The 254,665-nt window shown below is 42.5% G+C and overlaps 9 protein-coding genes and 3 long non-coding RNA genes across 24 annotated transcripts; 4 read left to right on the top strand and 8 right to left on the bottom strand.

Annotated features, from left to right (window-relative positions):
• Positions 1–4,917: 4,917 nt before the first annotated feature.
• On the bottom strand, positions 4,918–7,183 carry LOC117808458. Its single transcript, XR_004630329.1, has 4 exons — positions 7,066–7,183; positions 6,307–6,536; positions 5,558–5,651; positions 4,918–5,238 (listed from the first exon to the last, which is right to left on the bottom strand). It is a non-coding gene; the product is annotated as an uncharacterized LOC117808458 (long non-coding RNA).
• A 94-nt stretch (positions 7,184–7,277) lies between these two features.
• On the bottom strand, positions 7,278–12,214 carry LOC117808459. Of its 4 annotated transcripts, none has more exons than XR_004630331.1 (8): positions 10,531–12,214; positions 10,250–10,439; positions 8,849–8,880; positions 8,150–8,255; positions 7,942–8,034; positions 7,672–7,825; positions 7,459–7,592; positions 7,278–7,369 (listed from the first exon to the last, which is right to left on the bottom strand). It is a non-coding gene; the product is annotated as an uncharacterized LOC117808459 (long non-coding RNA). The 4 variants fall into 4 exon arrangements; XR_004630332.1 differs by having other exon boundaries at positions 10,250–11,877; positions 12,030–12,214; XR_004630333.1 differs by having other exon boundaries at positions 12,030–12,214.
• Positions 12,215–16,011: 3,797 nt separating this feature from the next.
• LOC117808457 (cyclin-T2-like) lies at positions 16,012–24,014 on the bottom strand. Its single transcript, XM_034678214.1, has 9 exons — positions 23,775–24,014; positions 23,208–23,289; positions 22,991–23,119; positions 21,712–21,772; positions 21,544–21,606; positions 21,411–21,456; positions 19,415–19,578; positions 18,148–18,218; positions 16,012–18,051 (listed from the first exon to the last, which is right to left on the bottom strand). Exons 1-9 carry the CDS (start codon positions 23,930–23,932, stop codon positions 16,981–16,983), a joined length of 1,845 nt encoding a protein of 614 aa, XP_034534105.1. The 5' UTR covers positions 23,933–24,014; the 3' UTR covers positions 16,012–16,980.
• Positions 24,015–24,891: 877 nt separating this feature from the next.
• Positions 24,892–47,673, top strand: LOC117808398 (transmembrane protein 163-like). Its single transcript, XM_034678128.1, has 9 exons — positions 24,892–25,088; positions 25,222–25,561; positions 28,154–28,273; positions 34,676–34,719; positions 34,806–34,897; positions 38,872–38,968; positions 43,151–43,262; positions 43,352–43,493; positions 45,453–47,673. Exons 2-9 carry the CDS (start codon positions 25,366–25,368, stop codon positions 45,511–45,513), a joined length of 864 nt encoding a protein of 287 aa, XP_034534019.1. The 5' UTR covers positions 24,892–25,088; positions 25,222–25,365; the 3' UTR covers positions 45,514–47,673.
• Positions 39,988–44,466, bottom strand: LOC117808399. The gene is made up of 3 exons (XR_004630295.1): positions 44,225–44,466; positions 40,605–40,739; positions 39,988–40,411 (listed from the first exon to the last, which is right to left on the bottom strand). It is a non-coding gene; the product is annotated as an uncharacterized LOC117808399 (long non-coding RNA).
• mgat5 (alpha-1,6-mannosylglycoprotein 6-beta-N-acetylglucosaminyltransferase) lies at positions 47,623–116,718 on the bottom strand. Of its 2 annotated transcripts, XM_034678116.1 has the most exons (18): positions 116,533–116,699; positions 108,680–108,748; positions 104,282–104,742; positions 99,330–99,494; positions 86,881–86,957; positions 85,443–85,532; positions 83,152–83,223; positions 80,913–81,074; positions 79,454–79,623; positions 78,401–78,535; positions 73,767–73,900; positions 69,125–69,258; positions 58,110–58,259; positions 53,436–53,582; positions 53,242–53,358; positions 52,459–52,533; positions 51,976–52,133; positions 47,629–51,637 (listed from the first exon to the last, which is right to left on the bottom strand). In XM_034678116.1, the coding sequence occupies exons 3-18, from the start codon at positions 104,520–104,522 to the stop codon at positions 51,439–51,441; spliced, it is 2,226 nt and encodes a 741-aa protein (XP_034534007.1). In that variant the 5' UTR covers positions 104,523–104,742; positions 108,680–108,748; positions 116,533–116,699; the 3' UTR covers positions 47,629–51,438. The 2 variants fall into 2 exon arrangements, with proteins under 2 accessions (XP_034534006.1, XP_034534007.1); XM_034678115.1 differs by lacking the exon at positions 108,680–108,748 and having other exon boundaries at positions 47,623–51,637; positions 116,533–116,718.
• A 1,448-nt stretch (positions 116,719–118,166) lies between these two features.
• Positions 118,167–130,493, bottom strand: clic5a (chloride intracellular channel 5a). 6 transcript variants are annotated; one of them, XM_034678124.1, is made up of 10 exons: positions 130,390–130,493; positions 128,266–128,469; positions 126,391–126,662; positions 123,894–123,968; positions 123,330–123,822; positions 120,496–120,605; positions 120,001–120,126; positions 119,819–119,925; positions 119,512–119,693; positions 118,167–119,341 (listed from the first exon to the last, which is right to left on the bottom strand). In XM_034678124.1, the coding sequence occupies exons 4-10, from the start codon at positions 123,899–123,901 to the stop codon at positions 119,177–119,179; spliced, it is 1,191 nt and encodes a 396-aa protein (XP_034534015.1). In that variant the 5' UTR covers positions 123,902–123,968; positions 126,391–126,662; positions 128,266–128,469; positions 130,390–130,493; the 3' UTR covers positions 118,167–119,176. The 6 variants fall into 6 exon arrangements, with proteins under 6 accessions (XP_034534015.1, XP_034534013.1, XP_034534012.1 ...); XM_034678122.1 differs by having other exon boundaries at positions 123,330–123,968; positions 126,391–126,680; XM_034678121.1 differs by having other exon boundaries at positions 123,330–123,968.
• Positions 125,314–131,005, top strand: enpp4 (ectonucleotide pyrophosphatase/phosphodiesterase 4). 3 transcript variants are annotated; one of them, XM_034678118.1, is made up of 8 exons: positions 125,314–125,398; positions 126,440–126,656; positions 126,898–127,191; positions 127,269–127,373; positions 127,454–127,652; positions 127,779–127,952; positions 128,150–128,419; positions 128,781–131,005. In XM_034678118.1, exons 2-8 carry the CDS (start codon positions 126,441–126,443, stop codon positions 128,897–128,899), a joined length of 1,377 nt encoding a protein of 458 aa, XP_034534009.1. In that variant the 5' UTR covers positions 125,314–125,398; position 126,440; the 3' UTR covers positions 128,900–131,005. The 3 variants fall into 3 exon arrangements, with proteins under 3 accessions (XP_034534009.1, XP_034534011.1, XP_034534010.1); XM_034678120.1 differs by lacking the exon at positions 128,781–131,005 and having other exon boundaries at positions 128,150–128,721; XM_034678119.1 differs by lacking the exon at positions 125,314–125,398 and having other exon boundaries at positions 126,154–126,656.
• Positions 131,006–137,121: 6,116 nt separating this feature from the next.
• Positions 137,122–145,068, bottom strand: LOC117808251 (XK-related protein 6). Its single transcript, XM_034677881.1, has 4 exons — positions 144,482–145,068; positions 139,823–140,019; positions 138,889–139,306; positions 137,122–137,940 (listed from the first exon to the last, which is right to left on the bottom strand). Exons 1-4 carry the CDS (start codon positions 145,066–145,068, stop codon positions 137,436–137,438), a joined length of 1,707 nt encoding a protein of 568 aa, XP_034533772.1. The 3' UTR covers positions 137,122–137,435.
• Positions 145,069–148,820: 3,752 nt separating this feature from the next.
• On the top strand, positions 148,821–155,702 carry gckr (glucokinase (hexokinase 4) regulator). Its single transcript, XM_034677894.1, has 19 exons — positions 148,821–148,981; positions 149,525–149,667; positions 150,029–150,178; positions 150,257–150,325; positions 150,407–150,475; positions 150,671–150,744; positions 150,895–151,015; positions 151,096–151,190; positions 151,275–151,380; positions 151,524–151,642; positions 152,323–152,421; positions 152,740–152,837; positions 152,954–153,030; positions 153,877–153,973; positions 154,051–154,160; positions 154,564–154,644; positions 154,968–155,111; positions 155,337–155,471; positions 155,558–155,702. The coding sequence occupies exons 2-19, from the start codon at positions 149,617–149,619 to the stop codon at positions 155,678–155,680; spliced, it is 1,818 nt and encodes a 605-aa protein (XP_034533785.1). The 5' UTR covers positions 148,821–148,981; positions 149,525–149,616; the 3' UTR covers positions 155,681–155,702.
• Positions 155,703–156,770: 1,068 nt separating this feature from the next.
• Positions 156,771–236,939, bottom strand: rp1l1a (rp1 like 1a). Of its 2 annotated transcripts, none has more exons than XM_034677780.1 (10): positions 236,824–236,939; positions 236,619–236,747; positions 172,273–172,370; positions 167,310–167,562; positions 166,772–167,164; positions 166,428–166,692; positions 161,852–166,329; positions 160,821–161,762; positions 159,708–160,748; positions 156,771–159,159 (listed from the first exon to the last, which is right to left on the bottom strand). In XM_034677780.1, the coding sequence occupies exons 4-10, from the start codon at positions 167,520–167,522 to the stop codon at positions 158,722–158,724; spliced, it is 7,770 nt and encodes a 2,589-aa protein (XP_034533671.1). In that variant the 5' UTR covers positions 167,523–167,562; positions 172,273–172,370; positions 236,619–236,747; positions 236,824–236,939; the 3' UTR covers positions 156,771–158,721. The 2 variants fall into 2 exon arrangements, with proteins under 2 accessions (XP_034533671.1, XP_034533670.1); XM_034677779.1 differs by having other exon boundaries at positions 236,619–236,744; positions 236,824–236,925.
• On the top strand, positions 172,687–174,313 carry c24h8orf74 (chromosome 24 C8orf74 homolog). The gene is made up of 5 exons (XM_034677781.1): positions 172,687–172,812; positions 173,214–173,397; positions 173,490–173,713; positions 173,800–173,955; positions 174,022–174,313. Exons 1-5 carry the CDS (start codon positions 172,765–172,767, stop codon positions 174,280–174,282), a joined length of 873 nt encoding a protein of 290 aa, XP_034533672.1. The 5' UTR covers positions 172,687–172,764; the 3' UTR covers positions 174,283–174,313.
• Positions 236,940–254,665: the final 17,726 nt, after the last annotated feature.

Here is a 254,665-nt window from a genome sequence, read left to right as displayed (position 1 = left end):
TAAGAGAGACTACTATTTAGAGAGACTTCTATTAAGATAGACTACTATAAGACTACTAATAAATAGCCTACTATTAGAGAGACCACTATAAGAGAGACTACTATTAAGAGACTACTATTAAGAACTACTATTAAGAGAGACTACTATTAAAGACTACATTAGAGAGCTACTATTAAGAGAGACTACTATAAGAGACTACTATTAAGAACTACGATTAAGAGACTACTATTGAGACTACTATTAAGAGACTACTATTAAGAGAGACTACTATTAAGAGAGACTACTATTAAGAGACTACTATTAAGAGACTACTATTAAGAGACTACTATTAAGAGAGACTACTAAACACACACACAAACACACAGGCATGCAAGGGGGCGTGGCTTGCGCGCGCACGAGCACACACACAGACACACAGGCATGTAGGGGGGCGTGGCTTGTGCGCACACACACACACACACACACAGGCATGCAGGGGGGCGTGGCTTGCGCGCGCACACACACACACACACACAGACACACACACAGGCAGGCAGGGGGGCGTGGCTTGTGCTTTTGCACGCACACACAGGGGGACTTTTGTGCGAACACACACACAGGGGGGGGGGCTTTTGCACGCACACACACGCAGGGGGACTTTTGTGCGAACACACACACACGCATGGGGGGGCTTTTGCACGCACACACACACGCAGGGGGACTTTTGCACGCACACACACGCAGGGGGGGGGGGCTTTTGCACGCACACACACAAACGCAGGGGGGGGCTTTTGCACGAACACACACACGCAGGGGGGGGGGGACTTTTGTGCGCACACACACACGCAGGGGGACTTTTGTGCGAACACACACACGCGGGGGGGGCTTTTGCACGCACACACACACGCAGGGGGACTTTTGTGCGAACACACACACGGGGGGGGGGCGTTTGCACACACACACACACACACACGCAGGGGGACTTTTGTGCGAACACACACGCAGGGGGACTTTTGTGCGAACACACACACACGCAGGGGGACTTTTGCACGCACACACACACGCAGGGGGGGGGGGGCTTTTGCACGCACACACACACGCAGGGGGACTTTTGTGCGAACACACACACACGCAGGGGGACTTTTGTGCGAACACACACACACGCAGGGGGACTTTTGTGCAAACACACACGCAGGGGGGCTTTTGCTCACATACACACACACGCAGAGGGACTTTTGTGCGAACACACACACACACGCAGGGGGACTTTTGTGCGAACACACACACACGCAGGGGGACTTTTGTGTGAACACACACACAGGGGGGGGGGGGCTTTTGCACGCACACACACACGCAGGGGGACTTTTGTGCGAACACACACACGCAGGGGGGGGGGACTTTTGTGCGCACACACACACGCAGAGGGGCTTTTGCACGCACACACACACGCAGGGGGACTTTTGTGCGAACACACACAGGGGGGGGGCTTTTGCACACACACACACACACGCAGAGGGACTTTTGTGCGAACACACACACACGCAGGGGGACTTTTGTGCGAACACACACACGCAGGGGGGGTCTTTTGCACGAACACACACACGCAGGGGGGGGGCTTTTGCACGCACACACACACGCAGGGGGACTTTTGCACGCACACACACACGCAGGGGGACTTTTGTGCGAACACACACACGGGGAGGGGGGGCTTTTGCACGCACACACACACGCAGGGGGACTTTTGTGCGAACACACACACAGGGGGGGGGCTTTTGCACACACACACACACACGCAGAGTGTGTGCGAACACACACACAGGGGGGGGCTTTTGCACGCACACACACACGCAGGGGGACTTTTGCACGCACACACACACACACGCAGGGGGACTTTTGCACGCACACACACACACGCAGGGGGGCTTTTGCACGCACACACACACGCAGGGGGACTTTTGTGCGAACACACACACGCAGGGGGACTTTTGTGTGAACACACGCAGGGGGGGGGGCTTTTGCGCACACACACGCAGGGGGGGGGCTTTTGCACGCACACACACGCAGGGGGACTTTTGTGCGAACACACACACACGCAGGGGGACTTTTGCACGCACACACACACACACGCAGGGGGGGGGGCTTTTGCACGCACACACACACGCAGGGGGACTTTTGTGCGAACACACACACACACGCAGGGGGACTTTTGTGCGAATACACACACACGCAGGGGGACTTTTGTGTGAACACACACGCGGGGGGGGGCTTTTGCGCACACACACACGCAGGGGGGGGGCTTTTGCACGCACACACACACGCAGGGGGACTTTTGTGCGAACACACACACGCAGGGGGGGGCTTTTGCACGAACACACACACGCAGGGGGGGGGGACTTTTGAGCGCACACACACACGCAGGGGGACTTTTGTGCAAACACACACACAGGGGGGGGGGGGCTTTTGCACACACACACACATACACACGCAGGGGGACTTTTGTGCGAACACACACACACGCAGGGGGACTTTTGTGCAAACACACACACGCAGGGGGGGGGGGCTTTGAAAGCACACACACACGCAGGGGGACTTTTGTGCGCACACACACACGCAGGGGGACTTTTGCACGCACACACACACGCAGGGGGACTTTTGTGCGAACACACACACGCAGGGGGGCTTTTGCACGCACACACAGGGGGACTTTTGTGCGAACACACACACAGGGGGGGGGGCTTTTGCACACACACACACACACGACCACACACACAGCGGGGGGGGCTTTTGCATGCACACACACACGCAGGGGGACTTTGTGCGAACACACACACAGGGGGGGGGGGCTTTTGCACACACACACGCAGGGGGACTTTTGTGCGAACACACACACAGGGGGGGGGGCTTTTGTGCGAACACACACACAGGGGGGGGGGGGCTTTTGCACGCACACCCACGCAGGGGGACTTTTGCACGCACACACACACGCAGGGGGGCTTTTGTGCGAACACACACACGCAGGGGGGGGCTTTTGCACGCACACACACACGCAGCGTGGCTTTTGCGCGAACATACGCACACACACACACACGCACGCACACAGGCATGCAGGGGGGCGTGGCTTACGCGCAAACACACACACACACAGGCAGGCAGGGGGGCGTGGCTTTTGCGCGAACACACACACACACGCACACAGGGGGGCGTGGCTTGTGCGCACACACACACACACACACACGCAGGCAGGGGGGCGTGGCTTTTGCGCGAACACACACACACACACACGCACACAGGCATGCAGGGGGGCGTGGCTTGTGCGCACACACAGACACACACACACACAGGCATGCAGGGGGTCGTGGCTTTTGCGCGAACACACACACACACACACACACACAGGGGGGCGAGGCTTCACAGGTAAGGACAGGTGTTCAGGGCCAAAGAAGTACCAACAGCTAGGATGACAGTGGTATGACTCAAAAAAGCCACACTTTTATTTTTAATACAAGTAAAAAATTGAATTAAAATAAGTTCAAAATCACAAAAACATTTATCTACATTAACAGATATATAAAAAAATATTTTAAATACAATGAATGAATAACCCTGAGTTGTCAGTATCAAGGTTGGAAAGGAGAAGCACAGGCATGGCATACCACTCCTAGCCAGGTGCAACAGGGTGAGCCCACGTAGGTCCAACAGCAGCAGCAAGATCTCTGACAGTCAGGAGGCTTCACAGGTAAGGACAGGTGTTCAGGGCCAGAGAAGTACCAGCAGCTAGGAAGAGGATGGTATGACTCAAAAAAGCCACACATTTTTATTTTAAATAAAAATTTAAAATAAAATTAAAAAAAAAGTTTAAATTACAAAAAACATTAATCTAAATAAAAAAATATTTTAAAAATGTAATAATTCAATTAAAAAAATATTTTAAGAACAATGAATGAATAACCCTGAGTTGCCAGTATCAAGGTTGAAAGGAGATGCACAGGCATGAGATGCACAAGCATGGGATGCCACACACACGCAGGGGGACTTTTGTGCGCACACACACACGCAGGGGGACTTTTGCACGCACACACACACGCAGGGGGACTTTTGTGCGAACACACACACGCAGGGGGGGGGGGGGTTTTGCACGCACACACACACACGCAGGGGGACTTTTGTGCGAACACACACACAGGGGGGGGGGCTTTTGCACACACACACACACACGACCACACACACAGCGGGGGGGGCTTTTGCATGCACACACACACGCAGGGGGACTTTTGTGCGAACACACACACGGGGGGGGGGGGGTTTTGCACACACACACGCAGGGGGACTTTTGTGCGAACACACACACAGGGGGGGGGGGCTTTTGCACACACACACACACGCAGAGTGTGTGCGAACACACACACGGGGGGGGGGGGCTTTTGCACGCACACCCACGCAGGGGGACTTTTGCACGCACACACACATGCAGGGGGGCTTTTGTGCGAACACACACACGCAGGGGGGGGCTTTTGCACGCACACACACACGCAGCGTGGCTTTTGCGCGAACATACGCACACACACACACACGCACGCACACAGGCATGCAGGGGGGCGTGGCTTACGCGCAAACACACACACACACAGGCAGGCAGGGGGGCGTGGCTTTTGCGCGAACACACACACACACGCACACAGGGGGGCGTGGCTTGTGCGCACACACACACACACACACACACGCAGGCAGGGGGGCGTGGCTTTTGCGCGAACACACACACACACACACGCACACAGGCATGCAGGGGGGCGTGGCTTGTGCGCACACACAGACACACACACACACAGGCATGCAGGGGGTCGTGGCTTTTGCGCGAACACACACACACACACACACACACAGGGGGGCGAGGCTTCACAGGTAAGGACAGGTGTTCAGGGCCAAAGAAGTACCAACAGCTAGGATGACAGTGGTATGACTCAAAAAAGCCACACTTTTATTTTTAATACAAGTAAAAAATTGAATTAAAATAAGTTCAAAATCACAAAAACATTTATCTACATTAACAGATATATAAAAAAATATTTTAAATACAATGAATGAATAACCCTGAGTTGTCAGTATCAAGGTTGGAAAGGAGAAGCACAGGCATGGCATACCACTCCTAGCCAGGTGCAACAGGGTGAGCCCACGTAGGTCCAACAGCAGCAGCAAGATCTCTGACAGTCAGGAGGCTTCACAGGTAAGGACAGGTGTTCAGGGCCAGAGAAGTACCAGCAGCTAGGAAGAGGGTGGTATGACTCAAAAAAGCCACACATTTTTATTTTAAATAAAAATTTAAAATAAAATTAAAAAAAAAGTTTAAATTACAAAAAACATTAATCTAAATAAAAAAATATTTTAAAAATGTAATAATTCAATTAAAAAAATATTTTAAGAACAATGAATGAATAACCCTGAGTTGCCAGTATCAAGGTTGAAAGGAGATGCACAGGCATGAGATGCACAAGCATGGGATGCCACTGCTAGCCAGTGGTGCTGGCAACCCGCCATAAGGATACCTGCTCTCACTCTCTTCTGCAAGAATCAAGAGTCTTACCTCAGAGCTTCAGTGCAGAGAAGACGACTCATGAGGTGCAATGGAGCGAGCCCACGTAGGTCCGGCTGATCTTCAAGTCCTCACGTCTTCACACCTTAACATGTGAGAGATAAAGCCATTAGAACTTGTGATTATTTCAGGCTGACACAAAATAAAAACAATTAAGATCTACAGAATGGATTCATGTGTTTCGTTAAACCAACACCAGCTGACTTCAGTGCACCTTACATTTTGTTTATTCAGTGCAACATTTAGGTAGTTCATGCACACTGCAGATAATTCTCTGATTCATATACTACATACTTAATTTTGGCCAAATCAGCTTGTACAGTTAGCTTAGTTTAGATTTGAAAACAGCTTCCTCAGCTCAATGAATTTTTGGTGGAAACAGCCCCTCTGCTGGTGGTGAGCCAGGAACTACAACCACGACAACAAACCACATGCAGCACGTGGTCCTTAAGCAGGTGCTTTCACACCTGAGAGGAAGCTGAATCAATCAACCATAGACTGTGAATAAAAAATAGCAATGGAGACATTTAAAAACCACGAGGCTTTTAACTCAAGTCCACAACAACAAACACAACTTCCCAAACTTTCGGACAGTCAGCAGAGAGTCCATTTGTAGCTTTATTATTAGCATAGCACTAGCTTTAACATTAACATTAGCATTAGCATAGCACGAGCTTTAGCATTAGCATTAGCTAGCAACTCAGCGTCCAGGTGTTTAGCCGTTTACGTCTCAAACTCACCTCGAGTAGATTCGTGTCGTGTCAAAACCCGATCCGGAACACTCTGTAGTTTCCAGAATCTTCTCCTCGTGTGTTTATCCGCAGTTAGTTCGTCGTTCCGTAGACCTCCATTCTGCAGCTGTCGAACGTGGACGTGAGCCAGGAACGTGTGTAACCGGAAGTCCGTGGGAGGGTCATTCAGTGTCACGTGGTTTGGCGACCCCGCGTGGCCAGATTCAGTTTTTGCATGTCTGCATATAAAGAATTATTAAAAGCAATAAAAGCAGGACAGGACTATTCTGACTTTATAACCACCCCCACTTAAAAAAAAATCCCCTGAACTATCTCTTGAAGTATGTCTATGTTCAGAGAATGTACTGTGCTGACAATCGCTCATCACCTCAACACAATCATAGACAGCGACAGGATACTGGTCTGTCTTACTACTTTGTTGTGGTACTTTGTGGTCTAAAACAAATGCACATTCTCTGAACTTGTCCCGAGTAGTTTTCTGGATCAGTTCGTCCGTGCTACGGGACACAGCACAAAAAAAAGAAGTACCCTAATTGATTTTGCCTTTGCTGCATGACAAAATAAAGTATGAAAACAACGATTCGGCTGGCGTCTTACTAAATCTAGAATTATTTTATGATTCTGTAAGAGTACCAGGAGCCAGCCCTGATGGCTGTTCCTACGGGACACAGCAGCAACAAAAAATAAATCACCTAGAAGTAAAAAAACACGACAACCATTGGAATCGCTGATCTGTGTCAGCAGTACCTGATAATGAGGCTGCAGTTCTTCCTCAGGATGGCTCGGGCCAGGCACACCAGCTGAAGTTGGAGTCCGACTTGGCAAGGACCGTCTCCAGCTTAACGGGCAGCTCCTCCACCGCCGATATCAGCTGCACCTGCAGGGAGCAAGGAGACGGGGTCAGAGGACCTGTACTTTGTTTATAAAGTCAGTTCTGAAAGAGCGCTGGATGAATACTTGCCTCCTCTAGAGCTCGCCACAGGTCGTCATCAGTTTGCTGGTTGAACGGGTCCAGGTTTTTCCTCACGGTGTCAGTGAACAGCACGGGGTCCTGAAGAACAGAGACAATTAAAACTTAGTGTGTCTTAGAATGTTGTGTAAAGATTGTAAGGTTCAATATGAGGAACAGAATATGTCTACCTGAGGGATGATGGACATCCTCTGGCGCAGGTTGTGGAGGCCGATCTCAGACATCAAAACGCCATCGATGTAGATCCTCCCCTGAGGCTCTGCCAGCCTGGGAACACCAGGGAGCTTCTCCCTGCAATCCCCACCTGACCCCACAGAAAAGAAAGACTCAATGTTCAGCTGTTTATCAGTGAACTGTAGCTGTTACACACCCCGCTGTCTCACCTTCTTGTTAGGTTGGAAGGTGGTGTTGATGTCTTTGAGGACTGTGGATCCATCCCGGCTGTACGAGAAGCTGACCTGGTCGAATGTTCTGGGTTTCCCAGGGTGCTTCGCTCTCCAGCTCTGTGTACTCCACCACTCTCTCCACTGACGTCATCTGACATAGACAACAAGTTATAAATCTCATCGTCGGAACCCTAACACAATCATTCACTGCCGAAAGAACGTTCTCTAAGTTCTCTGGATTTTTGTGGTACCATGTAGCTGTCTCACCATGTTCTCCACCTCAGCACTCTGCCTCATCGTCCACTGGAAGTTGCACACCAGCATAAGTCAGCACCAGGTCCACCTCACCGGCATCCAGCCCTGAAAAAACACAAACACCCAGAATGCTTTGCTTACAAAATAGATCATTTTTTACACTGGGATATTCTGTTTTTAATGAATTGCACTAAAATGTAGAAAACGCTGTCGGATATACCATTGTGAAAGCTCAACCCCGAATGATAAGAACATTATTGGTTGAAGAAAGATGCTTCAGATGCCATGTCCTGTCTTCTTCCAGCTGTCACCACCGACAGGGAAAACTTTACAAGAGTTAACAAACATCTTGGGGAAATTAGGGGGCGTTGAAAGCACAATACAGTATCGTCTTCAAAGAGCTACTTCCATCGATAAAAATAGTTTCATGTGCCTCTTCTCTTTTGGATATGAGTGTGACAATGAATGCTCAATGATATAGATGCTGTGAGACACCAGAGCTAAAAATACAAGTGTATAGAAATGTAACACTGAGTGAAACACATCATCAATCTTTCATCATAAATGTAAATCTGACTTCACTCTGAAGCAATTATACCTGTGTCAAAAATGTCCATTCAAATTTATCGATAAGCACTCTTGGCAGTTTGAGTGGGTTGCTTTTGGCCACTCAACCGTGGACATCTTCACACCCACACCACTTTCTTTTTTTTTTTTTTGTATATTCAGTTATGCCAGTATCTCAATTACTGTGTGAGTGGGCTGGTGCAAAAAAAAAAAGGGGAAAGTTGGCCTTAGCAACAGTCACCATCAGCCCACACAGAATTATTCTATGTGATGATTTAAATCTTATTTAATTATGTGAGAGTGGTGCAGGTTTGCCAGGCGATGATGAAAGGAGCGGTGTGTTCGGAAATACCTGGAGAAGTGAGAGCTTTCTCGGCGTTCACCCTGAGAGTGCAAAAAAAAAGTCAACACTGCAGTAATGGATACCTCAACTTTGTTTTTAAGTAGCTTTGAACACATTTTGTCCTAGATTCATATCAGATATATTCATAAACAGGTAACATTGCTAGGTGTGAAAAGCGAGAGAAATGTAGTAAAATGTGTCTGACAGCAGATCGATTTCAAAGAGATTCTAAACCGATGTTTCATCTGATAAATAAGATCTCACATCTCACGATTTATGTCCAGTAAAGACGCACAAATGTCTCCTTCTACTCGTAATGTGTCTGGCATCTGGAAAAGGCATACATCCAAGTTTCTACTCTGCTCCTCTGCATGGATCCTGGTGTAACAGCAGTAGGTTGTTTGTAATGGATACTGACATTCTGCAAGGCTAGCAGAAGAAAACTGAGCTTCCTGTTATTCCATCCCAGTCCCTCCATGCAACCACAGATCGCTATCCACCTCGGGGAAACCAAACTTCTGCCCCATTACGTCTGCCCAGAACTTGGGTGTCACGATTGATGAGTAGTTAACCTTTATGTGGCCTTGACCTGATCAGACCCGACCTGTTAGAACATGCAACCCAGCTCCTGGTACAGGCTCTTGTAATATCACTACTCCAGCTCTTCACTGGCATGCACAGTCAAACCTTTGGTCTTCAACCAATCTAAACCCATATGAATCCACAGTTCACTTCCCTCTGCTGACTTCCAGTAGCGACCCGTACCCCTGCCTACCTGTAATCTCTCCCCAAGTTCAGGACCCCCACCTGCAATGCTCTGCTAGTAAAACTTGCCTGGTACCAATAAGTCAACAGTGCCCTACTTCACTTTCTACATGAAGATCCAACACATTTTCGCCTTTTTATTGATAGGACAGCTGAAGAGAGACAGGAAATGTGGGGAGCAGAGAGAGGGGGAAGGCCGGGAGTCGAACCAGTACCCGCCGAGATGAGGACTAAGGCCTTTGTATATGCCTAGGTACCATGCTTAGGCACCAAATCACAACAAACATTATCTCAAGACGCTTTTACAAACAGAGCAGGTCTAGACCGTACTCTATGTTAAATTATTAACAAAGACCCAACCCCAAGACAGACTAAGATCCAGTCCCCTCTTACAGACAGGACTCAGCCTTATCTCATCTTAATCCACTATGAGCATTGAACCTCGCAGCATTTAGCAACTTACAGTGACAAAGACAAACTTCCTTTAACAGGCAGAAACCTCAAGCAGAACCAGACTCATGTTAGACAGACATCTGCATCTGAGACCGAGTTGGGGTTGGAAAGAGGGATAGAGGAGAATAAGAGTGACAGAGTGATGATAGTGATGAGACGTATAGTAGTAGTCGTAGTAGTAGTAGCTCTTACCGCTAGAGTCCGGCACGTCTGCAGCAGCTGGAGTCCGGCACGTCTGTAGCAGCTGGAGTCTGGCACGTCTGCAGCAGCTGGAGTCCGGCACATCTGCAGCAGCTGGAGTCCGGCACGTCTGTAGCAGCTGGAGTCTGGCACGTCTGCAGCAGCTGGAGTCCGGCACGTCTGCAGCAGTGAATCAGAGGACCTACGAGACAAGGGAGCACAGGGACAGGTCTATGGTTAGTAACTTTAATGGGACAGGGAGAGTTAAAGTAAGTGATGGGGGGTGGACCTACCTTCATGGCACTTCAGTCTGTCTCAAATAGTGACCTGTTGGTTGCAAACTACTCGTTTCTAAAAGCCTGCTCTTGTATGTGAACGATATCAGCCGGCTGATTTTACATCATGTAAAATACTGTTATCTGGTGATGACACTGCTTATTATAATTACAAATACTTAAGGAAAATACATGCACACATATTAGTCATTGGTCTAAACATTGGGACAAATGTCTTGCTCAATAAAAGCCAAAATGGTCACAGAGAGTCATTTGGGAGCTGAGCCAAATGATCTGATCACTAAAATACAATATCAGAAGATGTATTACAGTATGTTTTAATGTGTGAAATAGATGTCATAATAGACAAGTTCAGACTAAATTTGAATTACCTCTACTGGGAATTTAGCTTGGTTCAGCTATGGAGAATAATAAGAGTGTAACGAGATGATACAACCAGCAAACATACAGAGCAAATAAATAAAGATGGCTTTAAATAAGTGTATTGTATAAACAGTAATACATTAACAGCTGAATATTACTCTGCCATTCAGTGTCGGTTGTGCTGCAATGTGCGCCGTGTGATTGAGTATTTGTCAAATTAATGAGAGGCTAATTCAAAGAAAGGAGAAGACGGTAGAGGAGGGCAAGAACACACACCAGAGGAATTACCCAGCAGCAGGTACATCTTCACACACAGAGGATTAGCTTTGTTACACCCACACAAAAGCATGAATCGCTGCCTCACACACGGGCACCTTTGCGTTTGAAGACATATTAATAGAAGATTACAGCAGCAACTCAATCTCTTGACAACATTATCACGATCTCAGTGTTGTAATACCTGACATCACATTAAGGCGCGGTGGGGGAACAAAGAAAGAATCTTGAATATGGACACGAAACGGAACCTTCTTAGTGTTACAGTTGCTGTTTTACATACCTGACACAGCAGGTATTGGTGCTTGTGTAATATTTCATGGGACTACTGTAGCTACAAAAGCAAGAAACCATTATCATATCTCAAACTGAAACAAGAATCACTATTTTCATCCGCACTGCTTCACCTTAAAATATCAATAAACCCTTGGCAGCACCCCCATTGCTTCACCCTGCTGCTGCTGAGAACACAGAACACCAGATTTCTATGCTCTGTCAACCCAAATCCAGCTTTGGAAAGCCTCAACTCCTACCTTTCCAATTCAGCTTTCTCAATAACCAACTCATCCTCCTCCTCACACTCCCACTCGGCCGCATAATCCATAACGTTTTGTTTAGCCGCGATGCTGATGACACCCGGCTGAATCTCCCACGGAAACCCGGTGAACCAAATAGCTCCCGCTGTCATGTGGAGCCACAGGACTTCTATTAGGTTGATTGTAGAAGAATATTTCACTTGAAAAAAGGTTGATTACAAGCGAGCTAGCCAATAGATTTATCACAGGGTCAAAAAAAATAGATTGCTTAAGGCTTGGATCAAACATACAAACATTAAAATCAATCAGATGTATAATTACATTTACAGGAGGCTCTGTTCAGATTGGCAGCCATGTCAACACACAGCATACTCTTAAAGAGAGAGCACTATCAAGTATAGGGTATCGACGGGGCGCTGGTGGCCTAGCGGTCTAGGCGCCCCATGTACAGAGGCTGTGGTCCTCGCCGCAGGGGTCGCCGGTTCGACCCCTGGCCGTGACCTGCATGTCCTGCATGTCTTCCTCCTCTCTCTGCTCCCCATGTTTTCTGTCTCTCATCAGCTGTCCTGTCAAAAGGCACAAAAAATATTACTTAAAAAAAAAAAAGGATAAGGTATCGACTACACATATTTTTGAAAATGTATAGCTCCTTTCTTGTTCTAAATTATTATTCATATGCTGATGATAACGCAAGAAGCAGAAGGCACTTAGCTTTCATAGTATAAAGACTGGAGCGAAGGGGAATGAGTAAGCACTTGTCGATTTTTAAAGACTTACATAAAATGTTAATTTATGAGCTTTCGATTTCTCAATTGCAGCTGTCAATTTGTGCTAAGCTATGCCAACATGCTAACTCGCTTTATCTTCAAAAGTGGTAATGATCTTCTATAATTATCAATCCCTTCAGTTGTTCATTCACAAAAGCCATAGGAGAGTATAAACTGAACCATTAGCCGGAAAATAATTATTAGGGTAGGTATTTTCTCGGTGTTGTGATTGCGGGGTCATTACGCTCTCCCTAATGAAACAAACCAGCGGAGAGCCTCCGACTCGACTGTAGCCGTTATCATCGCCCTTCAGAGAGTAGAAAAAGGAAAACACTTCAGCAGCAGGCTAATTAAAACCAGAGAGGTCTGGATGAGGAGGCCAAACAACCCACACAGGTGGCGGGCACGTCACTGTGTGTGTGTGTTTATGTGTGTTTATGTGTGTTTGCTACTGTAGCACATCATGTTTATGCATGTCTGTATGTATTTATATGAGTGTGGGTGTGTGTGAGGCAGCAATTCATGTTTTCCTTCACTGTGTGTGTGTGTGTGTGTTCAAGGCTGTAGTTCCTGTTTGTGTGTTTATGTCAGAGGATGATTGTTAGAGGCGCCTTCCATTCATTTTAATGGCTACACCTCCACCAGTGTCCCTTCATTCTGCTGCCTCCATCCCTGACAGGAAAGACCTTGCAGCTTTCATCTGACAGGACCCTGCTCAAATAGGCCATTGGTGCACCATAATTAGTTCAAATGTCGAAGCTGGTGAATTATTGATGATTGGGGACGAGCAGGGAGGAAGACATATCACATCAACTGTGTGCTTTTTTGGAGCTGTTTCTTTTTAAAGGACAGCTGGTGCTCTGCGAATCCCACCGCAAACATGAATCTCTGGCGTTCAGGCCGCGAGAGGATGCATTTGCATCAGGCGGAGGAATAAACTGGGGTAGTAAAAGGAGTAAGTGCAGAGGATATTGTGAAATAATGTCTCCTTTTCTTGGAGAACAGCTGTCTCGAGCTTGCGGTGCAGCATGTGACAAAAAAAAAGGGATACCTTAGCAGTTGGCTGGGAAGAAAAAGTAAACCACATCATGAAGACAGAGGCTAATTTATGCTCCTGCCAATCACTGGGTATAATTGCGCTACCATGGCATAATGGCAGCCCAGGCCTAGCCATTTTCCCCCTCAGGCTCTATCTCAGGTACTTAGAGGGGTTCCCATCAGCTCCTGATTTTTCAAGAGAGACCTCTCAGACAGGAATGACAATGGACTTTCAATGGCTTATAATTATGCCACTTTCCTGGGCATCATTTGCATTAAGGCTGATACGGGTGCAAGTGCACCGTATGCCGCTCTGCAAAGGCCTTTTGATCAGCTCCACCGCCGAAATTACAGAGTGCCGTGACATTTCCTGGAATGCCTGTGAGCCTCCGCCGTCCGACAGTTATCCAAATCTGTTAATTAGATGGATCAAGTCCAAAAGTTTGTGCCGGCACGTGTGCGGCGACGGAACACAAAGTGTGCAGGGAGGCACCTTGGATTGGTGGCAGGGAAAGCTGCACCCTTTTCCAAGGTTATTCAACACTGCGTCTTGTTTGCTTTTTTAAAAACATTCCTCTGAAGGCAGAAAATGATGCTGGATGTTTGTGTTGCTGCTGGCACCGGAGGCCAAAGGTAATACTGCCATCTAGAGGAGAAAAGGCGGTATGTCCGGTGTGGATCATTCAACACATCAGGACATAATGAGGGACTTGTGCTGTACATCATCACCTGGGAGTGTGTGGAAATAGCTGCCAGTGCTGTCCTAAAGAAACAAATGCAAATGATGCTGTCAGTTTTGCATCTATTCATCTTTCAGATGAAGTGAATCACTTCAAAGTGTAACTTCATCTTGCATTTAGTTTTAATTATCTACCTGTGCTGCTGAAACAATCACCGTGATAATAACCGGGGTTTGTGTCTTGTACCTTTGCCGCACACGGCTATAAATGTCCCTTTCTGTTGAGTCGTAATTAGAGCTTGGACCGTGTTTTCCTTTCAGATGGCTCTTAATTCTGGGATTTGTTGCTCACAAAAGCCGCTCTCATCTCTTCCTCTCTGCGGATTTTCGAGCAGTAGGCGTCTCTTATTCAGCTCGAGAGGTTGCTGAAAATAAATCATCACCCTCCCACCAGTATGCGAGAAAGTCCAGATGGTTGAATTTTCACTGACGTCCTCCCGCTGAATTTCCCCATTGTCTTCCACGCTAAAATTAGAAGGTAATACTTGGTGAAAACGCTGCGTCTGCTCTGAGGGTGCTAGTTAATTATCAGGAACTGGATTTATGTTCCACCCACAAATGAACCATCAGCGCTATATGTGCGAGAGTGTAAAAAAGCCAAACCTGAAGCTCGAAACCCCCTTGAGGTTTGCTGATGGGAACAAATGACAGGTTTCGCTGTCAAACAGTCTTTCCTGTGGGAAGAACAAAAGAGAAAATGCCCTCAAGGTAATTTAGCAGCTGAAAGAAAAAGATGACAATTTTCCCCCCACAGTTTCTACAATTATTAAGACACAAAAACCTGCTTACATGCAAATTCCAAAACCTCTAAAAGTGAACTTAACTTTGCTGCAACGTAGAATCCCAATCATGCATCATTACATCAAGTTCTGCAGCACAGCAAACAAACTACTCATCCTTCCTGCAGCTCAAATATAGCTGTTGCAGCAAAACAAAACGACAGTCAATTTAATGTGAGGTAATTAGTAGTAATCCGGTGGTGGCACAATCAATAAATTAATTCACCATATGTTAAGCAGATAGAAGGCAGGGAATGACCGCTGACTACTCTCTTTTGATGTGCAGCATTTGACAAATGACTGTTTTTTATCTTCAATTGCAGCGAGGGCTTAGATTCAATGGGGAATAAATCCAGTGTTATGAAGCTGGGATTAACCATCTGCATGATTTGGCTGTTTCTCATTTTCACATGCGATATGTGCTTTCCAGGCCAAAATTAGGGGCTTAACTTTTTAAGGGCTGCCAGAGTTCCATTTTTTGTACATTTTTCTTACAACAAACTGGTCAGTCTTGCATAGGCAGAAAACATGAAATAGACCAGAACTGCACATGAGGAGAAAACTACAGCAAAAAAATAATTATTGGATATTTTTGTTTTTGAGGGGGGAGCATTTGTTAAGAGTTCGAATGTCTTACCTGTGCTTGCGTTAGTTCCCTCGGTGTACTCTGTCTCCAAATACACACATGCTAGGTTAATTGGTCAGTCTAAAACGCCTATAGGTGTAATTGAGTGGTTGTCTGCCTATATTATAAACATAAAAACACATTGTTTATGTATTCATCTTATGTTTTAATTTGCATCTTGAGGTAAGAGGGATGTGTTTGTATGCAAGTACACAAAGGCGTGTGCCAGTATTGTCAGAAATTACCAAATATTTAAGGTGGCTGGCGTTAAAAGCCTCAGACACATATTTTCCAACACAAATCAACATTTCATCATTCCTGCAAGACAATCATGTGAAAAAAACATTGCACAGAATCAGTTTTACACCTTTATTTGGGCTCCCAATACACAAATCGAGGATATGTTCATCGATACAGTCTGCTTTAGATCTCATGATACACTGAATGGAGGAAGGTCTGGACTGATGCAAGAAACCAACAGTTTTTAATCTGTACTACAGTCCTATATACACAATCTTATTTTAGAGATCTGTATTTTCTGACAGAATTAACATTGATCATACTGGATAGCGATTGACGAGGTACAATCACAAGGCCGTTTTGCAATTTTTAGCCGATATATCTTAAATGCACTTTCACAGCAGATGTAACGTAAACTTCATTTGTAGCTCTAGAGTGAGTCTGCACGGTAAGTTCAGGTGCGGCCTTGGAAGTCCCAGCTAATAAGACAGCAAATGGAGCCGGCCTCACATTTGTAAAATCGCTCTCTTTTCAGAACTATCGATGCATTCTTTGAAATATTAGCAGACCATGATTCCTACGACAGAGACGAGTTCTGCCCTCTTCGGTGATAACATCTCCACGTGTACAGGTAGTAAAACCCAAACAGAGGAAGAATCGTTCTTATATCAAAAAAGTTCAAGACCTGAGATTTTTAGTGGGACAAAATGTCCTAACATAAAAAAAAAAAAGAAAAGAACTGTCCGTAAACGGTCACGATGGCTGCGAACACTAGCTACGTCTTCCCTTTAGTGACTGGAAACATGCACGGTAAAGTCATGTTAAAAGAACGTCTAAAATCTCATTTTTCAGTCACATACTTTAAAACTTCATGGTTTGTTTCTCTTTTGTTGCAAGCTAGTTGTACACAGCTCTATGCATATAATTTTACATTTGACAGCTCAACATGTATCGTCACTGATCAGCGTGGAGACACGACTGAGGGCGATGCAGAACTCATAACTTAAGACAAATAAATTCATTTTTTAAAATTCTATTAAACATGGTAATACCTTAATCTAGACAACGCGGGACTCTCGGAGGGTTACAAGTTCATTCCTTGGGCACTTAGTAAAGAGTCCAGCATGTCGAAAGTGTCTTTGTAGTCAGTGTGTTGGCCGTTAGTGGTCAGCATACCGTTGGTTCCGTCATGGCCGTGGTGCTCCACCATCCTCGGGCCGCCCTCCGATGCGTAGTGGGATGAGCCCAGGCCTCCTTTGGAGCTCCTGCTGCTCTTGGACGAGTGGTGGTGGTGGTTGTTGTGGTTTCCGGCGTCAGAGTGGGGCCTCTTCCGGGACGAGCCCGACGAGCCCACGTCGTTGCAGTGGCCGACGGGCGCTCGTAAGGACAAGGAAGCGTTCTCTATTGTCCCTCTGCCGTTGCCGCTAATTGAATAAGCGTGCGAGTGGCCGTGTTTTGAGTGGCGGTGGCTGCCGTGCTCTTTGTGTTTGTCTTTCCCACTCAGAGCGCCGCCTTGATCCGAGCCTCCGTGACGCTCTGATGAAACTTTGATTCGCATTTTGAGCTCCTCGCTGGTAGCAGAGCCGTTTTCAGTAAAAGCAGGCTGCAGCCGGCTCTTTTTAGAGCTGGACTTTTCCCTCCTGCCTTCACCCGGCTGGCCGGCCTGCTGTTGGGAGCGTTTCTTGTGATGGTGCGAGGTGAGGGGAGGAGGGGGTACGTACATGTCTGCACCTTGCTCGTCTTTTATTCCGTTCTGTGTAGCGAGCTCTGCCGCCGCGTGTTTCTCTCTGTACTTTTCAAGAGTCAAGACTTTCTGTGGCCGCGAAAAAGTGGCGGCATTTGTCCCGAGCTGCTGCTGGTTTTTACTGCTAGACCCGCCTGCGGCTTTGTGTTCGTGTTTAACCAGAGTGAAGTCTGGATGGTGAGGTTCGGAGAACTGGTCGTAGCCGCAGGACTTTGAGTTGTCGCTCAGCGGCTCGTAAGAGGCGTAGGAGGCTGTGATGGAGCTCAGGGAGGGCATGTCTGAAGAGTCGGAGCCAGACGTGGAGGGGAAGAAGGAGTTGGAAACACCGGGGAGGCCGTCGAGGGACGTGCCCTGGTAGGTGTTATCCACTGACTGACCATCAGTCTTTGGCTTCTTAGCAGCTTGTATGGCCTTCAAACAGAATCACAGAATTTAGAGTGAGAACACACGTAAAAATTATAATATATATGTCATTAAATTATACAAGTATAAAAGTATCTGTCATACCCTCCAGTTTCTTATCCTTTTTAGCCTGCTGGGCGTCTTCTCCAGGATCTGAAGGAACTCGTGTGTTAGCTCTGAAAACAGAGAGAACATCAGGGGGTCCATACTGTAGGCTCATTTACAACATATGCCTTTCATATTATTTGCACAAGCTAGGTTTGACTCTTCCTATTCCATTATGTCAGCTAACACAGACATGATAACTGGTCCTGCTCAAGGTCTCTGTCAGGTTAACAGTTGTCTTCCTGCTTGGATAATTGTTGTGCCTCTATAATGAAATCAAAAAGTGTATTGCCTATGCTTAAGATCATTAAATGCTAAATCAGAAAGAAAAACAAGAAGAGTTTTGAAGACCTTGATATAAAAACTTTGCTTACACCCCTACCTTAGTTTTTCAGACCGCGGTCCAAGCCAAAAGACTTTCTTCTTTGTCTCACATAGAGACAGAATAGTGCAAGGTCTTCCCTGAAAATGACGCTCTGATGCCGACTAGCTGGCCTGGAAATCATGCGTCCATGATTTCCAAAATGAAGGTTCATTTTGATCCATCAGACCACAGGACTGTTTACCCAAGTCCACCTAAGACGGACTCTGGCCGCTGGGAGGAGTCACGGACATTTCTGGATTGTATACTGCATATATATGGTTACCTCTTTGCAGTAAATGTGGTTTTTGGATCTTATTTCAAGCTCATGTAGTGAGTTGCACTGCAGAGTGATGCCTGTGTTTTTATGCAGTGCTGCCTGAGCATCTAGTATCAGTCAATGGCTTTGTCTCTTTGATATTACACACCGTAGTTGATGAAATCTTCAAATTCTGAGCCATTTTTGCGAACACATTTTTCTTGAATTGCTTGACTATTTTCTCAGAGTGGTGAACCTCTTTCCATCTCTGTTCTGAGAGACTCCGGCTCTCTTGTTAGTAACCCTGTTGAAAACTAATGCAAGATGTTGCAGATTATGTTTTAACATTACGCAACTTGACCAGTAATTTGTTGTCCCTGTCCCTAATGTTTTGAAACTCATAAAACTATCACATTTTTCAATTTCAACACTTGGATTTGTCGTCTTCGCAGTATTTAAAATTAAATATAGGTTTTACATGATGTGGAAACCATCAAATTCTGCATCCCAGCTCTTTGAGAATGAGGGTTGTACCACAAATAATAAATGTATGAGCTTTTAATGACCTAAAAACAAAGACAATAACTCACACGTGAATAGAACCAACAAGGCAAACGGACAAATAAACCAGTCATAGAAGCACTTACCGTCCAGCAGTTGTAATGTAACAGTGCCGTCCACGTACTCCCACCAGGGTTTGCCAACTGTGGACACGGGGATCTCCCAGTTGGACCACTTGCACGCCAGATGGATGCAGACACACGCGACCACTGTGGGCCTGTACTGGAGGCAGAAGGTGGTGAGGTGCAAACTGCAGGGGAACACAAGAAACACAAGAGACAAGAGCAACTGTGAGTGGGCGGGCTTCTCTACTAGCATACATGTATAATGAACTTGTAGATGAAGTTCAATCAATACTGACAATAATTAATACCACAGCGCATACACACAGCCTTACCTCAAAGAACTGGAACATGTAAGACAACCTAAATTGTTAGAACATGTTCCTATGTGTTTGAATAACACCGTTCCATATATTATTTTAATATTGTAAAGGGTCATATTATTGGTTTATTATTAAGTAAAGAGGAACTTTAAAGCATTAAAAACAGTGTTTCTCAACCTCTTATGGGGAACAAGCATCGTTTTAGGAAATATTGTCTTAAAATTTTAATTAAGTGAGCTTCTTTTGTGTAAGTGTGTTAAGAGTGATGATACCTCTCAGACTGAGAAACACTGGTGTTTGTTGCCAAACAATTAGGTGTCATATTTTCTAGGGTTAATTTTCTAAGCACTCTAAATCCCAAACTACACTGCAAACTGGCTCCAATGTGCTAAGTCTAAAGAGACAGTCCTACAAATAAGGCCTAGAACTATAAACACACGAATGGGGAAAAACTAAGGGAAGGATCTAAATTAATTTGCATTAAAGGGCAAAAGGAAAAAATCAGATTGTCTGGTATGAGAAAAGTGCAAAGCCAAAGACATCATGGGTTAAAAATTGGGGTCAACTGAGCATATCTGATGATTATGATTGCTGGAGATGTGGAAGAAAACTCTTCATCGGGTTACTAAGAATGTCAAAGTTGTGAAATGTTAAAATCATACCGTATATTTCATTGAAAATAAAGCAAAAGACAACAATCAATTTTTGTTTGACGAGACATAAATGCACATTTAAATTTGATGTCAGCAACATGTTTAAGAAAGTCGGGACAGGGACGACCAAGAAATGTAAAAGCTGCTAAATACTAAAACGAAACTCCTGAAGAAATTTCTCCCAACTACTGAAGGAATACTTCAGGGATACTTATTTTAAATGTTCCAGGGACTTCTGTTTATTCCTTCCATATTTTTGCCACCCAAAAAAAATATTTTGGGTCTCCAATTAATGAGAATATGGTGTTATATTTCCCATTTCTCTCTCATCTCTATGTTTTAACTCACATTAAGAAAATTACTTTAAAGATCCAGTCTACCATCATCTGTTGAGATCATCAATCTACTTGACTTTATTATTTATATATATTCATAATTAAACTAGTAATCTCTGAAAATAAAAAACAAGAATAATTGCAACCTCTATATCAGTAACTAAATTACACAATGATACCAGAGGTAAGCGTTAAATGGACATACAATCTAATTTTTTTTCTCTGCATGATTATCATTGCGATATTAAACTACAGAACAACATAGCGGAGGGAATCAGTTTGCAGTAAAGTTTGGTGTTTAATTGTTAGCTTTTTGGGGGTATAAAAAATGTGCAAAATAAAAAAGTTAAAAAAGAACTGTAAACTATACTTACCAAAGCACTCTATAAGTTTAAGAATCTTTAGTGGCAATCTATATTCAGGCTACCGTTTGAGTTTGTTTGTTTTTCTGAGACATATGCACTCCGTACCAAACAACCTTGAGAGGTAAACAGCATCACTACACTCCACATTGTGCATTCAACCCCTATGTGCCAACACAGAGCCCTTGTACAATACACCGCACAAAGCAGCCGGACTGGTACTGCCCCACTCTGGGGGTTCCCAGGACCCAGGCGCAAACAGGGCGTTGGACACAGGAAGGGGGGCCCTGCAGGACAGGAAGCTATAGTGTGCCATTACAGTGCAATAATGGGAACAGGATAATAACCTGTTGGTAGCCATGAAATAGGAAGTCTGTGCCAAATCCTTGCTTGCTGTAAAGAAGAAGAAAGTCACATTTAGAAGCAAGCTAGAATGACATTATTAGTGTGAACTAGGAAACATGAGACAGAAGGTTTTACCTCGCACTAGCTGGGAACATCTCACAACATCTGTGTGTGGATGATCAACTGTAATTTCAAAACCTGCAATCAAGAAGAAGAATGGACATAATCAGCTGACAGTTCACGCAAAACGACACAAAGCAGGTCTCAAGGATGATGTGTTGAAAATGTGTGAACAGGACTCACCCAGCGTCTGCAGCACTATTGTTTCCAGTGCTACAAGCTCTTGTGCCTGCTGCTGGAATGCCTAAAAAAATGACAAATTAAAGAACAACTTTAAATCTGGAACATGAACAGGTTATTGAATCAGGAGCATTAGGAGTGTGGAAACTTCAAAGGACAGGAGAGGGCAAACAATCATTACAGGAAGTTGATCCTGAGCATTTGTAGTCATATATTAAAATACAACTGTATGAATATGATACAGTGCTTCAAACATGTACTGGAATTTGTGTGCATGATCAAAATTACAATATGGTTGGATGAGCTTATTACCCGGCTTTCTTACTGAACTTCTGGCTGTGTAAGATGCTTGATTCTGATTAGTTAAAGCCCCCTGACAACGGTTATTAACTTTCACTAACATGAGCAACACCAGGACGCAAACTGATCAAACATCATGTCAAATCAATCCGCGGAAAAGAGTTGAGGCACATTAAGCTTCTGCTTGTTGACATCATAGACCGTAAGGTGAGGTAAAAAGAAGCAGCAGGGTTAGAAGTTGTGACACTGACTCATTTACTTTCAAAGGTGTGTGTGAACCACAGAGCTCAGAGAAGGAGAGCTGAATGAGGACAGTTTCATGTTAAATCCACCAAAACAGGCAGATAAGAATCCATCACCATGGAACGCTAACTGACGTGGAGTCACCGGGACTATTTTTTAACAACTGTATACATAGATGAATAAAATAATCTTTTATCAGTGTTTTTCTGCCACTGTGTTTGTATTTTAAGCTAGTAAGAGGTATAATGTATGGCTGGCAGACAAGGAGTTCTATTTCCCATAACTTCATGCTAACCATACATTAGCCCTTACTGACCTATGATGTGTATTAATTCCACTAATGAAATATGTTTTCTATCAATTGGGGGAAATAATAATAAAATAAGTGGAGGAAGTCATCCTGCACCTGGACAAATCTGCTCCTCGCGGGTCTGTTTTACATTCATATTAATTATTCGCAAGCACGCACAAAGACTACACATCAGACTTGGTTTCTCTGGACAAATTCAACTTGTGGGAAAGCAGCTGTAAGAATCAGTCTGAGTCAGATATAACGACATTACTCTCACTGACTAAGTCACGACCCGGCTTTGTCATCTCTCACTAAAAGTCCCACAGAGTCACATCACGTAGTGTAGGGTTACCAGAAACCACAGGGCGGAGGTTTTAGCTCACATCACTGTCTCGGATGAGTGGCACATGAGATCACAACCTCTTTCTTATGTCAGAGTTTACTTACGTTGCTCTTAATGTCTAGGGCCGGCTCTTGTGGGTTAACGCAGGCATGGGCTATTTTAATGACATGTTCCAGCTTCCTTGGCTGCTCCTCCACTTTGGCTGCCAGGAACAACGTAGTCTGGGAAATGATCTGTTTGTGAGGGAGAGAAAACCAGAGGCTATTTCAGTTTTCAGAGCTTAGATTGTAAAAAATACAGGACTTAAAGGGTTGTACTTACATTTCTATGGAATTTCGTGAAGGAGTGGATCATATAAAACCTATGCATATATACTATAGCGGTGTTAATAATAAGTTGAGACCTGGAAGAAGAGTTAAGGTGTAATAAATGGTTAAATGCATGAATGTATGACTCAATTGGAGGCCATATCGAGTTAGCGCAGCTAGCAAAACGTGCATCCAGAGATAAAATCAAAAGCACATAAAAATAATTAACGTCAGCTTCACTTATGACACATATGATCTTTAACTCTCAGTAAGAGTCTGAATAAATTATAAAACATGTTTAAATGAAGGTGTATCGCTTAAATATTGGAGAAAAGCTAACAATAGAATCTGCAGACAAAACAATGGCTAAGCTAGCAGGTAGGCCTCAACCCTCCCTGCTAGCTTAATTTAAGCGTTAGCCGAGCTTACAACAACAGAGAAGACTCTTAGTGTGTTATAAGTTTAAAATGCTTTCAGATACTTAAAATAAAAACTATAACAAGCCATAGCTGCCCGGTTTTTGTAAGCTAATGCTCGAGCTAGCTGTGGGCCGGCAGCCCTCTGCGTCTCGTAAGGATACACGTTGAGTCTCTGGCCTATATCCTGGATCAAGTTGGCCGCCTGCTGCCGGTACGAGAGCTCCCTGTCGGCCTCGATCCCACAGCGTCGTGACGGCGTGTTTTCCAGCTGCTCCCGGGAGAAGAGCCATTTCGTTGAGGGTCCCCGGTGCACCGCCATTACGCTCCCACAGCCAAGCCCGACGGTGCTAGCAGCATCGGGAGGGGAGCGGGGCTATGGGGGCACCGGAAGGACGAGATCAGCAACAAAAGCTGGTGGGGAAACCGGGTGTGCGTTTGGGAACAGCGCCACCTAGTGGATGGAGGTGCGAATTACACTTCCACTCAGTGTGCTTCATTTATAATGTTTTGTATTGTTAAAAAGGCCATCCTATTTACATTAAACTCACAACTATCCTAAATAAACACAAACATTTTAAAGCTACTTTACAGTCAAGCTCCATGATATTAATAAACACAGTGGATCACCTCATAATAATAATAATACCTTTATTTGTATAACACTTTTCAATACAAGTGCTTCACAAGAACAATAAAAACACAATAAAAAAACAAAGAAGCAATACAAGCAAACTAACAGTAAAAGCAGAGAAGGTAAAACGTTAAAGATTAAGTAATTACAGGCAGTATCAAAAATGTTTCAGTAGTGACAGGTTGACATGGTGTGATTATGATTATGATAAAATGAGTTTCAGTTACAATAATAATGTAATATAACATAATATAATATGGCAAAGATATACTGTATTATAATTATCTATCTGCTGCATTTTGCAGTCTGAAGTCGGTGGATTGATTTTTTGTGGCCTGTAATTCTCATTCTCTACCACAAGATAGAAGCAAAGACAAAGAATAAAACTTAGGGTGAATGAAAAGTCCTTCAAACCTTTAGTGCTTTATCCAAATAGATGCATGTGAAGTGTAAGTGTTGCTATATTAGCCCTGAATAAGAATACACACTAACATATAGCCTTGCAATCATAACATATTTGTTTTTAATGCAGCACTCTATATTGCTATATCTGTGTTGCTATTTCCCCTCTATGTCTCTTTTTCTTTATTAGTAAACCTTAACATTGTTTAGTATTCAGGGAAAGCAGCATAGCACGTGCCTATCAGGTATCATTTGTAACATAGCAACTAATTTACGGGAATCATGGAGGGACAATCATTCCAACTAAAAGCAGTATTAGTCGCAGGTCTCGCGACCTCTTTCGAGGAAATCCAATTAGCATCCAGGTGTTGGGGTGACACACCGTCGAGAACTGGAACCTGCTAGGATTTTTCTTCTGTTGCTTGTTCGACTCGGGTATCAGGTTTGAGGGCTTAAACTCACTAGAACTGGTTACTTCAGGATAAATATCATGTCATATTTGTTATTTTAAACTCTTAAGTGTTTTTCAATTGACGAATGGGCGTTTGTTCTCCTAATTCCCGGTGGACCTGCAGCCCTGCGCGAAGAGGACTCTCTCTCCCTCACCCCCTCCCTCCCTCTCGGTCTCTGGGTCTCTCCCCAGTTGCAAAGACCGCACTTCTCGCCCAGGTGTGACATTTTTGGAGTTCCTCATTGGAACCGCAACCCTCCCCGAGAAAATGACGGACTCCACACCGCCAGACCCCAACACCGTCCCGGAGCCGGTAACAGTGGACCCTAAGGTGGCGAACGGGCAGTGCGAACAGACGGAACCTCCGGACCAGCAACAACAGCAGCAGCCCAACACAGAAAGTCAGGCAGAGGCTCTGAAGATGGACCAGGAGATGAAGATTACAGACAGCTTAGACGACGGAGGTAAGCTCGAGATATTATGAAAGTTGAGGGTGCCCAGTCGCCAAGGCGCGCATTGCGCGTAATACCACAGAGAGCAGCCTGATATTGTTATTCTGTGTATGTGACTCTGTTGAGTCTTGTATTCATTCAAGTAGTCTGAATAGCTCTGATAATCTCATATATATATATATATATATATATATATATATATATATATATATATATATATATATATATATATATATATATATATATACACATTGCCCTTTAACTCTGCAACCAACTATGACTTTAAAGGCACCTTAATGCGACTGTCAATGTTATTATAGGGAATAAAATGCAGGAAACACTTATCAGCATTCAGCCTAAAGCTCTGCTGTGATTACAGGTTTTGAGAATAAATTAGCAGCTTTCCTTTGGGGAAGATAGCCACAGGCAGGTGGTTGCACAACAGTGGCAGGTTTATCTCTTATTAAGGACTCAGAAGTATGTTAGCACTGAAATGCAGACACATCATGTGAATTTGAGCAATATTTTAAACACTGACTGATTAGTTTAGGGCTGCTGAACCTCTTCTTAGAACAATCCTGTTAATCTCTGTGCAAAAGTCAAACAGACATAATGTTCCTTTGATGTAATAATTCAAGAACATTCAAGCCTTTGCAAGTTCATGGACTTCCAAAAGAGGGGAACATTTGGGAAAGTTGTTGCAACTGTTTTCTTGGATAAAGGAAATGAATAATATATGTTTGATAATATGTATACAAATATGTATACTATTATTAATGAAACAAAAAATACAAGTATGTGTACTATTTCCAGGAACATAAACCACGTCAGTAATTTCTGATGTTGCTTTACAAGTAATTTGATGGATTAATCTATGGACCCTACATCCTAGCTCACAGTTTTTTGTGCCCCTGTCACATTTCAGATGTCGACTTCTTGTTGGCAGTTCCACCAGTTTATCTTTAAACTTCTCAGACGCGGCTATTTACTTAACTTCTTAAGACTCTCAATGTAAGGTCCAGTACTTTTAACAGTAAGAACGAGACTTGAGAAAAGTCCCAGATGAATACAAAACAGTGAGGTAGAGGTTTAGAAAGATCTGACTCCAGTCCCCTCTTACTGACAGGACTTGATCTTATCTCTTCTTAATCAACCATGAGCATTACACCTAGCTAGTTACAGTGGCAAAGACAAACTTCCAGGCAGAAACCTTGAGCAGAACCAGACTCATGTTAGACACACATATGTCTACGGCAGCGACTCAGAGGAACCAGTTAATCCAGTTAACAGATGTGCTATGACAACCATCAACATACTGACAGGTTCACCAGAGTGTCTCAACTCATTCAAAAACTATTGTTCAATATCTTGCCCGAGGCCACTTTGACTTGCGCACTGAAGGAGTCAAGGGTCAAACAGCCAACCTTCCAGTGAGTGGACAACCCACTTAACCCACCCTGTACTCTGAGGCGGCTGTGGCTCAGTGGTGGAGCTGTTGGTCTCTCGTGTGGAAGGTTGGCGGTCCAATCCCAGCTCCCGCAGTCCACATGTGAAGTGTCCTTGGGCAAAAAATTGAACCACAAACTGCCTCAGGCGGTACAGCCAGGAGTGTGTGAATTGAGTTAGGTCGTATTGATTTGCACTTTACATCGCAGCTACTTGCCATGTAATGTGAAAGTGGTTTGAGTGGTCGGAGGACTAGAAAAGTGCATCAGTTTATCATTTATATGGGTTTAGTGCATGCTAAATATCAACATGTTTGCATCATTAAAGTGTGCTAATGTTAGCTTCAGAGGCTTTACATGAAAGAAAATGACTAGACTGTACAAAGACCATACATGAGCAGAACACTTTGCAGCATTTAGCAAGTTACAGTGAGAAAGACAAACTTCCTTTAACAGGCAGAAACCTCCAGCAGGACCAGACTCACGTTAGACAGCCATCTGCTGAGATTGTGTTGAGCTTGGAAAGAGGGATAAAGAGAAAGAGAGAGATGATTAGATACAGACTGCAGCAACAACAACAACAACAACAACAACAGGTCTAATATTAGCATTTACAATAGGGGTAGGAAAGGAGGAACCTACGAGACAAAGGAGCTCAGTGACTCCAAGAAAGACCTACATCGACATGAAGATTTTAAGTTAGTAACAAGCAGACAGATAGAGGCAGTCTAAGCCTATAGCAGCATAACTAGGAGGTGGTCCAAGCTTGAGCCAGCCTGAATAAGCCTCCAGCTTTATCAATAAGGACAGTTTGAAGCCTACTCTTAAAAGTAGTGAGGGTATCTGCCTCCTGGACCCTGACTGGCACATGATTCCAAAGGAGAGTGGCCTGATAACTGTAGGCTCTACCTCCCATACAACTTTTAATAATTTGACATAATTCAATTCTACTTAAACTCAGGTTTTGAGACATATGGAGGTTTTTCTGAAGAGCTACACTCAAGGTAACTCTATTCTAGACTTTTCAGGGAGCCAGTGTAGAGAAGCTTATACTGGAGAGATGTGCTCTCTTTGCCAGGACCAGCTGAAGAGCCTTTCATCTATCTGTACCTTATCCCTTTCTTTGACTCATATCTGTGCCCCGTGTTGTCGTCCGCAGGTCTTCTGGAGAGCAGCATGCGCCTGAAGCCTCATGAAGCGCAAAGCTACCGCAAGAAAGCTCTATGGGTGTCCTGGGTTTCCATCGGCATCACTATCATCCTGGCCATCGTGGCTTTCAGTGAGTCTTTCTCTTTTCTCTCCCCCTCTGACTCACAGAAAGTGATGCACTCACAAGAAGTGCTGATACTTGCTGTTTGGCCTTCAAGTTGGAGGACAGGTTTGTTAATTACCGTGGCATCCAACAGCCGGATTAAACCCCAACACTTGACAAAGTGAAGGACGAGCGATTGATGTTAGCACACTGCTTTGATAGCGCAGTTTGGAAAGCAACACGGGGCATCAGGAGTGGGAATTAAACCTTGAATCTTTCATCTGCCACTGAAGTATTCTTTCTTGAAGAGGCAACAGAAGTTCGAGCACCTGTCTTTGTTGCAAATGCTGTGATTTTTTCCTGCCTTGTCAAGGATGAGACCCCTGTGTGGATGCAATGACTCACTCCCGGGTTTGAGATTAAGAGTAGGCAGGGAAGATAAGTTTCTGTAAGATTTGAAGACATTTCAAAGATCTGCGTCGCAAAATTCAACTGATGCTTCTCCCTCCTCTGCAGCGAACGCAGATTAGTGCTTGACAGATGCACATGGAAGGAGAACAAGCTCTGCTGCAGTGTAGCTGATCGCAACAACCGTGGTTTGCATACATGCAGAGATAGGAGAGCTTCCTGTGATGGTGAAGATATCACCTCAAGATGTGTTTTAGAATAAATAATACGCGCAATATGATTTCCCACATGTGCGAGCAGACCTTTTCCTTTCTCTGAGCATCTTTTCATGCAAATATCTTCATTAGTCATTTGGATCACATCTCAGTGGGTCTGCAGTGGCACCCCTCGCCTGTCACATCTTTCCTAGTTCTGCTCATAAATGAAACATGGCCCTGCATGCAAATCAAACGCTGGAACAAGCAGAGGAAGAGATGAATGAGACCCGAGTAGTGTCAGTGTTTTTTAGTAAACAGCGACCTGCGTGTAGTCGAGAGGAAGAAATCAGAGGACTGCCGTAAATCCAGCGGTTCAATATTTAATTAGAGGCTTGTTGATGGACTCCAAACAAGACAATTAGAATTCAAACTGTTGCTGCTCTGCATAAGTCACCCTTGAAGGACCCCAGTGAGTTGTTGGAGTGACGAAGGGAAACATTTTGTTCTAGAAATCAGAGCCTTTTCCTGTGCTCTGCCTGTGTTTTTAAAACATTTTGCCCACTTCCTGGTGTGATAAGGAAACCCTTATAGAAAAGGGGACAGGACTGGCCTGTCTTAAAGCTTCCTTCAGTGTTGTGTGTGTGTTAAGTTGCTATAGCTATATCCATTCTGAGACAGGTTGATGCATTGAAAACTGTAGAAACTAGTCCCACACTATTCTGAATGTGGGAGGTGTAATGACAGAAACTATGCTGGAGTGGGATTGATTTCCTAGTCTCATCTGTTCACATGGAGGAGGCAGGATTTATGATTTGCACTGCAGCCAGTCAGTAGAGGGCTTCACTTTTGTGGAGCTGTCATGTTATATATCTTTTCACATAGTATATGGTTAAAGCATTCACACAGGAAAACTGCAGGTTAGTGTTCTTTACTCTAATTTTATGCAGTCTACCATTTTAAACCGAGGACTTCCATCCTTCAAAAAACAACATTTCAAAGAAGCTATGTATTGAACATTTCAGTCACACAACTCACAGCACCGACTTTATCACTCTTCACTGATTTATTAAACATGCAGTCATCTGGGGAGTGATGAGATAATACATGAAACTCCCAAAGGTGGATGTCAGGGAGGGATATCCTCAAGCCAGCCACATTAGGAGGGTTCGTTTTCATGATTGTGGGACGGAAGGATGCATCATTGCAGATTAAGTTCCCTGCCTGAGCTAGTGCGACAGCCTGCCATTAGCTCGCTCTATTTGCTTGATGTAAAGTCGGCCTATCAGCTGCCTACAGGGTGCCAGTCCATCCACTACCACCTGCTGCTGTTCCCTGTCAGCTCTGTATGTTGACAGAATGATAGCTGCTGGGCAACATACCCTGTAAAACATTAGCATGACTCCAACATGCATAAGGCTCCCGCAGCATGTCAGAGACTGTTGTGAACTTCTGTTATGCTAGCAGGTGCAGCTTTGAGTCTATAGGCTTGCTCTGGATATCTATCATGTTTATTGGACATGTCAACAATGACAAGTAGTCCATGCTGCTTAAAGCTCCTTTGGGAACTCACAGTTTGTGCTAATTCTGACGCTACCTCTTACGTCTTTGTGGATTCTGTCCTAGGCATGTGTCAGTCATGTTTTCTAACAACAAATCTCACAGTTATGACACTAAAACCAATCACTGGCATGGAAAATGTAAAAAAAAAGCTGCATTGATAGCATACCACTAACATCTGACTGACACCTACCCCCGCCTGCAGTTTTTCGACATAACAAAAAGTTATGTAGAACTAATCTAACAAGTTGCTGCTGGTCTTGTTTGCTTTTGAAGGTCGTAGAGACACTTCAGCATTCATTACAGTCTCTTTTATAACCAGATAAAAACTCCCTACAGGAGATTTAACTTACGGAGCTCATGATTTCAGACTATAACTGAAGCAGACTCTCTTGTCAGTTAGCTTCAGGCATCATAAACTCAACCTCAAGCAAGGTTTTGTTGTCCACCTGCCTCTGTAGAATGAAATATGTCGAGCAGACTTGAGTTCAATGAGTGAATGAATATTTAATGGAGCCTTCTTTAAAACAAAGAAACAAACACCATCAGTTCACTAGCTGTACAAACAACCTTCACAACAAAGTGTTTGACTGATAAAGCTGCCGCAGAAACACTGTACGAACACCCAGAGCTGGGCTGGGGTGTTATCTCCCCCCCCCCCCCAGTATCTCTTGTCAGATGTGACGAGGATGGAGGATGGGGGAGACGGGGGAAGCAAGAGACCTCATATTTGAGTGTGTGTGCGCCCGCTCTGTCCCCGCTGACATCCAACCAGCTTTCTTGGGAGCCAATTAGCCAAGCGCTGGGCTCGGCTTTGACAACCGCAGAGCCGCGGCAGATTCATTTACACGCAATTTTGCTTCTAATGAGGGAGGTAGGAGGAGTAAAGGGAAGGAGAGAGGAGATGAAGGTGGAGAAGTTGGCATTTCTGGACCACCAGTTATTGATTTCACAGGGAGATCTTGTTTGAAAATTAGTTCTTTACCGCCTGAAAAATTCTTGAAAGACGCCCTATCATGTGTTTCTTTTTTTTACACCTCATATATACATACATGCTCACCTCACATTCCCTCACATGTGCACAAAAGAAGCGGCCACCCTCTTTTCTCTAAGCTCTGTCAACTCTAGCAGATGCGTGACACAGTCCCTCCCTCCTCTGTTTACCTTCATTCAAACAGCTGTCAATTTTTATTTGCCTTCTGTTACCATACTTACAACAAGGACAGAAGGTTCAACCTATTTATTTTCTTGAACAGAAACTCCACCTTAGATGCTATAGGAAAAGGTCAGGCGTGTCACTCAGCATGTATATCAAAGTATACATTGAGTGTTGTACAAATAGTTATCATAGTAAAACGACAGAAGTTCTGCCCCCTTGGAACCAGTCTTTCCAGTGAGGCCAGCGTGTGTGCCTAAGAGAGAGATGAGTTAAATCGTTAATGAAGTGTGGTATGAAATATACAATAATATACAATAATATTTTTTGTTTTATGCATCAACATGGAGGGAAAAATTGATCCTTATAAAATCAGACTGTGATTAATTACTGTGACACATAATCTCAGCCAGCAGATTTTTTAAACTACTTTCTGCAAATTATTTTGTTAACTCAGAGAAAATAAAAATAATGTATTAATACAAATATTTTATTCAGATAAACAGAGCAGATTTAAAAAATACAACTTTTCTCGTAATTCCCAAATTATTATCCTGTTAAATCAGAGAAACATAGCAATTTTAAAAATCAGGAAAATTTCTAATTATTCCAATATAATTATCTTGTTTACTCAGATAAACAGAGCAGATTTGTTTTAAAATTAAAATAACTTTTCTCTTAATTCCCAAATAATTATCCCATTGAATCAGAGAAAAATAGAAATTTAAATTTTTTTTTTATTCTCATAATTTCAATATAATTATCTAGTTTATTCAGAAAAAACAGAGTTGATTTTATTTATTTAAAATAACTTTTTTTGTTATTCCAATTAATCTTGTTAAATCAGAAAAAAGAGCAAATTATATTTAAAAAAATCATTCATTATTTTGAGAAAAAATCCTCAATAATTAAAAAAAACCAAGGTGGAATTATTTTATTATATTTAAAAACCTTTCCCTTGTTATGCCAAAATAATTATCTTGTTAATTCAGAAAAACAGGCTCTAAATGTTTTGGCTTCACTTCTGTATAGCAGTGATGTTGTCCTTCCTGTTATGCAGTCTATAGTTCTGATTGTGAAGATGACAGTGAGTCAGATAAGTAAAGAAAGTGGAGACAAAGACTTTTCTTTTCCTGCTGTCATTCATTGGGACTACATGAAGAGCTGGCCTCAGTCTACTGTCACTCACAGTCCACCAAATTAAATATGGAGTCAAAAAGAACATGATAGAGACAAGACAGAGTTTAACTTTGATTTGAACAGTTCTGAATGTAGAGTGAAGATTGTCGGAGCGAGGTGACGTGAGAGAACTTAAAAGAATAAAGACCTGCTCTCTACTCTCTCCACACAGGTGTTGAATGTTACACCATCCGCCCAATTCTAGCTAAGCATGTACACACATATAGCATCGCCTACCAAGCACCTTCCTGCAACTGCAGGAACACAAGAACACCGAATGAGACATGCACATGTTCAGTTTGTTGAGGAAATTTCAGAGAGTTGATTTGGTTATGTAATTAAAAATATCGCAGAGCTTTGCTGACACAGGCTGACACATGCACAAACACACACAGGAACGCCATGTGTCACTGTTTACCGTATTGGACGACAGCTAACCTGCTGAAACCGGGTTTTCAGGATCGAGACTAGATGACAGGGCTACTTCACGATGGTGTCACGGTTTAGGGACAACACAAAGGCTAAAGACCAAGGGACTTACTCAACTTAACAAACACCAAGGGTAAGACGAGAGGAAACACAGAGATTAAGTACAAACTGGGTCATCACACGAAACAGGTGAAATAGACCAGGGTAGGGCACGCAATCACTGAGGAGTAAAAAATCCAGGAAGCAAAAGTAGACTCAACGGTCACCACTGTCAAAAAACGGTCCCCACACAGACCTTTTTCCAGTCCATGTGGGGACCTTGGATTTGGGTTACCTTTGGTTTTGCACCAAACCATTGCACCGCATATATCCAACTTTCACAGTCAAAATTTGTCATATTAAACAAATGTAGCTTTTGCTAACTTGAGCCAAAGTTGTATTCTACAATCAGTTGTTGATCCTGCTTCCTTGCTGCACTCCCCATACCTTCATCATAATAGAAAGTTCCCACCTCCTCATTGGTATTCAAGGTTTGTCCACACGCAGTTAAGTGTTTGCAGGAGCATCAGAAGGCTGCATCATTTTTCTGCTCTCAGTTTTATCTGGGGAAGTATAAGATTGAACCTTCAGCTCAGTAACTCAATGTAGAAGAAAATGGAAAGAAGGATGATGAAATAAGGAAGAGTGGAGAGTTATGACTTCCCTATCCTTGCAGCAGAATGAAAACGAGCAACTTGAGGGGGGAGCACGGAGCGGAGACACTGCTGTGTTTCTGAGGCAAGAGGCTGGCCCCCAGTGATTCACGCTAAAAATAAACCAGGGAGGAGAGGAGAGGATTCCTCCCCTCTATCTTTCTGCATCTTTTACTCCTTTGTCTGTCTCCTCACTCCCTCCCGTTGCAGGTGCATGCAGAGAATACACACAGGGGTTGTGGCCCAATGTTTACAAGTCGCAATCATAACGCCAAAAGAGACACAGAGAAGAGACACAATATCCTGATAACGAAATTACTTGAGTCAACAGAATGCATCTTATCCTGTTTGGCAGGTTTGCAGCACACGCTGATAGAAACAAGAGAAGCAAATTGGTATGAAAAAAGCACCTCTGGACCCGTATGATAATCATCCATCACTGCAGTTAAACAGGAGAGGACTTGAACAATGAGGCTATGATTGTCTCATTTTATCGTTTTTTATTTAGAAGCAGCCTTTTCTCTGTTTGTGTACACAAGCAGAGGCAGACAATCTTCACCCTGCTGTCAGAATCCTCCCAAAATGACTTTCATCTCATTGTTCTAGCACACAAAATCTCCAGTGAGCAAACAACAGTGTGAGAAGAGAAGCAAATGAACCCTGCAAGATTGAAGCGAGAAACTGTGACAAGGCATTTCTGAGAAATAATATGGAGGAAAGTCTAAAAGTATAGAAGGAGTGGAGAGTGAATTGTTTCACTGTAGCATCAGTATTGATATTCAGTGTCTCCCTCTCTCTGTTTTCTTTCCAGCTGTCTCCATCATGCGTCACAGTGCTTCAGCTTTTGGATTTGCGGTAAGTTACCTGTTAAGCTCTCACTTAACTAAATGCAGGATGACGGCTGTTTTTAAGAATCTAAAAGGTCTGAGTTTGCTCCACAGTTTGACGCCACGCTGGACGTGTTGTCCTCGGTCATTGTACTGTGGAGGTACAGCAACGCTGCAGCTGTCCACTCGGCACACCGGGAGTACATGTGAGTAATAGAAGTAGTAAAATTCAAATTACAAATGAAATCAAACTTACTGTAAAAGTTGTGGTGTGGGGCGCCGCATGTACAGAGGCTTTAGTCCTTGTAGCAGCAGTTGCAGGTTCGCCTCCTGGCCTCTGCCTTTTGGTCCATGTCTTCCCCCTCTCTCTTCTCCCCACATTTCCTGTCTCTCTTCAGCTGTCCTATTGAAAAAAGAAGAAACAGTGTCATAATTAATGTAGAGAAGGGTTTTTTATGCAGCGTGCAGCTGACACCTACCCTGCATCAACAGTTTATGCATTAAAAATAGCTATCAATCATATAATCAATAATCAATCATATTACTAATGGTCTGGTTTGCTCAGTGGAGCTTTAAAGCTATGAATTTTTGTACTGAAGTGTAATTGGCTTGTGTTAAATGAACTGTTTCTAGTTATTTTCATCAGCCGTGTTGTTCTGGCAGCGAAAGAATACTCACAGACACGACACACTTGTTTGTGTCATGTGTGGTCCTCTTTGTGCTGATTGAGGAGTGTGTCAAACAGAGGGTCTCTTCAGCTCTGTCAGCCTCAGCCCGCTGGGACCGATCACAGACAAGTGCCTCACGTCTTATCTGTACCTGGCTGAGAAGGGTGTGTGAGAGTGTGTGCATTTGTCGAGGTCAGGTGGGCTTTTCAGAGCCTGCTGAATGGTGCAAGTGTTGGCAGTAAGCAGGTGACTGAAAGAGAGAAAGAAAGAAAGCCCAGTGGAGACAAATGTGGCTGTGTGCCGCTTTCTTCTGTTGATTTCAGATGAGCCCTAACGATACTGGAGCAAATATGCAGTAATGGAAACTCCAAAAGCAAAAGAGCATCTGTTCTTCTTTGATTCAGATGAGAAACAGTAGTCTCTATTTCTGTCCTAAACACCAGAGCATCTGTTAGAACAGCAACAAATGCTCACACACATCCCCACACGTACGATTACACGCAGAGGAACTGCTAATTGCTACGGATATGACCGACAAGATCACGTCCTCTGGAGATGATACAGTCACAAAGACATTAACTCTAAGGTGTAGATAATTAAAAACCAGTTAGTGAGCAGCTTTTACAGAAAATAGAAACTCATTCAGTCCCCTTTTGGGAACACATGAACACACAAGAAGACTTTACCGACCCACAAAATGTTCATCATTTCATCTGTGAGTCACATCTCATTATAGAGCTTCATTATTGTGAAACAGGAAATCAATCAATCAATCAATCAATCAATCAATCAATCAATCAATCAATCAATCAATCAATCAATCAATCAATCGATCTTTATTTAGAGCCAATTCATTACAAATGTTATCACAAGATACTTAAGGAAAAGAGCAGGTCCAGACAGGTGGGCTCAATCAGCCTGATTAGCCAACCTACTACTCAGGGGGAAAAAATAGGGAGACACAAACACAGCAAGACAAGCCCCAGGGTTGTCACAAGGTAAAAACCATGAGGAGAACCAGATCCACGTCTGCCGGGACTAGATAGGCTAAGATAGCGAGATCTGCAACACATCTGACACTTACAAGACACATTTCTAATTTCTAGCTCTAGTTTGGTAATAGCTAACATGAGTCAGCATCAGTTTATTGTCAACTCAGATCTAATAAGGCTGCAGAGGCAAAACCCCCTGCATTAAAACCTGTTAAAGCGTTAACAGCTCACTTTATTCAGTTCATCTTCCTCTTATCAGCAGGGTGAGTAATTAATAGCTCTCAGAGTGTTAAACCTTCTTATTAAACTTCCAACATGAAGCCAGTATTTAACAGCAGTGCTCATTATGTCACCACAGCGGCTAATTGGAGAATTCGGACAAAGTTCAGGAAGATTCTCCGGCTGTAATTGGCTTCACTTAGAGACAGAGTTTCTCCTGGATCACACAAACACAGACGTAAACAACCAAAACACCCACACACACACACACACACACACACACACACACACACGGATGCACAAGTGTGTTTCTATGACCGCTGAGAAAAAGCACTGACACCACACAAAACCCTCAGTTGTCCTTCAAATTTTTTATTTTTCTGAGTCTAATAAAGGAGATGTGGCTGAGTAGTGATGCTTGGGTCTAGGCTAGTTTCCAAGGTAACAAGCTGAAGTTATGTCAAAGTAAGATAAATCCCCCGTATTGAAATGTGGAGCCTTGAGAAACAAAAACACCTCTCTTCACATGCTGCAAACGTAAGAATGAGATGCTAGCGGGCTGATATTGATATAACACCCTTGATGTGAGAATCTTTAGCCCCCTCGCTGTTTTGTTGTTGTTTCACCTCGCGCCCTAGAAACAACAGGGTGCAAGTCAGAGTGGATGGAGAGCCCCCCGTGGTGTGTGTGCTTATGTGTGTGTCCTCCTGCAGACTTCTTAGTCTGATGCTGGGGGTTGCCTTGGTTACCGCATCCAGTCAAAAAACCCTGACACCGAGTGTGGTTCAGGAGCAGACTTCAGAATCTAAAACACACAGACTGGTAGCCGTGCATGACCGGGGCATATGCTCCTGTTGTTCTTTGTCTCCCTCTGGATGTTGTTAATTGGGTAAAGGTGGTTTAAGGACATCTGCTGCCTTATAAACGCCCCCCCCATGAATCAGTTATATTTTCTTAGGGGTTACTCAAGGGGAACAGGAAGACTCGGTTTTAGAAGCAACCTTTTCTATGATAAAGTCCAGAAATTTCTAGAAACTGAAAACATGATGGCGTAAGAAGCAACAGTGTCCAATAAGCTTTCCTGAATAATTCCTAAGGCTAAAGAGTCTGTAGGCATCCTGGCATCTCTGTGAGGCCATACTTTATAATATTAACAACAGTGGTACTTTGAGATAAACGCCAATGTAAACAATCAATCAGGCACTCACAGTGGTTATTCCTCAATTTAAATAGCACCAATTCATCACAGGTGTATCAGGTCCCTTGACAGTCTAAGCCTATAGCAGCATTACCAGGGCTTGGTGCAAGACAAACCCGAGCCAGCTCCAACTTTAACTTTTACAACAACAAAAAATGTGTTAAGCCACGCTCTGACAGATACATGATTCCAAAGGGAGGCAGCCTGATAACTGAAGGCTCTACCTCCCATACTACTCTTGAGGTACCACAAGCAAGCCTTCACTCTGGGAGGGTAATGTTCCAAAGAGGAAGCAGGATACAATGAGCTTTTTAGAAATGTGATATTATGCTTACAGGTGAAATGCCAATATTAGCCATGAATCTATGTGAAAAAAGTCTGCTATTTCACTCAATAATGACCTGATGATGGTGTAAAGTACACATTATGCAAAATTGATGTCAAGGTATTTTGCTAAACAAGACATGACAGATGTTTGTAGGTACTCATGGCCATGTACTATGAGAGAAACAAAGGTTAATGGATTTGAACTTGTGTAGTGCTTTCCAGTCTTTACAACCACTCAAAGTGCTTTTAACCCTGCATGTCACATATGCACATACACTGATGGCAGAGGCTGCTGTACTAAGTGCCCATCACCACTAACTAATCCCATTCATACACAATCACACGCCACTTAGAAAAAAACACGAGCTACGTGGAGTTCAGTGGACACTTTGTCTTGTGGACTGTGGGAGCTTAGATCAAACCTCCAACCTTCAGATTGAAAGAGAGAGAGGACAAGGTGTAGGGATGTACATAGAGTAGCATAATAAAGAGGCTGAATGTCTACTCATTCAGACATTATTTAAGCCTGTATCATTAAAAATTCAAGCCTGAAAAGGTCATCAGAGTTGTTATATTGCAATTAATCTGGAGCTCTTGAGTCCTGGGAACTGTGTGCAGTAATTTGGGAAGTATAGTGGAGATTTTGACTACTCCACAGCCAAACTTATAACACTAACTCTAGCTTGTTTGTTTTGCAGCATGTATTTAGCTGTAGCTGTAGCAACAACTTTAATTAACTTGTCTTTAATGGGTCTGCTTTCTCTCTCCCTCTGCAGAGCCTGTGTTATTCTAGGCGTGGTTTTCATCTTGTCCTCCTTGTGCATTGTGGGTAAGGCCATCCATGACCTGGCCACAAGGCTGCTACCTGAAGTGGTAAGTACTAACATAAATCTTGGACTTCTAAGACCACATTTGTCTCATGGATTCAAAGTATACACCACTGTGCAAAAACACAGATCTGCCTCAACAGGGGTCAAAATTTGATTCAAACTAACGATAGAACCGCTTTGGATTAAGGCAACCACCATATGGGACAGATTAAGCACTTAAGGGAAAATTATGAGGGACATCATGACAGATGTTCTAGTCAGACAGTCAAACAGGGTTACAGCAGGTTACAGAAGTGGTTCAGGGTGCTGAGCCCAAAAATTGGTGTATGGTTTAATTTTCGGTGGATTTGGTGGTTGTTTTTAAAGCTTTACCAGACAGCGAAAGCACTCTGTCCAGTCTGGGAATTATCTCATAATACAACTGTAATAGCACCAATCTGCCAGGGACGAGGATTTCACTAGAACCCCTCCAAAAAGAGTCCTGTTTATCTTGTGCTTCCACTTTAATTCAGCACAAACATGCTCCTATCTTAACGTTTGAACTGGCTCTAGATTTGCAGTGCTGGCCATTTCATGGTTACGGAAGGGGTAGTGGGTCAGGCCAGACTGAGGCCAAGTTATGAAAGAGGAGTTTTTGTGTAATTGATGGAAGGGTTTAGCTGTGTGCTTTTCCTTCAGGCAAAATAAATCACAAAGAAGTCAAGGGTTATGTATGATGACTGGAAGGTTATGCAAATGAATATCCTGACAGGGGGAGCAGGACTCAACACAAGGGAAGGTTATAATCTGCAGAACCACCTGTTCATTAAACATAATCCCACTTATTACTAACAAAAGACATAAACAAGCTGAAACAAAGTATTGATAACCCATATTACAAGGCTTTGACCAATTAAATCATATAACCCCACAAAAAAAACTGAACTGTCCCTTTAACTTGTCAGCAATGTTTTTTACATTACTATTAGAGTGAATCTATATTTGTATTTTAGTCCCAAGTCCTTAAACTCTGATTGTTAAGCTGGACAACAACAAACATCTCCATTAGAAAGAGAACAAAAAGAGGATACTCATGTTTTTTTTATTTAACATTGACGTTGGCTTCATCTGTTTTGATTTTAAATAGTTTCCTCTGAATATGCAACAATCGAATGTGTAGTTCTAAACAAAAACATCATGCCTCATCAAGACTGGTTTTGTTCCATTGACAGTGACCAAACAATAGATTTACAGTCATATACAAAAAAAACATCATGTGTTATCAAGACAGTGTGGGAGCCGTTTGATTGACGGTGTCCAAACAATACCGTTTTTAGTTATATATGAACAACATCATGCTTCATCAAGGCTGTGTGGGTGCTGTTTGATTGGCAGTGTCCAAAAAGACAAGAAACACAAATATTATTCACGACTGACAGAGGATATCTGGTTCTGGTCTTTAACGTTGGATTTATTGTCTTGCTCACGGTGGATTTTTCTCCAATGACTGTGAAGACACGGGTCAACAAGTCAGAAAACAATGACATGGAAGATACCTCAAGATACATTCAACTTAGACATTTATTCTGCATTAGCTTTAATTTGTTTCCTTAAAACAGGATTCTCAGCCGTCACAATACAACAGGTGTTTTTATTATTATTATTATAACGTGTAACTATGTGTGTGATGAATGTGTTACCTGGTTCTTGCTGATGGTGGATGAAGAATGTCACAAATCTCAAGTGTGAAGACCCTTCGCTTTCACACTTCCTGGAATAGCTGCATCACCACATTGCAGAGGAGCAGTCACCTCTGTAGAGTTGCTGCTAAAGACCTGAAAGTAACACAGTGAGGATGAGTAAAAATTGGTCATTTTCTGTCTAATTGGCTAATAAATAATAACATGCTTTACTGAGTAAGCTGTATCTGCTGAACAAGTCCATGAGAAACACATTCAAGTTAGCTAAAAGCTTGTTGAATCAATACAAGATCCTAATAACTTCCATATTTGCTACAGTATTTACAATTGAGAAATCTATTTCAGAGATCACACAGAGAGATTTTTCTCTAACAAACACTACAATCAACAGCATAGCTTCATGTGCTTGAATCACATTTTTCATTTTCCTGAATTGCCTGCATGAAAGAATATCCCTGCGATGACACAGCAGAGTTTTCCCTTCACTTAGGCTTATAATTCAATAAAATCCCAAATCCTTCATCGATTTATCGGACCAAGTGGGTTTTCCTTTTATTCATCTTGGCAGCCGCGAGGAAGACAGACAGACTGAGCACCAAGGCTTCAAAAAAGGTAGACTGTGGGAACAGAGAGGAAGACGGATTGTGGTACTTTTTCTCTCACACACTTTTGTTCTATCAGACGGGGTCACTGGAGTTCACATAGGTAGTGTGTTTATCTCACCTGTGCTTTATCACCTCCCTTTGTATGCCAATACTGCAAATGAGATTTACTTTGACCCCTACCTCTCCTTCTTCTTGCTAAGAAATGTTAAATGTTAAGGTTAAGGTTGGAAGCTGCTTAGGTCTGCAGAGATGAGAAGGACATAAAGGATAGAGATGGAAAGAGGGGAGAGGAGGATGTCTAAATAAAAAGGTGCTGATCTTCTCACAGAACTCACTCACACCAGATTTGTCTTTTCTCCCGTTGCTTTGTGTCAGTTTGTTCCACTCGCAGTCATTAACTTCTTTGTTCCCCCCACTGAAAAGCAGAAGAACACTTTGTACCGTTTTCATATTCTGCCCTAGGATCTCTGGTTGTCAAATGTAAATGTCAAGCACTGTGTTCACATGCAGGGCGGGGTCTATATGTCACGAGTGCTACCTCTCTGCATGTGTGGAGAGCAAGAGGAAACATTGGCAATCGCTGCCTCCCCCTGGTGTCTACATGTCTGATAAAACACAGCAACAGTGCCCTGATAGATGCAGATGAAAGATACAGGAATGCACTTCCTCTCTGAAGGATAACATGTGATAAAAAGAACTTGTGTAGGTGCCCCTCTAGTGGTTAAAAACACACACAGCAGGTCTAGTAAATTCAGTCTGACTTCATCTTAATCCACCATGAGCAGAGCACTTTGCAGCATTTAGAAAGTTACAGCAGCAAGGACAAACTTCCTTTAACAGGCAGAAACCTCCAGCAGGACCAGACTCATGTTATTTATATATATATAGTTATGAAGATGCTGTGATGCAATTCTAATTTCAGACTTTGGTAGTAAAGCCAATTATCAGAACCAGATCTTTCTCTGCTTATCGAATCGTCAGCATGCAGGAAAACCTCAACAACCACCTGCTGATGTCATTTGGTAACATATCAGAAAGGTCAAGGGTCGCAGGTTTGATTCTTGTGGAACGCCACATCACTTCTGCTTAAACTAACAAGGTACGGTGATCTAAGAGTCCATTTAATACAGCTTACTACTTTACTATCGGCCGTTATGATACCTAATAGCCTCCATTAGAGTCCGCAATTCAAAACCTCCAACTCCCATAGAAAGATGATGATCATTGAAGTGGAAGATATGTCCTTGTTGCTGAAGAATGTATCCCATCTATCAATGATAATGTGCTATTGAGACTTTGTTTCCACAGCTGAGTCACCGCATTGACTCAGGTTGTTTTACAGCAAGCTGAGGTTTTCACTCCATCGCCTCTTTGATGTCTGTGAGCTCACCAAAGTAGCTTTTCATGGCTCCAAGGCCGTAGTGCAATATTAATGTTGCTGCAGCAGAGCCACTGAGTGCTCTGCAGCTCCCTTTCCCTTCTTGCATCCATCCCTACCTCGACTCCATCCATCCATACTGAACTTACATTGAAGGCCTGACTACAAAGCAATCTTAAAATGAAGCAGAATTATTATTTGTTTTGTCATATCAATACGTCAAGGATCTCATGGTACTATTTCAACCCTAAGTAGTCGACCTTTAGAACTACTTCTACCCCAAGAACTACTTAACCCTGAACTAAAAACACTACAGTTAATCTACCAATCAGACACGTTCAGCATTACAAGCACTGCCCCTGAAAGTCCCAGGACCTTTGAAAAATACTACCCTCCAAGCAGGAGCTTTCAGGGGGAGATTAACTACCCCTGAACTAAATTTAGACCCTGGGTCCACCAGTTGAAACGCACATAGTTCAGGGGTAAAGCCCCTAGTCCCTGGGTAAAGTTCCTGCGGTCACGTCATGTCAAATCAAATCTGTGCTCCTCTCTGTCTCCCTCAGGATGGGTTCCTGTTCAGCGTGGCCATCATCAGTGGCTTGCTGTGCCTCATTCTGTCTGTGATCAAGTTCATGCTGGGGAAAATACTGACCAGCCGGGCCCTCATCACTGACGGTAGGTACACACACTGACTTAAACTTGAATAAAAGACACTTATTGTTCTTTATTTGATAGTTTAAGATTGTTTGTCTCTCTATTTCCAGGATTTAACTCTCTGGTGGGCGGGATCATGGGGTTCTCCATCCTAATAAGTGCTGAAGTGTTTAAGCATGAACCCAGTGTGTGGTACCTGGATGGGACAATAGGCATCCTCATTGGTCTGGTCATCCTCGCCTATGGAGTCAAGTAAGTGGTGATAAAGTGATTTGACACCGAACCCCTCACACTGGTTGCAGGCATTAAAAATAACAATAAAGAAGTCAGTCCTCAGTTATTTTTTTGCCTATGTGGGTCATATGGAGGCATTACTGTTAAATTCAAGCCATTTCAGAAACAGTTAAAAAAAAAAACCATTGGAGCTTTAACTGTGAGTCCTCAAACTACCACACTTTGACACAAAGTTAATGAAGGGCCCATTTGTATTATTCCACAACACATGGCACAATGCTTCCTCAAGATAGCAATATGCTACCTTCCAGTTAATCAATTAAGGAATATTTGTAAAGCGCCAAATCACAACAAACAGCAGGTCTAGACTGGACTCAGTCTGACTTCTACTTAATGTGCATTACACCTCGCAGCATTTAGCAAGTTACAGTTGCAAGGACAAACTTCCTTTAACAGGCAGAAACCTCCAGCAGGACCAGACTCATGTTAGACACACATCTGTTGAGACTGTGTTGGAGTTGAAAAGAGGGATAGAGGAGACTAAGAGAGAGAGAGTCCTTTGCGCCTGACCACATCTGATTATAAAACCAAAACAAGCAAAGGCGATGCAAAAGTTCACCTGCTATTTACAAAACAAAGGAGTCTTTCCATACACCTAGATCAACTACATGTGCACTGCATGGTAGGAAAGGAGGAAGGAAGAGGTAAGAAGGAGAGAGAAGGATAGGGACTGAAAACGTTAAACTCACATAGTGTAGCTTTAATTTCGGACCGTTCAGCTGTCTGCCACTGTGCCATCTCCTCGCCTGCTCCTCCGTCACAACTTCAGGGGTCCAGATCTTGCAGGTAGTTCTTCTCTTTGCAGCCTTGAGTCCAACAGTCCCGGAATTCAAACATTTTAAGACACCGCACCGGCGCCGCCATGCTGCTTCACTCTGTTTACCTGACGCTGATTGTCACCTGCAGCACGCTGCAGAGATAGGGTGAAGACAAGATGTCTCACTCCGTCCGGATTTATTTTGCTGTTCTGTTTACCTGTTGCTTCCCGGACGCTGGTGTGTCACCTGCGGAGCTCTCATGCAAATATAGTAAAAATGCAAGGCGTCTTACTCCATCTCAACTTTATTTATAGCGCACCTTTCATTCATAAAAACATGCAGCCCAGAGTGCTTCACAGAATAACAGAGACAGAAAACAACAGCAATGGTGAAATAAAAACAGGCATTATTATAAATTCAATAAAATAAAATAAAATCAATAAAGTAAAATTAATAAAATGAGTAAGAGTGGAAAGAAAAGTTAAAAATAAGGTAGCATTGACAAGATCAGATGAATACAGGGAATAAAATAGATAAATACATAATCAAAGGCACTATGAGGAGTTTTTCACCAGCTGAGAAACAGACTGAAACCAACACTGATGCCCTTGTATGACCTTCAAAAGCAAACAAAGCCATAAACAACACTGACACCTTCTCTGTTGTCATTTTTAATGCCTTAAACCACTCAGAGGGGGTAGGAGTCAAACCACATGATTGACATTTGGCTTTAAAAACACCCTTTTTCAGCTGTTTTCATGGCAAATAATCACATTGAGTGGTACATCTGTGTGTTAAAAGACAGCAGGGTGAGGTTTTTGTTGAAAACACTACTTTGCATGTACAGAACAAGAGATAAGAGGTATCACTTTGTCCATAAATGGGGCGCCAACATTGATATACATCAAAAGTTCCTCACTGCAGCTTCAAATAAGATATAGAAATGTTAAAGCAATGATTCAAATAATAATAATGCAGTCCAGGGCTAAAAATGAATTACTCCAAATTAAAAGCTAGATTAAAAAGGTAAGTCTTAAGCATGAAAACCTAAACAATGACATCACCAACGACTAATTATGCCATCGATTTTAGTCGATTAATCAATGCACTCGTGATACAAATCAATTTTCTGACATGTCCTCTTTGTCTGTCACTGCAGGCTGCTGGTGGACATGGTCCCACGAGTCCGGCAAACCAGGAACTACGAGCGTTTTGAATGAAGGACCACAGATGAGGAAGGGAAAAAAAGGAGCAGATGAGATTTTTGGAGGGATGAACATGGGCTTACAGACTTAATAACAAGGGGGACCGGGAGGTTGGTCTCAGCAGTCTCTTTTCAGACAATCACATTAAGTCCTCGGGTTGCTGACGGAGGCCTCTGTGTTTAAACAACCCTCCAGTTTTCAAATTTGAACTAAGAGAATGAGAATCTTGGTACCTTTTAAGTGTTTTACAATTTAATGTATATATATATATATCTTTATCTGTCTTTTAACAGTGAATGAGGTCGTCCGGTTTATAAGATAGAGAGAACAGTTAAAAAGTTGTTGACTCAGTAGACGAAAGGACAGAGACAAGCTTGAACTACAGGGTATACATGAAGGACATTTGGACCCTGAGTGTACAGCCTTGTACAGCCAGCTGATGTAAGATACCTCAGTTATCCCTAACACAGGAGTTTGTTTTCCCATGGTTCCTAGAGGCCTTTGCTCAGCTGTGCTATAAAATGTTGCAGTGTGTCAGGTCCTATGATTGATGTAGCTGATGTAGCAGTGGAGTGTAGTTGGTGTTTTACCTTTTTTAAGACTTGAGAGGATGTATCACTCCATGTCTCTTCTGGGGGAGTGGAGACTACAGACACACACACACACACTTACACAGCGGTTTAGTAACATGTTCTGTGCTGTTCAGAATATTTTCTAGACTCTTGTGTAAGGAGGCAGGAAAGCCTAGAGTGGGACCTGTTTCAAATATTATCTTTGGTTTCCAGTCACATGAGACAGTCAGGATCCTGCTCAGCTCCAGGTCTTTGAGACAGAACAGACAGGAAGTTGCTGAAACTGCCTCTGTGCTGTTTGTTTCTTAACAGCTTGCACCATCTGCTGACCAGAAGAGGTACTTGCCACTCTCATGAATTTATTTGAATGTTCCACTAGGTTTATGAACACAGCCTACTGAGAAGATTGTCTACACCTTGCATATACAGGTCAATGATTGTTTTTAAAGCCTCAGTCTTTGCATAGCACTACAATACAGCTTCTCAGTCATGGATCTTTATCTCTTACTTTTCATTCACTGGATTAAACAGTCTTTTGGACAAAAGAACCATGACTGAAAATCTCCTCTAACCTTAGTGCTAACAGTTCTCCTTCCTCCCACTTTACACCACACCTGTCTACAAAGCTTGTGAATGTGAAGACTCCACATCCAGTGCAATTTATAAAACATTTCTAATACTGTGAAGGATTCAACTTTCCAGCACTTACAGAACTTTTGGCGCATAGGTCGAAGTCAAAAGCCATCAGTTTGGTATCCAGCAGGTCCATTTCAATCACTATGTTGCATTTGTTTCTATGTGGAAAACCAAAGCCAGTGATTGGTTCTGGTCAACAGTCAGGTCAATATTCAACTTGTTGAGTCAGACCTCTTGATTTACTTTAATTTCTCCAGTTTGGCTGCTGAACCTCCCACCCATCTCATGTGCTCTCCTTCTGTACTCCAAAGCCTTAAATAGTCTGATCAGTATTTGGTGACTGTAAAACGTGAATGTAACCAGATGACGTCAGTTTTATTCTCGGGAGGCGTGAGGTGAGGTTCATAAATATTCCCTTGGATCTGTGTGTTGCTGCAGTGACTGTGACTGAATGTACACTGTGCTGTAAAACTACTTTATATAGCGCACAATTGTGTTACTGTGATGAGTTATGTGTGGTCCCAAATAAGGAGTACAACAGTGGTGTTTTTTTTTAAGGATTTAAAAGGGACACTTTTGGGACTACAGTGTGTTCGCGAAGGCACACGTTGAGCACAGAAGAATAATACTCTGAGGCACATGAAGGATGTTTTTTAATAGTCATATCTGGTGGGAATTCCTTTGTAAACATTATTTATGTGCTGAGAGAAAAACATCACAAGCACATAATTCTTCTCAAAGTGTGCCGATGCGTGATAAACACTGTGCTGCAAACATAAACACATGTATACACACACACACACACACACACTGTGGAACTTCAGCAGACGACTACTTTCTGTGCTGGTGTAAATACTGAATCTGTGTCGCTGTGATGTACAAAAAAGAAAAACACAAATATTAAAAAGTCAGAGCCTTTTGTCACAGAAAAAAGGGTTTATTTAAAAATAAAGTTATATCCCTCTTACTCGTCAAGGACTGTGAAAACAAACAAACAAAAAGTTGTCATTGTGTTATTCATCCTCCGCTGCTCGCACCACAATCATCACCAGCTCAGAACACAGATTGCAAAACAAAGATTGATACATGTTTGTACGGCTTTAAAAAGCAGGTTTGTGTGTTTTTGTTTCTTTTACAGTGCAGACATTCGATGCTGAGGTTAACAAAGACAGATATGGTGATGAAAGTAACAACTTTTTTCTGAAGTGTCGGCGTTCAAGATTTCAAGGAAAAAAAGGAACAGTTGATAATGTGATGGACAGCATGCTTTGAAGAAACCTGACAAAGTAAATAAGGCGTTTGCTGAAACAAAAGAACATCATAGCTGCTCAGATTTTAACATTGAAGCCAACGTTTTCCATCAAATCATGGTTCCATTATAAGCTCCACTAGTCCCAAGATTTAAAAAAATATCAAGTGTGATGATTCTGTAAATCTTAAGTTGACAAATCTCATAAAAAAGGAAACAAATTGCTTTAATTTGCTGCTTCTGTGGTAATTTTTTTACAAGATGGCCACTTTTTAAAGTGTTAGTCCCTCCTGCAAGAGGAAGACCAGCTGAAATAAGAGCTTTAATGAAACGACCGAATGTTGGGCTGAGAGTTACATTAGCATCAAGGACGGTGTTTAGAATTTGTTGACATGAACACAACTATAACTCATCATGAACCTCCTCCCTTCATGACAGCTCTTTAAATCAGACTTTTCTTCTGACTGCGTCACAGATTGAGCCTAAGAAGAAAACGCAGCAAAACATAAAATGCTGCATGTGATCAGTTTAAGGCAATAAAACCTTGAAACTGAAAGAACATAAAAGACTGCATTAATCTGAGGAGTGCAAAACACATACCTGTAAAAGTCTTTAGAATTGAATCACTGCTGGACGTTATGAGCTGTGAAACGTAAACCATCGAGGGGCTACTGACAAACATTTCATATCCTGGTAATTTAGACTATAATCACACTTTTTTAAAAAGCTTGACACCAACATCTACTGTCAGTATTCTTTTAGATCTAATCCACAGTTAACTACCCCAAAGTGTGGTGCTCTAACAGATTGATCTGACCCGGGTGCACAGCAGCCCACCGATACTCAAACAGGAGTGGAAGGAAACTGAAGCATGAAAAAGGCACATCATGTTGTTAGAAACAATAACTTGGCGACAGATCACTGACCTGTTAATAAAAAGCAATAAAAAAAAGGAAAACAAAACAAACAGTCTGAGCTGACACAGTGACAGAGTAATGTAGCTAAACGGCGCCGGTCAGGCTGAATTTGTGCAAACAGAAAAGAAATCAAAGCACAAAGTGTACGAGGCTCCTGCTGGCTTTCACAACAATATGAGGGGTGTGTTCGCTGCTGCTTGAATTTCAATCAGAGGAGGAAATTAACCACAGACTTCAGTCACAACTTGTTGCCTTTGTTATGAAATGTCAGTTTTAAAAAGAGGCCTAGTGTCATATCTTATATTAAAGAATTGTGGTGCAAGCTCTGCAAACCAATTTAACATTGTTTACCAACAGAATCTGAGATGCTGTGTTTAACTGCATAAAACAAATTAACTACATTTTGACTGTTATGAATGTTTTCTTACTTTTAGACTATTGTATTAGTCAGATTTTCACTTCCTGTTTAGAAAACTACAAAATAATCACTTTGGACAATCCCTATATATGCTATAACATAAATGTTAAAAACAAAAATACTAATTTGACATTTTGTATGATTTAACATTGCTCAAAAAAATTTATATTGCTGTATTTAAGAGTCATATTTGAGCCTTAAAGATACACTTGTGCTAATAAGTTTACATACCCTGGCAGAATTTGTGGGTTTTTTGGCCTTTTTTTCAAATAATATGAATGATAAGAGAAAAACATTTTTTTCACTCATTGTTAGTGGTTGGGGAAAGCAAATTTTTTGTCAAACAACTGTGTTTACTCTTTTTATATCATCAAGACAACAGGAACTACCCAAGAAATCATAAATTCTGCCAGGGTATGTAAACTTATGAGCACAGCTGTACATCTGCACCATGAGATTACACAACTCACCAGTACTCCTTGTTACTTCCTGCAATTTCATTCTCTTTTGAATAATTAGGATAAATCAGTTAAAAAAAATTTTTTAATGAATATTCGAAAATTGGATTTTCTCTCCTCGCCGAACGCCAGCGAACAACGCCCCTCTCTTAATCATACACTTACAGATAAGCTTTTTTATTATTTTAAATTACTATCCATAAATAAAAATCTATAAAAACAAAAACAAAAAAAGAAAGACACCTTTCCTATAAATAAAAAACAGAAAAAAGATTTCCAGCAAAAACACAGAGATAAAGATTTGTATACAAAATAAATAAAAAAGAAGAACTTTTAAACCCATATGAACAATATACAGTGTTACTAATATAATGTTAAATCTGCAAATAGATTAAAGTAGTGCATTTTCCCCCATCCACCACAAGGACTACTAACTTAATTTGTCTTCTGAAATCATACGAGGAGGTTTCTGTGTTGCGGGAACACTTTGTTGGCATGTTGTTGTTTACAGTTACTTGGAATAAACGACAGCTGCTGTGTGAGTGAAAGGTGAACGAGCGTGGACGAGCGTGGACGCGTTTCTTAAACCTCGCCGCCGCCGTTAAGGCCGTGCTGCTTCTGGGTGTTAACGCTGCTCTAGACGACTGTTACTGATCTACGACGACACACATCACCACGTACTTTACACGTGACGGAGGAAAAACTCCTCCCTGATCCGGTTTTGGCGTCAAAGAAAATATTTATAGGGTTCTCACTGGCCTTTTCTTTTCTTTTTTTCAAACACAAACGTAGGATTCTTCATAGCTTTAAATCAAAGTGTTGAACTCAAAAGACTGACCGTGTCTGTGGCGGATCCACAGCTGCATTAGTCTGCCTTTAAAGGGGGGGGGGGTTGAAGACCACTTCACTTCAGGGGAGGATGCGTTGTGAAGTGATCTGACTTCTGGAGTAAAAACTGAGACTCCTAACGTTACATGTCATCGCTTCTGTCCAAGACGGGAGGAGCGAGTTGGGTACAGTGTAAAACTGGGTTCTTCTTAAGCCAGAGGGGGCAGCACCCCCATGTTTGTGTGTGTGTGTGTGTGTGAGTGTGTGTGTGTGTGTGTGTAGATATGGTCGTGTCTGCAGGGATTTGTGCCCTCAGGCATGCCAGTCCAGTGTAAACCTACCTTAAGAATAAACAGGTGTAAAGAGAAGGAGGAGGAGAGGAGGGGCCGGGGCTTGGAGGCTGACAGGAAGTGCTGCCCCAGTGACTTTAACACACTCACACACACACACAGGCAGGCAGTCTCTGATGTGTGCAGTCTCCAGGGGGGGGGGGGGGCAGCAGAGAGCTGATTAGCTGCAGTTTTATCGTCTAAGGCGACTCCCTTTGTTGATTCAAGTAATGTCCCTCTGCTTCCAGGACTGGCAGCGCCCCCTGCTGGTGACTCAGAGGGGTGACAGATGCTCAAGTTTGGCTGCAGGACCGCTTCACGAAAACAATAAATATAATGACAGTTTGCAGTCATGAACGCGCTTCTCTCTGGTGTGTTTGATGCCCTGGAGTGTGTGCACGTGTCCCTCGACACACTCACGAAGCTGCTCCGTTAGACTTCATCCACGCTGCTTCTCCGCACGCCGCCCGGTTCCTCTGTAAAGTGGGGTCCCCTCCACCCCCCTCCCCTTCCTGTCAGCCTGTGTGTTGCTGCTATAGGCAGTCTTTGCACAGCGCCACCTGGCCCTTCATGTAGTCGCGGCAGGGGCAGACGCGCTGCAGCGACGGGTGGGCGCCCGCGCAGCTGAAGAGCAGGAGGTCGGACTGGAAGATGCAGTGTCGGCGGGTCTGGCTGTAGGCAGGGACCACCGTGTCGGAGCTGGACTCGACTGTCTGGCAGTCTATGCCAAACCTAAGGAGAAGAGAGACACAGTTTCTTTATTTATCTGAATTCTTAAGGAGAAGGAGACAAGATGAAGAAAGAGGGAGGAACAGAACACAGAAACTGTTGAGGTAGTTTTCTCTGCATCAGACATGACCCATTTCTGAAAGTGAACACAGGAGGACCTCTAGTGGTAATAAAAAGGTACTGCACCTGAAAACATCCTTTCACTTTCTGACCACATATGAATTCAAATCTAGGACGTGTGCCACCTCATGGACACTTTAAAGCAAGAGACATTTAATCTGCTGCTATCTCAGTTTTTGAGACTGTGATTCTGTGTGTGTGTGTGTGTGTGTGTGTCCCACCTCGCCAGGTCCTTGTCCTTGTTGAGGTGCTGGAAGAAGGACGGCTCACAGATGAGCTGCTCCTCCTGACACACCTGCTTACAGGTGCGCCCGGGGTCGGCCAGCTTCACCTGCAGCGTGCTGAGCGGAGGCCACATCACCTGACCGTGGCAGAAGTCCTGACAACACAGTGATGATGTCACACAACAGGAAGTACAACAAAATAACTGAAGACATATTTCAGCAGTGAAGGGACAAGGGACTCAACAAAAAAAATATATCAATTACAAATACAATTTAAAATACTTTGTCATGTTTACAGGGTGTGGTTGTGCTAAAAATACATATTTAAAAACAGTTCTGTTGAAATATTGCATTTTATCTGATAGTCGTACATTTTTTATTTGTACCTTTACAGTTTTGACTTCATTTTCTTTCAGATACAGCGAAGTCTCTGCAGTGACTCTGATCTTTAAAAGGAAGTAAAGCATCTGCAGTCAGTACCTGGTTCTCAATGAAGGCGTTGACTCTCTGCAGCATCCCCTCACAGGTGAACTCATAGGGCAGGTAGGGCTCGATCTGATGACACAAACAAAAACACAGACCGGTCAAACATGTAACTCAACAGCTTACGTACAAAACCACCGAGCGTGCCCTCATTTTCCTCCTGTGTTTGGCACACAGAGGTCGGCCTGCTGCTCAGCCTTTGTACTTCCTCTTGAGTCCCGTCGCCCTCCATGCACTCTCATTAACGGAGGAAAATTCAAGCAGCGAGGACCAACAACTGAAGCCTTTGTTGAAGTCACTCGCTGCTCTCTGTGTGTGTGTACGGGGAGGAAGATGAGAAAGAGGGAGAGGGAGGGAGAGCGAGCCAAGCTGGAGCCTGGTAGGCTGCAGCTCTGCCACGGATCACAAAGCATATGAGGCTCCGCTGGCTTGTCCAGTGAACAAAGCCATTGTTCCGACTCACACGGCGGAGCAGAGCACAACGAGGGGTCCCGAGCACTGCTTTAAATATGCATGGGGCCGGGATGCTTGGAGGGATGAGAGCTGTTTCTTTCTTTGAAAGATGACAAGGTTTGCTCTCACTCACTCACTCACTCACTCCGAGTCTCTTGTACAGGTTCACATCCAAACATGAATGACAGTTTGATTTCAGTCTGACTAATGGGCCTGACTGGCCTCATTTCAGACTCTCAGCTGGGAAAGTTTTAGTTTGTCATCTTTGACAGTCGACAGATGATCTTTGTTTTTGAGGATTACAAACAAAAATATTTCTACTTTCACCTTCTGGCTGAGGATGGAGCGGATGGCCCTCTCCACCTCTGCAGGATTCTCGATATCCACCGTCCACACGTGGGGTTCACCGATGTACACCTCAGCGTACGGGTGTTGAGAGGTCAGCTGCAGAGACAGCAGAGGTTAGACAAAACAACAACACCATCCAGACGTCACGGTGTGTGTCCTCCTCCTGTACTCACCTCTCTCAGCGTGGGCTTCCCTTTGAAGAAGTCAGTGTTCTTGCTGCTCTTCGGCGGGGTGAACTTGGGGTTGAGGAAAGCGCAGCCGTTGGCGATGGCCTCCAGGGGTGCTGGACCCTCGTAGGGAAAGGACAGACCAACGAACAACTGTGAAGTAGAGAAAACATACGGGAATCATTAGCTTACATGTGCATGTTAGCGGAAGGAAGGAAGGAGGCGGCAAGTGGGAGCTAACGGTTAGCGCCTACAGAAATGACCACAACAACAATGAGGAGCGAGGGTTAAGAGAGGGAGAGGAGTTCACTGGCTGCGTTGAGGAGTCTCTGCCGACTGCTGATAGCAGCAGTTGGAGCAAGCCTTCCATGTTATCAGCACAAATTACGGCTGAGGCAGGACTTTTTTTTTAAACAAGGGAGGGAAACAAACAGGGTAATAAAGAAGCAGCACTCTGTTTGCTGCTGTTAAAGAAGGACGTTGAGAGTTAGGCAAACAGGGATTACTGGGAGGAAAAACAAGCTCTTAACTTATCTGACTTTTGACTTCTGACATTTAGAACTAATGGCTACTTACTTATAGAAGCCTATTGTGCAATGTTTGTTAATACCTTGCCCCTCCACATAGACACATGGAAGAGCAGGGAGCTCCAGAACAAAGCCATACCTCAAAATAGAACTTATAGACAAAATAGACAGTGGTCCTGCCTTGGCGAGAGAGGGTGTGTGCTCTCCCCACCTCAGGCGCTGGCAGTGTGGAAGATGATTAGGGCCACTGAAACAATTAATTAAACATTTTTTGGAGTGCAGGCAGGCAAAAAAAATCAAAAAATCAAATAATTAAAAAAATATTACTCCTAAAATAAATGTTTTAGGTCCCAAAAGGTCCCCAAATTCTGGCATTTGTGTGTCTGTAGCAGCAGTGGTGTGCATCAATTAGAAGCAGCTTGCCAACATGAGCGTGTGACAGTCATCCAGAAACAGAGAGACGAGCGATGGATGAAAAAAAGACTGTGGACTGGACAATCGGCGAATGGCTCATTTACTAGAGGGGCTCGAGTTGGTTGTCTACAATGGTCCGTCTTGTGTGTGTGTTTGTATTGTACAGAACAAATATGTGATACATGACACAGAGCAGCACTGTACAATGAAGTGTTTGTATTCTTAAATAACCAGAGCGAGAGTGTGAGTTTTACTCCTGTAGTTCATGTGTGAAATATATTGTTTCAAGTGAACACTTGCAGCCTTGTGAGCGACTGACTTCTGCCAACAGGAGGCAGCAAATCACACTTTTTCCTCTCTGTGGGAGAGTGTGTGTGTGTGTGTGTGTGTGTGTGTGTGTGTTGTGCATGCATGCAAAAGCTCTTCAACGCTAGGAAACAGTCACCCACTATTTATAGGGAGCGAGGCGGGGAGGGGATGAGGAGAAGAGTCAGAGAGACGGAGAGGGAGCTGCTATGCTTGAGAGGAAAAGCAGCAAATCTGTACTGACAGAAGGACTCAGAGGTAGAAACAGATGAATGGCGCCTGCATCCTTTACGGGACTGTGAAGGATTCAGAATGAGGAATCAATGAGAGTCGTGGCATTTACCTAACGGCTCTTTATGCATTCATGTTTATGCAAAGCTTAGTGCAGCACGTCAAGGACATCCTGCATGAAGAATGTAATGTTACACATCAGAGCTGCTGTTCTATTGATTTTTGCCTCCCGTATGACATGCCTGTCTTAGATCGCGTTTAAATCCTGATCTCGACCAATTACAAATGCAAGGGCTATAAGCCCAGTGAGACCACAACAAGTAAATGTCACAGGCTACAATGGATGAATAAAACACTCCTCAGCTGCTCATCAGCCACTGAAATGAATTACTTCTCCTCTTGTTTTATGTTGGGTATGCCAAGGATTCGATTCATGAAAATGCATCCTGTTTCAGTTCAGAGAGGCCACACAGTCAAGCTGCTCTTAACACCAACCCCTATAAGCTGATAGCTCAGCTGATCACATCTAGGGGAGGTGTGCTCTCCCCGCCTCAGGCTGTGGCATTCCAGGGAGCTCACAGAACAGAGACATACCACAAAATATAACTTAGGCAGGAAAATAATGAAGTCTCCTGACAAGAGTGGTCCTGATTTGGTTTTTCATGCATGAATGCACATGAAAGAGAGGAGGAAGTGTGCTCTCCCTACCTCATGCTTTGGCATTCAGGGAGCTTCCAGTACAGAGCCATACAACCAAAACTACTTATTGCAGGCAATAATTAATTATTTTGTAAAGATTGGACCTGTCTTGGCTTTTCATGTACTCAAATGAAAAAGCGGGGAAGTGTGCTCTCCCTACCTCAAGCGTGAAATAGTGAGCCTGTGTTTCAGCTTGTATTTACTTTACTCATCATGTAAAAATATCCTCAGTAGTTCAAATAGAATAAAACACCTTGTTATTGTATGCTAGACTTACTACGTTTGCATGCCAAAATTAAACCTCACAAACCTGCACATAGGGCCTCGACCTCTTTTGCATGTCTCTGAAACACATCCACCTGTGGTGAACCAACTTCCTGTGTAAGGAGTTACTTCGAATAACATCTCTGCTCTGATCTTCTATCAACATGACTGGACTTGAAAGAATACAATGTCCAGCAGGGATTTTGATACTGCATTCTTTACATAAAAGGATTTTATCAGGTTCCAGTACAATGAGGATGTTATCGGCTGAAGACAAAGGCGAGCACCACCTTGAAATGTATTTGCATTGTGGGCTCTTTGTGGTTTTTCAGTTGATGTTGATGCAGACTCTATGGCTTCCTTAGAGGTGTGAGAAGCACATATTTGATGATAATGAGCTCTGCTATCTTTACAAGCAAATTCAAGTGTGTGGCCTGAACAGAAATAAGGGTGTCATGCAAATGATTCACAAAGAGGGGTCTCATGGCTCTGCATGCTTGTGCCACATCACCTTAAAAATGAAGTACACTGATTAATGAGCTGCAGGGATAATTAGGCTATTTCCACTAGCTGCCACGGGATGTGTTTGTTTTCTGCCTCACAGAATATAAAAACAACGAGAGTTAAAGTTTGTTTCTTCTTCCTTTTTTTGCACACACACCTCGGGTTAATATTTAATGCAGGGAGAGAGAGGGAAGAGATAGATAATAAGTAACACATGTGAGACAAACAAGAGGTAGACAGTTGGAGGCGCATAAACAGATAGCTAGACAGATGGAAAAATGTGGAACCTTTGACTCTGTCAGCCTTCAACGTGACGCGGTAAAGCTCTGCCACACTTCAGGGGTTTGATTGTCGACGTTTCTCCCCCCCCCGATACAACGCGGCGACGTCAGAGTTTATTTCAGGAGATTTAGTTTGAGAGAGAATGACAAGCAAGACAACAGTCCTGATAACAGTGACTCCACAATAATATCTACACTGACATTAGACTCCAATTATCTCAAGCGGTAGGTTACAATGAATGTGTGGGGGGTTGAAATCTCAATCCATGTGTTTTCTATACCCGTCTGAACCCTGATCTATGTATGCCTCTGTTGCAGTTTCTATCCCTGTCGCAGCCCTCGTCTGATGTCTCTCTCTGTCTGTCTGCCTCCCCGGTCGGATGGGAAAGCATCGGGTTTCAAAGGTTAAAGAAATCGAAGCTCCCCTCCACCTTCTTCTTTTGAAAAGGATGACGGCTGGAGTCAAAGAAGAATAGAATACATCTTTGAATGGCGGCACTAATGATGGTTTTCACCTTCAGCTGACATTGTTGTTGGGTTTTTGTGGCTTGTGTTATTTTGATTCGGTTGATTCAGAGCTCTATGGTGCTGTGATATTTCTTCCAGTTGGTTGAACCGCTACTCTGAGACATAATTGTCAAATCATAGCTTTGCAACTGTCACGAGACACAGCAGCTGACCAAATATGGGCGTATTATTTGACTAATAGATCAAATTGACATTAAATAATACAATTACCATTTTTAATTCTCATCTTCAAGAATCCACATTCTGACACAATTAAAAGGATATGCTTATCCTATGCTATGCTTAATTGTTATGTCATTAAATTAAAAAAAGTCATAATATAATGCGCCCATATTTGAATATTATTTCATATTAGCTAGCTACTTTTTTGCATACTTGCTAGCATTAGAAGTCACTCCAACTGGATAAATCAAAGGATGTTGGTGAGATTACAAGGTATTGTAAGTGGTTAATATGGTGTGTAATAGACTGGGGATGAATCTGAGTAAAAACATCTACTTCCTGCTATTTCTAAAAGGCTTTACCCTTGTATATCATGCATTTGCACTGAAGTTAAGGATTTATAAGTTATGCAAGGACACAAGACGAGTTGTGTGTTTAACAAAGAGCTAGCCCTGTATTGTACAATGCATTTGTTCTGCAGTCTGTGTAGCTGTGCCCTTGTATTTGTCAATGAGAGTGCTTTGAGCAGTGAGAGGAAGGGACAAGTGATGGCGGGAATGAAGAAGTCCTTCTCTAGACGGCTGGACTGAGTACTGAGGACGAATCAGATAAACTACAGCCACTCCAATAAATGCTCTCTCAGGGCTTAAGACTCGACTGACCTTTCAAGTCACCTTTTAGCACCTTAAGACGTCTGCAAGAAGGTGTCTTTGGGTTTAAGCAGAGGGAGCAGTACATTTTGTTTTATAAATCTGACATCTCACCTTGGTTTCTCGGAGGAGGAACTGCAGGTCTCGTCCGCTCAGGATGCCGTGGTTCTTGACGTAGCTGGGAAGGTGCACGGTGCTCGTGCCGTGTACAGTGCCGTGGACCTCCATGTAGCTGTGGATGATATCCAGGTACTTCTTTTTATCCTGGAACAAACAAGAAGATAAAAGAAACCAGAGTCAGTAAAAGTCCAAATTCTGGCACAACTTTACACTGATCTAATAAATATAAAAGCATTTGGATTATTAAGGCTAAGCTTGTGCAATCCACAAATCATCCACGGACAAACCTTTCTGAATTACTTTTTTATGAATGGATCAGTATCATTACTTTGTTCTGTGGCCCGCTGAACTTTTGTTCAAGCTACCTGGCTGACCATCTGGCCACAATAGCAAGCTGAGCTAAAAATAACACTGTGAGGAGCATGAGTGTACACAACACCCCGCTATTGTTATTGAATTCTACCTGTTCCTTGATGTCCTTGTTTAGAGAAAATAAAGCTTTCAGAGCCTAAAGCCTGCTTTCTTCATACCAAAAGTCATGTCCAGTCTAGTGATGTCACGAGCCCCTTCGGCATTTGAACTCCTGGCATTTTGGATATTTTCAGGACATTCAGGGCCTGATATTTTCAGGAACTTTCAATACACACATGCAGCTCCCAGAAGGAGATTTCCTCTGTTGGTGCAATCCATATTATACTTAAGATGTGGCCCTGATCTTCAAAAACAAACATGACTCTCTGGTGGAACTCACTGCATGGGCTCGAAATCACTTCCAAAAACCATCGCCTGTGAACGAAGTTAGTCACTGCATTGAAAAAAGACAGTGACACTCAATTTGGAAATCATTCTACTTTCAGGAGAAGAGCTACTACCTGAATCTGAAACCAATGGGCAGGGTTACCAGTCTAAGCCTCGTGGTTATCAGACCAAGCCTCATGATTACCAGTCAGAGCTTTTACAATGACCATTCTTGTTCTTCCTACCTTATGTGACCCTTACTTGTTTACAACTTCTGAAGTTGTAAATGTTGTCTGTTATTCTTTCACCTGTTTGTTCAAAATGATACATTGATATCTCTGTGGAAGGGTGAACAACTGCTGTAAAAATAATGTTTACCTCCAGTGTTATCAGTGTAATATATCTGTTTTTATTACACCAACCTTGGAGGAGACCCTAGGAATACATTTATATGCAACACCCAATAAAAGATGCTTTTAATATTCCTTTTTCGCTGCCTTCAAGTGAGCTTTCATCTTCAAGGGCACTGTTAAGGTTCCCGGAATTTACTGGAGTGATTGCACTTCGCCTCTGCTTTCTTTTCATGGAAGATTGGGAAAAGCTTGTAACAGTCAGGCATGTACAGGAGCACAATAACAAACAATATTAAAAATGATTTAAGGTTAAACTGTGGTTAAAAGTACCATCTGTTAACTTATAGAATTAGGTCAATAGATTCTTGGACGGGTCTACGGTTTTATGAGTTCATTAGAAAATCTTTTGAGATTCTTGGCGGTCCCTGTCAAGTCGTAGAAGACCTTAGGGATATTCTTTGAAAAATAAGTCACGTTAATCGGTTTGGATGGAAACATAACTTCTGCTAAAATAAATGTGCTTTGATCGTCCCTTCACAGAGATTGTCAAAGCAGGTCTTTGATTTGCAAAAATGAGGACACAACTGCTGCATGCCCGAGCCAAATCCACCATGCACAAAATATGCCTCTGTGTCTCCTGCTGAAATTCAGAGCCATTTGTGTCCTTTTAACTTTCTTTTTTCGCAGACATATGGGAGCGACTTACAATACGGTCCAAAGATTTTCAAGCTGAGCCCGTCAGAGCAGTGTGGCAGTGTAGATGAAAGCCGGCCATTTTCTCCTCAATGACAGGACTCCTCTGCTGCGTTTACACACACCGAAATATTATCGATTACCAGTAGTCTCTGCACACATGAGGCAGGAAACCTCATTATCGTTCCAGCTGCCTGTTTCCAATTTACACTACACTCTTACAAACAAGCCTGCCTTTGAACCAGCTCTGCCTTCATTCTACTGCCCTCCCTTTAAATGTGTGTGTGGGGTGTGTGTGTGTGATTAATGCTGATAAGTGTGTATGTGTGTGTCCACCTCAGAGCTTCCTTTTCGGGTTTAAATTTCAGGTAGCCGCTCGTCAAAGTCCCTGGAGGCCTGGCTATCAGATGCCTCCAGCCAGGCTGCTGTAACTAAAGCACACACCGCTGTGTTTGTGTGAGTGTGTGAGTGTGTGAGAAAGAGACAGATGAAGTCCTAATTAGAAGGCGGAATCTCTATCCTGTAATCTTTTCACTCAGGAGGGCCGGGATTTAGTATGTTAGTGTGTGTATGAAGGGATTTATTGAGTGTGGGTACCTGAAAACGCAGGCATGGACACACACATACACATTTTTGAGAATCGTTAGAGGGCTGTGCATGAGATCAGAAAAAAAAAGGTAATGAAAAGGAGAGCTGAGACTCTTTTATCAGAAAGAAGAGTCAATAAATCCTTTTAGTGCTGAGAGGGGAATTCACCAAAGAATTGTAGCAGCTAATAGCAGCAAAATGGTTCATTTAAAAAAAACAAACATGTTTGCTTTTTGTTGATGCTGTGTTTTTAAGACTTGTCAACGATTTGGTGCAGAGGTTTGACGAGTTAAGGTATCTCTTAAGCTAAAACCGATGGGCAGGGTGACTAGTACTAGCCTTATGGTGAGTAGTCCAAGCCTCCTGGTCACCAGTCCAAGCCTCAGAGTGACCAGACAAAGCCTCTTGGTCACCAGTCCAAGCCTCAGGGTCACTAGTCCTAGCCTCATGAACGCATTTTAAGGGATCTTTTGACTCATAAGAGACCATGTGAAGAGTGCAATATGTTTTAGCTACTGCACAACTCCCATGACTGCATCCGCCTGGAGAGGTAGGAAGACATTAGAGAGATACAGATACAGAGATAAAAGAAAAGACATCATACAGTCTCTTATGGCAGCAGGATGTGTGTGATGTGTGTTTACTTTGACTGCTTGTGTAGCTGTGTGTGTGTGTTTGTTTATGTGTGTGTGAATAGCAGAGAAACATGGATTGCTGTGACCCTTCGAGGCAAGCACCACATAAAGCTTTACGGTCAGAAGACATCACTTGCCGGATGCTCTGTGGAGCGTGGCTGAATCCTCTCTTGCACTTAAAAAGACACACTTGGGTTGGAATAAAGGTGAGTAGCGTAACACAGGTTGAATGTACACAAGTGCATTTGAGGATTTTTGTCTTACATAAGTCACTAACAGTATGTCCACTACAGCTGCACATGTGGGACAGACTCTGTGTGTTTATCTGTATGCACTGTACGTGGGTGTAAACTTCTCCCTGCACATGCAATTTGAAACCAGGAAGCAGATCAATTGCAGCAGCCTTGTACAGGAGCATGTGCTTAGGGAGTTATAAAATAACTGCTTTAGCTGGAGAGGCTGATTGAAGCAGGAGAGAAGGAGGAGGAGGAGGAGAGTTTTATGACCTTGTAAATCAGAGAGAATTTGTAAAGCCTAGCTCAGGGAGGAAACAGGAGAGGCGGCGGCTGCTTTCTGTCAGCGGAGAGGAGGGTTGAGGGATGAGTGTCCAGGGAAAGAAGCTAACTGGCTGAGACACAACCTCTGAGACTTACGGCGAGGAAGTGAAAGCACAGAAAAAAGTGGAGACGCAGCTCGCTTGCTAATGATGTCACTGATGCCTGAGTATTACATCACTCAGGAGCGAGTGAGTACAAAACAAGTAAAGTCACAACTTTAGCCAACTGGTATCACAAATTAGCGAGTTAAGAGACTGCATATTTAAATGTTTATCATTCTTTTAGCCCAAAGTCAAAAGCAAAAGAAAGCGATACACAGCATGATACATATTTTGGTTTCTAGCGTAATTGGAAGTTAGTTGGAGTAACAATTCCAATATGGCCGCCGCCATCTCTGGACTTCACAGCCTCTCTGCAGAAACCAATTTGGTGACGTCAATAAAGCTAAACGTGATATATTTTAATTGCTCTGTTTATGTGTTTTTTATGGTCCCAAACAAAAAGTAGTTAAGGCACCCAATCTGTCATATTGTAATAACCTTGCCTTTTGGAAGGAGAAAGAATCAGCGCCACATTATGTTACCAAGGGCTTAAACACCGGCCAGATGATAAAACAGCATCTTTGCTATGTCTTAAAGAAATAAAGAATCAGTGTTTCCGATGAGCTGTCTCATTTAAAGTATGACAGGATAGGGACTAACTTAATGAGTGCAGAGCACTGTTTTCTGTTTTTATCATTACATTTTTCTGTAGTTGAGGAGCCGCAGGGCTGGGAGCAGTTTGTTTGATGTGTCAGCATTTTATCTTGACAGGTAATGGTGTCAAAAAACAAAGGCGAGAGTATATTAATCTTGCTCTGTCGCACTATTCTCCCCCTTGCACCTGATTCCTTGTATATATTCATTATGTTCTGTCTTAAATTACTCTTTTTAGATGATGTACAACACTGTGTTTCCTTCTTATGATTTATGTTTCGTCTCATCTGTGATATGCTCAAGACTTGCGAGCAAGCATCGTGTGCCACGGCTTCTGAGCCGACTGCAGTCCCATCAAGGAGAGAGGAAGGCTTTTTGCCTCATCAGAATTCAGACAGGTGCACTCGGTTCGGCTTACTCAGCCGTCGAACTGCCTTCCGCATTAAACATCAAACATCAAACGCACCTGTGATCATCTTCCCATCTGATATAATTTCCAGCTGCCACTCTCCAGGGCCCCCAAGATCTGGGAACATGTCAGTCAAGACCGAAATTCACTTCACCTATTCTTCAGAGGGGAATTAACTCCCACACAACGCCCCGTTCTCACAAGCCGAGCTCATTATGCAGCACATCTCTGCGGTGATGTCATACTGTTGAGTCAGGGGGAGATACAGCCAGTAGTTCATTTTAAGGGTGGTCATTTGCAAAAGGGCACTAAAGCAATTAGAGTGACTCTTACACCAGCGTTGTTGACCTCTCCGCAAAGAACAAAACCTTTTACAATGATGACGTCTTCCCTGAGTAACTGAATGTGGTAATAGAAGACAACATCAACCCTGAGCCCTGCAAAAAGTTACGCCTCTTTGGTTTCCAAGGGCAAAGATTATTTCAAAGCCTCTTGGTTTTTGCATCTACTCCTGCAATTTTAATGCTGGAAAACAAATGGTGCATTATGTTTTGTTTTATTCTCACAGCTACACTTTGAATTATTTAGTGCATACAACAAATCCTCTGAAGTTACTAGTTGTGGTATCATCGCCAATTAAATAGTAAAAGGTTTGATTTCTGGGCACTGACATTTCAAAATGATCACTATTGGATATAAGTCTACGTTAGCTTGTTTCAGAAATTGAATGCTCTATTGGACCGCACCAAGATATGAATTCATAGAAGTTAGTCCAAATGTTGTGTTTTTCATCTGATGGGCAGCAAATGTTCCATCAGTCCAGATAAGTACTACTAGAACACTATAGATACCTCACCACTACAGATACTGATACAAAGTCTAACATAGATGTATGATTAAAAGACCCAGCATAAAAAATCTACACAAACAAGCTTTAAACCCCCCAAGACACTTAAACAACACTTTGATGGATACTTTGGAAATCCCCACAGGAACATGGGCGGTAAGCTGTATCCAGAAGTGCTTGGAGTGCAGTTAAGAGGTGTTATTTACTCCAGTGCCACGCCCCATTACACATAACAGTGTGTTACCTTTTAGAGATTCTTAGCTGAGCCATATTTCTGAACATCCGACACCAAAAGGAAGGTGCTGTTTGAGTACCGGGAAGAGAGTCCCTGGTGTGTTTATGTGCACAATCATCTGAGGGTAACCAACTGGGGACGTAAGGAAGAGGAAACTTGAAGTGTAGTCTAGTTTAATAAAGACATGCAGCAGCAGAGAACACCTGTAGTGTTACATGCTTCAGAAGGTGCAATTACTAGCTTTGTACGTCATTCCCATACGTCAAACTGCTGAGTCTTAAAGCATGCTACATAGAAAATAGGTGCAAGAGGGGTAGTCCAAGCCGAAGTTCACTCAGGAGCACTTTATTCTGCACTGTGGTTCTATTGTTCACTTCTCACTGTTTTGCATCCACTCCTCCCTCCCACGCACGTTCACTCATCTTTTCCTGTAGTCATCAGCTGTGATCATCACATGTATCCAACGGCACTGCAACACTCTGCTGTCTTTTTAAATGTTCCTTATCTTTGCCTGCCGTTAAATTGTGCCATTTTTTTATGTGACTGCATAGCTACCCAAGTTATTTTCATCAGCTTCATCATCTCATCAGGCTTCAGATGCATCATCCGCCAACACCTCCATCACTGGACCCCATGGGGGGGATAGCTTTTGGTCATACTCTGATCACAACATCACCCTGTGGTGATCACACCTCAAAAGCTTTGAGGACTTACACTGCGGCTCATCCATCTCTCCCTTCAGACAGGTTTTTGTTCACCATTTTAACATTACTCACATCAGCCTGGACAAATTCTTAAGAAACAACTTGCAGATATAAAAACAGCCATCATCTGGTTGATTATCTCCCCTAGATGAGTGCCTGTTCATATGATCGTGGAGTGTCTCAGTTTCATTGTAAATAGTAAGTTACACTAAGGCTCTGGTTTAGTCAAGTAGCACAAACCCCAAAAATGAACTAAAGGTACTACATTTGGAAACCAGAATACTCCATAAGTCCAGATCCCTGTAAACAGATTCAACATTTTTATGAATGATCTGTAAATAGAGATTAAGATACATCCCAAATCAACAAAACCTCCATGATAGCATTTCACACTCCTCATTCAAGACCTAAGAGGGTTTAAAGTTCACTCGACTTGGGTATCCATCATAAAAGAAGGATGAAACAAACTGTTCTCTGTTTAGGGGCCTACAAGGGGTGAGAGTGTGGGATGCTTGCCCTCTCTGATTTGCATATGCCAGCACTGTATGAGTGTGATCCCGTCAGCTTAGCGTGATATGCCTTTCTTCTCCGTGTGCTTTGATCTGCTGCCACGGGCTGCAACTTTCCCATTCTGTACATACCCAGTCTGACCTTTCTGCATGTTTTGTTCTTTATCATCAAACGCTTTCTTATACACTGAAAAACAGTGACTCTGAGGGAGAGTCACTATGTGCTGCAAGAAACCAATAAGAGCAAGAGGAAACCATTAGGCCTTATTGGTTTCTGTCATCATATCGGTTCAATTTGGCGAGCAGGTGCAGATTAGAATATGACTAAATGTTTGACTCACTTGATCCATGAGCAGACAGTGCAGCTGTTTTAACAGTGTGTCTGTACGGTACAAGAGAGAAAAGGCAGTGAGCCACTCTCAGCTCCCCTCGCTCTGCCTTCCTCTGACTGGGTTGCTATGGAAATGCCTCCCTCAGAGATGGTCTAGCCCTTTTACTTTGGATCTCAGCATCAACAATGTGTTAAAGAAAAAACAGGAACCGGCGATCCTGTTTCTTCCCATTGGTAAATCTTTTTGTTTCATACCGCAGCCTCATTTGGGGATTGTTCAAAGTGAGTCCCAGAAAAAACTGTTGCAGCACATTCATCTGTGAACGCACTTTGAATGTACAGCTCAAGCTACGGCTCATCGATGAATAAATAATACAGCTTCACAAGTACCAGGGTTTAGTCTGCAGAGTCAAGGGGATTAATCCAGAGCTGAGTGTAGCTCCAACCCTGGAGCGGTGAAAAATCTCTCCCCTGTGCTTGCGGTAATTCTGCACGCTGATGATTAGCTCATGGTCAGTTAAAATTGCATCATTTGAGCTACACTGACCTTATCAAGCATTCATTTTTCATGAAGCAGACCAGCACGGCTCTCTGACTGTCAAATAAGTGTCAGACACCAGACGCATCCTTTTCAGGGAGAGTTGAAATGAGCAGGCAGAATCCTGCGTGTGGACTGAAGTTCCTAGAACTAGACTTTTAGTTGCACTAGTGTGAATAAAATGCACACAAACATGTTCAAAAACTGTGCAAATGAGAATTAGTGTGTGAGAGTGTGTGTCTGGGTGATTACTCAGTCTGCTTCACACAGCAGTTCACTCGCTACACCTGTGGGATGAGTACCACCGGACCACTTTTGCATACTGATCAGGCAGAGAGGGGAGCTTTCAATAGGGTCGTATTTTACGTGAAGACTATTACTTACCTAACCCACATTAAACCCCGGAAATTAATCCCCATTCGCTAGAGGACACTTGGGTTATAAAAGTGGCTGAGGCTCTAAAAGGGTTCCTGTTTTTGTACACAATTTGTCAGTTTTTAATTCCTGAATTTATCCACATTTGTTTGTTTTAAGGCTCAAAAGTAAGATAAGATTTGCTCATAATGAACACCTTTATTTACATTGGGGTCTGGTGTTTGTCAGGATATATCTGATGTGCTGCAGCTGGTGTCTTTATCAGACACAGAACGGTTGAAATGACCCTGAATTGTTGTGTTTTAGACATAACATCAAGTGTTAAATACAGAGTGTAGATTCTACTGTGTTGTTTCGGAAAGTGCTGCTACTACGACATATTCTGAACATTAGCATGTTTGAAGTTTTGGGACAGATACTCTTATCAAATGTGTGAAGTTTAAAGGTCATTTGTAGCTTTGTGTTTGAGCTACAGCGACTTCCTGTTTCATGGCGAGAGCTATGGCCAGAATTATTGAGTTTTGTACATGAGCCAAAGCACTTTAATTCTTTAAGTTCTTTTCTAGCTGTTCACCAAATTTCAAGTGGATTGGATTAAAGTTTGGCCCCCTGTAAATGGCAAAAAACTTGGGTTTTTTGGGGTCCCAAAATTTAGAATTGCAGGACTTCCCGTGGGGTTTACTGCATGGATTCAAATAGATGTGCCTCCATGTGGAATACACACATTATCATTTGGATGCTTTGTAAGGAGATCAGCATGTTTTTAAGCTGGGATGTAGGGGCGGCGGTATTTAAATATTTCAGCATAAGCTGAAGGTTACATTGAATAGAATTGTTTTTATTATTATCCCTGGATAAACAAAGTAGACAGTGCAGGGGTCGCAGCCAGAGTGCTGGTGGTAAACAAAATATGATTTAGACAAGGAAGATTTTGTTAGTAAAATAGGCCTGGATTTTATAAAGTAATCTAAGCTGACAGATTTTTATTTCTACTGCTGCATGACGGTCCACCTTTGAAAGTGTGTGTAAAAGTGAGATTTTAAAGCTTTACACAAAGTCTTATTCCTGTAATGGAGTTACATTGGGGATTTGAGCTTTATGCAAAAAATAGATAACTTACAGTAGGGCTGGCTTTCTATTTTAAATAGTAAATAATACTTTTGAAATGAAACCTCTGAAGTGTACAGAGAGAGATTGGAGGACAGCGCGATTTAAACAGAAGAGGGAGGAAAATGGAGTAAGCCAGGCAGCTCGTTATCAGTCGGCTCCAAAATGGCCCTTTAATTAAAAGCAGGAGGTAATGAACACGCTTGGGAGTCTGATTAGTAGCTAATGCCCCTTACTGTGAGCTGATGGGCTGCCCTTTTATAGCTACACTCAATGGTTCTGACTCAGTACTAGAAACCACAAACCACAGCAGCACACCAGCTACCTCTGGATTTAAAAAATCACTCGGGATACAGAGCCTCACAACGCAGCTTTGAAATTAAAACTGTACCAGTGTTGATAATGAATACATTTTAGATAAGGTATGATTGGACTGTGTTCCAACGCTGTTAATGTTTCCCAGTTTGACTCTTAATTTTCCAAGCAAAACTTCCTGGTGCCGGTTCAAAGGTTTCTAGTTGAACGAATCAAAGTTTCTGGAGTTGAAACAAATAAAAACACGCCTACTGCGTTCACTTTCTGTCCACTTTAAGTGTTCTTTCTGTCTTTTTCTAATCCATGTTAGCTTAAAAGCTAAGTGTCAAAGTTCAACAGGTTCGTGTTAGGTGTTGCAGCACAGCTCAGAATGGGCAGGCTATCATGGTTACCTGTGTGCATACTCATCTAGCTCTTAAAACATAACGTTCAAGCACCCTTGATGCAGACTCTTACTCCCATCTGCTCTAACAGAACAACCCAGTGGGAAGCTCAAAGCATGAGTACTTGTAACTGCAGCTGCTTTTAACTCAATACGAATCTAAGGTACTGGGGGGTTTACTGCCCAGCCAATAAACCCTACATCAGTGACTTTAATCAGTAGATTGCATGGACTACATGGAAATAAAACTCAGAAGCACAGCTAATTCAAAAACATCCTCCGCTACAACACAACAACACAAACTGCAAGCCCTGTGATTGGGCCGCTGGGCCAAAGACAGGCAATCTGACTAGCAGAGAAGTCACACTGCCTACAGGCATTCCGGTTGGGCTGAGTATTGCAGAGCGACAGCCTCTATGGTGTAGGATCAACACAGAAGTAAAAAATAGGCCTTATAGTAAGTAAAATACTGAATTTCCCAAAAGATATCCAAAGAGACCCAGTCTGGAACATACATGGTGTCGGCGGAAAGCTCATCAAGGCGTGGGCTCTAATCCAGCCATCCATGGCATGCAAAACAATGTGCAAATCTCCCCAACTCTCTAAGTCGTTTTTGTCTGGGATGGAGTAATCCTTTGGTGTGTGTGCTGCAGTGTGAACGTGCATTCGAATATAATATAAGCTCCATGGAGAGGGCGATAAGCTGAACTCCAACCAGACTGATGTTAAGTTCCTGTGGAAATTTGAGTCAAGGTTGTTCGAAGAGTTGGGCTAAAAATGGGTTATCAGTGTTTCTCTTTTGTTCCTCTTGTCATGGATGTGTTTGTGTGTTTCTTGTTCATCTATTCTACCTGGAACCACTCTTCCTTCTCTTTGTGAAAAGATATAAAGCGAGTATCTAGAAAGCAAGGTGCACTGGACACAATGAAGGAAAATGTACACAACTGATCCCGCTCATTAACCCAAAATAATAATTTCAGGTCTTAAAGATGTCGTACCTTCCAGAAGTTGTCAACCTTCCCGTAGACTAGCGACTGGTTCTGCCTCTTGATGTCATCGATGTGCCGGATATCGCTGGCGTTGAGGTGCTGCTCCACTACAAAGCCCAGGAAACTGTTGTCTGGGGTGTGAGCTGCAGGAATAAGGAAGAAAAACAATGTTTTAGAATGAAAACACACGAGTCAAGTGAACGCCTCAAAGGGATTAAGAAGAGTGAGTAACGTGCTCCCTAAGGTACAATATCACTTTCAGTTTGATGCATTTAATCTTGGCGTGAATTGGTTTCAGCAAAACAAAAGGAGGGATGGAAAGAGGTACAAAGAGTCATGCAACGCTGCTTTGGGAATTGGAAAAAGGGACTTCTTCCCATCTTCATGTACGAAGAATCTTGCGCAAGATTAGCCAATTTCACCCTCAGTGTTTAGCACAAATCACAACTCCAAAGCGAAGGCAACACAACACGGCTCCACACGAGCAATCTGGCTCTTTGTCCGCTCCGCTCCTCGCTGCCCGGCGATGACTAGTCACTATGGGAACCAATGATGAGCGGGTCATGTGTGGAGCTGAAGTTGGCAGCACTCTACCTCACCGCCATCTGCCTTGTAAAACAAAACGGGAAGACAAGGGTTTGGAGTGCGGACGGGGGGAATTATTCAGCTGATTGAATACGCTCGTTAATGTGATTTAGAATGAGAGTGAAATGCAGACCTCGTTTTGCCCCTGTGGAGAAAGAAACAGGCTGCGAGGGAGGTGTTGTGGTTTGTTGAAGTGCCCCAGGGATGCTTCTGCGGTCAGAGTGCTTTCTTTTTCTTCTTTTCTACACTAATAGTACAGAGGCAAATTAAGGTCAGCCTGTCATGGGTTGATGTGATTCAGCTCAATACAGTAAATAAAGAAGAGTTTGAAAACCCCTGCTCAGGCTGATAAGTTTGGGAACCCCTGTTTTAGTATCTCCCATATGTTATAACACTGTAATGCTGTCTGCTTTCTATACAGTCTATGGGATATACTCTACGCACATACTCTACACATGATTACAAGCCTCTAGTTTACAGATCCTCCACACAGCATCCTTTAATCCACCGAGTAGAGTAAGAGCAGAGGGATGTGGGAGTAGTTGTTATGAAGATCTGTGGAGGCTCGAGTGTGGGCAGGAGCTGAATGCAACAACTGTTCCCAAATTACCTCCTGTGTCTTTCCAAAGCTGGGTGGTAAAACAATACAATTTGTACGAACAATACACAAAGCTTTAAAAACAGGCTGATTAAGCTTGCTAAACCATGCATTAAGTTGGCCACGCCCAAGAAATTAAAAGGGGCATCCCAGAGATTTAACACCACACATAAAGTGAACTACTTTTGGCGAGTACTTCAGGGGCTGTGTGCTCAAGAGAGTAAGAATCTGGAATCATTGGATTGGCACCAGACTTCCATTTCCATCCAGAGTGTGGTATGTGGCACAAACCTCTGTTGGTTACCCTGATGGCAAAGAACCAAAGATTGGTCCCAAGCACTAACACTCATGCACCAAACTCACCGTGTAAACAGGACAGCTTGTTAATTAGAGTTCGGCCCTCTTGATGCATTTGGCAACAGATGCTTCCTCTCCCACTAGAGCTGCCACTCCGAGGCACTCACACTGCCACAGCTTCATTGCTATTAGCTAACAAACCGGTCGATGCAGCAGAAGCAGCTGTTTTGTTGAGTAGGTTCATCCCGAAATATGTTGCGCCTGACTGGATCACCCCTCTGACAAGGCAACAGCGTGTGCTCAGGATGTACCTTTCCCCAAATGAAGGTACCTATAGGATTTGTACCACAAAATGCAACCCAGAGTCAAAGGCAAAGGATCACTGGTGTTACTCCAACACTTGAGAAACTAAATTCTACTGCATCATCAGCACAAGTATTCCCATTCCTTTGAAAACTCCACATCAAAGACTTTGGGGTTCCCCAATTTATCTAAGTGGGCTCGCAGGGTGAAAATAAATCATTGAAACTTTTTACCAAGCACATTTAAAATGTATCTGTGGAGCTTTTCAGATATTTTGAAGGATTGGAGAAGAAGGCAGATCTGAAATATTGGATGTCCCAAAGGCAGATGTCACCTCCAGGCTTAGTGCTCCTACTGTGTACCCAGTGTGTTGAGCCCAATCCAAATCAGTGTTTATGTATTTTAACAAATGATCAAAAGTCAACTATTCCATTGATGTAAATCCTTTGCAAACAACTCTACCAACATTCAGTACATGACCACAAAAGCTGAACTAGTTCATTCTGCGGTAAGCATGGACACTTTTGGGAGTCAAGCTTGCCTTCCCTTTCTAAGATCGAAGCTCAACAGAAGCACACATTCAAAGGTCAAATTTTCTTTTATGGTACTTAAAAGTTTCTGCACTAAACGCCATTGAATGAGAATCAATGGTTCAGGTAGGCCGACATCTTGAAAGCCATACATCTGCTTTTATGAGTCGATAATAACAAACAGTGTTATTCGTATTCCAAGATATAGCTCCAGTCTGAAAAGAGAAGTAAATCTTATATCAACTGCAAGAGAGTGTTTTTATAAGTCAAGGTGTCTTGTGTATGTTGGAGATGCAGTCAGACAACACAGACAAACCGTCTATTGATGACATCCGCATGGAAAGAAAAGACAGTCTTTACAGAGAGGGTGTGGCGGCCACGCTATCAATCTGTCAGTCTGGCAGATCCAGGGTCAGTTACAGAGTTGGCTGTGCTTCAGAGATAAACACTATTTGCTGCTGTGTTCAGACTCTAAACGGTATTACTCATAATTTCTGGAACAGATTAAGCATTCAGCTGTGGGGACACTAACAGGAAAATGAATATAAGGAGATTTATAGTGACATCTGCTACTGTGTGATTTCCATGATGCTGCTGATGGGCTGGATGTAGAAGGTTATCAACAGCTTTGGGAACTGATGTGATTTCCTAAACCTCCTGTATCTGAAGGTGTCTTTGATACGGGGATTTGTGAGGAAGGTTAAGATAAAAAAAGTATATCAGGTACATCAGGGTGTCGTCTGCTTATTTTACTTCAGGTTTATACCCTCCAAAATGTCCAAACTTGTTTTTAATGTGAAGAACAGTAAAGTGAATAGATCAAACTTGACAGGACTTGACCCCTTCCATGACATCCCACCCTACAGAAAAGGTTAATTCCATTATATTCCCAAGTATACATCTCTCCTAATTATAAATGACTCGTACTCGGAAACAGAGCCAACTTGAATAACACTCACAGCTCATTGAAACACATAAAGTACACCAGAAAACACTCTCTTCTATTCTGAGTCTGAAATAGATTAATGAGGTCAATTTGGCCTTGTCTTGTCTTATTGGCTAGAGGCCACACGCTCCCAATTTCCCCGACCAATGATTTATGGAGCGCTGACTAATAGTAACAAATGGGGCAATCCAAATGTAGGATGAATTACCTACTAGCACCTGATTCTTCCATGTTACATCTGGATTCAATGGGTGAGATGTAATGCGGTTTAATGACTTGAGACTCCAAATATGACATGTCATGAGGTTTGTCCGTTGTGTTACAATGAAAAGCACTACATGAATAAAGGTATTATTATTCTTATTATTAATGTCAATGTGGAGGACTAATCAAAGAAGTCTGACAGAGCTGCTGAAATATAAAATTCCTGGTTTAATTTGAAAATAGCATTTTTGCCCAATGCCCAAAAAACACCAGTTTTCTGATCCCTCATTCCTGGAAGTGTTTCCATTCTGTGGTCGTAACACTCGTCCAAACCGCTGTCCACTTGTTTCACCAGCGATATCATCTAACCTAGCAACTCTTAACTGGATTCTGTGTAAGGCCCCCAGAGTGCTCTGAGAAAGACATACCCTATCAGTGCACAAAGGGCCTATTCAGGTGCACTGGTTTTCTGGATAACTCCGGGCCTCACCTCACAAACGGGGACGGCGGGGGTAACATTTCACTTTCTCTTAGCCACGGGGAAAAGGTCAATACCCTCGGGGGGCTGGCTCCCCTCTCTGCCTTCCGCTGAACCACCTTCCACTCATCCACCCCGGGCAAATGCGGTTGACTCCAGTTACAGAGTGATATCACAGTGGGAGTGATGCACACACACAGAGCAATAAACCCCCTACGTCCTACATTCATAATCACAGTGAAATGTTGAGCTCAGAGTCTGACCTTACTTCCTTTTAATCTGCTGATGATATTCCATTATTGCAGCAAAGTGCTGGGTTTTCATAGTCTTTAATGTCTCTTTTCCAAGCAACATGTCTCATTCAAAGGAAAAGGATCTAAGTGGCTCAGTGAGCACAGGGAACAAACTATGGTGTAATGATTGCAAAGAAGCGGTTTTATGCTGCAAGCAGCCGGGCTTGGCAACTGGTCTTATTTACACAACAGACTGAGGAACTCACTGTAGTGATGAAATCTGCGAGTGTCACGGGGGAAAACGGCCAGTTTAATCTCCGCCATGAGTTGAAGTTGTCTTATTGACCGATGAAGGATCTTGTTTCATTGTTAAATTGTTGACTCAAGAGGACAAGTCAACCATCAAAGTTTGAAGTATGTAAACTTTGAATTCCACACACAGGCCTGATGGTTCAAAGGAGTGTGGTGCTGACTTACGGAACATGGTGTTGAACTGCTGCGGGTTGAGGTTCCACTTCCCCCAGGGTGTCTTGTGACCCTTGGACTGGGCATAGTGGGCATGGTTGAACTCTGGCTCCGTCCCAAACGAATCCAGCACCCGCAACATGCACCTACGACACAAAGTAGGTGCAATTAAGAACATTATAAAAATGTGTTTTATGCAACAGATATTGTGTTTTCTCAGGTTTATTACATGATTTCCTTAATACATCCCTCTGATTGGTCAATAAAGTCAGTCTACTGTCTCCCTTTGTTGGAAAGAAAGCTGTTGTTAGAACACACTGTGGCTGTGTGTCATGTTCTGATTATAGTTTTTATGGTTCAGATCAAATCTTGTCTCAGGGCGACTTCAAATCATATGAATATGCTGAAATAAAGAAGTAAAATTATAAACGTCATGGAACATTTTTTGTAAAACTAAAAGAAAAAAACAGAAGAAAAAAAAAGAGAATGAAGGACAAACAGCTAGAGGACAGTGAAATCAAGAAAATTGAAGAGGACAGACATGAAGTAAACACCAAACAAATCAAGGTTTAGGTATTGGCACAGCCTCCAGACAGGGTTATAGTATAAACAAGCTGTCAGCAGACTGACAGTTATGGCAGAAAACCTCAATCAGGTTTTGCAGTGATTCATGTGGGCCCATTCACCTTACCCCCTTCAGGGTATGACAGGCCCTCTTCAATTTACATGGAAGTCCTTCAGCTCCCTGACAGGGTTTATTTCCCCTATAATGACCCACTTACTGTACATTATCTCTTATTTATGTTCCTAACAGTGGTTTGAGGGCAGTACCATGGCGTTATGCTGCATACATTCACCTGCCATCACTCTATATGGGGGTTATCAAACAGCCTCATACAGGATCATGAATTAAATCCTCCACACTCAGACTGAGAAGGTAAAACCCTGCCTTGTGAAGGTGTGAGACTGTAAATGAACACAATGGCTGACTCATAGGTCAGCGCAGGAATTTAATTAGATCGCAACTACACAAGGGGATGGAGTATATATATTAAGAGACACTTCTTAATTCTGCTTTGCTGGTGTCTGGTCTGCCTTGTCCTTCGCCAAGCCAAACTCTCTTGTTCATGCTACTCCAAAGCTAGAGTGATCTTTCTGGCCGCCTTGAGCATCATTTTCTTGTGAAATTAAATTAAGCTACTCCTCCTTTGGTTCCACGGTAGAATACTCAGCATTAATCACACAGTAATATGAGGCACAGACATCTGCATCTTCAAAAGATCCCTCCCTCTTCGTAACCGTCTCTGCGCCTGGGCAGATGCTGTGCAGCCGCAGCTGGCTGATGTGAGCAGCGAAAGGCCCAGGGAGAGCAGAGAGCTGTGAAACACATCCACCACGAGGAAACTTTCGACAGAAAGCAGAACAACAACAACAACAACATGCCCACATGCCATCTCCGCTCTGGAGGAAAAACAACCCCTCGCCTGTCCCCAGCAGATATATCCTCAACAGATGGGGAAGTGCTGTCGGAGTCATAACATGATGTAAATATGGCTGCAGCGAGGCTTTCAGCGCGTATACCAAGTCCAGCGAGTTGACAGTGGGAGTCATAATGTGGCAGGAGCTGAGGCTGTTCAACTCCACAAGTGTGCACTTAGTGACACTTGGTGCAGAATATGCTTGGAGCTGAGCGGAGTGGGGGTGTTGTTTTCAAAGCCAAAGTGTAATTTCACTACAAAGAAATCTATACTGTGAATAGATAATGCACAATCCTCTCCTCCCGTGACTCCTCCTGAAATTTTGCAATAAATAAAATGCTTGAAAAATGTCACAAGGACACAACGGAGCCGTATATTCTGTGATATGTCATTGATTATTTTACTGGGATTGTCAGCCAGCTCATAAAGTCTGAATGCTTTCGGGTATTTCAGGGTGGAACTGTCACCTTGAGGGCAATAAATGTTCTCTGTAATGGTGATGCATTTGAGGGGCTTTGGCATGTTGTCTTTTATGAGTATTAATAAGCAATAAAAAAACACCCAGTAATGTTTGATGAGGTCACTTTAAAAAATTTGATCTACCAAACTAGCAATACTTTATCAATGCTGCTGCTTAACTTTAAAAAGGGGGTACTATGCTTTTTGGGGGGTGTTAGCCTAACCCTAACCCTCCCAGGCTAACCTTACCTCAGCTTCAATTTAGCTGCTGTCTCTTTAAGGCCCTCCTTCTCCACAAGCCCCCTTTTCTCTGATCCAAGTTTTGGGGTGTGTGATTTTGGGCCTCCACCTACCCCTAACGTAAAAAACTGGTTGGATTAGGCACTGGCCCATTTCACCTTCCCTAGAACTGCCTGGTGGAAACGGGTCAGTCGAGGTGTTTCAAACAGCACCTTAATGAAAGACCCATTTTGAAGGATGTATCTGCTAGCATTAGCGCTGACAACCGCACAATTGCATTGCTAGAATAGAAAGCTAGCAACTTAGCAGCAGCAGGACTTCAAGAAGTTTCCTGCCAAGTCTGTCAAAAGCATCAGCTTTGACACGTAACCACATTGTGTCGGGCGGATAAGAAACAGCTGAAAGTTATTGCTTTCACATCGACTACAAATACCACAACAATGGCCTGTGTGGAGGAAGACAATCAACATTTGGTGCACACATGCAGCACATATTAAAAATACAACCTCAAAAGAAAAGAGAGAAGACAAAGACATGAATGTCAGTCCAGTTTCACTTCTGCATTTTGTGGTCATGACTAAAAAGAATGCAGAGCGGTTCATAACTGCAGCATCTATGCAGCCTCACTGATGCTGATGGCATTGCACAGCTGAGATTAGGTTATTGGATGAACGGATTAAATGAAATAGAACAACAGGGAATCATTGGCTCAAGTTTATACCCGGAAAACAATAGCTCGGAGTATTCCCGCTCCTCTGGAGTGTATGAAATGCAGTGATATAGTGCTGAAAGACAGTCCGCCAGAAGACTGCGGGGATAACAGAGCACATTACTCACAAGCGGGCTTGACGGAGTTTGTTGCTTTGTCCCCAAACACACAACAAGAAACCAGAAAAACAAGAAGACTGGGTTTATTGTATGCTGCATATTTGGGGGCTGATATGCAAACAAATCCGGCATGTTGGATATATTTCTCCCTGACAAAGAGAGGACTGACAGGCTTTCACGAAGTGGTTCTCAGGACACAAGGGCAATACATCCTATCCACTTACAGGAAAGGAGATGTCACTTTGACATGGAGGCCATACAGGAAATGTTTAAAAGGAGGAACATACAATGCACAGAAAAATGGCTCAGTTGAGGTCCTCTTTCACAAAGCGGCAGGAACGCGCAGTCGCACAGTGTTCTCTGACATGATTGTTCTTTAATGGCAACAGAAATAACACAGAAAGCAGCATCTGGACCTTACATTACGCTCTGAAGCTGAATCAATTTCCTCAGGGCGCATAAGAGAGCGGATGCCGTATGAGGTGTTATGTCGCAGACAAACAAAACCTGGTGACAAGCAGGAGGAACCCGCGGGGCGGCGAGTGCCCACAGACGTATTGTTCCTTCTCTTTTCCTGTCAGTCGACGGGATGATGAGAGCGTTGTTGAAAACAAACCGAGAGGGTCTCATCTACGCCTCTCAGCGGAGCAATCAGAGGCAGAATAGACTTGGCAGCTGAAAATATCACAAGCGACGGACATTACTGCAGCCTTTTGGGAGTTTGTGGTAATGTATGAGCAGAAAATAGACTCGTCAAAACTAAAGCGCCAGGCGAGTCTCGACCGGTAGTAGCCTTTTGCACATGAGAGGAGCTGTTAAACCGCAGTTGGCAGAGGCGGCGCGAGGTTAAAGAAGTGTACCAATTACTGAATTAGAGAAGTGGCTGACAGATGAGGAGGAAAGTGCAAAATGATTAACTGTTAAAAGGATGGTTGGGCTCAGCGCTATGGTGTTTTATCACGGTAATATCAAATCAGAGGCCTGGCTTACTTTACGCACTTCAAATGTTAGCCGTTAGCTTAAAATGTTTCTTATTGTTCTGACTTTGAGGAGTTTAACATTTACCAGACATCAACAAATATAAAATGATGTCCTATACAGATTCCTGAATTTTTTTATGGCAGTGAAAAGGTGCTTTTCGAACCCAGGAACCAGGGTCTGAATTTAATTCTGGAGTTGTGAATTTCCCCCCTGAAAAGCCCCTGCTTGGGGAGTAGTACCTTTCAAAGGTCCAGGAACTATTGGGGGCGAGGCCTGCCATGCTGAACGTTTCTGATTGGTAGAGTTTCCATCGATCCATCATCTTGACCGCTCATCCCTTTCAGGGTCCACGGACAGCACACCAACCAATCAGAAACATTCAGCATTACTACCCCCAAAGCAGGAGCTTTTCAGGGGGTAGATTAACTACCCCAGAACTTAATTTAGACCCTTGTTCCTGCTGTTGAAACGAGCATAGTTCCTTGAAAGAATCCTATAGTTCCTGGGGAAAGTTCCTGCAATTGAATAGCACCTTAGGAGTGTTTACTGTCTTTTGTATGACTGCCAAAAGAAACAGTTAAATCCAAAACCCTGGGTAACAAGAATATCTGCCCCCCCCAGTTATCAGGCATGTAGAGAGAAACTGCTCACTGTACTTACTGGTAGTGGACCCAAGCAGGTCCTAGTGTCTTCTTAAACTGGGTGAGGCCCACAATGTCGATGTAGATGAGCTCGACGATTTTATCGCCCTGGGTCGGGCAGCTTGACTTGTTCCCCATGACCTTGCGCATGATCCTGTGTAGACAAGTTTGCAAGTTATACTGAAGTTACTCTTCTGACATTTGCACTGAACAAATACTTGCACAGAGGACAGAACATTCATTCGTGGCATCCACGTCATAACTTGTGTTGATATTAATGCTTAGTTCCTGCCGTGACCTTCAGACACTATTTGAACATTTTCTTCTCTACCAAATATTTGAGAGTAAAGGACAGCAAACACAAAACCGCTCCCTTACAGAGTGAAACTGAAGATTAGTTCAAGTCTTACAGCCAACAGTGACAGACACGGCATAGAGGCAACTGCTTGCTGTATTCGGAGGACAAGGTATCCACCCTGAGTGACACCATGTGAATCCGTGGGCCAAACGCCATAATCAAATCTTTAAAACTAACAACCTTCATTTGGTTAGACTCAGTCAAATTCCCTCAGCTGAATGGAAACACATGCCAAAGAAAGACGGAGACGACAGGCTCTTTTTCCCTTGTTTTGCATTCACACACGAACCCAATGCAGCAAAACAACTCTTTGGACTGAAGCACTTCCTTTTCTATTTCTGACCTGAGACATCTGTTGTTCAGGAGCACATCTGGATACACAACCATCATTATTAACTCGCTGTGTTTTTGCCTAGGGGTGCATGTACTCCACTGATTTAGCGTTGCACAACAACACGGAAGGAAAGTACAGGACAGTTTCAAAACAATCAAAAATGATTCAGAGCACTCTCCTTTCTTTAATTTACTGCACGTCTCTCCTTGCAGCCTGGAGATGTGAGCATGCTACATCACCAGAAGCAAGGTTAGCTTACTTCATTCACCACAGACTCCATCAACATACTTTTTCTTAACATATGATACTAATTGCACCCTCAAGTCTCTATTCAGGAGGATTTAAGGCATATATCACTATTTAAAGTGATAGGTACTGACTCTTTTAGCTCGGCCAGAGAGGCTGAGATGCGAACATCATGGCCCAGCAGGTACAGCGTCGTTATGAGGTCGCTCCATTGGACGAGCTCTCCCAGCGGGCCACCACTGAAGGCGTTTTCTGCAATTTTGAAGCCCGACTCCTTTGTCAGGAGGCCCAAATGCACCAGGACCTGAAGGAAAAGAAAAGGTGTGTGATTAAAATCTCAATTTAGGTCTTCGTTCATCATAATTGCTAAATCTAAATCAGTCTTTTCTTTAGCTTCTGTTAGATTTAGGGAAACAAAAGTTTTAGACAGGGTTAGACTCCTTTAACAGGCAGAAACCTCGAGCAGAACCAGACTCATATTTGACAGACATCTCCCTCAACCGGGTTGGAGTTGGAAAGAGGGATAGAGGGAGATAAAGAGAGAGAGAGAATAGTTGTACGTTGTTGGGGTTCTTTAGTTGGTGTGAAAGTATGACATGATAAGAGAGAAATGTGCCGTGGAAAAAGGCAGACAACATTTTCTACCTTGTATGGGATTGTTAAAGCAGTTCAACTTTCCTGCACACTTCAAGGTGCACATGCAAACACAACTTCACTCAAATATAAACAACACACACACAATCACACACACACCAAACAGGGGATTTCAGTTGCAGAGGGGAACACAGTGTTCCACAGCAAGTGCAGGAAGTAATCGCAGGCTTTGTTTGAAGTGACCGACACATTTTTCATTGTTGACAGCCAGCCTCAGTTCCACCGCATACCAGTGAAGGATTAATATGTGCGGATTAATATCCAAAAGAGATTAACGGCTGAAATAAAGACATGGCTTTGAATATAACTGGACTAAGAAAGGAGAAAAAAACTCTTTGTTTAATTAAAGACTGAGCAGATTAAACAGAAAAACTGGTAAAGGGAGAAGGGACACCAAAGATAGATAAACAGATGGATACATGAGGGTTCTGGTTTCCTTGCATCCTCCGCGTTGCTACAGGGGTTGCTGCTTTGCATCAGCACCAAGGTATCATGGGAATGTGATGTGAATTATTCACGAGGCCAGCGGAAAGTGTGGAGTACATTATTCAGTGCTAGGAGCTGCTGCCAGCTTGGGACACAATTGAATATCCATGTCGGTCCTTTCCCACCGCCGACTCCCCCCTGAGTGAAAATGGGGCGCTCTACAAGTGTGTGTGTGAGTGTGTGAACCTGAGGCATGAAATTCTGCTGACTAAGAGGAGGTGTTGTTGGAAAGTTTTTGACAGTAACTTAATAACTTTAAAATCCAAGCTCTATTAATACTCAGGTGTGAGACTTTTTAGAGAGTAGAGCTGCATTTGAAGGTGTTTTAATTAGCTGGATCTATGAGTGTGTCAGGGCTGGTTACAGTGATAATGCATTTTGGTGCAGTTAATGAAGCAGAATATCTCTTTGGCTCTCCAGTGTACCAGCATGCACTACATACTACATGCCCACCTTCTTCCTGCGGCGCCTGGCCAGGTCCTGCTTGGCAGCCAGCGAGCGGATGGCGCTGACCCACGGCTCAGCCATCCGCTTGATACGTAGCATCATCCAGCGGAACTCCTCGCGCTGCGACATGACGCGGTAGAGCTCGTCAAAGCTGGTCCGGACCTCCGCCTGCACGCACAGAAGGGAACAGAACAGTCAGCTGCTGATGATAGTAATCATTGAAGCTTGAGTCAAAGTGTTTCTGTTGAGGTGATAACAGTCGTATTAAAACATCTGCTGAGATAATGGTACATTGGGGGGATGTAAAAATGTAAAAGAGCTGCTTTTGTGCTGAGAGAGTGTGTGTGAGATCTCTCCTGAGGATAAACTGACGGAGGCGAATCAGTGAAGAGTTAGACCTGTGGGGAATGAAGTGGTGTTAAGAACGACAACATCTTGGAGAGTAAGCGCTCTGTATGTAAAGAGAGGACAAGAGAGACACTTCAAATTTGTTACAAGGGTTGTAAAGGGTAAAAAAAAATGAAAAGAAGGGAAAGAAAAGGAAATGAAGGGAAATAAAGGAAATTAGTGGAAAGATAAGAAAAAGAAAATAAAAGAGAAGGAAAGGAAAGGCAAGGCAAAGAAGGGACCGAAAAAGGAAAGGAAATTAAAGGAAAGGAAAGGAAAAGAAGGGGAGAGGAAAAGGAAGGGAATTAAAAGAAAAGGTAAGACAAAGACAGGAGGAGAAAGGAAAGAAAAGAAAATGGGAGGAAGGAAAGGAAAGACCGATGAAAAAAAAGGAATTGAAAAGAAAGGAAAGGAAATGTTACAATAGAAAAAGGCCAAGGAAAGGAATGAAAATTACACACCAGGTACAGTCAAGGAAACGAAGAGTAGAGAGGATCGACAGTACATGTTATCTTTTAAAGAGGACCAAAATACACGATAGTTAGATATATAAATAAATTCTGATTTGGGTATTAGAGGAGTTGTGGAAAGCCTAGAAACAGTGAATTGGCCAGAAAAGACAAAGTGAGCAAAGGAGAAACCACAGTGCCATTACCAGCTGCTAAGGTGACTGAAACAAGACTGTTGCAGGGCATTAGCATCCCTCATCACGACAGGAAATCACTCCCACGGAATGAACCTATTAAAATCTGGGCCTGAATTAAAATCTCCAAAGCCTGTCAAATGGCATCTCCCCACCACAGAGGGCTCAGCGCTGTTGATGCATCCAGAGAGGGGATGAAGAGTGCTTAATATTGATTCACCAGCAGCAGAAGGAAAAGGGGGGGTGGTGGTGTTTTTTTCCAGGAGCGCTGATATTGTAGACTGTGCAGACGGCCTATCTACCGGAGAAGCGCTCTAAGTGGGATTTGAGTGAGCGGCCGCGTTGGCAGGGAAGCAAAGATCATTATTCCAGATTTGTCCCAAGGTCCCGTCACTCCGGCTTTGGTCTACGAGAGCTGCTCGGCTCTTTCATGCCATCGAGACTTGTCAACACTCTGGATCCACTTCTGCCTTTGGCATATTTTTATCTATTAAAAACTACAGCGTTTCCTGATCTTCAGCATCCTACTGAATGGCGTTAAGTGTGATATGGTTCTATGTTGTCCCCACATTAAGAAGGATAAAGGAGCAGGGCTTAAAATCAGGAGGGGACAGTCTGCTTAAAAATGTATGCTAATGGCAAAACATGATGTCACGAAGCCTTGAGTCGTCACACACACTTAAAAAGCTTTCTGACAACATTAGTTTAAGAGTAATCTGACACCCCAAAACACCCTGTTATGTGTTTTTATTGTAACAGTGCTAAAGAGCTGTTGATCTGGACACACTTTAATACTTTAAGACCATTGGCTGTCTTGGCGGAGGCAGTGTCGTAAGATGTGATATCAATTGTGTCTGAAGGTGCTTTTCCAACAGAAGTACCAGGAAAATGTAGTTCCAAGTACCACTTTTTCAGGTGCTTTTTGACCATAGGAACTTTCCCCAAGAATAGGGACTTTTAATGGAACAATATGCTTTTTCGACTGCAGGAACCGTGGTCTAACTTTAGTTCTACATTAAAGGCCCGTCCCTAAAAGTACCTACACCTTTGGAAAGTACTACCCCACAAGTAAGGGCTTTTCAACTATTCCAGAACTAAATTTAGACCCTGGTTCCTGCTGTGAAAACACGCATAGACACTTCAAAGGTCACTACAGTTCCTGGGGAAAGTTCTTGCACTTGAAAGGGACCTCTTGTGCATATTTGTGTTTCTCACCTGTCCCCTGCGGTCTATTTCATGGGTCAAGGTCTTTGTCCTCCAGGGAAGGCGAGGACACCAGTTCTCCACCTGTCAAAACAAAAATCACACATTTAGTCAATTAGAGGAAAAAAGTTAGTGAGGAAAGCAAACTCACAATTCAAAGTGAGGCCATGTGAGAAAGTAACGAGGGAACATGAACAATGTTTGCTGCAAATCAATCATGATCTGGTTCGGTCTGCCGGTCTAAGCCACTCGTCTCACTGTCTCTGTTCTCAGCAGATACTTCCTCTTTCTATGCGCATGATTGACGTTTTGACCACAGCGAGGGCGAAAGAGAAGTGCATGGTGTGATTTGTCTGTCAGCAACAAGAGACTAACTGTACGCTGTGTTTAGTCTCCTTCTCATACAACACATGCTAGTTTAGCTTAGCCCCGACCCTCTATGTCTGACATCCATCATGATATGCTGACCTCTGTGGGTTGCCCCCTTTGCAAGGTTAATGCTGTGGTTGACAAGTATGAATTATACATGGCAAAAGGGTGAGTGTTTTCTGTGTGTGTGTGTGTGTGTGTGCTGAACAGATGAGTCTCAATGGACGGGGATACTGATCGCAGCTGTTTCCAAATGGAAATACATGCTTATTGCTATGGCAACTGCTATCCCACATGACCAGAAGAGGAGGCAGAGAGCTGTTGGATCAGCATCAGCACTTATCAACATCACTGCAGAAAGAAGATGTGTTTTGAACTGTTACCATTACAAACGAATGTGATTGTGTTTGTTTTTCCCCGTGTCGGACAAATTCAATCGACATGAACGGAGAGCGAGGAAGAGGAAAGGTTTCTCTCCTCTTAATGGATCTGCTGTTGTCTATCTCACTTTTATTTCAATGCAGAGCCAGCAAGGCTTTCTGTGTTCTATTTTAGTTCAGCGAGATGCTTTCAGCTTGTATACAATATTCATAACAGGCAACTGACCATTTCAGAGCGGAAGCGATGACGGATGTTTTACTTTTGTGCCGTTACCAAATATTCCAAAAAAGAGCTGTCTCAGAGAAGATCTCAGGTTGGACTGGGTTTTTAGAGGCCTTTAAAGTATGTGGTATGAACACCTTATAGGGGACAACTTCATAAATCATAGTTAATAGACAGTGACTAGAGGGTTATTGAGGGGAAACTATAAATGGCCCTAGAACAAAGTCATGCAGCATAAATGATGCTTTAAAGTAATTATGAATCAGTGCCCACACAAGTTGCATATAATGAAGTATGATAAGGTTTAACATGATACAATACATTACAGTACAATATCACATAATGCGACAAGATGTGAATACAAATATGATAAGATACTATAGGATACAACACAATATGATAGCAAAGAACAGGATACGACACAACCCTCCAAAATAAGAGTCTCTTAAAACACAATCACGGACTCCCTTGCTCTCACTCTTTTTTACTTGTTCACTAAGGATATAGAGAGACCGAGGCAGGCTAACAAAGTCATTAAAAGTCCTTCCTTAGAGGCTGAAAACTCATCTCTTCACAGAGCACCTCACACCACCCCTTCTCTCGCTCCCTTCCCACTGAATCATCTCTACTTTCTCCCACACCCTCCCCGGCAACACACTCTAATTTGCTCTCATTAAAAATGAATCCCCTCTACCTTTCTGCTTTGGTCTTATTTTTAGCGAGCTGCCCGTCTGTGATCATTCTCAGGTAACAGGAACGCTGTCAGGAGGTTGTTGCTGTGAACCTCACAGTTTTAGGGGTGTCTGTGCTGTCCCTGCTCACTCTGCTCTTGTACGCACAGGAGGTTTACTCGATTTAATTCTTCCCTACCCATTAAAGTTGCTAATCATAGACTTCTCTGGAGTCCCTGAGCTCCTTTGTCCCATAGGTTTGCTCTGGATTGCTGCCATTGATCATTCAGAGGTCTAAGTAGGAGGATAGGAATTCCGACTGACTATTCAGATGATCCAAAGCCAGTTATGGTGCGTTTCCAGTTCAGTTCAGCACAGTTTGATACAGTTTGGTACAGTAAACCCTGATTTTGCTTGTGTCCATAGCCAACTGTACCCTGGCGCTTCATGCAGGAAGCAAGTTGGCTGCGTGACGACTCCGGAACGGCTTGATTTCCATTTTGGCGCACATGTTAACAGATTACACCGCTCAGACCACCGCGTGAGCAGCACATCTCATGTCTCACATTCGTCTCACATGGCAAAACTCCAGAGAGAAGAAGGCTTGTCGACATTTGTTGACTTTTAGCACAAATATGAGGTTAAATATAAGGAACTCACCTCGCTGAGGTAGATGAAGTAAGAGCAGGTAGATCCATCCACACCATAGTTGCCATAGCAGGAATCTGAGCGCCACATCTCCTTCATCCACTAAGAAAAGGGACAGAAGTGCAAGATTAAATCTGAGGCTTGTGCACCTGGTTTACTATCTAGCTTACTATCTACTTTAATTATCCTTATGGGAGTATTCCAGGCTATTTGTTGCTCAGAGGTTGGAGAGGCAGCGACCATTGGCTTAAGTTGCTGGATTCAAATGGAAAATTTGAGGTTTGGGAATTAAAGAGAGACATGTTCCCTTTCATCAAATACATGTGCGAATCATCCAGCGGAGCTACTCAGCCGCCAACCGGACGAGAGCGAGGTCGTTCTGGGTTGCTGTCATTAGAACATGTGGAAATAAATCAGTGTGAAACTAGCATTCTTCACGAGAACGGATGGGGAAAACATGCATCCTCGATAATTTTCTATCATGGATAGCAGGCTGGAATACATGCCAGATAGAAGGGCCACTGAGCTGAGATGTGGACTGACAGGCTCAAGTACATCATGCATGCTGACTTACAGTGACCTGAGGGAGAACAACACATTTACAAAGCTGTCCATAGAGGAGCGAGCAGGCAGATGGGCTTGAATCAGAGAGTCTGGGATGGAGTCAGCTGGAGGAATGTTCTATCTTTGAAACAACAACCCAAGATGTCCATAAAATGAGATAATAGATTTGTCAATGTTAAAAGCAAATAAAAGGCCGATGTACTGTCCTGCAGGTGTGAGTATGTACTGTATGTGTAGCTGTGCTTGTATATGTGGAGAGGAAGTTCTGGCAGCGCCTGGCGCCCAGTTGGAAGTGCTGACAGTATCAGTGGAGGTTTGGGACCTGGCCGAGCAGATGGTGTGAACGATAGGGCTGCATCGGCTCCAGGGAGACCCACACACCCACAGAAAAACAGAAATCTGAAACCAAAATTGGGTTTACATCTGTGTGTGTGTGTGAGTGTTTGTTGTGTGTGTGTGTGTGTGTGTAATGCACAGGGTTTATTTTTTCATGAGCAACATTAACAACATCACCTATATTTACCAGCATAAAAAACACCATTAGTGGAAACAGGCCCTAAGGCCCAAAAAACTGCTTATCTGTTCAAAAGCACACACCATGTGCTTGAATATGAAGGATTAGATTGACAAGATCATTGTTTGTGCTTGTAATGTTTCTACTCTGCTGTCTTCGTTTACCAAGTTCAATTTTCAGTTCCTGGCGCTCTCTCTCATTCAGGCAGCATACTTTGTTTTCCTTTGGCTTCGTTCAAAAAAATCTTATTCACAGATGTAAAAACAGTGAGAGCTGCAGAGTGAAAAGGGAGAGGCTGTATTTATGTATGTGTGTGTGTGTGTGTGTGTGTGTGTGCTTTGTGTTTGTTTTGTTTTAGTTTGAGTGATTCACCTTGACTTTGCCCTCGCAGTGAGGAAAACCATCCATAGGCGGCAGCTCGCACTTCTCCTGGGCTCCGTTTAGGAGGTCTGGAGGGAGAGAGGAAGAAAGAGAGTGAGGAAATAAATCAATATGGTCAAGTCAACAGGCTCCCAAGTTCTTCAGCAGTCTGTAGTTAAACAGTATGTAGAATTCTCCTCACACTGGAGGCAGATGAACACGTCAATGTTTCAGGACCTCTGTAGGGGGCTTCAGATGTTTAGAAATGGAATCTGTGTGTTTGTGGAGGTTGTAGGGAGACACACTGCTTATTAAGTATTTGAGAATCTATATTCTCTATGTGACTTAAAAAAAGTCTTTGCAGTTTTGAGTATTGAGGATAGATCCGCATAGTTAAAGAGTCATGCACAACAGATGAAAATCAACTGAACTGAAATTCTGCCAAAACAGCTGTGTCCCACATTTATCCTTCAAGCCCTGACCATGTTTCCCAGATCTTTTTGTTCCTTTTTACAATTTCACTGCTTAAACATATGCTCTCTTGGCACTGTCTTTGGGTAGTATAATACTGACTTCATTATTATGCAGATGACACCCACTATCAACCTATGGTTTACCTGACAGAGCCGATAATATATAATATTTAACTATAATCTACTTATCTACTAATGTAGTTTTCTGCCCCCAAGTAACAAAGGTCATTTTAACACCTCTGTCCCAAAGTCATGTCTCAATATCAAAGTTGACCAAGATTAGGGCCTGTTTCCACTAACAGCAGTTCTTGTACTAGTTTCACTAAAAGCACTGTGAGTGCAGCAATAAAAAAAACAGCTGGTGCCAAGGAGGGCCTGAAATACTGAACTGCATTGGTTAGTAGACAAAAAAGGGGCTGCCAGGGAAAAAACACAGTTAGTAGACACAGGCCCTTAATTTTATCATATATAAGGATTGCATTTCTTTTTTTCATCTGTCTCATACCCAAGACTTCTGCTAAGCTATTTGGCTGTTTTACAGTCTGGTGAATTGCCAACCTATCTCATGATGCAGACAAAGAGACATGCAAATGGTTCACACAGCATTTTGTTTGCAGAATCGAAAGACAACAATGACTGAGCATTTTTTTTCTCTTTGCTGTGATTTACGATGTGAACTTTCTCGTGCCAGTCCTCTTGTGAACTAATAAGCAGAACAAAGACATGCCAGGGACAAAAAACAATGCAACACTCAGTAGGCTAGACAAAGAAACCCAATAAACTGAAGTGACACTGGGTGTGGAACAGGTTTCTCTGATAAAGGTTCCAAAATGTTTTTTTTCCCAAAACTTAATCTTGAAAACACTTCTGTGAGATCTGTATGTGACATGGATTTTTGCGAATAAGTGAAGCCCCATAGAGATGTTAGCATAGCTGTATACTACAGTCCGTGGTGCATTTTTGCGTAGCTTTAAAGCTTAGAACAGCTGTCATTGTAACTAAGTTATAACGCTACAGAAATGGGGAGGTAGTCACTCTGATATTATTCCCCACAGAGCTTCAGTATGCTAGGAAGTGAATCTCACTGTAAGATTAAAATTCATGGCTCGCACGCAGGCTTCCCTCCAATATAATCACCTTTTTGATATCCCCACACCGAGATGTTAACGTCATCGCCACTGACCTTTACAGCTCGAATATAAATAATGCATTAAGGCGGGATGTGCAGCGAATAGATAAAAGCTGAGGGCAGACACCAGACGAACGTAATGAGTGCGCGGGTTGGTGTTTTTAGAAGAGGAGGGTATGTTTGCGTATGAAGTTAATCAGCTCTAGCACCAGTTCAGGCGTCTGTAAGGGTGGGCGTGATTGGAGGGTGGGCTTTCAACATGGATTCGGTGTATTCGCACCAACATGCTGCTGCAATGAACAGATATACCACCGGTAAAACTTTTTCTCCCAGGCTCTCGTTCTGTTCTGTTCTGTTCTATCTCCTAGATTAGTGTGAAAAACATATTTCAGTGACACTCCCTGGTTCGCTCCCTCAGCAGGGGAAGAATGAGATAAAAGAGAGGTGCTGACATGTTATGGAGTGCTGTAACTAAACACATTTCAAGTATGATGGCAGGCCACCAGCGAGCTTCCATCCTCCTGCTTCAGACACCACAGAGGGAAGAAGAAGAAGGGGAATGAAACAAACTTTGCAAGCCTTTCATGTTTAGATTTCATCTTCTGCAGTCACTCAAACTTCATTTCCTGAGTTGACCCAAGTACAGAATAAAAACTGCTGGCTGCTATCTGGTAAACATCGCGAGCCAGTATACTTTGCAGCAAAGATGGTTTGATACGTTATGATATCTGATTTGTTTTGACATTTTAAAACTGTGCCGAAGAAAGCGCATTTCCTCATCAGACAACAATCCAGTGTTATCTGCCTGCGCACAGAATCTCCAAGCACTGTCGATGTTACTGCGTATTAAGGAAGCTGAGACTTTCAGTTAATCATTTCTTCATCATATTAATCTGGAGCTGTCAGAAGCTAGGAGCAGTTTGTCTTGTGAGTCTGTGTAAAACAGAAGATAACTAAATTATAGCTAACACTTAGTTTTCAGGGGCGACTGAGAGCTGATGACAATATTAAATTAAAAGCCTTTTGAAATCTTCAACTATAACTATTGATAATACTAATTTAGCTACATGCTGGTACTTAAATCACCACTAATATTCTCTTACTTGTGAAAATAAACCAATTATATAAAGGTTTTTTTCTCAACTTTGGCTCCTATCCAACAAGCATATGGTTTGATTTACATTGGGCTTCAATTCAGTAAGTCTATTGCATGTTAGTCTGATGATTTTGAGTAACAGACCGTAGTAAAGTCTGAAGTTTATTAGCCTTAATTCTGGCTTTCAGCTTAATAAGCTAACACCCATCTAAAATGGTTCAACAGGAAAGTGTGATTGTATCATTACTGTTGTTTTTATAAGTCTCACAGTAGCAGACCCAACACGCCCAGTGATTAATGTGATTTTCAAGCTCATGTGGTTAAGAAAAGGGAAGAGGTAGGACGTCAGTGAGCCATTCCTGACCGAGTAAGCTTGTCACAAGATGAACACAATACACAATAAGAGCTTATTCTTCTAACCGCAGGCAGCAGGAGTCAAGCAACACACCAGAGGATTAAGTTTTTTTCGAGGGATGTCGCAGGCTGATCCTACAGCTGATGGACTTGGTCCGATTAGAGCAGGGTTTCCTCACTGAAGTCCTGGGTTTATAAAAACGTATCTTTTCAAACAAAGTTAAAGCCACTCAGGATAATAAAGGTGGACGGAGAAGGCCTTGGAGTTGTAAACTAGAGCTCGACAGATCAAATAAGCACACCTGAAAGAGAACAGATCCTATTTATATTGAATCTGCACCGATGTCACATCAATAAAGCTATGAAAAGTGCTCTGTGTGTTGCTGATGTGCTTGATTGAAAGAAACTATGTAATCGTGAAGCATATCGCAAATCTGGCGGTTGGGTTCATGTTTCATTTTTCAGATAAGCAAATTTTCTACTCTTCATTAGAGCCATAACTCTAATTTAATCTCCATGCATATCAGTAGCAGGGCTTTCCACTAATGTAATTCATCAAATGCCTTAAAGAGCCTGGTTTCACCAACATAAAGTTATTTCAAGGCAGGGAGAGCAGCAGCAAAGACCGTCACACACTGGCGTTTATTGAAAGTTCTCCCTCAAGGAGCTGGCCTTGTGATTTGTCGTCCGTAGTAAAGTGGCTGTCTTGTGCAGCAAGCAAAGAGCCATGAGCACCGGGAGCGAGCTGCTGTTAGCTCATCCCTCCAGACGGCCGAGTCACCCCGTCGCTCCATGAACCAACCGACCCAGCAACCATCTGAGGCGGCCTGTCATTCACGCTATCACGCTGTCATTCAGCCAGTGAGCCGGCGAGCGCCAGAGCCACCAGGCAAATCTTCTCCTTGCTTTAATCAAGCAGAAGAAGCTGCTGCCAAGGAGGTGCTAAATATAGCTCTCTTTATAATCAAACGCAGGGGGGGTGCTGTTCCAAGATGAGGAGATCATTGCTGTTCACATCTTTGTCAATGAGTAAGGATATCAAACCCTGTACCTGTCCTTTTCATTGTACCCATTACTACTAATCTATGACTTTAGTTTATGGAAGGGTTGAAGGAAGAATCGTTGCAGGGAATTTGGGAGCATCAGCAAAGCCTTCACTGTGCATGGAACTCCAAAATAGACGTCTAGGTAGATACACTTTTGCTGTCAATCAAAGGCAGAGTAAAATAAATATTGGGTAAAGCTACAAACCTTCTTGAAACATCAGTTTGCAATGTGCTTTGATAAGCAAATAAAAGCAGCTGATAAAGAGGTTAATTAGTAATAGATGAAAAAAGACACCACCGCAGGGTAAAACGAAATAAATACACCGCGAAGAGCATATAAAAGGATCAATTAGGAAGTTTAAGAAGGGATTTGAAATGTGCACAAAACCAGAGGCGCACAAAAACAGATGAGATCATGTAATGTTGCATAAGAGCCGCTCACAGATTAGTCAGTTCAGAGCAAGCAGTGTTGATGTGATAGCCTTAAAATAGCATGATCTCTGAACAATAAGTGATATCACACACGGTTATTTTTCCTTTCTTTCGCTCCGTGTTTGTCCAAGTACATGAGGTAACCTGACATCCCACCACTCCAGAATTATGATTGAAGACATCTGGTTGGTGTTATTCTCTCCCTCTCCATCTCTGTTGCTCTCATGATTCAATTCTCAGACATCACTAAACTGAAAACTTTACCTCAAATGTGTTAAGTCTGTCAGGGGCGCAGTCTTCAATGTCTCTGTTTGGTCAGTGGAAACCGAGTAAGTGTGAAACTGACTGGGAATAAGATCTTAAAGGAGACGTGCCGGCGATAAATAACATTCAGTTAAAGCCAGCATAGCTCACATCTACATTAGCTGGAATTGACCAGCTTTTGGTCAGTTTGCCTAGGATATTGTTGGCAAAATTCCCCTAATTAACAAGATCTTATTTTTATTCCATATTACACATCCCTAGTTTGCATACAGCATATCTCCTAAGAACAAAAGGGGTGGCATCAGTTAAAGTGTGTTAAATAGAGTGTTCAAGTGCACTCATAGCTTCACATAACAAATGTTAGGAGAGGATGACTCACAGGTACAAGAAGACGAGATACTATTTGTTATTTTCCAGTTGTTTTTTCATGACATGACTCTCATTGGGCCAAACTGTTTCCTCCGTAACTGTATAAGTGCCAGTGTGGTGAGATTTCATTGTAAACATCTTCAGTACTTATGTAACCCAGAACCCACTGGAAACCACTCATCTATTCCAGAGAATACAAGGGGCTTCCCAGCATGAGGGGCACGTGTTTGAGGCTGCACATGTCTTGCATTGCCTCTGGTTCACTCAAGTATTCCACAAAAACGTCCTAGAGACAAAAAAGCAGAATCCAAATTCCCCCTATGTATTCCTGCACCCCAGCCATCACTGAGTTCCCTCTTTTTGTCCCTTCCTCTGCTGTGAAAAGCACAACGTCTGGCTCTAATCAATCCGTCCTTTGTGCTGCAGAATCTGACCGGCCCACTGTTCTCTGAAAATATAATTTGAATTTTGCACCAAGAGCGACAAAAGGACACGGAAAGGCCAGACAGCCTTGAATAACTCTAATCATTGCGGAGTTATGACTAACGTACCGAACGTTATCTGGACACATGTTGGAAAGCTGCAGGTTGAGGCTGCGAGATGTGCGGGGCCAGCCAGAGAACATGTTGTGGTGAGGACAGGGGATCCAAGTTGATGTGAGAATTCAAAAAAGGGTGTGCACACCAAGAGAGGGGAGGTGTCCCCATCGTAGGCTGTGTCCTTCCACAGCTGCAGGTTGAGGCTGCGAGATGTGCAGGGCGAGCCAGAGAGGGGATTCAAGGTAATGTGAGAATCCAAAACAGTGTCTGCGCATCAAGAGAGGGGAAGTGTGCTCTCCCCACCTTAGGCGTTGCCCTTCCACGTAGACACATGGAAGGGCAGGGAGCTCCCAGAACAGAGACATACAGCCAATCTGTTCCCTCTGAAAGGTCAGAAATAAGGGAATATTTTCAGGCACCTGCTCGCCATATGCCTCCCTTTAAAGAAGTCAGATATGTAAATGTTGGCCCTTGTGTTTTACTGGCAGGCGTTGCAGTGAAGCTGAAAAAAATTCTCTGCTTTATCATAAGTGAAGCAGCTTGAGCGCTACAGAGCTGCATAACACAGAACCAAAATAATACTCACTCTCAGACTTCAGCTCCTTCCACACTGCGGATGCATGTTTGAGCCGATAACACATCTATGAACAAGTGTGTGAGATTATGCAAGCAAGCCTGCATCTGCACATCCAGATCCTCCCCATCTTTGCCTGGGGAAAACTGATCCGCAGCGAGTGGAGACGAAAGGAGTGCTGGAGGTGCTTTGTGTATGAATGTATGTGTGGATATTATGAACACATGGGAGTGTTTGTGCTAGCGTTGACTGGTATTAAATCGTATGCAGTGCAGATTATATGACTACAGGGGCTGAGGCTGCTGCGGCTACGCAAAGTGGAAGAAGACAATGCAGGAAAGAGGATGCGGAGGGAGAGTGGGACATTAAAAGAGTAGCAGTCTTACAGTATGCAGAGGGGAAGTAAAAAGAAGGACAAATGTAGAACATGTTGAGAAAAGTTTAATAGGAGAAAAAAGACTTCCTGTGCCGCAATTTTGTAAATTGAATAATCATTGGATTTCCAGCAAAATAGTCTCTAAATTAAGTAAAGGGAGGGGAAAGAAGGGGGTACATGTCCCAATCAATGGTAAGTAAGACCCAGATGTTCCTCCCATCCTACCACCGACTCCTCTATCAGCCCAGCATAACAGTGACGAGCCTGCTTCAAACACATCTCTGTGTTTTCCTGGAACGGCTTCAAGTCACTTGGGATTCAGTTGATTCAAATTGATTTACAGGCGACGAGTTAAAAGCTTTATTTCTTTTTTTTCTCTGTACTCCGCAGCTTTCTTCTTAGTCTTTGTTTTAGTGGAAAACATGACAGCTTTACAGCTCTATTATTATTTCATACGCCAAGGAAAAGTCCAGGCGAGATGGACTTAACAGACACCTGAAAATCCCTCCCTTAAAGAGACAGAGACATGTTAATGCATATATGGAAATATGTCATCCAATGGACAAAATATAATGCAATATAGTACTATTTGTTATAAGAACAAGCTTTCATCCTCCCACTGACTAAAAGTGGCGTCCATTCAAGTGTGATTGAGGGTTGCTGTGTGGAGAAATATGTTTTGTGTACTCTAATTTTTTGGTTCAGCTGCTAAATGTGGCGTACATTAGAAAGCAGTGCACCCTGAAACGATGGGTCAGTGAAGTTTGCTTCTGCTATTCGGATACATTAAACATGATGCGATGTGACAGGGGTTATTTTTAAGAGGAACAACGGACGACTTTGGTTTTTCTCCCAAAAACGCGGCCAACGGAAGACTGAAAGTGATAATTGAAAATTGCCGTCCCTTTCATTGTTAAAACAATGGAAAGTAGTTTGTAGTCTGCCTCGCCAAACTCATTAAATCAAAGTTAACCACTAAGTGTCTAACAGTAGCTTTAGTGCAGTGTAATGTAATCTTAATGGCATCTATGGTATGAGTTGTATGACTTAGAAGCAGGCTGTTGCTTGATAAACGTTCACTGTGAGTTTACCTTACTGCCTCTGACAGAAAACATGGCCCAACATGAACATAAGGTTCAACTTAACTGAACATTCACACTACTATAAGACACATGATGCATTCCACATGGGAAGTGTCTAACTACTGCACAACACTAAATACTGGCAAAAATCCCCTGTTTTGCACTCCTGTGTGTTTTCTGTGATGGATAACATATGCAAGGAAAAAATTCACACACATTCTACTAGTCGTATAGAGCCTGTTTGTGCATGTTTGACTGTTGGTGTGAGAGGGGAAGTCCTGGAGAGGCTCAATGTGCACATGTCAATCTTTAAACAGGCAGGTAAGCACAAGTAGAGTCTTAGAGTGGAGGTTTCCCATACCGGCAAAGCTAGCACGCCGGTATGTGTGCAGACCAGTGACTTCAATGCCATCTGAGGGATTGCTTTTGGCTTTACAAAAATTCCACACTCAGTAGCTTGAGCCTCACTCTTTGCATTTGATGTTCAGCATGTTAAACAATTTGTAGGCCTCTGTATGTTCTGTAGCTATGATGACTGCAGTTACATGCATTATATTGCTGTGGAAAATAAGATTTAGGGGATAATGGCGCTGTTCTAGGAGCTCCCTGCCCTTCCACTTGTCTACATGCTAGGGCCAAAAGCCTGAAGTTGGTAGAGCACACCTCCCCTCTCTTCCCCTCTCAAGTCAGGACCACAACAACCTCTCTGTTTATTGAATAGCCGCTACAGCAGACAAAAAAAGTTTAATGTCACTGCTGGGTGATGACTGTCAGAATTCGGGTGTTTGAAAGCGTGTGGGGGCAGACAGCATCTTTCAGCTGCTTATTAGCGCTGAGTGGGTTTGTGTGTGTTTGTACTTTATTAGCATTGATCTGTACGCCAAGGAAGTAAACAGACTTTCCGGGATATAATGGAGACCACAGACGCTGCTTCAAGAGTTCAACAAGATGATGAAAGTTGTATGTCGACGATGCAGCCCATAAAATCCACGTCCTTGACCTTTTTTATTCGTCAAAGATGAGACCTTGAATCTCATCTTTCGCTGTGAATGGCAAACAGAGAAGCATCAGATCGATAGCCCAAAGAGACAAAGCACTGAAGATGGCGTGAGCTGTGAAAGACTGGGTCTCTGTTTACCAAAAAAGCTAACTCTGTCACAAAGACGGGACACTACGACTCAGCCAAATGTCCTTGGCAGTGTGGTTGTAAGTGACACAGAAAACTTCAACACTTGTAGAGCGAGAAAGAAGGAAGTGTGAGTTATACGGCTGCAAATCTCTACCTGACAATTCATTACATCTGTCTGCCTGCCTGCCTGTGTGTGTGTGTGTGTGTGTGTGTGAGAGGGGAGATTACATTCCCATGTCACGGGCCAGCCGACAGATGAAACACTCCTGGAGAGGTTGATTAGCCATATCAGCAAGAAGCGGCAAAGGCAACGCGTCACACTCCTGCTCTTGGACCGAGTCCCATCCGCCTCCTGCTAAGCGTCAACCAAGGCCAGATCGACTTGTTTTGATCCGATAAAGAGCTTCTGTGCCTGTTGTTCCTCGCTTAATGCAGCAGAAACATTCCCCGTGCATAGACACAGCAAGCGCTGCCGGAAGTGTCCCAAAAATGTGGCGTGTTGACAGCAGCAGTGCAGATTTTACAGCCACACATAACACAGGGTGTGTGTGTGTGTGTGGCTGTAAAGCTAAAAGAGCAGGCCGAATTTTTGTGAGATGACCAATCAGATGAAAGACGCATTGTTCAACCATGTGAGCACAGCTGTTGGTTCACATCAGCAGCTGTAAACAGCAGGGGGAAAGTTGGAATTATGGCTGTTGTAGTGTTGTAAAGATCACATGTCAAGTAAGGCTGAGAAAGGAGGTGTTGTTGGGGATGAAACGGGACGCCACTGTTGCATCAGGCTGCAAAGAAGTCTTTGGATATTTAATGCTTTTGTTTTTACATTTGTTTTAAATATATTCAGATTCCCAAAGAGCTTTTGGATCTCCCTGTTTGGATGTTAATTAATGGATTGCAACAGTAGTCGACAGATAGTATCTAAAGTCCAGGTTTTCTCTTTAACTTCCTACTCCCCAGCCATTGCGCTCTTGTAGTTCACACCTTTCCCTCTCATTTACTTCCCACAGAACTAAACGACAACAACATGGCTGTCAGCATTTGTCTCCAAAAATACAGTCTTGTCAGTCGTTTGAAACTGGTTCTGTTTTGCAGAGTCAGACCTGAAACAAACCAGAGTCCGCTGCAAAGTTTGTTCAAAGGCCACTGCAGCGAAGTGCAGCTGCAACAAATAAAAGCTGCAGCAAAATGCAGCTGCAACAAAAGGAAGCTGCAACAAAATGCAGCTGCAATCACAAAGCCTAAACAGACCAAATAGTTTAACTTTACTCAACTTCAGAATTATAGCCAAAAGCTGTTTATCGTGCAGGTATTGGATGGAAAGAGAAACTTGGATGGGAACTTGACCCACACTGCCACTTGTACTCCTAACCTGACAGAATACCCCCAAAAAAAGCTTAGACCAAACTGTGAAGAGTACCAAAACACGCCAGAGTCCTTGGCCGAGATAACATTACCACAATCGCTGCAGAGACAGTACAGACTCGGGGCTGGTGCTCGGCACCATCTTGATAGCAGCCCCTCTGAAAGCCAGGCGTGTTCCCCTCACTGTCCAGATTCCTATCTCTGTAATTGCCTTCCAGTCAGGGAGGAGCACTAGTGGAGTTGGCAACAGCACTGCCTGCCACCCACTCAAAGACAGGAGACATGCTCCAATGGAGACTCTGGAGTGTTGGGCCCTTTAGTCCACTGCCAAGAGAGACGTGGGTGCCGCTTTGTCAGCTTGACCTGCACTCAGGATCCGAATGTGGGATTTTTTTCGAGGGTGCTGCTGGAAGTTTGAAGCCAGCGAGGTGATGCAGGGTTGTTGGCGTGTCATAGGTTCATGTATTAGCGCGGCGAAAAACACAGGAGCAAGGCCAGGTGTGCTTTGAGAGTGGGTATCAGGTTGGTGTTTACATTGACCAGATCAAGCCGAGACAGAGGAGCGAGTCTAGTACACAGTGTGAGTGTTAAGTGTGGAAGAATGCTGTGTCTATTAATAATAAGGACACAGGTGTGAAGTCCAAGGACGGGTCTTTATCTGACTATTACAAACCTTCAATTCAGTCGGAGTAAATACTGATACACTGATAGTTAAATGAGTAACTCCCTGCATTTTTGCTATTTGCAGTGATTAATGGATTAACAGAGCGGTTGCCAACACACTTGTACTTAATCGACTTAATGTCTGAGCTCTATTAACAGTCCCAGCTTGTTTTTACAGCAGTTACTTAGGTTTTAAAGAAACTAAAACATTCTACTGTGATTAAACTAACTTTCATTAACCCAAAACATTTAGGTTCGGCTACAGAAAAAAAAAAGGAAACGGGTGTTCAAGATGCTGCAAAAGTTTGCAAACTAATTATTTGCATGCAAGGAGTAAAATTTGGCGTTACTGCTCTGTTCTGGAGGCTCCCTGCCCTTCCATGTGCCAACGTGGAATGCCAAAGGCTGAAGTGGGGAGAGCACACCTCTACTCTCTTTCATGTCCATATATGACAAGCCAAGCTAGCATCACTCTCATAAGAATAATGTAGACAAAGTCTTAAAATAGAAACTAGGAAGTGAGATGTCATGAGAGGCTGTGAGGTGTTTTGTTAATGAACACTCACACTCACATGTCGCTCTTGTCAATCAATAACTTGGTGCCATATAACCCTAAGTCTTGAAAAGAGAAAAGGCTGTTTACAAAATTGGCATGCGGCTACTCTCATTAGGATTACATGCATTCAAATGTTACTTCGTATAACTCAATCAGTCTAATCCAATTCCTGCTAAACTCTTCAGAGCACCGACTCCACATTCCTTCTGTTTAATGCTGCAAGAAAAAAAACACACAGAGCGCAAGTCCCCGGGTCCCAGAAAAACCAACACCTCGCTCTCTCAACCGGCCTGAATTCATCATCCGAAAGCTGGCAGGAAAATCAATGAAAACTAATAAAAGGGTCATGCAGCGTGAACGAGGCCTTATTTGAATTATGTCCAAGGATGCGGTCTGGTAGCATTAAAGTGCCTGGTGTGCACTGTGCAGTACTGCCAGCGTTGAGCTGCTTGTTTGCCTCAGGAATGGTTCTGCACAGTGGAGAACTCTATTTAATAAAACAAGGGTCATGGAAAAAGGCACAATCAGCTTCTCCTTGATTCTGTAATTGGTTTCAACGACTGTGTTTGCAGTGTGCTTTAATAATCTTGTCAAAGTGCAGAAAGGAGGAATAAACACTACAATGAGTTCATGTTCAAAGACTCTAAAGCCAGCGGTTTTAAAGGGACGAAGCGAGGGAGATTTGTTGTCCCTTTCCCCTTCTTTGCTAGTACGTTGCGGAGCGTTGAATGCGTCGAGAATTTGCGCCATTTGTCAGATCTTACATCATCAGAGGATCTGCACACTAATTGGCTAACATGGTGCAAATGATTCGCCGGAGATCAGATTATTATGAATAAAGCCAATAAAGAAAGTGAAGCCTTAAATGCATCACAAAATTGCACTGCCCGCTTCATGTAATTTGCGCTGCCCTTGACTTTACATGTAACCCATGATTGCATTAACGTTTGGTGTTAACCCACCCACCTTTATCAAAGAGGTCTACCAATCAGGACTCGAGATGACTTCTCTTACCTGCCACATTAACCTTTTCCGGGTTTGTTGCGCTCGGTGTGGCCGTGCTGGTGCCGTTGGTCAAGTTGCCCCCCGTGCCGTTGTAAATGTTCTCCACCTTGGACTCGAGCTTGCCCAGCCTCAGCATGATGTTGTCCAGCAGCACTGCGAGAGTCTTCTTCAAGTCTGGAAATTGGAACACAAATCAGAGTATTTAAGTATTTTATGATATGCTTTTTCTGCACTCAAACTCCAAATATCTGACTTAATATGCAGATGCATTTCGGCACTTTGCAGGTGCATTGCAGTGCTTTAGGAGGCTAAATTCAGAGAGCTTGGTTCTTATAAACACAATATCAGATGTGACCCATATTCTGCTTGAAATTCAGAGAATCATAAATCAATACTGCTGTCAAAAAAGCATGACAGAGTGCCATTGATTACTGAAACAAAGCGTCCAAAACAGGCTATGACACTAGAGTGGTATCAAAGGTGGAGAATGTACACTATTTGTTGCTTCATCAACAGATTTTTGGACTCTGTCGGTATCTGATTAAAGGACCAAAAAGGTTCCACATGGCTAATAAAAAGTGTGCACTGCTTTCATTATCACCCTGGCTATCATTACCATTAACATATGCAGGTTGTTTAAGCTGCTGCCTGTAGTCCAGGGAGCTTTACTCGACTACCGTGTGTTTGAAAATGTGCGACCAGGGGTTAGATTTCAAGCGGTCAGCTCTAAGCTCATTTTAATGTAAACTGAAGCCACAGCATCTCTGGAAAGGGTTTAATCCGGGGTAGGGATCTTATTCATCTGCATAGGACGCAGGTTGTGGATAAATGACGATTGGTGGAAGCGTGTGGCATGCATTTGAAATGTTGAAGATTTCTCTGCAGCGACTGCAATGACTTTTAAAGCCGCCTTAATGTCAAGCTGTTGCAACAAGGAAGTATTTTATCACAAGCATTTTAGCATCACAAGCAAAGATGCTCCATCATAATCCCAATCGGGTTTGACTTCATCAGTGGGTTTTGTTGTGTGTGCAGCGCGTCGTGCCTGCTTTCCTCGGGTGATGATAATTGCAGCTTGTCTATCACACACAGGCGCCACATTTTCCCCCGCCATAATGCATTTGACACGCCAGTTTTGATCGTGTCAAAAGAGATTGGCAAGGACGCAACGAGGCCTGGCAGAGGCAACACCAGCCTGATTTCGTGGGAAGGTGGGCGCCAGAGCGTTTGTCTGATTTGGACGAGCTGGTGGGGGGGAGCAGATGCAGTGAGACCGGGGGAGAAAGCAAGCAGGAAGGAAGAGTTGAGACAAGATTTTAGGCAGAAGATAATTGAAATAAAACTAGCCTCCAATCTGAAAGACAGTAAGTCTAACGTCCCTTTCTGTGTTCAGTTTGATTCCAACAAAACGGGCGGGGGTGGTTGAATATGTCCATAAGGGGCGCTGGTGGCCTAGCAGTCTAACCGCCCCACATACAGAGGCTACAGTCCTTGTCGCAGAGGTCGCCAGTTCGATTCCCGGCCGCGACCATCTCCTGCATGTCTTCCCCCTCTCTCTGCTTCCCACATTTCCTGTCTCTCTTCAGCTGTCCTATCAAATAAAGGCAAAAGGGCCAAAAATATAACTTTAAAAAAATATATATCCACAAAAAGTTTTAAATAAATGCAAAAAAATGTTAAATATGTTCATATGTTTTTTTAATTTGTCCTCAAAAAATATTTGCCACCTGTAATTATTATCTATGCTTGTGCAAGGGAGAATAAATCACTCTACATGGGTTATCTAATCCTGAATGTGAAACTAGAAGCTGAAAATATTCTGAATTTTTAAAATAATTGAATACATAGCTGTGAGTCAGAGGCCTTCATTAGCCGCTGTGTTATAAAAGCTTCCGTCACACTGTGTGAATAATGCCTTGACTTGTTCCTCTGTTCTCTACCGCTGCTGTCAGGTAACCTGATGAGTAATAGCACACCTAGAGACACATTTCTGCCTGTCTCAATATTTCTTAGCAGAGAGATCCGATTTCCCAAACAAATCCTGGAGCGGTAACTGCACTAAATTTAACTTTGCTATTAATAATAGTGTCATATAAGATTGTAATCTGAATGCAAAATAGCTTGGGATTTTTTATTATGCTTATGATTAAAGAGAAGTGATTAAAGGGGAACATAAGCCCAAAGCGTATCAGTGATCCCTATTGTTTACTTCACCAGGAAGGGAAGTTCAGAGACCGCAGAAGCAGCACCCAGTGACCTTCCACCCCCAGAGAGGACAGATAGGATTAGCACTCCAATATAAGCTTACACCACACCCAGTCCTCACCAAGGGCGGCTGTATTACCCTGATTTCTGATATTGGCCACGTGGAGCTGACCGACTCCAGCAAAGAGAGCAAGGGTGGTGTGTGTGTACGCGGCAACAAAAGAAAACCATAATAAGCCGATGAGTCGTGCAGGAGTGAGACGCGGTGTCAGGTGGTCGGTGGCCGTGTTTGGTTTCAGGGAGGGTGGGACGGGAAGGATCATATCCTCATCTGACTTAAATGTGTCAGGAGGAGATAGCATGACAGAGCCTGGAGCTGTGGCTTTACAAAGAGGGATGTGTTTGGTCAAGGTACGGGGGCTTCCCAAACTTTTTAGCCTGTGGCCGCAAAAATAGCAGTGCCAGGAGCAGCGACATAGACTGTCCGTCTAGTAGTAGTGAAATAATCCTCACTGCGGTGGGAATACAATACGTAGAATTAAAACAAAAGGCTGAAGAGAAAAAAAAATCATCAGAATAAATTATGTATTCTCTATAAATCAAGCATCATTGCTCATAAAATGGCTATTTTTCACTACTTCCCTAATAATGTAAGAACACACTTCCCTATTTCATAAAACCATGACTGGACTTATTTTGATGCATCTTTCAGCTCCATAAAGTGTGGTTTTTGTTGCTCAATGACCTTATTTAGAGCGAATGATGTGTTGAATTATCATGAAAAGCTTTAAATTTAAAAACTTCAGAGAGATCAAAACGAGATTTGCTCCACTTGTGACATCACAAATTGTTGAATTCATTAAAAGGGCAAATTTGGTCGTTTTAAGAGTAATCTGGTCGGGTTGATTTATTATGATGTAGAAGGCTTAAAAAGTGTGTTTTCATAGCGCCCTTTTCAACCCGCCTCCATTGGGACATAATGTTAAATTCATATGCATCAAGATTTTATGGGTCATTTATGGGCAGCAGGGGAGGAAACCCTCTCCCCCTTGAACTCATTACAAATCATATCAAGCCAAATCATCGCCCAAGTGAGTGAACACAGGAAGCAGCGAGTACCCCTGCTGCCTCCAGATCTAATCAAGGACATGAAATGGATTTTGATGTGATATTGGACAGAGGTCAGGGGACTGGGCAGCCGCTCTGACAGCAGCATGAAAATCAATCCATCATGTGAGGGGAACAAAACTGACTGGACAGGATCCTGTTCCCTGGAAAGTCCAGATCATGTAACGAGGAAATCAATGTACTTGTCTCTGGATCAAGTTTAAGAACATTAATTACACGATCAATGATGAGGATGACTGCTGAGTGTTGGGTCCAGTACAAGTTTTGGTACCAATAATGGGACGTTATTATATCCCATACGTTATCTGATATGAAGTCAGACGATATACCAATCTGTTGGTATAGACATGACTTTTTAGATTGGGCGTTGGACTTATATTATTGGGGTGGTGGTACAAGCTTAGTCCTCATTAGAGGTACAAATTAACCGGCACGGACACTGCAAGCAGCCTCACCCACTACCATCTTTTCTAAATGATGTTTTCCCATCCTAAATGATGGAATATCATATTCTGGCAACAGTGACGGAGGCTTCCGTAAACACAATAAGTTTAATGCTCTTACAACAGGAAGCTTAAACCCTGAGCAAGTATGCACTTGTGTCTCTGCCTACAATCCTGCTTCTTCTTTGCATTATCTGGATGCTTTAATCTTCAGGAGCTTTACTGTATCCTGTTGTTTCTCTGGGTATTACAGAGCAATCAATTCCAATCTCAGGTTTCTAATGAAGCCGCATATGGGTCTATTAATGGCATGAATAACTTATCGATGGGGTCTGCTGGACCTTTGATTTTGCTGTATTACACTACAATGCAGCTGTTACTGCGCTTAATCTCCGAAACAAGTTTCCTTGGATAAAAGGAATGTAAAAAGGTGGTACTATGCTTCTTTCAAATCAAGTTCAAATGTTGGATGTCAATACTAAATGTGGGCAAAGTTTCAAATTGCAAGGTAAAAGTTGTAAACTGCTCTAAACAACTTCAGAGAGATCAGCACGAGATTCGCTCAACTCGTGACATCATAAATTGGGGATTTTCCATAAATGGGCAGATTTTGTCATTTTTAAAAGGAGAGACACAATTTTGTTCTACGGCAACAATGAAGGAGGCTTCCAGAATGCTGGGATCAGTAATGCTGACAGGGCCTTAAAGAGACAGTAGCTGAAATTAAGCGTTCCAGACAGAGACTGAAATGAGGGGTATCAAAAAGTACTCTCTTTCTTTGTCTCTTGAAAACAAAGCCTTCAAAAGTAATCAATCTATTTTTTTGGTAGTCTGAAAATAGGCTTACTCAGCATTTTTCAAATTAATCAGTACATTACTTTTACTGATTGGCTTTCTATCTATAACAACAACAAACGCTTTTAGCTTTAATGAGCTGAAGCAAGAAAAGACATCATATTAGAATTAAGGGAAAGCAGGTCACAGACTCTGGTATGGCTTGAACAACCCATGTGGAAAAACTGATTACAGTCCCAATTTTGGGGGGAATGTGAGCAGAGAGTGTAATTATGTAGTTATAGATGAAAATATGCCCTGTTTGTTCAGCCTTTTCCTTACATTTTGGCAACATGTTATACACGAATTAGGGATTAACATTTCATGTGTGCCAAGGAGCTGACTACTCACCATATGCTGTCATAGTACCCACATAGGGCCCATCCATGACGCTCTGGTTCTCCTCAGCCAGCGCCTTGATGTAGCGCTTGCTGAGGTCCAGGATCTGCTGCCTCAGCACGGCGCTATTCTCGTGGCTGGCTCGCTGCTGGATGGTGAAGTGAAGCAGCATCATGCCCCAGATGAACCCGAAGCTGACCAGGAAGAAGCCCAGCTTCTGGGAGGACAGCTTCCACAGGAAGGGCGTCGCCATGCTGACTTCACGAGGAGCTGCCGGGACGCTGTGACTCTGGTTTGACCGAGGGAAGGTGCGGAGAATCAGGAGGGTAGGCGGGGCATGGCTGGATCAGTCAGTGGAGCTGGCAGCGGCGGTGTTTGAGGGTTGGTGTACAGCTCACCAGCGGGATTTCCTTCTCTGACCCATCTTCATCGCTCAGTAGCATGCCAGAAGAACGAGCCCAACTTGATGCATCCTACGACAAAGAAAGACAGACAGTTGGTCAGTTCAGAGCTCTCTCTGTATGCAGACGATGCATTTTTCTACCCCCAAAGGCAGACACTAATAGTTTGTCAAAAGGCCCAAAAGCCAAGCTATCAAGGCGATGAGTATGTGCAACATTTCAGCGGTTAGGATTATTCAATTTGTCTACCTTCGCCATAAAAAGATTGAAGTATTGGACACAAGCTCAGTTCAGATCTCTGTCCTGTTACTTTTACCTCGTTTATGACTGCAGCTGACCACAAAAACAGAGGCGTACTGTATCTGGACTGGGGATCACTGTGTTTGTGTGTGCACACAGGATGGTGACACACCAAAATGTGCTCATTACACTTGATGGGAGAGGCTGAATGGAGACATTCAGGGAAGCTGAATATGCAGGGAAAACTTCTACGCAACAGGTTTTCCCAAAGATGTTTAGAGGACAGCCTCTAATTAGTCTTCCTTACTGTCAAGTGAGGACACACTTATCATCCTAATACACATTTTCTGCCTAGATTCTCTGCTCTGATTGTCCTTTTTGGGCTTGCATGCTTGAGCAGGTACAGATGTTTGACTCCCAGACCCGGACAAGGTGAACTAGTCTTGCTAAATTCCCCTCATTGATTGTCGTGGCTTGCCAACACCACTCTTTTTTAAAAGCAAAGTTATTCACTTCCTGCTGATGTCTGCGTTTACCCAAAAAAGGAACAAAGTTAGCCAACAGCTTCAGGGGCATTACTTCCTCCTCAACACAATTAGGGGCTGACTATGATTCGCACGCAGCCTGAGGTCACCAAAACCCACTCGCAGCTTGACTTGTGATGACGTTTCCAAAACCACACACACACTTCTAACTTTCCTGTCACCACTGCTTTCTGTTCTACTGTCGAGCCCTGTGGAGCATTTTTCCACTGTCTTGACTCACTGATGGTGAAATAACAAAGATGTTCCACACGGATTAAGTGCTCTTAATTATTAATGTGACTGATAAGATCACAATAAACGTAAATAATCATATTCAGGCTCAAGTGTGAGAGTCTTTACTGACAACCTCATGGCAACGATCTGATCTGATTCAATTCATTCCATTGCAAAGTGATGATTCAGCAAATAACCTTTCCTTTTCCAAGAGACCAAAGATAGGCCAACTGTACTAGAGATAGTAATGACCAGTTAATGTCATTTTGGAATCGGTATCGGCTGATGTACGTTGCCTGCAGACACTGCAGGCAGTTTCCATTTCGCCACTCTGCGTTCCACATTCTGCTTTCAGTCTCCTCACTCACCATCATCTTTCTAAATGAGGTTTTTCTCATCCTAAATGACGGCCTTTCATATTCTGGCAACAGTGAAGGAGGCTTCCAGAGTGTTGGATCCAAAAAAACAACATCATATCAGCAAAGGAAGTGCTCCTCAACAACCTTATAGCAATAAATCCCTTTCTGGCTTTAGGCATGAAGCAACAACAAAAAAAGCATTTTTGAAGCGTGCCATCAAGGCAGGAGAAGAGCGCGTTAGATGTTCTCTCATCTGCATTCAATGACTGTTACTGGAACTGAAGCAAAAACGCAGGGAGGGGAATTCTGCCGCCTTTTGAACTGCGTCTCTTTAACAATCTTTCAAAGTAGCAGATCTAACCACAGTCGCCTCCGTGAATGCACCAGAAACACGCTGAACTCAACCAGAATTCTTTCCCCATCTCTGTTATTTCAGCGTTGCATTCAGGGGTCTCAGTGGTGGATATTCAGGATGAAGATGGTTGCGTCGGCAGTGAGCTATCTGCAGAAAATCATCTGCACCATCTGAGAAACACAAAAGGCAGCCGCACAAAGGCTCTTTTCACCTTACATCCATCAGCTTCATAAATGGGTCAGAGACAGCTGCGAGCAGCTTCCAACAGGGGCTGGAATCTCACAGTAGGTTATCACACACACCATAATTGTTCAGCCGTTTAAGACAAAGGCACATGATTGTGTTCTAAGCACACAGAGAGATCTTTTTATACGTCTGAACAAAGAAAAATAAGAACTGAATCGTCTGCGTGGAAGATGAGGAAAACGCTAATTTCTGTATCCTTTTATCGACATTTGACTCGATCCAATTTGTGATAGGATGTGTGCAAAACAAATCTCTTGGTAAGGAAGAAAAATCAAGGCGCTGCTCTGTGAGTTCATGAGACAAGCCCTTGGCAGTAGCACTGTGCAATCTGCGGGGCTGATAACATCGGATGTCTCTCATTGCTTGGGACTCACTTGCTTAGAGGGGAGCAGGAAAAGGCTGGCAGCCTTCGCTGGTTGGGTGCCGACATGGATGGGAGGCTTCAGGGCTGTTTATCAAAGAGGAACGTTGCTCAGAGTGCCCTGTGGTACATCACTATATGAAGCCCGGGCCAAAACCTACACAGAAAATTGACTCAACCGCTTCTGAATACACACATTCTCCGCCAGAGCTGGCTCCCTTGTCTGGCCTGATTTTCTGCATCCATCCGTCTTATTTTAAGACAGAAACTCATCATGTATCCCTCCTTTGTGAGGAAGCCGTCCAATCAGAGCATGTGTCCTATTATTTGTAGAGAAAGGGGCAGTGGAACCGTTCACCCTGCAGACTATCTTCTCTCAGTTACCTTCTGGTTTCAAATTCAAGATCTTAATTTGTCTGGCAGGGAGCCCTCTGGCTCTCAGCGGCAACAACCCGGAGAAAGTCTTTGTGTTGACAGCCGTCTGAGGTTGCAAAATATATGATCCTTTTCAACTAGAGATGATAACGTAACAACTTGCTGAATGGTGGAAAGAAAACCCGTGTGGGTTCAAGGAAGGTGAGGACAGAAACAATTAAATCTGGGGAAGTCTGGGAGAAATTACTGTCCATCCAAATCTGCGACAAAGGACTTTCCCCTGTGAGGGACCACACGGCTGATATTTCAGCTGTTCAATCGAGTATCAAAAACAGGGTAATGCTGATATCTTGAGCCTATAACACGGGGCGTGTCCTACTTTTTCATAAGGAGAAATTACTGAGCAATATCCCAAACATGGAAACAAGAGCTGTGAGCTGTGATAGCCATAATATCTAATACGACGCGCCACGTCTATGCGTGGGAAACACAAATGATACCTCGACAGCCTGCCCAAGTAACATTTCTGGCCATCTGAGTATCATCACCACTAATTGTTGCATACCCAGTCCCCAACCTGAGTGATTTGATCATTTACAATGACTGGTAGAAGTCTATGTTGCAGCTTCCGTGTCCAGTGACCTAAGTGGTTTAAGATATAGTCATGGGGATTACGTGTAAACAATGAAATGGTATCATGAATATAATCATCCCAGGCTTTAATATCTTTCCAGAGGATCTAATCACATAACCTTTACCCTCGATCTGTCATTTGCTGCATTGTTAAGACCACGCCAGATGGCCCGGCGAGGTAAAGACTCCATCCATTTTCCTTTGCATCTTAATGCAGCTGAAAATAACTTCCTTGAGTGGATATTCCATAAAAGGTGACACCGGCAGAAGGAGGTCTGGATTAATTCCAGTGCATTACATCTGGTCTAAAAGAGGGCGCATTCTACGGGAGGGAAATAACATAGGCTAAGAGCTGGTTGCATAACCCAATAAAGGAGAGGAATATGCTCTAGATGTAGCTTTGGACATCAATAATGGATCAACACTGAGAGAGTATCCATTTTTCCTGAATATAAATAGAGCTTGACGTCTCACTCAGGTGAAGCTATCTGGTGATGACAGCCTGCAGAAATACTTCCAAAATAAGAGCATGGTAGTTATTATTTTCACCTACTGTCAAATTTGTATCATTTAACCACACACTGATGTAACAGTAGTTTTCGAGACATTAGACAATGGAAGTCTGGAGGGATTACTTCACCTTTACGCTGCAATCTCAGTTAAAAAGGAAACGGTCACTCACTTCATCCCTCTGCTTCCTGAACAAACAATGGAGTCACACCTCTTGTGCAGCCGCTGAGTCACGGAGCAGCTGAAAGAGAAACAGTTTAAACAGACAGCGGTGTGACTACAAACACAGATATCTGCTCTTGGCACTAACACAGCAGCTATTTATTATTTGACTTTCTGCTTGGCTTTGTTTAGATAAAGTTAGGGGGGGAAAATCCATGAGAGTTCCAAGTTTGGGCCATCCAATTTTAGGTTTTTCCTAAAATTGATTGATGCTGCACCCTTTTGGAGTTGTCAAAATTGTCATTAGTTGGACTTTCAACCAAGATCACAACCCCAGCTACTCAGGTTGGGTTTGAAACCCTCCAATACATCTTGGTTTGTTTAAACCAAAGACAAAATACTAACGGTATATGAGTCCAATGTGGAAGTGTTAAAAACTGCAGTTGCAGCTGTAAGCTCTCCTGCTCCCTGGCCAAGTTGATGTGATCCTAATAACATAGCCTGGCTACCATGGAGACCGGTGTGACTCTGCATCTTAATGGGCTTCTTCACATAGGCTCCGCCTCTCAATTATTCATTAGGCCCTGCAAAGAAAAGAAGAAATAAAAAGACCTCACTACTGCTGCTGCTGCTGCTGCTGCTGCTGCTTCACAACCTTTACTGGTGTGACTCCAGTGTGTAACCAGATATCAAAGAGCTGACAGCGTGTTCGAGGCGGCTAAGTGTGGGAAGTTGATTCAAAATGTGAGTGGCACCCGGATCAATGTTAATGTGTTTTATTATTGAGTCACTGATGGGCGCTTGCAGTTTTTCAGGGCGGGCGATGTCAAGGTCTTATCGCGGAGATATTCAGAGGATTTATCAAGAGACTGAGACAAGTCAGGGTCCAGGAGGCAGACACCCTCTCTACTTTTAAGAGTAGGATTAAAACTAGGTCTGGCTCAGGTTTGGACCAGCTGCTATAGGCTTAGACTACTGCTGGGACTGACACACTGGGATCCTATCTTTCCCCTCGCTCTATCACTTAACCATAGACCTTTCTGGGAGTCCCTGAGCGCCCTTGTCTCGTAGGTTCCTGGATCATTGTCATAGGATTGTATGAGTTTGTTTCACCTTCTAATAGCTCCTATAATAAGCTCACAGAGACCTTCATTCACAGGCTACAGGATGTAAAACTCACACTGCCATAAATAGACGCACCCTTTTATCTATGTTAAGGTTAAGTTGAGTCAGCTGACATAACCAAGCTCACTTTTAATGTGACAATGTTTTTCCTGCGCACCAAGCAAGGTGATTCTAAGTCACTTCTAATCAGAACTAAGATGTCACAAAAACAATCGGTTTAATCAGTGACCTGCTGTGTGTTAAGAGAGCTTCAGTTGGGGTTCCAGCCCCCCTGCTGAGATCCATTAGACAGCGTGAGGGGATTTTAAATCCTTAATTAAACAACAGTTTGAGAGAGGGGGGAGAGAGAAGTAAACTTTAGTTTTAGACTGCAGAATATAAAAATAACATGATGTTAAAAGGAGTGTGATGTTGTGATAGTCGCACTAAGCACAGGCCTACAGAGTCGTGCCAGTGGCATCTCCCAAGCATGACAACCCCCATCCTCTGAGCCGGGACACAGCCTCCTGGGATCTGGAGTAAACATGATAATATGAAGACAGAGACTTGATCTACGTCTATGTTTTGTGGTGACTTCCTTTAATTGCAGCAAACTGTTTAAATAGCAAGAACACCTAGAGTGGGAATGTAATCCATCATGACTACTATCTGTCTCCTCACTATCATCTCTCTCTCTTATTCTCCTCCAGCCCTCTTTCCAGACCCAACTCGGTCTCAGCAGATGTGTGTCCCTTGAAGGGGCATATTTCATTTTTAATATTCTTATCAACATTGGAGTGGACGAAAAAGCATTCCTTTTGCTTTGAATTTTAATATTCGCTCTGACAAATCTTGGCATCAGGAGTTTTGATGATGTATTTGAAGATCATTAGAGTTCAAGTTAGGATTGCTAACTCTAATAAACACTCATGAAACTAAGAATACACTTACAACACACCTAAGCTGCAGCAAAACTGCAAATTCCATTTTCTAAAGAGCAGGGGTTTTAATGTTTATTGCTTGTTATATCCACTTATTTGTAAAACATATAAAACAGAATTGAAGATAAGCGTCTGGGTTACACTGCAGCCAAATATTATCTAAAACATGTTCCACAGCCTTAATTTACCATCCACAAAAAGGGAAACATCTTACTGCAACACTGGCCCGTCCCGAAGGCATCCAGCTTTGGAACTGTTTTTGTTCTATGTTCTTTAACAATTTCATGCTTATGAGACAGGATGAATCCAATTAAGTGATTGCGTAACTAACTGAAACCCTCCGAGGTCCATAAACAACCACGCATCCCTCTCTCCAACATGGTAGGTCTCAGCAGATGTGTGTCTAACATGAGTCTGGTCCTGCTGGAGGTTTCTGCCTGTTAAAGGAAGTTTGTCCTTGCCACTGTAACTTGCTAAATGTTGCAAAGTGCTCTGCTCATGGTGGATTAAGAGGAGTCCTGTCTGTAAGATGGGACTGGATCTGATCCTGTCTTGATGTTGGGTCTTTGTTAATAATATATAAGGATACAGTCTAGACCTGCTCTGTTTGTGCAGCGTCTTAGGATAACATTTGTTGGGATTTGGCGCCATACAAATAAAGATTGATTGATCTTCTGCGTGGTGTCCAGACACGTTCAGGAGTGGCGTGCATGTGTGAAAGGGCCTTCACACCTCGTCACTACACAACCCAGGGCTCAGCGGCACACGGCGAACACCTGATTGCAAAACCTAGCACCTGACAACCCTTGACCTCTCTGGAAGGAAGTCCAGCTCCTCAAGTTGAAGTCCAAATCCAATCAAGTGTGAACGCTTGAGACCGTTCAGGAACACGTTGATGAGATCGAAGCAGATTCCCTGGAAAGCCCAGAGTGGCTGCAAAGGCTGGCGTTTCTCCAGCAGCGGTGGGAATCAGTGAACCTTAACTGCACTCACAAAACAAACAGCACTTTAAGGTTGGGTTAAACAGAACAGGCATTGCAGCAGCTGTCCTGCTTAATACACGGTTTTCCCGCAATTAAAGGAACACAAACTGACATTTCTGAGAGGCAATAATCCTCCAAACACAACCCAGTAAATTCTCAGGAAGTGCAACGCTGAATTAAGCATAAAGCTTATTAAACCACTTTGTAATCCGAATGCCAGTTAAACAAGAAACACTCCATAAAGTCAGAAAACACAGCCGAGGAATCACTCAAAGTGACGGTGTTTAACCTGCCACGACATGTCATGAATGAGAGGGAGCAGACGAGAACACCCGGAACATGACCTGCATGTCGAGAACAAGCCCGGTGACAAGTGTGGTTTAGAAGTGTCGATGGGGCGCTTCCTTTTTCCTGTCATCACTACACGCAACCTCTTCTTTACGGTGACACAAAGCAGCCACCATATGCAGGATGACAACAAGACATATATAGATCATTAAAAAGCTGGATTAAATCTTCCAGAGTGACAAACTTTCTTCAACTTCTCCACAAATCCAGCACTGCGACAAACTGACAGGCATGGCACGCATCCAAACACACAAATAGCAGCATGCCTGTGAGGGCTTTCAGTTACAACATTAAATCCAAAAACCCCGAGCCCAACTCATAACACTTTCCCCCAACGCAAAACTAATCCTAATTCTGTTTTCCACTCCTAATGCAATCCAAATCCCTTAAAACCCTTTAAAGAAGTCAGGAGTGGCAAAATGTCCACTTTTTTTTATCTGTGTGACATGCAAAATGTGACGACGCAAACTCCAACCTGACACATTTTTCTCTTCATCGTTCATGGAAGCAGGAAGTAAAATTTAAACTCCAGTCAGAGCCCATCAAGGACTTTAAATTGACTTAATAAACACGTTCCAAACAATAATTACTATGACTGAGTCTAATTACCACTGGGGACATTAGCTTTTGCTAGAATGCTGGTAGCAGTTTCTCGTGGCTGACTGAAGTTTCTTTAGCCAAGGGCTTCACATAATTAGAGTTACTGAAAGAGGCAGCAAACAATACAACAGTGCCACTCAATCATTGTCTCACATCCTGATGACAGCTGGAGGTAGCTAGGTGATTAAAGCAGTTCCACTTTGGTTTTTATTGGTTTGTTGTTGTTGCTTTTTGTTTATCTATTTTGTTAGTTTGGGTATTTTTTCTATTTTTATTTATTTCTATTTGTATTATTATTTATTTATTTATTTTTCTAATGTTTGTCCCTTTTTTTATTTGTTTTAGTTATTTTTTGTTTGTTTTTTTATTTGTTTGGTTATTTTGGAGTGGGGCTACTTTTCTATTTTTTTTTTCCTGTCTTTTGCTTTTTTTTTTCCCAAAAAGGATTCTTCACCCACAAAATGTGGCTTAATGTCTATCAACAGCACTCCCTTCATTATGCATCTATCTTTTATATTGTTGGCCTTCCATGTGGTGAAGTCAATACAAACTTAAATGACCAAAAGAAGCAGTTCCCCTTTAATTATTAATTTATTGTTTGTTTGTTTGTTTTGGGGAAGGAGGTATTTTTCTATATTATTTTGTATCCGTTGTTAAGCTCCTGCCCTGGATATAAAAACTGTAAGTTTAGTGCCTTGCTCTCCCGTTGAACTCTCCGATGTGCAGCATGGACAAACGAGCACTCTGCAACTTGCCGAGCTCCAAACAGTAGCCCGACTGTAATGAAGCGTGCGTGTTCTGTGTGATAGAAAGGCCTCTTAAGAGTAGAGTGACTAGGTGGAGTGGGGTTTCAAGCTTAAGTGCGATGCACATGGTGCAATCTTAGTCTAAAAAAGAGGATTTTAAACCTGAGTTTGACCTTGAGTGAGAGACAAAATGTGTGTGTTTGTTCCGCGGGAACAGGAGGCCTTTAATCACAGAGAGGCCAAGTGTTCCACTTCCCTGCATGGCATCCATCACCACAGCCCAGTTCTCCCCGATGCCTTCACACTCAATCCTCCTTTCCTCGTCTCTCCACTGAATGTACTGGCTTTCCACCCAAGCCCCCTGAACTCACCCCCCCCCTCTCCTGTATACATACATACACACCCTCTGACGATTTCTTGCCAGTGGAGCATGCCACTGAAGCAAAGCTCCTTTTCCTCAGGATTTATAATCCCAAGGGCTCCAGCAAAAAGGTGGCTGAAAGAGCTCTTTATAAAGCCAGGGGCAGTTGGCGGCTCACCCCAGGATGGTCAGTGTGCTCAGCGTTAGCGCTCAACATACAGTCGCACAGAGACGTGTTCATTCGGTCACATCGGGTAGTGATAATGTATATTTATTTACCCCCTGACCTCTGAGTGGAATCATCTTTTAAAAGACATAAAGACTGTTTGACAAGCTCCCTGTTTAAAGAACACACGCCTGCACACGCAGCCTGCATGATAACGACATGAGATACATCTCATGTAATTTAATTAGCATGTCATAACCTAATTACATGCGGCTACTCATGGCGCAGACTGAAAATTACTGGACTGCACTGGTGAGCTAAGTGCTTCTGCAGAGAGACACAGTGACCTAATGCAAACCAGAGCAGACAAGCACTTCTCACTGTCCCTATGTACTTGATAAACATATTGCAAAAGACTGCTGGAACTGGGCTAAATTGCTCTACGTGTGCCATGCGTTCACCCTCTGCATGACAACGTATTTGGCCAATCAGATGGAGCCCTACTGGTCTATATCCCCGCCCCCTACGCCCACAACGCTACCCTAGTTTGGACCAGCGTGCACACAGCTGACACTACAAAGCCCAGGATGTAGTCCTTAATGGTAATGCTTATTCTAATGGGAATGAAAAACAAAATACTTCAGAATTCCTCAAAACTAAAAATATCTGGTGGCTATCAATTTCCTGTGATGACTCTTTCTCCTTAGGAATGAGCAATAAAAAGGGTGACTACAAACACAAAGCATAGGAATGTGTCATATTTAGATTTCTTTGCAATTTCCTTGCAGACTTTGAGCTCATAAATTCAAATCTGAATTCTCATGAATCCATTTGCATTCCACATGGAAAGAGAAGCTGATAAAATACAAGTGGCACACTCAGGGCTCTGTTCCTGCAACAGTTCCCACAATCCAAGCCCCAAAAAACGACGCCCTATCTCCAGCTACTAACTGCTCGAATGCTCTGCACGTTTGGCTGCACACTACCTGTGTGAGTAACTCTCTGACGGACGCCTTCATTCCATCCAGAACGCTTAAGAGCATGCAGCCAAGACAAAATCAGGCGCAGGCAAATGAGCCTACAAGAGGAGAGTGCCAGTATTTTTGTTATATACTTGAAATATCCGGACATTTACGCCAAATTTGTCACATTTAAAATATTTTTGTGCTTAATGGAGAAACAAAGTAATTTCAAATTTCTCAAAATGAGAAAATTCTGGCGGTTTTAGATTTCCTGTGTTGACTCTTTCTCCTGAGGAATGAGTGATAGAAGGTGACTAGGAATAAAAAGCATACAAATGTGTCATAATTTGATTTCCTTTGAATTTACATGCTTTGTTCTGTTCTGTCTTGGCAGCAGATAAGTTCACACGTCAATGAAAAAAATAGTCATTATGTATGACGTTCATGGCCTTCTCTGTGATTGAGTTTCACCCCCCTGATTTAAAAAGACAAATCCGCTCACTGTCTTTATCTCTCACTGAATTATAGTGACACAGTCAAACCGGATATTGCCCAGATTGTGTGATAGCCTAAATAAGGAACTACTTAATATTGATGTTCTTCTACAATAGCATCCTGTGCTATCACTGGATGATTGTGACGAGACGTGCAACCGTGCTTTGACAATATCTCAACGACAAATTAGAAAACACAACGACAACTCAAATTCTGATTTGTAGTTGGGATTTGCACTTCAGGGCCACCATAGAATAATCTGTATTTTGTGTTTGTTCCATGCAATGACTCTTTCTCCTTAGGAATGACCAATAAAGCAGAAGACTAAAAATACAAACCACATGAAGGTGTAATAAATCAGCTCTTAAAGTGTTACCACCTCTGCATCTGCAAGTGAGACACAGTCAGCTTAAGTGTCAGGACTTAACAGCATTAACTTTCACTGCTTGTTGTGTGAGTCTGTCACCTGAACGCATCATATCAGACAGCCTTCGCTGGAGTATTTCAGGTTTAACGCTTTCATATAGTGATTCAGAGTAACTCTGCCTGTCGTCCTCCACAGTCCCACTCAGTGCAAGCTGTGGATGTTACCTGCTTCACAGTGGGGGGAAATAAACACGTTGAATGCCTTAAAAAGCTGACTGCATCATTAACAGAGTGTCCTTGAAGTGGATAAATTCACCAAGAATGACTCAGAGTTCATGTTTTTGCTTCAACAACCTGTTCGAGACCCTGAACGACCACACACACACACACTCACACACACACACGTCTGGTTTGTGACATTGAAACGCTCCTTTTATTCAGACGCTAGCTAACCCTGCTCTTTAATAACAATGGGACCCCCGTGCTCGATGCGGGCTCCCTAAAAAACCCAGCTAGCCGTTGGTGTTAGCCGCAGACCAGGTCCGCTCCAGCACAGCTAGCAAGACCTGTTAGTGTCTACATTAGCTTCGTTTCCAGGCTTGAAGGGGCTAGCTGCCACGATCCACCACCTCTCAGTCCCACAACAACACACGCAGCGCCGCAATGACAAGTCTCCCACCCCCGATAGCACACACACTACACACTGCGCCTCTTGCTTCTCCTTCTTCTCCCTCTGTTTCCTGAACAATGGAGCACGGAATCAGCTCCCGAGCTAAAGGGTCTTAGCTTACCTCACAGCAGCGTCCTGTCGGCGGCCCCACGGTGGTGATTCAGAGGAAGGAGACTTTGAGATCCAGGGTCTGAGAGGAGACGTCGATGTGTGGAGCAGACTGAGAGGAAGAGATTCAGCCACAGAGCACGAGCGGCTGGGCTCGCTCTGCCCACTTGCAGAGTGACACTTCAGGGACCGTCGGAATCTGGAGCACCCTGCAGGAAACGAAAAATGGAAGGTAGAGAAGGGGTGGAGAGTAAATATTTACCATATATATATATAATGATGCGTAACAACCCCTGAGGTATGTTCAAAAATTAAATCTATATCCACCCAGACCAGGTACACAATTATTTAAACAATATTAATGTTATGTAAATATAATTTATATACACAAATATATATATATAAACATAAATATTGTATATTTATATATGTTATATGTATAATTTATAAATATACTGGGGGGCTTTTAGTATATCTATTTATATAAATAAACAAAAAATATATTATTAATACATATATACATCAATATATATGTTTATATAAATATATGTATGTAAATGATGTAAAGTAAGTATATGTACACACATATGCACATATATATGGGGATTTTTTAAAATATATATTTTATATATTTAAATATAATTCATATATATATAATTTATATCAAAATAAATATAAATATAATATATATATATATATTGTATGTATAATTTATATATATATTGGGGGGATTTTAGTATATATTGATACATATATACATAAATGTATATGTTTATATACAAATAAATATCTATGTATGTATATATGCACATATATAAATGTGTATACATATGTATATGTATATAAGATATATATATATATAACAAAATATATATATAAAAAAGCCCACCCTTAGATAGATAGATAGATAGATAGATAGATAGATAGATAGATAGATAGATAGATAGATAGATAGATAGATAGATAGATAGATAGATAGATAGATAGATTCCCCCCCAAGTCTATCAGCAGGGGTTGTTGTTTTTATTTTGTAATTTATTTAATTTTATGTTGTATTAAAAAATGTCTCTTGCACTTCTTCAAAATGTACTATCATGAATACAATTTTCTTGCCCCATAATATGAACCTTCCTGTTATTTCTACCAGACTTTATGGTCTATATGCCACTTCAAGGTGTTTTAACATTTAGGGGCAAAATTTTACAGGATGATCCCTAACTCTGTCACAGACCACTAAAAACTTTGTGTTTACTGCCATCTGCTGCTTACACAAAGCTATAGCTCTTGACATTTCCCAGCAATAGGCTCCTGGTATTTTTAATGCAGTGGCGCTGAGCCTGAGAGCCAGTGCTGCTGAATCATTTACAAGACAAATTAGGGTTTGCATTTTTTTCTTCTAAATGTGCTAAAAGGTGAAGTGTTGCTCAATAATTCAAGGGTATAGTAATTTTTGTCTTGTTAGGACTGCGTTCTTGTGAGCCCTCTTGGTATTCATGCAGTTCTTTATTCTGACTCAGCTGGTAATTATGGAGGAAATAAGATCCAAAGTCCGGGTAATGATATTCATAAAATAGATAACACCGTTTCAAACAAAAACAACTCAACCTCTGAGAAAAATAGATTTATTATTCAAATAATTGACATATACACAGTGGGTTCATGGTTTTAATAGTCATACAGGATTTTAATTTAGTAGGGATTCATGTTAGATTCAAACAACATTTACTGTACATACATTAAGAGATAAAGGCAGAGTAGAGCTTGATTCCCTCTAAGGCACGCGTGATCAAAGTACCTTTATAGCAATGCCACACAACAGAGGATGTAGACTTGGTTTGTTTAGATGCAAAAACAACGTGACTATGGAGAGCAAAAGCAGGCTTGATTCGTCTAAGGCATGTGTGATCAAAGTACATTTACCGCTATCAGTTTGCCCTTTATAGCAATACTACAATACAGAGAGTGTGGACTTGGTTTCTATATGCAAAATGCAAAAAGAACACGACAATAGAGAGCAAAAGCTGGGCGTTTGATTTTGAACAAAGATCAGTTTACAAGGAAAAGTACAGAGTAAATCAGACGAGTGTCTCTTTAAGAAAGACGCTACTGCATCCCTGAAGTCTGATGTGACCACGTGACTCAATGTAACAGCCATTGCTAGGCCTGTCAATCATTACCTTTCCACATGGCATAACAGAAGTACAATGTACAAGTTGCAGATTTATTGCCACTTAAAATTCTTTATTTCTAAAACAAAGTCAAAGAAAGAAAAAAGCTGGATTCTCATTTTAGCCATTTACTAATTTAGCAGACTCATGGCCAAATTCTTAAGTCCAGAATATCATACCCAGTAGCTTTATCTTTGCTAAGCTATGATTTGACAATGACTGTTCAGGGACAGGGACCAATTAATTTCCAGTCTGTTGAATTTCTCTTCTACATAAGCTTTAGATGCTTCAAAGCACCTTTAAAATTATCATTCCATGTGCTTTCTTTAAGACACTATACAACTGTGATACACTTGAAAGCACACAGCATTGCATGCTAGCACTAAAAATCTATCGTACTTCAGAGAGTTTGTACCGTGTGATGTACAATTCCACAGATTTCCTGAAGGAACAGAGAAAGTTACAATAGTGACTGCCGAAGAGATGCATTCATTTCCCCAACCTCTTCGCTACATCTTTGTAGGCTTGCTCGATTTCCACATCAGCTGCGCATGTGTTGGTGAACTCATCTCGGCTGTATGCATTGCCCAGATAACGCCACACCCCTCTGAATTCAGATGGGATGTCATAGTTCCTGTATTTCTTTGCAACCACCTGGTGAAAACAAGTATTTTTAGCATCAATGAATCATTTAATCAGTCCTATTAATAGGCAGAAACCTTAAGCAGGACTAAACTGACTTAGGAACATCCCTCTACCTTGACTTGCTGAGCGTATTAAAAGATATCACACAAACAGAAATGTATCAACCTAAAGCAGATTACCTTGACAACATGAAGTTTAGGCAGAAGGTTGCAATCAGCCAGCGTCAGTTCGTCTCCATCCAGGTATTTGCGGTTGGATACTCCATCACCACCGTGGCGTTCAGCCTGGACCTCATCAGGTATCGGACCGTTGAGATAATCATCCAGCTTTGCCATGGCCTTGTCTAGATTCTTCTCTAGTGCTGATACACACATATGAACAAGATCAAAAGTTTAATGCACCATCAGCAAGCACATCGGCAAGTCAAGTCTTAGCAGGCAGAAACCTCAAGCAGGACCAGACTGATTGGTTGACAGCTACACTCACCTCTATTCTGATCCGGTCTTGTGTTTTTAACAAAAGCAGAGAACTTGGAGAAGATGTCATTTCCTGCCGTGTTGGATTTTCGGTTCTTTGCTGCAAGCTTAGGATATCTAAGAAACAGGAACACAGCATTAATATTCTCCTTCTGTTTCAGTCCCCGGTGTGGGTTTATGTGCGGGGCTCACTTTGGTGGAGCCAGCCTCTCCTCCAGATATTCCTCTATTTTGTTGACATCGGTGAGAACCTCCCCCTGGAAGGTGAGGAAGGGCGGGTGGGTCCCCGGAGCCAGGTTGTGAAGGTCAGCAGGTTTCCTGAACAGAGGGGAAGCCTGGATTTTACAACCACTGATATAAATGCTTAATGGAACACAACCTTAGATCTAGATGAGCGTTAAACAAAGAAACCACCATTTTTTAAATAATTTTGTAGCACATAATGCAACATTTTCTTTTTAAATGTACATACTGAATGTATTGCTCGCCAATTAGCATACAAAAATGATAAATTAGCAAGTTTCAAGCATGCTTAAATACCATCATGCTCAATATGGTAAAGTTAATGATGGTGGGAACTTGTAATTTAGCTTTCAATGTGGGAAAACTTGTAGATTAAGGAACATTTAGCTTAAATGCAAGATCAATGGAACCTATCCTAGCACAAAACTACAACTAGCCTATTACCTCTTGAGGTCCACAGTGGTGACATTGAAGACGACACCTTTCAACCAGAGTATCATAAAAAGGCGTTGAGAGAAGGGACAGTTTCCAATGCTCTCTCCATCAATCCCAGCCTGTACACACAAACACACACAAACACACACAAACACACATATGGTAAGAAATAAACTGAAGCACAAATGGAGTCACACACACAAGAGGGTCAAACAAGAGTCCACTTACCACACAAACCTACAAAAACAGTCGTTAACATAATGCTGACTCAATCCTTAACACACATGTAGAATTGCTACAGTAAAGTGAATGTGTGTACATGTGTTTGTTGCTGTGTGTGTGTGTATGTGTGTAAAGCTGCAACAGGACACTGTAATGAGATGCCTCGTCCAACATGAATAATCCACACTGCTTCCATTAGCCGCATCACTGCGCGTATGAACTTCTTGTTCCCAAAATACTGTAGCACTGTAGCAGATATAGAAAACACTTAAACACATACCACACTTAAACATCACAAGACACTCTGTGAATCCGGTGATGCTGACACTCTCCACAGAAATAATGAGCCAAGTCATCTAACTTTAGTTCACAGATTTGTGAAAACAACTCCAACGACTGTGTTATCAAGAAACGCTACTATTTAATGCAGTAGATTCCCCTGCAATATAAAAGCGAATTAGCATGAACGGTTGATGCAACATTAACTTTGCAGGTGTACACAATTTAATTTTGTTGCACTAAAGCTGCTTTAATATGCAATCAGTGCAACATGCATTCAAAAGAGTACACAAAAATGTAAATATTGATAAGTATATTTCTAATATCACGTATATATGAAAGTAGCATTTTACTTAAAAACAACGCTCGAATGTGGCACAACAATAAAATAAACCAGTGCAAACACACTACACTCAGCTGATTATCAAACCCCAATCTCAAACAAGCACAAATTTGTCCCAGCTACATTTATTAAATGATTTTAAGAGACTGTTTTTTTTAACTCTTTTGGTGTACCAATCCAACAGATTATTAATTTCCGTCTATTTAAAGCTGGTCCTCTCAATACTGAAAAGAGCCCACTAATAATTCATGAAGAGAGAGAAAGAGAGAGATTGTCCATGCACGTGGGTGTCAGGTTAACACATGGAAAATCAGCACACAACAACAACATAGCATGCACGCGCTTAAAGGAGCCATCTGAGCATACCATTACAAACTCTATTTTGTACATAGGCTAACTTGAATGTTCTAGTGTGTAGTTCTGATGTAAACACATGAAAACAAACACACATAAAACACCCCACCTTGACAAAAAGTTCAATATCAGGGTCCTTGTCGTCCTCAGCTGCAGAATCCGTCATGGTCAATAAAGAGAAACCTTGCTTGTGTGTTTTGTTCCCCCCAAAAATGTAGGTGTGTTAGTCCGCGTGTGTGTGTGTGAGCAGTTTCAGTTTACAGCAGATTCTACTCCTGGTCCATGAGCTGAAGTCCGCTTGGTCCCATAGCAGCTGTGTCAGAGTGTCAGCTGAGGACGAAAGCCAACGTGAGTGTGTGGGTGTGTGGGTGTGTGGGGGGGGGGACAGAAGCACGAGAGTGTGTGTGTGTGTGTGAGGGGTTGAATTTGTACCCCAGGCCTCAGCAAAGGGGGCGTGACAGTGCTGGGCAAAAATAACCCCCTTGGGTGCAGAGGGGAGGGGGGTGTCAGTAAAGGCTTTAAAGTAGTCAGGAGGGAAAGGGCAGGCAGAGTCACCCAAGGGTGCCCTGCTCCACCCATCTTTTACAGCTCTGATTAGGAGCACAGCCCAGTGACTTTGAATCATCAGGAGTCATCCGCTCCGTTTCCGACTCATCAGCACCCATGGGTCCCATGTTGTGTGTTTGAACTGAGTCGCTCAACTCAAGGAACGAGGAGCAAGGGATGATTCTCATAAAATAACCCCTTTTAAATGCACTACGTCCTCTTATTAACGCCATAGTGAACATGTGTGACCCGTTCTGAAAGATTTACATCATTTGACCAGTTAAGTGTTTAAGCTCAAACATGTGCCGCTCAATAGATTTTCCCTTCAGAATCACTCAAAAAGGCTTCTCATATTATTCAAATTCAACCTAGTGTACTGGAAACTTGCAATTTCACCCTCCTAACTCTCGTCCCCTGTGGAATTGACACTGGTTATGAACTTCAACACATCGGAGGCACTTGGAAGGTCCTATGGATGTTGACAAGGAGGTCACATTACCAGTATAGATATCCAGAAACAAAGACAGTTAAAGGAGAAAGATCAATAGATTAGAGTTATATGGCTATAATTCATGCGCTCATAGTGTCAAAGTGCCAGATTTATGATCTCTTATACTCCAGAGGATCTGGACTTTAGAATGAAATTCGTAGATGATGTAATAAAAGCAGTTAGTGTGAGGTGTGAGGAGGGGTACTGGATACCTGTTATGCTAATGGCACTTTTTTCCCAGAAGCCCACCAACCAGTGATGCACACACGCACTCGTAAACACACGGAAATTCACATGTCCATGCGACAGGAACCATCCCCGCCTATCCCAACACTGAGTCAGAACATTCTAGTCAGTTCATCTTAGGGTTATATTTAGAACAGGCACACACACACTCACTCACTCACACACTCACACATGACATGAAATGACATAAAGACCTATGAATAGAGGTGTGTGTGAACAGCACAGGGACGTGTCGGAGGCTATAGGACGTGTCCAACTCTAGATTTGTACATTTACACACCCACTCTGACCTTGCACATGTGTTCTACAATCTGTGCATACACACACATCATGAAATATCAAAGAGATGAAACCAAAGTCTACCTTGACGTAAAGTGTGACTTCAGTCTTTTCTTTTTGTTCAGGTTCTTCCTTCTCAGAGGCCGATGAAGACGACGAAGATGATGAGGAAGATGACGACCTGCGGGATGAGTCCCTTCTTTCCAACTCCGGCTCTGGAGACGTCCTCTCCAAATTAAGCTCCTTGATGCGCTCCTCCACGTCTATCTTTTGCTCTTCCACTTCCTCTTTCGCCTCCGTCTCCTCTTCCTCTTCGTCCCCAGCGTGAGAGGATGAAGATGAGGACGAAGAGGATGAGGATGAAGAGGAACTCCCTCGCCTCTCCTCTGATGGCAGCCGTGGTGGAGGGAGAGACGGTGGATCTGGTATTTGACTTACAGATGGTCCAGTGTTTTCGTATTGTGCCATCAGGTCGGAGGGCTCAACGTACGGTGTCTCGTAGGACAGGTCGTATAAACCTGACGGCTGGTTCTGGTAAGTGTCCGGGTTCTCGTACACATTATCAGAGCGATCCATTCTGCGAAAAGAATAAAATGGTGGAGCGATCAAGGTGCTCAGCAGAGTGAGTGTGATGCCAACAGTGTCTACCTTATCATGAACAGCTATGGACTTTGGACAGGGAGGGCTGGCCGTCCATGCCAAGGGAGGACAGGGATGATCCTCCTGAGCAGATATGATGTGCTGTTAATTATTCAGTGGGAATGATCTCAAGGTGCATTTAGTAAATGATAACCTCTAAATTTTCCACCTAGTTTAATTAAACATTCCAAGCATTCAATTTTCAAGGCATTGCAAAGGGCTGAAACTTGTTGAATTGCCTCTAAATTGCAGTGTGAGTTAATTAATGCAACTGCACAAAAAATAAGTCTTTAAATGGACCATCATTCACTAAAATGAACCTCAACAGCATTCATTGTAACCTCACCTGTTACACAAACAATCTAATCTTTCAAACACTGTCTCTTGTTTCTATGAAGCCTCTCTGGTGACATTTAATAGTAATTCTTCACCAAGTAATAGTTATTTGTGGCCACCAAATACTAATCCATCCCCACAATTAAATTATCCCAAGGCCACTAAATCATGGTTAGTGGCAATAAAATAGTAATCTGTCCTCACAGTTAAATTATCTCATGGCCACCAAATAATAATTTGTGGAAAGGTCTCAGGTCTGTTTTGGACTGTTTTTTCTTTGTTTGTGATGTAAGTGTGTTTTTACAAAAACACCAATATTCATGCAGGGAAATTTCTGGTGAAAAGTGAACTATTAAAAACATTTTTCAGTATCATGTTTAGCATACCTTAGGTAAATGCGTGTGTGTAGAATAACACAAGGGTATAAAAATTCTGCCTGCCTGGCAACTTGCATTACAAGGCTGCATTGTAATGCTGAGGGTAATGTGTTGTTAATGGTCATGCACTTCTAATCTAGACTTATTTACAATGAGATTGTTTCACTTTCTCGTCCATTATTTATCTTTCTTTTGCAGCCTTTTTCTGTTGCTTGCTTATGACTTCATTCCCAGGTCACAAGGCCTTACCAAATGTCAATGTGGTTAGCCAATTAGCCAATATCCCAGCTCTTATCCAACAAATTTAGTATATCTGAGCCTTTTATCCCCTAAGTTTCATCTCTCCTCCTCCATTGCACCACACCTTCTGCCAAGAAACCAGTCAAACTTGTTGCCTCGCCCCCCTAAAAGGACTTACAGTGCTGCTTTAAGTGCTAAGTTGCAGCTGCGTCAAGTTAATTGATTAAGAGCAGATGTACACTTTTTCCCACCAAAATAAAAGCACTGTGTCTTTCAAATATCACAAATGGAGCTCAAATACGTTTCTGGACTTCTTTTTATCATATACTACAAGTTGTATCATCGTGATACAGAAAATGAGACAGTAGTTTCCCAAAAAAGTAAGGTAGTTATAGAGGTTGCTGCTACACATATTTTGTTTTGAAGGGGCGTACCGGAAATGAAAGCAATTAACAGCACCAATTTGGTGATAGTCCACTATTTGTTCATTTAGAGGAAGTAAAATGATGATAGTGGTAAGTTAGGTCAACTGTGATGCGTGGAGGAAACCTGCAGCAACAGGTAACAGCATTAAACTCACTTTTAACATTTAGTGAAGCTTATAACTCTGCCGAGCTAATGCTTTATAAGGATTTGGCATCTGCGCACGCACTTAACCTATAACGCGCTTGTTACCTCCTGTAGTGCGCTCCTTTACTGTTGTAATAGTGTCTGTGAAGTGTCGAAACTCATCTGTTAGTTTTTAAACCACAGTGACTTGTCTGAAGGATGTCGACACATTTACAGTTGAATTAATTTGCGCAACTGCCTGTTTTTAAAAGACGCTCGCGCGACTTACTTAATTTCTCAGGTGTCCCATGTTATCTATTTCTTCATCTTCACCCTGCTATACCTTGTTTAAATATCCACGAATTATTTGACTTCATTAGAAATCAGCATAATTAGTCTTAAAGTCACTATTTAATTATACATAAGAATTACTTGTTACATAACTAAGGAAAAAATAGGGGAGACTGAGGTGAGTTGCCACATCTCTTATTAGGCTACTTAAGAGGTTAGTGGAGCAAGAGAAAGCCGTTTTGGCTGAACAGGTAATACTAGAACTAATGTGTTTGCTATCTAGAGTGTTGTCTTACACAGCCTTGTTCTAAAAATATATTTGTATTGAGTTAAAAAAAGGATATGATGTGTTGTTCTTTCTGACTAATAGAAATGGTTAGCAAAGGTAATTTAATTCAGGTACCTCATCCTAAATTAGTACACTTGTGAATATAATTCTATCACTTTGTATAATAATATTTGCTATTTTAAAGGAGAAATAGAAATTTGATTTGTACGGTGGCCCTGAAGGACAAAACCAATTTACAAAAACTGTACATCCCTAGTACAAACATTAATGAGAATAACTTAAATTAGTTCAGTTAGCTGGTTTATGGGTTAGCATGACTTGGTTACACTTGTACTTTGCTAAGGGAGTTGACATTGCAAAAATTCCACCATCTAAACAGTTGCTGTTAACATTTCTGGTTCAAACAAGTGTTCTGTAGACATACCATAGTTGTGTGTTACAGTAGACTACAACTTGTTTTCATTTCCCCTTAGGATGTTACTCCAAATACTGCTGGGCTTCCTGTGTGGCATCGCGGCTCAGCAAGATCCCCCACCGCCACTGCTGCTGGTGTCATTCGACGGCTTCAGGGCTGAATACCTGCAGAGGTTCCCCATGCCAAACCTGAAGCTCCTGTATGACCGGGGGGTCCTGGTGGAGGAGCTCACAAACGTCTTCGTCACCAAGACGTTCCCGAACCACTACAGCCTGGTAACCCTGCAAGACATGTGATGCCTGTTTTCATGTTAACTAACTATAAGCTTTATCAGAAAGGACATTTTGAAGCCTACTCTTAAAAGCAGAGAGGGTGTCTGCCTCCCGGACTGTTAACTTTTTATTGTCTCACTACATTTGAACCAGCTTGGACTAATTTACTCCCATATGTTTTTTGATTATGCAAGATAAAATAGTGAATTCTAATAATCCAAATGTCGTTATTTTCCCTCTCCAGGTGACGGGGCTTCACTCAGAGTCTCACGGTATAGTAGCTAACGTCATGTACGACCAGGTCAGCAAACAGCACTTCAATGTCGGCAAGAAAAACGACCCCTGGTGGTGGAACGAGGCAGAGCCCCTCTGGGTTACGGCGCTGAACTCCGGCTACAAGACGGCGGCGATGATGTGGCCGGGCTCCGACGTAGCGATAAGAAACCGTACGCCGACGCATTTCATGCCCTACGACTCCGGGATGACGTTCCGGCAACGATTGGGGACTGTGACCAGATGGATTCTGGGAGATGGAAAGGTAATTTTGGGAATGAAATGAGGAATGTTCGGAGGGATGGCGGCTATAACTGACACCTTATGTCTTTGCTCCAACAGGAGGAAGGAGTGAAGTTCACAGCTCTTTACTGGGAGGAGCCAGACAGGTCGGGTCACAAGTACGGCCCTGACAACACCACCGCTATGGCGAAAGTTTTAAAGGAGGTAAACGTTGCTACAATCATACCTTTTTTCCGCTTTGATGGACGGTCTTCTTATCTCCGTGTCTCCTCGTTTGAGTCCAGGTTGACGACAACATCGGACTCCTGGTTTTGGAGCTGAAGCAGACCGGCCTATGGGGTCACATCAACGTCCTGATAGCCAGCGACCACGGCATGACTCAGTGCTCGGCTGAGCGTGTCGTAAGGCTGGACGACTGCATCCACCCGGACAACTACACGCTGGTGGACCTTGCGCCTGTGACCGCCATCATCCCACACACAGGTGACATTAGCATTCAACCACTTTCAGATAACATCACTGTTTATGGCATTAACACGAAACACCGACCACTGTCCTGTTTGGGGTTTTCCTGACACAAACTCTTATTTCAGTGCATGTGTTTTGCAGATCCAGGAGCCATCGTTGAACAGCTGAATAAGTGTCACACCCATATAAGGGCATATTTGAAAGAGGACATCCCTGAGAGGTTCCACTACAGGAACAACAGACGCATACCGCCAGTCATCGTGGTCGCTGACGAGGGCTGGACCATTTTGCAGCGTGGGAACAAGTTTGAGCATTGTATGTATCTTGTTTGTTACGAAACAACCAACAACTAAGCTAGTTTTGGAGATGCTGTATCTTGGTTGAGTTCTTATGAAGCTAAGCTGGCTTAGAGTTGTACTTGTGCTCTTTTTTTCTCAGGTGATATAAAAAATAAGTGTCTCTGAAAATGTATGACTCCACTCATGAGCTCTCACTCTCTTTACCTCCCTCAGTGGGCAACCACGGCTACGACAACGCCCTAGCCAGCATGCACCCCTTCTTGGCAGGGACTGGACCAAGCCTCCGTCAGGGTTATCGAATCAGCAGTTTAAAAAGCGTTGACATTTACCCGCTCATGTGCCGCCTGCTGTGGGTGCCCCCTCTTCCAAACAACGGCACCCTCTCCCACGCTCGGTGCCTGCTGGCTGTGGAGAACTGCTGGGAAGCCGGTCTGTCAGTGCTCCTGATAGTGGGACTCCTGATGCTTGTCATGGCAGTAGCAAGTAAGTCCTATAGGATCCAAGGGGACCTAGGTTAGAGCTTTGGACAACCCCTAAAAAGAAAGAACAGTGTAAAGGGATTCAAAATGGAGAGGACCATGAAGAGGACAGAAAAGGCATGATTAAAAGTGAATGGTTAAATGCTGGCATATAGACACTAGTTAAAAATGGCTAGAATATCATGAAATCACAAAATGTTGAAGTACTGCTTTTAGAAACCAAAGTCCATCCAAGCTAAGTGGGATAAAGACAGAAAATAAGAAAAAACATAAATAAAAAATAAGTGCATAAAGCAGCACTCCTCCTACATCACTGCACTCTTTCTGTAAGTCAGATCTTCAAAGTAACAGTGTCTTTTCTCCAGTTGTCCTCAGGTTGGTGTGCCGTCGATGCAGCTCAGAACCCCTGATGTTACAGAACTGTATGGAGGCAGAACCCCTCATCTTAGAGAGCGGTTTTGAGGCAGACAACAGCACCGTATGACTGTCTCAGTGTTTCAACAGACGCTTTATGAGTGGGAAAGACTGGCTGCATTGGAAAGCCGTCAAATGCCGCACTCTTTACGCCACGGCACGTGAAAAAAAAGTCTGGTGAGCTGAAGGAAGAGGAGAGTTGCTATTGAAGCTATGCGTTTAACAGATGAAGGGATGAATATAAATCAACAAGGGAACAAAGCTGACTCAGGCTGCACCACAGTGTACAGATTTTTTAAACTTTATTTATGAAACATCCTTAATGCAGTCCATTTCCCACTTAATGCAGAGAGGAAGGGACGTTCTTTGAGAGAGATATTACTGTTACTGTTCATAATTTTGCTGTTGTTAAACACTGTTTAGACTTGATGCTGGTAAAGGGAATATTTAAGAGTCTTTGGTCAAGGAATTATGCTGAGATATGTTAAATGTTGGTTGAATGTTAAATGTAAATTACATTTTATTTAATAATGTTTCTATTTTCAAAGATAAATATATATATATGTATTTTCTATTTTGTTATGTCACTTTTAGTCAGCAGAGGGAGCCAGTTTTTCCTTCCAGATTTAATAATTATCTCAGTGAGATCCTGTCTTCCATAAGTAGCAAGGCTCATAAGTGTATTCAGAGAAGTTTTTATATTTATAAATGTATAAATACATTTAAAAAGTATATTTATAAATACCATTATTTTCTTAATGACTTACCAGGTTAAATAAAGGTTAAATACATTAAATATATATATATTTTACTGTAATTAAAAAAAAACTACAATCAAAAAAGTTAAAAGCATAAAATAATGGTACATTTGGTAATAACTGCTACAAAAGCTGAAGTTCAGCTGTATAACATCTATTTTTAAGCATCTGGTTGGACTTTTCAACAAAGGAATTTAACTCCATATTTGATGTTTTTTACCTTTAGCACTCACTCTTCTTCTTTTTAACCCTCAGTAAACATCTTGTTACACCAAAGCAAACAATGGACTCATCAGAGTGACATGTATATATTATATCTGACAATCAGATCTCCCTTGTTGAACAACAAGCTCCTTTGGTGTCCTAAAGCTTTTAATAACATCCTTTAAAGTCACATTGTTTGACAAGGAGTGCAACAATGTAGCTGTGTTGACTAATCATGGACATTGTTTGTTTGAAGTCAGTCCCACATACACTGCAGCTGCTGGAAATACTCAGGAAGACAACTTCAAGTGAAAGTTAACTTCAACATGTATCTCTCTCACACACAAGACGATTTAAGCTAGATTTACTCCCATGGTGATGATGAATATCAAACTTATTTAAACTTATATATTTACTACTCCAGGTAAAACCGCCTCTGACGTAACACCCGCATTAACCAATGAGAGCAGAGCACTGGGAAGCGTTACCAACCGGAGGCAGCGTTCTTACACAGCTCACGAGAGTGTCAGCGAACGTAAACACCAACAAACTAAGTAGATTAATAATAAAAAGAAGACAAACACGTGGCATTATTTACCTGGGCTGTATTCTTGTCCTCCTTTTTGTTTCCTGTGTCACGGAACACACACCGGGACCTCGTTTGTTTATCACCTGAAGTCACGTTTAATCCCGCGAGATTACTTGAGATCTCATGTTTAGTGTGTGTTCAGAGGATTATGATGTTAAAAATGAGTAAAGTGTGTAGTCTCATACTGTTTTTAAGTGGTTAAGATTTAAAATGTATCCAGTGTGTCGCTAACTTAGCTGTCAAAAGAGAAGATTGCACTTAAACACTTGCATTGCACTGTATGCACATGTTCCCGTCCTGTTGCATCTGCTTTTCTTGGTAAAAAGGAAGAATATTATGTTTTCATGATTATGTTTTGTCAGTTACACCTTTCTTATACCTGTGAAACATAAACTGTGCCATAAAGCAAGTAGCAGTGTCAAACTCAGACCAGTGGTGTTATATGAGATGCAGTGAAGAAACGACTATAGTGTCAAAATGATGTCTTTGTGTTTGTAATGTTTAAATGTGTTTGTTCATCAACATTATTCCCTCTTTCCTTGTCTTTCTTTTGTGATCTCTAACATATATTTTTCATTCTAACCAATCATTCCTTGTTGTTGAATAAAATTCTGTTGATTGAAAACTGGACTTGTGACAAAATGAAAAAGAAAAAGCGACACACATTTGGAAAAAAAAATAATTTATATTCCTTTATATTTTTTTTTCTCCATTGCAGTCACAACAATACAATGTAACAAAATGGTAAATATATAAAATCAAACTCAATACTGACGCATATACATTTCTTTATCATGTTCAAAACCAAATGAACTGTACATGTTTTTATAACTGCTCTACATAATTTAAAATCTGTCATAATTTCTATGTCTGTTTTATTGTAAATCTTTGTCTCGTCACAGATAAATAGACTTTATTTTTCAGGAGGTATTGTAACAAAAATAACACATTTTCTAATGCTGGCCACCATGGAGCCATTTAAAATATCATTCAACTCTTTGCCAGAATACTTCACTATCATAGACACGGAGTACACAGACAAACAAGAAGTACACAAATGTGCTTTCTCGTTTCTCTCCTGATTCGTTTGTGGATGGTCAGAGACATTCGATGTGGATTTGGGAATCCCCCAAAAGACCGGAAGATTCCTGAAGGGTGTTTTTTTTATGAGCCGATGCAGGAGTGGTTTGAACACCTTGGTTAACAGCCATCATCACTTCTACAGGGAAGTCAAGAGGTGATAGCCAGGCAGCCCTAGCTTGAATTGCATGTAGATGCAGCGAATAGACGGTTAGCTTAGTGTGTGATTTAGACTAAAAATAGGGGGAAAACCCCAATCTTTAAATATTTAAGTTAACATATTAGATTTTATGTAACAGGGTTGTTAAAATCCCAGGTATACTGAGAATCCTAGCTAAACTTAGGACTTCCTGTAGTTTCTGCTAATGAAGACAAAAGATGCTTTATTTCATTCTCCTTCTACGATTGACTCCCTATTCACTACGCTATTTCATATTCAGCACTTCATTGTTTTCCCCTACCAAAGGCAGAGCTATCTTAGATTGTTAGCTAGCCCACAACGGTGTAAAAGCCATTGAGACTTCTTTTTAAGTCCCATTAGAGAACTTCTGAAGGCACAACATACTTGAAACATTTCACAACTCCAAATATATCAGTCAAGGCAGATAGCTGTCTCACATGAGTCTGGTTCTGTTCAAGGTTTCTGCCTGTTAGTGTTTTGAGATAACATTTGTTGTGATTTGGCGCTATTCAAATAAAGATTTCATTGATTGAATACTGAGTTCAACTTGGGCTTGATGGGCTGTCTGGCGAATCACCTCTAGAACTTTATCCTGCCTACAGATCTAGTATCAGTGTGCTTACACTCAAGACGACACGATGGCACAGACTCCTACAAGAACACGGTTTCCAGTTAAGCCTTATATTTCTTCCCCTCGTCTTACATTCTGGATATTTATAAAGAACATTTACTATCAGCACATTTAAAAGAGCCGTCTAAGCAAAGTCATCGAACATAGATCTAAATGAGAATTACCAGAAAAAGGTATTTACAATCAAAATGCCAACCACAAGAAATCAAAGTATACGTTGCACATTGAATCTCTAAGAGCTACGTTTTTTTCCAAGCTGAAGAACACAGTATAAAAAGCATGACCCCAACCAAAGAAAAGCTCATGGTACATCTTTTAGATACATCCACGTTAAGGTTTATTATGACCCTGCACTGTGCTTATAGTATCCACACCTGAGTCAAACCTCTGAAATACTCACGTTACGTTTTCCATGATTGAATTTGAGTATTTGTGACTAACAAAAAGAAGGAATGAATCGTTTCTGGACTCAGAAAGTTTAGCATCTGTGCACCAGTTAATACCATGATGAGTAATGTTAATTTCACAGCTCTGGATCAAGCAAGTAAAACTTTGGCTAAAAGAAGCATATGACACATACGGTTATATGCACACGCTCACATTCACACCCTTACAACAGGCCTCATATGCTTTGCAGACCCTGATAGTGGAACATGAATGTGTTTCTCCAACGACTTTCACAATCAGATACACATTCCTCAGTCAGGGGGTCACACAAATCCTGTTTTTTTTTTTAAATGTAAAGGTACATTTCACAGTTTTGCGACCCTCCCGACTACTTTCAACCCATAATTGGACGAAATTATGAAGAAAAATTAAGTGATTTAAATATAAAAAATGTTAAATCATGTTAAAAAATACAAAATGTTAAAAAAAAAGAGTTAAATCATGATAAAAAAATTTAAAAAATGTTAAAAAAAAATGGAACAGCACAGCAACACTTCCTGGTTACTGTGCTATTCTGTGCAAAAACAAAAAAAGGCAAAATGAAATTCTAACGCCGTACGTGAGAACAGTGATATGGTATGTTTGTAAAAGTTATCCAAGCCCAGGATCCGTCTTTGTGTAACCTTGCATAGCTTTGGATGAGTTGCCATACAATAACACTGTCTGGATTTGTATTCCTTACTGACTGACTGACTGAGCGGGCCTGGCTAAGGCTCTGGGTTTTTTTTTTTTAATTTGAAGCTAGCAGACTCAACTGTACACCGATTGGCAACACATGAAAATGTTAAAATTGAAGACGGTAAAAAACGTATGATACCTGCAGTTTGATTACGAACATACAGCTGAGTCTGATAGCTCCATGTGAATACTCCTGTATAAAGAAGGTACTGTAGTTTTTGGTTGTGAACGACCTGATTTGGCTGTGTTTGAACCTGATCTCTGATTGGCTGGAGCTCTGGGCGCAGAGGGGCAAATGGTTTCGAGTCAAAGGTCAAAGAGCAGGACATGGGGGAAGCTAGCGGGGACAGCTGACATAAATCTGCCTTGAACAACCCAGAAGCACACACACACTGAGACTCTTTTAACCTTTGTACTTATTTTCCCAGGAGCACATGTGCCCTCGAATCTAGAACATTCATGCAAGAAATTCACGAACACGACCTGTGATACAAACAGAAAGTTTGTGTTCGTCTAAATGTCACATATTTGTTTTTTTTGAACACCGCTAACACAGAATTCTGTCTCCCTTTGATTTCTTTGCTCACACTGGAGACAAGTTAAATGTACAGTCCAGATCAGAGTGTACCAAACAGTAACACCTCTCTCCTCAGGTTGTTTCTTTTAACGCCGACGATGTCTTAAAAGATTCCACATCCACACACATGTCTGCTAACTGATAAGGCATTGTAGCTTGTAATGCGTCACCTAGTTTTGCAGAGACAGAAGGTGTGGCTGTTTTTTTATTCCGTACACTCTACATGAGGACTGATTGAATTACAATATTCAATCAATCTGAATTTGAAACACTTCATATATTTGGCTAAATTCGTCATACCACTGTTAGCACAACTATACAAAAACCATCCAGCTTTACTCAATAGCACCATATGAATATTGTTCCCAAATTATAAAGGGGTAAGGGATTATTGGACATTAGTGTGTGAGTTTGTGTGCCACTACTTCCCATCATGTGTGTGTATTGTATTTCCCTGCTGTGGCGTAAGACCCTGTGTGCATGCATGCGTTTGTGTGTGTGTGTGTGTGTGTGTTGGTATTCTATGAGCATGTACACTAAGCACATCTCCTTGCGTTGGAGACTTGCATAGCTTCAGCAGGACAGGAAGAGCAATTGTCCGTTTGGACGGAGCCTTTGGCACAGCCTTGGCCGATAACTGAAGGCAGTACTCAAGTTGCACCATAGAATTCAAAGAGACAATCTGCCCTTATTGCACCATAAGTACATGTGTGTTTCATATTCGCACCATATGAAGTGGGGTTAGCAGCCAATTGACTCGTGAGCTTGAGCGTGTTGCACCATATGAACACCGATGTTGCTGCCACAGCCGCACATTCACGCCTACTGAATCAACTCGCCTCTTGGCAGCAAATTACCTAACTTTGTTTTTTTTATTTGATCTGCTAGCACCACAGAAAATAAATGTAAGCTCACCTCATGTCACTTTAAGCTTTGAAGGATACGTCAACATTTTTGTGTTAGTGCCCACCCCTATGGCATTTGGCTGAGAGAGAATAAGACTGTGAAAGTCTGATTTTGGTTACTTTTAAGTCCATAATAGGGGTTCCCAATCTGGGGCTTGTGTCCCAATTTTGGTCGCAAGTTAAATCTGAGGGGTCACAAGACTTTTTAAATAATTTCATCTCTCAAGGCTCCTAAAATTCAGATACTAAAAGTGTTGAAAAGGTCAAAGGATGCCTCTAATTTAAAAAGACATTGTCGTTTTTTCTGATGCTTATCTAGAGTACTGTGTTTTTCGCCGTATCAATTGTGGTTCTGAAAATGTTAAATTTATTTTCAAGGGATCACAAGCCGGACACTTTGGAGACCACACCCCAAAAGGTGGTATAAGTGGTCATGCTTTTCATTTCTAAAAAGAAGAGGTTCAAATTTCCACCAAAATGTTGACGTACCTCTTTAAGAGCTGTAAAATGTAAAATCTTTAACTTTCAACTGCTCTATCCTCTTGACCAGCAGCACTAAGAAGCAAACGTGGGTTTGTGTTTATATTTTCTGACCGCACCATCTGAAATTGCTCACCTGCTCTACCGACGACTAGAAAAAAGGTGTACTGCGTTGGACCGATAAAACCTTGCGACCCCTTTTTAACCGGCCACCATACGGCGTCAAGGCGTGTGATTTCAGGAGCAACGTTCCCGTCAACAGGCTGATGACTGATAACTCGGCTCATTTATTGTCGCCTGCCAGTGTAACAGCTTGGATTAGAGGGATAAACAAACAAAAAAATAAATAATGAGCCATACATCACAGCTCAGCCGTGGGTGGCTCTTTTGGAGGACTTGATGTTGGACGCTTATCAGGGGAAGACAAGTCATCGAGCGGGTTGTGACGATTGAAGTCCAAAAAACTGCTTTATAGCAGCTTCAGTGGCAGCACCCTGTTAGCGTGGGAACAACATAATTAAGACATCACACACTTGTGGGTGCTGGTAGACAAAGATCAGAAATAATTAGTCTTGCATTCTTTTTTTTTGTGTGTCAAAAACTGGCGATGATTAATCCTTTCTTTTTTTGTTGTGTAGCCGAATGAATCATACCTTCACGGAACAGCTGAAGACCGGCCAGCTAAGCGACCTCCGGTTTTGTTTTAGAGTACTTCTCAGTGGCAGGCTCAGAAGTTTGAAGTGGAATCGCCCACACTGGCTTCATAAGTTGAATAAGGTTGGCACAGTGTCTCATAGCAGGAACTGTAAGAAGCATTAACCTCTCGTTTTGTCCCTTTAAGTTAGCTAACCATCAAACAAACATGCGGTACTGTTAGCATTTGCGGAGGAATAGTTTAACATTTTGGGAAATGTATTCAGTCTTCGGCTTTAAGTTAGAAGACAGGATTGATACCACTACGACAAAGCCAGATGACTGTTCGCCACATTAGCATATTTGTAAAGATAGACATTTAGCTTAAAAAAATCCACCCACCAGCACCACTGAAATCGTAACAGACTATTTTTTGACATTGCAAGACGGACTGCAAGCTGCCAAGGAAAAGCTTCAGCACAAAATTTAACATTTTCATATCTCAAATTAGTTCAAATATGTTGATTTGTTAGTTTAAGAAGTCACTTTGGACTTACAGAGCCTTAAGTTTTATACTAATCTCCATATTTATTCACAGACAAAAGTCTTATTAATCATCTTCTTGACAATTTGGGGAATTGTTAAATCTCAAAATGTTAAATATGTCTGATAAGCAGAATTTTTTTATAATCTGAGTTCTCATTAGATGCTAATCCCCTCACTATAGCTCTATCTTTCCCATCATGCCGCACCACTCTCGGTTCTCCCAGTTAACCTTGTCGACCAACCCCACAAACTGCCGTGTCTGACCGCTGAGTCCCAAGTCGACGACAATACAACGACACATAAAAAACATTCTGTCTGTACATAGAAAATATATACACTACCTGTTGACTACACTAACAACGAGTTCACATTTCCTCTTATTAAAATTGACGGTTCTTCCCCTCTTGTTCACATCTTTTAATCTACTGAGACCCGTGAGTGTGTGAGCGACGTCATGTAAACGGCATGCGGTGTTCAAGGACTCCAATGGGAAACTTGTGTTTCCTTCTCTTTTTGTTTTTTTCTCCCTCACAGCGGAGCGCAGACTTGTTAAATCATATTAATGAGAACAGATGAAGCGAGATCAGAGGGATTGGAAAGAGAGAGAGACAGAAGGATGAAGAGAGAAAGAGATGGACTCGCGCTGAAGCAGCTTGTTGAGTCATGGCCATGGGACTCACAGGTCAAAGGTACCCGCAAGGACTGTATTAGTGTGTGTGTTTGTGTGTTTGTGTGTGTGTTTGGGGGGTGTGCTTGTAGAAGTGTGACAGATTGCTATTGTGTCTGTGTGCTTACATCAAGTGCCAAGTTGTGCATGTGAGAATGTGTTTCTTAATCTTTTCTATCCGTGTACACAAACACGTCTTTTGGTGGTGCATATGTGCTTATGTGTTTGTGTCAGAGTGAGGACTCGTACTGCAACAGTTCATACAGTAAGGGTCCGTCGCGGTAACGGATGCCCACGGCAGCAGGCGTTATGTACTGCAGGATGTTTATAGTCCTCCGCAGGCGCCTGTCTACGTAGTGGGCATCCCATGCTGGGTAACGCTTCCTGGGCATGTCGATCTTTATTAGCGGGCCCTCCGGTTTGGAGATGGGGGGCGCCGATCTCACCTGGAAGACGGGGAGACACGACTCGGCCACATCCTCTTCCGTCTGCGACTTGGTCATGTGGGCCGGCGTGGGCGGTGCCGTGGCCGGGGCAGACGGAGGGAGGGGGAGACCCCAGAGCAGTTGGGCGCAGCAGGAAGAGGCGGGGCTCGGCTGGAGGTGAGCGGTAGCCGGGTGCAGGAAGCCGTAGTACAGCAGCATGACGAGGACGCCACAGGCGAACGTCAGGTAGACGCTGCACAGCGCTGGGACGGCGTAGGAGTCTGTTAACACCGGGTCTCTGTAGGCGTACCTGGAGGGCAGAGGCAACACAAAAGGTTCAAGTCCTCTGAGTCTTCATAAAAAGTGACTACATTGTTACACCAATGATTAACCGATTTTCATCAATGTCTGTGTTTTTGTACTTTCTTACTACCACACCAGCCAAATGATTCCTCCTTCAGGCTTTAAAGCACATCCTTTAATTTTCCTAAAAGCCACATTTATTTCCCAAAGCAAGCGGCCATTCTTCTTCCCAACAAATGTTTCTCAAACAGAAGTAAACTGGATTTGTTTGGGACTATTTTCAGCAGCATGTGTATCCACATTTGCAGCTTTTGTAAGCACTCGGGGCAGCAGGAGGGTTTATGTGGGATTAAGCCAAACAAACTGCAGTGCGTGTGTTCAAGGTAATGAAATATCACCCAGTGCAATAATGTTGCTCACTGGTGTGTTTTTAATATTTGTTCGAACATTGCTTTAGCTCTGCGGTACATTGGAATAAGAGAAATCAGGCTTTGGACACAAGAGTAGTACTTGTTTGTCGACAGGAAGGAAAAGCTATGTCTTTAAAGTGAGTTTGTACACGTCTGTTAGAAGACAAGAGAAGGAACAAACATGTTCCAGGTCTTTTTTCCCCCCCTGCATTACTAGCATTTACACTAATAGAGCTCTTCCACACCTAAACCAACATCCTCAGGAAAACACTTTTCTACCAGCTTTCCGTGGAACTAAATCCTAGTTACCTCAGGGAAGGGGCCCCCCTTGAGATTTTCAAGTCCACACTTAAAATATTTAATTTTGTATTTAACTGCCTCAGCTGTGCCAGAGAAGCAGCACAGCTCAGGTTTAGTGTAGATTTAGTCAGAGTTAAGGTTAGCAGAGTTTTTTCAATGCATTACTGCATACTGTAAACCTGCCTCGCCTTAAAGAGTCTGATTGACTGAATGAGCTGTGTTAATATGAACATGCAGTTACTCACCACAGCCCGGTGAGGATGGTGTTCTCTGCCAGCACCACAGTGTAGTACGTCACCATCCTAAACCGTGTCCGCCCCTCCTTCACATTAAACCAGCAGAAGATGTAGACGATGCCAACCACCATATTGAACAGCACCTCCTCCCACTTGGACATGCAGAAGTCGGTGCCTCCGTGCACCACCCAGAACGCCATGGCGCACCAGTGGACCACCACGAAGATGCCGAAGTAGATGTGGAAGAGGGAGGCGAAGAGGGCGAGCGAGAGGACGCGGGACGAGATGGTGAAGAGGCGCCAGAAAAGGTGGAGGAGCGCGCCGCGGTAGCTCATGCTGCGCTGGTCGTCGCGGGAGTCTCGCAGGAGCTTGTGGTACGAGGCCAAGACCCAGGCGAGGGACAGGAGGGAGCCAAGGGAGGAGATACCTACAGAGGGAGAGAGGAAGAGAAGAGGTGGATGATGTGATGAAACATCACTGCAATCAAGATTTGATTTGAGTCGTGCAGAAAAAGGACAGTGACACATTTTCTATGACTCACTGGAGGTGTTCTGCGTAGTAACTTTAACATATTCTTAAATAAGAAGTAGTGTGTGACACGCTGCTCTGATATATAAAGTTATTTTTCATGCTGTGATCATCCAACCCCTACGCTGTAGTCACATATTTGCACTTAAAGTAAAAGGTGTCTTAAAAACTCTGGAGTGATAGCGATGAATAACACAAGTGGGCGGCCGCCAAGATGAGACATTTCCTGGATGAATAAGGAACAGGAGGCTGATGGATTTTGGCTACCACATCCCCCAGAACACCTATGATTGTGCTTACTTTAGGGACAACTGTAACAAAAAAAAAAACCACAGTGTGAAATGACTATGTGTCGTTGGTGCAGCTGTTGTATTGTGCTTGAGTGTTGGTCGTGTTGTCCCTGCGCTCCACGTACACTGCAGCGTCTCGGCTCGATTCTCCTGGATCATGATGCAGAGCTGCAGGACCAGCTGTGGCGCAGACTCCAGGAACGTCTCCAGCAGTCGCAGCATGTTGACATCCGCGTACTCGAACATCATGGCCCAGTACCAGCGCCGTTGGTGCTCCTTCTGGCGGCGCGACATGATACCGAGGTATAGCGTTCTGATGTACCTGAAGGGGGTCACAGGAAGGAGGGCTGGTTAGTACATTAGAATGTGTCATTCTTATTGTTTTGAATACCAATCTTGCCCTTCCTGCTAGTCTTGCTCTACCTGCCAGTTTTGCCCTACCTGCCAGTCTTGACTGTTACTGAAATGTGAAACTGTTCAATCTATAAATCTTATGGGGGGCAGAAAAGTCAGATCCCTCAGGTCTCCAACTTCACAATGAACTCTGGGCCCCAGAGTGGCGGTCTGCAGACACGCAGACTCGTGCGCGGTGCATAATGTGGCGTTATAAAAGTCAGGCGTGTATGCAGAGCACTTCATGGTGTGACAGTGGGACAGCACTAAGCGCTGGTACACTCAGCGGGAATGCGCTTCAAAGTGAGTCAGTGAGCGTGGAGATTAGGATTGGGCCTCGCTCTCTCTCTCTCTCTCAGCTGGGCCTGCTGAATCCGCCTCAGCCTTCTCCTTTGTTTGGTTTGGTGCACCCATCACAAGCGTTACACCACGTTTTCACTCACCCACACATTCTAGACATGACGGACTCTAATAAAGAACTTTTTGACTGCTTCATCTGTGTGTTGGCCTCGCTTTCTTCTTCACCAATGTAAAATATTTTTGGGAGTAGTATGCTGATGCACCTGCAAAATTATTGCAGCTATTTTCGGTGCAACATGACATTTTTTTGAAATAATTGCCAATGATTATTTGAGAGATTTGTCAATGATAAGTGTCTGCTTCAGTACAATGACAGATACTGGAAGAAAACAGCTTTCTTCCTCTAACAATGGTGACTAAAATATCTGAACTTGCTGCCGTCATTCACACCTGTATGCATGCGAGCTGTAGCCTTTCTGAACTTGTTCTATTAATATTCCGAAGTCTGATTGTTGAACCTCTGTGGGAGCAAACAGCTATGATAAGATTTTGATAAAGTGAGAGATTTTCTACATCTGGGAAACTACAGCACACGTGGGCGGGATGTGGGCAGAGATTTCAATTAAAATGCCTCAGGCACTCACGAGTGTGTGTGTGTGTGTGTGTGTGTGTGTGTAGTGAAGGTGTGTATATGCACATGTGGGCAAATAATGTATTCTATCGATCCCGCCTCCCTGCGTGTGCGTACTGTACTCTTTGTGTGTTGGGGTGTCATCGGGTGCATGCATGCGTGCGCTCCTGCATTATGTATATGTCTCTGCATGCACGTATGGATATTACAGCCATCTGCTGGGGGGAACATACAAGCTTAATTCACCAAAACATAAATAATGCACCGGAATCCATTGGAAAATGCCGACATGTGCACGCACTCACATCAGGTCTGGCTTGATGCAGAGGCTGGGCATGCAGAGGCACTTAGGCTGCCAATCATGGGAGCACTCCTGGCTAATTAATGATGTAGCGGCACAAAGATGAGAGACGCCTGGAACGCTCAATTGTGGACTGCTTTATCTTTCCCACGCTTGGCATGAAACACTCCACTGTGCGTGCTCTCATGACAGAGAAAGTTTTACAGTCTGTATTCTGGAATTGCTTCCTGTCTTTGATGCACCAGTTTTACTTCCTTGTTACAATTACATCCTATTTAAGCTAGTTAAAGCTATTCCGAAGCTAATATGTTACCTGTAGTAAGGAGATTTGTTGTCAATAGATGTGGATGTAATTAACCAACAACCTTATGTTAGCGTTTCACTTAAAGGGCTATCCCAAACCATTTGTTTCTAAGGCGTTAGCATACCAAGTTTGACAATACTTCAGGTTTGTACACCATGTTCCAAATTATTCTGCAAGTTGCATTTTTGTGAATATTTAAAAAACTACGTCGACAGTCGTTTTCAAATGCATCAAGAAGTCAGATATTGAATATATGTCTTCAACTGTGTGGTTAAAATGATGCTTTTCGGCTGTATTTATTGCATTTCTTCCCCCACTCTCTGCTCCCTGCATTTCCAGTCTCAAGGCGAAAAATTTAAGATTGTAATTTTAGACAGTATCGCCTAGCCCTACTTTTTAAATCAACATGGTACATTTTACATGCTGGACAGAGTATGGTGTATAAAGGCCATGTTTTTGCACCTTTTTGATGCAGTCACATGACTCACAGATTAATTGGTGATAATTAAGAAGTGACAAACAATCTTTTGGATTCAGGAGGGGCACGTTGTGGCACCAGGTATCAAAAATTTAGACTCTTAAATGTTTAATGACGTCAAAATGCCTTTTGTCCTTGACTCAATAACAGTGAAGGATAAGTCAGCAGCGTCATTTATGTAGCTTTCCTAAACCAGTAAACAGGAAGTGGCTGTGTTTCATTCATGTAAAGGAATGAGGCTTTCCTGCGCAGCAAGGCAGGAGACCCTGACAGCCAATTAATGCCTCTACATGGAAGGATGTGCTCTCAAAGCATATGTGCCGAACACAGTACATCTTCCACGCCTCAGCCCAACCCCCACCACTCTCGCTCCTTCGTTTTCCCTCTCTCCCCTTGCACACTTTCGACTCCCCTCCCCCTTTTTTCACTCCCGTCGTGAACGTGCAACCTTTCCTCCCTCCCTCCTCCTCGACCTCACCCCTCCTTCTCACCACAGCCTCTCCATCTCTACGGCAATCTGTCTCAATCAGGCCGAACCATTTCCTCCGTTAGGAACACCCCCACTCCCCACTCCCTACTCCCCACTCCCTCCTCCTCCGTCTTCTTTCCCCTTTTTCTACTTCCTCCAGGTGGGAGAGTCCATTCTTTGGGCAGAAGGGGTGATTACTGGGTGGCGTGAACAAGGATATGGACGAGGGATACGTGCATGCGAGGGTTTGAGTTAACCCTACAACCACGCAGAGATCAAAAGAGAGGTGCTGAGCTGCACAACAGGGTGCAACACACAAGCACACACTGCTTACTCTACTCACTCAGCTGCCCGCCTAGAGGCAAGTGGACAACATTAAGGCATCTTCTTAGAGAGAGGGGCGGGGGTGGGTGCAAGTGCTGTCTTTGTACAGAGGGCTTCCAGGCAGATAAGCAAGATGATACTACTACTACTACTACTGCTTTCAAATCCAAGCACACATGCAAAGGCAAACATAAACACAGTGAGGAAGAAGAGGTAGAAACTTGGTGGTGTGTGTTTTCAAGCGCTGAAAGGTGCATGTGTGTCTGTTTTCTATCTTGCCAGGGCTTTTAGCACTACAATTTGCACCTACCCATGTCCAACTGCGTCTATACGTGTGTGTGTGTGTGTGTATCGAAGAGTCCAAGATAGAGAGCGAGGGAGTGAGGGAGTGAGGGAGTGAGGTGTGTTGCCAGCAGCACAGATGCTTTTCCTCTTTGTACTCCCCATGCATGCTGACACTCACGGGAAGAGCCATGACACCGTTTTTCCACTGGTCACACACGCAGCCACGCATGACCATGCTCGGACAAAAACCGCACACATGAACACACACGCACGACTTGCAAACACAGCCGAGAATCCAGTGTTTTAAAGTGAAAAACGGTGGCTGAGGTGCTGTCCGTGGTGCTGAAAACACTTTCAGCACCACGGACAGTGCCTCAGCGCTTCAATGGCACCTTATGTTCCCCAACCTACTCAACTTTTAGTATTTTAATAGTGAACCCAAGATCATGATCAAAGACGGTAAGTGAGGAGCTGTCCATGGTGCTGAAAGTGTTTTCAGCACCTTGGACCACTCTCCAATGACCCCTTGTGTTCCCCAACATACCTAAACTTTTACTGTTTGAAAGAGAACCAAAGATCATGATCAATGACGGTGAGAGAGGTGCTGTCCGTGGTGCTGGATTCACTTTCAGCACCATGGACAGCACCTCACTCACAGTCTTTGATCATAATTTGGGGTTTACTATGAAAACACTTAAAGTTGAGGTAGGTTTGGGAACACAAGGGTCATTGGAGCGCTGTCCATGGTGCTGAAAGTGTTTTCAGCACCACTTCTGTTCCCTACATGATGTTGGGTTCACTTTAACAACACTAAAAGTTGAAGTAGGTTGTTTCAGTGGCTTTTCCTCCTCTCTTGTATCACTCTACTGAGATTATAGAAGTAAGTCTTTTTGTAAGTTAACCCAAAAAGAAAAGAAACTCCAAGATGTCACACTCGATCAGTGCAGCAGAGTTTTTCTCAGAGTGCGATCACTGTCTCTCTGACTGTCTTTCTCTGTCTCCTTCATTGTCTTCCTCGCTGTCTCTCCTGATATATTTGCCTGTTATTCTCAGATAGTAACTGAAGCACCGAGGAGGTCACAGAGAGCCTTTTCCTGTCCTCCTCCTGCTCTTCCTCTCCTGCCTGTCAGTGCGGAGCAAGCGTTGCTTTCTTAGAGCTACATCAAGAAGACATCCCACTCTAACCATTAGCGGCATTAACTGTGTGTGTGAAAAGACAGTGAGGGAGAGGATAAAGATAGTGTAGTGACAGAGTTGGGATCAGGTGTGTGTTGTTGTTTGTGTCCCCACCCACTTTACCTCCACACTTGTCCCAGCTGGAGGATGTGAATGGTGACTTGCCACAGCCAGATGGAGGCCAGCTGTAGGCGGTCTCTGCCGGGATACAGGCACCCCAAAGCCACTGTGCCCCGCTTAGTCAGCCCCTCTACCTCCCCGAGCCCCCCTCCGGTGTAGTCCTGAACGAACCAGCGGAAACTTAGAATCTGGACCAGCACCGACGGCACCAGCACGAAGAACAGAGTGAGGCCAAACCAAAGGTAGTCCTTCCTCTGATAGTAGTCCATGGCCAGGCACAGGTCTGTGCCAACATCCCAGAAGAAGACAAGGAGGGCGAGGATGATCCAGAGGCAGTCCAACCACAGCTGCTCCCGGGGCGGGCAGTGAGTCTCCCGTATGCCGACCCCTCCGGCAGGCTGGCCCCCTCCAAGCAGAGAGCCGAGGCAGGCAGAGCGGCAGCCCCAGTAGCAGGCTGAGGTGCGGCAGCACTGACAGATGTGGATCGCGGCAGAGTCCATGGGCTCCTCAGCGTCAACATCGTACAGCTGGGCGAACCCGCTGCCGCTGTACCCGACCCCGGCTTTACTGCCGTCCGACTGCGCGGCCATGTTCCCCTTGCCGCTCCTGCCCTCCTGCGAAACGCACGACAGCCGCACCGTTTTGCTGGCTGGCGGGGCGCGGATACCACGTCACTTCCCAGATACCTGCTGCCCCCTTCCCTCTCTCGCCGCGGCGACTGCTGTGTCTCTTTCCCGCCCGGGGTGCGTGGAGCCATCAGAGCCAGCGGCCGCACGACGGCGGCTCCCCTCCTTCCTCGTGCGCTCGAGACTTCGCCACAGGGCACTCGCGAGGAGCAGCAGCAGCTGAATCGGTTTTAGTCCAGCAGCCCTGCATCATCCCGTCCTGCGCGCGGTCATCTAGGGCGATGGGAGGCTATGACGTAATGCATCTCCTGCTGTTCTTAAGACATGTGAATGAGTGAGTCGTCTGATGGTGTGAAGCAGTCTACCCCCCTTACAGTCACCTTCTGTACCTTCTTTCTTTCTTCAGTCAACCGGAGGACCCCCGACTCCTGCCTCTCCTCCCTCCGCTCTCAGGCTGCAGGTACCCGGCATGCGCTCCTGGCCATGTCCGCTCCGCTCCTTTCCGCAGCTCCAGCCCTCTGCAGCTCCAGCTTCCCCTCTCCTCACTTTCTCTCTCACTCCGCCCTCTACTGGATGACAACTCCAACCCCGAATTCACATCTGCACGCGTGCGCGTTCACACGCACCAACGTATAAGACGCGTGAAAAACCCCACTGTGTACAGAAACACTGTGATTATTTTCTCTCTCTATCTTTGAGGAAACAACACTCATCATTCATAATTATCTCTACAAACCCTCTCCTCTACTCATCACTCTCTTCCACTTTCCACCACTCCTTTCCTCTACACTCCCTTCCATCCCTTCATCATCCCATCCCATGGGCTGACTACCCCGTGGCTCTGCCAGCCTAATCAGCCATAACAAAGTACGTGTGTGTGTGTGTGTTCCATGCTAGGCAAGCATTTAGGATTTAAGAATGTGAGAAAAAGAAAGAGAGAGAGAGAGAGAGAGAGAGAGAGAGAGAGAGGAGGGGCTGGAGCTGAGGGAGCTGGAAAGCTTGGAGGCCTACAGAAGAAAGAGGGATGGGTGTAGGAATTAGAGGAGGGATGAAAGGAATGTGTGTACGTGTGACGAAAAGAGAGAGACAGAGAAGAAGTGATTCCAGCTGAGGCTGTTTCTGAAAGGATGAAAAGATTGTGAGGTAGAAAGAGAGAGAGGATGGAGATGGAGATGGAGGAAGATACATTTTGAGGGATAGAGAGTGAGAGAGGGAGAAAGGGGGATGAGTTCAGAAGGAAGGGGAGGTAGATAAGGATTTTCTGGGGCTGGTGAAGGTCACGAGGACGAAGGTAAAGTCACGGGCATGAATGTTTAGAGGTGGAGGAATAGGAAGGAGGAGAGGCGTCAGTTGTGTTCCTTCTTCTGGAAAAACATCAGTACATATGTTCAGCTGATGTTCCCAGCACAGGATACATTACAGACACGTGTCTTTACACACATCACACACACACACACAAACATACACACACACACACTTAATTTATGTCACAAACACACACTGAAATATGCAAGCATGCATTGCATCTCTTTACCGCGCACACACACAATTGCTCCTCATTCTCAGGAGCACGTTTCTGTGCAAGCACTTGCACTTTCCCTCTCTCTCCCTCTTGCTCTCTCTCGTTCTGTCCACTGGAGATTAGCCTCCCTGTTGTCATGACAACAGTAGCTGAAGGACAGGGAGAGGGAGTGGATGGTTGTATAGCCGTGCCCGTGTTTGTGAGCAAGAGACAATGAGAGTTAGTGACAGAAAACACTGGAGTTACTCAGCCACAGCTCAGAGTGTGGGCTTGTTTTGGTTTTTTTTGTCCTCCCCTCCCTCTCTCCCTCCCTCCCTCCCTCCCTCCCTCCTGACACCTGGGCTTGGGGCTGAAATCACCTGCAGAGATGCACGTGTCAGGGGAAGAATGAGCAGATATGATGCACCGTATTCAACAACAATCAGGTTTTAATGAATTGAGAAAGAAATCCCCTGAAGAAAAAGAAGTCAAGGATGCGAATTTAAACACATTTACGCTGATTATGGAGTTGAAATCAAACCTCATACATGAATCATAGGTTACAGCAGCAGTCCCACTCTCTCCATGCAGTATTTATCCCAATGAATTAGCAAAAACCCGCCCGAGGACTCGAGATCAAACGCTCCTTGTATGCCGACGATGAGATTGTCTCGTCGAAGACAAAAGTAAGCACCCGCTCCTGGATCAGCAGTAAACCTCAATAGATCAAAACAATTACCTCACGCTGAGTTGACAAGAACCAGGAAGCCACACAAAGAGAGTTTCCTGGCTGTGAAGGACGAAATGAGATAAGAAAGCCTCAATGTGTGTGACTGCAGGAAGGGATTTGTGGGAAATTAAACTGAAACACGCTGCCAAATACAATAAAAGGTGTTCAAACTACTTAGGGAAGTCCTCCTGCATCTTAGAGAACAGTTAAAGACTCAGACATAAATGAAAGGAGAAGAATAAACTATTTGAAATGTTTTAGGGGAGTAAAGCTGAGACGCAAGGTTAGCTTGAACTTTGTTTCACTCTCAATAAAGATGACACAAATGAAGATGAAGTGAGCCCAGTAGGGAAGGGAACTTGGCAGGGACAGTGGCTTCCTCAAAGTCCTGAATAGAGTCTGACAGTGGTGGGAAAGTGTTCACACACAGTGTTAGATCCACGAGTTTCTGTTTATGGTGATCTTGGGAACCTCCATGCATGCACGCATCGCAACGCATCGCAACGCATCACAACGTGACCTAACGCAACACTTAATCACTGACTCTTCCTCCTTTGGCATGGCGACTGGACCAGAATTAAAAACAAAGCTTAGATTGAACGCCGATGTTCAGAAGATCCTAGGTAGGCCCTCCTCAAATTATATTTTTGGTGTCAAAGTCATTGTGCAGTGTAGCTCTGCAGCAGGCTCCACTTGCCTCAAGACTATCAGAAACACAAGGACCAACTCAGGTCAGGAAGGATTTATTATTTATGAAAAGCTGCATGAATACAGGATGAAAACACATTGGTTTCACCCAAACAGTTACCGAGAGGCAAAAAGAACTATCTGACTCTAAGTGTACAAAAAAAGAACCCATCCCATCTAATTAGTCATGAAAAGGATAAAACACTTTAAGCTTGAGTCCCTCTGATGTATTATGTATAAACTCAGACACTGTCACAGTCTGCTGCTGCATCTTTCAGTGAGGATGATGCATTCAGTTGCCTAGCTGTGTTTTGCAGCTCAGAGTCAGCTCATACATTAAGGTTAAGCAGGGGGGCTGGTTAAAGGCACATGCTATGATTTAAATTGAGTTTAAAAAGTTTCTGAAAAGTTTGAGTTTTAACTTTGAATGGCTGAAACTTTATAAAAATTGAAAGCTTTTTGCTTTAAAATAATTTAATTATGAAGCTACAGCTCACAAACTATGCAGGCACCTCACTCTGATTTTGACCAGTCATACAGTCTTACTCTCTGCTGTTGGAATGACTCAGAGGTTTACACCAAACTGTTCTTCAGACATCTGATATCATTAATAACCAGCGTGAGCCACAAATGAGTCGTACAAATGAATCACTCGACAGCAACTTTACACGCAACTCGTTTCGTGTTCAAATCTGGGACGACAGAATTTATGAAGTGCGAGGGAAAATATTTGTGTCCTCTTTGTTTATGCAAATGTATGTGCAGAATGTCCTTGTTGCTGTGTCACTGACAGCAATTAGACAGCAGTTATGGGAGACAGTGGTGGGAGTTCGGAGGAGTGAGGCAATCTGCAGCAAACAGTTTAGAGTCCACCGAAAGTGATAAAAATGTATCAGACGCCACAATCTGCTGGGTGTAATTACACTAGTACACTGCTGAGTATCGGTTGGGTCATTTGGGTACAGTAAGGTGTACAAGAATGTTTACGAAAATTTAAATACATTTCAAAGTTAGAGGTTTTTACTTATTGGGAGTCAACACTTTCAGATCTAAGATCCAGGGGTGGAAAGGCAAGGGGTGGCCATGGTCCCTACTGAAATCTAGTAATATCACCACAATTATGAAGTAAAATTTGCACAAGGGACCATGACAGTCCTAGTTTGGGCTAAGCCTAAAAATGTTCACCACACTTGGCTCCCTCACTGGCCACCCCTGCTAAAGTCAGAGTCCTAGTTTGGCCACCCCAGTCAAAAAGTCTGGCTCCACCCCTGCTAAAAGATCTTCCAGTTTGATGTCTTTCATTCTGCAGCTGGAGCTTTTGAGATAACTTACAAAAAAATCTGTCACAACTTAAAGCAAGTGCTGTCCTTGAGTCTCTTGTTCCCCATAAAACTTCCGCTATTTATCAAAAGGCACTCAAAGCACTTGTGCTGGTGTGTGTTTGGCTCTGAATCTACGCTTCCTCAGTCTCAAAGGTCCTTGAGTGAACTTTGTCTCTCCAGATAGAGTGGCGGCAGTGTGTGGTTTTCGTCTGGTGTCCCTGTAAAAAAGGAAGAGGAAACTGGTTGACAGAGAAAGGACAAGCGCTTGCAGAATGGCAGGAACAGACTGGACTTATAGTCGAGCTACAATGCATGCATGGGAGGTAAGTCAAAGGAAAGGGTTTGTTATTTTTGGAATGTGTGCATACTTTTGGAAGTTAACACTCTGATGTCTGTGATTAGTTTACCTAGCATAAAGTAGTTGAGGGTAGTACAATATGTAGAGTATAGTAAATGATCTGTATAAGTACTTGTGGCCATTTTCATAGCTTTCAAAACAGCCATGCTAACTGTTTTATTATTGTAGTTTCTTCTCTTTATGCTAGCTATGCTAACTTTGTACAATCCAATGATTCCATAAAGCATTAAACAAAAGCTGGTTTTCAATAAAAAAAGCTACTGTTGAAAAAAGTCTAATGTTTGTTTCATTTAATTTAAATTCAATTAAATTTGAACATCATGCAGTCCCCAGATTATGAACAGTCACTTCCTGTATCTGAGAAATCAAATCCTCTGACACGTGACATTGGCCACGCTTCAGCCAATCATATTGTGAGGATGTTACAAGTCTGTGACGCCCAGATGTTTGAAGAACAGGCAGTAGCTACCTACGAGGTACGGACATTCATTACGTTTCTATTGATAATATTAAAAAAAAGAGTCCTTTCAATGATGTCATTATTTTCGTTTTAGAGGCTTTTGAGTGAACGAGTGGTGGAAACATTAATGACTGTTGCTAAAAGGGTGGAGCTCATTCTCAAGGTAACTTCTGTGTTTCTCTCAGTCCATATTTCCAATGGTCAGTCAAGCATGTGTCTAGAGCCTGTTCTGTTTCCTCTAAAGGATCCTCGGGACAGCCTTGTTGTACTGAGTGGTTGTGGGACTTCCGGTCGACTGGCTTTCCTGATTACGGTAAAAGTTGTCCTGAGATGAGCCTGAGAATAGATAATGATGTTACAGAGCAAAGGAAGGATAAGCCAGACCATGCCAGGATAATGAAGCTTCATTAAATTATCTTGTCATATCTTATTTGTCTTTTATGGAAAAATTGCTTCTTGTGTGGTTCGTTTTGCTCGTGTGTGTGTGTGTGTATGTGTGTGTTGATAGTCAGGTTTCAACAAAGCCCTGAGGGAGTTGAACCAGAGTTCAGTGTATCAGTACATCATAGCAGGGGGAGACAGGTATGTTGCTCCATCTTTAATTGAACAATATTACACATGTTCTTTTTCCTATTTGAGAAAAATGCTTCAAAACATAAAAGATTGCATTATATATAGCAGTAGTCGAATTAGCATAATTTTTATGTTGCTTTCTTTCTATATATTTAACAGAGCTCTGCTGTCCTCCCAAGAAGCCCCTGAAGATGACCCCAAAGTGGGCATGCTCAGTCTGAAGAAGGTCTGTGAGGGGAAAAAACAAGTCTTATTCATCGGTATTTCCTGTGGATTATCTGTAAGTCAGTGTATTTGGTTGGAATTTGGAGTCTGTGTTGTTCATGTAGTAAACAAAATGTTAAATATCTGCTCGTGTAGGCTCCTTTTGTGGCAGGCCAGCTTGACTTCTGCATGCAACATCCTGAGGTCTACACTCCTGTATTGGTTGGCTTCAATCCCTCTCATCAGGCGAGGTGAAAATGCACCTAGCTTCTCTAATATTTGTTACTAATAAAGGATATCTGGTATTCTTAACATCTAAAATAATACATTCTCAGGGATGATGCCATACCAGGCTGCACATTCACCTTCCTCAATGTGGTTCAGAGAATGGAGGAGCTTTCCAAAAGCCAAAAGGAATTCCTTATCAACCCAGCAGTTGGGGTAAAAGTAATTTGTTAACTTGATTAAGTCAAGAGAGCAGTTTTTTATCATTTCAGTAAATCTATCTGCCTGCCTGCCTGCCTGTCTGCCTGTCTGCCTGTCTGCCTGTCTGCCTGTCTGTCTGTCTGTCTGTCTGTCTGTAGCCAGAAGCCATCAGTGGCTCTTCAAGGATGAAAGGAGGCAGTGCCACAAAGATTCTCCTGGAGGTTGTCCTCTCTGCTGCTCATGCTGCTGCATTTGCAAACACACCCATTACTTACAAGTAAGCATGCTGACACTTAGTGATAAACTTCCTAGATTATTTTAGGATTAATGCAATTCGGATCCAGAGGATCCAAACATCTTGCCAGTATACTCACTCTAAGGTTCTAACTCTATTTATGCCAACACCACCGCTGCCTCTGCCGTGACCTCAGGTTACCTTGTAACACCCCTAGACTGCACCCAGAGGTACTCCGTGCAGCTTCCTTAAGTGCATCTTTGTGTTGACAGCCACAAGCCTGCAGCTGATACCTCCCAACAGCCACCTATGCCTCGTCTGCCTGACATGCTTTTCACATTACTAGTGATCAGTGCACTTAGAAATGTCAGTCCCCCCTCCAGTCACACGTATCAGTGGATGTGCTCCCTCTCTGAGTACACGTGATGGTTCTGTGAGAGTATGTTTGTCTTTCTTTTTTTTTAAGCTAGGAGTTCAGTATATTAAGATTTATCACAAAATCTATTGCAGCAGGATTTTGTATTTCATTGTGTGTTGCTGACCTCTAGAGGTCATTGTGGAAAAGGGACGTTACATAAGTGGATTGTACAAAGTGCCTGATTTATTGGGAGTTAATGAAACTAGAATAAATATATTGATGTTGTCCAAACAGGTTTGTTCCCTGTTGTACTGCTATGATATCTAAATGGTGCTTTATTATGTGTGTGTGTTATTTCAAACAGGGGCATCCGAGAGAGCATGGAAGCCTACAAGCAAACTCTGGATATCACTTACTCTCAGATTGAGGGGATGACCACTCTGTTGGAAGCAGCAGGACGGAGGTAGATTTGCACCCTTCACTGCAACCTTGCAGCATCCTGGCCTTGCACCTGCAACACATTGCATTTTTTTTAATATATATATTGCAATAATTTGAGAAACAGTGATTTTTATGTGTTGCAAATACGTCCACTAAAACCCCACAATAATAGCATTTGTCATGGTGGATAAGCAGCTCCCAAAAGCCTGCAGAAGTAGAAAAACTCCAATCTCCAATTCTGGCAGCCCACACAGACACAATATGAGCCAATCCTCTCATGAAACACACAACAAAATGAACACAATGCTGTAATTTAATTTGTTGCATGTGTGTGTTTCAGTTTGCGACACAACAGGCGTGTGTGTTACCTGGGGTGGGGCTCCGTGGCTATTCTGGGTCTCATTGATGCCAGCGAGTGTAACCCCACGTTTGGAGCAGGTGAGAGGAGCGAGATGTAGCTGCAAAACATCACATCTACAGGAAATCAGTAACACTGTGCAGCAAGTTTAAGAATTAAGGAGGTGTTTTTTTTTACATTTGTGTGTGTGAGGGAGACTTTGAAGATGTCCGAGGCTTCATCAGTGGAGGATACAGCGAGCTGAGCAACAATGAAGGCCCTCTGACTTCACTGGTATGTGAAGAAACACTGGATTTTCTCTGCAGTAGTGCTGTCAGTTGATCTCTGAGTCCCATATAAGTCTGAAAATCCTCACAAAGCCTCACATAGTATGAAAATGTCTGAAACCCAGCTAATCCAATTAAATCAAATCCTGCTCCTGTGTTGCCCCATGAAATGACACATCTGCCTCACTCGTAGTATGACCCAGAACAGGATTAATATGACTTACATCCTACTTTACCTGCTCTAAGATGTCAGTTTGAATTTAATCTGCTTTGGGCAGTGTTAACACAGGCAAGGGTTACTACTCACAGTGCATGGTGGTACTTTTTCTCCTCCTGTGTCTTCATTTGGCTGAAAAACAACACAAACTAACTTGTGAATTTAAAGTTACACACATTTAAAAAGGATTTAAGTTGGATTTATTTTTTAAAAACTGGTTCTCACCAAGCTGCAGCCTCAAGAAAGAGATATGATGCCAATGCGGAAGTGCTTGAGGTAAAAACTCTACAGAAACAAACGGGTGACGTCAAGGAGGCTAACGTCCATGGTCCTCCTCAACTGTCAATAATTGAATTTATGTGGTGAAAGTGTGTCTGATTAGAAATTGGCTTCTTAATTGAAAGCATTGGCAAAACTTCTGCTACCTAACAATTTAGAAGGCTGTTTCCTCAAGATTAATCCATTATGTCGCATGAGAAACCTTATAGACTGACTAAAAACTGTTCAAATATTACATTCATATTATTTCTATTCATGTTGCTGCATACAACAAATACAGAAAATTAGGGGAACATCATAACACTTCAAAAAATAATCCATGCATGTATTAAAAATACCTGTGTTCTTCCTCTCTAGGGTCCTGACTTTTGCATATCACATGAGGATTTTTTGCACCAAGTTCTGCCGTCTCTCAATGATCAGGACTTTATTCTGCTTGTCTACACACACTCTGGTGAGGCAACACTTTTTTTTTCTTCTAAGTTTGAGTCCCATCCAAATCAAATCTGACTGGACTGCTTCTCCCTGCAGACAATGTCAGCGACGTGGCGAAGTTGGCGTGCAGAGTGAGAGAAAGGAGCTCAAACATGCATGCTGTGTATCATCAGGTTGATGGAGACTCTGCAGCTGCTGCACAACAAGTAACTATATTATAACTATATTTCCAAATCACAGAGATAGGATCCCAGTGTGTCGGTTCCCCAGGCAGTCTAAGCCTATAACAGCATAAATAAGAGCTGGTCCAAGCCTGATCCAGCTTTAACTATAAGCTTTATTAAAAAGGAAAGTTTTAAGCCTACTCTTAAAAGTAGAGAGGGTGCCTCCCTGACCCTGACTGGTAGATGATTCCAAAGAAGAGGGGCCTGATAACTGAAGGTTCTACCTCCCATACTACTTTTAGAGACTTAAGGTGCAACAAGCAGGCCTGCATGTTGGAAGCGAAGCATTCTAGAGGGGTAATATGGCCCTATGAGCTCTTTAAGATACGAAGGTGGTTGTTGGTTTGTTGATTACTTACAGTCTGTTGTTGTTGTTTCTTTGCAGGATGACATCAATAAGCTGTGTTCATCCTCACTTAAAATCCCTTGGCTGTCCTCACCCTCTTCAGGGAGGTTGCTGCACATGGTACAGTACACACACATACATACACAGTGACTCAGTGACTCAGTGGAGCATAAGGAATAACAGTTTTGTCTAATTTACTCTATTTGTCTTCAACCTCCCCCAACGAAACGTTTCACAGAGCCATAAAAAAATAAATGCACGGTGCAGAGGAAGTGCTCATTTTATCTTTATTGATTTTCATTTCTTTCTTATGTCAACAACTCTGTAGGTCTCAATTTAAATGAGAGGTAATGTTTTCTGTGATTTCCTTGTTTGCTCTCATTCTGGCTTCATGTACAAGCACAGGAAAGCGAATCAATCTCGCCTCTCTCTCTCTCTCACAGCAGTGGGAGCTGTCCACTAAGTTGGTGCTGAATGCCGTGAGTACGGGAGCACACATCTTAAAGGGGAAGATCTACCAGAATCACATGATCGATGTGCAGGTCACCAACAGCAAACTCTATCGCAGAGCCACAAGATTACTGCAGGTATTTAAAATTGCTTCCTTGATGGGATAAAAAAGTTGAAGGAGCAAAGGCAGGACCACTCTCGTCAAAAGAATGATTATTTGCCTGCATTCAATTATATTTCTGGGTATGGCTCTTTCCTGGGAGCTGCCTACTGGAAGGGCAAAGCCTGTTTTATTTATTACTGTCTTATCCTGTGTCAATTTTTTTCATCTCTTTCAAGCCCTTGTCTACTTCTCTTTCCAGAAGCTGTCTGGTAGTCCTGAATCTCAGTGTGAAGAAGCTCTTTTGAGAGCGGTCTACCAAACAGACAAACTGACAGAGGACATCACATCCTCTGACATTGGCACTCACACACAAACTGCCAGAAACAGAACCAAGGTGAGGAGACAGCAAAGCTCTTAAAAACACACTGAGGAACTATTACTCTGTTGTTTTAATCTGTGTTTTGTCCCCTCTCTGTGTAGGTGGTGCCTCTTGCTCTGGTTTGTTTGCTGACTGGTTTCTCACTACAGGAGGCAGTGGCTCATTTGGAGCAACAGCCAATTGTAAGGGAGGCTGTTGTGGCTCACCTGTGGTCAATAAAATGATAAATAAGATAGTTTTATTGGATTTATTGCCTCTCCTTAAATTCTTGAAACCTCTAATTTGATCATGCTGTTTCTAGGTATAAGTGTTCTCAAGGCTTTCAATGCAAAACCACTTTGTAACACTAAGGGGCAACTTAACACAAGCAGTGTCTGCAAATACATGCTCCACAACATTGGGCCGCGTGATGTAAGTCAACCTCAATCCTTCTATGGCTCAACGCACACATGTACTCACACATACACACATGCGCGCGCACCCACATACACAGGTACCGGATTAGCGTGACGTATGTGTGTGTATCTTGAGGGCGCTTGAGCAGCTTTAAGAGTCCTTTGGAGGAGAGCCAAACACCATAGGGGAGGACAGGAAGGTGAAGTGAACATTAAATCTAGATCAGGGAGCATTAGCACATTATTTTCTGCAATTTGATTGGGGCATAAAAAAGAGCCCTAAAGAGCAATATAAGGTATTATAAGATTTTTAGGGGAAAATTTGCCTGTTTACATTCCTTTTTATCTCAATGGGATTAAGTTCACCACTCTGTGAGAGACTGTGTGAGCTAATAGTTCAAATACTTCAGAATAGTGTTACTCAGAGTGAACTTTTGGGCTCTGGAGAAATCTCTTTACAAAAGGGACCAGGCCGAAAAAACAATACTGGATGGCAGTGATTGAATACTGTGGCCTGAGGCGGCACTGCATTAAAAACAGACATGACTCTGTAGTGGGAGTTGCTGCATGGGCTCAAAATCCCCTACAAAAACTGTTGTCTTTGAGCACAGTTCCTTGCTGCATCCACGAGTACAGGTTAAAACTGTACCATTGGCCTAGCGGTTGGAAGGCGACTCCCAGCCTCGACCATTTGCATGTCATCCCCACTCTGCACTCCCCACATTTCCTGTCTCTCTTCCGCTGTCCTATCAATAAAGGCCCAAAAGGCCCTTAAACCCTCCAGACACTGCCTTTTTCAGAGAAGACCTTACACAATACAGCAAGAAGACACTAAACTACACTATGCACGTATTACAACAGCATGGCTCAGTAGTAGAAGAATCCTAGTGCCAAACATTCAATTATATAACAAAAGAAGTGCCATCCTTTGCATTTATTTTATTTATATCAACATGAATACATTCATATATCGTTTTGCCCCCAGGTACATGACCATCACTTCGGGATGTCACAGTTTATGGACAGCCAAACAGACCGAAAGCAGCATTAACACACATAAACCACTCACGCACCCTGTTAGCACAAATAGGATCACAGATTATGTCTCATTCACACTGTCTTGAAAACACACGGATGGATCATTTGCAGCATATCTAAAAGGTACATTTGGGGAGTAAAGCCTGGAGCCCAGCTCACTCAGCTTGATTGGTTGAATAAGGAGAAGATGTTTGTTTTCTTTGGGGTCATAAAAAGTGTTTCTTTTGTTTAGCATTCAGCTTAACAGGCTCTCTGATACAAGGATAGAAGATGTCATCACCACTTAAACATGATCTCCCCTCTTCTGTCAGTCTACCCTCATATTACCATGGACACAGTAAGGCATCAGTAACAAACTTCAGATTGTTGCTCCATGTGACTGGTTACGCAAACCCCACCTGAATCTAAAGCACACATCCGAGAAGAGCCTCTGGATTTGAAAAGTAGAGAAGTTCAGACTTCCCCTGCGAGCATTCAGTGTCAGTATCTTGAGTCAGACACACACACACACACACACACACATGCACAGTGTCATATTTTGCTGTTGTGCAAGTATTTTAACTGGATAACTGAGAAAAATACATGTACAGTAAATGTTAAAAGAACTATAAGACATACAGGTGCTAGAAAATGTTAGAATATGCATTCTACGTGTAATTTTAGACATTACACTCTATAAATAAATACATAAAATACAGCTTGGTACTTGACATGTTCTTTTTTAAACTTTGGAGCAGAATATTATCAGAAAGTAACCCAAAGAGAAGGTCAGAAATGTGCCTAATGTAGGTTTGGAATCTTCATCAGAGTTAGAAATTAACATTTCCAGCACTCTTGTGTCTGCATGCTTAATATGAAGCTAATGCCAGGAGTTAGCTTAACTTAAAGACTGTAAGCAGGGGGGAACAGCTAGCTTGCCTCTGTTCTTGGAGCTCCCTGCCCTTCCATGTATCTTCGTGGAAGGTACAACATTACAGTTACAATTTCTGCCTATAGTCACTATAATGACTGACTCTGAAGGTGTCATCAATGGTATTCATTTCTAATTCCCTCCCCTGTTTTCAGTGTTTTTGTAACCTGCGAACATTAGCTTCATACTTACTCAGCAGATCTCTTCATACTGATCTTCGCTTGTACTCTTGGCCCCAAAAAGATATACAAGGATGTCTCCCAAAATGCCTTTTTTCCTTTAAGATAATCAGGTTACATCATGCAGCTTGAGAAGATTTAATCAGGTTCATTTTTACTGACTATAGCTCTAAGCAGGTAGTTAAGTAACACCTAGGAGATTAGCCTTATAGAACAAACTGGCTGTCCAAACCCCTGAGATACAGCACAGACTCAAAGACACATGTTCAATGAAGATGAACAGGTGATACTTCAACCGAGTATGAATACACTGCTTTGTTAAAATACCCCCATTGTACCTTTAATATCATTATAGGTACTTGGTATGGCTATATGTTCGATAAATAATGAAACCAGTGGTAGACTGGACATCAAACTGAGTTCACATCATACACACATAGGTGTAGTTCTCCTTCATGATTGTACCTTATTTGTACACAGAAGATAAATCCAATACAGTTAACTTAAAAAATAAATAACAATTTCAAATATAGTTGATATAATAAAATAGGATGAATTGGTGGTTTCAAGTTTGAAGGTTCATGTCAGTATGTGTGACCTTCCTACACAGGATTCGGAATAATAAAGTGCTTTGAGTGTTTCTTTTTTTGTCAACAGTTGCGTATCCTTCATGATTTACCCGTGTAGTCTCTGACATGGCAAAGTTTCTGGTAGTCTTGGACCCTTCTGAAATCCTGTGCGAGTTAAAAGTCATCCATTTCCACATCACTCAGCTTGGGTTTACGCCGTTTCACTCTAGCTGGAGATCGGCTCCTCCTGTTGCCCGAGCCACCGCCGGCGGATACTTCAGGAGCCATTTTGGGCACTTCTATAGACTGCACGGGGATTCTAGGGGAATCCGTGTCGATGTCCTCCAAGGACCCGGGCTGGGATTCCACGGAGGTCCGAGTGAACTGCTGAAGGAGGGCACCATCCTCCTTTTTGTTTCTGTTCACCTCTTCCTCATCCTCTTCAGGCTTAAACTCTTCAACATCATCTCCACCTTCTTTCTCCTCTTCCTCTCCTGTAGCTCCTCCCCCCTCTTGTCCTGATTCGTCCACACTTGTGTCACTCGGACGTTTTGCGTCAGTGTCTTCAGAGTCTTCCGCGTCCGCCTCCTCTCCCTCCGTCACCCCTTGGCCCTGAGGGTGAACAACAAAGTAAATTATCTCTGAGCAGTTGTAATTAGCTAAATGAGGTTCTGCTGGGGCAACTAAGTATCAGCCATTACAGCTAAATAGCAGTTTCAAGGCAAAAGCAACAACAGGTATTCAAAGCTTCACTTTACCAGCAAAGAAAATGTGTGAGAACTTGTTGAAAAATGTCACTAGTCAGTGTCTAGCCTCAGAAGAAGCTCTGTGTTGCTGCTTAACAAAACAGCATTTGTTCAGTCTACCTAATTGGATAGTCGGATTATCTTTCCTCATAAGCTTAGAATTAGTGGTGAGGCTGCAGTAGGTCAGATTCCTCGTCAAGGCACCGAAGACTTCAACCCATTTGCTGCATGTCATCCACCACTCTCTGCTCCCCACATTTCCTGTCTCCCACCTGTCCTTCAGGGTGGACAAGACCCCTCCACCCTTGTGTCACCCTGTCAGGATTCCATTTCCCATAACCACCTGCTAAGATAAAAATGATCACCTTTGAGGGACTTCAGGGAACTCGGTTTAAGACGCTCCCTTCAACCTACCTGTGGTGATGTTAGTTCCTCCTCCGAGGCCTCCACCTCCTGCTCTCCGCTCTCTCCTCCCTTATCATCCTCTCCTGTGCAGTCATCTCCGTCCTCTTCATCCCCTGCCTCTGCTGATGCACTGCCATTTTCCTCCTCCTCCTGCTTGGATTCCTCATTCGATGCCTCTTTTACATCGCTGTCATCCCCTGTTTCCCCAGACGGTCCTTCCTCTCCGCTCTCCCTTCCTGTTGTTTCTCCTTCTTCGTCCTCAGGCTTTGAGTCGGACACCTCGCCCTCAGTGGTCTCTCCTTCACCTGTTGCTTCCCCTTTTGCTGTCTCCTTGTCACTCTCCTCCTCTTCTTCTCCTGTTCCTGTCTCCCCCTCTTCATCCTCTGTTTTCTCATCACCATCTGCTGCCTCATCCTCGCCTGTGTTGTCGCAAGTCTCCTCAGCATCCTCTGTTTCTGCCGCTGCCTCCTCTCCCTCACCTTCCTCTACGTGTACTGCACACTGGCATTGGCATTCTCCCTCCTCCTCTTCCTCCACATCTCCATTATCTGAGGTTTCCTCTTCTCCCTCTTCTTGCTCCCCACTATTTTCCTCATTTTCAGCCTCCTCCTCTTCTACTGCTTCAACCCCTTCTTCTTCTTCATCTTCTGCTATTTCCTCATCTTCTTCTGGGATCGTCTCCTCTAAAACAACATCAGCTTTAATATCTTCTTTACTCTCATCCCCCTCTTCCTCCTCCTCCTCCTCAACTACCTCTAGATTATTCTCCTCCTCCTCCTCTTCTTCTTGGACCACCTCAGCTTGTGGCACATCAACAGGTGCTGGAGACGGGCCTTTCTTGAGCTGCAGAATCTTAAGGAGGTCAAACTCCATCATGACCGGGGCTTCAGCTGCATTTGGGTTCATTCTGAGAGGTCGGGCGGCCATTTTTTTGCGCACACATGCATCACAGGGGCAGTACTCGTCATCGCTTCGCTGGTCACTGAAGTCAGCTGTGTTTTCTCCATCGCTGAGCGAGTCTGCCGTCTTCACCGACTTGTTCTTCATGACCTGAAACATAACATCAAACATTATGTGTCTGCCTTCAATCAGTACAAGATATCACATTTGAAGTGGATTTACCTTCAACATGCGGCGTCTCTTCTCCGTCATGGTGGACTCCCTGGAAAGGTTCCCACCCAGCGGCGGCCGAGGTGACCTCCCTCCTTTGCCGGCTCGACTCTGGATCTTACTCATTTCTCGTTCGATGCTGTTCTGGATGCGTCGACTAACTTCCTCCTTCAGCTCAGAAATCATGGTGTCCAGGATGAGGCTGTCGTCCAGGTCCCAACGGACTTTGAACTCTGCCATTGCAGTAATGTAGTGGTTCATGAACTGTTTCTCCAGCTTCTTCAGAAGGTGCAGGATCCACACTGGATCAGGGTCTTGGGACGGTCTTTTTGACAAAGGGGCACGCAGGACGGTTGGAGGAGTGCCTGTGCTTGAGTCCTCCTGTGTCTCATTATCAGTGCGTGACTTTGAGCTGCTGTTTGCAGAGCTCTTGTCTGATGATGAGGGTGTCTCAACAGCTTTTGGGTTGTCCTCACTTGGAAGATCTGTGTTCTGTTCTTCAGCATCCACCGCTTCTTCTGCGATGTCTACGTCTATCTTAAGCTCCTCTGGCTCTGCCTCAACCTCCTCCTTCTCTACATTTTCTGCTTCTGCAACCTTGTCCACTTCCTCCTCTTCATGCAATGATTCTGTCCCCTTAGTTTTGGTATTGTTTGTTTCATCCTCACCCTGATTTCCATTCTCCTTCCCTGACCCCGCCGAGCCACTGCTCATACCAACCCCAGATGAGGACCTTGGTGGGCTTATCTGGTCTCCGTTAGAGTCCTTTCCTGGGATGTTCTCTGGTTCGGCGAGCCAGAGAGATTGAAGGATTGCCATGATGTCCTCATATTGCTGGTTGTGGTGCTTCTGCCGTTCAGGGCACACTGCAGGCTCAATGAGCTGGAGCTGGGCCAAGCAGTCCAAGAGTCCTCTGGCTGATGTGCTGAGTCGTCGACCATAGACTGGAGACACCTAGAGGAGATAAAAGAAAGTATATTGTTCTGTAATGATTGATGATAAAGTTGGTATTTAATCACTTGAACATAAAGTCATTACCGTACCTCAGGCATGCTGCGACACCGACCAAGAGAAGAACTCAGAAGAACCTTCATCACTGCAGCTGAAGAGTTCCAGTTCCTTGACTCGCCGCTCGACTCTTGATGGTTGGGCTGAGAAGAACCGACCACCGCATCACCCGCAGGTTGCTCCAAACCCTTCTCTTCTGCTGCATCACATTCATCTTCCTCCTCTTTCTCCTTATCTTCTTCTTTAGCCTCCACACTCTCCTCCTGGTCCACTTTCTCGTCTTCAGGACTCTCTTGTTCCTTCGGTATCTCCTCTTTGGGTTCCTCATCCACAGCTGTCTCCAGATCCCTGTCCTCGTTCAGCTCGTCCCCGAGTGTGAGCATGGTGTTGTCGGTGGGAATGCTCCGCAGCCACTCGCTCACGACCTCGTTTGGGGAGGCGTTCGGCAGACAAGCAGGGGTCAGCTCTTGTGTCTCCTCTTGATGTCGCTGGTTCCGACTTCTGTGACATTTCCCACTTCTCTCACTCCTGGGCTTGTCACTGGTCTTTGACTGGCGGCTGTGTGGACGTGCAGCAGCGATGGTTTCCTTCAGGAGGTCAGCAGCAGACAGTGAGTGGGACAGAGTGCTCTCACTATACGCCTCCTCTTTGCTGCATGGTCTGGAGCTGTGTACGGGGCAGGGGCTTGAGGAAATAATAGGTGCTTCTTTCGTCATTGTCTTTCTTTTGCTACTACCAGAGGATCTGGCCTTTGGACTTTTAAGAGGATCCAAAGAGTCTAGTTTGACTGAACCCTCTCCTTTACTCTCCTTTGAGGCTTTCATTTTTGACCCTGAGTGAGCCGAAGCTGCAGACTCAGGCCTGAGACAGCACAGACTCTTGGAGTGGACAGAGGCTGTTTTCTCTGTGATATCTTGAATCCCTTCCGTCTTGCTAGCTGGTCTACTGTCTACAGGATCTTCAGTTTCACTTTTCCCTGAGTCTGCTGCTTTTCTTTTTGCAGTGGCACTTGAAGGGGACTTGTTGCGGACTTTAGCACTTGCTGATGACATTGCAGTTGAGGCCCTATGACTTTGGGCATCTGCATTGCTAGCTTTTGTTGTTGAAACAGACCTCACACTACCTGTTTCCCCTTGATCATCAATCCCTTCTGGTGCTTCAATGGTAGGGATATCACCTGCTGGATTCTTGTGAGACAAATGACTCTTACTGCTACTAGCACTAGACTTTCTAGACTTAATGGACCCTGTCTCAAGCAGATTTTCCTTCACAGCCAACTGTTCTGAGCTTTTGGCGCCATTAGGGGTTGCAGTCTTCCTTCTGCTTCTTCTCTCAGTGGTAATGTGGAAAGAAACAGTGGACTTCCCGCTGTCCGAATCAGCTGTTTCTTGGTCTTCTGGCAACCCAAGAGAGACTGATCCTGAATTTTGGCTCAGTGGTCGCCCTGTACCTTCCGATTCCCTCCCCCGTCTCCTGGTTGAGGATGACCGTATGCTACCAGCCGCCTCAGAAGCGCCCTCACTTTTCATCTCCTCATCATCCTTCTCTTTGTTTGCCTTATCATGTGCTGATGCTGCTCCACATCGACATTTAGATCTGCCGGATTTAGTGGAAGTTTTGGAATGAACCGACAAGGCACTCTGCCCTCTCGTCTCTCCAACATCAGGGCCAGGCAACAACTGTTGCACGGTGGATTTAGGACTGCTGGGAGGTTTAGGTGAGGGGGTTGCAACTTTCTCTTCATCCGCAGTTTCAATAACAGCAATATCAGACTTGTGCATCAAAGCAGATGAAAGATTGGATTTTCCAGATTTAGCGGATGCAGCACTTAGTGGTCTCTCTGTGGTCTCATTTCCTTCCTCATCAGCACCTCCTGGTGTTTGAATGGTGATGACATTCTGAATTGGTGACTCTAATTTTAGATTCTTGCTACAGCTCGACTTGTGAGAAGTGCTGGTCCTCGCTGATGATTTTGACTTGACCGACAGTGCACTTGCCACCCGCTCTTGACTCTTATCTCCATCTTCATCTGGATTTGGAGCTGCTGTGGATTTGTGTGATTTCTGGGACTTGGAGGACTTTGCAGAGATGTGTGACTTCCCTGACGCTGATTTACTAGATAAAGCACTGGCAGCCCGGTCCTCATCCTTTTCACCGTCTCCTGCATCGTCTCCTTTTTCAGAACCTTCACAGTTGGATTTGTGAGATTTAGAGGACATTGCACTCGCTGACCTCTTGTCTATTTCCAATTTTGCAGACCTTGCACTCGCCGGCCTCTGCTCTGTTTCCTCTTCCTCCATCTCCTTTTCTTCCTCCTCAGCTGGTGCTACAACTTCATCAGTGTTGTCGTTATGCTTTGAGGACTTAACTGACAAGTTAGATTTAACTGATACACCTGACATTTGACTCACAGACCTTTTTTCTGCATCTCCTCCAGCCTCAGATCTGGGAGAAATTGACCTTTTAGAGGCTTTGGATTTGTGGGATTTGTTAGACTTGGCAGTCAGATTGGACAGGGCTGATATGGCACTCCCTGCTCTCTCCTCAGCCTCCATACCTTCATCCTCACCTGTTACTTGGATACCAGGATTATCCCCTGGAGATACTGCTCTTGCACAGTGACTACATTTAGACCTGTGAGACGTGCCGGATTTTGCGGAAAGATGTGATTTAGTTGATTTAGCAGACAATGCACTGCCAGTCTGGTCTACCTTGTCAGTATTAGACTTAACAGAGAGGGCGCTGTGACTTCTATTGCTAGTGTTATCTTCTTCAGGAGCTGAATCCTCAGTTGGGGAAGCAGCCTTAACACTTAATTTGACTGAAGCACAGGTCTTTGATGAAGCACCAGATTTAGCTGACAAGGCGCTTTGTGCTCTCTCTACAGCATTCTCTCCCTCTGCTTCCTCTCTTGTCCTTATGTCAGGCGATTCAGCTTTACAGCTGGACTTGTGAGACTTGCCAGACCTTGCAGACATGGCACTGGGGCTCTTATCTCCATCATTGTCCGCTGGAACACCAGTGCTTCCTTTACAACTTGACTTGTGGGATTTACATGACCTGTGGCTTCTAGCTGACGCAGTACTACCAGCTCTCTCCTGCTCCTCATTCCCCGCCGCCTCAGGATTGGACATTTTGGACATGCAGCCGGATGCTCTGTCTGCAGAGATGCGCCCGTTGTTGGTGAGGTTGGTTTTGTTGGATTGTGTTGAAACAACAGAAACATCTGAGCCCTCATTTTCACTGTTATTATTGGCGGTCTCTTGGCTGGAGAGAGGCGTAGCAGGCTTTGGGGTGACAGAATCAGCCCCTCTTTTGCAGCCGCCACAATGAGGACACACACTGGAAGCCCTTGAATGCAGAGAACCTCCTGTGCGACCAGACAAGCTACTCACAACTCTCTTTATCTCTTCATCCTCATCATCTGCAGATCCATTATCCTCTGAATTCTGCCCCTTGGTTTTACTGGATCTGCAAGAGGCCCTGCTGTGCTTCACACTGGGAGCTTGATCCATCTCCTCTTCTTCATTCTTTGAATCTACAGTGGCTTCCCCACAGTGACAGGATGAAGCTGCAGATACTCCCCGGCTTCCATTTTCAATCCCTTCCTCATCCTGGTCCTCCTTTAGCAATTGCAAGACATGTGAGGAGCTGCTCACAGTGGACAGTGGTCGCTCTCCTTCTACTTCCATCAGGGAATCATCCTCAACTGACTTTCGGCTATGTAGCTGTAAGTTGCTATCTGTAGCGACTACTTCACTACGGCTGGAGCATCGGCTCACCTTGCACACCTCTACGTGCGTTTCTCCATCCTGCTCCACCTCTACTCTGCGCTCCACCTGCTCCGTCACACACGTCTCCTCCTGCATAAGTTGTTTCTGCTCTGTGCCCGAGAGCCGAGCACGACAGCGCACCACCCTCCTGGAGTTACATGATGAGGAAGAGCTAGAGGAGTGCGTGTGTCGCATCATGGTGTGGGTGTGGCTGTGCGCATGTGGGGGAGGGACAGGAGGCGGTTTGCAGCTGTGTGCCGGGTTCTCCCAGAAATCGTACTGCTGTTCCGCTCTCTGACAGCAACAGGGGCAGGTGTTTCCATGAGGGGCATGCTGCAGAGTTTGTCGGGAACAATGGACGCCTTCGTGGTCGTAAGCAGTGGAATCAGGGTCAGAGCAGCTCTCTGATTGGCCCTGCTGCAGGTAATGAGGCTGAGCCTGGCTTAGTGGGCAGCACTCATTGGTCAAGGATGGAGATTTCTTAATTTGTGTGGACCACTGGAGGGTTTCATCATTGCGTAGGCGAAATCGCACCCTCATTTCCACGGAGAGGCTGCCATCTTTGTTGACCAGGACACGCTTTTCAATGTCTTCGTTCATGATAGCCGGTTTGGCCTGGGAGTACGCACTGACACCATTGCCGTATGACTTCTCCGATGACAGGGAGAAACGGGCGGAGCGGTTTGAGGAATCCGAACGAGGGTGGATGATGCTTTTCTTGGTCTCCAGACCAAAGTTAACTAACAAGAGAGAAAGAGAAACAAAAATCAGCTTCAAGATAGACACTTTTCAAAGTTTTGACCCCTTAAATACCTACAAACAATTTAATCAAACTCACCATTTTTCCTGCTTTCATACACCTCACTGTACTCGCTTGCTCTAGATTGAGCTCCATGAGGTGGCGATCTTACTCCTTGAGTACCTGGAGACCGAGCACCGTTACCAGGGGTCCTTGGGCCAAGACCAGGGGACCTGCTGTTCAAACCGGGCAGCCTTTCCTCTGAGCTCTTCCTGATAAAGTTGACCAGCATTGGGCTGAAGGCTTCACGACCGACACACACCAACACCCCGGAACAAGTCATCAGGCTTTGCACGCTCTCAATCTAGGAACAAATTAGCAGTGTTAGGATTTTCCAACATAGAGGGTGTCATTTGAAGCACACACAACGATCCACTTCTTACCCTGCGTCCCTCTGCAGTGTATAGCTTGCGGACATGAAACTGCATGACCTCTGACACCTCTTCAAGAAAGGACCTCAGGCTCCTTGTTGACCTCCTGCTCAACACTATACTCCTCCTTATCCCCGGCTCACTGTTTTTCACGAGGAGGATCCGCCGCTTCTTGTAAGGCATATGTCCAGTATGTGTTGAAGACGAGGTTTCAGGACGATGTGGCCTTCTGTTATCGTTGTACCAGACGCCTGGATGTTTTCTGGCCAGCTCCATGTTGATTGGCTTAGCCTGGCGCCGGTCAGAGCAGAGGTAGCAGCCGCCGTCCTGGAGCTGCTCGAGGTGTTTGATGGTGTGAGTGCCCTGTGGAGTTGTCACGGTTCGCACGCCGAATGGGAGGGGCACCTGGATTTGAACGTAAGCATGCAACAAAGAAGAAGGTTTCATAAAAGTTAAACATTCAAGAGGTAGGGTGAAATGAAAGAGCAGAACAGCTGCATCTACAAAGGGAATTGTTCACATCACAACTCTGAGACTCAGTCAGACTGACCTTCTGGGAAAGGTCATCCAGCAGGGCATCAAAGCACTTGAAGCTCCGCTTGTGGACCGCCATCCTGACGCCCCCAAACTGGCTGTCCCCGCTTTTGTAGAAGGTGATCCGCTTGGCCGGGGTGTCGGTGATCACATGGGGGCGGTGTAGGTTGGAGGGTGGTTGTGGGGATAGGGGTGAGGCATGTTTAGACGGGGGCTGGGGATCCCACATCCCTGCCTGGACTGAACGTATACTGCAGTCTCACACACACCTGAGGGACACACACACAAAGGTGTATGATTAAAAAAGAAGCTGTGTCACAGGAGATCTTTATTACCTTTCCTTGCTAGTAGCTAACATGAGTCTGGTCCAGCTGGAGGTTTCTGCCTGTTAAATGAAGTTTGTCCTTGCCACTGTAACTTGCTTAATGCTATACCATCCCTTAAATTAAACAAGATTTTAATTTATCATGTTTTTAATGGGTTAAAGTTCCTTTTGCTTTCCACTCCCTAATCACACTCACAAGGTCACAACTCCTAATCGGGGTGTTTGACAGAGGACTCAGGACAGGACATTCACTAACAGGACTTATACTTCACACGTAAGCGTGTTACAAATGTCACTCTGCAACAGCAAGAGATGCATTCTGCACAACGTCGCTTCCACATCAAAGTAGGAAGCATCTAGGTAGATGGTTCATTGACTGTTCAACTTAAAAGGTTTGCCAATTTCCTGATTCCTATGGTTCTTTAAAAATGTTCTACCTTTCAATAGATCTTTGGACTTGGATGTGAGTTGTCAACTGAAACATCAAAAGCAGGGTCATGAACTTCTACAGCAATGTTAAAAATGGAGATTCCCAAAGTTTGCTGCATTTATTAAAGTGGCCAAGCACTCGTATAGATAGAATAAGAGACAAAAAAGGTTCCCGTCATGCTTCCAAACCACCAACATGAATAATGTAATATTTACATAACATACAAAACATAAATCAACAACACTCACTCTGGTTATTTTCAGCAGGAGTGCAATAATGCTCATCGTGAATGTTTGTTTTGCACACTTAAGATAAGTTACAGAAAAAGGTGAAAGCTATCAGCAGGCTTAGCAGGCTTCTAAGTCCCATGAGTGCTGAGTGGAGGCCAAATCAGTGCTGTTAGCTGTAGACACCCCCAACGTGACGCTCGGCCTCCTAATCCTGTTAGCACAGTCTCTCTTCACAACTTTACGCTTAAAATATCACCCCTTGGTTTCATAATGGTTTGGAAGAAATGCAATTCTTCCAAACCATTATGAAACCAAAATTTGAAATCACTTTATAAGTTCAAGACTATTACAAGAGAGCCAATTATTAGTGTCCAATGTGAAGCAGCACCAACAAAGAGTGAAGCTCATTGGGATGAGCTTTAAATAAACTCAGCTGGGTGACGTGGTTTGCTTAAGGAGCGTTTATTTCAATCCATTTTTTAAAAAGACTGACTCTGAAATTTTGGGCATGGTCTTTGTGAATGCCTGAATGGACACCTGAAAGAAAATGCAGTTATAGGATGCTAATATTCAACAGCAGCATTATAAAATGAACAAAGACATTTGCAAAGTAGCTCTTAAATTTTGGACATTTCAAAATAAGAGGATGAATGTTAAATTACATATCAAGTAATTAAACAACTATAACACCATAGAAAATGGCCCTACAGGTGGGATAAAAAGCCATATTGTATATAAGCCATATAATTCTATCAGTGGAAGAACCATCTTTGAACTTCAGACTTTTAAAGAACCCTTACATAAGAACACACAATCACACACTGAAAAGTTAACCACTTCCTCTATTTTACCTCCCTCCATGAAACACACTACTCACATGCTCAGGAAACATGGTCCAAAGAGGTTTGCAAAAACTGTAGAGGTATATTCCGTGTCAAGTCAGCACTTTGCGCCTATATGTTTATGTGTGTGTGTGTGTGGCGGCTAACTTGAGTCATACAGCCGAGAGTCCCCGGCTCACACAGCTCCCAGGGTAAAATGGCAGTTGGTAATCAGACACACAAGGTAGGGAGGGGATGGACCAAGAGAGGAGAAATGAGGAGAGAGGAGAGGGCAGGGGGTGGGAGGGTGGAGGCTAAGGATAGAACTGAAAGCCTGCTTAAGAAGGTGTGTGTGGGAGAAGGGGAGGGGTTGCGATGGCGAGGCCAAGATGGTGGCAAGACAAGTGTGGTTCTTATGCACGATACACCTGACCTGGAGAGGAAGCACATGCTGAATTAGTTTGATGTGTTGACGTTTGAGTTACACTATGAGGGAAACTTAGCAGGAAGAAAATGATGAATTTGAATTTTAAATAGTGTGTATGAGTAGATACACATCTTGCAACTTATAATTGAATACAAGTTTTACTGTGAAATCAGAGTCTTTAACTACCTTTAGTTCCTCCTTTCTTTCTTAATGTTCTCTCTGTCTCTTTCTGTGTTTTTCTCATTCTCTGTCACACACACACACATTAGTACACACACATTAGCACACACACACACACACTCAAGTCGGAGAGGATTGTAATTAAAGACAATCTGTCTGACAGCAGGGCGCCTCCTCTAAAGAAACATTACTGCAACACCAACTGCTCCTATTAAACTGTGTCGAGCCAAGCTGGTTTTATTTAAGGAGTGGTAGAAAATCAACAATGAGGAAATCATGACCACAAAGAACCATTAACGAATCATTTATTTTTAAAAATCACTTTTTTTGTCTGGCCTTTTAACATTTTATTGAACAACATCGTATTATAAATAGAAATGTTGTTGAATAATAAGACAGAACATATTTATGAATTATAATTATTGAGGTGAATGTATATATCATGAAATTCTATTTTGGGACAGTCAGGGTAAAGTCAAATGTTAAACAGTGAAATCACCTCCAGGTGGAGTGAGAGTGTTGGGCCTTAAGTAAAGGTTGTGGAGTAAGCAATACAACATTTGCCCCTGAAGCAAATGGGTATGAAGTAACATGGGCGAAATGTTAATGTTAAGATAGCACTTAAGCTAGCATTAGAATAACATAACTTTATTTTTATAAACTTTCAAAAGAGGATGTAGTGAAACTGTGGCCTATTTACACCTCTATCACCTCTAGTTAATAATAAGAATCTGAATTATTTTTAACTATTGTTGTTATTATTTTCTTTAAGAATAAGAGTCCAATTTGCAGACTCCTTTTACCTCTGTTTTCCTCTCAACCACTGATTTACATGGTTATCTTAGCTGGGGATATATTTCAGATGGATAGACAGAAGCAATACTGAACTAAATTATTTTATACACCATAAAATAATTTATTTTAAACACTAGCTAGTAGCTGTTTTAGATTTTATATGCTATCATAAGTGGGCATTATCTTCCCTTGATAGCAGCCACACTCACAACACTGCCTGCAATGTCTGCAGACATTTTTCATGACTATTTCAAAATGCCAATAATTGGCCCAATTAATTGACCCAACTGGCTAATCGGTTTATCTCTAGCCCGGCTATACATCAAACAACAAATTAAACTGTTTACCTTCCTATTGAAAGGCAACCAACTGCAGATCAGGGGAATAAGTCTGCCAGCTCATCAACACAAGTGCTTATCTTTCATTGATAAGCAGTCATTTGATCCACTGCTGATATGAAAATACTCATCAGCTCTGCTCAGCTGTGACAAACAAAAGGTGATAAATCATAATCATGCAATTTGATGTAACAAACTTTGACAAATGCAGTTTCTGGTGTTTTTAAAGGGTTAAAAGCCTTTCAACTTTCTGATTCAGTCAGAGTGATTCATCCATCTCCTGCTCAGGGACACCTTCTTGTAATATTCAAGGTAATACACTATTTTTATGCTTTTGAGAAAACCAAGGACAGTTCACAAAGGAATGTAGTATTTACAGATTGTTTACAGAATCCTTAAACTGAAAATCTTATTTATAGAGCACATTTAGTGTAATACAGTTTTATTTAGTTCCTTAAGGGTCAATCAGAATCTGCTTCACGTGCTTTAATGGAGAGAGAGGGAGAGTGGGTGGGTCTAGCATAACATATCATGCTATTTTTATAAACCTTTCACTTATTGAAGCATTCATTATTACTAAACTATGTGGACAATTGTCTTTGGCCTCACAAGAGTCACACAGACAAACAACACAACATTCAGAGGCAAGGAACCAAGGAAAACCATTTCAAGACTGATGCTTCCAGGACGAACCTATCTACTGATTATTTTGGAGGATGGAAGTTAATGATGTACACTTTTGCTAAACAACTAGTTATTGGTCATCAATGGAGCATTGTCTTTGGTAAAATCAAAGCATTAGAGAGTGGGTGGGTCTGTCAGAAAAGCAGGTAGTCAGGATGAGTGGTTCCTGAGCTGACAGGAGGTTTGTACAACTCTCAGTGCTGATGGGAATTCCAGGTGGATAACTCCAGCTATATGTCTGTATCACTTTATGATGCTTTTATTTTGGGATTTCTGCTAGGTGGCAGTGTGAATTTACAGAGCTAAATATTTAAGATAGAGAAACAACATTTAACATTTAGATATAACATTTAAAAATGTAATTTAACATTTACATTGAGATTTAACAGTGATTTTAACTGAAACATATTGGCCACAACAAAATTAAATGTGAAAATGACCACAAATATTCCTCTAAATGTGATTTAAAAATTGTTGCTGTTGTTTTCAATGTGCACAACTTTACAAAGACAATCCTTCCTCAATAAATTGTGATAGATAATAAATAATCCATCTTACTTGTAATTCCCTTCTAATGAAAAACTAACTCAAGTACTGGTTCAATCATGAGAACAATACCAGAAGACAGCAGTAAGGAGATTATATCATGTGTCGCCTAAATCTAGTGGTCCACTAACTCCCCTTTGTGCCTGCTAATTCCCTTTATCATAAACAGATGTCTCGGACTTACACAGAGGATCAGGTCTTACCGTGATGAACGCATGCCGGATGGAGGACAAACAGCCGGTTATAGATCCACAAAGTGAAGAAAGAGATGTTGGATGGTTTGATGTTTGAGTCAGGTCACCTGTGGATAAGCAGAGTAACGAAATATCAGAGTGAGCACTGCGCGTTCTGGTATCTTGCTGGAGGATATGAGACGTGCGTGCAGCGTGAAGTCAACAGCTGTAGAACCGGAAGCGCACTGATTTACCCTTCAAAATAAAACATGGCATGCGGTTCAGTTGCGGTTTAGGGATATTGGCGTTTTATTTACATAACATAAAATGCAAAATTTAAATAATAAGTAACCAACTTTTATTTATTCTATAAATTCATTACGTTTTTATTCAAAATTAAAGGTTGCGCACGACAGAGTCTACTTTCTTTCTCAGACACGTGACAAGCAGCCTGCCTCTGACGTAATCACGTTGACAGCGTCTGTTTCCCATGGCAACTAGACGCGTCTGCTTCTTTCGAGGATGGATTCCTTCACAGAGAGAGAAATATCACAGATCGCGAGACAACAGGTAGGTGGGCGTCACATTAACACCCGGAAGTGTAAGTCTATCAGTGGAAAATATAATAAAAGGAGTTATTTAATGACTTTAGAGAGGTTAAAGACACACAGGAGGTCCAAGCTGATCAAAACAGGAGGCAGGGTAACTCCTGAGGGCCAGATTCTCGTCTTATCTAGTCTTTTTTTTTACCTTATGTCTAAGATAAATCCTAATAATGCTTTTACAAGTGGGAAAATCCAAAGCAATTCCAGAATAATGTTCCTAAGTGGCACTGCATTAGAACAGACTTGACTCTGTAGTGGAACCCACTGCATGGGCTCAAAATTGCATCCAGAAACTGGTTCAAATGCATGGGGATCGCTTTAGATAATGTATGTCTATAAGTTGCACATGTGTGTTCTCTGTTACAGCGAGATGTGGGTCTGCAGAGGCTCAGCAGTCACTTCTCATGGCCAGAGTTCTGCGATGACCAGCAGCGCTTCCATCAGGACTTTGTGTATGATGTCACCATGTACGCCTCAGACCGTGGCTTCCCCTGGCCGGATGTGATCCGGACGGCGGTGATGGCCAAAGACATCTTTCCACGACTGGAAGGTCAGAGCGGTGCTGAAAACATGGCTCTACCTTCAAATCCTGCAATTTAATTCAACAAAGTTCACTGTTTCCTTGTGTCCTCCATCCTTTAGGGCTTGACATACCTGGCCTTCTGTCCTTGTTGGGAGATGCACTGGCTGAGTGTTTTCCAAACATCACCTCCGCCCAGCGACATGAATTCACCAACTTCCTCACAAGCACCTGCACCACTCGACGGAGGCTATTCCAGGCGGTGGTGAGGGGAGCCGTTAGTGTTACTATAGCTCAGCGGCACCTGGAGGTGGAGTTGCCGCCAACACCTTGTCCTCTAGCACAGGTAATGAAACCGTGGTTATTGGCAACAACAGTGCAGTAGTCTGTTGAGTTGGCTCTTTAAATTAAGAAATAATTCCCCCCCCTCAGGGAATGGATCCGTGTGATTGGGAGCATCAGTGTCATCAAGCCAAGCTGACCTTATTGTTACAACAGAAGGCAGAGGAGCTGAGGGTGCTTCGAGAAGGTGCACGGGTCACTCTTGGGGAGGTCAGTGTTCCTGAAGATGAGGAGCTTAATGAACAGGTAAGACTCACAAAGGAACACAACATATAAAGTGTTTGGGAACAACTCTCATGACCTGTCTTGCAGGAGATTTTGGCCTTGGTGCGTACGGCCGTGAGGACCACACAAGACCAGATGCTTGCAAGTCTGACTGATGAGGCTTCCCTGCTTTGTGATATCCAGCAGATCAAGTTGCAGCAGGCAGCATTGGCCACAGGGGGGCTCCATAACCCTGTTCTTGCAGAAACAAGTCAAAGCAGCTCAAACCTTGATGCTCCTGTGAAGGCATCACCAAACAGTGCAAACTCAAAAACAGAGCGGAGGGAGTCCCGGAGTAAGAAGCGATGACGTTTTAATAATAAATGGTGTATGGACTGAGTTTATCAAGTGCTTTCTTGCCCATTCACACACCAACAGCACAGTGACAGGGCTGCTTAGCTGTTCTTGCACAAGGTCACTTCAGCATGTGGACCTTAGATCTAGCCCCCTACCTTCCAATTGAGAGAGGACCGACTCCACCACTAAGCCACAGCCGCCCTTCATAAGACAATTAATCCACTGTTAAGGATTTAATCCAGCTGCTTTCAAATCTCTGCAGCTTAAGTTTCGTGACTGTCTTGCTAACTTTACTGTTCTATAACAAATTCAAAAGTGCTTATTTAAAAAGAAACAAGGCCAAGAAAATAACTGTGAGACCACAAGAAAGGAGAAAAGGTGATCCAAAGAGGAGGTTCCACCTATTTCTGAAGGGTAGTAAAACTATTGCTTTTATTGTTCCTCTGTGATTTTAATTTAAAAGGTTGTATGAATAAAATACTTATGAATAGATCTCTAGAACAGGTGATTAGACTACACTCATAATGCACTTTTACAGTACTTAAAGTGATAATACACCACAGTCACATTCATAGAATGATAGCAGGGGCTACTGAAGAAATTGACACTGAGATTCATGTTCATGACTGTGCTTGCAACACTCCACCAGATGGCAGTAGATGACAAAGAATCTATGTAATCAAACCTGTGTCTGTTATTCAGCATTGCTGGCACAAGCTCACGACAAATCAGGAATAATCTTTTTTTTTTTAGATTATTTAACATTTTAATATTTCTATGAATCAATTTTTTTTGCTGTTGCATGCATATATTTCACAGCATGTTTGACCTGCTCTTAAAGTTTCCTTAAATCCTGAAGACTGTGTTTTATATATCTGAACAAACTGGGCAGGGTTCATCCATCCTCCATGTTCCCAGCTTTTGGCCGTGAACCAATTCTTCTTGCAGTTTCCCTTCCAACCACGCAGAATGGGCCACACTAGATGATGCATGTCTTATTGTTTATTGGCTTAAATAGCCTCTGGTGTTTTTGCCGTGCTGGAGGTCTGCCAAATATACGTACAACCCAAATTCCAGGCTTGTTTCGCTTATTGTTGCTCGTGAGTGTGAAATAAAAGGAGGTTTATTTCCTGCTGTGACAGTCATGAAAAAAGAAGCACTTTTTTTGTTTAATGTGGAAATGCAGAGTAAAAATAATTACTGTTTACACACAAACATGGATGTAATTAGCCTGTACTGCCTCCTCATCATAACTACCAACTCTCACAATAACACAATGAAAGGATGGTCTATGTTAGTTCAAACACTTACACACAAAAAAAAGACAGTTAATTATAAACATTTTTTTACACTGTAATGTTCTTTTTGTGGTCTTACTGTTTTTAACATTACATGACCTATAGTACCCTCACATTTGGCAACATGTAAGAAGCACTGAGATCTTATAATTTAACATTATTTATTAAACAGAACAATGTGAGATTAGTCCATTAGAATAATCATGAAACATCTACATGATGTAAAAATACACAACAGATTTTTAACATCGTTTACACAACACAAAATACTAATTTTACAAGAATTTGCGAAGATGATATAATATTAATAAATGGAAGGAAGCAGCAATTTAAATTAGCTTATTATATTGAGTGATGAATTTTCTTACAAGGCGACATCTATAATCTAATGTGATGCAATGCAACAGATCTGCCATGTTATTGTAGGTTGTGGTGTTGCTGCGTTTAAGTGTTATTTAAACAATTATAATTTTCCCCTGTCATGTTTGTAAATGAGATGAACCGCCCAGTTATGAAACAGGTAGTTAAATAATAATTAACATAAGCATCTTTACAATAAAGGACCCCAAACAACATAATATTAATAATACTACTAATATAAATAATAAAATAGTTATAATAATAAAACAAAGAACAAAAATAATAGGAAAATGAGGACTACTACTACAACTAATACCACTACTACTACTAATGATAATAATAATAACACAAAGAACAATAATAACTAGAAAAGTAATGATAATGATGCTACTAAAACTACTAATACTACTACAAATAATAATAATAGTCATCATAATAATAGTAATAATGAAAATACAAAGAACAATTATAATTATAATAATAATTAAGAGAATGATAATGAAAGTAATAATTATAATACTACAACAACTACTACAAATGATAATATTTTGTATATTCACTGCATGTTTTGGACAAGTTTTGCCTCAATATATCTGTTTAAAAAATAGTAAATGGAATATTAGTCAAATTTAACATTGTACTGAATGGACTCAGCCTCAGCGCCATCCCATCATTTAGTCAATGCTCTACTAATTTGCCATCATGACTCCCGCCACTAATGGGACTTTAGTCAGGCCCATTTATTGCCATTAGGGAATTGAGGCTACATCCAGCGGGTGAGGGGTTAATTAGAAACAACTGAAGGGGTCAGAGGTGTGTGTATATGTCTGTGTGTGTCGAACACATATGGCCATGAAAGGCCTGGACCTCTGGTAATAGAGGGTGGATTTAAACAAGGATCTGCTGGAGAAGATTTATCCGCTGGCTGTGACACAGGGACAAATAGTGCTGATAGGTGAAGGCCTCTTGGCGCAGAGTCCAGTCTGGATGACAAATAGCTTGTGTGTGCCTGGGTGGAAAATAGGACGGCGGACCATATTCACTTATCACTGAGTCAGGCCCTTCCTCGAATCCGCTCTTGACATCCTAGCTGGATCCCATTGGCTTCTCTCACTCGCCTCTCTTGTTTTGTCCTTGCATCTCTCTTCCCTTTTATCTATCTTTCTTCTCTTTAATACTCACCTCCATCCCCCCTACATACCCCTCTCCTCCTGCGCTCTCAACAGTATCTCCCAAGCCTCTCAGCTTCCTATATTACACCGCCAGATAAGAGAGGAGAAGGCCCCGACTGACAGGAACCCCAAATTAATTTACAAGCAATGATGCCATTCCCGGGCTGATAGAACAGTCTTTATACAATATGAAGGGATAGGGAGTGACGCCTCAGAGCTTCCACTGGGGACAGAGAGCGACTGTGCTATCTTTGTAATTATAGGGAGAGACCTTGATCCTTCTGTCTTTTTCCATCTCCTCAATAAATACTGTAGAAAGAACCCCTGAGACATACTCAAGCTTATTGCTACAGGTGATGAAGAAATCATTTATATTACTGAAGTTTTTTACATACTGGATTCTGTTAAGACCACAGTTGTTAACTTTCCAACACTCATTGCCCGATTCGCCACAGCTCTACGGCCTAACAGGCTTACCACCGCATATAATCTAAAGAAATGTAAGTGGATTAAGGAAATCAGTTTTCAGGGTCATATAGCATTCATTAAATCTGGACCAAAGCTGCAGCTATGGGGGCTATTAGCTGCTTCAATGTCCCCTGACAATCGCTCCAAAACGAAGGAATTATAAAGGATAACTGGATCCAAGCCGCTGCTCATGGTCTGCCTTCACACAGTAGAGGGCTGGTCCTTGAGTCTACCATCTCATGACTTCAACCCAACTTGTCATTTGCTGTCTGTAATTATGACCAAGTGTTTCAGCTGAACTGAAGCAGATTTGCAATTTCCATACATCTCTCTCACTCCTTATATTTGGGGGAGGCCACCATTTGAGTCATCGTTAAAAAATTCAGAATCGAATACCTCATGTGACTATTATCTAATGTTAAAAATGTACTTTTTTCTAATTGTTTTGTTTGCATATCTAATTAGCAGAGCTACAGCAACCTTGCAGTCATTAAATGGGTTTCTCTCTGTCCTTATATTTAGGGGAGGCCACTATTTGAGAAACTTGCACAAATGCAACACATTAAAGATGTTAAATAGTGTCCAGAATGCTTACTTTAGTTAAAGACATGGCTCAATGACGCTAGGCCAATAGTTATAGAGCATTCACATGAGAGAGTGTCCTTCCAAAAGCACAGGAATGGATTCATTCACATAGTTTGGCGGCTAAATGCTTTGTGAGCTGTGAAATGGGTAATTTGTTGAAGCCAGCGTTTGTGGGCAGCTGCATGCAGTTACACAGCGCTGCCCTGATGGCAGTCCAGCAATCCGACACACACAAAACTGATTTAGGTCCAGTTAACACGCTAATGTTGGATTCCCAGCGAAATCAATTCTGGTTCTCTGGGTCGGACTGTAACGTGAGGGTCCTTCAGAAAGGGCAACGCTGGGGAGACAGGTGACCTCAGGAACTTTACTTTGCAGACTTAATGAAATTAACATAAAAGGCCAGAGGTTTTTGTCTCAGGGAATGCTGGGAATTTTAAAAAATACAAAAAATGAAATAAAATAGTAAAAACATTAAAAAAAAAAAAATACAAATTGAATATAAGAAATAAAGAAAGAAGAAATATAATTAAATAAGTACAATTAATTTTAAAGAAAAAAAAGAATAAATCCAAATATATAACAAATAAATAAATAAAAACAAGATGTAAAAAAATAAAATAATTAAAATAACAAATAAAGTTAATTAAATAATACAATAATAAAGAAAGAAACAAAGACAGAAATAAAGAATAAATTAATTAACAGAATTAAATAAGTACAATAAACTCTAAGGAAGAAGAAATAATAAATAAAATAAAAAATAAAATGATGTATATTGCAAATCAGTTCATTCATCCACTGTATGGCTGTGGGGGGCTTTGTCTATAACCACAAGACTGTGATGATCTTCATTGCAACCAAAAGCAGGGCCCTCAGCAATGCTGCATGACCACTGCACTCCTCATCCCTTGGCCTTTTGTTTTATTACCCTGGGAAACTTCATAAAAAAGGCAAAATCAGTTTTATCAAGCAGTAAATGAAGAAAAATGAATCTGCAACATTTTTGTACTATCACTTTTTAAACATTGCTGATTTAAATCCGCCCTCAGAGACATGTCTGAGGTGTTTGCAGAGAGTCAAACAGTTGTAACGCAAGCCCACGGCACTAACATAACCACCACAGAGACGTGCAGCAGTCAGCTTGGACTTATCCGCAGCTTCGCTCCACGCAGAGCGGGAGAAGTGTAAATCCAAAGCTGAAAACTCCATTAGGCTGAGTCAGTCATGCATCCGTATGCTCCAGTGCCAGACAGCTCTGTAAATCAGCTTCCCTTTTTTTAGCTCCACTGAAGAAAACAATATGGGTAGTGTCTGGGTACTGAGCATCGGGTCCTTTAGTTACACACACACGGATACGCACATACACACACACACATACACACACACCCTAGGGGCCTGGCTGCTACAGAGCGAGACCAAATGCTCTGATCCAGGTTGAACTAACTACTGACATGTGCACCTGTCAGACATGGGCTGCTGAAGGTATGTTTGCATTTCTTTGTACATACTGTTTAGTGTGTGTACTGTGCTGTGCTGTGGTGTGTTCTACATCCAGACTAGGTGAGTCTATTATCTCTGAGAGGAATTATTTACCTCTACTGCACACAGTCTCTTCCCTCTCTTCTTTAGAAATGCGTCATATTTTTGTTCGTGCAGTCTAAGGATAGTTTGACGACTGACACTGTGACTAAATATTTCAGTTTGTGGCACAATAAATTCCCTCAGGAAGTGGATTCAAATTCTTTCTCTCTTTCTGGCACACACACACACACACACACACACACATGCAAATACACAGACTGTAAAGTAAACGGATTTGGAGTGTGTCCACCAGTCCTAATCTGTTGTCCAGTAAAGGCTGACTGAGGCCTAGCAGGTGCTAGACACTTGTCTGTGGAATGTGGAGACCTCAGACCTCCCACCAGGACTGAGCTTCCTCCGTGCTGCAAGTGTGTGTGTGTCTATGTGTGTGTGTGTGTGTGTGTGTGCGCGCGCATTACATGTGGAGGACACGTGGGTGGTGGTCACCACCTGCTCTCAGCCCTAATTTCAGTTTTTTCTCAGGACTGGAATAATTCATTGCACTCTGTAGTTTTTTTTAACTGATCCAGAAGAACTGTGTTTCAAATAAAGGCCTGGGGCTTCTAAAAGATGAAGTTAGGACGCTGAGGAAAGTAAATACAAAATATATGACCCTTTGTTCATTGGAATTCTGCTTTAACGCCCACCCTAACCACTTTTATCTGCTCACCTTTCTTCCCCTACAGTTCTCTTCACCCCACAACACCCATGGTTATGCTCTCACACACACACACCTTAACCCACCCTGTCACTTCCTGTTTCTCTCTTCTTGTGTTTGTCAGATCTGTTACCTTCATCTTTTATTAAGTAGCTGAAATCAAGTGTTGATAAAGGAAGCCAACTCGTCAAGATTCCAATTGAGGCAGGCATCTTCACGTGACATTTCCGTTGGGCAAAAAGTGGTGCTTGAAATAGACTTTTTAGAACTTCTTAATATTTAATACCAGTTCTGTGTAACCCTATCTCTTTTTATCAAACGTGTTGTTTTAAATTGAGAAAAATAATATCAGTAGCCCAATCTATAATCACCTTTATATGGTCTGCTCTGTAAGTAGGTCATTACACACAACCTCAGGTCCCTGTCCAAGTGGTCTCACTAGAGACAAGATAAGGAGGAAAGTTAGGACAGGTGAAACATTTCATATATTGTGGATCAATAAAGCTAAAGAGTTGACCTCCTTATTTCCACTTCCTCGTTCCCTACCTCTCTCTTTCTTCCCCTTTTGTCCTTCCTCTTACATTTCTCCCATTGTCAGAATGACTGATGATAGCCAGCAGAGCTGGGAGTCCGGCACTGTACCTTCAACAAATGGTCGCGGCCTGCTCAGCCAGGCCTTGGACTGACAGAAATCAATATTTCAACAATTTAAAATCTATCAAAAGAGGTTTTTTTGAGAGCGCTACTGCTGCCTACATCCCCCTTTCACCCACCAACAACCCCCCCTTTCCTTTCCAACACACCACGCCACAAACACTGAATCAGACACTTTGTAGTTACAACTAGCAATCAATAAGCCAGCACCTTCACAGATCTTAACCGTGGGTGCCTCGGAGCAGTGATGGATGGTGAGGAAGGCCGCGATTCGTTTTGTCAGGCCATTACGCCGGCAAATTCTGTCCACTTCATCCTACAGACGATCATTTTTCACACTTCATAAGAAGCAGAAATGGGTTGGAAGGAGGAGAAAGGGAGCGAAAGAGAGGAGGTGGCAGACAAAGGGACAGCAAATTGAGAAGAAGGGTTAACCAAATGGGAAGAAATTAAGAATATAGGGAAAAAGTGAGAGGGGAGGAAGACACAGGAGAGTGATGACAGACGGTTTGGAGAAGAGCAGACTGAGCGGCTCTTGTTACCATTTTCTGTTACAGTGAAAAGAAGACAAAAACCCACTCTGACACACTTCAATCCTCCAATCCGGTTTTTACTTAAAAGATTACATTTACCTCCACGGGCTGTGACAATAAGCCTTTGATCCATGGATACATCTCTAAACTATACGCAATTAACCACAGGAACAACAAAAAAAGCTATGTTTGTTAGCTTAAAACAGACAACAGAGAGCTTCCCTGTGTGTATGGTGTGTGTAACCAAATCAGTCAGGGGGGAAATTGATTTTTTTTTCCTCTCCCTGCTGAAAGCATTTTATCGCTATAAAGCACACAAGGGCAAAGTAACCATGAACAAGTCCCACTAGTCAAACATATGATGTTTACAAAACAGCAAAGTGGTAAATTAGTCGAGCTAAAACTTCCACACAGGAAAAAATGTGCGCTCTTACAAACCCCTCGTGTTCAGTCAGAACATCCATGAAGTATCTTGTGCAAAATATAAGCTTGTACTGGAAAAATCACCCCTTCCTTTCCTCACCTTCTGTCATTTGCATTATTATATCTCCCCTCCCTCCTCTACCTTTCCCTTCCTCCCTCTCTTGGCGTGGCTCCCCAAGACCCAAGGTGTTCTTGTTGGAACGGTCTTGCCTCGGAAAACAAGCGACAGCTGCTGTGTGTGTGTGTGTGCGTTCGTGGTGCCGTTCTTCGTGGTCTCGCCCCATATGTTGGCCCTCACCTGCTGGCGGCGGGAGGATTATGAGCTACAAGCCCTTATTAAAACTGGATTTGTTTACCCTCCTGCTTTCGGAAGGCGACAACAAAAACAGTGTGACCCGTCCGAGCGTGCGCCGTCCACCGACCACGAGAAAAAGTCTCAGCTAGACAGAAGTAGAAATTACGATAAAGGACAAGATTGAGCAAATTAAACGATTGATGATGGTGGCAGCTTGCAATCAAGGGGGTCACCATCTCCTTCCAAAGCTGAAACCACTAGCCTTCATACCACTAGCCTTCATACCTCTACCTTTGTCTCCCTACCTCTGCTTTAGTCCTGTCCCAGAACAATAATAGGGTCCCTCTAATAGAAGACCATCAATCATAACCACAAGTCTCATAACCACCAACACTAGTTAAAACCAAAGTTAAAAGTCCCAATTCCAACAGCCTCCTCTCTCTCTCTCTCACACACACATACGTATATATACAGTACACGTATATAAACTCATCCTATTCCACCCCCCCCTCGGCACCAGCACAGAATGACTGCAAAGTCAGCATCTTCCTCTATGAAAATTAATGGGGAGTGTGACGAGATATGGAGGTCAAGACAGGGAAGGGAAAGGAAATTAAAGGACTGACAAAAGAAGAGAAGTAGAGACAGAAAGAAAAGGGAAAATGTCCAAAAGAGATGGCAGAGAAAGACGGCAGGTAGAAGAGATAGATAGGAGGGATATGGAGAGAGGTAGAGAGGCAACGTCAGCATCTGTCATAGACCTGATTAGGGATTGTGGCAAGTTATGGAGTCAAGGGAAGGAAGGAGGGAGTGATGGGATGAGAGTGTGTGTTTTGTTGGTTTCCAGAGTAAACAAAGGTGACGAGGGGAGATGGCTTGTTTGGTTCTGATTGGGATGCAGTGTAATGTTTTCTTTCTCTGTGTGTTTACCTGATACTTAATGTTAATTTTGGGCAAGAATTGGGTGAAGTTTCACATTTTTTTCTTACTTACTTCAATTTATAAATTCATGACGTCATTCATATCATTCATTTTGCAGCCAAGTGTCACACTGGGAGGGTGGTAAGAATCAAGATGCATTTAACCTCCAATTTTGGAAAATACAATTTTTAACATTTTTTCAAAAATAATAATTATTATTTTAATATAGATTTTGGAGCTTTCACATCTTTATTTAGAGAGGAGAGGACAAGTAGATAGGAAAGGAAACCAGGAGAGAGTGAGGGAACAAGATGAAGGAGGGGAATTGAACCGCGTGCCCAATTTAACCATTAGGCTAAATCTACACCCAAAATGTTGTTTTTAGTATCTGTTTTGATCTTATCATCACCAGTTGTGTCATAATTAAGAACATTTTTAAAGATGTTATTACCTTAATTGATTACATATTTATTTATAATTTCAACACACTTAAATCTGACTCCATACTTATGTGGAAGTCTAAAATGTTTCATGTTTTGGTGGTTTGCCACTTAATCACTATATTAAAGGCTTTTCTCTTCTGGTGAGTTTTCCTTTTTTTTAGGCCAAATCTGCCAGAAGGGGGCACAAAGCCACTGACTTAGAGTCGGTCCAGGCCGAACAGAGACGAGCTTAAGGCCTCCACCTCTGGACGGCTGAATGGATTTCATGTTGGTTTCAGTGTGAAGGCTTTTTTATCTCTCTCTCAAAGAGTGGAAGCTTTATCTTTGCATTTTTTTGTCGGCTTCAAGAAGATTGAGATGATCTTAATCTCATTTTGATATATATAAAAAATGCAGGAAAGAAAATAAAACAGCTGGAAAAGTCCAGGCATTAAGTAGACTAGAAATAAATAAAGATACTATAAAAAATGTCATCCTTCAAGAGCTGAATTGTTCTCATCAGGTCAATTAATTTTCAATTTAAACAGCATTTAATGAGAGAGGTGTAACCCTCTCTCGTCCTGGAGTTTTCCACTATTGTTTTTAACATTATCTGAGGGGGAAAAAAAACACAATTTAGGTACAACAGTAAAAAAAAGCTGCTGATAAATAAACAAAAATGTATGTTAGTACAAATGTTAAAAAGATTATAGTGGATAATTAGATGGAGTGTGAGATATTAAAACAGAATCTGTTGATGTTTTTAACTTAGTAAAAATACATGAAATGTGTTTAATTAATGCAGTAAATAAATGAGCTATATTCTACTTCAAGTGTATTCTTAAAAAAACAGGAATTAAGAAATACAAAGTCGAAAACAACACATGAGAAATAATAAATGAGAAATCAGGACCAGGTTAAGTAGCTCAGAGGCAGGGACAAAAGCCAATTTCCTTTCTGCGTGTCACCTTTTGTGCCAAAGCACATTGGAGGACTGAACCTGTCAGTCAAGACTCAAACCAGCATGTTGCCCTGCAGCAAGACAATGACAAACACCCCCCTCCCTCTTTAGGCTCGAGCCTTTGAAGGGCCTTTTCGGGGTATTTTGGTTGCACAAAAACTGACACTAACACAACATACCATGTCGTACAGCGGTGAAAGTGCAACAGTGGAAAATCTTTGGAGGCCTCTGATATTTTCTGTTTTTTTTACAGGAATGTTTTTGTAACATTTGGTGACACTGAAATGTCAAAAACACTTACAAGTTATTGTTATTGGAATAAAAAAGGAACACAACAAGCTTCTGTGAACTAATGAATGACACAAGTGCCCATTAATGCACCAAAACTTTGTATCACTCCAGATTAAGCCTCACATCTTCCACCTTTCTTTTTTTGACGAAGCTACTCAACGTTATATTAAAGTTTAGAAACAGAACATGTGGGGAATACAAGTCATCTTCACATATTTCTCTTCACTGGTTTCTAAGCAGGCAAATCTGAAAAGGTGGGAGAAAAGGAGGGATGAGGGGGAATTGGGTACTAAAGCACAGATTGACAAAACTTCCCTCGACCGGCCAAGCATCACACACATCAAAGTGAAGACATTGTTTGGGAGGAACAATGGCTGCCGTCACAGTCCAGGAGTTTGTGTGCCGTTGCGTGTTTGCGCCCCCCTTCCCTCCCCGGAATCCCCCTCTGACGGCGAAATCCCTGGATTATCAAACCGGCAGATGCAAACCGCAAAGAACAATCTCATCCGAAGCCTTCAGAGGGAACTCCTCTGAGGCCCGTCTGGAAGAGGAGAAGAGATAACATCAGACAAAGAAAGTAGGTACTCCTGTAGAAAGAGAGGAAACTCCACGGACACGTTCACTTTGATTCAATGATAGTGTCTTCGAACACCAACTTTCATAATAAGCAGCATTGAAAGCTATTAAACTACTGGTGACTCCTTTCACTAACTTTACATTTTGCCTGAAATAACTGGGATTTAAAATTCTGCAAAATACTCCTTTAAACACATAATTCACACTGTTCTGGGAGGGTATTACATTGTTCAAATTTTGCTGCGATTGCACCAAGTTTGTAAGAACAATAAAGAACCTCCCACCCACATGAACGGACCGTCCTGTCAGCTGGGAGCATATGGGAATGCCATCAAACTGTGATTTGCTATGTCGACATCCTTATAACCTCTGGGATGCTTCAGCCATGGAGGTCCGGGATACCATGCCTCCCCTGACCCCTTCGAAAACCACAGACAGACTAGTGGAGATAATGCAAAACATAGACACGGATTGGGAGATGGAGAAACAGACAAAAAAAAAAGAGAGAGAGAGAGAGAGAGAGAGAGAGAGAGAGAGAGAGAGAGAGAAAGGGAATTGGGATGGGACTGCCTTTGACTTTGTAGTTTGCAGAGGCTGCTGAGAGTCTAGAATTATCCGTACCAGAGACAGATCCTAAGAGAAAGTCCATCTGGGTATCTACCGGCCAAACAGAAAATCAATGAAGATCAGAGTAGTGGCAGGACACACACACTCACACACACGCTAACATGCGTAGAGGCTCAGTGAATAAAACAAACACTAATCACACCATATTAGCAGAGGCTCAAGTGGAGGCCTCAGGAATCGATCTCTGGGTCCATTAATGGCAGTCATTAGTGTTTTAATGAAGCCAAGTTGGGCAGGAAAAAAAAGAGGAGAGGAGTAAATGGAAAGAAAATGGAGTGAAGTGACGAACACAAAAGTGGGAAGAAAGATGGGTTCAGGTACTGTATAATTGGAATGGTAGATCTTTAGAGAGGGAGCTGATGCTAAGGGGGATATTTTCAGGCTGCTCAGGCGATGAGTCATGGTCAACACATTTAAAACTTCTTAATTTTGAATTTTTTTCCATCAAGGGGCGATTGGTTGGAGCAGCTTGTACGTTAATGACGTATATAAAATGCAGTTCCACACAAGCGCTAAGAATACAGAAGATCTAAAAGCATTACTGTTTGTTTATAAGTCAAACAAGGAAGTGTTTTCTTCCAGTACAATGAAACAACATTAAAGTTAAACTCTACCAGCTTGGAGAAATGCTGATACATAGAAATGCAGCTTGTGTTTAGCTGACACTTAGGCAGAAAAAAAGATGTGACAAACATTTGTCCTCCCTTAAAAGAAATCAAAGCTGAGATGATGTGGCTGCATTTATTTGTCAGGTGTTTTTTTTTTTTGGCAGTGCTTTTAGAGGAGGAGGAAGATACAGGAGGAGGCATTTGTGAAGTGGAGGGGGGTTGGATTACTGCAGTGTGCCAACAGTGAAGAGAAAATGTATATGTGACAGTTTTCTGCCTCTAAAAACACAACCTGAAGAGTCTGGGGGGTTTTATATACCGGACAATAAAACGATTGAGCGGTGAAATGAAATGAGACTGCTGCACAGTTGGGTCTTAAACAATCGTTACTAGCTACGAGTCTCCTTTATTTTCTTATATTCAAATGAGGTAGGAAATAACTTCCATGAAGAAAGGATGCATGGATTTTTTTAGGGAGCTCTGCCTGCAAAAGCTCTTGAAGTTGCTTGTTCACACATGCTGTAAAAAAAAAAAAAAAAAAAAGTCTTCCTTGTTGAGCAGGTTCAAAAGAACGCTGCTGTGGTCACAGTGTCATCTTTACAACATCATGGCCTACCCATAGAGACCCCTTTTATCGGACAGATACATTCTACTAAGGTGAGGAACAGACACAGGAAAATATAAATGGCAGGACGTTCTGAAATGTTCCAGAAATGGAGGGAATGTGTGAACGGGGCTGATTTATGTCATGAAGAGTGGAGCTACTAGCAATTCCCAATTAGGCTGTTTTATTAAATAATAAATGTTACTTTTTGTCTTTTCTTTAGCCTCTTTTTAGCTAGCTTGCTTGTCCTTGGCGTTGACCTTTTCCACATTTAATGCAATAATTTCTGCGTCTGAATGTCAGCAGCCATCAAACACAACTCCACCAAAAACAGCATCAATTTCAGCCTTGTTAGGCCTCCTGGCTTTTTACTACAACACACACACACCCACACACACACACACACACACACCCTAGTCAGCCCGGAGCAGACAATGTAAACCAATCCTTCTATTGCTGTCAGCGAACAAGTGGCCACCCGCTGGGTGAAAAAAGGGCACGGTGAGAAACGCTCTCAATCACTTTCAATTAATCCCCCCCTCCTGCTTCCCTTGAAGGGACAGTTTTTCCATGGGGTGTGTTTGAAGGGGGCGCTCTGACGGTGATGGCACACAGATATTGATTTATTATCCTCTTCAGGAAGATTCAGACCTGACACCAGACCTGTTAGCATCAGGGAATCATTAAGAAGAGAGTGGATGTGACTCTTGAAGCAGCGGGAGACGACTATTTAAAAAAAGTACAAATATTAAAAACATTTTCAGTCACAATTTCCTCAATAATCTCTGCCTCACACTAAAATTCCCCCTGTTGTGATTTCCAGACAGTTCTTATCGCATGCTAATAGTGTGGATAATGATAATAAAAGAGATACTGTGTGTGTGTGTGTGTGTGTGTGTGTTTGTGTGTGTGTGTGCTGTGGTGTGAGAGATCAAGAGCGTCCCTGCTTGAAATGATTAGAAGGTCGCAGCCATTATGAGCTCCTCTCTGCCTTTTGTATCTGCTGTAATGAATACTGAGGGGGGCATTTGGAGTACTTTGAGGAACTAACAGCCTTTTTAATCCTTTAATCCTGAGGAAAACCAATTTCACCCCTATACACACACACACACATACACACACACACACACACACACACACAAACACACACACACACAGGCGCGCACACACGTATCGTTTGAAAGGGTGTTTTTACTGAACCTGCCGTGTGTGTTTAACCTGCTCTCGTTAATTTCCCGGCTCAGAGACCTGGTGATCCCGGAGATTAGGTTCATTAAAATCACATATTGTACGCACTGTGGTGTGTGTGTTCATGTGTGTGTGTGTGCGCGCACACTAGGATCAGGAGAACAGATAGGGGAAGGCCATTTGCAGCATTTTGACCCTGACAAGGTTGACTCCTGCCCCGGGATGTGAAGCCCCAGCTGTGAGTGCAACAGAAACCTTTGAGCTGGTTTTATCTCCTGAACTTGACTCAGTTGACACCTCCCCATTACGCAGCTTGTATCCAATTGTATCGTAAAACAGAGCCCTTGGTCATGGTTAATATGAGTCTGGTTCTGCTTGTGGTTTCTGCCTGCAGCATAACTAAGAGCTGGTCTAAGCCTGATCCAGCTCTAACTATAAGCTTTATCAAAAAGGAAAGTTTGAAGCCTACTCTTAAAAGTAGAGAGGGTGTCTGCCTCCTGGACCCTGACTGGTAGATGATTCCAAAGGAGAGGGGCCTGAAAACTGAATTCTCTACCTCCCATACTGCTTTTGGAGACTTTAGGTATGACCAACAGAGGGGTACAGGCTGTCATTGGGTTAGTTTTTCTTGCAAAGAGTCATATTTGGTTTAGAGAAAGTCAGATAATAAATAAAATTGTATAGAAAGTCAAACATAGGGAACCAGTATGATAGCATTTCATTTGAGGTAGGTGTTCTGCAGGATTATGCGTAGGAAATGCTCGTGCAGCGGATGCAGTGGTAACTGAAAAACGTTGATAAGGACACAGGGGAGGAGTGTGTGTGAATGTGAGCCTGCAGCATTTGTGCATTCCTCTTATGAGTATGGATCTAAGCTGCTATACGGCGTCTGCGTGTGTGTTTTCTGTGCATACTCCAGACGCCGCCTCCTATCATTGCTTCATAATGGACGAGTGTCTGGGGAGTTTTATCTCTGAGCCATAGCTGTTCAAGGGACTTCTGAGGCCTGGAGGCCCTGACTCAAAGGGCTGCCACGATTTTGAAAAGGTGGCTGAATTGAAAAGAGGGTTGGGAAATTTCACTTGTCTTTTATATGTGTGGAAGAGACAGAGGTGCTGTGTGTGTTGGGAGTCAGGAGGGCAGGACACAGGAGAGCGGGAGACAAGAATTGTCTTCCCAGCATGCCACAGGGCTTCCCTTATTCCCTGCAAAGGTGAGCAGCAACATAATTAGAGAGATAAAAAGCAATGGTGAATGTGGGGGCTCTGATAAGGTCTAATGAGAAGAAGATGGGACACAGAGGGAGGATGCTGGAAACGCAGAGGCGAGGGGGTTGGAGGAAGAGGGAAAAAAGGAGAGGAATGACGGGAAAAAGAGGGAAATCAGAGAGATTCAGATCAGATGAGGGTTATTAGCATGGTGTGACACCACCAAGGAGGTGAGATATCTCTGATACCTCTGCTGTCTTCCTCATCATCTCCCTACTTTTCCCTTTATGAAGGAAAGCAACAGGGTAACTGGGAACTGAACTGTAGTTCTTGCTTTACAAATTTGGACCAGTCACTACTTTTTTTGTCATTAACATCTGGAATTAGATATTTCTCAAAACTGCATTTGCAACCGATAACAGATGGCAGTGTTCATCCTACATCCCTTCCTGCTTATCTGATCTCTCTCCCTCTCTGTTTCTCTCCGTGTCCATCTGGGTACAACATCCGCTCTCAGGGAGGCATCACTGTTTATCTGTATCATCCTGCAGCAGATTAGTTGACACCTCTCACCGCCCCTGCTCCGACCTGCCCCCGCTGTCTAATCCCAATGCACATTCTTCTGCATTTCAATATCTCCATTCAGAAATACAAGGTTATGGATATTTTTGAAAGGGAATTATATGATGGAGTGGACCATATCTTCAAAAAAAACTAAATTCAACAAGCCTGTTTCATAGCATTCAACCAAACTGGTGACAAAAAACCCCTAAAGGCCCACTTTCGGTCCACAAACACCCCGTTTTTTTATTTCAATGGAATCAAAAGAGTCCCAAAACTGCTGAGAATAGAGTATCTAGCATGAATTGTGCTGGCTAGCTGACAGCCAAATCTTCTTCTATGTAGAGTAGCTTCTTCTGCTTCTTTTCCGTCATCCTCTGTTTAAGTCAGGCAAAAACCAGCATAAAGAACCACTACCACCCCTTACTATGAACGAATTAAATACATGGTATTGCTGAATGCAAATTTTTCCTCTTTTGTTTTTGAAAAGATGGTTATCGGTATTACCGGTTATTGCAACAACTTAGTTAGAAAGTCAAGAATACAATTAATTTAATCTTTAAACCACATACTAAGCAAACACAACCAATTAAGCTTTATCAGAGTGCAATGTTTAAAAATATGGGATTAACTGAATGCATGTTAGGTATTAAAAGTCATTCTCACATATTTCTATCTTTCGCTGTTTTCAACAAAATGTTGTTTAATCCTGAGGAGGCAATTGCATCGATTAACACAACCAAACCGGTTGAATACCCAGCAATAAGATGATCAATCATATCTTAAGGAGTCCCGGGCCACATCTTTTAGTCCCCCCCTGCATTAATTCAATCCCCATTATCCGAGCTAAGAAGGAGGCCATAATGGATTTGTGCACTCTAAGAGAAAATGGCTTTTTGAACCAACACACAATTAACACAGAGTTTTGGAAAAACCATACTCATATTAGGAGCGTAATGGGAAATAAGCCCGCAGCTTTCTCAACGAGTTAGAAAATGGGGGGTTAATAATGTGTTCAGAAAGTTTTCATGTTTAATTTATCATTCCAGGAAGGAGCATTAATCAGAGAGAGTGTGAAGTGATGTTTTCTGTATTGATTTTAATCCATTATTTAAAGCCTTTAGTTAATTTCCCCACAAAGTTTGGCGATTTTTTTTGTTTACTGCTTGTAGGAAGTGGGCTTCGTATACGCATGTTCCACCCAACAGCATACAAACTGGTGCCTTCGGACTGAAACCTCATATCTACACAAAAAACAGTGTTTTTTGAATAACAAAACACTGGACAGGATTCAGTCACAAGCTCTAATGCTTTTCATTGGCCGAAACATTGTAGTGCCCACTTAAAGGCACTAAGGGGCAACCAAAAACATTACTAAAGAAAAAATAAATTCAGTAAATGCAACGGGCCCAAATAGGAAAGTAAAACATTGTAGTTGGAAAAATGCTCATCCTTCATTACAAACCAAGACATTAAAGAAGCAAGTGTTAACTATTATGTCCAAAACTCATAACAACATCTTACCGTGGGTGTCAGCACCAACAATTATCCGTCATAACCGAAGTTTCACGTCTAAATAAGGTTTAAAACAAATCGGAGATTGCACATGAGGAAAGTTTCCGCCAGTTTTTAACATCACAATCCTCTGAACACACACTTAATGATTCAATAAGCCTACTAGATCACAATGAATGTTTGTGGTAGCAATTCCACACACACAAGATCTTGCAGAAACTTACGATGAGCTTTAATCAGGCCTTTGATCAATTTAGGGGCGGAAAATTTGGACCCTAAAATCGTCTGTAAGCCTGAAAAGTTGTTTTCAGGAAATAATGTTTGGTTGGACTGTTTAGACTGTTTTTACCTGGCATTTCTGTTGGGAAAAAAGTGGAATGTTAACTTCTTAATATTCTAAGGAACCCAAAGTCCCAAGTTGATACCAATCCTGTACAACCCGATATCTTGCACTCATGTTTTTTCTTGCATCTTGTATATTCGCCTTAATACCATATCTCTTCTAAGATTAGGGTTTAGTTTCACTGAGGTTAAGGAGTAATTCCCACACAAGTGGTGAAGAGAAAAAGGGGAGAGAAAATCAAGGGTGGTAGGGATTTTATTAAACATGATGACTTGTCTGTCAGGTAAACAAAGCTTCCTCGCCTGGTGGCCTAATACTCTGAAAAAGTGCCAAATCAGCCGGTGAGGATTCAGTATGTGTGAGGATTAAAGCTGAAACCCGTGAGGCTGTGGCACCCCTGTATGCAAACAAAGTCTGCAATGTTAACCCGGTTTGATATCACAATGCATAATCTCTGCTTTTTAAAAACACACACGCACACAACGCACACACAAACACACACAGGCATAATCTCTTCTTCCTGCAACTGTCGGGGTGTGACCTCCACGGCCTGATGCCTGCTGAGTGACGGGCCGCTCATCTCTGCAGCGCACGCTGTATTAGGAACATAAGCAACACACACACATGCACACTCACACACACACACATATATCATACATACAGAAAAATCTAGTGACTGCATATTCCTGTGATTTTTTTAAAACAAAAAATGAAATCAGGTGTTACTTAAAGAGGTACAACGCCTTAGCTGTTAGCTAGTTTACAGCAATCTGATGTTTTCAGATGTGTTCTGACCTGAAGTGACCTCTGTCAAGCCACAGCACCTGTTTTATTACATTACAGTTCTTCAGGTGGTAAACTTTCTGATATTTACTGTTTGTGCTGACACAGTGTGTTTATACACCAACTGAATATTCTATTGGTTCTATCACCCAGACCAGACAAAGCTATATATGGAAGAATGCAAGGGAAGGAGCTAAGCTAGAAGATGGAATGGAATGACTACAGGAAAATATTCCCACCAAGGACTTCAATTAACTGGCCTATTAATTGGCTAATTGCTTAATTATTCTGTTTCTAGTGTCAATCACCATGAATCTTTCTATGGTAGTTGCACCATGTAAATTGCTGTTTCAAATAATGGCCTGGTGTCCAAAGGGTGCCTCATGAGATTACCACAGTATATAGAAATAATCCTATTCCTGATTGTCTCATTTTCTTTGTATAGAACATAACATCTTAAAACTCCTCATATAAGGAAATGTTGGCCTTTAATAGTAATATTAATTAACACTGAGTTAGCTAACTTAGATGCATGCTTTCATTTTTAAACAGCTCCTCCTCAGTCTATAACCTACTGCCTTGACTTTCATGGCACTTTCAAATGCCTCACCAACTTCCCCTTCCTATCAGCTCCCAGCATGCATCAGACCTGTGAACCGACAGCAAATACGCCTAAGTTAATATTTACACAGCATTTACAAAGCCACTTTTCCAGTCGGTTATAGGTGCTTTGCAGATGATTATCACTGTGCGCATTGATCCATGTCTTTCCATGCAAAGGTTGGACCATGGAAAGGTTAATTGGAAACAAGACGGCAGGGCAGTGAGTTGCAGTCATGCTATACTAAAAGTTTGTGGATTAAATGTGTTTACTGCTGGTTTTCTAGAAGAGATATCGCATGCCCCTTCAATCAAATCACCATGGTCCATAAAGAAAATGTTGCGCTGTCTAAAGCTTGGTTGCAGTGCACACTGACCCTCCATAAAACCTGGAATGTTCCATCACTACATGACCAGTTTCCACATAAAATCGAAGACAGGATCAAAGTGGATGTGAGTCCTCTTACTGTTTGGGATTTTATGGGCTGTATCAATATTTATTTAATGAATTAGCATGACTTAAAATCAAATTCTTGACTGCTAGCTTAATGTTTACACTCTGCCACACCAAAAACATCAAGTCCAGGGTCTGTCTTTGGTTATTGCACCAAATAGCAGCCAATTACTGCAATTTTTTAAGGTGTATTTTAAAGAACAGTAGGGTTCATGTTCCAGCTGTGACCGACAGCTAACCTGGCACTCTCTTGAACGATCCCATCACCTCTCCGTAAGCCAGGAATTGTTTGCAAACACAGTTTCCTTCCAGGTCTGTGCGTTTCTATCACTTCGTGTGAAACTGCGACTGGAGCCAAAACAAGGAGCCGACAGGCCCTCGAGCTGAAGTGGAGCCACTTTACAAGCAATTCATCACCTTGCTGCAGCCTGTCTCTCCTCTTTCCCCTCAGGTCTCTCTCTCTCTCTCTCTCTCTCTCTGTCTCCCTCTCTCTTACTCCCTCTCTTTCTACTACTCTTGCTTTGTTTTTTTTTCTCACTCCCCTCCCTTTCCCTCCGAACCCCTCATCCTTCGTCCCCCCCCCTTTTCCGCCGTCTCTCGGTGTCTGTCTAATCCTGGAGGAGAAAGCTTCGGTTCTGTTATGGCGTATGGGTATCTGACCTCAGCATCTCCTTTAATCCGGCTTAGTTCACTTAATGATGCCACTTGTGGTGCCACGAACGCCACCGAGAAGTCTATAAAAGCCTTCCATTAAAATGCAAATCCGACCTGGCGGGGAGAAGCTAAGCGACACAAAAGTGGGAGAATTTGACCGCGGACCCCTTCTTTTTCGTTGCTCAGCTATGCAGACGATGCAGCAAATGCTCCCCCCCCTCAATAATAACTGATTCTGTGATTAGGACCTCTGCTGCATGTTTGCAATGAAATAGGCTCCCATCCTTGGCAGAACAAAACAAAAACGAGGAAGAGGAATCCATTTCAGAGGAGACTCATGCATTTTCTTTCCTGGTGTTGTCAGGAAATGAACAAATGGTTATCAATGTTCTGAGGGAGAATCTCCCATCTCTGGGCCAGGTTTTCCCAGCTGATACTATTTTCTGAGTACAAGGCAGGAAATGAAATTTCTCTGTGCCACCGTATCACCTCATGTCTACCCAGCCCCCTTTCTTCTCTCCACCCTTTTATCGGGACATCCTTTTACTTAGGGAGTGAGGAGGGGGACAGAGAAGTTGTCTGGAGCAATAACATGCCAAACATATCGAGGCTGATACACATGGCAATAGAGTAGTTTCAATTTAAAGAAGTATTTGGTAGAGGTTGGATGGCTGTTTTTTTTCAGGAGGTGGGATTATACCATATCACGTCTTCACACTGCAGTGTGTGTGATAGCGCCTTTAGAATATACCAAGCCGTATCAGCTCATACTGATGTCTACTAAGGTTGTGTATGTAAATAACATTTTGATAATGCATAGTGAATATTATATTTGTTTATCTGCATTTTGTTTTTTAAGAAAGGAAGCATAAAATGCCATTTTACGGAGTACAAACGAACAATTGCATCTGCATACAAAGCAACGCTATTAGAATAACATGGTGTGGATATGAAAAACAAATCTTAGATAACAACAACAGATGCATTATATTTGTTTAAGTGATGAATCTTCCATTGATTGACTTATGCATGAATTGCATAATGTTAAATCTCTAATTTAACATTTTATTGGTCAATTAGAATCTGTTTTCTTAATATTTACATGGTGTTTATATCACAAAGGTGGTTAAGATGTCTGATGCAGGATACATGGAAGTGATTTCTGATGAGATTATGGTTGAAAATAAAAAAATGCTGTACTATTTTGTCCCTCTCCATACACCGTATTTGAGCTAACACAGCTTCCCCTGCTGCTACTGTGGTGGAAAATATTAACACTGATGTGCTTTCGAATGGTGCATATCTCTTTAAAAAACTCAGAGAGTTCAGCTAATAAGTAGGAGTGACTGATAATGATTTACAGGGCCAATACCGATACAATACCAAGATTGATACTGATTTCGATACAGATACAGATACAGGTTGGTAAATTCTACTTCTGGTATCAAAATACTGTGAAGAGAGCACAATGGCTAAACAATGAAGTTTGGGTTGATTTCCTCTACATCAAAACATTATTTTATTTTCTCTGGATGGAACCCAAACCCTTCAACAATCCAAACATCAAAGATCAATCAAAGGAATGAGAGATTAAACCAGTGGGAAGACATTGGACATAAATTCAGTCCTCCTGTTTAATGAATCCTGGGTAATTCCAGTCTTTCCTTGCCAAACCTCTAATATTTTTATCAGCTCAGGCAGCGCTTCTCATTCCAAACAGCATCTTGGAATAGAAATTCCTCAGACAAACACTCAAACATTGTTTTTGGCAGAGCAGGCCTGATGAGGCAGAGTTGTTGGCCCTGCGCTGAAAAAAAAAACCTATTGAGAGTCAGGAGCGTGAATTTTGGGTCGCTTCACTGGCCCGCTGCTTGCCAATGATTGGACAGATTCCTGCTTTTTAAATGTGGTGTCATGGTCAGCACATAGACACTAACACACGCACACAGAAACACACTTTGGATTTAACTCCTTTTCAGGGAATCTTGAACTACTGACGTTAAATTTGCTGCATCTGTAATATACTGTTAAACTTAAAGAGTATAACATTTAAAAAGGAAATTAAAAAACTCTATAAACATCATGAAAAGCTTCCTTCAGTCAAGTCAAAACTAAATTTATATTTACATGTCCGACATGAATGTGAATATTTCCACTCAGTTCTGTTTTAACTTGCACATGCTGCAGAAAATACAAGACAGGCATACTAAGTAAATGTGCTTCTGATTATCAGTGTGAAAGAAAACATTACAAGGGAGGTGATGCATGAATAAAATGTTAATTTATTATTCTCCAGTTTAAATAACATTTTTTGGGATGGAATCTTTTTTTCTTTTAAAAACTCTGTTTATTAATTCTCATATGGAAAACAATTATTTCTTAGGTCAGATGGAATTTAAGTTTATAATGCAAATTCCCACTATTTATTACAGGAAGTGATGTGTTGCACTAAGAGAAAAAATATGTATGAATTCTATTTTTTTTTTCAAGTTAAAGCAAGAGTGAGGAATTTTGAGTTTTCACAGTAAAAAGAGAATTTTAAATGTTTTTTTAAGCAATGTTTGAGTTGACACAAAGGAATTAAATTGTACAACATTTTAGAAATTGTATTAAATTAATTTAAATTGTGTGTAGCTGTAATTTTCAATGGTGTTACTTACACACAGTGGGGTATTATCTTTACTCCATTAAAAACAAGACAAAACCCAGAGTTGATTGACATTAATTTAAAAAAGGTTGGACAGTATTACCAAAATTAGGATTACTTTTGTATCAACATGTTAATTGTTTAAGTATATCGATTGTTTTATTATTATTTTTTAAAATATATATAAGAAATAATAATAAAAGTTTCAAAAGCGCTGAATTAAACAATATGCCTTCAGTGACTTTTAGCACACTAATCTAAGACTTGGCTAACTGTGATATGTAGAGTGTGAAATAATAATTTTGAATCCAAATCAGTCAAATGAACTGTTCCAAAGACTGAAAATGTCCCATCTGTGCTCATTTGGCTTTCAGGTGCCCAGAGGGAATTAGGAGAAATTAACAAATGGCATTCTCTCAAAAACTGCACTGTAAGACAGAAAAATGTTACCAAGTTTAAAAGTTAGTAAAAGTGAATCAAACGCCCACGTGTAACCAATTAAATTGGCAGCTTATCAGTTCAAGAAGTGACGGCACATGAGAACGTTTTTTTTAAATCCTGAATCCATCCTAATTAAAATCAACCAACAACTTTTAGTGTGTCAAGCTCAAACAGCAGTGTTAAGTTAGTTGTGGGAAATGGAGGGTGTAAAGTGGGAAGGGCACCATGAGAGAGATGTGGGAAGCATCTGCCTGTGGTCATGGTTCATTCACTTTCGCTATGGCCTCTCGGCCCTTTGAAAATGCAAGATGGTGAAAGAAAGAGAGAGAAGGAAGGGGGTGGTGGATGGGTGGGTGGGGGGGTATTAGGGAGTTGGCATGGCACAAAATTTCCCCCTATTTTCGTCTGCTACATTCATCATATCCTGGAGTCAATCGCTTCTTCACCTCTTTAAGCGGCTTGTTCGCAAGAATTTGAGGTCTCAGAGGAAGTTGAAAGACAGTGGACCGAATCGAGCAATGAGGGGTGCTTGATCTCACGGCCTGTACGAACCAGAGGAGTGGTACTGTCAAATCCGAAGATTCTATATTTAAACTCTATTTTCTGTTATCCAAAATTGCACTTCTTTAAAATGTTGTTCAGGCATGCTTGGATGAACCTTTATAGTCACAACCGGTGCTCCGAAATTCAGTTGCAATCAAAAGAGGCTCCATCATGAGTTGTCTGAGGCTCCCCTCTGCTTCTTGGATAGGCCCCGGGTTCTGGGCGCTGAAGGGGGCGGGGAACTGATCAGTGTGTACAGCAAGACAAAGGCGGCGTTTTTGCATGTTAAAGAAGACTTCAGGCGAAAGGGAACGATGAGAGGTCACCGTTCCACAGTCCCCGAGCCCCCTTTTGGCGTTGCTCTGATAAGGCAACACAAGCCATACATTCGACAGAGGAAGATGTATCTGCTTGTAATATAGCGTCACACCCAGCTCTGCCCCGCCCCTGCCCCGCCTTCGCCCGCCTCCCCCACCACCTACCTCAGGACGCAAACTGTCAATCTCTCAACTCCTTACCAATCAGACGATGACTCCCCCAAGGGCGTCAACGTTCTTAACTGCCCCCGGCTGAAATCACAATGCCATCGACGTGTTCGCCGACAAAACTGAGCAGAAGTCGTTGTCAGAGGTTCTACATCCTGAATTACTAATTTTCTTTCAAACCTGAAAGGGTCGGCTTACGTTGTGTTAACAAGATGCACATCCACATAATCCTTTTATGCTTCTTAAGAAAGCCCTTTGCATTTGAACATGAGGTCTTTGTCGGCACTTGTCGCAGCCTCATGTCACCCATTTGTAGATTGGGGTTTCAACTTCTGGCTATACATCCGCAAGAGGATCCGTAAGGGGTAAGATGCGGGAAAAGTTTGGCACTACAAGATAAAAGTCCAAAAAGTTGACCGCGGAATACCACAAATTCAAATTTACCGGAATGGAACTGATAAAGTGTTCAAGCTTGTGTTATCAGCACCAGTACAAGCTTTTCCTTCCACTGAAAAAGCTTGTACTGGTGCAACATATAAACCAGTCCGTCCAAACATTACCCAGGATTACATTCTACAACTTTAAGAACAAAAAGAGGCCAAATAACACCAATCCTACTTTAAACATCAAGGCAAAACCTCCTGTAACTTATCTTTTAGTGGTTTTATCTCCAGACAGTCTGAGGTAGAAACTCTACCTCTCCTTTCACTCTTTCCTCTCCTCCTCTTCTTCCTCCGCTGCGCATCTCTGCTGGCTACACTCTTTTATTTGTGAATCCTTTGTCCTCTTGTGCGCCTCTGTTTTGTCCCATTAACTCAAGACGTGTCAAGGCATGCCCATTGCTAGCTGTGCCCAAGCCCGAGCATGGCAAAGCAGGACAGATGGTTGCTAGGGGAGGGTTGCCAGGGCGGATCAGTGCGCCTGTGTGTGTGTGTGTGTTCAGTATCTCAAAGCCACGCTTCACCGTCGGACAATGGCTTCGCCGGCCCACACCGGGGTTGTGTTGTGGCACCAAGCCGCGACCCAATAATGCCGGTGCCGCTGAGGGTTGCGACCTGGAAACGGGGGCCGACTGTGATAACAGCTTGGCCGAGCGGCGGGGAAGACACCTTGTCAGTGTCGCCACGTCGTAACGCGTGAATGTCACTGTCCTGCTCGCCCGCCTGCCCGCCACCTCTTTTTTTTTCTTCCCCCCAATCAACCCCCCAACCCTTTCTAAACCATCCACACACACAAGCACTCCCATTCCTCTCTTCCTTGTAGTTTCTACGCCTCCATCTTGAGAGAAACAACATGGCCTAGTAGGATATGAAGACCAGAACCTGGAGGAAAATAAAAGGATCCTGTTGATTTACTACACAAATCTATCCCGGGCTGAATCCTCGCTTTGGCAAAGGCCTGAATTGGCTTCGGTGACCCTTTCTGGAGACAGTAATCCTTGTTTTTTGTGTAATGACACATTGGTTTCGTGTGTCTTCATCAAGGATGCTGTTGTGTGTAATCCAGATAGTGTGCTACAAAATAAGAGACCTCAGACTGTTCCTACAGGAAGGCTATCACTCTCCAACAAGTAGATTAATATGAAATTGCACAGCAGGAGTGTTCAGTCAAATCATCCCAGCGCAAAGTTCTGAGCGTTCTGTTTGTGGAGGTGCAAAGACTCCAAAGTATGTGTAAATTTAAACTTGGCTTAATCTTAACAGGACAGATTACACCCAGCAGGTGAGTCTATGAGTAACAGGGACAGGCTGCTAGCATTGGCATGCCGCCCCAACAGCAATAACTCTAATGGAGCACTTTCAGAACTCCTGGGACGGGGAATCAAATGATGTCAACCGCGTCATAATCCAGGCCTGGCTCTGTGTTAAAAAAGGGGTTGGGTTGCTGGGAGTCGAGGCTTAGACTTATCATGACTTCTTTGATCTGACATCTGTAACGTCTGATGTACATGACTGGAGAGATCACTGTAATCTGACAGCCTGACCATTAGCCTTTAGGGAGTTCACTTATAGCTCTTCCCAAAGAGTTAGCGGCTGCATAAAACCAAATTATGACCAATGGCACGGCATCAGTCCTTGTTGCCAAGGCCGAGAAAATCCTATTCACACTGAGAAGGTATCTTCAATCAAATGAAATGCAGCGCAAACACAACCAGCAGTGAGTGACAGTGATTCAACAAGAGGCTTCCTTCTTCAATTACGGTGCTCGAGCCTTTAAGACAAAGATATTGTTATCTCTGTCTCCCTGTTACAAGCCATGTCTGATGTCTTGCTCTCGCATTTAGGCCCCTCAGGTTTTTTTGGGATAAATTGTAAGGCCGCAATCTTGTATTTTTGAAGCCACAACATTGTTATCATCTGTGACACAAAATAGAATCAATCACCGGGATTATGAGGTCTTGCTAGCTAACGGTTTTGGCGTGGGTTGCATCTGCATTAAAAAAAAGGCAGCACAGCTCTCTGTGAGGAATCTTTAAAATTGTCTCTCTCTTCAATGCTCCCATGCCTCGCTTTCTCAGCCTATGCAGCTGTTCCAGACAGCTCTTCATCAATACATCTGGTCCTGCCTGAGGTATCTGCCTGTCTAGAAATGATAAAACAAAGAGTACAGTCTGGATCTTGGAGACCACAAGAAACAAAATTTGGGGCCAAAACCGTACAGATTGGGGAGGAGCTGCAGTCTAGGCTTAATTATCTTCCAAGTGTAAAGGATGGAGTAGAAATCGAATAAATTCTGGTTTAACTTGACTCAAAAGCGAGGGCAAAGTATCGATTGATGAACCGTCATCCACTTGACATTAGCACCCACTCATACGGAAGGAGAGGAGAGCTGCCTATTGAAGCACCACAGGGTGCCGTCAGATCCCTTGCTTCGATAGGGACACAACCTGTGTGTGTGCGTGTGTGTGTGAGCGCACGGTCTCTCCTTTCACTCGGCCCATTCAGTCAGTGACTGATGACGTTCCCCTTCAGGACCATGCAACATCACGGCACAAAAGGGACACTCCGGGTGAAACAAAGGCCCTCTAATTGCGCCTTTGAGCAAGCCGCTTGGTCGGTCAGCTGGTGGCTGGCGGGGTCCCTCGGGTCCGGCAGACCTACAGATTGGCTGTGGACTGGACTGCTGCACCGGGAGGATATGAGGGAAGAAGAGGCTTTGTGTCTTCCAGTGTGGCTGCTCAGAACAGAAGGCACTGTTTTAATCGTAAATTGGATTTTACAGGTTTTGATGAAAGAGGTCTCATATTCTCAAATAAATATTTAACACAATAATAAAAATATTGCATGTTTTACAGCGACACTCTTCCTTGGTTTGAGATAAATGTACCGTCAGAACATAAGGACAGTACACATTCTTCTAGATCCTAAATCAGTGTTTGTTATTTTGGATATTTAAAGGGTCTTTTATTAGAGGCAGGCTTGTATTTTTTAGTTCCAGGTGAGGTAATTAAGCACACCTGCCCGAGTGGGCCAGTAATCAAGTAGCCTGCTTTACAAGGTTTAGCTAAATGGTTAGCCTGAATAAAAATTGTGCCAATAGAGAAACTCAAATCCAGGTTGTAACATTTTTAATTCCCACTCACACCGCCTGCTTGTTTCCCATATTACAACAGTTTTAAATGTGTTATTCCAACACTTTTATCTCCACTTTTTAAATATTAACCCATGCTTGAACTGATTAAAGGCTGAATGGTGATATTTAAATTCTTTAAATATTATTTATTGATTTAATTTGAATTATTGGAATAAGTACCACAGCTGTGTTTGATTTGAATATACAGTATATTCAAATCATTGCACACACTGCAAACTAAATTATACTTTTACATGTATGTTTTCTAAAATAAAAGATAACTATAAACTGCTTTGAAAGCAAGGCCCATTTCTTCTTCTTCTCCTGTGCCACCGCCCTGCTTTGTGACCCCCCCAAAAAATATTAAAAACACATACGTAAGCCACACACGCACACACACTACAGGTTTAAGTGTGTTTGAATGGGAGTTACATCACTATGAACTGGCACTTTATTTGCCCTTGATAAAATGAAGACTGCATTTGTGTACATACATTAATTCACTTAACTCATTTACTTAAATGTGAATTGGTGAATAATTCTTGTAGTTTAGAGCACTAAGTGTGGTCAATATTCTAAAAAAACCTGTAACAAAATTATTTTCAATTTCTGGTGAAAACACTGAACTGTTTTTTAAATTACTTTAATCTATTTTTCTATATTTTTATTATTATTTTCCACCTGTTTTTACATTTTTACAAATACTTGCAGCTAAGGATCAGTGTCATTATTGTAACATCAGCTAAAAAGCAGATATAATGGTTTCTAAAATATTTTACATTTTTGTTATGATTAAAGTCATAATATAAAGAGACTGGAGATTTTATTTTACCCACTACTTTATTTTCTTGGACACATTTATAAGTAAAAAGTATAAGCCTTAAAGTTGACACGCATTGAATAAATGTTAAAAAATGGCCACACAATCCTTGTACAATACAAAGCAGCAGCACCATAATTACTTATAACATATGCAGCTGCAAAATGTGGACCTCAAAATAGCGAGCTGTGTCACCCAAATGATCCAGAACACAGAGAGTGTCTTGACTATGATGGGTGGTGGATGCTGGTGGTCTGTTGTTGTGGATTCAAACAGACAGGCCATTTGGTCCTATTGTTAGGCATTGTTAAGAGGGGCCTTTGTGAGGACTGACCCTGCCTCTCTGGCTGAGGTCAATGAGGTTTGTTGACGTTGTAATGGGTACTAAACGACTCTTTAGAGAGGTTAAATAAGAGCAATGTTTACATCCAGTCAAGAAAATGTTAAAAATTGCAGTTTTAACAATTATAACGGTCGTTCTTATTCGAAAGAGAATAGCCGATGTTTGTTATTTCGTGCTGCAAAATCTCTCCCACATCAAAACATGTTTTCTTCAAAGCCAGGCGGCTATTTGTGTCTTCTCCTATGTAGCGGCATGTCGCACGGAGAGTGTTTGTTGTTGCCGTGAAAAAAAAAAAAACACAACCCAGCCTGGTCTCTGAGACGTTTGTGTTTACGTGTGTGTATGTGTGTGTTAGAGTGTGAGAAAAAGGCCGGCTGCTCGGGTGAAGCGGCGACAGACAACAGACTGAGAGGCAGTCTGCTCCCACTGAGCCGGGTACTGCTGTGCTCTGAACACGCCACTAGAACGTGCTCTTCTGCAGATTATACATTACTCAGCCGTTCATGGTTGATACTTCTGTTTAACACACACATTCCCATGCCGTACACAGACTCCTCTCTCCTTCTGTGTGAGCTTAAAGCTTTGCTTTTTTAAGCAACATCATAAAAGGCGGAGACGAACAAAAAAATTTAAAATGATAAAAAATAAACATGCATCCCTTTTCTTTACAAAATCTAAATAAAACATGTCTGAACTATTCATAAGTTGACTTTAAGTATTAAAGGAATAGATGTGTCAATGCTGTTCAGTTTGAGAGATAAGAGGTAAATGTTAAATCTGCAACTGAGGGTCAAATGAGCAACGTCTGATGATAAAGAGAGGGCTTTTACGGCTCCTTCTTCGTTCGCTTTGGAGTGCATGAGGTCTGTGTTGCAGAGCTGCATGTGTGTTTGGTTCTTCCATAAGAGTGTTATAAATGTAAATAACAGTCTGGGTACAGATTAGGGTATTTGTGCTGAACTGCCCGGCCAATGGAAATCTGCACGAGTACAGTCAAAGCCCCAACTGTTCCTCCGACAACACCGCAGAGCCACAAATCCATCCCCATTTGTTATCGCCACTCATACACACAACCCAAACCCTGCTGGGATTACGCTCCAGGTCCCACAGGACTGCAGTGTGTCTGTGTTTGTCTGTTATGAATATTTGAGCTGCAAGTTTGCATATCAGCAGAATTTATATAGGAGAGGCTTACCTGGGAGAAGAATTAAAAAAAAAAAAAAACACTGCGAATGCACATTAAAAAAAATCAGTCAATGTGAAATGAATGTGTGCTGATTCCATAGGGTGCTGACTTCATGACAAAGGGGGGCTCCCAAGGGGCCCATTGGCTCCCACTGAGACTCCCCTTGTCCCAGAGGAGTCTCATATATCCCAAAGTCCCCCGTGTCTCCTCCATCACTCTTAAGACAGTAATTATTTCTTCGTTTTCAATTAGCAGCCGTCACCCGGTGTGGACACAGAGCCCACTGAGGATGCGACTATTTCTTGCAAGCTGGGAACCTAAATTTATCCTGTTATTCTCTTTAAAAGCAAATGATGTGGTGCTAAAACACGCTGGCGAGTTCTTCCATCCATTTCCAGATTGAATTGAACGGAGTACTCGAATATAACAAAAACACAATCATTTAAAGAAAGTTGGGTATGTCTAAAGTATATTGTTTATGGCGTATTTTTTCTGTCCCTTTCAGATTTTTGTTTGTTTGGTTTACATCAAAGTAGCTCTTGAGTCCTTGGAAAACTTCTCACAAAGACAAAAAGTTAACATCTTATCGCCTCTGATCATATTATCATATCAAAGTCTATCATAGTCTAATGTATACGTATACGTTTGGAGGTGGACCAAACAAGCTAACTCTGGTCCGCTTGAAAACGAGGATCCAGGGCAACACTGCGTACTCTTTCGCAGAAACCCCAAGACTGCATAAATTTTGGGGTTGCTCCTATTTTTATGTGGTGAATAAGCCGACGGAACAAGCTTGGTTTACGTTTTCTGTTCTGGCCAATAGATTTTAGCAATAGATAGCTGTTTTCTTCTTCTTCTACGTCTACGTATCATGTCCGCTTGACATCTGGACGGTTCGTTTTTGTAGACCAAGTGCAATATCAAACAAAATGTTCCCAGTCCACCCCTCAACGGAACCAAATCCCCCAAACTATGATGTGTGAAAACAAAAAGGAACTACCATTGTTTTAATTGTCTGAAATCTCTTACGAACACACTGCTTCAACGCCACCATCTGGATCACATTTCTTTTGTTACAGCTAAATGTATTCATTTGTTTCTGGCTCAGTTGGAATAAATTGAAGGGAAACTTTGTTGTCAGCAACCAAATGAATACCAAACATTACAAAGATGACAAAGAAAAAAAAAACAATGGCCTTTCCAAACAAGAAATCAAAACAAGTTGATCTGAGAGATTACTAACTGGAGTACATCTTTAATGTTTTGTATGTCCATCTCTTAATCATTAAAGATAAGGAAACAGAACTTCAATGAGTGTTGAGACGTTGAGCTTGAGTCAGCAATCTGTGTCCAGCTGCAACCCATGCAGTAGAAACCACATGGTTTGCATTTGAATACAAAGTCTAAACACTCTACAACATGGACTACAGTGGGAATCTGAAACATGTGCAGGAGAAGTTATTTTTCTTTAATTCTTTAAAGACTATTTTTGACATATTTTTGTTCTGGAGGTATGGCTTCATTTCATTGTAAAAATTAGCTCCCTTCAAGAACTGACTGGATTTCCACATTGGCACATTTGACTAATTTTCAAGCAAATGTTCAGCATATGTCAAGAGGCATTCGAAAAGATTAATAAACTAGAAAGAATCAGAGCAGCAGCACTTCAGAGGAACTGGGACTTCCACTCCATTTTAGCTCAAATGGGGTGGCAGTATCCAAGAGGTTTGAGAGCTTCTTTGCAAACGACTGGAACCTCTTCTATCCCCTGTTAACAATTTCTGTCAAGGTTGAACCAACAATGCACTTAACCCCCAGAGGCTCCAGTGGAGCTGCACTTTTTTGCGGTTGTACTTCCTACTGAGAAGAATGTGTGTAATGGATGGCAAAAGAGATTTTGTTGGGACGGAAAAGTGAGTCAGCTTTTGAGTGAAAATTATAATTTTCAGATGGTAAAATGCTAAATGAAAGTAGCTAAAATAACTGAGATTATTCTCGGCCCAAAAAATTACACCAAAATAACATTTCTGTCCATATTGGTCCCCTTCCATTTCCCTTCATTGACTCCTGTAGAAGCTTTGGAATCATCTTGGACTCTCACCTCAATTTTGAATCAGATAAACTCTGCTGTCCAATCTTACTTTGTTCAATTAAGAACATTTTCAACATTTTTGACATTTTTATTGGTTAAAAATGTTAAAACTGTAACTCTAATATGCTATTAATTACTGTCTACTGGGTTTTTAATTGTTTTTAAAGTGCTTTAAAGGGCTATATGAAGAAGATATTATTATTATTAGATATCTTAAAGGGCAGAGCAAATTAAATAACAAATATTCACACTTAAAATAATAATAATAATAACTGAAACCTGTTACAGTCTCCAATGCAAGCTGAGTTTGTTCAGGTGTTTAAGTCTGAGTTGTACAAAACTTTAATGCATCATGAACCATAACTCAGAGATACTATCCCTCTGTGAATAAAACAGTGTCGGTGCTCTTATGGGGAATGTTGCCAGCATTGTATTTAATTAGCTTCCCCTTGCGTGTCTATAAAAAAAACAATTAGTCTTAATTAAAATCACTGCAAGCCGTTGTGTGGTTTCAAAGTAATAAACCACAGCGCACATACTGAGCATAAATAAATAATCTGCAGTCATTTCATTGAGCTGTAGCTTTACATTTAACATTATTACATTTAACATTACATTAATTGAAAAATACAACAGCTTTAATGCAATATAGCTGAGGTGCATCCTGATGTATTGAAATTAATTACTGTTAAAGAACTTACTGCACCCATCCAGATCAACTTTAGCTCTAAATATTGACGTATGTGTGTATTTTTTATTTTTGCCTCAGCTGAGCTGCAGTTTCTGAGGCAAAAAGACGTCAATAATTTATTTCTCATAGCAGGGAATATATATTTCTTACAGTGTGGGAGACCGAGGCCGCAGAGCACCAAACACAATAACAGCACAGGCATGTGACAAATGAGACCGGGAAATATTGTGTCTGTCTGAGAGCTGCTGAGGCAAAGCCCCCAAAATTGTGCTGAAAAGGAGAGGAGGCACACACACACATGAATTTGGTTTAATATGTAGCTTCTCCACATGGGAAGTGAAGCAGAACCCTCGCTGTTCTCCCACCAGAGGCTTAGGAGAATACTGTGTGTGTACGCCAAGATTTGACTCTATTATTCAGTCTCTTCATATTCTTCAAATTGCTTCTGGAGGGGAAATACTCGAGGGCCCCAGAGGACTGCGAGTCAGTTTTATGATTATCATTATTGTTGTTATTTGGGATTGCAGTAGATGGAAGCTGCATGGCAAATAATTACAACTCTATGACTGTTTTACTGAGAGATTCTTACGCATACATATATCAGAAAACCTTTAAATCTCCAAATGATAAGACCATCAAATGACCTGCTTTCTGAACAGGGGTGTGTCAAGACTTTTAAGACTGGGGTGGCCTAACCTGGGTGTAGATTAATTTTGGGGTATGGCATGAAGCATGTAATAGTATTGCATGAAATCTGGTTGTTTTAGTCAGGATTTTGCAAAAATATATTTTTCCCCAACTATATTTGAGTTCCCTATTAAGAGCCAACTTTCAACTTAGTAAATTCCTGGTGTATTCCCATTTATTCCCATGGAAAGTTACAAGCAAATGATGAATTATTTTAAGGAAAGTGGTCTTGACTGAACTTCTCCAAACCAGCAGGTTTGAATTGGGCTCAACTCTAATTTCACTTACTTTGTGGCTACATTGTCCAACTCAGGTGTAGTTGAAACTTTCACTAGTTGAACATGCGGCTGCTTTTCAAAGAGCTTAATTAAACTAATTATCTGGCCGGAGCTAAGTCAGATAGGCAAAGTGATTAAAGCCCTTCTGATAGTGTATTATCAAAACCCTCACAATTTTCTGCGTAATTCAGAATTAATTGAAAATAATATGTACGCTGCACTGGGCACATAGTTTTGCCCACTAATCTATGGCCTTTGTAAGTGGAGGAGATAAAGTTAACCTCTTCCCCTCTTCATACAGGTTCAAGTTAATTAAATATCCTTTTTAATTGTGTTTAATTCAAAACGTATATTAGCTCCATTCATATGTCTCCTCAAGCTTGGGTAAAAAATAAAAAGCTAATAGAGGGATTGAACCGAGTAATGGGAGAGGAAAGGAGAAAAAAAGGAGTCATTTTTTTCCCCCCTTCTTCATTTTCTGAGAGAAGTGAAGTGTCAGCGAATTTGGGGTGGCGAGGGCGAAATTAATTATTTCAGCTTGATAAAGCTTTTCATCTCCCTGACTCCTTCCACTGAAAAAGCCAATTAATGATGTCAAACATGCTCTCCTTCTCAGGGGACAGCCTCTGCTCTGATGAGTGTGTTTACCAGTATGGGACAAACTGGGTGAGCTCTGTGTGTGTACGCGCATTACCTCCATGCCAACCACCAGGCCTTCCTTTCTAATCAGGGCCCACCTGTCAAGCCCTCGCCTCATTATCTATGCACAGAAAGGCCATTTTGTCAGGCGGGCTTCCTCGCCAGCTCACAGCTCCGCCAGTGTGGATGTATGGCAGCATCCTCGGTGAGATTATTCACTTAATTATGGGCTAGAATTGGCTTGAGGCAGGAATAGGTCAACACAAACTGACATGTAGCTCGGTTCATGCTCATACGGCTTCAACCAAGTGCGGGCCCCAGTACAAGATCGTACAAATTTCTCGGCGTAAAAGGTTAGCCTGCTAATGAACTGGCTGGGAGAAATTCTTGTGCTCAAGGTTAGAGGTCAGAGGGAGAAATGTAGTAGCTTGCTCATGCAGACTAGAACTTGGATGTATTTACATGCCTAGTTAAAGATACCACTCCGACCTGGGTTGGCTAACAACCACTTAAACCATTCTACAAGTGCATTGGTCTAGACTGCAAATAAATTAAACACTTGAAGTACTGTTACACCCCACCCCGAGGTGGCCCTATGGTGCAAACAACTATCCACAAAGTGACCCAAATGAAATCTAGGAAGCCTCACAATGAAACACTCCATCTATTCTTAAATCAAAATGTTTCTGTCTTGAATATTTTTTGGAATATAAACCAGGAGGTAGTTGAATGTGTCAGCCATGTCCCCCCTCACCATGTTCAACTCTATTGCTTTCATCCCTGTTTATCTGCTTATTAATGACGTGTGTGTTTACTGTGATCCACCATGTGTTCGGACAGATCATCAGCAGGACGGATCACTTTAACATGTGACCCACACAGAGATGTGTGCATGTATGTTTGTGGATAAATATGTGTGTGTGTGTGTGTGTGTGTGTGTGTGTGTGTGTGTGTGTGTGTGTGTGTGTGTGTGTGTGTGTGTGCACGCTCTACAGGACAGGGTGAGAGTGAAATATAGACTTGGACAAGGAGATGAGGGTGCTGGCTCTGATCGCTGACAGCGAGATCAAGATGTACTTGACTGCTGTGTGTGTGTGTGTTAAATGTGTGTATTGCAATAGCAGGATATGACTTTAAATCACCATCAATGGATAAAGTTGGGGGGTCGAGGGAGCAACAGGGGGTGCCAGTGTGGTAGATATTGTGACGCCAACACACATCCAATACCGACGAATACACACACACACATAAACACACACACAGTTATGGGAACCATGTGGGACAGACTGTCTCTGACATTACAGCCATCATCTCACTCACTCTCCTTCTCATGTCTCCCTCGTTAAACTTTCATTTGTGTGTGTGTGTGTGTGCATTTAGCCATCCTCTGTTAAAGCCTGACTTGTCAGACTCCTCCAAGCATATTGATAGAATTAATGCCTGCTCGTATTTTAGAACCAAGCTCTCTCCCCTTCTCTCCCACTTATGAAACTGATTTAGTCGTCAGTCAACTGTTTAGAGTTTACACTACGTGTTTGTGAGCATGTGCCTGTTTGCAGTCCAGATGTATAAATCATGCGTCAGTCCGGGACGGCGTATCAAACTACCTGCTAGCTGATTCCTCTTCTACAGGGACCCCGAACAAGACTGGGAACCACAAATAAACCAAAACAAGCATGCAGAAAGAGAGATATTGTGCTGTAGTCTATTTTTACTTTTACTGTGAGGTGGTTTACCACTGACTGCAATCAAGCCATTTTATTTTATCATGTGTCATGTCTGAGTGTCACGGCGCGGAGTGGCTGGCATCATTTCACAGTTTACAGCACACCTTCCCCGCCAACAGTGACGTACATGCGTCTGTGTCTGCAAATGCCTTTAGTCATCATTCGTACAAGGGTTTATCATCGGCATACCAAAATATCCTCTTTAACAAGTCTTTTCATTTAAGCCAATACCAGTGGAATTTGATATTTGATGAGTTCTGCGACCCCCCCTCCACCCTCCAAGTCCCTCATCAGCAATATTTTACACAAGCTGCCTCAAAGCCTTTCTATAGCAATAACACTGAGCCATCGCAATTAATCTGAGAATGGGGGAATCAAGTATTCTGCATGCACGGCTTTATATATAGAGTCTATCAGAAGTGATCTCTCTCTTTTATTCTCCTCTATCCCTCTTTCCAACCCCAACGAAGTCGAGGCAGAAACCTCGAACATGAGTCTGGTCCTGCAGGAGGTTTCTGCCTGTTAAAAGGACGTTTTTCCTTTCTAAATACTGCGAAGTGCAATGGTGGATTAAGATGAGATAAGATCGAGTCCTGTCAGTAAGAGGGGACTGGATCTTATCCTGTCTTGATGTTGGGTCTGAGATCATAAAACTTGCCGCAGCTCTTTTTTTCCCCAAAGTGACCCAGTTGTACATCTTTCCTTTCTCTCTCTCTCCCTCTCTGATATATTCACACCCACTGTCTAGCATGGAGCATGCTTTCGACCGCAGGAGCGTCGGGATAAATAAAGCAATCTTAAACTGGTCTCTGGGCTCAGTGCGGAGAGTTATAGTGAACGTGAAAGAATGCAGATGTCAACATCTCAAACGGGCCGCATAATTGGCAGTTGTGACACTACTGAGGTTTCGACTGTCACCAACACCCCCCAGCCCACCTCCCTCGCCTCTATCAGTTCTATCTTCTTCATCCCTGACTTTGTTGATAGTGAGAAATGTAAAGTAAGACACAACTAGCATTTTGTGTGTTAATAAAAACGTTAATTATTGGTGGTGGAGACCAAAACTGTCAAAAGCTATAAAAAACTGAAACCAAGTCTTAAAATGAGCACAAAACAAAGTGTACTGTACTGATTGTACTGATGTAATTACATATAATTTTTAATGAATTCATCTAGCTTTTAACGACATTTCATCAGTGATGATAAAACGGGTTAACAAAGGCTGCCGGGCGTAGCTTCAGTGTGAAAAACAACTGCGGATCTCAAACCACAAACGACTCCGAGGTTCAAATGAGGATACAAGTGGGAAGTCTATGAAAGGAGAAGAGCAGCCCGTAAGTAATAAACCGCCCCTGGACATAGATGGAGGAATTTGGCACGACAGACTTCCACAGAGAAGATGTTGTGGGATCAGACGAGTACGGTTCGCAGTCAATCAGTGCTTGCCTTCCTACAACACCTTAGAATAGAGCAGTTCGTACTTCATAGCATGTGTGTGTTTTCATGTGAGTGACGATGATTGTGCGCAGAACAGACAGAGGATTGCAATGAAGTTGACAATCTGGTAGCAGGCTTAAATTTATCATTGCATTCGCGGCCACATTCAAAACATTTGGGACTTGAGTGGTGACCAAGTCATACTTCAGTGTCAAAGTGATAATGAGCCGTGCATACAACACGAATAAGTAGGAACACTTAATGGTTATTAATTTACTCCCATTGTGTTCAGCTCTGTCACACTAAGCATTGGTTGATGTGCAGCATTCCCGTCAGGCATCAGAGACACTCAATAGAAATCAGTTTGTGGAAAGACACAACAAGAGACAGGGAGGGGAGTGCATTAGTAGTGGGTCAGTGTGGAAAAAGGAAGCCTCAGATTTATTTCGTGGGATGTTTCTTTTAGGGCGCATCAACAAACTACTTCAAGGAAATGGTGGTTTTACGATTGGATAGAGAGATAGTAAGGTCACGTTCCTACAACTTTGAGTGAATCAATTCTGAATTTAAAAAGTCTAAACGTTGATTATTTAACATTTTTTTGTTTGCTTCGCAAGCCGCAACCTGTATGATTACCTCACCAAACTTAACAAGCTACTGGAGTGAGTTTTGCTTCCCCAAGCGAAGACTCCAAGTACATCCATTATCAGTATACATTTTATGTTCACTAGAAGCCATAAAGGATGACCTCAAAATTTCATTGACTGCTCTCAAATTTCTTGAATTGCCCCTATCAGATTCCTGTCCCTCTCCATGGGGGACCGCTGTAGTCTTACTGCTACTGTCTGGTTCCCATGAGCTGTGAAACAGGATCACTGCCAGACTACAGATTTAAAAGTGCCTTTTGATGTATGAAGCACTGTTTAAAGTTCTGACACATGATATATCCATTTTGGGGGCAAAATTATGACCCAAAGTTTGACATTTAGAATCTTCAGGAGCCTTCTGCACCAGCTCTGCATAAGTTGAGTCCTAAACCAGACGTTGAAACTAGCTAGTTTGTCCTTTCACGGACGGGGTTGGACAAACCAAAAAGCGCTAATTTGACGTCAGATTCTTTTGACAGCCAATGTCCAAACATTGTCCTGAACCTCTGTGGACTGTCATATCTGTGTCCCAATGTTTTGCTCAAGGACATCGCAGCAGGGTTTGTGCTCGAAGCCGATAAATTGGGCTCAAAACCACATTCTCTGCTTGAATGACAATTTCGCTTAACCACGCAGCCATCCTTGCCATCTTTCTTTCCAGCATGTCAGGACACTCTGCCAGTAACCCGCAGCGGTGATTGCAGGCTGCTGCATTCAATGACCCAAAGAATGTAAAGCGATATGCATCTTCATATCACAACCAGATTTGAAAAGAGACTTCAAGAGTACACTTGCGTTCAATACACTTCCTGCCTTTTGCTATTTGTATGTGTGTCAGTCAGTCCGTTGGTTGGTCTCTCTGTGCGCCTCTCTTAAGTATGAGAGTGATTACAAGAAGCTGACAATCAGGTCCAGGCCCGTATCTCCATCCTTTATCTCCTCAGAGAAAGTCTCTGTGTGTATTTTGCTGCGTCAGTTCGTATTACTGTGATTTCTTTTTATTCTGCCTTCTGCTCAGTTCACCACACACACACGGAAATGCACACGGACAAATACACACTATACACACACGTCCATAAAGATATAAAGAGATGCACACTCAACCACCCACACCATTCCAGGCACTTCAAATGAGAGGGACAGTAGTGATGCCACAGGCCGCAGGCCACCCAGCACTGCAAATGAATACTCTGCAGAACGTCCCACTCAATCTCTCTGCCCTCTCTACGTCCAAGAAGCTTCTTGTGTCTATGAGTTTAATGGAGTTTGTGATGTGTTAGCGTTGCTTATAGTTGTATGTATTTATTGTCAAAGTTATGTTAGTTTTAACTGATCTGAAGTGTGTTTCACGTCTTCTTTGCACATCAAACACTAAGAAAGTCTCAGTAGGAACAGTGAAAAGACCTATTCTCAAAAGAACAAGTATCAAAAGTTCAAATCCTAATCCTATCTGTTTGATTGGAGCAGATTTGGGCATTTTTTAATTGCCATTTCAGCCAATCATCTCATCCCAATGACCTTAGTCAGCTGCCACTTAGTACAATTTGCAGTGTAACTGAGCGATGTGTGTTTGCTTTACTGTTTACTGAATAAGAAAAGAGACTACGAGACAAGGGAGCTCAGGCTACCTTGTTGATGTTCAACATTTGGTCTCACTTTGCTACTCACTGCAGGAACAGGTATCATATAATAGAGCGTCCCTGGTCCTTTCTTTGTACTGTACAATCTGACTAACCTCACAAACTTTCAACAGCTTTAATTTCTTTAACTTCCTTTTCTTCTTGCCTCTTCTGAATATCTGTTGCAACTTAGCACTGAGAGCTACAAGCTGGATATCATGGTACACTAGAAGGAACACAGTAAATACAACCCAGGAATGTCAAGCCAGCCAGCCAGTCAGTCAGCAGGGCAGGCAAAGTGCAAAAGGGACAGAAGTCTTTGAAGTCCGCCTTGACAGTTGAGGACCCCGGACGCTCCCTGGCAGAGCGCAGCGAAACCTGATCACGTTTCATTATTTTGATGGGAAAATCAGACAAACAGTTTGCTTGAGGTTTATTTTAGTGCTGCTAACCTCTTGTCAAAGCGCGGGGAACTTTGCAGCTGTGCATGGACCTTCACGTACACACAGGAACGCACGCTCAGTCTTGAATGGCACGTAGAATTCACTTTAGATTAAGCAACACAGAACACATTTATCATTTTAGAGCAAGCCAGTAGTTTGATGATGTGTTCCGGTCTGTTTTGCGTTTTCTTTAAATGCACTGTTTTCTATTTAGTACACACACACACACACACACACACACTAACAAACCCGTGTGCACACACCCTCCCTCTCTTTTAGCATCTGTAGTTCTTTGACTTAAATCAGAAACCTGTCCACTTAAAGTTTGGCGTATTTCACGGACATGTCCTTTAATGGCTTAATTATCCCTTTTGGCTTTTATCTGCTGGTTGTTATTCTATAATATTAAAAAGCTGAATTTTATGTCTCTCATGGAGAAACTGTCAAAAAAGTTCAGCTGAGGGAGCAACACTGCTAGCTTGTCTACCGCCATACCCAAATGTAGTACCTTTCAATAGCAAATGTGCTAGCTACTGCAATGTATTTGATGTGGCAGGAAAGAATAAATGGGATTTAGAAGAAGCAAAAGCACTAAAATGTGTTTTTGCGATCATACCATGTGGATGAAAGCACTCGTGATCAGTACAAATGGATCTTCTGATGGTACCCACTGCACTTTTACAGCTGTTACATTTTACACCTGGTTTACCTCACACTGCTAGTGCTTTAATATGCTGTAACACTGCACTGCCTGGAGAGTCTATATGAGTAGGAGGCAGTAAAGCTGAAAAGACAGGCTCTGTTTCTGTGACGAACAAGATACAAGTCCCTATTAGACGTAACATTGTAGGTGCCATGTCCAATCAAAGTGTCACTCAAAGTGTGAGGGGAGGGTCAAAGAGGGACGGATTGCTTTTTTTTTTCTTTGATTGACAGGTAACAAGCTCCTATTAGCTTTTCTGTCACTCACACTGCTGCTGTTTATTGCCCTTAGGTTGTATTTTGTCAGTGTGTCGTCGTATCTTAAGCTAAATTGCCCTAAAAATATCACTTAGACGTTAAATGTTTTTATTCATCGCGACAAAAAAGGGATTTGTGAGTGCTTCTTTTATTCAGTGAAAGGGAAATTGTGCAAAACAGATGTTAAAGCCCTCTTGAATGGCTTCCTTTAGGATGTAATAAGATGCTGAGAGTGCAGCTAATCTCTTTTCTTCTGCTTAAGTCCACTGTTAAACCGCGGGCATGAATATATGGAGGCTAAAGGGCTTTGCCTCTGCCCTGGAAGCAATCTGTTCACTTCAAAGGTGAAAGGGGGGGGGGGGTGTAGCATTTAACTTGCCTGCCCTCCCATCTGAATCCCTCCCTTTACCTTCTCTCTTTCCATTTGTGCCTCTTCCCTTTCAGAATAAAATCAAGAGTTTGCTTCAAAATTGTCATATTTGTGAATTCAAACTACTCTTTTCCTGCCTGACTTACACTCCCTTTATCCTCCTCTCTTTAAACCTCTTCATCTGTTCGCCTTCTTCACCTTCTGCCCTCTTCTGCTCATCCTCCCTTTCACCGTTTCCAATCCTCTTTTTTCCGCTCCTTCTCTACAACAGCACGTCTTAGAAAATCAGTGGTATTGGTTACAAACGTTGGGAATCCAGGTAAAAGTCTGAGATGCTTTACCGACTTCAGCATAAAGGAAAGGACAGGAGGGAGGGAGATCTTTTTAACATAAAGGCAAAGTGGGACAAAAAAAGAGATAATCCGTGAAATCTGTCCGGGTCAAGGGTCGACTTCCAGCCAGCCATGAGCGTATACGCATGTGTGTGTGTGTGGAGATTAATTTAAGGAGGCAAAGGAGGAAATGAGGGGAGAGTTAAAGGGGGTGTTTATCCTCTTTAAACTCACTTCACTGCCAACACAGTGGGGAGCCCCAAGTAGGGGGGGGTCACTCTGTGTCTGATACCCCAACACACACACAAACCAACACACACACACACACACAATGGTTATGCTAATCATTGTGAATTCTAATTAAGTTTCACCCGTTTTTGCAATCAAACAGAAAACACATACAGTAATTGTCCCTCTTTACGTACTGAAGCAGCAGCTTGATATAGATGTTTTCATTAAAATGTGGTGGTTGTGTTTACAGTACGCGTGTTAACGTCTGACTTCATGATAAAGATCACTAGCAGTCGTATGTAACCACATGTGAAAGTGTATTCCTCATAGGCGTTTCAATTTAGAATCAACTAGAGGGTTAAGGAACTCTCCTGCTGAGAATCTGTTTTGGAGTTATGCAAAAAAAAAAGTACATTCTAAGACAATGTTAAATTTCGATTCACACTATGAGATTTTTTGATGTAAGATTAAGCTATACTGAGTCTAACCAACAAGTAGCACAAGACATGGCAAACAAAGCGCTAAGTGCTAAAAGGTTACCCTCAGTAAAAACACAACATGAGCTATCAATAAATTGTATTCTTTGTGTATTTCTGTCTATTAACAAGCTAGCTATTTGTTGATGATGTGTCACGTTCCCACCAAAGTACAGTGCCATGAAAAAGAACATAGACTGAATTATAATTTCATGCTTTTGAATGCATAAAAATAGTCTTATTATCTAAGAAGAGATGGAAATGTCCACTTGGAAAGACCAAAAACAAACAACGACAACAGAACAACGCATCTTCACTCTTAATTCTCTATTTTTCAGAGATGGAGGTCTCTTTGCACATTAACAATTTCATTCCTGGGAGTATTTCCCTTTGCTTCACGGTAACATTTACCAACGACAGGTTCCACTTCACCTTGCAAGAGTCTCTGTTGGCCACTGCAGGTGTCTCAGGGTTAAACGAGTAAGGAAGGTCAAGGGTCAAATGTCAAGGGTTTAGGGGCTGTAAATGCTCCCACTGGGCCTGACACCTGTCATACATGTGGGAGGTAGGATAAGCTGTCAGCTCGCATCTGTGTGGTTGTTTGAGTGTGTGTGTGTGTGTGTATGTGTGTATGTGTGTGTGTGTGTGTGTGTGTGTGTGTGTGTGTGTGTGTGTGTGTCGGTTACCAGCAGCACTTCAGTGGGAAAGGAAAAAAAGGAAGGAAGGCATCTGTAGAATGTAAGGGGTTTGAAATCACTTTGGAGCGTGTCAAATCAGTGTGTGGTAGCGTGTGTGTGTGTGTGTGTGTGTGTGTGTGTGTGTGTGTGTGTGTGTGTGTGTGTGTGTGTGTGTGTGTGTGTGTGTGTGTGTGTTTACACCTTGCATAGTGCACCTGTATGCAGGGCTCAATTTACCCCTCATGTGGACATTTCTGGAGAGGATTGGAATGTGTGTTTAGCTGTGGAGGGCATACAAAGAGTCTTTTGGGGCCAAAAACCAACTGGACTGAGCTAGCTTAGTTGAGTGACAATGAAATTCTGTTAGATATACACATACGTAGATTTTCACCAAGTTACAGCGTCCAGTCGTCGGTGTAAGAAGTAAATAAAGTGGGTGGATTATGGATGTCTAACAGAATCTATGGCTCTGACAGAAGGGAAAAGTCAAACAGCAGTTTTACATTTTCAAACTCAAGTGCTCCACTTATGTAAACTCATCCTCTTTCCATACCCAATCTTTCCCCACACAACTTTTCTTCCCCACAGTTTGTACACAGAAAATTAGACTCGACAAGTCATGAAATTGTTGTTTTGACTGGGGAGTTCCTCGTGTCGGCCAACTATGTGTTCCTGCGCTCGTTTCTATGACAGTAAAGCTGCGAGCCACCCTTCAGTCTGCTTTCTAACAGCTCCTGTTTTCTGCTTTGTAGATTTGTTTACTGAGCGAGGCAGTTTTTCCTCCTCGCATCCGACATCCAAAAGGACTTGGAATCAGTGCCACATGGCTTTGCCAAGTCCACTGCTCTGAAATGCATGCAGGCTCAGTCTGTGTTACATGTACTTAGAGGAGAGCCAGATTGGGTGGCTGAGAAGAGGGCTTGGCTCTGTTTCTAAATGAGAAGAATTAACATGATAATGATGACCTTTGTATCTGTGCCAGAGGTTTTTAAAGAGATATACAACTAATACACCTTAAGCTCATTTTATTCTGCATGGAGCACCGCTCAGCCTGTAAACTTCACTGTATAACATGTTTTTATAATTAGAGGACCTATAATGATGGACACAAGGTGGAGGACTGAAAGGCTTTGGACACTCAACAGGAAGATAGATGATAAATGTATTTTGTTGCATTGTGGGAAATAGGATCCAGTGATTTTGGATCAATTGGTGGTCGACTGATATCAGTTTTTCAAGGCAGAGAGTGGGTCAGCTGATATCTTGTTGTTTTTATTATGCATTTAATAATTACATCCATTATTCCATTCACATTAAAATCTAATATACATGGTTATGTTAGCTAGCAACATATTTTAGATTTAATTTGATTATTTAATGGAATACATAGAATGCAATAGTTCAGAACATGACTAATATTAACGTCAGAGGCAATATTAAATTGCATTTAATAATTTGTAGGGACAGTAGGAGGGACGTTATTTTTGGTGTGTTTACAATTCCATCCAAGTGTGCAGATGCATCAGTGAAGATGAATGTTCAGTAAAAAGGCCCTCAGCCTTGTAATACAATGTTCCTGGTAATTAATAAGTCAGTAAAATGGCACAAAACACATCTACACATCATCCAGGGTTTGGAATAATGCCATTCTTGTCTGTATATGTGTGTCGAAGTATGTGTGTGTGTACAAGCCACGCACTAAGTGGGATAATAATACAGTGACCCCAGGAGGCAAAGTGATTAAATTATAATCAGCTCGGATTAATTAATCTATAATATTTATTCCTATTATGGCAAGGGGAGAGGAGGCACAGAGCTCAGAAAAGGTTATGTGTGCTTGCTCCTCATTCTTTGTCTCCATGAAAAGAGACGCTCGGGGGCGGGAGAGGCGACAAGGCCCCCTTGACAATGCAGGCAGAAGGTTATTGCTGATATCAAACACTCTGCATGCAATTATCTGTCACAACAAATAATTAAGAGGGCTGATAATGAGGAAATTAACATTTCCATTGTGGAGATGCTTTATTGTCTGCTTGGGTCACTGCAGAGGAGGCTTCGAGAGCGGATGAATAAATTATTTCTACTGCATGCATGTGTGAGGGTGTGTGTGTGTGTGTGTGTGTGTGTCTTTGGAGAATGATAAGCAGGGACGTATCGGAGCAAGTGTGTCTGCGTGTGGAGGCATTTCTGTGCAGAGTATCTTATCTTAGGCTTTCCTAATCCAACATGTTTAAAAGCACTATTTTCTTGGATGACAGAAAAATGGTCTAAATGTGTTCTCAATAATTCATTATTCATTGAAATAATTAAAACAAACATGACGATGTTTCTTGTTCTAGATAATTGCTGACTGAAGTTATTATTCACCTGTTGTCAGCACTTTTTAGACAAAATATTAAGTGAACTCATTCAGGAAATGTCTCTGACTGAGGATTAGGGATTGGAGGGATTGGAGGCTCTACTAAAAAAATGTAGATAGTGTAAAAAACAATTGGCGTAAACTTGTTTATAATTAAAGAAAACATCCTCAAGTTTTGAAAATCTGATGTTCTAATCATTTTGTGCTGAGTCAGCAGACTTATTATTTTTCACTGTAACATAAGTAGGTGGAGAGAAGCTGGGATGAGCCTCAGTTGTTTGGGATGGGGGTGGGGAGGCATGTTGGGGGTCCCTGGGTAGAATCAGTGTTTTCACAGGAACTTGACCCTCAGACATACACACAAAAACACACACACACACATACACACACCCTAAAAAGGCCCCTGGTTGCCATGTGTTTTGACTGACACTTCTTTGACGCTCTGTGTGCAGCCAAGTTTAGGTATCCTCTGTGTGTGTGTGTGTGTGTGTGTGTGTGTGTGTGTGTGTGTGTGTGTGTGTGTGTGTGTGTGTGTGTGTGTGTGTGTGTGTGTGTGTGTTGTGTTCCTGCATGTGTGACGGAATATTTCCTGGCTTTTGAACTCCTCCTGATTGACACAAATGGTTTCTGGACAGCCCCCCTATAGGTCATAATGTGTGAATGTGTGTGCATGCGTGTGTGTGTGTGTTGGCATGACAGCTCTCCCTCAGTCCCCCCCCTCTACCCCTGCGGCTCATATTGAGGGTGATTTTAATACCCCAACATGTTTAGGAAGAGGCAGTGACACCCTATTGTTCTCCCACAGTGGAGGGCAGACAGAGGGAGCTGGGGGTCGGGAAGGGGCAGCGGACAATAGGAAGAGCGAACGCTCACGGATCCTCTCCTTTCACTCATTTGAGTCTAGACGGCAACGTCCCACACAGGGTCGAGGAAGAAAAGGAGAAGACGGAAAGAGATGGAGACAGGAGGGGATGGGTAAAAAGAGAGGATGTGGTGGAGGGAGGTGGGGAGGTGTTTGGCCTTGTCTGGTGGTCGGGAGACTGTCCTGACCAAACAGGGACGGATCTGACCAAGGTCAAAGTCTCAGCCTGTGATATGAGGGCAAGACTGTCATCAATAAAAATGTTAAAAAAAAAGATTTTTTTAAATGAATGAAAACTGGAATAAATAAATAATCTTCCTGTAATTATACATAGATAAATAAACAATAATCGTCCTTTAATTATGAGTAACAAAATAAAGAAAATAAGCAAATAAATTATAATCTTATAATATTTAAAGTAGCTTTTGATTTTTCAAAAATTTATGAATATCACAATATCATCAGCATAGACGTTGAATAGTAAATTACGTGTTATTACGGAACCATTTTTACGTCCATATCCTCCACTTCCCATTTTGTAACATTAATTGGTTGAACTTTTACTGCTTGATACTTTTTTAAAAACACGTTAAATTTGTGATAAATTAACAGCACTGTTTTTTTAAGTGTTTGTTTAAATTCAAACTAGAAACAAAGTAAAACAGGTAACCCACAGACAACTTATATAGATGGGGATGGCTTTCCGTACAGTATGTGCACAAGGGGATTTGTAAAGGACCCCCCAGCCTTTCCCAAATCCTTATTTTAGCCCTGTACTAACTAGTCCGCTCCAATAAACCTTTCACCCTGGGGGCAGTAAATCACCAAACAACTGGTGTGGTTGGCCCTGCCACCCACTGTGACTCATCGGCAGCTGGCGTAAAACGGGCATGTCAAATGCCATCAGAGAGGAAACTCTAGAGGCCCGCCGGCTGTGTTCCGCCTTCTCACAGGACTAGTGATGGAGGATCAAGAAGAAGGGCCAACTGAGACTTTTTGCTGTTGACTAGCAGGTGTAACACAAAATTTTAGCATTATAATATCAATTTAAAAACGTTAAATTGAATGGTCTCTTCAATTCAAAGTCATAAAAAGAGCTGGTTGACGTTGAATTTTAAGTCCTAATGTCTATTTTACGTTAATTTATTTGTCTAATCAACTTTGTCATTACACTTTTCCTTTGTTGGTCCACTTTGTAAAAAATATTTTGTTTTCAGGCAGGTGGAAGCTCAGTTATTGGAGCACTTGCCCGTTTACAGAGGCCGAGTCCTCCTTGCACCATCCCGGTTCCTATTCCAGTCTACCACAAGCTAATGCTGAAGTAGAAAAACAATGGCTTACATGGCCTAAAAATGTTAAAAAATGGAGGTCGAAGCAGGTGTATTTCTTTGAAATTCAAAACAACCATTTTTGGGACTTTATCTGACACAAAAGGCAATTAGACCAAGTGTCAAAATGTTAAAAATACACAAAAATTGAAGCAAAATAGATTTGACATTTTTGTAAATCTCTGCTTTCATTTTGCAATGAGGTCTTAAAGCTGTAGGCCTTGAAAAGAATAGCCAGCAAGGCCCGTGTGAGGACCAATGGTTTGAGCCAATGAGCACTTCAGTTGAAATCTCCACAATCTAAAATATGAATTTCAAAGGTAAGGCACTTTTTATTAAGTCAACAGTCTTTCCAGTTTTAGTTGACAGCTAGAGGTAAAAGAAATGTAAACATCATCCTCATTACTTTCTTCAGGTGTTCGCCTCTTTTAAATTTCCGACCACATCCGAATATTTTTCTTGTCCGTTTACCTTTCACTCAGCAGCTCCCCCTCCTCCTTTCTGTTTTCCTGCTGTCATGCCTGCTGATGAGCTGACCCTCTTCCTCTCGCTCTTTCTCCCATTTCATTCTCCCCTTCACATGCACTCTCTCTCCCTCTCTTCCCTGTGTGTCAGCGTGGCCCCTCATTTCCATATGAAAGTGTATACGGGGGCCCGGTTGTCCCCAGAGTGCGCCGACAGACCGTGCGCCGCCCCCATTCAGCTCTCACTTCCTCCCCGACGGCGAGCCCTCGCCAAATCAATCATGGTTTTGCTTTGGCGCCGGCCAATAATGTTTGACCAGCGTCGACCAATGATCTGCTTTTATCATACCATAACAGCCTTTTTGTTTAGCAGCAAATAACCACCAAAAATGATCCACCTACACTCACCTACCAACATCCTTCTATCCACACTCACACACACACACACACACAGTGCTACCATCTGTCAATAAATGGGACAGCATTTAGAGAACTGATTCACCTAATTAGCAATCAATTAGCTTGTTACCACCAGCAGTAATTACCTTTTATAGAGCCAGAGAGGAGTGCAGCTGCTGCAGCTAATAAAACCTGGACCCTCCTCCCCAGCCCTCCACACCTAACAAGCCCTGTCTGAGAGAGAGTTATAGGCCACGGGGGGCACCCAGTGTGTGTGTGTGTGAAAGAGAAAGTGTGTGTCACAGGCAGGGGTCCTAGCACAGCAAACACAGTCCCCAAGGGGCCTCTCTCCTCTCGCTTTCTAACGGGCTTAAATCCTCTTTTAATGAATATAGGGTCAAGCTAAATGGGAAATCCATCATGGCAGTAAAAGCAGAAGGCTTTAGCCAGGGAGGTTTGGGGAAGTGAATACTTGGGCTATTGTTGATCTGGGACACTGTTATGGATCTGACTTCTCTCAGTATGGTTTAAGCCATGTGAGTGTTGCGGTTATGTGGATGAGAAGATTAGCATGTTGGGTTCAAGCGAAAATATCTCAACAACCACTCATCATTATGAAAGATCCTGGAGACTTCTCTCCTCTAGCGCCACCAGCAGGTCAGAGTTTTCAGGCATACAACAAAATACTAAACTTGAAGGTTTTTAATCAAACTGCCATCCACAATAACCCCAAAAACTATTGAGTCAGGCAGAAACCTTGAGCAGAACCTGACTCATGATTGACAGCCATCTGCCTCGACTGAGTTGGGGTTGGAAAGAAGGATAGAGGGAGATGAAGAGAGAGGGATGATAATGGTGAGACGGATAGTAGTAGTTGTACCAGCTGGAGTCTGGCACATCTACGTTAGGGATCCAGAGGATCCTATGGGACAAGGGAGCTCAAGGACTCCCAGAAAGATCTATGGTTTGTCACTTAAATGGGACAGGAAGACTTAAGAAATTAGTTTGATGGTGTAAACATGCTTAAAGCTGCCATTTGATTGACTCAAGTCAAGGAGTATCATAAATTGCATATCAAAGCCCACAAATATTGTTTTGATCTAGCTAGCTTGACTTAGCTACCTAAGGCCCGTCCACAGGAACGTGGATATTTTTGAAAACGGTCTTCCGTCCACTCGTTACATTGTGCCAAGAAAGGTCCCCAAACTCTTCAAAATGTGTTGTCGCAAGTAATCATTACTTTAACTGCTGATTTGTCTGATAACATATTTTGTAAGATGTCCTCAATCGTCTTATTGTGTTGACCAAACGTACTCCCATTCCCCTGCTCATCTCATGTCCTTAAGTATCCCAAAAATCCTCCTTTTTTAAATTCATCTCCTATAATCCACCATCCTTTGCTTTCCCCTCCCTGTGACTATTCAAGCTTCGTCTATTTATTAAACGCAAACTTTGAATCCTTTAATCCTAAATGCAGGGCCTTATCCCCCGGAGCAGTGAGGAAATAAATCAGCATGTTTTTTTTTTTTTCCTCTCCTCTGTCAGCTAGGGGCTCACGAATGCCTATTTGGAGCTGCAGCCCCTGTTTACTTGTAGCAGCATGTGGGCTAACAAAGGCCCCAAGTGACAACCAAGGTTAATCCTATATGTCGCCATTATGCGGGGTCAAGCTTCCTTGCCATATATTTAGTGTGTCATTAATTTCCAACCTGCTACAAGAATAAGCTGCCTCTGCTCAGGTCCCTCTACACACACACACACACACACACACGAATGTATGGATGCAGATGGATGCACACATACTCCCAGGCACACACGCGCACAATGACTTGCTACATTAGCTAAATGGCCAGAGCCTCTCTCTTTTCCTCTCTCTAATGAGACGGGTCTCTGGATCATGTAGTCTATTCATCATTCTGCTTGTTCCAATCTATCTCTCCTTTTATCAGGGTTTCATTCGAGGGCCAAAGTCGTCAGAGGCGACATAAATCACCTGTCAGGATTGGTCCCTGGCCTCCCATAATGCTCTATTAACAGTCGTAGCACCATTATTGGGAACACGGTGGCATGGTATTACAGCCAAAAAGGCCACAATCATTCACATTAATTTATTTTATGGAGCATTTGCTGTTCGTTGTTTTGTTTCAAGTGTGGCAGTGTTGCTGATTCTGATGGTCAGAATTTATTTTTGGGGGTCCAAATTTTGGGACCTATATTTTAGGGGGTAGCAAGTCTTTGGCACCTATATTTTCAAGGTTGTGAGTCTTTGGCACATATAATTTTGGGGGTCTTTGGCACCACAAGGATAACTCATAATGAATACTGACAGGAAATACAACTGCAACTAGAAAGCACAAGATACTACAAAATAAAACAGGAAATCAAATACAGATAAAACACCACTAAGGAAATACTCAACCAGACAAAAACAACTCTTGACATAGATTCTCTAACATGACTTGTGCATATGGCATCTCAGAATATTTTTGTCACTGTACTCACGGACTCCCATGAGAGAGAACCGGGGCGTAGAAGCATTTAACCTCTCCAAAAACCCTGAGAAACTGTTTGAAAAGTCAGAAAAGATGCCTTTGCTATCTTTTTTTCCTGGGACACCCGACCTCTCAGCCTCCACATCTGCAACCAGTCCCTCAGGTCTGATCAGAAAAGACAGGATATGACCTCATCTGTGACCCCGCGACCCGAGGAAGTGCTTCAAACGAAAATGAGAGTTCATCTAGGGAAGACTTGCACGAAAGATGAGGTTACTGTCCGACCTTTTATGGAATCAATGCTCCGATTCTGTTTTTGTTTTATGACGAACACATGTCAAGTAAATGAGTAAATGCTTTCTATCTTTATTCTGTGCAGCTGTAAAGGGACACGGTGGATCCTGTACTGTAACTTCTTTGTGTTTTTAGCCACTTTAGAAGTTAGGGAGGATTCCTTGAGTTCTGGATCAGAAGAAAACTATTCATCCCTCATGTGCTGGAGGAGATCTTGACATCTGTTTCATGAGCTTTGCAATTCAAGACACTTTTGCAAACAAAGCAGGTCTAGACCGTACTCTGTGTTAAATTATTAACAAAGACATAACATTAACGGGCATTTAAAAAATGTCTATTGATTGATATAAGTCAGGCTGTTTGGTTTCAGTGTAAAGTGAAAGTCCAGGGAACACCACTGGATGGGACACAGTGACTCTATTTTAAGGCTGAGATCCGAGACACATACATATACACACACTAACGCTATGCCTCTGTCTTGATCCATCTACCAAATTCCAACACCTACACACACACAAGCTGCTTACAGGCATTTAATCTGGTGAGATTTACATTCCCAGGCCTTGGTGGCTGGTGTCAGGGTGTCATGTCTACTGAATGTCATCTTCCATGTCAAGAACATTATTATCCAGGTGAGGAATTTAATCCTGGGCCAGCCGGGTGCCGTCTTCTACAGCCTGGTTTGAAATACAGACAGTAAATGGCCATAAGGTTTTTAAAAGGGTATAAAAGGTACGTATTCAGCGGTGGCTCTAAACGTGTTACCACACTGACTTCCTCACACCTTTCCCACCTCATTCTTCAAGCATCTATTCAGGACTAATTTCTAAACAGGACCCCAGTGGCAGCCAACACAAAAGAGCATGCCAGCCTGCTGTAATTACACCATGCAAATGCCAATTCAGCCTTTAATATGTCTGGTGTCATATCGCGTCAATTTGTTTGGCGTTTATCAGGCTCGGAGCATTCAAACATCTGTGGTACACAGAGGAGGGGAGGGGCAAGGGGTCATCTGTTCCTCCATTCAATTGGAAATTTCCTCCCTTTGCTTTCTCTTATTCTTCTTATTTGATTGATTAAATATTCAATGGGGGCCAGAATGCTAATTTTTCCAATTTTCTACATTCTTTAAAGACACATTCCCTATAAAATATACATTTTTAGTCCCATCTCCTTTTCTTTATCATCACAAAGATGGGAAAGTTCCAGCGCTGTGCATTTACAGAACACAAAATCCTTTTTTTCAGATCCTACACTCTGCCTGCTTTTGACACACAAATAATCTTCATATCCTTGCAACAGCTCAGCTGCTCCACATACCCACTGCCGACTCACCCCCACCTCAGCGTCTCTGTGTGGGGGTGAAGGTGCCACTGAGACAGGTAGTGGAGGCCAGCTGGTTTGAACAGGTGTACAGACTGTGTGTTCCCACCGGACGGATTTGTGCACTTGGCTGCCGACCAGAGACTGATGGATAAAGCCTGTTCTGCCCCTTGTCTCCCTGTTTTTGTCTTTTGGTTTCTCTAGTGTCTGCTTGTGTGTATCCTCTTCCTCTGTCTGTCCCTAGCAGCCATTTTTTTTTGTCTTTGGTTGATAGGCAGCACACACACAAACACACACATACTCAGCCGTGCATGACCAGGCAAACAGTGTGCAGTGCAGGCGGCTGATGGGAGAGTAACAATGCTTGAAGAAAACCTCACTACCAAAAAAGCCAGATGGAAAGACTTGGGATTTGAAGAAGGGCTATCACACTATTCCAGCAAACTTAATCTGCAACAGCTCCTACTACTTACTTACTAACCATAGACCTTTTTGGGAGTCCCTAAGCTCCCTTGTCTTGTAGGTTCGCCTGGATTGCTGCCATAGAAGCCAGCTGCTACAGGCAGAACCTTGAGTAGAACCAGACTCATGTTGGACAGCCATCTGCCTTGACCGTGTTGGGGTTAGACCTTAATTTGTGTTGCTAACGGTCAGTCCACTTAAGTGAGCTTGAGGAAAAAAACATGTCAAAGTGACCCACCAAAATCCCTCTGAGAACACAAAGCAACACACTGACTGGCTGAAGCTGTAAACTAAAATAAGTTGTTTTTTTTCATTAGAGTCTCAATCTGATACGTCAATCTGTTACCTGTCAGGTAAAAACTGTTTAATGAAAATTTATGTCAACTAAATGTAATACTCAGTGTAAACACATTCCAATTTCCCAGATCACATCTGATATAACCCCGCCATCATTTCTGTCTAAATGTATTTGAGAGGATTAGGCCAAACAGCTGACAGTATTGATCAGTGATGCATGATATCTTATTTTCTTTCCTGCACACTATCTATCTATATATGTGTCAGTATTTATCACAGTATGGTTTACAGACGCCTGCCCTGTCAGATTGTTTTCCATTTTTACTGTCCTCTGAACTATAGCTAAACAGAGCCCTTATTTAGGCTCATTGGATTGCTGGTAAAATGTTAAAATGTAGCAGTTTTGTCCAAAGAAATGTAAGACTGAGCGCAAAAACAAAACAAGAATTTTTATTTTTATCCTTACCCTAGGTTGAAATCTCACAAAAATATGCAGTTTATTTTTATTGAACTAATCCTTATTTAAGTTGTATTTTTGTCTTTGGATGGCCAGAAAAAAAAGAATACATTTCTTAATTTTTATTAGCCCTATATCTGAACATTTGGCATATTTGCAGCAGCTTTTTTTGGAGTCATTGTTGTGTATTTTTCTTGCTCCAAGATAACCTAACACTCCAAGCAGGGCTCAACGAATAAACAATTTGCCAGCAGCATTTCTTCTTGTAATTTTCTCCTGCAGTGGCTGAAAAAGCATGCATGCATGTCTCTTTAAGAATACGTGTGCATGTGCGAGCCAATATGTATTTCCACTGCTTACTGTGTGTGCAGCAGAATGTCTCTGCTTTTTATGTGTTTCAACTGGCAGTCTGAGTGGTGTGTGTAGCTACAGTATGTGCATGTGTCAGCATCATCGCTCCATCTCCCACGGCATCTCCTGGAAGCTGACAACTGGATAATAGCTTTTTACTTTTCCAGAGCAGGGCTCCGGAGAGAGCTAATATGATTATAAATCATTATTCAGATAGAAAGGTGAGGCGTTGGGCTCACGGTACTAAGAGAGCATGATAATAGCATCATTACCCTTTATTTATAATTCAGCTTTCTTTTTTTTTCTTGCAAGCATGGCAACTCAACCTTATTCAAGACTACAGGGGATTTATTTCTGTGAGAGATGTGCATGCTACGAACATGCATATATACATGTATTTAAACTGCTTGCCCAAAGTACAGATGAACAGAGGCTATAGTCCTCAGGCATGGGGCCCAGATTTAATTCCAACCTCACGGTTTCCAGCTCCAGTTTTTCCACCCTAGTCCCAAATATCTGGAAACGCCCCTTTTTGGGGGTGCTGCAGCTTTATGTTTTAGTCAAATTATAACTGTCCACAAGTACTTTAGTTGTCATTTGATCATGCAGACAGTCAGATACTGGGTGTGCAGACAGTCAGAAACTGGGTGTGCTGGTGAAGATGCTGTACACTTTTTGGCCAGATTCTCTTACAGCAGATACACAAACTGGTGGCATGACTGTTGAAATGCCACCAGTTGATTGCATCTCTTAGAATATATGATGTGTTTTTTGGAAAGGAGCATTTGGCGATGCTGAACTTGTTCATAATGAGAGAGGCTAGTCAACTGTTAGCATGCAAAGTAGGATGCTCTTTGTTCTCTAAAAGCATATCCTTAAAAAAGCTTCTCAGATTGAATTTTGATTACATGAACTCAATGCCCCGCACAGCTGAGATGTGTAAAACTTACGTACGCTTTGTTCAAACTACAGACGAATCAGATTTGTTTTTCTAATCAGATCTTTAAAGAAGACTGTCAAAGGCACATTTTCTTGCAAGTGATCACATTGGATTCAACTATCCAGACATCACCAGCCGATCTGCATTGCAAACTATCTCCAAACATGGCTTGGATTTGCAGAAATCTTAGTCCATGCTGTCTAGTTTTTAAGATCAATCAGGATACAGTCTGAATGCAAAGGAAAAAAAGGTCAGGTAAAAGGAACACAACATCTAAAATCATTCTGGGACTTAACTAACTGCTTTGTTATTCTGCTGCTGCTAAGATATGAGCTCCTCATGAGCAGGCAGCGCGTCGAATGTCACTAAAAATTCAGATGATTTAGCAGCCGATTAGTCATGAAGCTGCGGCTTTGTGTGCAATACGACAGGGAGTGTAAATAGAGCAAATCCATCTTTGTCAGGGCACAAAGATGCAGCTCACTACAGACTTAACAATTCCCTCGCTGACAATTCAAAATGATCTAAATCCGAGTGAATGTGAAGTGACTGAAACAAAGTCATCTACAGTTTAAGATAAGGCTGCCATTAAACATCCCAAGAATACAGAGGTTTAGCCTCAAGAGCTTATTGAGCATCAGTTTTTCCTTTGAGGTTATGACAGCTCTTCCTGGCCAAAGATAAAACTCCTGCCTTGATGTCGGTGCCAACTAAATGTTCCTGTGTAATCTAACCATGTAATAAGACTCTCTGCTTCTATTGTACGCATGCATCTGAATGTTGGTTTGCACATGTATGCAGCCAACGTGTGCCTAGATGTACCCTCACGTGTGTATGGTTCAATGCTTGCATGCTTTTCCATGGCTTCCCACTGAGTAGGAATCCCACCATTTGTCCTCCAGCTGATTTCTGTAAATACAGCAAAGGAGGCCCAGCCCTACTTTATTTTTGGCCCTGCAGCTCTAAGGCTTAACAGATGTCACTCTCAAGCGCTCTGCTTATCATTTTTGCTGCAGAGGAACATGTAGCAGGGATTTGAAGTACAGTAGTTGAATCATTTTGGCTGTGAGAGTACGTTGAAGTGCACAAAGCGTTCTTTTTGTCTAAGAATAATCTGGGTCAGGAAGAGAGCAGAATAATCGGACGAGCAACATGTATGGATATGAGCAGCCATCAAAGAAGTCTAAAGTATAATTATTTAGAATCTAGCAAGTTACAGCAGCAAGGACAAACTTCCTTTAAGAGGCAGAAACCTTGAGCAGAACCAGACCCAAGATGGACAGACATCTGCCTCAACTGAGTTGGGTTTGGAAAGACAGATAGAGGAGATAAGAGAGACAAAGATGACTTTAGGAAGTCATAGTGGCAAGGACAAACTTCCTTTGACAGGCAGAAACCTCGAGCAGGACCAGACTCATGTTAAAAAGCCATCTGCTGAGGCCGAGTTGGGGTTGGAAAGAGGGATAGAGGTGAATAAGAGAGGAGATGAGACGGATAGAAGTAGTAAATGTTGCAGCTGGAGTCTACTGCAGAGGAACCTACGAGACAAGGGAGCTCAGGGACTCCAGAAAGGTCTATGGTTAATAACTTTGAGGGGGAGAAGGGGGAGATAGGAACCCAGTGTGTCAGTGTGCCAGTTCCCCGGTAGTCTAAGCCTATTGCAGCATAACTAAGAGCTGTCCAAGCCTGACCCAGCTCTAACTATAAGCATCATCAAAAAGGAAAGTTTTAAGCCTAATCCTAAAAGTTTACTGTGTTTCACATTGAGGCATAACACCCCTGCATTAAAAAGGCAATGTTAAGGGATAGTGAAATGCAGATCAAAATAAAGCGCCCTATTATCTCTTTTTCTCCAGGTTTACAGCAGTTTGAGCTGGTAACAGTGTTTGCTGTGGTTAGTAGTTTTCTTCTTTTACTGATACAAGCATCCTCTGATAAATGTGGTTACCTTTTCGCAGCAATTATTTCAGATGTGCCCTTAAGCAAGGCCGTGAACCTCTAATTACCTCAGCGGAGCTCCTTGGTGGAGAACAAAGAAAGAGCGCGCACTATTCTTCCAGCAAATGGAACTGAGTGGAAAAACAGCATCACTGACAAAGAAAAATGCAGCTTCAGCACACGACACAGCCTGACCTAGAGACATTTTGCTGTGTTCCCTTAAAGTTAGCTTTAGAATGCAAATTGGACAATCACTATAGTGCAATAAAATATGTTTTTGGTGAAGACTGTCAGAGATTCAGGGTTCTGCTGAGGGGTGATAAAGAAAAACAGTGGAGGGAACTTGACCTTGCAGCGCAGAGAAGGAGGGGTTGGAGTGTGGTAGCAGGAAGGTTGTACACTTGACCAGATAGTCTTCAGTGTAGATAAAAACAACAAGTAAATGCTGAGATTCTCACTATTCTACCTGCATTATCAACACTACTTCATCTTTCCTCCATCTCGCCCTCCCTCCTTATCCCTGGCGACAGCAGAGAGACTTGTTAGAAGACTGATGTCTGCCCCAGTTTAACTAATTAATCTCTCACAGCTCTAGAGAGTTTCCTGAAGCCCAGCATAACACATCAGACCGCTGAGTTATTACCTCTTGGTTTCGCAGCCGAGATGCATTGTTTTACTTCGGATGACAAGAGAACAACACACAGACAAATACCTTTGTGGTGCTGGTTCTATCATGTCTTTGCCTGAATACCTAGGATCTTTTGTAGTGCTGGGTTTTTTTTCCCAGACAGCTCTAAACCTGGTGTCTAGTGATGCAGTTCCATAAATGTCAAAATGATAACAAAGTTTGTATCAGTCTGAAAAATAACAAAAGACCAGACTTACATACATTCTGATATTTTGAAATATGTTTGTGCTTCAAATCCAAGGTAAAGTGAAATTCATCCCTCTAGAACTCTCTCAGAGGAGCTTAGGCTCACCTGATTCAGCTAGGTCTCAGTTACACTGTTAACAGTAAGTCACAGAGGCTTCACTAAGTAAGGACAGACATGACAAGACCCCTTCAGAGTGGACAACACCCCAACATAAAGCATCCCAAAAAATCTGAAGTTTCACTTACCTGCTCTGCTCATTGCTGAAATTGCTGGACAGGATCAAATACGAAAATGTCCGAAGCCTGACGATTTAGCATGCGGACCGAAACTAGATGCTAACGGAAGCTAACGGTCTATGGTGTCAACAAGCAGAAGCGAAATGTGCCGGGCGCCTTTCCGCAGATTGAATTGACATGACGTGTGATCAGTTTGCCTCTAGCCTTGCTCATATCAGTGAAAGTTAATAACTAAGTAACTTCAAAATCTGTCGTGCACCTTTCAAAGCTGGTTGGACAGGAAACACCTGGAGTGGAGGGTGGGGGAAGACATGCAGTGAATGGTCGACTGGCCGGGAGTCGAACTGGCAACCTCTGCGATGAGAAACTGCTCTAAAACTACTGTCTTTAGTTTTTCATACAACATTCTTTGCAGAAGTATTAACATTGAGCAACAAAGGTGAAACCCCGGCCTCTGGAGCCTCCTCTGAGTGGATTTGCTGCATATTGTTACATCTTTTGTTGAATGTTGCATGACTGGATTGCATTTAAGGAACCCTGCTGGATCACTTTAGAAAAAGATGCTTTTGGCAGCAGAAAAGACACATATTCTAGACTGGTTGCAACATCTCATCCCAAGAAGAAGAGGATTTATGGGAAACGTCAACTAAACTCTAATGCATAACTAACATCAGCAAAATCTGTGTCGTATATCTTCTCAAATGTAATCCCATTTGTTTGTCACTGTACCCAGATTCTACAGGTAATTTGACAATTATATACTGACGTTAATAATTCCCAGACAGAACAGCTTTAAAATCTGACCTCCTGAACACGCAGTGTTCTCATCAGACAGTAAAAAATTATATCTTGTTCACTATAAATCCAAAATAGATAATGTTGCTTCACTGCCTGGGCCAGGTAGGATTGTCTGTCTGGAAGACGGCAGGGTATGAGCTCTTATGTCAAGATATCATTAAGTCCTGGCCCATACTGATTGTTACCAGCTGTTCTCCAGCGTATAGTCTGTGTGTATATATGAGTGTTCATTGGTTCTTGTCTTGCCGTTGAGGGACAGGGAACTATATCCTGTACTGATCTAATGATGGTCCCAAGGAAGAGGAAGACAAGATACTCCTGATCTGTCCTGCAAGCTATGGAAATGCAATGCCAAATAGTATCCTTGATGTTTTTTTAATGCCTCAAGATAGAATGACATGATATGGAGTGTAATTTAGTGTGGGAGCGAGAGTAGAGGAGGACGCCAGAGTTTCTAAGAGTGTAGGAATTCAATCCTCTATCACTGTCAGGCAAGTACAACAAGGGGGTTTGGGGGGAGGTAGTAGAAATGCATAGAATTTCAATTCAACCTTTATTTAATGTGGAGGAGTGTGGCCTGGTGGTCTAAGCGCCCCACATACAGAGGCTACAGCCCTCGTTGCAGAGGTCGCCAGTTCGATTCCCGGCTGCGACCATGTACTGCATGTCTTCCCCCACTCTCTGTTCCCCATGTTTCCTGTCTCTCTCCAGCTGTCCCAAAAACATAACTTTAAAAACAATGACGTTGAGAGAACAAACGTGTACATAAACAAATAAACACAAAAATACACACATAAAATAATAATAATATTATTGTATAAGTATCAATATTACTATATTTATTATTATTAATGATAATAATAATAATAATAGTAATAATAACAATGGGTTTTTGTAACATAGGTGAAAGGCACTAGTTAAAGGACATTATCAATAACTTTCTGATTCCATACGATGTGATTGGAGGCCAAGGGGAATTCCAATCTAAGCTATATCTATCGTGTGTAGTGTGGATGACTATTTCAGAATTAACTTCTATGTTGATTTAATAAAATCACACCTCATGCTCTACAGAAATCCTGCTCTCTCCAACGGCGGATTGAACCTGACCCTTAGTTGACTTCCTAAGCCAATAAACAGCTATCGCATGCTGTCACACGCATCAAGGAGAAGTGAAACTGTTACTTTTGGCTCCATGTTCCTTGCTTTGATGTGAAATCACTAGAGGACCTTCACTGATAGACTAAATATATACAGACATCTGCCTCTCACTTCATTCGTGTTTTATGTTCTTTGAAAACATGTTATTTTTTTAACTGCGGAGAGCTAATGAAAGTCGGCTGTTGCTCTGTGACTGATGGCACCGACAGCCAATTGGAACCCTGCGACTCCCAAAATTGGTTACGTGCAAACCAATAGCGGCCATGCTACCCCTACATTTCATTAAACCTACCGTGGTTTCCATTCTTTTTTAATCCATGACTTGTTTTGAATGACTGAGTGCCAGACAGAATGCTTATGGATCCAGAACCATGTGTGCAACAGTGCAAATAATCCCACTTTACTTCCAAAGGACGAAGAATAGACGGGCAGAAGCAGTAGGAGAAAGCAGGATAACTGAGCATGTGCCAGATGAATTAGTGAAGAATATATCATAGAAAATGACTTCTTTACAAAGCAAGGGTCATGTACCTGAGCTGGATTTACGAAGCTTCTATGAGTTATCATGCTATCATTCCATGCTGTCAGTGCCTTATTATTTGGCGGATCAGTGACGCTTGTATTATATTTCACTTCGTACTCCTTTCTGGAGCGTTCCACTGCAGCCCTGCTGGGCCCACTCATAACGGGGAGGGTTTAAGGACTTCATAACTTTCCCAGAGTAAAGCCACAAGACTGATTTAGCTGTAATCTTATCCTATGTCTTTATAGAAGCCAGATCTGGTGCATCACAAGCTGCACAGTCAGACTGTGAGATAAATAGTATGAGCTGTGGAAATGACAGAGTCACCTCCTAAGTCAGGGGTTCCCAAAGTTGGGGCCACGAGACACTAGTGGGGGGGTCACGGGATGTCTACCAGTAATCTAAAATTTAACATTTTCCCCATTATTGTAAAAATATCATTAAAAATAGTAATAAAATTTGAAATGAAGACTACTTTTGGATTATTTAGATAAGGCTACATTCAGTAAGGTGTTTTAAGACCAAAACAGACACAGAGGACGCAAATACAACAAGGTGTAGTCAAACGTAAAGCAGACACAGAGGACGTAAACACAACAAGGTGTAGTCAAACGTAAAGCAGACACAGAGGACGTAAACACAGCAAGGTGTAGTCAAACATAAAGCAGACACAGAGGACGTAAACACAGCAAGGTGTAGTCAAACATAAAGCAGACACAGAGGACGTAAACACAGCAAGGTGTAGTCAAACATAAAGCAGACACAGAGGACGTAAACACAGCAAGGTGTAGTCAAACGTAAAGCAGACACAGAGGACGTAAACACAGCAAGGTGTAGTCAAACGTAAAGCAGACACAGAGGACGTAAATACAGCAAGGTGTAGTCAAACGTAATGCAGACACACAGGACGTAAACACAGCAAGGTGTAGTCAAACGTAAAGCAGACACAGAGGACGTAAACACAACAAGGTGTAGTCAAACGTAAAGCAGACAGCAGTCGCAAACACAGCAAAGTGTAAACAGACATAAAACACACACACAGGTGGTTTAAAACGCTACACATGGCTTGTTCTAACAAAAAGATGGTAGTGTACATTACCTCAGGTGGTGTCACAGGTGTAGAGGTCCGTTAAGGATGGAGGAAAACAGCCTGAACTTCCCAGTTGCTAGCGGCGGTCCTCCAGTCAGTCGCGTCCTAGCTTCGTCGTTAGCCGCCGTCAGTCTCCTGCTAGCAGAAACGTTTTTATTAATGTCACCATCATGAAACTCTTCTCACTCTTCTCTCTCCTTTCATTTTAACTCACCCAGTTTTGTATTTCTCTCCATTTTGCCGAGCTACAGGCTAACGCGGCCAGGTACCGGTGGTGACAAGAAATTCCGGGGAAAGCCCTCCGACTCAGCCACACCTGCCGAGCTGAAGTCCAACCAATCACAGCCCAGATATTGAGCGCGCGCGTTTAGAGCGAGAGAGAGGTAGTAACATGTAGACCACACCTCCAACAGGACTCTAATAAATGCAGGATACACACACACACACACACACACACACACACATTAAGACCACAATCTTAATTTGATAAAATTATGTTTTTAAAAAGAAAGAATGTCAATCAATGGCTATGTCTCCCAGACTACTTATGGGGTATCTAGATCAGGGGTTCCCAAAGTGTGGGTCCGGACTCCCTGGGGGGTCGAGAGATGTCTTCCAGAATGTTTTCCTTTTTTAATTATCTAAAAATAGTACATTTTATCCATTATAGTAAAAAATATTGACAAAAATAGTAGCTTAACTTTTAATAAAACCATGAAAATAGAAAATGTAAGGAGATTTCTGCCTTCCTTTTTGCCAGATGACTCCTAAGTTTGGGGTTAGTGAACAGTTAATTATCAGAAGCATCAGTAGCAGTAGGTTCATTCATAACTGCACAGGAAACACAGACACATGCTCATATACAGTGGGTAGGCTCATTTTCGACAGACAAAGATAGTAAGCAGACTACAGAGCCACATTAAGAGGAGGGGGTTGCTGTAGTTAGGGAGTATCCGTCAAAGTCAGTTAAATTTACGCTGCTAAATTCTTCAAGGCATGTGCTGAAAGCTGACGGGTGGCTGTGCAGCATGCTTGTTTACCACTGATGAGAGATAATTTCATAGTCTCTGTAGCGGGAGTCACCTGATAGTCAGTCATACCACTGTATGAAATATTGGGGCCACGATCACAGACTGATGACATATCAGTCTGCAGCAGTAGCAGGGCTACTTGTATACCTTGCGGCTGGATGGGTCAATTTAGATCACGTTCAGAGTTTAAATTAATCAGGGAGCTGGGGGACAGAGTTTCAATTAAGGGAACCTGGATTGAATTGTGCTTGTCTTTCCAGTTGATATTCATGAACTTGTATGTACTTTTACTGTGTCAAGCACATTTATTAATATCACATTTATCTCTACACCTCTCTATATTCCTCCCCTACTTGCAGGGCAACTAATTTTTAAAAAATGGAACAAAAACAGCACAAAATTTCCTTTGTGGACGCGTGCATGAGAGCAAAATACTGTTTTCAGCTAACCCACAACAGATATCCTAATTCATGCATGCTGTTTTGTACCCATGGTTGTATCAACTTATCCCAAATGCAGATGTCAGAGCAGGTTCTGGTTGTCTAATCTGACACATAACATGGCAGATCTATCTTAGAGGCTAGGCTGAAAATATAAATTAAAATAGTATGGGTAGGCAGGATGAAGCATGCTTCAAGCTCCAGGAAAAAGGATGGTTAAATGCATGTGAATGTGCCAATGGCAAATTAAGTGTACGCATGGTGCTAATTAAATGCATGAATGGAGAAAATTAAATGTACGAATGGTGCAAATAAAACTTACTAATGGCGCAAATTAAATGCACTAATGGTGCAAATTTAAAGTACAAATGGTGCGTAATACTATGGTTCAAAACACTGAAAGACAACAGTTTGGGGTGATGTTTCAAGACTCAAAAAAACAAGACACTACACTCCTCAAAATACCTTCTCTGTCTTATACTTTTTAAACCTCCCAACGTAGGCTTCAGAGAAGACATTATTTAACATTTTTTTTACAGGCTGACTTGTACCCAGAGTAAGTCATACATTTTTACTTGACATGTATTGAACTAACCCCCCACTAACCCAAATTGAGACACAGCTGAGTCAGTCAGAACTGAATTGTTTACCCAGTGCAGTAAATTTCAGCAGCTCAACTCCACCACATGACACACACAGAGTTAATTTTCAAATTCTAAGGCAATGAGGGTGTAACATATGATCAGCTAAATCTCTGAAACTGTAACCTCCCCGTAGAGTTTGCTCTCCCGCCTCTTCTGATTATTCCGGACCAGCAAAATCTGGACTGAAACACATGTTCCTGATCACGAATCAGAGTCCATTGACAGCGACTTGATGAAGATGCAAACAAAGTGTCTCGCCGAGGACGTGAATGACGTTGGAACTGGGCGAGGCCGTTCTGTGGGTTCGGTTTGGCCCTGCTGAGTAACAGAGACTAAAGGAGACGTCACTCAGCGCTAAGCACTGTGTTACACAACTTGATGAGAAGTCAAGAGAGAGAAAACAGAGAGAGGGTGAGGAAAATAAGAGGTAAATAGAGAGACGGAGCTGATGAAGAGGGAGGAAATGAGGGCTGGTTAGCGGCTCTAGACTTGAACTCTGGCTGAACCCCCTTGCTCTGGGGGCCAGCCTCAACGGGATGAGGCATTCGGGTATGACTCCCACAGCCTGACATCAAACCAACAGCAATAATGATATCTTATTTTCCTCAGCTCTGCACTTATCATTTTCTCATGTTTGTAGATTGAGAAGAAATTTGGCGCAAAAATCCAAAATGATTGTGTGCCCCGTCATAAATAACTTTTTAATTCAAATAACCTGCGGATTGTTTTCATGACAGTTGATATAGATGTTCACCTTGTCAGAGCTCTTTTGGACTGAAGAAAGCCTTGACCCTTGAGTGTCTTCAAATTAAGCTGAAGCGCTAGCTTTTGCATGTGCATGCAATTTTATCTGTCAATCTCCGCATGAATATAAGACATGTGGACAAGCCTTGGACAAATGATCCAGTGTGTGTGTTTGAGAGAGAGACAGAGACAGAGAGAGGAAAAATGAGAGATAGTGTTGCAGCTTTGTGTCATTTCTAATCAAGAAGATAATATTCATGTTCAAAATATACATTAAATTGCCTTAATACATGAGAGGTGTAGCCTGCGTTTATCACAGATCATCTGACAGCATCACATATAGGTGGAGGAATTTTTCCATTTGATTCATGCTAATTTAAAAAGCCAGCGCAGGACGGTATCAAATTGTCCTGGTCGCGTGCCAACGTGTCACCTTTCTGCAGCTGTGTTCCCTAAGCCTTGCAGACAGGAGCTTCCACAATTAAAGCTGAACAAATAAATGGCTATCACAGAGAACGGGGAGGTGAAATTGGCCCACTTCGAGCATATCAATCCGAGCAGATGTGTGTTTAGATAATAGATAGAACACAGCAGGGGCACCTTTTCTGTCAAGTGCTGCAGGGCTGGAGTGGTGCTTTCTGGAACAGCTGCTTCACAGTTAAAACAGTTTCAAGGTGCCTCATCAAGAAAATACTTGGTTTGTCAAATTCTTTTCTCAATGCAGTATGTCACCAGACTAGGCATTCAAAAAATAATGATGATCATAAAACTGCACCCGCTCAGGGCATCAAAAAAATGCACTCCCGGGTGTGTTGTTACTGGAGGAAAATTCAACTAAAGGTGCTTTTCGACCGCAGGAACTCTCCCCAGGAACTATATGGTCCTTTTGATGAACTATGCGCATTTCAACAGCAGGAACTCAGGTCTAAATTTAGTTCTAGGGTAGTTTATCTCCCCCTGAAAGCTCCTGCTTGGGAGGATGGAACTTTCCCAAGATCCAGGAACTTTAGGCGGCGGGGCCTGCTGTAATGCCAATTTGCAATGCATTAAAGCATGATCAAAAACAGCACAAGAGTAATCTCCTTCATGCTAACAGGCAAACTGTGTCTTTTTCTTACTGCCCTCTAGCGGTCTGGCGGTGTTTTTTCCATACGTCACCTGATTTGCATAATCTCCACCAGACTTCAGGCCTCTGTGGAAACGCACATAACAATGGGCCACAGGAAGTTCCTTGGAGAGTAGTTCCAGGACCTTTTAGTTGTGGTCCAAAAGCACCTAACTACAGAATTAGGTGACGTTGACTTCCCTTCTCCTCAAGCAATCCTGCAAACAAGACGTATGTATTGACAACATGCAGTACACACACTGTAAGCCCGACCCGCCGCCTGTGGTTGTATGTGCCACCCTCAACTGAGGCCACAAAGTCTGTTTGCCATCCAGCGAAGATAGTAAGTAGAAACAGTTAGGGCTTAAGCAGCAGCAGCAGCATCTTCAAGCGTTTTGCTGTACTGCCACAACTGCACATTCCAAATGGAGTCTCTGCTGTGTAAGAATGCAAGTGGTGCCGGCCAAAAAACGAGGCAAATTAGCATAAGTGCCATGTTCGATCCATCAGAGGGGGACTCAAATGGCTGCTGGTCCTTATCCCATCCCATTTTTGGCCTTGTTTGTGGAGGAAGTCATGAACTTGGAGAGCGGGAGAAAGGAAAAGCTGCCTGTTTAAGTCGATATTTGCTCTCAAAGTAATTTGGAGCAGACTTTTTGGAATCAGTGAAAGGGTTTCGTTGTAATTCCCTTTCATGCTCATCTTCTATCTCTGAAGTCACCACAGGGCTAAGCAGCAGCATACGGCTGCCAGATGGATTACAGGGATGCACTCTTTCTCTCCCTCTCTTCCTCTCTTTCAATCGCAACATGTTTTGTGTACAGGGATCCAGAAGGCAGATGACAGAGGACCAAATCACACTGGCTCTTTCTCACTGTCACTCTCTTTTCCCCTCACAGTAACTTAGTCTGACATGCTTTTTTTTTAAGGAGCGTGCTGAACTGATTTCCTCCTTCACATAGTGACCTGTTTAAGCAGTCGAGGGTTTTTCCTTTTTACGAAAAACAAAAAAGTATCTCATGCTTTTAATTTACTTAAAGTCTAGGAGACATTTTAGCCTTTATTTCATAGTTAGCTTCTCCTCTAAGCTCCGATTCTGTACTTTGACACGACATGCATGAAACAGTAGGAGTCACTACTAATGTCTCAGACATACAAAGCAATGATCCTAAATGTCCATCAACCATGGAGGACACATTTCCTTTGAAAACAAAAAAGCTGCACTACTTCTGTGTTGCATTTGTAAGTGCCACAAAAGTAGTCATGATTTGCAAATTTATGGCACAGTGGCAAGGACAAACTTCCTTTAACAAGCAGGACCAGAATCATGTTGGACAGACAATTGCTGAGACCATGTTGGGCTTGGAAAGAGGGATAGAGGAGAATAAGATGGAGAGATAATAGTGACATTTTGAACTTCTGTCTATCACAACACAAGTCTCCTCCATTGCATCAACCCGATGGAAGACCAGATCTTCACATTTCGTTTTTCCAAATATATAAGATATACATCCTGCTCTCTCTAGATAATGATGTTGACTCAAAACCGATGAACTGTCTCTCTGAAGTTTCCTCCACTCTGCAAAACATCCTCCCTGATTGACAGCTGGGGGTAACATGTAAAGTGCTATCCTGGAAAAAGTGGAGTGCCCTAGGTCGGCGTCCTCCTCCTGGGATCTGTTCTCCTGGTTATGAGGATCCTCATAAATATCTCTCACCAGCTCATCAGCCACACTGCACACCATTTTCCATCCTAAGCCCGGGCTGTGGGCTGGCCGAGACGAGCTGTGATGAATGCAGTGCGGCACGGTCACTCGCAAGCACTGAGGGCCACGCTGATAACACATAGAGTGAGTGTGTGGAGGTCAAGTCAAATCCTACTACTACTTCTTATTTTCTATTGAGTATTAACTTACATTCTTAGATTTTTCAGATAAAGTGGTTGATACCTCTACAATGTCTGTCCTCTAAATATATATAACTTGGACTAGGAGGTGATTAGTTTGGGTAGAATGAAAAGTTAGCAGGAAACATGGCTATATAGAAAAGATACACTCACTTAAACTCCTTAAAGTTGGAACTATAACCTGTTCTATCCTCTGTGCTTCAATGTGAAAGTGACAAGTGGTTTTCCCAGAGAGTTGTGAGCTGGAACTATTTCTCTTTGGATATACCAACAAGTGAATACTTACCTCCTACAGCTAGCCATTCATAGAACTAAAAAAATGAGTTGAAATGTTTTGATGTATTACCAATTAAAAAAAAACCACTAAATGGTAAATTTTGAAGATCATTAAAAATGAAAACTGAAGACAAAAAACTTTAAAAGCATTTCAAATGATAAAATTAACTTTATTTTAAAGGAATCCAAAAACTCATGGGTACATTGAAACATGCAGATTTTCGAGGTAGTTTTATAATAACACCTGCAACCAGTTAGGCAGCGTTGATATCTGTCAGCTACCTGTCATTCTTGCAAGGGAAATCATCAAATTATGCCGTCACAGTCGCTCACAATAATAAACAAACATGCTTGTAAGCCTGTTGTGTCGAGTCAGCATTCTCCGACAATTAAAAGCAGTGTTTTTCAGGGGTCGCCTTGTCCGCCGCTATCTCACACCTCCCCAGCAGCTCAGCCTCACCAGGTGGTTTGACTTTGCAGCCACTTTTCCACTTGAGGACTTAATGCAGACACACAGACCCAGCTGGAACCCATTAGGCCCAGGGCCCAGTCAACTAGGCTTAAAACATAACACCAGCTCAATCAGCTGGTCCAGGAGGCCTCCAACAGACAGGAAGGCAACTGGAAACCACGAGTGTCTTCAATGTTTCCCTGAAAAAAGAACACTGTTGTTATCAAGATGAATGAATTTAGAAAAATATTGCATTATTGCATTCATGCAGTTTGTCTAAGATTGTAGTGTACAGTTGACAGTGTATGTTCTTAATTTGTTTATGGCTTGGCTTATCTTATTTTTTTCATATCTATTTGTAGATAACTAAAATGAATAAACAATGTAAAATGATCAGGTATGCAGATATTAAGTTAGAAATAGGCTGAACGTGGTGTTAATAAGTATTTATAAATCAGTCAATCAGTGAAATGTTCATTTATATATTATAATGTGTTTATTATGATTTATACTGTGCAACATTTTTTTAAAAGTAATCTCATGACACTTTACAAGAATATTAATGCAATCAGTTGATGCGTTAATTAAAAAAATTGCATTACAATTTTGTAACATTTCACATTGTTACTTCTATTCATCAACCATGATGCTTTTGTCTATTCTGTTGGTGCCTTTCTTTTTTTCTTTCTAATGGTGTGAAGTAATTCAGTCTGGTCTGCATATTGCGATCCACTCGTCTTTGAGGGTCTTAAGGTCTGTGGAGGTCACTAAAGTCTGAGTCAGGCTGAACAGGGAGACATCTGTCCAGGCCTGGAAGGATTTCACGCTTCTGGCCGTCCAGATGATTTAGGCTCTCAAGTACTACCTGCTGGGAGAGGCTCCCAGTGGGTTAACCTGACACAGATGGATCCCCACCCCAGCACTGAACACACACACACACACACACACACACAAACACACAGATATGCTTGTGCATTCACACATGTGAAGGTAAAAATAGTGTGGACATATAGGAGCGAAAACACACCCATTTTACACACACACACACACACACACACACACACACACACACACACACACACACACACACACACACACACACACACACACACTGTAGATCTAAGCCATTTGGCTAGAGAGACAACACAGAAACACATTTTCCACAGACAGACAAACTGATGAATGTCATACCACACAGGCATTACTGAGCTAGCACAATTGTACAATAAAAATTTGTACGAAAACAAAAAAAAATCTGAACAGTTGAACCCTGATGCAATTTTAAATTACAGATTTTTTTTAAATTGTCATTAAGTCAATTGCAGTTTAAATCTACTCGCTGCTTGTAATTGAATGAAAGTCGATTACATGCAATCAGCGTTTCGGTGAGCATTATTCAATTCCAATACACTTTCAATTAGCTTCTTTTCTGCGTCCTCTTTTTTCATTTATCTTAAGAGGAAGAATAAACACCCCTGGCTACAGATACAATGTGTTTTCTAATTCGAGAATCCATACCACTCTCACATCTGTGGAGTAAATGTGAAGCTGATGTTTAGAGATGGTCGATAAAACATCAATAAAGAGAAGGGAGAGCTTGGCATTAATGCTGTTTTACTCCCCTTAATGTCTTTAATTTAGCTTATATTATTAGCCAAATTATAAGGGATTGTTTATTATTTCTTGCTAATTCCTGTGGAGGCTATATGTTTTCTTTTTCTAATGCAACATCCATACATTTTTATTTTTTTACACAATAAAGAAAATAATTTTATAAGTCTGAAAAATGTTTAGAGAAAGGTTAAAAAATGTTACAATTTCATTCAAACCATGTAATTTCAATAGAAAATACTGCAAAGACAACATATCAAATGTTAAATTTGACAATAATAACATGCCAACATGTCATGTTCATTATTTTAAGAAGTCTCTGTCAAGTTAATCCAGAGGATGTACTCAGAAGCAGCTGCTTATTGTCTTGAAGCGCTCTCCCTATTTGTTTTAGCACTAAAGGCTTCAATTCTAACAGTTAATAACCTGAGCAGTTTTGAATGTATAGCATGAAGCGATCGCTGCACAGACAGTAGTTTTTTGTCATGTTTTTAAGGCCTTTTTCAGTAAAAGTTAGAAGTTAAGTTGGTTATATTTCGGCGAATCAAATGCAACCCGTGCAAAATTAACATTTTCTGAATTTTTCCGAACAGTGAACTCTCCTAATACTGCAAAGTCGGGTGTAAACTTCCCTCCGTTGAGTGGCAGGGATCAGCAACATCTGGCCAGGACATCAGGAAACGCTCCTCTGTCTTTTCAACACACACACACTGGTACTCAGATGTGCACTCCAATGAGCATGAGGCTCAGGAACATCTGGCTTCCCAGACTTCCCCAAGGGGGAATCAGCTTTTTGTTGTTTTTATAACCAACTGCAACTTCATTTCTGGTTGTTCTTCTCTTCTTAGAGTCCATATAAATTATGGACAAAATAAGTGTTGTCTTGTTTAAACTTCCTTACTCTTTTGATTTTGCAATCGTCAAAGGCTGGAGGTTAAGGAGTTGATGTATTAACTTACTCTCCTCCTCTTATTCCTTTGCTTTTAAAGCTTCTGTGAGGAACTTTTGTTTGTGGAGATTTTGGCGCCCCTTGTGGTCAAAGTGGTCTTTACCAAATTTGTGTGTAAGCAGCATGCTGTCAATCACTTGGTCTGACACCTACCCTCCGCCAGTGGTTTCAGACATGACAAAATAACTACAAGGAGATACTTGCTCTCCTTGGTGGTGGTCTTGTTTGCTTTTATAGGTCCTAAAAAGACATAAATATTAATTTGAGTCCGTTTCACAACCAGCTAAAAACTCCTCACAGGAGCTTTAAATACTTAAACCTCTACACATAATGAACTCCTCTCTACTTCCTTATGAAGACAGTTGTGATGAGTTTACAAACTGAAAATAATACATGACAATAATGATTTTTATTATTGTCATTATTATAATTATCATATTTATTATTTAATTATCTAATTTTGCATTATTTAATTGTATGCAAGGCAAAGCTCATTGCAACTCTCAGAGCAATCCAAATGGAGTCTACTCCACTTACTCCCCGCTTAATTCATCTTCTAAATCCCATTTGGAGTCAGTGGGGCCTGCGTCGGTTTCTTTGTGAAGCAAGCGAGCCAAATAAGCAGTGGAAGCGAGCTGCTGTGTTGGTTTCCTCAGGGAGCACCCTGCTTTGGCATCAGCTCATCGGGGGCCTGTTTCTACTCACATTTGCGGTTAATTATTATCAGCCCACGGCCATAATGAGCACCGCATCAACCTGTGGCTATATGTGTAGCTGTAATATTACTTAAAGGAAAAACAATCAGCAGGCTTTTCCCACAGAGCAGTTTAAGGAGTTTGCATAGATGAGAGTGGATTGATTGGAGGGGAGATAGGACAGAGCATGGTGTGTGTGTGTGTGTGTGTGTGAGGATAAGAAAAGGGACACAGAGAGGTATTGTCTGGCAGGCTGTTTACCTGCGTCCTGTTTTATGTTATTTCAAAGTTCTATTATTATTATTATTGCTCCAAATTAAAAACTAAACTGGGATCAACAACTACAAAATGAAGGAGGAAACACAACAGACTAGACTAAAACACAAGCAAATACACACAAGGAATACAACACAAGGAAGACATAGGATAACTTAAAACGAATAGCTTATTACTTTGACTTGTTAACTAAGCTATCTGGGTGAAATGTGTCATTCACAAGGGCAGTAGGCAGCTGCAGTGTGCCGAAAGGGACAAAACAGCATGCACATTTTTGAAAATAACATTAACTATGACCCTTAATCCTGGGTTATACTTCCACGTTGACATAGTCGATATAACGTCTATCGATATTCTCATGCTATCACTTGTAATCAAAATTGACGAAGTGTCCTTGGGCAAGACGCAAAACCCCAAACTGCCACTGGTGGCCAGCGGTGTGTGATGTAGGCGTAGGCCTTAGCCTCACCGAAGTGGCCTACGCCCTCGTGAGCAAGACATACTAGTGGGTTTGAGTGTCCACATGGCTCTGCTATATGGTGGATTATCACTAGGTGGCAATGCAATTTCTGATAGACGATTTAAGTGAAGAGGTAAGTGAAGAAGCTTTGTTTCATATTCACTTTTTGAAGAACCAAACTGCCCTGCTTGTCTGCCTCCATAGATCTATGACTCAGTGAAACGCTTAAGAAGTCAAAATGTGGCCTTACTTAACACTATAATGAAAAACTGGGGCTTTTCACATCTGTTTTCAAACACAGCTCCAACCCAGAAAATAGCTTTGCAGAAAAAGAAAACAAACCCAAAAAATGGCTTCAGATTTAGCTCAGATGCTATTTTCTTTCATTTATGAAATAAGGACAGACTTTCCACAAATTCTGTGAAGGCATGTGGCCGACTGACTGTGAACGTGACTGGGCTGCTGCTCACATGTCAGTGATCCATTGCAGCTCATCCTCTATCAACACCCACGGAGAAGTAACACCATGCTGTTCATTATTGTGATCAATAATAATACTTTCTGAAAACATTTTTTATATGCACTTTTACAAGGAAGCCATTTGTCAACATTGTCATAATGTGCATGACCTCAGACAAAAATCCAACACTTCAGTCTGGCCTCATTTAGGCAACTTTTGTCTGAGTGTTTTCACACCTACGGCTTGTTTGCTAGACCGTACTCTATATTAAAATATTAACAAAGACCAAACATCAAGACAGGATAAGACTCAGTCCCCTCTTACTGACAGGACTCAATCTGATCTCATCTTAATCCACCATAAGCATTGCACTTTGCAGCATTTAGCATGTTTCAGGGGCAAGTACAAACTTCCTTTAACAGGCAGAAACCTCGAGCAGGGCCAGACTCATGGTAGACACACATCTGCCTCGCCTCTCTTCATCTCCTCTATCCATCTTTCCAACCCCAACTCGGTTGAGGCAGATGTGTGTCTAACATGAGTCTGGTCCTGCTGGAGGTTTCTGCCTGTTAACTTGCCACTGTAACTTACTAAATACTGGAAAAAACATCCTCTTGTTTGGGTTCAATACAAAGAAAAAAGGGCTGCCCAGAATGCTATTTTTACATGGAGCTTCACAGGGCAGTGTCATGCCCTGAATGTTGTGGATTCTTGTGGAGAGGAAATGCACACACATTCACATGTGGGCTATAAAACTTTTGAGTTCCCATCAACCAACCAAAAAAAAGCTGGCATTTTTCAACCCCGGACAGTAAGATATGTCTTTACAAATCCTTGACTGCATTTTGTCATAGCACTGTGGTAGTGTCCTTCTTTTGCAGAGAACACCAGCTAATGTTAGCTGTGTATCTTTGAAACCAAAATAATTTGTTTCTTTATGTATAATGTTTGTTATTTTTGCACTTTAGTTTTGATTGAGTGTTTAGGTTGATTTAGTAGCAGGTGTAGGCCTTGTTATTTCAGAAAACTGTTGATGTGAGATGTTTAACTTTTTGAAAGCATAACTAATTTGAAGTTTTGGGATGTGTTTTACACAAACAAGTACTCCACATTGCATGTTTGAGCTTTTGACCCTTTGATTAGTCTCAAACAGCAAGCAGGTGTTCAGCTGCACACCTGTTAGCACTAAGCAGAAAATATAACCAAATGACACTTGGAACAATAACAGACTTAGTTTGATTATTCCATCTGACACCAAACTACAGCTGGGGCTTCTGGCGATCCAACATTACATGCAACGACAAACCAATTAGGAGAGCAATGATAATGTGCATAAACACCCAAACATGACAGCAGAACTATGAACTGAACAATGCAGATGAAACATATGCACACATCACACACACACACACACATGCACAGACACAAAGTTATGCTTTAGATGATATGTCGCGGACCACACATTGTGCCAGCTGTGTGTTAAAGCAGTTATTCACGGTCTCGCATTCTGCTGTGGAGATCCAGAGATGAGCTGGCCTGGTAACCTGAACTTCTGGCCTTTGTCTGTGGAGGTATGTATAACCAGAACTTATATTCAGAGTTAAGTCAGGTTGATCTCAAACAAAAAAAAACATCTGAGATTTTAATAAAAGGCCAGATAGTAAATATTGTCTATGTTTTGATTGTATTTTTTAAGCATTATGAACAACTCTTTCCTGTATTTTCACATCCAAACCGAAGCAGACGCTCTATTTAAACCATTTTCTGCTTACCATGCCTTATTTTCCACAAAATTAATTGCTCTTGACTGCAGCAAATTGGTTTCACTGTCATATGTGGAGCAGCCAGACTCACTGAATATGGGAAGCTTTAGTGTCTTTTGTCAAGCGAGGCTTCATAAATAACTTAGACTTCCTCCTCTGGATGACTGCCAGTGGCTCTGTGCTATAAACTACACAAGCTTCCACGGCTTTCTCTGGGCAGCCAACTGCAAAATGGACTGCTGGCTCTTGACCCCTGGAGGAGTTCAGAGTCGTATTTGAGCTAATATTTCTGTAAGTAAGTAATTGACCAGCCTCCTTTCCTCTCCCCTCTGTGTGAATACATGTAAGTGTATGAGTGTGTGAGAGTGGAAGTAACCTAAGAAGAAACCTGTTAGTAATCCAGAAGGTTTCATTTTGTCAGACAGACATATTTATTTGTGCCTGTGTGTTGGTATATTTGGGATCTTCTGTCCATGCTCTATTGATATAATCATATCATGAATAGTGTTATGATTAAAAATGTTCCAATATTTTGTGTTCAGCTACAATGAAACTGTGACTGTGTCAGGAGATCTAAGCTACAATGAAACTGTGACTGTGTCAGGAGATCTAAGCTACAATGAAACTGTGACTGTGTTGGGAGATCTAAGCTACAATGAAACTATAGCAACTTACTTGATTCTGTGCTTAAACCACCAAAGAGACAACATATGGGCGAGCAACTTCCCCCCAAAACACATGAGTGCATACAAACGTGCCGCCCCACATTCATCATACCACTTGAACAGTGATAATGCTCCCACCTCAGGTTTTCCCCCCGCTGACAGCAAGAAGTCTTCCCATACGCTGGGTGGCCCCAGAGGGCCCCACGCACGGATGACATCAGCGCTCAGCCTGGAGGAGCCCATGACAGCCATATGTAAATTGAATATGACTAATCGCTTCCCTGCATCACCTCCAGGACACTGCGATGAAAGATGGAGCAGGGGAAGACTCTGCGAGCGCGACTGCTTTTGAAGTGAGAGGAGAGGCAGAAGAGGCGGTCTGCCGGTGTTTTGTTCAAGGAGTTTAACGCAGAATGAACCCACTTTAGGAAATGTGTTGGGAAAAACGCTCAGAAAACAAGTTAATGGAAGTTGCCAGCTGTCAATCAACAAAGTACTTACAGGATGAACTAACATGGCAATTTCCCAAAACATGTGGTGTAATGCATGAGTAAAAAAATCCCCTTCTTGTAGGGAGAACCTCTCAAGGGGACAGCTGATCGGTTATATGAGTTACTATTTTCAACAAGGACCTTCTTCTTCTCCCTGCTTTGGTGAAGCGGTCCACGCATACTCAGACACATGCACACAATACACACACCACCGCACACACACACAGTGGAAGAGAGAGGAAGATAAAGTGCTTCCACATGTTGGAGGCATAAAGAAGAGGCTGAGGTGCATGTGACCACCCATACAAGAGGGGGAATCCCAGGTGTCCTTGCCTTTGTTCTCACTGTGTGTGCGTGTATCTGCTTTCAAATCAGAACATGACCATGAGAACTGGTGTAAATTGTAACTTCATGGTGTTTTCTAATTCCACTTCCAATCAAACTACTGAAAAGTTCCCCTCTCTCTCTCTTTAATTAAAAGAACATCCTATTCTTGTTTCTGATTGATTTCAATTCACACATGTATTTTATTTGTTTCTGCCGGTCCATGTTGTTTTATACATAGCTACACTTCAGACGCTGATTAATGAGCTGCATGTAGACAACTTCTTCTGACACAGATGAAGCACATTAAAAAAAAACACAAGCAAGCCGTCTGAATTGCAGCACTGGTTGCAACATAGCTGTGGCTTGAGCTGCACTGTCATTTCCTAAATCTTCCTTTTTAATTAGAGCAGAAGAACTGTCCTTAAGTTTGCCGCCTCCTCGGTAGCACGCAAAAAAGTAACATCTCTATGGTTTGGATCTTTAAAAACCGGCACAGTTTGTTTTGGAAGTTGAGTTTGCACAACTAAAATCCAATTTTTATCCCTTTGAGACGTATATTTGAACATTTGACTGTAATTCTAGTGTTATTGTGTTCCTAAGACATGCTAACATCAAACAAAAATAACTAAAAATTGCAGTTTTAACATTATTTTGTATTGGAAGTTATAAGCTACAATGAAGCTGGGACTGTTTTCAATTTGTGTATCCCTTTGTGACGTATATTTTAACATTTGATCATAACTCTAGTGTTATTTTATTCCTAAGACATGCTAACATTAAAAAAAAGGTACAAAAAATTGCAGTTTTAACAAATTGGAAATGCAGCCTTGTCATTTTTGTTGTTGTGGTTGTGGTTGTTGCTTTTGCACCATAAATTTCATTTTAAAAAGTGTCACACATGACAAAAATTCAAAAGTGTCATCATGGATACCCCTTACTTTTAGTCTAAGAAGTCTTCTTGCATATATAAGGTGTGTAAGCGATGCCCACCCCTCCCTGAAATCACCCCCTGATGGGTAGAGTAAACAAGTGGTGCTGTGTATATCTTCCATGTAATCAGGATTTCTCTCGGTGAGATCACGGCTGTGCAGAGAGCCCCCCTGGATGCTCAGCTGCGTTGTGGGAGGTTCCCTCTCAATGCCACCTTTGTCTGTTTGGATCTCTGCATGCATGTGTCTGTGTGTGTGTGTGTTCTCCTGAGACAGTAGAGTTGACAGTGCACAATAAGTCATAAGTAAACTAGTACATGGGGAGGAATGTTGCTGGTATATGTTTACACTCTGAGTTAAGAAGACTGGATCAAAGTGTTTGAGATCATTCGCAGAGCTGAGGGGTCTGACATGCACGCTCTACAACCTTCCAGTATTCAATATGCACAAAAAGGTGTTGCATTTTTAGCAGTCTGGATCTGTAATGTTATATTTCCTTCTCCTATGTGCCCTCTGTGTTCTCCCTCTCTTCTACAGGCAAATAAAATATTAGGAATATGAAATTACACTATTGGCTTTAACTTCTTTTTTAAAAAGAAGAAAAAACAATGTTATTCCAGGAACAAAAACAATGGAGAAAATATTCTTCTTTAGCCAAGCATTGCAAATCGTGCAATTTTGTATGCTGTCTAAATCCAAATAGCAATCTAAACTGGGGCCAACTGGGCACCTTGAGTAATTTTTCTTCCCCTATTACGGAGGCAGCAGCTGGGAAGGAATTACTCCAAACTTCCTTAACAGCACCACCGTCACAGGGTAGTGATCTAAGAAGCTCCTTTAAATGGGTCTGTGTGTAAACCAAGGGGCTCTTTTCCTGCCTTTTTGCACATGCTTGTATGTCTCTGCATGGTTGCATTTCTTTGTGAGTGTGTGTGTGTGTGTGTGTGTGTGTGTGTGTGTGTGTGTGTGTGTGTGTGTGTGTGTCTTTGTCTCTGTAGCTGTAATTGTTTATTCAAGGAACGCTTTGCTTTTAAACATCACTTTGAACACTTTATTTGTAAAGCCTGGTGAGGTCAGCACCTTTGTTTGACTGACAGGTGGTTAGCTAGCATGTTTCATGTTAGCCACCAAGTTTGTTGCAGGATGCTAATGTAAACCTGTAATGTACAAATTAAAATAAAAACAATAATACTACAAAAATAACATTTATGAAAATTTTGAATGAAAATTATGCAAGTTACGTATATTAAAATTACTTAGGGTAGCTTTAGAGCTGTGTGTGACTGAAAATGGATAATTACCATTATTAAAGACAGTGATGTATTTTTGCATCCTCTCTGGGTCACTAGATTCTTTAGAATTAAACTTAAAAATGCTGATTTTTTAAGCAAAATAATAGATATTTACCCAAATGCTAGATTGTGATGGCAAAAGACTTATTGAATAAATTGCTCGTTAAACTGACCCTTATGCAAGTTTTTACACAACATTTCTTTTGTAGTTTCTTTTGGTGAAACTAAAGAAGACTTTATATAATATTTGGGTATATGGATTAATCACATTGCATGATATTTTATAAGCTTTATTTTAATGTGTTTCTGTGTAAGAAAGAGCCGAATCCACACTCTATGAGCTTATACTTTCCTTATAATTACATTTGTATTTAATTCAAGAACTTAAGGGGTTTGGAGTTGTTTGTGGATTACCCACCACAGCACATTCTGCTACAGCTTCTTCACATTATATAACACTGTTCTTGATGATTCTGATAATGGCTCGTTTTGTGCAGCCTGCTCTGAATCCAACTCTCTCCCCTTTTAACATCCGAGATTTCCAGTGTGTATTCTCCTTTTATTGCTTTCATTTGCATATAAATTAAATCCATATTGTGCCTGCGAGGCAGACTATGCTAACTATGCAAACGATCCCTGGCTTTTCTTTGTTTTACAGATAAACCCTCGGCTTCCTAAATGACAAGGTGGGAGGGGAGGGGGGAGAGAGAAATCCTCTCGCTGTTTCATAATTGTATGAATTTTAAATACATTGTCATAGAATCCTCTTCCGCATTCACAGCAGGGAATGAAACTATCATTACAATATTAGAGCTTTAGGGTTAGCTGACCGTGAAGAGGCAGGCAGCCTCTTCACCTCTGATTACACATGAAGGCCAGATGGCAGAGGCTGGATTTTGGGGACACATTGGGCCTGTCTGTGTTTTCTAAAAAGGGGAATTTATTCCAGTAGATGCACTTAAGCTGACGCACTTTAGTGGGGAAAAAAAGACTAACCCTGTATGCATGAACACAACTTTTACTAATGTGGAGATTGAATTACTTGCTGCTAATTTCAGTGAATTTATTATTTTCAAATCTATAGTCAAGGAGCTGCTGCTCATCTCTGGTCTGATGACCTTTGTAAGTAACAAAAAGTGGCTTCTGATGCACTCAAACAATCCGTTCATTTAATCTGAACTATATCTAGAAATGTTGTTCACAAGATAATGATTAACATTTGTATTTTTTTTAATTATTTTAGAACCTTTTCTAAACTTCTCAATCTTGCATTAACTAAGAGGCACATAATTGCATGTAATTCCAGGTTATAAAATAGCATGCAGCCACATAAATAAAAGAATAGGTTAAAGTGAATAACCTGCCTATAAACAACCCGCGTCATAATTGAAATCAATTATTATCACGCTTTGCAGTGCGCTTATTTAATATCAGCTGAACGTGCAGCAGCAGCAGCAGCAGCTCGGTGGCTGATGCACTTGAAATAATTAAAACGCGTGAAAAGTGGAGGCCGTGAACTCGCTCCCCTCCACAGTCCTCTG

Source organism: Notolabrus celidotus, chromosome 24 (genome assembly GCF_009762535.1).
Source record: "Notolabrus celidotus isolate fNotCel1 chromosome 24, fNotCel1.pri, whole genome shotgun sequence".
NCBI lineage: Eukaryota > Metazoa > Chordata > Actinopteri > Labriformes > Labridae > Notolabrus > Notolabrus celidotus.
This window is presented reverse-complemented; position numbering and strand designations above follow the sequence as displayed.

What these genes read in the sequence shown, in the direction of transcription:
- LOC117808457 (XM_034678214.1), bottom strand. Translation starts at nt 23,932, where the DNA reads ATGGCGGTGCACCGGGGACCCTCAACGAAATGGCTCTTCTCCCGGGAG. An exon ending in CCCTAGACATTAAGAGCAAC is followed by an intron (nt 21,773 to 22,990) that starts GTAAGTAAACTC and finishes TCATTTTTTTAG; the next exon opens with GCATTCCAGCAGCAGGCACA. An exon ending in AAAGGATAAGAAACTGGAGG is followed by an intron (nt 18,052 to 18,147) that starts GTATGACAGATA and finishes TTCTGTTTGAAG; the next exon opens with GCCATACAAGCTGCTAAGAA.
- LOC117808398 (XM_034678128.1), top strand. Translation starts at nt 25,366, where the DNA reads ATGACGGACTCCACACCGCCAGACCCCAACACCGTCCCGGAGCCGGTA. An exon ending in AGACAGCTTAGACGACGGAG is followed by an intron (nt 25,562 to 28,153) that starts GTAAGCTCGAGA and finishes TGTCGTCCGCAG; the next exon opens with GTCTTCTGGAGAGCAGCATG. An exon ending in CCGGGCCCTCATCACTGACG is followed by an intron (nt 43,263 to 43,351) that starts GTAGGTACACAC and finishes CTCTATTTCCAG; the next exon opens with GATTTAACTCTCTGGTGGGC.
- mgat5 (XM_034678115.1), bottom strand. Translation starts at nt 104,522, where the DNA reads ATGGCGACGCCCTTCCTGTGGAAGCTGTCCTCCCAGAAGCTGGGCTTC. An exon ending in ACTTCATCTACCTCAGCGAG is followed by an intron (nt 83,224 to 85,442) that starts GTGAGTTCCTTA and finishes TTGTTTTGACAG; the next exon opens with GTGGAGAACTGGTGTCCTCG. An exon ending in GGAAGCCCACGCTGAGAGAG is followed by an intron (nt 53,359 to 53,435) that starts GTGAGTACAGGA and finishes CTGTCTCTGCAG; the next exon opens with CTGACCTCTCAACACCCGTA.
- clic5a (XM_034678122.1), bottom strand. An exon ending in AAGTCACACTTTACGTCAAG is followed by an intron (nt 120,606 to 123,329) that starts GTAGACTTTGGT and finishes TTGTGTGTACAG; the next exon opens with GCTGGGATTGATGGAGAGAG. An exon ending in CTAAACTTCATGTTGTCAAG is followed by an intron (nt 119,342 to 119,511) that starts GTAATCTGCTTT and finishes TGTTTTCACCAG; the next exon opens with GTGGTTGCAAAGAAATACAG.
- enpp4 (XM_034678118.1), top strand. Translation starts at nt 126,441, where the DNA reads ATGTTACTCCAAATACTGCTGGGCTTCCTGTGTGGCATCGCGGCTCAG. An exon ending in CGCCATCATCCCACACACAG is followed by an intron (nt 127,653 to 127,778) that starts GTGACATTAGCA and finishes TGTGTTTTGCAG; the next exon opens with ATCCAGGAGCCATCGTTGAA. An exon ending in GCTTGTCATGGCAGTAGCAA is followed by an intron (nt 128,420 to 128,780) that starts GTAAGTCCTATA and finishes TCTTTTCTCCAG; the next exon opens with TTGTCCTCAGGTTGGTGTGC.
- LOC117808251 (XM_034677881.1), bottom strand. Translation starts at nt 145,068, where the DNA reads ATGGCCGCGCAGTCGGACGGCAGTAAAGCCGGGGTCGGGTACAGCGGC. An exon ending in CAGCTGGGACAAGTGTGGAG is followed by an intron (nt 140,020 to 144,481) that starts GTAAAGTGGGTG and finishes GACCCCCTTCAG; the next exon opens with GTACATCAGAACGCTATACC. An exon ending in ACCATCCTCACCGGGCTGTG is followed by an intron (nt 137,941 to 138,888) that starts GTGAGTAACTGC and finishes TCTGCCCTCCAG; the next exon opens with GTACGCCTACAGAGACCCGG.
- gckr (XM_034677894.1), top strand. Translation starts at nt 149,617, where the DNA reads ATGGCAGGAACAGACTGGACTTATAGTCGAGCTACAATGCATGCATGG. An exon ending in AAGGCCCTCTGACTTCACTG is followed by an intron (nt 153,031 to 153,876) that starts GTATGTGAAGAA and finishes CTTCCTCTCTAG; the next exon opens with GGTCCTGACTTTTGCATATC. An exon ending in GAGCCACAAGATTACTGCAG is followed by an intron (nt 155,112 to 155,336) that starts GTATTTAAAATT and finishes TTCTCTTTCCAG; the next exon opens with AAGCTGTCTGGTAGTCCTGA.
- rp1l1a (XM_034677780.1), bottom strand. Translation starts at nt 167,522, where the DNA reads ATGTGGGATCCCCAGCCCCCGTCTAAACATGCCTCACCCCTATCCCCA. An exon ending in GGTGTCGCAGCATGCCTGAG is followed by an intron (nt 161,763 to 161,851) that starts GTACGGTAATGA and finishes TATCTCCTCTAG; the next exon opens with GTGTCTCCAGTCTATGGTCG. An exon ending in AGAGACGCCGCATGTTGAAG is followed by an intron (nt 160,749 to 160,820) that starts GTAAATCCACTT and finishes GTTATGTTTCAG; the next exon opens with GTCATGAAGAACAAGTCGGT.
- c24h8orf74 (XM_034677781.1), top strand. Translation starts at nt 172,765, where the DNA reads ATGGATTCCTTCACAGAGAGAGAAATATCACAGATCGCGAGACAACAG. An exon ending in CATCTTTCCACGACTGGAAG is followed by an intron (nt 173,398 to 173,489) that starts GTCAGAGCGGTG and finishes TCCATCCTTTAG; the next exon opens with GGCTTGACATACCTGGCCTT. An exon ending in CACCTTGTCCTCTAGCACAG is followed by an intron (nt 173,714 to 173,799) that starts GTAATGAAACCG and finishes CCCCCCCCTCAG; the next exon opens with GGAATGGATCCGTGTGATTG.